At 45.0% G+C, this 288,358-nt stretch overlaps 2 protein-coding genes and 1 pseudogene across 6 annotated transcripts; 2 read left to right on the forward strand and 1 right to left on the reverse strand.

Annotated features, from left to right (window-relative positions):
• The first annotated feature begins 20,499 nt into the window (after nt 1-20,499).
• Nucleotides 20,500-39,691, forward strand: Esd (esterase D). The gene is made up of 10 exons (XM_041677506.1): nt 20,500-20,592; nt 24,278-24,326; nt 26,043-26,117; nt 27,588-27,676; nt 29,082-29,180; nt 29,971-30,095; nt 34,222-34,341; nt 35,646-35,744; nt 36,427-36,594; nt 39,470-39,691. The coding sequence occupies exons 3-10, from the start codon at nt 26,050-26,052 to the stop codon at nt 39,548-39,550; spliced, it is 849 nt and encodes a 282-aa protein (XP_041533440.1). The 5' UTR covers nt 20,500-20,592; nt 24,278-24,326; nt 26,043-26,049; the 3' UTR covers nt 39,551-39,691.
• A 5,877-nt stretch (nt 39,692-45,568) lies between these two features.
• Nucleotides 45,569-235,188, reverse strand: Lrch1 (leucine rich repeats and calponin homology domain containing 1). Of its 5 annotated transcripts, none has more exons than XM_041666887.1 (20): nt 234,710-235,188; nt 142,143-142,287; nt 120,427-120,553; nt 110,905-111,010; nt 105,474-105,610; nt 104,530-104,657; nt 103,208-103,271; nt 100,135-100,240; nt 97,519-97,634; nt 93,235-93,302; nt 91,251-91,334; nt 87,690-87,779; nt 87,549-87,585; nt 79,114-79,167; nt 78,286-78,358; nt 75,370-75,474; nt 68,118-68,227; nt 65,345-65,482; nt 61,321-61,398; nt 45,569-46,610 (listed from the first exon to the last, which is right to left on the reverse strand). In XM_041666887.1, the coding sequence occupies exons 1-20, from the start codon at nt 234,969-234,971 to the stop codon at nt 46,500-46,502; spliced, it is 2,139 nt and encodes a 712-aa protein (XP_041522821.1). In that variant the 5' UTR covers nt 234,972-235,188; the 3' UTR covers nt 45,569-46,499. The 5 variants fall into 5 exon arrangements, with proteins under 5 accessions (XP_041522821.1, XP_041522846.1, XP_041522837.1 ...); XM_041666912.1 differs by lacking the exon at nt 75,370-75,474 and adding an exon at nt 77,895-77,975 and having other exon boundaries at nt 78,286-78,353; nt 79,109-79,167; XM_041666877.1 differs by lacking the exon at nt 45,569-46,610 and adding an exon at nt 52,527-54,366.
• Nucleotides 227,037-227,686, forward strand: LOC121457868 (annotated as a pseudogene).
• Nucleotides 235,189-288,358: the final 53,170 nt, after the last annotated feature.

The following is a 288,358-nucleotide window of genomic DNA, read 5'->3' on the forward strand; positions in this document are numbered from 1 at the left end:
TGGGAAGTGTGAGGATAGCAGTATCCTTTTAGAAAACGAATGGGGTCTTGTATGGGAGATTATTCAATGCACTTTACAAAATATGTGTTTATTTTATTCAGTCCTTCTACTTTGTCACAAATTAACCTAGGTAAAATGTGACTACCTTAAAAGACTTATCCAGTGATGCTCCCCAAAGGGGTACACAAGACAAGATGACCCGTGACTGTTTTAGCCACTCTAGACACTAATGAAAAGCAGCATTATATGGACCAATGACAAAAGTCTTGAGATTGTTGTAGAATTCATAAAAGTATTTTCATTATAAAAAGAAAATTAGAAACATCATAGACAAGAATTTCATAAGATAACAAAGTCATAAAAAGCAGTGACCAAGCCAAAACTAATTTTTTCCAACACATACATATTTAATCATCTGTCTCTCTGGCGCTCTGAAAATGAGATATATCTGTTTTGCATTTGATCTCTAGAAGGAGATTTTTTTATGAATTAGAAGCAAAATATGCCATTAGCATATGAGTGATGTGAGTCTGACAAAATTAAAACAACAAAATGCTTCTGGGAGTAATTGGGATGATTTGCATGAAACGTCTTGCTTTGGTCAGGCTTCCACTAGAACACAGAGAGCAGGACCATGACTAAATTGTGTCTGACCTTCTCTCCACAGAATGAAACGCTGTGGCCCACATTTCGTCTTGTTCCCATCTACAGGATAGGCCTGACAATGTTCAGGAACTCACTAGAACTACTCATAAAGAATAAATCTTGAATCTGGTGGTGTAGCTTAGAAGATCATCTGCCTAACATGTACAAGGCCCTAGGTTTTATCCTCAGCTTAGAAAAAACTGAAATCATAATCATTATAATGATATAAATAATTTATCTTAATAATAACAAGATGAGACAAACGGTGCTGTTAGAGGAACAGTTATATAATTATTCTTTGAGAAATTTGCCTTACTGATGTCAAAAGATAAGTGAACTATTTCTTCTTTGGGTATGGATAGTTTTTTTGGGTTTTTTTTTGTTTATTTGTTTTTTTTATTTTTTATTTTTGGATTTTTGAGACAGGGTTCTCCGTAGCTTTTTGGTTCCTGTCCTGGAACTAGCTCTTGTAGACCAGGAGATATGAATTTTTTAAAATTTATTCTTTGACAGTTTCATATTTGTAAACAATGTGTGTTGATTGTAAGTATTCCTAACAGTTCCATTCCCCATCATGCTATCCCCTTAAAAATAAATAATAACCCACCGAGACCAATTGATGCTGCCTGTCTGAAGGTAGCCTGGTCTTATTGGCTTGATCATGTGTGGGTGACACATTTATAGTGAGTTCATGAGTGCCCTGTCCAGAAGGCAGCATTTCACAATATCTTTCCCCAACCTTCAGCTATTGTGCCCTTTCTAGCCACATGTTCCCAGCCTTGTGGTGGGAATAGAGGGGGCTAACATAGATGCCCCATTGAGGACCAAGAACTAGATAGTCACCTGGGTAAGAATATTACTATCTGGATGAGGCAATCACTATGCTGTTAAAAATGAGGAGTGATCTGGATAGATTCTAAGAATTTGGGTAAGGTATAGTCACCTATAGGTGGGCAAATAATGAATACCAACAGTAGAAATTAGCAGTGTTTTGATGTGTTTTTCTTTTCTTGCAGTGCAAATAGTAAGCTCACTATCACCCAGTCTATTACTCTTACAGTAAGAGGGAGGATAGGAGAAACACAGGAGCAAGATATGGATGCCAAAATCTGTTGAGCAAGAATGTTGTGCAGAGCTCACATATGCAATCACAATAAGGTAGCCAATGAATAAATGGTCTCTGAAGGCAGTTTGACCAACTTTTCCAAGCTGAAGAGTAGAAGTCTGTCCCTGTGGAAGGGAAGGGAGATAGAATACACTAGCATAAAGTACTAAGAGGAAATGATGGAACAAGAAGGCATCAGAAATGGAGGGCAGAGTAGAAGAGGAAGTGGGGGGAGACACACACACACAAAGTTAAGTTGGAGTCACCCTAAAACGGGTAATAGCACCCCTAGTTGATACTCAAGGCTAACAAAATCAAACAAAACACAGTACCAAGTATAAGTTACAACTTGTGATAGTTGAATGAGAATGGCTCCCATAGGCTCATATATCTCATGGTACTATTTAGGAGGGATTAGAAGGTGTGGCATTGTTGGAGGAGGCATGTCCCTGGAGGTGGTTTTTAAGGATTCAAAAGTCCATGCTAGGCCCAGTCCCCCTTCAGCTGCAGCTTGAGGATCAGATAGAAGTCTCAGTTACTACTCCAGCACCATACTTGCCTGTTACCATGATCCTTACCACAATGGTCATGGACTTGTCCTCTGAAAAGGTAAGCAATCCCCAAATTAAGTGCTTTCCTCCTTTGGTCATGGTATCTCTTTACAACAACAGAAAGGTAACTATGGAATTTCTGTTGAAGCTGTTGTCCAGTGAGGTCCCATAGCCCCCAAACAACATAGACTGTTGTCAATGTTTTGGTTACCCTCTATAACTTGACAATAAGACCCTAATTCTGAAGACACCACATGCTTGCATCATCATAGAACATGGTGAAATCAAGCTGATACTAACCAGTTTTATTCCATACAGGATAGCTTTTCAGGGTGCTGGAAGGTTTCAAAGAAGCACTATAGGAGTCAGACCCAGCAAAGAACCCCTCGAGCTCTGATGATCAGCCTGGAAAGATGTTCCCACGAGTGCAATGGTGAGGCAACTGTCATGTGAATAACCAACTGCTTTTTCATTGTATCTAAGTACCACTTCACAGAAGACACCCAAACCTGATACCACTTCTGGACTAAGATCCTATGGCAGGAGAGGTCATAGGACCTAAGGGAGAACCTACTGCTATTATTCTGCTAAATGGACACAGTATTAAATTGACTGCTGATGACCTATTGTTCAACACATGGATCATTGCATCTCTCAGTCCTCATCTGAGAAGCTTCTATCTGCAGTCAATGGTGATTAACACGGTGACCCACAATTAGCCAAGGAATAAGAGACGAAAGAGTGCTCAACACTAAAAGGAACATACATACTAAAAATTCCCCTTCCAATATTCAGGGATCATTACAGAAGAGGTGCTGGAAAGAATGTCAAATCCTGAGATGACATGTGATTGCAAAAAAAAAAAAAAAAATTCTCCTGGACATAGCAGCTGCACTTATGAACTCAAGGCAGTTGTAATAGCACATTCAAAACCTGTGCAAGCCCAAACAAGACCAAATCTCAGCAAACAGAAGAGTTGGGCACACGCTCCTACCCCAAGACATGGAGCCATTGGTGAGTGACAGCCACTGGGAGAGAGAGAAGTAGTTTTCCTAAGAGTGTAGTCCCTGGTAAGTTGACCACTCTTCTGTACAAGAGTGCACATCAAATAATATTTGTGCAGCACAAAATAATCTCTGTTGGTGGAAGCCACTTCTTTGTTCCTGGCTGCTGAGAACTGAAATAATCACACAGAAACTATACTATTTGCAATGCTGTTTGGTCAATAGCTTAAGCATATTTCTGGCTTACTCTTATAGCTTAAACTAACCCATTTCTATTATTTTATATTTTACCATGAGGCTCGTGGCCTACTGGCAAGGTTCCAGTTGGCAGCTCACATCTTTCCCCTCTGGTGGCTACATGGCGTCTCCCTTACTCTGCCTTCTTTCTCCCAGCATTCAGTTTAGCTTTCCCGTCTAGCTCTATTCTGATAAGCCAATGGCCAAAACTGATTTATTTATTAACCAATAAAAGCAACACATAGACGGAAGGATTTCCCACACCAGATCTTGATTTTATTTGTTTGTTTGATTTGATAGAGTGAAGCTACACCAAGCTCCAACTTTGGGCAGGATACAATTTTTTCTAGTGACTCTAACTTCCTGTTCAGGGTAAAGAGATCTTGTTTTAAAAAAAAATACTATTTAGTTATCAATGTGAGTAATTCTCTACACAAAGAATGGCTCTTGACTAGATAGACAGAATGATAGCATACCCTCGTTGATTCTCCTTTTGACTCGGCTTTTTGCCCAGAAAGCATACTCAACATAAATTCCTCTCAAACAAAGTGGAAATACATAAACTCTGTGGATCATCTTAGTGGGTAGATTCAAAAAATAACTTTGTGATATGTTCTTTGTACTCCATGCACCAAGGGGAAAAAAAGGAATTTTAACTAGACAATTCATATTTTAAATGTATTAGACACGCTAGTCAGAGACATTGCAAAACCTCTACTTCCTTCAGAGAATATAGAACTTAACCATCAGGATGCAAATGGAAATGAGTAAGGAGAGACCAATAACATCTCACAGGCCTTGCAGAAACAGAGAGACACAACCTACTTCATACCACATCCAAAGTTGTCAGAAAGATGCACAGAGAAGAGCCCCACGCTCACTACAGGCCTCCTAGTCCGTAGCTGCCCTCCTCAGCCCGTTTCTCTCATGTCTCTTTCTCTTATTGTCTCCCTACCAATCCTCTTCTAGCATCTTAGAGTATGTCCAACTCAGCATCCACCATGACGTAACCCTGCTTGGTCTTTGATCTTCTGTAGTTACCAATAATCACCCCATCTACCCTGTACTTCCTTGTGCAGAGGTTTAAGGAAGGACTGATCGTGGTTCAGGTTCTCCATAACAGGACAGATATGTTCTGCTGAACCCTGTCCGAGGATGCAGACCAGATTCTAGCTAGAGGCTCTTCTCTATCTAATCTTCTGGGATGAGCTATGTGGAAAGTTCCCCAGAAAGGATCTTTAGCAGGAAAAGAGTCACCAGATTTACCCTAGGTCTACATGCTAATGAAAACCTTCTCTGCAAAGTGAATCCATGGACTTCCTGTTCCAGTGAGTGTAGCTACCTCTTTAAGGCTTTGCATTCCTGTTTCTTTCCATTTTCCCTTCTAAATATAACTATTTTCAACTTCCCCTCCAAGCCTCTTCTGAAATACAGAACTTTCACAATAATTGACTTAAAAGGATATTATAAGAAGCATGTCAACCACTTTTTTAATGGTTTAATTAGAAAAAGTCATCACACACACACACACACACACACACACACACAAAACCAAACAAACAAAATGCAAAGGCATGAATACAAAACAGTGGATGGAAGATGAGTCAAACTCAGTGATGTTTTTTTTCACTGCTTGCCTCAGAATTGTGATTTGATGACCTTTACTGAGCAGTTGCTGTACTCCGGGATTAAAATAGTCACATTACAATCTACAGGAAATTGGACAATTTAGGGAGAAAAAAATCATTCAAACCTCAGTGGAGGAGAAAAATCACTGGGTAACTAAATTAGAAACATTTATGCCATCAGTTCGACAGAGCCCTGAGACCCACTGATGTTACGAAACTTGTATGTTCCAGAATGTCTGCATTATTGCTGCCAGTGAGGGGAACGTGGATTTCAGCCTCTACAGATCAGAACCGTGAGACAAATCAGAGACTGGAACACTAATAAAAATATGGTAGGTCAGGCATGGTGGTGCACACCTTTAAGCCCAGCAGCACTTGGGAGGCCGAGGCAGGTGGATCGCTGAGTTTAAGGCCAGCCTGGTCTACAGACAGAGTTCCAAGACAGCCAGGACTCCACAAAGAAACCCCGTGGAGAAACAACAACAACAACAACAACAACAACAACAACAAAAGTCATTAATAAAACATTCCTCCTGTATCACAAGAGTTAATCAAATTATTCATATTTCTTTTCTGTTTTGTTTGGTTTGGTTTGATTTTCTTAATTTATTTATTTATTAAAGATTTCTATCTCTTCCCCACCACCGCTTCCCATTTCCCTCCCCCTCCCCCAATCAATTCCCCCTCCCTCATCAGCCCCAAGAGCCATCAGGGTTCCCTGCCCTGTGGGCAGTCCAAGGACCACCCACCTCCATCCAGGTCTAGTAAGGTGAGCATCCAAACTGCCTAGGCTCCCACAAAGCCAGTACGTGCAGTGGGATCAAAAACCCATTGCCATTGATCTTGAGTTCTCAGTAGTCCTCATTGTCCGCTATGTTCAGCGAGTCCGGTTTTATCCCAGGCTTTTTCAGACCCAGGCCAGCTGGCCTTGGTGAGTTCCAGATAGAACATCCCCATTGTCTCAGTGTGTGGGTGCACCCCTCGCGGTCCTGAGTTCCTTGCTCGTGCTCTCTAAATAAGGAGAACCCAAAGAAAAACATATAGGCATCCTCCTGAATATTAACCTTCATCAGGCGATGAAAGGAGACAGAGACAGAGACCCATATTGGAGCACCGGACAGAAATCTCAAGGTCCAAATCAGGAGCAGAATGGTTTGATTTTTTTGAGGCAGTATCTCACTGTGTAGCCCTGCCTGACCTGCAAGTCACCTCAAACGCACTGTGAGCAGCCTCTGCCTCAGCCTCTGCCTCTGGAGTCCTGGGATTAATATACAGCACAATGGTTAACGATACTGTATCACCACCATGCCTGGCAAATTTTTCATATCCTTTAGATTCACAGCAAGAAAAAAATAATATAATAAAGCTGGGGTAATTTGTTTTTAACGTATCACAGTGAATCAAAATTCTTAGGAAGGACATGGTGTAGAGTCTATACTTTAAATCTAGTGCTGAAAGATTTAAGAAGACATTAGAAATAGATCGCGAGCCTAGGAGTCACCCAGAAATTACTATGTATCCTTTCTCTACCATTTACTGTCTGTGGGGAGCAATTGTTTATACCTTGCAAGCTCACCTGTTAAATGTGCATTGTTATGATTCAAATGTGAAAATTCTCCAGGTCCTTCTCCCCATTCTGTGGTGCAGTACTGGGAGGTTGTGGGATGTTTGGGGCACAGGACTTGGCTTGGAGATACAGTCACTAGGGGTGAATCTTCACAGTTATAACAGTGCTGTTTCTGGTCCTGTCTCTGCTTGCTGTCAGTCACAATGTAGGAAGCATAACCCACAGGCTTCTGCTGCTTAGGACCAGACAGATTTTCCCACTGTGCCTTCCCCATCGTGAGGAAATGAGCCAGGACAAAGCCTCTCCTCCCTTAAGTTGTTCCTGTTAGGAGTTCTGTCACAGTGGCACAAGTAACCAATTCAAGGGTAACATGAGTATGCAGCATTGTAAAGATCAGGGAACATTTACAGAGATCGTCTGTAACAGGAGCTGATTCATAGGAAGAGGTAGTGAGCAGAGGCTACTATGACCTCCTGGCCATTTTCCACAGGAAGGAGGAGAAAAATGAATGCAAGGGACCCTCAGTACTAACAAGCCTAACGCAAGTTAGATATGAGATCTAGCAAGGGTTCCCCACAAATCTATCCCTGTCTGGTTTTTCCCCTGGTGTATCTATAAGATGAGCTACCCAGGGGGAAAGCAACAGAAGGGATGAATGCTTCGTGATCTCACTTACATGCAGGCTATGAAACAGTGAAACACATAGCGGTAGAGCAGCGTAGTGGTTAACAAAGACCAGGCATTCAGGAGATGCTGGGCAAAAACACAAAGCCTTACAGTCGTAAAACTGATAACACACAACAGGATGTGAGCAGTTAGTGATACTGTATCCCTTCCTTGAAAATATCTAGAAAGGTAGATCCGAAGTGTTCTTTCCAAACACATCTGTGCACAGATGTGTGGTGGTTGATGTGTTAATTTGATTGTTAGTTATTACATACATACATGTCGATTTAATCATAACATGGTATACCTTAATGTATACAGTTGTCAGTTACATCTCATTAAAGTTTGTGAGATTTCTGGGAGAAAATTGTATTTTACCATTCTTCAATCTAGTCCATTCCCAATATACTTTCGTGAAGGCTTCAAGAAATATTAGATTGAGGAATGTAGAAACTATTTGACTTCAAAACTAAATAATAGAACATTCTTTGGAGTTCTTTTGAAGAAACAGCTTAATGGGGGGGGGGGCATCTGCTTTCCTGCCTTGTCTGGTTTTAAAAGTTCTGAGAGATTCTTCCCATAAGGGGACCCCAACATAGGCCTCTCGGTCCCCCTGGATTGTGTCACATCGGATGCAGATAGGGTGGGAGCGATGCCTTCACCAGTGTTCCTCAGAGATGTGGGAAAACACAGGCCTGGAACTTCTACAAGTGAGAAAGACCAATGGCCTGCTCCACCCTAGACAACAGCTGGCTATCCAGAAGACTTCTTTCAAGCTGCCAATGGACAAGCAGAGAGCAAAAATCAGATGCATTGGATTGCAAAGGAGCTCCACGTCTAAGCCTGTGTGAAGGGAGTGAGCCTCCCCACCTCCCCACCTCCTCACTTTCTCACCTCCCCACCCGCACAGACAAGGGCCTCAGGGGCGGGGGTGTGTGGAGCATCTCCTTGTACTTTCCTACCAATCTTTAAGGCAGAACAGAAGTTCGGTACAGAGTAATTTTGATTTAGAAATTTTTTTTCTCTGAAATGTTATTATTTAGATTAATAGCAAGGAAACTAGGACTTCAAGGTACATTTCCTCTGAATGGTATGAAAAACTGTCTGCTGCGTTGGCTGGGGAGGCGAGAGGCTCTTTCTATTCCTATCAGCCATCTTTGAAGCAGTAAAACAATTTTCATTTTTTACCACTGGCTGACATCTGCTGGGCATCTACTGTCAAGCAGCCTCAGCCCCTCAGAACTCAAGAGAAAAGAACCAAGAGAGCCAACCAATCCCCAGATGACTCTTCAGCAGGAACAGACACAGGTCTGCCCCTTGTCTACAGAGACCTTCCTCACGCCCCCAATTGGAGCCCCTGCTCCACACATAAGCAACACTGTGGTACCCACGGCTTCCAAGTTTGAAATCACAGGTACCTGAGGGATGTTGAAACAGTCTTGTGATGAGGGGTTGTTAGTGACCAGAGTGAGTCAGAATAAAGCAGAAGATGGAAAAATAAGGCAGACATGGGGATTCAGGAGCAGTCATGTCAAGTGGAGGCCACTGTCAAGGTGTAGATAAACTACAAGTGATCAGCAGAAGAGAATCACCAGAGTCCAACAGTTTGTTTAGATAATGACGACAACCTGCATCTTTCAAAAGCTCCAGAACAATAGTTCTCAATCTGCGGAACACATTTAAAATGCATGTTGCCAGGTCCCTTTCCAGAGATTCTCGATGTGTTTACCTAATTATTCTTTAGCAATAAAAACTTGGGAGTCAGATATTGGGATAAGATAAGACCTGAATGATCAGAGAAGTGGCAGAGAAGCGACCAGTGACCTCCCTATCTCTTTCATTTCTCCATCCAAAAAGACTGAAACCCTCTCTAAGCCCTGCCCTACTACTTCCCCTCTCTCTATCTATCCTCAGTCCTCCAAAACCTCTATGGTTAATTTTGGTCAGCTAGTAGATAGCTCAGCCCTCTAATTCAAAACAAACTTTACTGATAGTCTTGGGAGCATCAGAGCGCAATCAAAATCTCACACAGAGATTCTGTTTGGAAACATGTAGGGTGTAGGCCAGGAATCTACAGTTGTATATAACACACAGAGTTTCTACATAGTCTTCGGACCTCTTTTCAGGAAACACTGTTTTAAAGGTGTGGCTGCAGCAACATTTTTCATTACTTCTGTGGACATTTATTTGGAATGCATCCAAGTGGTCAGGCATGGTAGCACAGACCTGTAACCCCAGCACCCAGGAGGCAGAGAAAGAAGGAACACGGCAAGTTCAAGACCGTCAGCCAAGTGGTCAGGCATGGAAGCACAAACCTGTAACCCCTGCGCCCAGGAGGCAGAGAAAGAAGGAACACAGCAAGTTCAAGACCAGCCAAGTCTGCGTAATGAGACCTGTCTCAAACTTAAGTAATAGAGAAATGTAAAGTTCACCCAGTTACTTAGGGAGATGCTGAGAATTACTGCAAGGATGCTGACAACGGCTCAGTCCCTGGTTTCAGAAAGTCCACAGCCTGGCTGAATACACAGGCACAAGAGTGAATGGAAAACCGGCCATTAGCAGGTCTGGAAAGTATTTGTGGATGAGAAGACAGCCTGAAACTCCCCTCAGAGGCTCGTGTTTCCGGGACTTGGTTCTACTCCCCCCCAACCCCCCCCCCCCACACACACACACATCTTGCAGATGAAATTTGAAGTCTGTGGTGCATTTGTGAGATAGGGTTGAGGTGGAGGCAGTAGACCTGTGCGGATTTTATCCCTACTAGTCCAGCTGCCGATCTGCTTTCTGGCTCATGCCTTGAGGATCCTAAATCACGTGTGGTAGCACATACCTCCTTTAATCCCAGCGATCAGGAGGCATGTGCACACGTGTCCAGGGCCGACCACTTGAGATCAGACAGCACATGAGGAATCTTATTGTGAAGAAAACTGATTCTCCCTCGCAGCAGCCTTTGACTAACCACAGCCCTCCTGTCCATGTTGGCTTATCTGTGATGTTACCGGTATGCTGATCTTGTTTATAGGTACATTTTCCCCGTCTCCTCAAACTTCTTAAAACTCAGATAAATGAAGACAAAAACAATAACCTTGTTTGCTTCCCCCATCTCTTTAGTTAATAATAAATTCAACTGTTCCATCCTTGATTGCATTTTTCTTTATAGTTCTATATTTATCAGATCGTCGCATAGCATATTGCAATGCCCTTGCCAATTCAATGCGCCAAATATTTGTCTCGGTCACCTTGGATCCCTGAGAAAGCATGTGCTGAGGTTATGTACAGGTTGCCTAAATGAAGCTCAGTGTGACCTAGAAAAAGATGTCAGTATCACGTATAAGTTCAACAGGTGTGTCAATGTTATGAGAATGTTATATTAAACAGGGATTTCTAGAAGAATAGAACCAATAATGTGTATGTGTGTGTGTGAATACTTTAAAAGGAAATTTATTAGATTTGCTACACCCTAAAGACTGGGTAGAAAACAATGGCTGTATGCACACCAGAGAAAAACACGGTAGCACTCAAACCAAAAATTCTGGATACCTTGGCAGTCCCAATGCAGCACTGGAAGTCTAGTTCTCTGGAAAGTCATTATATTAAGTCTGTATTGGAAGACCTACGCCAATATAGAAAGAACCAACATATGTATATACATTAGTTTATTTAGTAATATATATATATATTAGAATGTATATATGCTCATTATATCTCCAAAGGAGATTTATTAGAATGGCTTCCAGCTAGTCCAACAATATCTGTCTACCAATGAAAGGTCTGGGAGTCCAGTACTTGTTTGATGCATGAAGCTGGATGTCTCAGCTGGTCTTCAGTATATGCTAGCATCCCAAAGAAAATCCCAAAGAAGTCAGGTCTAACAGCTGTGAAGGAGGAATGGACTTCCTAGTGAAAGAGTGAGAGTGAGCAGTCCTTTATACAGGCTTCCAGCAGAAGGTGTGGCTCAGATTAAAATGGATCTTGAAGTGGATTTTACCTCTTCAAAAGGTTAAAGCTGGGTCTTTCCACTTCAAATGCTTTGGGGGAAAAAATCTCTCACAGGTGTATCCAGTCAGTTGGGTTTTCTCTAATCCCAGATGTAGTCAAATTGACAACCATCACAGCAGGAAGCTGTTGCTTTTCCCCTGGAGCATGCCGCATCTGAATAGCCCTTTGAAATTTGTTGCCTACTCTGAAGATGGCTCTTCTCTTCCAATACCTTGATTTTTAAACCAAGAAACTTGTAGGAGGAGGTGGGGGCTTGTTGGTTCTCAGCCACCCCAGCTAGCTTAGCCCCGAAATAACCACACAGAAATTAATAAACAGTATAATTAAATCACTGCTTGGCCCATTATCTCTACTTTCTTATTGGCTAACTCTTACATCTTAATTTAATCCATTTCTAATAATCTGTGTATCGCAACATGGTTGTGGCTTACCAGCAAGGTTCTTCATCTGACTCTGGCGGCGGATCCATGGTCTCTCTCTCTCTCTCTCTCTCTCTCTCTCTCTCTCACCCTTCTTTCTCCCAGCATTCAGTTCTGTCTTGCCCACCTACCAAAGTTCTGTCCTATCAATAGGCTAAGGCAGTTTCTTTATTCATTAACCAAGACAGAAGGACCTCCCACATCAGAGACTCACATCAGATGCCAGAACTGTGTAGTAGCTCAGTTTCCATCTGGAGTCATTACTGACTTAAAGAGGTCATTTGAGTTCAAGATTGCCTGCTCTTCTTGCTCCAAATATCCTTGAGGACTGTGAGAAAGTTCATCATTAAGCCCCTGGGAAGGAGCATTTTCACCCATGAGAAAGAACACATTAAGATTTGGGCTGGGGTATGCCAGCCGGAGGCACTCCTCATTAGAGATGAGAAGTTGCTTAGCTGAATGAGACAATGCACCTGTTTGAGCTTCCTCCTAAGGACAGTGCAGGGATGCAGCCAGCTGACTGTACTGCCCTTTGTTTTGCCTTTTGCCTGTAATTAGTATATATGCTGGCTGAGAAATAAACTCGAGGCTGTTTGGTATTAACTCAGTCCTCCTGGTCTATCCAATGTTTCTGTCTTCATTTCTCTTAATCTAACATTTCCTCAGCTTCAGAGCCCCCTCCCAGGGCACTCCCAGCTGACTTCTGTGTGGCAGATTCCAACAGAACTGCAGGATGTGTGTGCTTTAAGTCAATCACCTTGTTGCTTCAGCAGTAAGAAACTAATATACAATCCACTCTTCATCTCATAGCAACCACAGACAGTGACCCCCTTCTAGAAAGGTTCTTCCAGTTCTAAAATTTCACCAGCTAGCTGTCAGATAGGTTGTTTGCTTATTTGTGTATTTATAATGTATAGTTGGGTGTTTATTCACACATATAGAAAAACACATATAGGAAAAAAAGACACAACATATAGAAAAATAGAACATCAAATTGAGAAAGAGCAGAGAGGGGGGAATACTTGTTTTGTTTTTCTTAATCATAAAGTTCCTGAAAGCATCCCCTGGACCGAATACCATAACCATAGCAGACACCACACCACGGTGTGATATGAAACTAACTCCATACAATTGAGTTCATAACTATGGTTATTAGTCATCAATTGACCAAGTAGACATTATTGATCAGATCCTGTCGGGACCATTCGGAGTCCTGGCCTCCAGCTGCTCTTCCCTGCTAGAGATCTTTACTTTCTTTCTGATCTGAGTTACTGAAAGCTGTGTCAAAGTTGTTTACCAGCTCTGCTTCATGAGCACGTGTTGCCTTGCCTTGAGGATCAGAGGATAAGGTTTTCACCTGTTGGCCCACATGACTATGTTGGGCATATAAGCCTCCATGGTGCTATTGAATAAAGGGCTTCTTACCAGCGACTAGAGGTCCGTGTCTCTGTCTCTCTGTCTGTGTGTCTTTGTGTGTGTTTCAACCTCCAGCCCCTTGCCCAAAACTCGCGAACTGTATTGTCGCACATAGAGTGCAGACAGGCATAGGCATTGTGCGCTGCAAGACCCCATGCAGTTGTGTGCTTGTTTGTAACAGACAAGAAGTGTGTGGGGCTAGAGAGGGGACTCCAGTTAAACTGGCTCAACTGTTCGTGCAGAGACCCAAGTTCAGTTCCCAGCACCCATATCAGGTGGCTCACAACCACCTGTAAACTTCGGCTCTAAGGGAGCAGAAACCCTCGTTTGGCCTCTCTGGGCACCTATACTCATGTGCACATATTCTCCGACACTGGAGCACACAAATACACACAGCTGAAACTAAACGGAAAGGTATCTTTTTAAAAAGGAAAAATGTATAGCTAAGTCATGACTACCATCATCGTGTGTAGTTTTTGCTGGCTTGTTGCTGCTGTCTGTGTTCAGTCCCCGTTTCTTGGGAGGTAAGGGGTGACAAAGTCAATGGCACAGACTCTGAAAGACTCCAATGCAGACGCTCTTTATAGTAAAAAAAAGTGGGAGTTTTTATGGGGTTAAGAAATTGAGCTGCCGCAGGAATGTTTTTGTTTGGTCCCTTTGAAACTGGTGGTCACTGCTGGTGTGTTGTGATTGGCTAGCAGCGCATGTCATTAGTTACCGTTCACTGACAGGTTGCCTTGTCCAATTTTGCTTTCTCATTGTGAGCTTGCACGCACTTGCTTGTGCTATTGCTCTGCCTCAGTTGTGTAGACTTCAGCCTTCTTCGATAGAGATAATTTGACCACGCCCTTTCCTATTTCTTTCCCTTTTGTTTCTTCCACTTGCCTTATTGAGATAGATAAGCTTTCAAACACTGCTTTATAATCCGGAAGCTAAGATCCCACTAAAGACGGACTCTGAGAATTCCCCCTGAGAATTTGATTCATGCTCCCTGAGACCCCCAAACCCTCCACATCCTGATGGTCCTTTTAGTTTCCTCCCACTAAATACGTACATACTGAAGGCAGAGAGAGCAGCCAGAGCCTTCACCCGGGTCCTAGAGATGCTCTACATGCCCATGGGCAGTCACATCCACGCCAGAGTGCATCTGGCCTGTTCCTCCCGCCGCCGACTCACAACATCATGATTTTCAAATGTTGTTACCATATCACTGGCTCTCAGGCTGTATAGTGGGCTCTAGGAGGTGGACGACTGGGCTAGAGCAGTATTTAACCATTATTGGAAGATATTGGCTATGTCATGTTCGCCTGAGCTAGTCTGGGCTGGAAGCCATGGGCCCTGGTATGAACTCACTAGCTTCCATTTCTCCTGCTCCTCTTGAAAACCTGAATTTTCTCTAACAATTCATAGACGGTCTGGAGACAGATTGTTTCAATTTGTATTCAACTCAGCTCCCAAATAAAAGAGATCATTTAAAAATATTTATTTACTTATTATCTATACAGTGTTCTGCCTGCAAGTATGCCTACATGACAGAAAAGGGCACCAGATCTCATTACAGATGGTTGTGAGCCACCATGTGGTTACTGGGAATTGAACGCAGGACTTCTGGAAGAGCAAAAAGTGCTCTTAACCTCTGAATCATCTCTCTAGCTCCTGAAGAGATCATTTTTATTGATTAGTTTATTACTTGACTATCCTCTTCACTCTCTAAAAACTGTAGGGGACACAGAGGTCTTTGTGTTCACAGACATGCACTAGGTGAGCCTGGAATATACAAAAAAAAAAAAAAAAGTTGTTCCTTCAAAGAGAGAATGGAAAATCTGTTTTCCACCCAGAATGCTAAAGTGGAGGTCCTTTCTAGCCCAGTGACTTTTGCACACTTTGTGTGTCTGGGGATGTTCCAGCACTGCACCCTGCTCCAGGCCCGTTCTTGTCAACTTGTTCTTCTCAGTCAATATATAGACCCCATCTTTATGGAAGGTATCACAGGTACTTTACAAAGAGTTTCAATGTAGTCACACCTGGTTTGTATTTAGCTTACTTTGTCCCTCAAAAAGGTTTGTGTAGGATTTGTTGTGCATGTGAGACTGAGTTAGCCATCACAAATATATATATATATATATGCTTCACCAGGTTGTGCTGAGCTTAATCCCCAAATAAGCCACTTGGGGTCAAACTCCCTAAGTTTGAGCCAACACTGGCAACTGAGTCACGTGTGTTAAGTTGTCTTCTTGCTTCTCATTCAGCACTCTGCTGCCTGTGAAGGTCACAGAGACCCCTGAAAAAAAATTACTAAAGGAAGATTACCAAACATTCTCCCCCCAGAAAGCAGAAATAAGGTATATTCTGCTTCCTGGGGAAAAATAAGCATATTTTATGTAGATAACTGCTAAGAAAAATACCAACAGAAGACCTTGAGCTCAAGGAACCAATGCTTTATACAGTAGTCACCTTAATACATACGATATAAGGCTGCTGCAAATAACATGTTTTTTGCTTAGTCATTTACATAAGAAAATAGCGCCAAAGTATTGTTCCGGGAATGCTGCTGTCAAAGCAACAGGGATATAATGGCAGATGGTAAAGCACAGAGGGTTTTTTTTTTAAATTGTATACATAAAAGAGATATATTGTACACAAAATATCCATTCCTAGAGATGAGGATTAAGATAGTTATGGATTTCCATATGATTGATGAGTTTCTTTCTTAAGATGTCTTTGCTTTATTCTCATTCTCTCTCTCTCTCTCTCTCTCTCTCTCTCTCTCTCTCTCTTTCTCTCTTCCTGCATTGCTGTTTTGTACTGAATAGAATCAATAAGTGGACTGATGTCTTTAATAAGTGTGATAGTGGACACAAAACATGTCCACAGATTCTTTGGCCCGTTTATCAAGCCTCCTTTCTGTAGCCTGGGTAGCTTGTGGTTTCCATGATCAGCATTTCAAGGTGATATTAGGAAAGGACATGTAATTCCTGCCTCATCTTTCTGTACCTGAGCCAGCACGTAGACAGGTACATGCTCTATCCACTGCCGGGTTTGTGAGTGAAAACACCTACCAATGACTCCGTTCCCCAACTCTTGACTCATCTCAGCTTTTGGATCTCTCAGCTTTGGGATCTCACGGTTAATCCACAGACACCAGGGATCAGAGATAATTTAGCCCTCTTTGTGCCTTGTCTAACTTCTGTACCCCAGAACGAGCAAAGCAAGGTGGCATTTCACATGACTATGCCTTGCAATAGTTTGTGCAGGATTAGTTACCAGGCCAAGGTGGCATTTGTTAAGAGAAATGTGGCACATCTACAGACTGACACCGCACATAGCTAGTAAAATAATAATAATAATTCATAATAATACATATTATCCCAGTGTATGAAAGTGAGGATGATAAACACAGCACTTAGGAACTTCCCAGAAAGAAATATGGCAGCAGATTTCAAGAGCAATAAAAATGTCCAGAACAATTGACCCAATAATTCCTCCTGTAGGACTATATCGTAAATTAAAAATGTTTACGTCCAAACATAAATCCAAGAGCATCTGCTTGAAACTTTGGCTCTAAGGGATCAGAAACCCTCGTTTGGCCTCTCTGGGCACCTATACTCATGTGCACATATTCTCCGACACTGGCGCACACAAATACACACAACTGAAACTAAAAGGAAAGGTATCTTTTTAAAAAGGAAAAATGTATAGCTAAGTCATGACTACCATCATCGTGTGTAGTTTTTGCTGGCTTGTTGCTGCTGTCTGTGTTCAGTCCCCGTTTCTTGGGAGGTAGAGGGTGACAAAGTCAATGGCACAGACTCTGAAAGACTCCAATGCAGACGCTCTTTATAGTAAAAAAAAAAAAAGTGGGAGTTTTTATGGGGTTAAGAAATTGAGCTGCCACAGGAATGTTTTGTTTATCAACAGAAATAAATCACATTTAGAAAAAAAATCGATAAAAGAAAAAGAACACAAACTCTCAACAATTAACAAAAACAGTACGACAGTCATAGCGGTGAAGACATTTTTAATGGCACTAGTATGTAATATGAGTGAAATCGATCACCTCTTCAGAAAACATGGATTATTAAAAGAATGTTTTTGAAAACTTAAACAATCACACCACAAGTTGCAAAAACTCTCATTATTATTCATGCACACACACGTGTGAACACACGTGCATGCACACACACATCCCGCTTTGCAGTCAAAGGTTTGCAAGTTGAGCTGCTGAGGTTTGGAGAGCTGGCATGGAGTACAGTGTTCTGTGTAAGCATGAGGACCTGAGTTCAGACCTCAGCACTTACAAAAAAAGAGCTGGACCTTGGGGTACACACCTGTAACCTCAATGCTGAGAGGCAGTGGCTAGAGGATTCCAGGGCTTCACGGGACAGCTAGTTTCACCAGGTGTTGAGCTCCAGATCAACAAGAGACCCTGTCTCAAAATACAAGGGGGAGAGCCAGAGGGAGATACCCAGAATGAACTCCAGGCTCCACATGTATGTGACATAGACACAAACACTGTTCCCATGCATGCACTCATTCACATATGAGGTATGTGTGTGTGCATGCGTGTGTGTGTGTGTGTGTGTGTGTGTGTGTGTGTGTGTGTTTTAGGAAAGGCCATGCAGTTCCTGACTCTTTCTCTTGGGACTTCTTTATGTACTTGAGTCACCATGTAGACAAATAGACACTCTAACCAGAAGGCAGTATCCAATGCCAGGTTTGTGAGTAAAATACCTACCAATGACTCACTACCAATGCGCGCGCGTGCGCGCGCACACACACACACACTGTCCTATGCAGAGATTAAATTCTCTTAGAGAGGAGAGATATGGTTCTCACAAGTGTATATCTATTACTAGACTCAGAGCCAGCTGCGTTAACTTTACAGGTTAAACATGTATTTTAGAATCAGTCATGTAGATGCTCAGTATCCCAGGTTCCTTCTGTAGATTAAATATTAATCTGATGCAGTCTCCACTTATATGTTCCTCAGCTTTATACTTGAAGCCTATCTATCTCCTCAATTTGATGGCATTTGGAAGCGGATGATTATAGCATGAGAAGGAAGGTCCTCACAAGGGTGACTAATGCCCCTAGCAAAAACTGAAGGCCCAGAGCTCTTGCCCTTTGCAGTGAATTTGTCCCAAGGAGCTCCACTGCAAACCAGGAAGAGAATTCTCACCAGGACAGGATTTCCCAGCTCTCAAAATCAAAACGAATAAACTTGTTACACTCCACCCCAGAGTACAAAGTTTTGGGAGAGCAAAGACAATTTCCATTCCCACAGATCTGAAGGAGGTTTGAGCTTTTAGCATTTCCATTACCTTCCTTGGTTGATTACACCCTGCTCATATTCATTCAGACTGAGAAACTGAATAGTCTCAGTCACGTACCTGTAGGTCAGTGGTTCTCAACTTGTGGGTCACGACACCTTTGGGGCAGTATCGACTGACCCTATCAGGGGTTGCCTATGACCATTAGAAAACACAGATATTTACATTATGATTCATAACAGTAGCAACATTACAGTTATGAAGTAGCAATAAAATAATTTTATGACTAGGAGGTCACCACAGCATGAGGAACTGTGTTAAATGGCAGCAGTATTGGGAAGGTTGAGAACCCCTGCTCTAGGTAATTTTTGACATATTTCTTTAAATGACGAATAGTCGCTCTTTTTCATTATCAGAAATATCAACGTTACTTTCTCATTCAGCTTACTTTACTTTCATACCCAAATAATAATGCATACTCTTAATATTCTAGAAGATAGAAGTTTTGATCTACTATAATTTCATGCTACCTGAAAGAAAAGTGTCATCGTGATTATTATTACCTCATATGAACACAAGAACCGTTTAAGTAAATTAGTAGTCTGTACCTCAAAGAAATCAGCTTACTAATCGAACACCCTTTAGACTTTGCTCAAACATTTAAGAATTAGAAAGAACCTGCAGACGTGGGCATTCTTTGATTGTTTTGGTTGTGAGACTCAGTTTGAAGATAACTACTTTTTCAGTAACTACATTTAAAAGGAGTTAAGCTGGGAGTGGTAGAGAACACGTTTAATTCCAGCACTGGGGAGACAGAAGCAGGTGGATGCCTGAGTTCAAGGCCAGCCTCGTCTACAGAGCAAGTTCCAGGCTAGCCAGGATTACATTTGAGACCAAATCTCAAATAATAGTCATAGTATTAATAATAACAATAATAAATTTAAAAATTCACCTTAATAGCTTCTCAATATAATATTCTTTTACGAACAGGTACATAAATATACCTGAGTCACATGACACAGAAAAGCTGTGCGGCAGCTCATCCACATTTGGGTTATAGTGGTCAGTTCACCTCCTTGTTATTTCTGCAAGACTAGCCACATAACGTGCAGGTGTCTGAGCAAAACTAAAAGGCAGAGCAGACCTCAGGGTTGCATGCTCATTAGGCCAGACAAACTCAGGCTGTGTACTGTATGCACAACCTAGCGGCCTAAATACTGATTTAAAAAATTAGTTGCAATGTTTAATTTTCTGAACAAAGTCCACTTGTTGGTTAAATTGGTGGAACAGAGATCTGCTGTGAATGATTAACCAGCAACTCTCAGACAGTTCAACTTTTATCGAGGAAAGGAAAACGGACATTGATAGAGTTACTGTGTGTCATCTTCTGGAATCCCCAACTCAAGCAGGTGCACCGAAGACAGGGGTGGAAATTTGAAACTTCGCCCAGGTTTCTGAACAACTGAAGAGTGACACTTAAGCCCTTCCCACAAGTTAACTGCGGCAGGCCCGCGGGTGTACTGGAGCCTCATTCCCTTGCTGCCTTCCGGAAGCATCTGAAGCGCGCTCCAGAGATCAGGAGATCCAACGTCAGATCAAACACACTTTGGCTTACCCTGGCGTACACAGTGAAAAGAGGAGCGCGAAAAGGCTGTCGGGAATGGCCTCGTGAAGGAGGGGCGGGGCCCCGGAGAGAGCAGGGATCATTCTTAGAGCAGGGCGACAGGGAGAGCGAGCCCTGAGGGCGGGGCCGCAGAATGGGAGCAGCCCTGGAGGGCGGGCTGCAGGGGGGGGGGGAAGGGGAGGGCCTTGAGGGCGGGGCCGTGAGGCGGGCCCAGAGAGAGGACAAGGGAGAGGGCGTGTCCATGGGCGGAGACTAGAGGGAGACCCTCCTCTGGAGGCGTGTCTGGGGGGGAGCGTAGTCGGGGACCCGCCTCTAAGGGCGTGTCTGAAGGGGCAGAGCGGGCCGTCCTGGGTGGGCGGGGTCATAGGGGCGGGACTCTAGGCGGACATGTTAAAAGCTCCGCCCTTCTTCTCTGGCCTTCGGTCTCCCCACCCCCACTCCTGGAGCGGTCTCTCCCCGAGGTAAGAGGGGGTAAGCGGCGAGCCCCGGCACCCTCCCCGGCCTGGGTCTGGGGTGGCCGTCCGCAGACGCCTAGCCGTGAGGCGGTGATGGCGGCGGCCCGAGAGTGGTGACGATCGCTGCGCCGTCCCGCCGAGGCAGGGCTGGCCTCGTCCCGCCGGGCCTGCTAATCGCATTAGCTCCGGGAAGCTGGAAACAATATGTGACCTGGGGCGCCGCGCGCTTGCTGGGAAGCCCGGGTTGGTGGGTGGAGTGCCCGCTAGTGCAGCTTGGTGCCGCGCATTCCGGTGCGGAGCTCCCGCTGCCGGGAAAGCATTTTGTCCCGGAACCCCGCCTGGGCTGCTGGCGACGCCACTGGGGCCCGGGCGACCCTTCACCCTGAGGCGCCGTCGGGAGCGCGCGGGGCCCGTGCACCCCGGAGCTGGAGCCCGGTGCTCACAGTTCAGGTGTCTGTTGTCCTCGATAGGTCGTTCCTGGTTGGGTCATCAGAAAGATGGCATTTACAGTTTTTGAAAATTAACAAAAGTTGCTATCACATTTTGTAGGCCTTATTAGGCCTAAAGATGAGCTACTTAAAGGCATTCATTGAGAAAGACGTGACTGAACACCCAGGCTTCTATAACGGTATTGTTTGTAGTGGAACATACTAGTAAGAAAATAGACTAAGTTTAAAATTATCTATTAGCCATATATAATTGCCGTTGTGGTAGTGGAATTTATTTATTTATTTTTATTTTGTAACTGATGCCTGCCCTAGAACTCACTACGACCAGGCTGGCCTCGAACTGACTGCTGGATTAAAGGCACGCATCACAAAGTTCATCTTGCTAGTGGAGATTTTTAAAGTTAAACTTTGAGACAGTCCAGATGTCAGTTAGGCTGTCCAGGCAACGGTCTGGAAACAAGCCAGAAATAAGAAAGGAAGTTGACTTGAAGATGAACAACCTAAGTTTAGTTTTAAATGTGTGGGATTTTACTGGCTGGTGATAGACGGGCCTAGCAATTCTGGCAGTAATGCTTACAAGTTTGAAAATAAGAAGGCAGATTTAGATTTTTCAACCCAGAAACTAGTTGAGTTAGGGGGAAAATATGTGAAGAGAGCAAGGAAAGGGGCACGTGGGCGGGGGCAGTGTGTGTGTGTGTGTGTGTGTGTGTGTGTACCTGAAATAGAGTGTTTGGCCAGAAGAGGCTTTGAGTAAAGAAATGCTTGCCAGTCAGTACTGTTGAGTTTGTGCCCGCCCCCCCCCCGCCCCCCCAGCAGCCGAAAATGTCGACTCATTGTGAAGCTGCAAGTGTTGGCCTTCATTGTCAAAGTTCCTTGACCAAACCCTAAGCCTTGTGGCGAACAGATGAAGTCACAGGTTGCTTAACAACTAGGCTAGATCCAGAGAATGTTTTCTTAGGATGGTTCATTCATGGGTGAGCATCCCAGAATGAGTTTAGGCAAGCCTAGATGGTTCTTTGACTATAAAATATGGTCTGCGATTCTAACGCAGTGGTAACGACTTGTGTATCTCCACAGAAAGGTGCAGAAGGACCTGACGATTCTGGTAGTAATGCTTAAAAATTTGAACATAAAAAGGCAGATTTAGATTTTTTTTTTTAACCCAGAAACTATGGTTGAAATTTAGGGAATGTGAGTTAGGGGGAAAGTATGCTAAGAGATCAAGGAAAGCGGGGAGGTGATAGAGTTTTGGGCAAGGTGAGACTTTGGGTAAAGACATGGTAGTTATTACTATGAGTTTGTACCAAACACACACACAAAGCAACAGAAAGTGCCTACTCATTGTGAAGCAGGGAAAGTGTTCATTGTCAAAGGTTTTCGACCAAACCCTAAGCCTTATGGCAAATAGTCATACATTGCTTAGCAACTAGGCTAGGTCCTGAGAAATGTGTTCATTCTTGTGCGAGCATCCTAGGATAAGCTTAGACAAGCCTAGATGCTACTTGGGCTGTGGACATGTACAATGTATAGACTATGGTAGGCAATTCTAACACAGTGGTGACTAATAGTGTATCTCCACATAAAGAAGGTGAAGTAAAATGTGGTATAAAAGATAAAAAGAAAATAAAATAGGGTGCCAGGAAAAGAATGCGTACTGCAAATGGAGCTTACAAGTCAGGAGTAGCAGTGAGTGAATGGAAGTGACCCCGAATGCTTAGGATGTCTGTAGATTTCCAAAATCTATTGATTTTAGAGCTGCACTAAATTTACTTTAAAATACCTTACTGATAATAAATCAACCTTAGCATACTTTAACTTTTTCTTTTATAAACTTTTTTAGAACTACTTAACATTATAATTATGCAAAATATGTTACATTCTTATTTTATCAGCTTTTTCTAAGTTTTACAAACTTTTTATAAAAACGAAGACCTGTTCCCACAATAGGCAGTGCTGATTTCACAGGGTCAGTCCTGTCAGTATTCCTGTCTCCTTCTTCCCCATTCATCCCACTGGGAGATCCTTAGGGCAGTACACATACTGTCCTCTCCCACAGTAGCAATGCCTTCTCCCAGCACCCTCATGTGAGGCCTGCAGGAGGCTTTTATTTTTAGGAGTTGGAGAGGAGAGTGTGTCTTGTTTACTTTCCCTTTTAGTCCTAAATTTGATAAGTGACTGATGACCATCATATTTCCTCTCTATTAATAAAAACCTTTTTGTGATGATATTTCATTTGTATTTTAATAAATAAAGCTTGCCTGAAGATCAGAGTGTAAAACAGCCCCACTGAGCAGTCTTACAGACCAGGCAGTGGTGACACACACATTTAATCCCTGTAGCCACACTAGTTTGCCTTAGAAAACTGGGCGGTAGTGGTGCACGCCTTTAATCCCAGCCCTAGAGAGGAATATAAAATGGGAGGAGACAGCGCCCAGTCTCAGTTTCATTCTGAGATTCCTGGAGGCAGCATTGCCACTTCGGACTGAGGTAGAGGTAAGAGCCAGTCAGTGGCTGGCTGTTTTGCTTTTCTGACCTTCAGGTTGAACCTCAATTTCTGCCTCTGGGTTTTTATTAATCGTGCTATACCTTTTAGTGTTTGTTCTCATGTTTTTAAAGAATTAAAGATCTCACTGAGCTTTGCTAATGGTTCTGTTAAATCTTTCACTGAATGTTGTCTTCCCTCTACTGCTATGTGTGTGTTTGCGGTTTCAGCTCTTACAGCATGACCATCATATATATCATATGTCCTTGACTAAACTGTTTGGGTGGAAGTTCCATCCCAAACTCCCTCCCCTGGGAGCTGCCTCAGTCCAGACTCCTCCTCCGAGATGCTCAAGACTACTCCCACAGGATATTTAAACAGCACCCTAGAGAACAAACATGTGGTTTTCCGGTCTTCCTTCCCTGCTCCTCTCTGGGGGGCTGGAAAGCTATCCGGGAGCATTGGTATCATTAAACCTGAGCTTTTTCTAATTCGGTCTGATTTAGTCTGATTTGGGTTATTACATCAGCAGAGAAGCTTATCGGGTGCAGAAACCTTTCATAAATCCTCTCTGTGCCGATTGTGTCTATTAAGGAAGACTAAGGGGTTGAAGTATTCATCCATCAACTATATTTCCGAGGTCAACAATCACCTCCCTCAAAAGAGTATCTCTGTTGGGAATATGTCAGTGTGTATAACCTCTGGGTAGCTTGTGCTGTGGTGGAGTATATTCTGATTACAATCTGTTTCTTCTTTTTAGATCCACTGCTCTTTGGTGCAGACAGAAAGAACAAGTAGCAACTTAACAGGTAAATTTAAGTGTTATTATTTGTGACTCAGTTAAAAATGATAATAGTATGGTTTAAAGCAGTTGTTAATTTTCACACAGAAAAGTTTTATTGAAAAATATAATTACCTAAATATAATCACTTGTTTACTAGATTTAAAATTGAATTTATAAAACAAATAAAAGGAGAAAATGTTAAGGTTTTTTTCTCTCTTTTTTTGGCATTCTACCAATTTTTTAAAAAAATGTTTTAACCATGTTTCTTCTGGCCAAGTAAAAAATTCTATTTAGAATTTAGTTACAATTGGAAATAAAGTATTTGTGGCTTATTCAGATAGGCAAGTAACAGTTTCAAATGGTACAAAAAAGTATCAAAAATGAAGTTCAAAAAATTACTCGTCAGTTCTACAAATCACAATAATTAGGTGCTTCTTGGGTACCAAATATGTGCCATGTTTTAAGGAAGTAGATGTAGTTTCTGCTAAGCAAAGGAAACAAGACTTCATTATAGAATCATTTAGCAAATCAATTGCATTCCCCAGTCTCGTATGTGCGTAAAATATATATACTGTCTGCCTCTGTAATGTTAATGTTTTAGGAACATGACTGAGAATAACTGAAATTTATATAGAATAATAACATGTTATGGAATAATTTGCCATTTAAGAGTTAATATTTTGTAAGTTAAAAACCAAGCTATCTATGAACAAAGGGTACTTTCTCTATGTGTAAGTACCCTAACTCTATAGAATTGGTTCATCTGGACTCAGAGAGAGAGAGAGAGAGAGAGAGAGAGAACAGAAAGCTCATGGTCCTCTCAGTGGCAGGGCACAAAGCAGCTGCGAGTAGCATCACCGATGTCTCCCACCAAGTTCAAATCACATTCCTCCAATGTACAACTAAGTGTCTGGATTAAAGACAAGGGTGGACATTACTCTCATTTAGAATTGTGCAAAGGCATTTCCAAATTTGCTTTTCAAACTGCTGTTGCACATCTAAGAGTAGCCTGGAATAGCAGTACCCAGTTACATCACTGAGAAGACCACCAGAGTGTAACACCTGCTTCTGGTGTCTCAAGGTGCTGGGTTTAAAACCTATTCTTTTATATTTTAAGTGGTGCCTCTAGGGGTGGGAGGAAATCTTTTTGTAGTTGCACACCAGAATCAGTTGATTCTTTTCTGTGTAATAGGTATTTATGATTAAGAAATATTCCAGGTTTTTCCCATGCATTTTCTGTTGAAAGGTAATATGTATGTTTAAATTTATCTTCATGTGATAACCAGATTCACTGAAGAGAAAAGGAATTCATTGCCATGCTTCAAAATTTCCTGACAAGCTCTTCCTTTAATTCACAGCTGAGAGTTTGTTTGCTTGTTAATTTGTTTGAGAGGAGAAATATTGATCAAAGATAGCTTGTCACTTTCTTGCAAAAACTTATAAGTTGAGTAATGGACGCACATATAAAGATGCCTGTGATGCTGGAAGTGCTCAGTAATTTTCTAAATTAATATAACTTAAGATCTGTCTTGAAAGATTGTCAGACAGTCACAACAGTAACGACAACAAACCTCACGGATGACATACCAAAGTACTGACATTTTCTAGAAACGAGTGTGGCTAGCACACCTTTGAGTGTGAAAACAGTTGTGTTTAGATAATGGATCCGGGAGCAATTCTGTCTCAAGGTTTTTAGGGACGAAATGCCTTTCAAATGAATGGGATTCATCCTCACCCACAGGAGGAAAATGGCACTGAGGCAGATTTCCAGCAACAGGTGCTTCGGGGGGCTCCAGAAGGTCTTTGAACATGACAGGTAAGCATTTAAGATGCAGTTGTAGAGACCTCTCATTCAGTTTTATTATGTATTTTGTTATCATTTTAAATAAAACTTCCACTTATAAACCTGCCTGCTCTGCCCCATGCCCACTGTGTATCTGAGAATTTCACCACATTTAATTGTTTCTGGCTTGGGCACTAGGAGAAGAAGGAGAGCCTGCAGACGATCTTCAAGCTGTGGCTTGATGGTCTTCTAAAATTTTCTGGAACTTTATCTGTGTTGCTCTTAAAAATTCAGAGAACATCTTCCTTGTGTATCTCCTAATATAGCAAAGAAACCTAGACTTGATTAAGTTGGCAGCTTAAACAGACATATTTGCTTCTACCACTGTCTGAAATCTGACTACTGTGTCTTAGGTGAATGCATTAAACATACACACATACACATATGCGGAGACAAAGAATCAGAGGACAGGAGCTAAGAACAATATTTCAGATGCATAAATGCAAATAGTCACATACCACATAACTTAGCAAAGGTTTAGTCCTTTATCATCATATGAGGAGGATGGCAGGAGGCAGGCATGGTGCTGGAGAAGTAGTTAAGAGCTATATCCTGATCTGGCAGAGAGAGAGAGAGAGACAGAGAGAGAGAGACAGAGACAGAGAGAGAGACAGAGAGAGACAGACTGGGAGGGGGGCAGGCATGGACTTTTGAAACCTCAAAGCCCACCCCCAGTGAAACACTTTCTGCACAAGGGCACACCACTTAATCCTTTCAAATAGTGTCACTCCCTTGTGACTAAGCATTAAAATATATGTCAGTGGGATCATTCTTATTCAAACCACCACACCCCAGAACTCTCATGGTGGAAGGAGAGAACTGACTCCCACAAGCTATCCTGACCACTACACAGGTACCATGGTGTGTCTACCCACACGGTGTATACTAACTCACCATGAGGGATAATTCTAGAATTCTTCAACTGCATGGTTTAAATTGTCAGACTGAAAAGGCTATGACGTATCAGAGCACTGGGAGCAAAGAAAATTTCTAAACGTTTAGAGGAGAAAATGGATTGAGATTTTATTTTAGGATACTGGTTAGTTCATGAGTCATATCCAAATCAACACTTTAGTGCCCAGAAGCAAACGTAGAACTGAAGAGCCATGGTTTTAGAATTCATTTCTTATAGAAGTTGCTTTGGTGTGTCATACTCATTAGAAATAAAGACTTTTTCATAGAAATGCTACATTGGGCATTACATTTAATTTTTTGAAATTTATTCAACCTCAGAGCATAGGCTCAGTATACTAAACCGGCTCCATTTTTTTTTTTAAAGGAGTACGGTATATTTCTTAAATGTTAGTACTTACTTTAAATGTTAAATCACATTTTAAAAATTCTTTACTGTATATTCTTCCTCTTTAAAAATTGTTAACTTAGTTTCTGTCTTGATTAATGGAGCACGTTACTACTACTTCTTTGTGGTTGTTAACATTGCAGTGTTGAGCTGAAGTGTAAAATGAGACTTGCTGTCTACCTGCCTCCACGGGCAGAGAGTGCCAAGTGTCCTGTGCTCTACTGGCTGTCTGGTAAGTGCTTTTCTTTGGAATTTCATAAAAGCATTTTGTCTTGCTTTTGATTGTGACCTACTTATCTATTTCTTGAGTCATTTATAAAAATCTTCAGGTGGGGCTGGAGAGATGGCTCAGTGGCTTAGAGCTTGTGGTTTGGCGTTTAGAATTCACGCCAGGCAGCTAGCAACTTCTTATAACTAGAGGTCGAGGGGATCTCATGCCCTCTGCTGGATTCCGAGGGTACAGGTACTTGCACTCACACATGCACACAATACACACATAATTAAAAAGTAATAAATGCTTTTAAAATTTTAAATTTTGTCCTACTCCATTTTATGGCTTTATCTTGAGAATAATTTCAGACTTAAGAGAATTACACTTTTAGTTCCTCTTCAATTAGACTAAGTCACTTAGCTGAGAACATAAAGTTCAGTACTCAGTGATAAGGGTTTGGGAAACTTATACATAATTTGTACCCGTCCAATCATTTCTAGAGTTTGCAAAGACTCTAGCGGTCAAACAGAACACAAGGATGCATGCATTAGAAAGCAGACAAGAAACTTTCTAGATGGGCTGAATGCTGAATTCTGGTCTAGAGCAAAATATTAGGTCTCACGAGTATAGTGGTATATTATTTGTGTTTTAATAAATAAAGCTTGCCTGAAGATTAGAAGGCAAAGCAGACATACTAGTCAGACATACAAGCCAGGCAGTGATGGCACACACCTTTAATCCCAGGAGTCAGGCAGCTGGATCTCTAGGAGTTCAAGGCCACCCTGGACTGCACAAGATTGGGTCTGTCTAAAAGAGAAATGGAGCTCACACAAAGGTGATCCCAGCACTAGGAAGGTGGAGACAGGAGCAATATGGTGGAGAGAGGAATATAAAGGGGAAGAGACAGGAACTCACTGGAGTGTGGAGTCTGAGATTGGTGAACATTGCAGGATCGCCCCTTTGTTCATCCTAGCCCTGGTGGAGGTAAGATCTCTCTAGTGGCTGGCTGCTTTGTTTTCCCGATCTTCAGGTTGAACCCCAATATATGTCTCTGGGTTTTTGTTATCCGTGCTACAAAAGAGCATTCAGTTATTTTTAATGTTACTTGTAACTTTGTGTCTTATTAATTTAATACTGTTTATGAGTAGGCTTAGTCTCTATTCTCTTGTGGGCTAATAACTATAAATGTTTTATAGTTAATTTGTAGCATATGCATTTGAGTAAGCTTCATTTTTGCAACTATTCAGATATTTAGCAGTGACCTTTGGAAAAGTGCTGCCGTGTTAGGTTCCGCTCAAGCATCACTGCTAGTTTACTTGGTCACTCTCATATCAGTCTTCAGTAGCTGATTTACTGTATGGTACAATATTAAAGCTCGTGGAATATTCACAGTGTAGCTTGACATAACAACCTTTTTCACCTTCAGGATTAACTTGCACGGAACAAAATTTCATAACCAAGTCTGGCTTTCAGCAAGCTGCCTCAGAACACGGCCTTGTCGTCATTGCTCCAGATACTAGTCCCCGTAAGTGTCCTGTGCAAAATGCCTTACAGACATCTAAGTCTTCGTCTAAGTTGTAAGTAGAATAATGCCCATTATATAATTCCTCCAAGTTTTTGCTGCCATTACCCTTTGGTTATTCAAACAACATCATGACTCTAAAATACCATACTGGGAGTAGATTGGGGAAACTGGATGAAATAATTCCAGAGAACATTAGGGGGACATTTTTAGCTCAAGATAGTGATTTTCACCATTGACATCTGTCTCCTCATAGTGGTGAAGAGAATTCCAGAAGTTTCAGTAGTCCAGGAGAGTCATCAGGGAAAGCATCACAACACAGTCCTGGAAAATAAAGAGCACATGAGCTTCTTGTAACGTAATAAACATACGTGTTTTCAGAATGTGTAGGAGGATGTTGAAGTTAGGGTAGCTTGCCTTGCCTCCTGAATTCTCATTTGGAAGTCTTCCTTCCCTCTCACCTCATTGGCCAGAACAAGTGCCATGTACCACTCAAGGGAAAAGGACCCAGAAAGCTGAATCCCTTAATGTATTTCAAAAAGTAGAAGAGAGTTCACAATGTTTCGTGAAAGCTCCACTGTGTGTGGATGCACATCTTCAGCGAACAGTGTGTGTGGTGGGGGTCATTATCTTACTAAGTAGCCTAGGCTGACAGGCTGGGCGATGAGTGAGTACCCTGTCTCAGCCTCCCAAGTGCTGAGATTATAGGTAGGTGCCACTGTACGTTACTCAAAGTGTTACTGAGCATGGGGAGCAGCCGTAGAGTGGTAAAAGTATTCCCTTCCCTTGCTAGGTGGATGCAACATTAAAGGAGAAGATGACAGCTGGGACTTCGGCACTGGTGCGGGCTTCTACGTGAATGCCACTGAAGACCCCTGGAAAACAAATTACAGAATGTACTCTTACGTAACCGAGGAGGTAATTCAGTTGTCTTGTAATTATTGACTGATGACCACTGAGAGTTTAGTTTTCATTACGGAGCCCTTCCAAACCTGAGAAGTTATAGGAGTGACACTGGAAAACCAATTTTAATTTAGGAAAAATTCCAAGATCTGCTAATATTATAACTGTAGGATTTTAAATGTTTTTTTTTTTTTTTTATAATTATATGTAGGTCTGTGCACACTTTCCAGGTTATCTGAGAAAATAACACATGACAAGACCTTCATGTTCTGGAGCCAGTTCAGTTAGGTATCTTATGTAGTAAGCAAGGGCTTGATTGGAAAGGGCAAGTGGAAAAGCATGACTTCTTTAGTAATGTTGATATGCAGTGTATGTATTTTCCTGGATTTTATCACATATATCATAAAAACTCAGAAACAGTTGGAATCTTGGTCATGTATAGTTTGTGGTGAGTTGTTTGTTGTTTTTGGTGCTGGGGTCAAACTCAGGATCTCATGCATACTAGGCAAGAACTTCACCACTGAGGCACCCCAGCACCCAGGCACCCATAATTTAACCCTTAGATAGCAATTATGCTTTGCTATATTCTGAGCTTTTAATTTTTTACTTATTTTGTATATATTGATTTATTGGTGCGGTTTTTCCTGTTAGCGTTTGTTCATTGTACATTATCCTAGGTTTCAACGTTTTCATACAAGCAATACCCTTGACTTCTCTGCTCCCTTACTGCTAGTTATTCCTCTATCAGACATGCCAGCCTGCAGCACATGGCCACATGCATCCTAGGATAGCTACGAATACAGCCCAACAAAACAGCAAACTTACTGAAGGTATATGTGTGTCTGTTTATTCTGAAGTGTGAGCTCTGTAGAGGACAACATCGTGTTGCATTTGCACACCCTGCTTTCTTCTTTCACATTATATCACATAAGTGATTTTATGTATCTAGGATCCACAAATGAGAGAAAACAGGATTTATCTAAATTTGCTTAACATGTTAATCTCCAGTTATATCCATTTTCTTGCAAATTACATAATTTTATTCTTCATGGCTGAAGAATATGAACCACATTTTTGTTACCCATTCTTCTGTTGATGGATACCTAATTTGATTTATAATTTAGGTATTGTACAGTAAACATTGATGTGCAGATGTCTCTGTGATATATCGACTAATGTGTGGGTCCTAGGATTCAGGCTCAGAATTGTCAGATTGTCAGGCTTAGAGGCAAGTGACTTTTATCCTCTCACTAGCTCTGAGCACTTTTCAGTTGAAAAGTATGTATCAATTCCTGTCATTTTCTTGTTCTTTGTTTGTTTATCCACTATTATACCATGGCTTATTCTTTACTGTAGCCTCATGAATGTGTTTATTTTTCTTCAGTACATAGGATTCCTTCATATATTCTCTATAGTAGATCATCAATTCTCTAAACTGTTAATTTTTTTTTCTGTAATTATGAAGGGATAGTTTGGCTGGGTATGGTAATCTGAGTTGACTATCATTTCATTGTGTACACTGTGTTACCCTATGCTCTTCCAAGTTTCAGGGGTTCTATTGAGAAATCTGATGTGTTATGGTGGGCTAGTGTGACTTGGTGCTTCTTAATTGCTGCTTTTAGTGCTTTCTGATCTCTGTACTCAGTTTCAGTGATGATGTGAATGGGGAGATTCTTTCCTGGTCTTGTCTGTTGACATTCTAAATGCCTTCTGGGTGAATCTGGAAGACCATTTCATCCCTAGACTTAGAAATTTTTCTGCTTTGCTTTTATTGATTATATTATTTATGTCTGAGGTTCTTCCTATTGTCCCATGAATCATAAGTTTGACTTTTTATTTGTATCCCAGAGATCTTGTTTAGTTTGTCTTTATCAATGTCCAAATGTTCATATTCATTTATTTCATCTTCTGTCCCTAATGTTCTGTCTTAAATAAGCTTTATCCATTCTGCAGGTGAGGCTTTCTACTTGTTAATTTGTTTAATCAAGAGCTTTTCATTTTAAAATTTCAACTAGATCTTATTTCAGTAGCTTTCCTTCTATTGAGTCCTTCTTTCATATCTTGTATTGATTTCCTTGTTTACTTTGCTTACTTATGTTCTTTAATTCATTTAGTTTACTGTGTTCTCTTGATTTTGTTAATCATTCTTACATTTGTCCTTTTGAAAATTTGTCTGAGATTCTATCTAAATCACTCTGATGGAATCCACTACTGTGGAATTGTTTGGGGGTTTTTGTTTGGTTTTGGTTTTCAGGTGTCATACTGCCTTAATTAAATGTGTCTCGTATTCCTGCCCATTGGAATTTGTGTACCTATGGTTACTTCATAGGTTGTATTATATACATCATAGGTTGGATTGTATACTTTCATGGGAAGAATTTGCAAGGTTTACATGGGGCAATGTTGTAGGATTGAGGTGTCTTTCCTCCACAGTAGACTGAGATGTAGTTCTTGGCTAACCCCTCAGATCATTTGATCAATAGCACCAGGCATAATTCTCAAGAATATTGTTCACCACAGAAGCAACTACAAATGCTAGACAGGTCCACTTGCAAATATAGTTGGTCATCTATTTAACTTTAATATTTGAGTCATAAAGGAACAAAGGTAGTATGGGGTATACTAAAGTTAAGACTCCAAAAGAAATATGCTGAGGAAGTACATGGATTCGTGTTTGAGCAGAGGAGAAAGACACCAGGAGGGAAAAGTAGAAGGAATGGGGAGCCTTGGAATATTGCTAAGATCCCACGGGGATTAAAGATTGTTAAAAAGTAAAGAGAGAGAGGGAACGAGGTAGAAATGATGATGCATCTGTGGACGGTGCATAGGGAAAATTCTGTAAAATAAAATGGGTGCAGAAGTTAGTGGAACACAGGACAATCCTAAAACTACTTGAGCAATAGAAAACATAAATTTAGGAAATGTGCAAGAGAGAATATATTTAAGATGTAAAAATAAAGTCAGGTAGTCTTTTTAAATGTAGCACGGGTCAGTAATTCTTTCTTGGTAGGGTGGGTTTTGCATTTCTTCCCTCCCTGTATTGTTTCACATGACTTTTCTGTAGTGGAGGTGCAATTTGTATATCCAGTTCAAACCTGGTGAGTTTTCAGTGGCCCAGTGGAATTTGAAACAATACATTTGGGCTGAGTGTCTTCTCTCTAGAGCAGTGGTTCTCAGCCTTCCCAATGGTGTGGCCTTAATACAGTCCCTCCCTCATGCTGTGCTGACCCCAACCATAAAGTTATTTCATTGCTACTTCAGAACTGTGTTTTTCAATGGTCTTAGGCGATCCCTGTGAAAGGGTCCTTTGAACTCCCCCTCGGGGGATGGCATCCTACAGGTGGAGAACCCCTGCAAGCTAGCAGCCCTCTGCAGGGAATGTTGCTTTGAGGGTGATAGCCACTCAGTATTCTGCATATGTTAGAGGTCACACTTCTCTGGCTGTTGCCCTTTTCTTGGAAGCCTTGTCTTAAGGCTCTGGCTGCCTTTGACTGTGGTCCTTCCAGTCTCCATGCACTTTCAGACTATATTATTATGAAATTTCATCCTATTCCCGTTAGCTGGATTTTATAAGTATTTTTCAGTATTAGTCTAATTTGAATGATTTCATAATTTTCCATGTACTTTATACTTTTTCTTATGTAAGACATTTGTGTTTTGAAAACGCTTTTACCATAACAAATACCTTCCTACCTAGCTTTTCTCCATGAAGTATTCATTCCTTATAAGATTAGCAGCATTAGCTGCTAAGCCTGAAGATTGAGTTCTATAGCAAGATAGAAGCCACCTAAAGGAGAGAGCTGGGCTGTCACAAGTTGTCTTGTGGACTCCATAAGGGGCATAGTGCAGATATGCGTGGGGACACACACTAAGTAAATAATTACGGGGGCGGCTGTCAGAATGTTTCGAATGTTCTTCTCTATCATATTCTTAACTTTATCCATTGATTTATAAAACATCTGGGCGCATATTTTTCAGTGACATATTAGTAACCGTTGTCCACCTGAGGGTTTTTCTTATAATCCACACCAGTTCAAGCCACTGTGCTTTTGATCTGCAGCAGATCACACTGCTATTATAACTTTGGAAAAAGTCTAATATTTCCTCTGAGATCTTAATCATATCATTAAATTCTTTCTAGCTTCCACAACTCATAAACGCCAATTTCCCAGTGGACCCACAGAGGATGTCTATTTTTGGTCATTCCATGGGAGGCCACGGAGCTCTGATTTGTGCTTTGAAAAATCCTGGAAAATACAAAGTAAGATAACAATAAGCTTCATTGATAAAACACTTCTGGAGAGTAATGGGGATGTTCAAAGACTGAGATTTTGAACTGGCTTTAGAATCAGTCAGGGATTAAACATTTCTTGGGTTGGGTTTTCGGGAAGTACGCTGAAACTTGATCACATGTGATACATGCTATACAATTATCATCATAGGAATTGCATCAGAATGGTTCTTATTGGCCTGGTAGAAGTAGTAGAAATACAGCTTATATTTTCATTGCTCTTTTTCGGACTGTAGTTTTGAACATATTTTCCCTCAGGATTGTTAGTCTTGATTACTGTTATTATGTGACACTATCTGTCTATCATTGCTTCAACTTGAGAAACATCTCTGTAATGCTGAATTTGATTGCCTACAGTGGAGAACATTCATATTTTAGAATTTTATGTTTATGAATCCTCTGAATGAGGCTGAAATGCAACTTGGTTGAAACATATCTCTCACATCCCTGATTCCTCATGCCCTAAACCCCTACCGCACACCCCGCTTTATTTAAGGCTTTGTAGATTTTCTTTTCTTTTAATGAGACAAGATTGAAAAGCCACAACTGAAATACTAAATTCATCAACTGAAATGAAGTGTGCTTAAAAGCGGGATGCGTGTTTTAAAACAGGGTGTTTGGCATCTTGAGACTGGTTTCATCTGTTTCCTTCCTTTGGAAAGGCTGCAGTCACTTTAGGCATTGCTACTGAGAGATGCAGTGTTACTCGTAGCAGCTTCCTAACCCAGCACTAGAACATAAGGGTTCAGTTTTCCAATTATTATACAGTCAGCGAATTTATTGTCTAAGGTAGAAAGTGAACTTAAATATTTTATTAACTTAATTTTTTGTTTGTTTTTTAAAAATATGAGTAGTCATGCACTTGTGAACATTGAGAACTCTAGAGCTGAGAAACACACTGTTGCCCTACCGAGACTTGGCATTGTGTGTGAAGGCAGTCCTCCTTGCTTCTGTGCGACACTTAAGAGAAACGCCTCATTTAACGAGGGCTTCACTAAGGGAGACATCAGTGTTTATATCAGCACAGATCAGTTTTCTGCAGGAATGAGGAGTGGAAACTCTGAACGCAAACTTTTGTTTGTACCTAAACTGACTTCTAAGGCCTGGTGTGCACAAAGCACTTCAGTTAGTGAGCTTTTGAAATAAATTATACAGTGTAGTATGAAGAGGCCACAGTTGCAGGGATTTTGTGTTAAATAAGAGTTGCAAGTTGTATGCATTCATATTTGATTAGCAACATATAACTTATTCTTAAATTTCCTTTGTCTCTCAAGTCTGTGTCAGCATTTGCTCCAATTTGCAACCCAGTGCTCTGTCCTTGGGGCAAAAAAGTTTTTAATGGATATTTGGGACCAGATGAAAGTAAATGGAAGGTAGGTGATGTTTAAGAAATACTCATTCTTAAATTTTTAGGTTTGTTATATATACATCTATATGTGTATGCATATATACCATATATGTATTTGTGTGTGTTACATAATCATATATGTTGACTATTGTGTAGTTAACTCCTGCATGCTCGTGGGGTCTACATCTGTAGATTATCCAAAAGAAGTTGTCATTTTAGTCACATTTGTAGTTAGTTAACATGGTCAGACCTTTCCTCATTGTCTCTGTTCCCTGCTACCTCACCTTGACACTGTAGCAGGTACTAGGAGTAATCTGTAAGTAATTTCCAGTACTAGGGAAGGTATGTGGGTTGTATGCAAACATCGCTATTTATATAAGTTATTGAAGCATTGCCATGTTGACATCCTTGGATGGGTTCCACAGCCAATCCCCAGATGCCCGGGGACAGCTATGTAATAGTAACCTTGGTTTTTGGTTGTTCTGATCATGGAAGTTGTCCTGAGGCTGCTTTCTCTGATGGTGATTGCTTTCGTATTTCTAAGTTACCATTAACTCTAAATTAATTTTACAAAAATTTAAATTGGATGTCTGACTGATTTAGGCTAAAAGTTAAAATAATTTTGAGTTTAATTTTGCTTTTAGTATAGTATATTCTGGAAAATACTGTTTTGGACACTTGTAAAATTTTAATATTTCTGTTTATAGGCATACGATGCAACCTGTCTTGTGAAGTCCTCTTCAGGTTCCCAGATTGACATATTAATTGATCAAGGAAAAGATGACGAGTTTCTTACAAACGGGCAGTTACTCCCTGATAACTTCATAGCTGCCTGCACAGAAAAGAAAATCCCTGTTGTTTATAGGTTACAGGAGGCAAGTATTGGGAAACCTTTGTTTGATCTACATAGCAAAACTTTTAAAAAGCTAGATTATGTACAACATAGATTTCATTTTAGCTACTTGAGGACAGAGGATGATGCTGGCCGCAGGAGTCTTTAGTTACATTAAGACATCTGGAGTGAAATGTGCGGTTCCTTAGCCAAATTAAATAAGAAAGCTTTTGACAGTGAAAAATAATGCAGTTTTCCCCGTTGTCAGGCAGTGGGAAACAAGAAGTGTAAGGCTTGAATGGCATAGTCTCCCACAGACTCACCGCTGGTACTCTAGAATGTGTGCTAGGCTTCATGTACCCCGTGACCTCGGAGACTGTGGTCTCCTACAAGTGCTGCTGTGAAGGGGAGTGTGGTTGGCTTGCAGACTTCCTCTGAAATTCTTCTGACCGTCCACTGGGTCACCTTTTTGTGCTGCTCTGGTTTTAGAAATTTTACTTTTAGTTTTTAAAAATACTCAAGAGGTTCAGAATATAATATAAACAAAGCATTCATTTCAAGATGAAAAATGAATACTGAAAATCATATGATCAAGTTTTATAAAAAGCTTGTTAAAGCTTAAAGGTGACGTGTCTGGCATGTCTACTACAGTGTGACTATGGCGACAAATGTCAGGTAAATGTAGCCAGTGTGCAGCGTGGCTCCCTACAGTTCGCACCATGCTTTCACGGCACGGACTCAGTGTGTGGTGGAATCAGGACTGTTAAACAAGATCATGGCCACAAGTTCTGGCCCGTCCTCTTTCTGGTTTTTCTAGGCAGTGTTCTGAAGAGCAAAAGGATGAATTAGAGCTAGCACAAGGGGAGACTGGGTGTAGCCTGCTACCTCTCGAGCTTTCACGGAGTTTGTAATTCCATGTTTACAAGGGTGGTTTGATCATATGGACCATATAAAAATGTGTGTGTATGTATGCACATTCATATTTATCTCCACTTATTAAGTCTCTGTGTGTATTTCATCCTTAAGTAATAGCATTTTATTTTAGGATTATTTGATTTTAACTATCTGTCTGTGAACAGGAGCTGGAAACAGGTTTTATATAAAAAGAAAGACAAAAATGACTGCAGTTCTGTGCATGCTAACTGTCTTCATTGTCAAGTCAGATGTTCTCAGTTTATGTTTATGCTTTGTCAGTTGCCAAAGAAGATTGCTTGAGAGGAAAGGACTAGTTCATGAGGATATTTACTTATTTCATATAGTTTTTAATCTGGGGCTTTGTGGCATCTAAGTTGAAAAACTGTGATATGCAGCAGAACTCTGGCAGTGTCCAGACACTCCGATTATGACAGTAGGACCTTAGAGGCCCTGATTTTAGTTACTGAAGTTACAAAATGGGAAGAAAAGTTCAGTGGCCTAATGCTGAGGAAACATCCAGAAACAGCACCCCCTTCTTAGAAAAGAGAAAAGGGGAAGGCTAGCCTTTCTGCTCAAGTCTTAGGGCTTTTTTGAAGATTCCGGGGGCTGTTTTGACCTCTGCCCATCTCTGCTGCTGTGTGAAAGGTCATTATCTAGCACTAGACTCTGACTGATATGTAAGCAAATGAAGGTCTCTCACGGCTCTTCTTTATTCACTCAAAGTTCAACCTGAGCCTTTCTAAATGGATCTAGACAGTATGTAGGGAGGTGCTGCCTTTTGATGTGGAGATCCATAGTGTGTGGAGCACTGCTTCCCTTTTGAGAGTTGACTGAAGGCAGAAAGAATGGGTTTACATTCTCAGAGCCAGCTTTCCTACTGAGCGTTTTTCCATTTAGAGTTTGGAGTGGAGGAGAAAGGGCCTTAAGTGTCGCTAAATATAGGGAATTACACAGCTGCTTGACAAGCCAAACTGACTAGTTAGTTAGAGAATGTAGTGGGAGGCGCTCATTTAATAAGCTCAGTAAGCAGAAACGGAACCCTACCCAAGATGGCATGCTTAGCCCCAGTTGTCTACCTTTGGCAGAACTCCAGTAGTCAGCGTGTTCTCTTACCTCTTGTTGATACTTTCAAAACTCCTTCTTGGTCCCTCACGGCAGGCAGCGGGCATAACTCTAATTATTGAGAAGTGGGAAATCAAGTGATTCTAGGGCACAGTCTTGGTCATGATGACCTTCCTCTTGGATGCTCTTCCACATTCGAAGACAGGTTACTCTTAAGTTACTGGGACGCGTCTGCATTAGAACTTCGTTCATGATGGATCCAGAGTGACCTTCCAGACCTTTTTGCAAGAAAAGAGAACATGTACTGACTCAAGAAAATGTAGGCAGTTCCCTATTTCTCCAGTGAAAGCTTGATGATATTTTGTTAGGATTGTTTTTATCTTACATGCTTAGAAAAATTCACATTTCCCCATCAGAGACTGTTCAATCATACACACACACACACACACACACCACACGAGTTCTTAGACTTATGTCACTTTCAGTTTATTCGTGGTGCTGTTCCTCAGGCCATTGATATTTTAAATCTCTAAGAAGTTCGTCCAGTCTTAATGTTTTTCTTTCAAAGCTACTTACCTTGTACTCAGAGGAGAGAAGGTTGCATTTCCTTCCCCTATAGCAGTGGCTTTCATTGGAGTAGATTCAGCTTGCTCCATTTTATGTACAGTTTGATGAATTAATTCCTTTCTTCTCAAATAAAAATAGGACATGGGTAAGAGAATTTTTTCTTCCTCTTTCCATAAGGGTACATGTACCCATGTGTGCTTGTGCATGTAAAGGCCAAAGGTGAACATCAGGTGACATGCCTCAGATTCTGTCACTTTTTGGAGCATGTACAAGCAAATTAAATGACAGGAGAGTCTGAATGACTCATTCATAAGAGAGACATTTATGTCGGGGTTTCTGAATGGCACAGAACAATGTCTTACTTTGTCTTCCAGGGTTATGATCATAGCTACTACTTCATTGCAACCTTCATCACCGACCACATCAGGCATCATGCAAAATACCTGAACGCATGAATAGCTTCAGGTGGAAGAATCTCACCGGGATTATAAACCTTGGACTACATGGAATTGCTCAGTAAAAGATTTGGGGTTTCCTCTCAAAAGATCATCCTCCTGCAGTTGAATCACTTTTCTGAATAAAGATATCAAACTTTCTGATAGTTATTTTACACAGTTATTAATTCACATAGGAATTTAATACTTGATAGTTTTTGAGTCCTTTGGAAATCCCTGTTAAATAGCCCCAAGGCTTAGACTGAATACAGTTCTATTGGAGTGATGTCAGGGTTGAAAGGAATTCCACACAAATTTCTCACCCTCCAGGTCTCTGAGGCCACTGGCTCTTCTCACCGTGTCTTCAGGGATTTGATTTTTCAAAGGCATTTGCTAACTGATCGTTAACCGGACAGGGGAGCAGGCCCAGGAGACTTTAGTAAACGCACATCATCACACAGCTGTCAGCAGACTCCCTCAGCTCCAGTCCAGTGAGGGCTCTCTTACCTACTGAGCTGAACGCATTGGTAAATACTGGTTTGGGCTTTGTTGAGTCTCTCAAGATTATATACTAAGACCCAATCTGAAAAGAGTTATGTAAGCGGACTAGTAACTTACATGTTACTCTAAACAAATGCTTTCTCCTAGTTACATAGAAAAGTTTAACTTGGTGAGTTCACAGAGAAAGGTGATTGGTCACTGTAAATACCCACACACTCCCTAAAGAACTTAATAGACAGCCTTTTGAAATATGATATGGAGCCTGATTGCTTTAATAGTCTTAGATTTTTCTGTTAACGCAAAGGTTCTGTCCTAGTTTTCCCTCTGTTGTTAGGGTCAAGCACCGTCAACAAAGGTTTTCCCTCTGTTGTTAGGGTAAAACACTATGACCAACAGCATCAAGAGGAGAAAGTGTTTGCGATCTGACACGTCCACATCAGTTAATTGAGGCAGGAACTAGCGGAATGCTCTCTACTGACTTGCTCTCTGTGGCTTGCTGAGCTTTCCTAGAGTACCCAGGACCAACCAGCTGCCCAGACTGCCCCCGTGGGCTGGGCCCTCAGCCATATCAGTTGTCATCAAGAAATTGCCCCACATACTTGCCCATAGCACAGGCTAAGAAAGATTCAATTCTGTAGCTATGAATACTACCCCACGTCCTTTTTCATAGGAGTTTTAGGATTTGTATTTTTCAATTTTGTGTGTTTATGGATGTATGTGTGTGCGCATGCATGTAAATACTCAAAGACCACCTCAGGCATGATCTCAGGAGTGCCGCCCATCTCCTAGAAATTGTTAACATTTATGCTTTGCACATGTCCTGCCAATCACTGGCTTAATGTAATTGCAACAAAGGTAAACGCCAGTTACAGCCCAAGTGGCCCCTATAGATGTACAGGTAGCCAGGACATCTGAACTCAAACATTTTGTAAGGTAATCCTAACCTGCAAGGACAGTTTCTTATTGATGCCTAATACCTAAATGTAAAAGGAATTTCTACTACCCCAACACACACACCCTAATACCTAAACGCAAAAGGAATTTCTACTAACCCTAATACACACAAACACACACACACACACACATTCTCTAAAGAATACATCTAAATCTTGCAATACTAAGTTAGCATGTTCTAGAAGTCATGCGACAGAATTAGGTTAAAAAGCATTATGTTGGATGAAAACTCACCTCCTCTAAGAAGCAACAGCTGACAGATTGTATCTTTTAGTTAGAAGAGAGAGGCTTTCAACTGTGAAACCTCAACAAGTTATGTCTGCTTAAAGAAGACCTGGACAGTGATAACGCCAGATGACATTCCAAAGCAAATGGGAGAACTCTCACAGGTTCCCACCTCTAGATGAAGAACTACAAGCAAGAGGGAGAAAGTCTTCCCCAAGCAGTCATTGCTATAAAAAATACACATTCATGCAAGCAACACAATATGAACTCAGCAGGCGCTATTTATATATTCAGATATCCAACTATATGTGATAATAATAAAAAGAGGCCACGAATTTGAGAAGGAGAGGGACAAGGATGATGGAACATCTAGATGCCAGACTTAAGTGCAGGCTTGTCATTGCAGCTACCAGCATCTGAGGAGACAGACTGTCACTGACTAGAGAGTTAAGGTGTGCTTGAGCACCTTAGCAAGACTCTGTCTCAGAAAGAAAAGAAGAAAAAAGATTTAAAAAAAAAAAAACTGGTGCTGAAGAGGCAGCTTAGTGGTAAAATGCCACCTACATGCATGAGACCCTACAGTGAACCTCCAGACCATAAAAATAAAAAGGCAAGCCACAAAGGATGTGTTTGCAATAGGTTTGTCTGACAAAGCCTATGTAGGGTACCATACTCACACAAGTTTATTATAACGGGCCAAAAATGTGAATGGCTCCATCACAAGTGTGCTTCATTAAGCAGGAAATGGACAAACTACAATGAAATGCTACTGCACACCCTCCTGAATGGCTGTAGTGAAGACAACAAACTCTTGTTGACAAGGCTACTGTAGTGAAGACAACAAACTCTTGTTGACAAGGCTACTGTGACATGCACTGTTACTGCTGAGGGGTGCAGGTTGGTGTCACTAAGTCTGAACATAATATCCATGCCCCCATGTAACAATTCCACTCCAAGATATGAACACACAATCAAATGAAAATGGTCGCAGCAACACCAATCGCAGTAGCCCAAATCTGGAGATGAGCTGGATGTCCATCTGCACTAGGATGAATAGAATTGAACATGTGACGAGATACTCTAATAAAAATGAACACATCACAAGCAGATTTGGCCACACACGAGTCAAAGTATTGAGGCGATATTACATATGAACTTGTGACTATTTTACATAAGGTTTCAGACCTGGCCACATTCACCTATGGTAGAAACTGGGACAATGGAAAGGCACAGCAAAGAGGGAACTGGAGCATAGTGTAACGGGATGGTTCACTTTGAAAAGTTACTAGGACATACACAAAATTCTTCCACTTTACCCACACATGCTATTCTTCAAGAAAGCTTACCATTAAGAGTACTCTGAGTACTCCATCTATGAAGACCAGACATACACTCACAAATCCTGATGCCGACACAGGACATTTATCCTGGGTAAAATCTCCAGAGGCGGCAGCAGCTGTTGATTCAATGATGTGTCTCCAAACCCTCAGAGGAGGTGACATGTCACGCTGGGAGTACACCCTGAGTGGCATACTGGTTTTGAAGACACAAATGAGTTTAGATAAATTTTTTTCCCCTGTGAAATTTTATAGTGGAATAATAAACATGTCCAAACTATGTATCTAAGGTATTTTTGGTTTATTTTTTATGTATGTGCATGAGTGCCTTGCCTGCATGTATGTATATACACCACATGGGCTCCTGGGGCCTGTGGAGGTCAGAAGAGGACATTGGATCCCCTGCAACCAGGGCTGGGAGAGTTTTGAGTCACCCATGCAGCTGCTGAAGGGACTGAACTGAAGCCACCTCTTCAGCAAGAGCAAGGTTCTTGACTGCTGAGCTGCCCCTCCAGCCCCTACGATAGCTTGACGTGTGTATGCAATAAGCTGTAAAAGTGGGAAGGATTTTTTTTTATTTATTTTGGTGGTTGGGGGTGAATGCACATGCCACAGCCCATGTACGGGGAGTAAAAAGACAGCTTTTGGGAATCAGTTCTCTCTCATGTGTAGGTTCCAGGAATTAAATTCAGGTTTCACAAAACAACAACGACAAAAAACCAAGACTAAGCCACATCCCTGACCCTGGACAAGATTCTATAGTCTAGACATATATCAACTAGCAAAGGATGTTCTGAATATTAGCATCAGGGAGTGCAGATGGCTTCCTGCTCAAGGCAATCTTATACTTAGGTCTACTGGGGATATACCGTGTGGAACAGACTATGTTGTCTGTAGAACCTCTCAAACCAAAACTACCTCACTAAACGCAAAATGCCAGGGCTTTTGTATTTGTGATTGTTTGAGCTTTCCTTTTAAAGACTAGCTTCCAAGTCATCAGAAGAATTGGGGCTTTGGGTGAAGAGGAAGTATTGCCCATGCTCCAGTGATAAGAAGAAACCAGCAGAGGTGCGGGGAAACAGAGCACGCGGCAATAGAGGCAGCAGCCTGGGTTCCACTAACACCAGCAGCACAGACACTGAGATCGACAATTAATGAATGATTTTCATAATTCGGGTCAAGAAACCAAGACATCTTCGAGATGTCTTGATCTGAGGGAAGCCCCACTCTCACGCTCATTGTGCCCCCCACCTTATCATAATAAGTTTGCCTTTGGTTTTTGTATAACAAGTAAATTTTAGCTTGGGGGGAAAAGCATATTAACCTGCAGGGAGGGTATATATGTATTCTTCTCCCCACGTGCCCTTTTATCTATTCTCAACCTAGCAGCTGTTCAAAGACCTTCTAGAACTACAGACAGTACTGAACCTTATTTTTTCATATTTATAATAAATTTAAACTACACATCAATTTAGTAAGATTCTAACTATTAAAATAGAAGTTACAAGAGAAATTATATATATATATATATAGTTAGATTCATGTATATTCACAATATATGATTGCTATGATCTATTTGAGCAATGGTACCCTATGTTTGTGTGTGTATGTGTGTGTGTGTGGTCAACATTAGCATCAGACTGATAAGTCAACCCAAAGGTGGTTGGTACAAGTTCAACATTTTAATGGCTGTTAAATAATAAAAAGGTTTGCACTATATACATTCTGTCTACTTATCATACTGTCGGCCAGCCATGCACGTTTCATTGCACATATAAACAGTGTACAGGATCTTGAAGACATCTTATCCATACAAGAACTGCATTAAAAAAAAACATTTTACAAAATATTTGAAGCCATTTGTATGATACAGCCAATTCCAAGAAAATAGTGGAAATTAATATCAAAAGAAACGTTTTAATTAAAAAAATATCCCAAAGTCATGGTTATTGAGCTTCGTGTCATCAAAGATACATGTAAAAATATATTTCAGGACCCCCTGCTGCAAAGCCACGAAGACGCAGCATTCCAAATCCTCGTGTAGCTAAGCTCTGAATGCTGCTCCGGTCGAACACACTGTTAAAAACCCTCTCATCTTTACATTGCTACGCCATCTGACAAAACAGGTATTTGTGCAGTAAAATATTAAAATAGATTTATGTTAAAGTGCACAGTACATTTGATAGGAAGTAATTTCCTAGCTGCCGGTCGGAACCCCGTGTTCAGAAACCCCACCAACCATGTCCTGGTGGAGGGTCTGTCTCTGTTGAACCCACTCCTTCCTCCTGAAGTCTTTTTGTACCTACCGTGACTGTCACCCCCGTAGCTACTGTGGCTAATGGCTTCGTACAGAGGTGAAAGTGCAGTCAGCATTCGCGGGCTTTGGACAGACGAATGGCTAGGGTATCCATCCATACCTACAGCGTGAGTGTGCATGGGTGTGACTGCCCGGTATAGTCCTACGAAGCCTTCAAGGAAGCTCTCGCACCCGCAGGATGGGTCGGGCTCCTCTCCTCGGCTGGCTCCTCTCTAGTCCTAATGTTCTTGTCTTTGCTCCCCACTGGCTGCTCACACACTCTACCTACTTGCCCTTTACCCACACTGCATGGCTGTGCATGTAGCTGCCTACCAGAGGCGCCACGACCCACCTCACTTCCCAAGTTTCCTACCAGACACCATGAAGCTTCCATGTCTGATCTCTTTAAAAAAAAACACCAGCTCCATTACAATAAAAATGAGCTCATAGACATTTCGGGAGCTCACACTTTTTGAATGCCGGCAGTTTTAAGAAGTGCTGGTTTCCTGACTCCAACTCTTAAGACCCTATAGTTAGACCTTCCATCATCTCCAGTTCCTCATCCATTTCCTCAATGTCTACCTTTGGTGCTAGATGCTACTCAATTACCCAAAATACAGTGCAAAATGATACCTCAAGACATATGCTGGACACGTCCCACTTCTCTGTGTTAAAATGTGAATGTTTTGTGCATAGCAAAAGAAACATGAATCAAAAAATAACCTGTTCACATTTCATCTTCAAGTTTAATATGTCTTTTTTTTTTCCACATAGCTATTTACAAATTACTCTGGGGTGCGCTGGCGATTTCAGACAGTTCACTCTAAGAGGGGCCAAGAGGGCTGCTGGAATGTAGGAAACTGGATGGAATGCAGAAATATAAATAAGATTGATGTTCCACAAATCAAAAGGTGTATGTCACCTCCCCAGAATACAGCTCTCTGTCACAGAAGCACGTGTTTCTTACTTAATTTCCCTTTTCGGAATCATATACACCAGGAAATAGGAACACTGAGACCTGGAACTCCTACGTGCCAAAGAGGCTCGGAAATAACTCAGTATTTATAATATTAAAATAAATTGTTTAACCACAAAAAAGCAGTAATAAAATAGTCTCCTAATTTACAATTTGCATCCAAAGGATGAATAACGACTCACTAATAAATAATATTTATATAAATATTTTGTGTGTTGAAAATAGTTTCTCAAAAAAGGCAATGGTCTCAAGAAACATCTTGAAGAAATTTGGTGGCAGAAGAACCTGGTTGCATCCCCTTCCCCGCCCCCCACCACTGATTCTGCAAGGAGTTTGGTTTTGCTACAACAGACACGACTCACTGTGAAACGGGTTGTGCTTGGCATTTGGTTATGGCGGCTGGTAAGTGCGGAAGGGATGGAGGAGGTTGGAAAGGCAATGGTGTGCTACTCCGATCTCTGCCAGCTCCCTCACTGGCTGTCAGACAACACCTGTCCAACCTGAACCCTGGAGACCAACTCTAAAAGGACCCGAATCCTCCCTTCGGCTGAAGTTTTGCCAACGTAGCTGGTCAGGGAACTGGCAGGTGGCGAGTGGGGGAGCAGTACAGGGGCCAGGAGCAGAGCCTGGGGTCCCTGCTCTGGGTAGAGTCTGAGCCCACCCAGCAGAGGGGGCTGGGCCTCATGTGAACAGAGTTTTTGTGACAGTGACGTCCAACAGTGCTTGAACAGTCATGCCCACTTTGACCAGACCTTTCTCTTCAAGGATGTGATGAGGCAGACAGAGCTTTTCCTGAAAGGAAGAACAAAACACCAGAGTTCAGTAGACGGGCCAAGGACGGTGAACTATTGCTACAGCATGGGAGTTGGGTCACCCAATGGCTATGCCACTTGCTTTTCTCAGTCTGTGCTCCCTCCCCTGGGGGCCAAGCCATTGTCGATTCCTTTTCTGAGCTTGCAGGGAGAATGAGTTCTCATATGTGAAGGTTGTTTCAGAAAGGTTCTTAATCACACCCAGCTCTGAACTAGATCTAAACAAGTAGGAAATTTTTCACTATATAACTGAGTGATACGGAGTTAAAATAAAACAAACTAACTAACAAAAAACCCATACACTGAGAATATCATAGCTTTTAGCCTGGGCAAGAAATATCGCAAATAACGCATGTTTAAAGGAAATCTCTTACTCATTTACACAGACTACAGAAGGTTATAACGACCACCAACCTTGATCTAATTCACTTTATTTTTTGTCATTTCTAGAGTGTGTACATGCTAGGTGACCCTTCTGTGGTTTAGGCACAGTTTGTATATACGAAATCTTTTGTAAGGTCTTTTTTGAATGGCAATTTTTATTCTCTGTGCATGAGTGTTTTGGTTGCACGTATGTATGTGCATCACATGCATGCCTGGTGCCTGCAAGTCAGAAGAGGCAGTGGATTCCCCAGAACTGAAGATACAGATAGTTGTGACCTGCCATGTGGCGGCCGGGACCCAAATCCAAGTCCTCCACAAGAGCAGGAAGTGCTCTTAACCACCGATCCATTGCTCTAGCTCCCCCAATGTTTTGCTTTTTAATTTCCAATCTTGTGCGTGCCTATGTGTCAGTGTGTGAGCCTCTGAATGCAGCTGTCCACAGAGGCGGGAAGGGAGCTGGAGTGACAGCCCTGATGCGGTGATGGGACCAGACTTGGGTCCTCTGCTCGAGCGCCTCCTGCTCTAACTACCGAGCCATCTCTCCAGCCTCTACAGACGGCATGGAACACAGCTCCCAATGACCTTGCCTTCAAAGGTCTTTTCTTTAAACTGGCAAAGACACACAGAGCATACGACTTCCTCACGTTCTGCCTTCGCTTGTGGGAGATGTCTGAGGCACAGTCCTCAAGGAGAGCGACCTGGAGCCCCGCCTGGTGTACCACCTTTCACACGCTACCATGAAAAGACATTTGCATCTTTGTCACGTGGCCCTGTCCCATTACCTAAGTAAGAGAGGCTTGGACTCCGGGCCTTAGGAAATGTGGCAACGTAAGAACAATTTTACCATTGCCTTCGTGGATGACCTCTGTGACATGTTAGGCAAGCAGGTGAGTTCACTCTGCTAGTCAATCTCACGGACAAATGTCAGGGTCAGAAAGGATGGACACCATGTATGACTGACACTCAGAGGGAGTCATGACCCCGGTTAGGAGGAATGGTGACTCAGGGGGCATCTATACCTAGATGACAGTACCCATCCTTTTCTGACACTCTCTGTACAGGCCAGGAAATCTGTAGGCTCTGTTGTTCCTCTGCCGCAGCTGGTTAAAGGGTCAAGGTATATCCTCCTCATTCCTCTTAACTTCCCCAGCACCTAAGCTCACCTCTAACCCACTAGGAAACTATACACTTAATAAAGTTAAGCTTCTGGTGTCAGGCATTATTTTGGGAGGGAGGGAGGGAGGGATTGAGGGAGGGAGGGAAAGAGGGAGAGAGAGAGAGAGAGAGAGAGAGAAAGAGAGGGGGGTGGTCAACACTTCATACCATATGCTAAAATCAATTAAAAGTTATTAGAGTTAAATGCTAAAAAACTCTAAATGCCTTTGATTAAAAGGAAACACAGATTTATGTATTTATTAATTTTGTGTGTGTCTGTCTGCATGGATTTGTATGAACCACATGCCCATACACACAGATAGATGCCAGGAAATCTACTTGGAGTCCCTGGAATTAGAGTTACAAGGGAATGTGAGCCAACCCATGTCCACAAAAGCAGTCTTACCCAGTCAGGGGAAGACTCTAGGCCTAATAAAGACATATTTACAAAGTACAAAGGAAAGATCAAGACATTGAAAACTTAAAAATGTGAGGTTTCCATTTGAAAAGTGAAAAAAAAACCCTACTTAATGAAAATATAAGCAAACAAAAAAGCCCGTAAAAAAGTATGTATTTGCATCAGATTACAAAGGGCTTTGCAACACGGAGAGATCAGTAGGTGAATACAAAGGCAGTAGGCGTGTTTGTAATCTAGAACCCAGGAGGTGGAGTCAGGAAGATCAGAAGTTTAAAGCCTGCCTCTGCTACCAGAAACTCCCTCAATAGGTAGGTAAAACTTCCTGATAGCTTTGCCTACAACAGTGTAAAGACATCTGATTCCCAAACTAACCTACCTACATCATGGCTTGGTCCAGCATCTACCACACACATGCTCAGAATACTTGCATTAGCTTACCATTGGGTAAAACCACCAAACCCAAATTTTATTCTATACCTATATAGAATATGTATTCTACATAGTGAATAGCTCATGTAGTTTGAGTCCTACACTGAAAGCGAAAATGATATCATTTTTCAGAATGGCACCATCTTAGGTGTAGAAAACCCTAACTGAGTATCATTAAGTCAGGGACCGCCTATGAACACAAACAGAAACATAAGCCTCATACCCTTCCTTCCTCCTCTCATTCAGGCCCACCCAGAGGTAGCCTCAGATCAAGTGAATAGCTTGGAGTCATCTAAGAAAACTAGGCTAGAAGGGCCAGAAACCATATAAAGATACAGCAGCCCTGGGTACTCCACCACAAGAACTGGAGTGAACACGGGATTTAACTCTAGGGGCCGTCTGGAAAGATGAACACAGAGATTCCTCAGAAATGGGGAGCAGGGTCACCCAACTTGTGGAGAAAGGTCATTTTCTACCACAGCAGTTGTGTCCCTGCTCCTCCCCAAAGCGGGCTCAGAGGATGGAACGGGATTGGAACTGCTGTGGATTTACACTGGGACCTGGGACGACGGGGACGATCAAGGGCTTCTAAGAGCCAGGCAGGTCAGGCGCCACCTCCGCAGACCACAGCAGGAAAGGACTTACAGCAGAAAGCACTGTGCGTGGTAACTGACTTTACACGAACTAAAACTGCCCTGCCGCGGGATGGCCGAGGACTTGTTGAAAATGTGACGGAGGATGCCTAGTCTATCCGTGGGCAGCCTGTGCTGTTATTTTTTTTTTTTTTAAGCGGGGTGAAATCACAAATATGACCCAGCTTAACCCTAAAACACTCGGCTGCTTTTTGGAGCAGGTGCTTCGCGTTACTGCCCCCGGGGTGGAAATGATTAGGCCACTGGGCCTCAACCTTCCTAACACTGCGACCCTTTAATACAGTCCCTTATGTTGTAATGACCCCCCATCCATAAAATCATTTTTGTTGCTACTTTGTAATTAATTGTGTCACTGTTGTAAATTGTAATGTAAATTATTTTAGAGATACAAGTTTGCCGAGGGGGTCCTGACCCACAGGTTGAGAACCACTGGATTAGGCTCTCTCCTTCACACTTTCCTGAGCCACAGCAAACAGGATCAGCAAAGGCAGGCGAGCCATTGAGAAACAATGCTAACTGGGGAGTAAGGCTAACTGGGGAGCTGCCGGTGCTGGCTCTTCTCTCCCTGCCATGTTCTTATGATGACTGCAGACAGCCAAGCCTACCCCGAGGCCAGCCACTGGTCTAAAATGAAGCCCTCCACACCAGCTTACTTCCCTTGGTTCCACCTGTTTCTTTAAAGGAAACATTCTGGGACTGAATTGTGTGAAGCTTAAAGTGTGTGTTATTTTAACGCACAAGAGTGCAAAGGTCAAGTCCTGCCCCCAGGGTCAATCCCTCCCTACTTCTCCCTTTATTCCTCGTGGTGTGGTGTAGCCAGGCTATTCGCTGGTCCTTCTCACCCCATGTTATCCACAAACATCCATCCTTCCACTGCCTTCCCTCTCAGACCCAGCTTACACACCTTTCTAATCTTTAGTGGATATTTGCTGTTTCAGGGGATCTGCATGACGCCCCTTCTTGAGTGTCAGGCCATCTTTCCATGTGTTTCACAGATCCTGTCATTAGCCACCACCCCCCGCCCCCCAGGTCCTTCTCACTGAATCTCTCTTCGTTTTCTAAGAAGCCATTTGATCAGGGGGTCCACAAACCAGGGCCTGCAAGTTAATCCAATTCCTGATCTATTTTTGTGAATAGAGTTTTATTGGCACACAGAACTGCGCATCAGCTCATGTGCCAGTACTGATGCTTCAATGACAAGCTGGGCAGTTGCAACAGAGACCATCAGTCTAAAAAAAAAAAAAAAACCCATAAAATTTCTGTCCTGCCCCCCAAATGCTGGAACCTGGTATGGACTACAGACTTTCTGAAGACAGGGACATAGATCTTGGTCACTATTTTACCTGCAGAGTTTCCCAGAGGGGCCAGGGCACAATGCACACTCAATACACAAGGAGTAATCGAATGAACCACGAATGAACACCACTGCAGGGAAAGTCAAGTAAAACACACGCAGTCCACCAACCTAAAGAGCTGTTTGTTGAAAGGGAATTCTGAAGTCTCAAACCTCGCCTTTAAATACTCTGAAAGAAAATTAAAGTATTTTTCAGGAGATGGGACACAGTTTGGACAAAGAAAACGCACTCAGCATAAGCAAGACCCTAGGTGTGCTTCTCAGCACCTGGACATTTTAGCTAACCTGTAACCACTCTGTCATACTCAGGCTCCTGAAATTTTAACTCAGATTGGTACTTGTGTGAATTTTGGAGACAATGCATGCACTAAATATTGTTATTATTATTATTATTATTATTATTATTATTATTATTATTACAAACGAATGCATTGTGCTATCAAGTGACTTATTTAACCACTCTCACCGATAAAGCCCAACTCAGCTGCCCTGCTTTGGGATTTAACAAGGCCCCTTTTCTGAAGTGTTAAGGACACTGAAGTAACCTGGACCTGAAGTCCAGAAGGAGCCATTAGATATGGGCTGTCATTATGTTTGGAAATCCTTACACCAAGGGGAACATTTTCAACCAATAGCAGTGAGGAAAGAAAAATAGATGTCATGAAGGGCTACTGCAAAATGAAAATGGGAAGAGTTGTTTCTCTTTATCATTTATATTATCTTTATAGGAGGGAATATTTAAAACATCCTTTCTTATGAGAAGATGGGGATTTGGTGTGCCTCACAGATCACACTGCTGGATCCGTGCCCGCCTCTCAGGCTCAAGGCAGATCAGTCAGGGGTCCCCAGATGAGATGCAAAGGCAGGTGTCACTTAAGCACATGAGCTGGTGTCTGGGACCTTGGAGAAGTGTCACAGAGAGGCTTCGCGTTCCAAGCAGAAATTAATGCCTGGGCTCATAATAAACAAAATGACTCGCTCCCAGTTTTGCCTGAAGGGCTGAACTAATTACGTTCTGTTGAGTGACCATACTTTATAATGAAGAAATATCACACAGCCAGTGTCAAGGGGAGCGACACATTAGGGTGCAAATTAATGACATGAAAAATGAAGTGTGGCCAAAGGATCCTCGGGGTGCCCGGGGAGAGATACACAGTTAATGCTGAAGTTCAAATCTCAGCTCATGAAATTGCGCTACTCACTCAATTTTTATTGAAAGTATTTTTTTTTCCTTGAACCAGCAACCCAGTATGTTTTCTCTTTTCCCCTTCCACCCACCATAAAGAAAGCGAGGAGAAAGAAATCCAAACAAACGGTGGTGGTCACTGAAAGTCAGCCCCCATGCATGGCAGAGCTGCGTGGGAATGCCAAGAGACACTCTGGGGACCCAGGAACAAATGCATCAACGGGCCAAGAAGAAACTTGAATTAATCACCCAAATTGTGTTTATTAAGCAACTTATGGCTCAGGTTGCTCATCAGACACTGTACAAAGGGATTTTATTGTTACAGATTGAAAGTACAAGATAGCACCAAAGGCAATTCAGTACATCTGTGGTTATTTAGACACAACTCAATGTCCAACAGCTTCCAAGTACCCTGTATTCCCCAGTCAACACAAAGAAGGGAGGAAAAGGCTCGGACAGTCTAACATCGTACCATGTAAAGAATGCTTCCTGTTTAAAAATAATTCTGATCTGATTTAGCAGCAAGGAACCATTATAAATATATCCTTTCAAGTATGGAGGTTTTTTCAGAATCTCCTCTTCCCTGGACTCATGAATTGGCTCAGAAAAATAAGATACTATCCTTAGCAGCTGTATCTGAGGAATGTCTGCATCCAGCAAACTTGAAATTTACCTTGAGGACAATAACTCTACCATCTTCCCCACCCAAGAAGCAGCATTTGGCAAGAAGGTATAAAACAAAGCAGGTGATAGTGGCTGGAGCTTGCAGCAGGACTTCTCATATTGTAAAGAGGCATCCCAGAACTCAGCAAAATCTGGGTCTACATTAGAGTCTAACATTTTTCCCCTTTAATGAGAAGCTCATTGTTTTGCTCCAAAAGTGAGTGTTGATAAGCAAGCCTTTAAAATCTGACTTAAAAACTAAACAGTTGGCCAGTTAACACGTCTGGAAATCAAAGGACAAGTGGACAAAGTAAATGTAGAAAACAAGGTTCATCTAAAGTAAGAGCAATCTTATCAGTAGCTGCTGCTATAGTAACTCGAGGCCCCGGTACCAAGAATGTTCCAAGACCCATAGATTTATTTGAGACAGAATAGTCAAATCCATCACATTCTGGATCTGCAGTCATGTGACATATCATGAAAGTAAAATGACCTAATACATTATGCAAAAATAGAAATCCCTTCTAGAAAACACTTTTCTCAGACTCTCTGAACAACCCTAACGAAAAGGAAAAGCAGTGTAAGCAGATCCACCAGGTGGCGCTCTACCAGGAAGGCACTTCCCCAGAACATGCCTGCATAGGGCAGAGAAGGCATGCTGCGGTGGACATGGGCGGCAACCCTTCTGGGTGCCCTTCACAATTCTCTTGCAGCAAACAGGAAGGACTCCAACTAACCAGCCGGCATAGCTGCCATTCTCCAGATAAGACTTCTCAACTTGGTCAGCAATGGCATCGTTAGAGACTTTTATGAATCATACAGGGCCAAAATGCTGACTTCTTGTCTCTGCAAGGCAACCCCTCTACAACTCAATTCCCAGTCCTGACTTCGAACTAGCATTAAGTCTCAAGATTCCCATAAGCTAAATCCAGCCTGTTCTGTCTTGGCTCCCCTTATCCATTACCCAGAGCAGCAAAGGCTCATGGGAGAGAGCAGGGCCCACAGCAGCATTGGCGCCCTCACTGTGTGCATGAAGAAACATGAGGTATGGATTGACAGGCTTTGCTGTCACTGTTAAGGGAAAGAAACTACCCAAGGGGAACTGCATTCTATAAAGTTTGTGCTTCTGGAAAAAATCTGGTTCATAAATGTTCATAAACTTCAAAACTCAATAGCTTACTGAAGAGCTGACAGGGATGGGAGTTTGCAAGGCAAAGGCTCCAATGGAGGAAGGAGCTGGGATGGACCAGGGTGCCAGAGCCGAGCATTTGGATGCGCGTGCAGGGGTTACGCGGACAGAGCGTTCCAGCGGTAAGTGATATAGACCAGTACTATAAAGAGAACAGGGACAAGACAGAAGCCTATAAGGTCCCTGGCGCGGAGGGTAGAAGTTGGTTGTGGGGGTTTCTCCCCGAGTGCCAGCAGAGCGTCAACAGTCTTTCGAATGTGACGAAAATCCAACTGCAGGATGTCATACGGAGAGCAGAGGTCAGCCTAGTCCAAGGGCAGCCATTAGAACAGAAAGAGACAGTGCATACGATTAACAACACACAGAAGAACAACCGGAAAGAAGCACACATTTATGCCTACTAGCAAATAGCAGGAGTCAAACCGTATTTCAGGTGTGACGATCCATGACAAAAGTAGAACCTCCCAGGGTCGCCTACGTAAACTGGACAAGAACCCCTAGCCCCAGTCACCTCTGCACGCTGTGTGACGTACACTCCATCCTGGGACCAGTGAAATGGTTCTGTGCTCATCAGTGGCACGAGAGCATGAGCTGCCTATTCGGGACATCGAGGGCTTAAACTTTACTAAAGAAAAATACAAATCTTAAAACTGAATCTTCAATCTTTTGTTTCAGGGGGGAGGGTGGAGTCAGGGTCTCATAATATAGCTCAGGGCAGCCTCAAACCCAAGAGCCCCAGACTTGGCCTCCCAGGCATGGGGGTGACAGAACAGAATAGGCTAAAGAGGACCTCTGAGATACGCAGTGGGATAGCTAGCACGTGACAGGTTATTATCTAAATCCTTTTACTGTTACGCAAGTATGGCAAAATGCTTCAGTCTCTGTGTTTTATAGCCATGCAGCCTGTGTGTAATAATTCGGTGTTCGGACTTCTGAACAGCCCTCCTGGCCCACCACTGTCAGAACGAAATATTCTTACACAATGAATTTCTGAACCAGGAGAGTTTGGGTTTTTCTGTTGCTAGGGTCCCACTGTGTAATTTTGGTTGGCCTAGAACTTGTTGTATAGACCACACTGGTCTTGAACTCATAAGAGATCCACCTGCCTCTGCCTTGGGGGCTAGGATTAAAGGTATGTGCCACCACAGCAGTCCTGAAACATGATTTTAAGCCATCCATGCAGCTCAATATTAACAATAATTATAACTTGTTGACCAGTAAGAAAAAAAATGTTTTGCTTTCAACTTTAACAAAGATTGACGATATTTGTGACTTTTCACAGATACAGTTTCCAAGTGAGCAAAGCATCTAAAATACCTATTACATGTATGTTTGTATATACCTTGCTGGAGGGTTAATCTTGTACTGTAGCTTCCTGGATAAGGACACCAATCCCAGTCAAAAGACTCATCTTGCCTACATCCTCAGAGTTCAGCCGATACCTCAGGTAACTTCCCAGATGGGCTGATGAGGATGGAAATCCTTCATGATGGCAAACATGCTCTGGTGTGGGAATTTCTTCTGTACGTGTGTTGCTTTTATTGGTTGATGAATAAAGCAGCACATATACAGAACGTCCCACATCGATGCTCTTAACAAAAAAAGAATCAATGCTTTTAAAGATTTACTCGAATGTTACGTGTGCATGTATGTACTGTGTTTGTGCGTCTGCATGCGTGTGTGCACGTGCAGTACCCACAGAGGCCAGAAGAGGCGCTAAATGCCCTGGAGTGAAACTTACAGGCTGCTCTAAGCTGTCCTGCATGGGTGCTGGGAGCAGAACTCAGGTTCTCCTGAAGAGCAGCAAGTGCTCTTAACCAATAAGCCATCTCTCCAGGCCCAACAAAAGATATTTTAAAATGAACAAATCATGTCAAATCCACCCAATCTCACATGCATTCTCAGTGGATCTCAAAGAACCAAGATAACATGAAGAGTCCGCCCAAGAATCAAAGCAGCCACATGTAAACTGGATCTTACTGGGGGCAGATGTTGGCCATGAACTAAGAGATGGGAACTATCTCTTTCCCATAGCAGAGATTTCCACTGCATTGAGAACATTCTGGGGCAGTGCTATATCTGACCAGGAAAGTATGAGAAAAGTCAACAGAAAACAGAGGCTTAAACACAAATTGAAACATGAGTTTCCCAGGGACCAGGGAAGCCTGAGAAAAGCAGACATGAGATGGAGGCTTAAACACAGCGCACATGTGACTTTCTCAGGGTATTTCCGTGGTAGAAGCCACCCACTCTGACAGGGGTGGTAACACACACTTATAATTCCAGCCCCTAAGAGCCCGAGAGTTTGGGGTCAGCCTGGGATACTTAACAGGACTCTGTCAAAAAAGAAAAAGAAAGAAAAAAAAAAAGCAAGCAGGAACACTGAGGAGCACCAGTGGTCAGCTTCCGAGCAGCAGTGGCAGAGGGTCAGACAGTTACGTCAGTGAGGCTGCGGACATGCTTGTGAGTGCGCTTTTGGGGACATAAAGGACATCTCACTAGGTCCTGGAAGCTAGATTTAATTAAAGCAGCTGAGGCCTAAAGGCTCAGACTATGATCATTTAAATTACAAGGTGACCTTTAAGAAAAACGGTCAGGACTAACTAAGCCGGGTTGTGAAGCCATGGCAACCGCTGTGTGTCACGTGGTGGGCTGCTGCAACCACCATAGAACTGGGTGCTGACTCGGTCCCACCTGACAACGCCAACAGCCAAAACACAGCTGCAGCCTTGGCGAGGCTAACCACGAAGGAAATTCCTGAGAGAAACTGGGATTTCCTGACCCTCTTTGCTTTCCCCAAATTGGCCTGTGGAGAGGAATTCTGAGCTTCCGGTACTCTCGGATCCCTGAGAATTAAATGAGAAAACACTACATTTGCAGAGACTAAACGCCCTCATTTTTCACAGATTACTTGTAATGAGTGAAAACATTTGCAAAACAGTTAATCCACTCAGAACCCTTCTGAGGCAAATGTTGATTTAATTTCCCATTACACGGAGAAAAAAAAAATCACAGCCAGCAGAGCCTAAGAAATCAGCTAAGATTAAACTCAAGAATGTGACTGAAATTGAAAATGAAGATTGACTTAGACGCTCCAAACACCAAGTGCTTACTAACAGGAAACAGAGACAAATTTGGATGTCTGCCTGTCTACAAAATAATAAGCAAACAAACAAATAAAAATTCTGAGGCAGTCTCATTGTAGCTTTCGCTGTAACTATGTATCCAACAGGCCTTGAACTCCGGGACCTGCCTGCCTCTGCCCAAATTACTTATCCTCCACCCAAAGTGCCCGCCCCTCCACTTTTACATTTTTATTACTACTATTTATGCCCAGGCTTTGCATATAGGAAAAATATGCAGTATCTGTCATTCTGACCGTGGCTTATTGATCAAAATGATGGTTTCCAGTTCCATCCGTTTTCTTGCACAATAATATTCTTTCACTCTATTGCGGGAGGAAAACTGCACAGTGCAGATGGTTCACTGTTTCCTCGTCCACTCATCTGGTGATGGCTAGCGAGGCTGATTCCAAGCCTGTCGACCGGAAACAGTGCTTCTACGGGTGTGTACGTATCTCCATGGGATGCTGGCCTGGATTCCTTTAACTGTGCACCCAGGAAAAGTAGAGCTGGGTCACATGGAAGTTCTTCAGGTTTCTGAGGAAATGCAATCTCGACCTCCACAGTCTCCGATGTAGCTAACATTTCCATCCGCGAGGACAGCACCCTCGCTAGCTTTTCTGTTCATTTGGTTTCTTGCCTTTTTCCTTTTCCTTTGAGTCAGGGTTTCTCTGTGTTTCTTGCTCTGTAGGCCAGGCTGACTTCAAACTCAGATCCGCCTGCCTCTGCGTCCCCAGTATTGGGATTAAAGGCGTGCGCCACCACCTCCTCGCACTTTCCTGTTTTCTTAATGATAGCCACTCCTGACATTGACCGTTTCATTTTAAAATCCCCTGATGGCTAAGAACAATAAACTTTTTCCCAGCTATTGATTAGACATTTGTATTTTTCCTGAGAACGGCCTCCTCCATTCATTTTATCTATTTATTCACAGAACTTCTTACTCTTTTAGTCTTTCTGTTGTTGAGTTCTTTCTGAATTCTGGCTATTAACCTTTGGGGCTGATATTGGCAAATGCTTTCTGTCCTTCCTTGGCTATGAAGAACCCTTTACTCAGATGAAATCCCATTGGTCAACTGTTGCTGTCCTAACTCGAACAACTGAAGTCCTATTCAGGGTCAGGGTCTACCCCTTCATCTTGAAAGGTTTTCCTCCAATGCTTTTGAATTTTCATGAAGACTTTTGATCCAGTTTTAACTGACTTCTACACAGTCTGAAAGAGGGGAATCTAGTTTTATTCTTCTACATGCCAATGTCTATTTTCCCCGACATTAAAAGAAAGACGTTCTATGATTATGATGACTTATTTAGAATTGGGTGAAAACTTCCCAGTGAACCACATAAGTATTTGCTGTATTATATTTTTGATTCTTCATCAGTGAGAGACTTCTCTCAGCCGGACAGACTGCTAGTTCTAAAGTAGCCTAGATGTGGAATGACAGCCAACCATGAACCTGCTACGTGCAAACCAGAGGACAGGATGGCCAAACTGACTCAGAAACAACAAAGGAAGCTCAGCTGTGTAAATGGCTTCATGGGCCCAAGACTTAACCAGACTCAGATTCTTGGCTGATACAAAGACTCTATCCCAAATGATTTAGGCACCCGCTGAGCACTGTCCTCAAGGCTAAGGTCAGAGATAGCTGCCAGTCTGACCAGCAGCCTCACACAGGGTACTACTGTTACCTGATACTGTCTACAGTTCTGAATCTCGCCTACCAAAGACACCATGTGTGCACAAGAGCCAGGCTGGAACCACTTACAGCAAGGAGTGGGCTTACCAGGCCAAGAGATGAGTTTTACCCACACCCTCCACTATTATCTAGTGAGCTGAAATGCTGCCTCACAACACCCCACATGGGCACACTTCCTGGATAGTTAATAGACCACCTCCTAGTTCTGAGGACCAACTGCTCAACTGTACATAAACACTTCACAAGCACTGCCAACTCTGGAGCAAGTATCTGAGATGGTACTGGTGGAGATTTCTTATAAAATGGAACAAATTATGAAGGTAAGAGCAATTTTAAAAATGCTCCCATCCCATCAACTGATTTTTGCATGCAATCATTGAACTGAGTCTGCCCAGCTCTGGCATCGCCCCTATGTACCTGATAAACTATACAAACTGTGCTGACTTTAGGCTGTAGTTCTGATTCTATCACAACACGGAACTAACACAGTCTTAGAGAACAGATAGACCTCACGTCACCTCTTTGAATGAAGCATTCCCTCATGCACTTGTGAGATGAAAACATTCTGTGTTGAGCAAACAGGAAGATTTGCTAATTACTTTCCAATCGAGAATTTCTGGTTTTCCAGTCAAGTGTGCCTTCTTATTTAACCTTCTCAGTAAAGAAGTTTAGTTGCTCATGTATTCTTTTCCTGGTAGTAGTGACCTAAGGGTAGCCTAAGAGACAAGAATGATCCCTCCTAACTCATCTGGGCCTTCCAACACACATGCAGTAACTTACATCTGCCATTGGCTTGAGAGTTCCGATTCACAGTGGGGAACTCTCAACTAGCCCATGGTAGAATCATATTATCAGACAAATTGTATTTTCACAAATATCTGAAGCCAAGAGTGTTTATGGGATATCCAAAGACACACAAACGACACAGACACAGAGTAACAGAGTTGAAAGCAGACCTGATGACGAAGATATTTAGGCAAGTAAACAAAACGAGATGTTGTTTCTCAGAAATGGCAGTGGTGACCTTCTTGGCACTGACACAGCTTGATAGAAGGACACTTTACAGTTTGCCTTTTCTCAAATAATCTGAGAATCCTTCTACTAACCTACCCTAAGCCAAAATAAGAGGGCGAAGTAAAGAAAAGTTGGGGCTAGGAGGAGAGGGGTGCAGTATACTTTGAAACTGATACACAAGCTCAGAGTCTCTCCTGAGAGTTTTGTTTTTTAACTGCTTGTTCTTTTTTTAAAGTTGCTTTATCCCTGTATCATTAAGAAACATTGAAGTCATAAGAAATGTAATTTCTACTTATCTCTGTTTACCATAATGATGAGGGACATCTTTTTTTTTTTTTTTTTTTTTTTTGAGACAAGGTTTCTCTGTAGCTTTGGATCCTGTCCTGGAACTAGCTCTTGTAAACCAGGCTGGCCTCGAACTCACAGAGATCCTCCTGCCTCTGCCTCCAGAGTGCTGGAGTTAAAGGCATGTACCACCACCACCCAGCAAGAGACATCTTAATTTGTGTGGCTGTTACCTAAATCCTGAAGTCACTTTATGTTAAGTTAAATATGGAAGGCTCTAAAACCCCCTAGCACCTTCCTGAGGATGCCTTTAGGGCTGAGCCTGGGATGGGAGGGTGGGGGGGGAGTAAACTGTATAATTAGTTGGGCCACAAAGACTTGCAAACTGGGCCTAAAGCAGACAGAAGGATAAAATGAAAATTTAAGTTGTTAGCCAACTACAAAGCCACACTCATTGTTATCACCAACAATAACAATAATTGCATTTTTAAGGAATATTAGTTTGACTCATCTCTTAAAATGCAGCCACTGGGAATGGAAGCCAGCCATTAATATGCCATCAGGGGTTTTGCCAAACAGCCCAGGCTAAGGAGCCCACGGGTTCTGACCTGCTGCTCTTAGCTACTCTATGGGTCTGGTCCTAGGCCACTCACTGTCTCAGCAATTCCTGCTAAGAAAATTTCTGATTTTTTTTATTTATTTGTTTATTATATATACACTTTCCAGGAGAAAGTGCCAGATCTCATTTCAGATGGTTGTGAGCCACCATGTGGTTGCTGGGAATTAAACTCAGGACCTCTGGAAGAGCAGCCAGTGCTCTTAACCGCTGAGCCATCTCTCCAGCCCCCAGAATTTCTGATTCTTATTAACTCTCTGATAGCCCTTTTCTTTCAAATCTGGAATTTTACATTTTAAAACAAATGATTCCCCCTTCTCCTTAGAACCAAACACACATGTAAAACCACGCTAATTTCATTGCAAGAAAACAATTTCCGTTCAAAATGTGTCACTTAGTCAAGATTATTTCTTGAAACTTAAAAAAAAAAAAGATGTGAAACAAAAACAAGATGTCTATTCAACGGTTCAAACAGCTATAATGACATTTTGATCAAGACGTGGCCATTTGAACTAAGTCTGGTGTTACCTCGGGAACGCCAAGTTTTCTGCAAGCTTCCAGGAAGTTTTCCACGTTCCTCCTGCACTTGGCCATGCTGAGTTTGGGCTGGAAATGCAAACATACAAAAACAACAGAGTATTAAGATAAGACGCGATCCAGAAACATCCATCTAGAGACAAAAAACTTACTAGTGTGGGTCATATTCTTGGACTGTGTATGCAAACACAGACATTTATATGTGCTTGGTAGAGAGAGATTTAGAGAGACACAAGTACGCAGTGCTGATGACATGGATGTATGCCAGCTGCTCACACATCTGCGTATGTGCACACAAAAAACTCACATCATACAGTTGGAGAGACCATTTTAGTTCACCTAAAAATATACCACAAACATCAGCTTTCTCCAACAACAAACGTCTTTCTATACTAAGGGTTAAAAATCCATGAGGCTGTCACCTCACCAAACAAACAAACAAAAAGTTGAATTACAAAGACACATAAGAGGTAAATAGCATTAAAAACGGCAGATTTAACCCAAAACTTCACTGCTGCACTGACCTTCACTGCAGTGACGTGGAAAGCACGGATGGATTCATACAGGAAAAAAAAAATGATGATAAAATTTTCAACACTTCTTAGCATTTTTTAAAAAAATATTCCACTACTAATTTCCTTAAAAAGGAAAGCAGAAAGTATGGCTGAAACAGCCTGGCTGAGAGGCTAAACAAGCACTGTCCGTCGTGGTGGAAGAGGAAGTCCTCTCACAAGTACCCCAGACAAACACAGGATAGCTGTGCACAGCCACACAGACAGGGGGAGCAGACAGAACTCAGGGAATAGAGAAGTACGGATTCTAGAGGAAGTGAGGTGCCAGAAGCATCCTGTGGTCCCACAGGTCCACTGCCACCATCCTGTACTCCTAGTTCAGGGACAGTTCTGTAGCGGTGTAAGGTTAAAAGTTCAGCCTCACCACTGGTAATCAAAACTCCCATTAATCACACCAAGTGGTATGCCAATGTTTTGCTTACAGCCTGGAAAAACTGAAGACGTGAATTTTTCTCCTCCTGAAGCAATCTTTACTGTGTTGAGAATGGCAATGACTCTACCCATACTACCTTCCCTGAGCTTGGCATTACAAAACCATACACCATGGGCTCATAAAATGGAAAGATCTGAACTCTTAATGCTTGCAGTAGCACGGTCAGAACTCAGCATTGCTGACGATGCAGATGCAACCATACTGGTTGTCTATTCTACCCATGCTGCATTTGCTGCTGAAGGCGCAACAGTGGAACAAAAGGACACAAACCTTAGGCCACACAGCTCTAGCGTAGCTGGAGACAACAGCCAAAAGAAAGGGTAGAGTGACATGGGGGAGTTATTTCCGGTGATGTGATTGCAGTGAGGGAGACACAAAGGAACCACATTCTCCTGTGTCAGAGCAGGAACTGTGGTGGGCACCAGGGGTCCAGGTTCTACAGCTACAGCAGGGCTGGGCCCATCCAAAACTGCTTGAGGGGCTGGCAAGATGGCTTAGTAGGTAAAGGCACCTGCATCCAAGCCTAATGACCTGAGTTCAATTCCAGGACTCGCAGTAGGAGACGATAACCCACTCCTGTAAGTTATCCCGTGATCTCTATATAACCACTGTGGCATATACATGTCTATACACACGCATGCACACGCACACATGTATACACACACACACACACACACACACACACACACACACCCTAACTTTAAAAATAAAAACACTTCAAGCAGACCACAGGAGAATTTCTGGGCATTTAGAAGTGAGCTGCAACAAACAGACCCCTGCAGCTGATGGTAAGAAGGGTGATGAAGAAGGATCTGGTGCAGACAATTTAGGTTCCCATAGATTTTAAATATATAGAGAGTATATAAGATCATAATTCAAAACACAAATGTATGGAGCATGTTAAAGACAGAAGAACAGTGTTTTCTGCTATTTTCTCCTACCAACCACTGTTTCCTATGTGTTTTCAATTTAAAAAGTTATTAAAATGAAAAGATCTCTTTAAAAGTATGGTGTTTTTCCTGAAACATAAATAAAAGTGTAAGGGTTCACGATTCTTAACGTCTCCTGACACCTTGCAAGGTGACAGTGCACATTCTGCTGGGAAGCCAGAGAACCCAGCGTGTCTCAGAAAACTGACAGTTGGGCACACAGCCCACCCAGTGTCATGGGGAATTGGCTTAGTGGCTAAGAGAGGATCCAAGTGCAGTTCCTAGCACTCATGGCTGCCAACTCCAGCTCCAGGGGATCCCATGCCTGAGGAGGAAGCCAGAAGAGGGCATTGGATCCTCCGGAGCTGGCTGAGGGGGTAAAAAAAAAAAAAAAAAAAGTGGCCATATTTTTGAAAGGAAAAAGCAGAGTCAACATTATAGAAAAGAAGCTGACAGCTAAAATGAGACAATCAGCTACTCTCTGCTGCCAGAACAAAACAGAGCAGAATAAACAAAACAGAGTAGAATAAAAACTGTCCTAGCGAGAGCTCCCTGAAGCGGAGGGCAGGGGTTTCAACAAGTGGTCACCTGACACACTGATTACGTGGTCGAAATTGCACCTTGAGACGAGTGGCTCACCTATATATAAACAGGGACGGTGGCGGTGGCTCATTTATGGGACTTGTCTCTCCAGTACCTCACATCATCCTCTCAGGAGCAGGTCTATTTCAGAGACAGGTGTGTAGTAATAAGAAGCGGCGGGGCTGCCTCCCCGGCACCCCGGCTGCCTGCTCGGCTTATGCCCCGAAATAACAACACACAAACTGTATTCATTTAAACACTGCTTGGCCCTTTAGCTCTAGCCCTTACTGGCTAATTCTGATATCCCGATCAACCCATCTCTAATAATCTGTGAGAACCGGTCTTACCGGGAAGATTCTAGCCTAGTCCATCCTGGGTCGGAGCTTCATGGCATGTGTCTGCCCGGGAGCAGGGCATGGTGTCTCTGCTCCAGGGAGCAGAGCTGTCACTTCCTCTTCCTCCCAGCGTTCTGTTCTGTTTACTCCTCCCACCTATCATCTAACCAATAAAATGGGCCAAGGCAGTTCCTTTATTAGCCAATGACCTTCCTCCATCACGGGTGTATCAAGCTAAAGACAGGATGCGACCTGCCCAAAGCTTTCAGACACAGATCTGGAATCCATGGTTGCCTTTTCACCCCTGAGCTCCTCAACTTTCCCCAATACACCCAATCTGTGGACATAAACTCTTTCTGCTCTTATCTGTATAACCCTATGTGGACTTCACAGATGATCCTATTTCTGATTTGCCCGCTCTTGCAGGCTGGATCACAAACTGCCCCTGTAGCTTTCTCCCACCTGTCCCAGGCGCTGTGACATCTAGGACAAGAGTCAGGGCTAGGATACAGCTCACTGGGAAAGCACCTGCATGGCAGACAGAGGCTCTGGGTCTGATTCCTGGCAGAGGAAGGAGAGGAAGGAAGATGGGAAAGGAGGAGAAAAAGCAGCCGAGTGGTGCCTGGTGCCGGGATTGGTCGGTGATTCAGGATGCTTTCTTTGTTCACGTATCTCCATAAGCACTACAAGATCCCCAATGATGAACAGAGATCTGTCAAGCACTGGGGAAGTTGAGGCTGGAGGGCTCGGCTTGGGCTAGCTAGTGAAGCCCTACTGAGAAAAAAAGCATGAGAGAGACCACTAAGAAAAAGCCTTCAACCAGACAGCCTTCTGAAGAGGTACCTCGCAGTTTAAATACCCTTTTGTGAGGGTCAAATCTGTGCTCTATGGCTTTAAACCAGCACATTGATCCATAACTTCTTTAGACTCCACATGTGAGACAGCTATTTCCTGTCTTTCCCATACATGTTTTGTTAACAGCCTCCCTTTACTGAAAGTGCTGCTTTCTCCAACTCCTTGCTTCACACCGTTCTTCTGGTTGTATGGGGCCCAACGGAAGGGTTCCGGGCAGACTCCTGGAGATCCCACTAGCATCTTTAACCAACAACTCCATGCAAAGAGAGCCTGTCTAATGCCAGTTTCCCTCTCTCTGGCCTTACTTACAACTGCGGGTGAGGGGACATGGATGCTGGCGACAGACCGCGGGCGGATGTGGTTGGCCAGGTGGCAGAGCACGACGCCGTCCATGAGTGCGGCTCCGAGGTCTTCATGGAGGGTCACTTTCAACCTCATTTCGATGCTCTGGGGGTAGAAAGCAGAAAGAGCCAGTTGCTATGGGCACCAAAGCAAATGTAGTGCTAAACACAGCTGGATATATGAACTGGAACACTCTTCTCAATGGGGATACAAGGGTAAGAATTCTGGAGGTAGGGAGGTGGCACTCAAGGGTGAGTGAAGGGTTTGCAAGGACCCAAGCTTGGTACCAGAATCCAGAGAGTCTGGTATGGTAATCTATGCCTGTAATTCCAGCAATGGGGAGGTGAAATCGGGAGGGTCCCTGAGGTTACCTAGCCAGCCAGTCTAGTCAGCAAGGTTCAGGTCAGTGAGAGAGAGACCCTGACTCAGACACAAAAATGTAGATGGCAGCTGAGGTCATGTCCGGGCCACCACACACACACACACACACGCATACTCACATGCACAGACATACATACACACTCCAGGCACAGAGAGACTGTTTGGAAAACACTCATGCTAAATATTTTCAAACATTTTTTTAAAACCCTCTGTATAAAGACAGATTCAGTTGTCCTGATATGGTTTAATTAAAACTGCAGTAATAAGAAAATCCTTTTGTACCTTGTTTCTGAGACAGAGGCACATGTAACCCAGGCTAGAATCAAACTCTCTGTGTAGCTGAGGATGACCCTGAGCTCCTAGTCCCCCTGCCTCCACATCCTCAGGACTGGAATTAGCCACCTGTGTGACCACACCTGGAATCACTTCAGTTCAGTATGTTCCTAGCTTTGGTTATGAGAATGTAAAAACAGAATGAACGGATTGATAAAGACCAAATCTGGCTAGCTCTTTGTATTGTGTTGTGAGATTCAGGTTTACTTAAAACTCGGATTTAGACAGATCTGTTTAAGGATACTAGTCTGATATAAAATCAAAGACTCCCACCATGTTATGGCGAGACTAACGTAGAGGTCTAAGTTTTCCACTTGGCCTCAAGGCAGCAGGCAGGATGGTGGTGGTTGTCCTCTGGCGGGGTTCCAGAGGAATGACCCAGGCTCCACACGGGTCTCCCCTGACTCTGTGAGAGCAGACAGGCTCCTTACTAGTGAGGGTAAATTTCTGGTTTCTACCTTGGCTTTTCTGATACCACTCCCACAGGATGGTCTCTGACTTGGCCCTTGCCAGTAGGGCACGGGTGGACTAGCATCTTTTCTCTGATGTCCAGAGCGAGTAGAACACCAATAGTTTGAACGTTCTCTGTCTTGCAAGACCACTCACTCTCCAGTTGTCTGGATAGAGGACACAAGCTTTCAATGTGTGTGCATTAGTGTCTCTGGCTCCAGAGAGACTTGAGGTGAGACAAAAATCCATGGAGGTCAAGGCCATGTTATTCTTCAAGTTCCATGCCTGGCCCTGCAGGGTACTTAGCTTGTGCAGGTGTGCTTACTGGAAGGATGGGGATGGGTGGGACTAGTCTATCCTCTAGCAAGAAATCAACTTTAAACCCTGAGAAAAAGCTGCTGCTAAGGCAGAAGCTCTTTGGAACTGAGTAACTTGCAATGAGTGAAAACTGGAAGGAGCTCATGAAGCTGGACATGCAGAACAGATCTGTGTGTAGGCACTGTGTGTGTGTGTGGTGTGTGTGCATGTGTATGTGTGGTATATGTATATAAATGCATATATATGTGCAGATGTGTGGTATGCGTATGTATATGTGTGTGTGTATGTGTGTAAGCACCATGTATGTGTGTATGGTGTACATATATGGGTATACATGGGTATGCATGCACATGCATGTAAGAAGATTAGTTGTCAGTTTTAGGGTTCTTCCTCACTCTCTCCTTTATTTTTGGAAACAGAAATGCTTACTTTTACCTGGATTTCACCAACTAACCCCAGGGATCCACTTATCTATGCCTTCCCAAAGCTGGTGTAGATGTTTGGATGAGAACGGACCCCATGCTTGATTTCCAGTTGGTGAAACTGTTTGGAAAGGCTTGAGAAGGTGTGTCACTGGGGAGAGGGCTTTTGTCAGAGAAAGGAGAGGTTTCAACATAAAATCTGCAGCCTCTCAGAAGAAGCCTTCTCACCCTCTGCGGCCCTCACCATAATAGGTCTGTTTGAATGAGTAACTTACAGACCATCTTCCACAGCTGACACCAGCTTCTTTCTTGGTGATGGGACTGTTAGTATCTTAAACAAATGTATCATTTTCCTATGTAGACACAAAGACTTTCAGGGTGCCCATGAGGTTCCACAGCACTGTGAACGAACACACATTCCCAGTCCCCACCATTATGAAGCTGAAAGTCTTGGACGGCATTCAGGCAAGCCTTCACCTTCAACAGCAATTCAAATGGTTTGCTTATTACAGGGTGGATTTCAAAGCTCTGACTGGTTTGGAATACAAACTTCAGAATACTACGTACATGCCTTTAAACTAGCAAAATATTACTATTAGGCAAATAAACAACAGGCATTCTTTCACAAGACTGTGAAACTCACTGCAGGTCTTTAGTATAAGCAGAAACTGAAACTCAAGGCTAAGTGACTCACGCAGTAACAAACAGTCCAGCAGGGACCGATCTAGCTGGATCTGTAACTGGGATGTGTGCAATGCTTCGGGAAGGCGTTGGCCACACACAGAATGCTGCCGGGACTGTGACCGGCGCGCTCAGTCACGTGCCACCCCCAGTACCTCGCGGAGCTGCTCCACCAGCTCCTTTTCTTCTCTCATCTGCTCCATCTTCCTCCGAATCGTGAACTGTGGGTCGATGGATTCCAGGTTTCTCTGAGGTCTTAGAAACACTGCAACAGAGATGGGGGGGAAAAGATCAATCCATGTTGCTACACAGGACTAGTCCTAGTACAACTAAATAAATTATTTATTTATCCCAAAGTATCAATCAATCACAGAAGCAAGGATCACTGCTAAGGTTTGATGTGCGTAATCAAAAGGAAATTATCTCGAGCTATGGTTCCAGGTTGTGTGGACAGCAAAGCTGCCTTGTGGCGACTGACTGAATAAACCAGAGGGGGGATGGGTCTCATGGGGTTGGGAGGAGAACACGCCATCACCCACACCTCTCACTTCTCCTGTTTCTTCCATTTTAATTGATATTCTAATCATACATTTTATCTTTTTTAAATCTAAGTAATTTAGATCAAAAAAGAAAATACTAGAATTGTTTTATATGTTAAAGATAGGTGTAGAGAACTGTTCTTGTTAGCTTCACATTTAATAAGCCTCTATCAAGAACTAGGTAATGACATGAGGGACAATATATTTGAGAATGGAATGGAAAAATTCTTCTGTCTGTCCTATCACCTGGGTGTTCAAAGAGTCAGCTCTTTACAGATGTGCTTGGATTAATGTCGTAAAGACTGGCGGAACTACAGGCGGCTTCATCACCGCTGGCTCAGGGACCTTGGACTTCCTATCAGAGCAGAAGTTGAAACCAGTGCTTGCTCTGGAGCAGTTCAGAAAATCCATACTCTTGAGGCTGAAAAGACAGCTCAGCAGGTAAGAGCACTGTCTGTTCAACTCCAACCCCAACAAGGTGGCTCACAATTAATTGTCTGTTCCTCCAGAGGACCCAGGTTCAACTCCAGCCCCCACATGGTGGCTCACAATTGTCTGTGACTCCAGTTCCAGAGGACCTGAAGCCCTCTTCTGGCCTCTGAGGGCATCAGAGATGTAGATGGTAAAGAGACATACATGAAAGACAAAACATCCATGTGCATAAAATAAAAATAAATAAATCTTTTTTTTTTAAAGTTAACAAAAAAGGAAAATGTATAACTCTCCTGGGCTGAATGTGTAGTTTGTTCAGCATATATGAAGTCCTGGGTTCAGACCCTAGCAGTGTATAGAACAGAACAGAGTGAACAGACAACGGGGTAAAAAAACTCATAAAAATCAAATGCACTAAACTTCTCGGAGATAACAACAGTTGAGATGATTAAAATACATTCCACATATGACTCTCCACCATCTCTGCACCTGTGGAGGAATGTTGGAAACAGGACTTCTAAGAGAAAAGTGGATCAGGAAGGCCGTGTTTGTGAGGCCATTTTTGCTGGCTTCTAAGGAGGTCTCAGGAACCAATGAGAGCACAGCTCTTCTAGAAATTGAAGTTGTGCATGCCAGAGCTGAAACTGAACTCTTCTTAGGCAAGAGATGTGTGTAGAGAGAAAAAGAACAACCTAGAGACTCCTGGAGGCAAACTGAACAAAACCAGAATATTCTGGGGAAAGATAACTCTGGCCCCTGGAAACAGTGACCTGGTTCAAGCCAAATTCCAAAGCAAGCTATTTGCAAAGGCCAGTGGACATGAAATCTGTGTGATGCTGTACCTCTTCCAGGTTGAAGCGAATGGAAAGTACATAAATAAAAGTGGATTTGCTGCCTTATAAAAATAGTCTACATGTGAAGAATTTAGTGGCCAGGCATTTAATCCCAGCACTTGTAAGAGGCAGATGGATCTCTGTGAGTTAGTGACCAGCTTGGTCTATATAGCGAGTCACATGCCAGCCAGAGCTAGACAGTGAGGTCCTGTCTCAAACAAGGATTTGGGGGGGGGGGGGTGATTGTAGCAGGTTAATTAAGTTTTTCTTACTAGAGATTTTTTTAGCCTGGAGACACAAAGCTGTTGGGGGCAGGATGATCTGGTTCTCTCGGTGTGGACTTTTAGATTTGGCTGGGAGGTGGTGGCAGGGCTGACACAGTCAGGACAGTTTGGGCAGAGAATTCCCACGTCAGAAGTCACCACCGTCTAGCAAGTGACAGGGACACCGCAACCGCAGTAGTTCCACCCTCTGTCCTTCAAACAGCGCTGGATACAGGGAGTCTACAGCCATTCTGTCATTGCCTACAAGGTCACTTTAGAAATGGCCTCAGCTCGTTACACTTTAAAACTTAAATACGGCTGGCAAACACAACACCTGTGGGGGAACTGTGTGTTCTTGATGGACATAAATATGGAGTTCTGTGAGACCGTATCCATCTGAAGCCTCCAGTTCTTGTCCTACATGAGTCCAGAGATGCCAGAAGCAGCACTGAGATGCTTGGGTAGATGAGAAGTTTGACACAATCTTTGATTTAGTTCGTGGAGAATAAGGCCGACCTAGTGCGTACAAGGCTTTCTGGAATGGCAGAATGGAGCCTGTGCCCTAGACTTACAAGGGAAGCAAACTGAGAAGTCCCTGGTAAAAGAAGGCGTGTCACAGGAGTCTCTGAAGTAAGACCAATTGGAAGGGAAGGAGGGAGGGAGGGAGGGAAGGAGGGAGGGAGGGAGGGAGGGAGGGGGGGAAAAAGAGAAAGAAAGCCAAAGCTAGCAAAAGAAGGATAAAGTGATCCAGTCGGTGGGGGGGGGGGGGGGGGAGTTACAAAAGAAAGCGAGGGCAAGTTGGCAAATTAGAAGCAATGGAAGCAGAGCCATGGGAAGAGAAAAGCAGCGTAAACCCTAAAAGCAACTTCATGTCGCAGAGATGTTAACCGAATTTACCAAAAAAGTCAAGGAATGTGGACGGAGCTTGGTAATGCACCCATATGTCACCAAGGGGCGCCTCGACCCCACTCCAACAGGCCTACTGTTTGCTGTGGAGGTCATTTCCCTTCTGCACTTATTCCTGGGTAAATCTTATCTAATCCGACCTGCTAGATATTTTCAATATGTTTTTATTGGGCGATTCCATTGTGAATATGGAAATCTGAGGAAGTTGAGTGAACTGTGAACTCTGGCTTCACTGCACACAACCCAAGCATCTGTGCTGGCGGAGCCTGCGAGGGATGCTGGGGTCATGCGATGAGGTCTGCCTTTTCATTCCCTGACATGCCTGCTTATCTTACATTCCTGGGCCTCTTCAAGGCAAAACCTGCACAACGGGGTGTTAGTTCTGTGAACAGCCAGCAATCAAAAAAAAAAAAAAAAGTATTTCAACTGTAGCTTACAGTTTTAAACAAATGCTTCAAATGTACATATACTATTGGATTAAAGGTGTGCGCCACCACCGCCTGACTGAAGAGAAAGTTCTAAACACAGGCCTGTGGAGGATGGGGAGGTATGCGTATAAAGGATTCCACTGATCTTTCCACTCTGTGGTTCAGTCACTGCCTCTTCACCTTCTCCTCACAGTCGCTGCTTCCTGTGCACATCCAAAGACGTTTGTCTGCATCTCTTAGCACCCATCACTGTGTATTACTGCATGCTATATGCGACTCCGGAAGAGCCGGTGGCGTGCTCTACTGCACCCCACAAAGCAGTGCCGGCACAGGCTTGTTGGTGAGCAAAGGAAACAAGTGTTTCAGGTCTCTCAGGAAGGAGGGATGCACCTGGAGATACCTTTGCAGAAATGACCTCGTCCTGATGACTAGCTTCTCTAGTTTTCCTCTCACAGAACGACACCAAATTACTTTCCAGGTCTGAACACATTAACCTCCAAAATAAAAGTCACACAACAGCGACGCCAGTGATCACCTAAGGTCTCTGAATCTGGGAACCAGACTTTCTAATCTGAATCCAGAGCTGAAAGTCACTAAGGAACCTCCCACACCCAGGGGTACACTGTCCTCACAATGAGATGGAGATGTCTGCAAACTGGCCAGAGATGGTTGGCCACTCACTCGCCCTTATGTGAAGATCAATTTTAAATAAGTTGATGATGGAGGAAGGTCATTGGCTAATAAAGGAACTGCCCTGGCCCATTTTATTGGTTAGAGGATAGGTGGGAGGAGTAAACAGAACAAAATGCTGGGAGGAAGAGGAAGTGAGGTCAGAGTCTCGACAGCTGTCCTCTCGGGAGCAGACGCCTGAGAAAGACGCCATGCTCCTGGCTCCTGGGCAGACGCATGCTAAGAAGCTCCGACCCAGGATGGACATAGGCTAGAATCTTCCCGGTAAGCGCACCTAGGGGCGCAACACAGATGATTAGAAATGGGCTAAATTAATATGTGAGAATTAGCCTAGAAGAGAATGGGCCAAGCAGTGTTTAAAAGAATACAGTGTCCGTGTAATTATTTCGGGGCATAAGCTAGCAGGGCAGGCGGATGGGGTGTTGGGGACGCAGCCCCGCCGCCGCCCTTATTACTTCAAGATGAAATTAGTAGAAGGCCAGGATGGGTCTCCAACTTCTACGGGAATGGGAAAAGGGAAGACTCAGCCACAGAAGAAGGCCTGACAGCTAAGGAGGAAGAAGAGGGTGAGTTCCCAGTAATGATCAGATAGAAGGAAAGCCACCCCAGCCGGTAGCAGAAGCAGGCAGGGTCACAGATGGACTTCCACACCATTTGTCCTGATCAGCAGACTGACTTCAGAATCTTTGGGTCTCCAGATGCCCAAGGTCTGTCCAGCCTGCTTGTCATGAAAACAAACAAACAAACAAACAAAAACAAACAAAAAAAACTCTTTGAAGAATATGTTACAAAGGAAATGGTGAATTTAAAATGAGCTCAGTTTTGAACAAAATGTTGGAAGGGACTTGAATAAAAGAATAAAAGGTTTTGTGTGGAAAGTGAGGCAATAAGCAAAGGGATGAATATTCCAAGTTTGCCAAAGTTAATAACCAAAAGTTACGTTATGGTAGTCTAAGCTAACATTTACAAGGCTGGACAACTATGGCGTCAGGTAATAAAGACACCGGAGAGACAGGCCTTTAAAGGTGGAAGGAAGCATTGCTGGACATGCCGAGAAGGCCTGGCGTAGAGCAGTTTGGCTCTATGGAAGCACTGAGAGCAACACAGAGAGCTTGCTGCCATGATCCTCCACTCCTCTACCACACGGCTTCTTCAGCTGAGCAAGAGCACACTACAGTCACAAGGCGAAGTCAAACACACAGGGAATGAAGATGTGTGCCACACTTGAGACAAATCAAATATCAAATAAAGAAAAATGAAAACCACATCTGACATGATTGCCCAATCCAGAGGAATACTTTTTGAAAACAATCCTTTTATCATTGCTGTGGTACTATGCGGTAAGTCGCTGGAGTTGTTACACACGGAGAAAAGGTCATGGAATAGATGAAATGCTATTTCATTTTTAGATGTTCATTACTGGCTGTCAGCACCTCAGAATCCCTAATAAAAAGAAGGCCTGGCCTACAGCCTTGCATAGCAGGTCCTTACTGGTGCAATGAATGTAGATTTGTCTGACAGAAGACACTCAAGAGTTAGGAAGGCTAATCCCGGTCTCACAGAGACATCCACACAACCTCTAGATATTCTGATAGTGATCGGTTCACATACCAGCAGAGAAATTTTGCTGTTTAAAAGTTTCAAATCTTTCCCAGACTTGGAAAAAAAAAAAGTCCTCTGGTTTCAGAAATCATACCCAAGGAAATACCGACTCACACATAAGTGTTTCATACCAGGCTTATTTCTGGTAAGCAATATCACACCATGAACAACTGGGCTTTGAGAAGAACAGACACTCCTCTTTCTCGTTGGTCATTTATTCTTAAACTAAAGAACAGCTTGTGAACAAAGTTTCCACCAAATCCTCCTCAGCTCCCAGAATTTAAAGTAGGATAACATAAGGATGGGATTTTGTTTCAGGATCTTTTTTTTTTTTTAAATCATGCTTATTTTCAGTGAAAAATATTAGACCACCAGTTCTCAACTTGGGGATCAGGACTCCTTTGGGGATGAGCAACCCTTTCACAGGGGTCGCCTAAGACCATCAGAAAAATCAGATGTCTACAATTCCTAACAGTAGCAAAATTATAGTTATGAAGGAGCAATGAAATAATTTTACGGTAGGGGCCACCGCAGCATGAGGAACTATGTTAAAGGGCCATAATGCTAGGAAGGTTGAGAACCACTGATTTAGACAACTACGAAATACTATTATTTCTTGTAGAATCAGCCTATCAGAATATGCATTATTCTTTATTAGGCTGGAAATGTGGCTGAATTTTAAGCAGAGATTGCAGTGAGTGTTCTAACTTTATTTGCTAAGCACTGTAGAGATGACAGACGACATACCTGGCATCAGAAAACACACGTACTGCTGGTGTGTGCGGTGGTTAAGCCTCACATCTCATTTTACTGTTTTCTTCTATCCCTTTGGAGTTTGAGGTAAAGCGTTTACAATCAGCGTTAAACCAGAACAGAGATTTAGAGAGACGTGGTATATAGTTCTAAATAATTCAATTTTTATTTGAACTACTTGAGCTATCTAATAAGATTTTTAAAAACGGACACTTATGATCAGACGAACTCAGTATCCTCAGCATCCTAATGTGAGTGAGTTCACACCAAAAAAGAATAAAAATCAAAATGTATTAAAACTTTGGGGAAAAAAAAGAGTAATTTCCGTTTTAGAAATGTGAGTGAGTTCACACCAAAAAAGTATAAAAATCAAAATGTATTAAAACTTTGGGGAAAAAAAGAGTAATTTCCTTTTTAGACACTGCTCAATATCAACATTATTTCCAGTGCAAAACTCTAGGATTCACCATGATACCTTTAAATTGCCTTTAAAACCCCTATGTGGTAAATATAGACAATAAAAGATCAACCTTATTTTTTGAGGTACGGCTCCACTATATATATATGGCCTCAGGTGGCCTCAAACTCTACCCTCCTGCCTCAGCCTGCCCTATGCTGATGCTATAGGAGTGTATCACCACACCCACATTCTAAACCCCGATGTGTGAGCTCAAATCTTTGCAGATGAACAGACAAACCAACCAAACCCCAAGCAGAGCAGGTAGAGAGAAGAGAGCAGTGTGAAACCCTCCCCGGACTCAGCACCCTGGGGTACGTAAACTGTCCCACCATCAGCCCTTGGGCAAGAGCTCACATGCACTTGTCTAGACTTCGCCTTGGAGGCTTCCCGAGTAAGGAGCATGCAGGTCAGTATCTACTGTCTGTAGCTACACACTAAGCAATGTGTAGCACAGTCACTGGCTTATCCACAGAAACATTGAAGAAGAGACAAAACACCTACCATTGTCAGTGTCTCCTTCAGATGGAACACTGTAGCTAGAGTTGTCCCATGTTTGTGCCTGCGTAAGTTTGTTGAAGGAGATAGGAGGGAGAATGAGGGCTGGGTCTGCAGGAGAGCGAGAGAGCCAGGTGGACAGATGCACAAGGACCAGGGGGAACCAAAGGGGCCGCAGCATTTCACGCGTGGCATAGGGTTCGTATGGAAATGAAGTGGATTTTGTTACATGGGATTTAAATTCAAATGCACAATATACGAGGAGAATGAAGGATGGCGCATGGGATAAGAAGAACGATAAAAACCGAGCATTAGTTAGTACTCTTTGGTCACATACTTCGCATGCAGTTAATAGCCGTAATCTTAACAGTTCAACAAGCCTGCAGTCTAGAGTCCTAATGGGTCATGGCAGCAGAGGGCAGAACTCATCATTTATGCAGCTGAGAGGAAAAGGCCTACCCGCCGGCCTTTGCAGGCCCTTCTAACCACCTAACCAGCAGATACAACTGCACAGTTCAGCCAGAGCTGCAGGGCACATTAGACAAAGCTCAAAGTGGATAAATGTATCTGCTATTTAAAAACAAAAGGATTCCAAGAGTATTGCATATGCTAATGCTTTTTAAAAATCAAGACAGTAGATTTTAAAGACACTCCGTAAGGTTTCATAGGGTGTTTAACTAAGAACTAACCTCATCAACTCTTCCTTTAACCCTTGAAGTGCCTTAAAAATCACTTTTCAATGTTGCTCAATAAAAATGGTTTCTGAATATTCAGTACACATAACATAGAAGGAAAAAACCCTCATGAACTTCTGAGTTCGCTATTTATAAAATGATAAGACATCTTCTTATCTTTGGGCTCAATATCCAGAAAGTAATTTCACTGGGTAGTTAAGGAATCTGCAATTGGAAACTTGGGAAGGAAATAGCATATGTTTTCTCCAGCTTAAAATAATATTCTCATTTTTACCTCATCACAGAACTGGAATTGGGCACAGTGTGGGCACAAGGCAACCTCTGAGTTGGTGAGTTGAGGCTAGACTCTATAAACGCTTCAAAAGTCACTGAACCCATTTTATAACTAAATTACAGAGTCCACCATCCAAAAGACTGTCAATCTTTGGAGAGTCATCCAACTTTTGATTTCGATTATGAAATGTTTTTTTACATTCTTAGAGAACTGTCCAAAAGGCTTAAAATAGCCCGCAGCCCCAGATGAGGCAGTGGAGGCAGAACCGTGGTTACCTCCATCTCTCCCCGAACAGATCTGGGATTGTGGAAATCAAGGCACGGCCGAGATTTAGCTATATATGCCCAGTTTCATACATGAGGCAGCTGGTCACTTGAGTTTTATGCTATTTCATCTGGGCTTTTCCCTTCTAGAACATACTCTAGGGCTGGAGATATAGCTTGGTGGTAGAGCACTAGCCTGGCATCCGCAAGCCCCTGGGTTTAATTCCAGGACTGAAAACCAAAAGCAAAAAGATCTAGGAACTCTGATCCCTCTAGAAGCATTTTTCCCAACTGCCCCCCCCCCCCCACTCTGTTCTCATGGCCCGGAAACCTCCACACCTGGCCACACGCTGCCCATCAACCATGTGCTCCAAGAACAAAATATTTCCTTTCGTAAAGGAATCATCTTGTCTCTCCCATCATCTTGTCTCCCCCATCATCTCGTCTCCCCCATCATCTCGTCTCCCCCATCATCTATCTCGTCTCCCCCATCATCTCGTCTCCCCCATCATCTCGTCTCCCCCATCATCTCGTCTCCCCCATCATCTCGTCTCTCCCATCATCTCGTCTCCCCCATCTTCTCGTCTCCCCCATCATCTCGTCTCCCCCATCATCTATCTCGTCTCCCCCATCATCTCGTCTCTCCCATCATCTCGTCTCTCCCATCATCTTGTCTCTCCCATCATCTCGTCTCTCCCATCATCTCGTCTCCCCCATCATCTTGTCTCCCCCATCATCTCGTCTCTCCCATCATCTCGTCTCTCCCATCATCTCGTCTCCCCCATCATCTCGTCTCCCCCATCATCTCGTCTCTCCTATCATCTCGTCTCTCCCATCATCTTGTCTCTCCCATAGGTATCATTTCTTCAAGTCAGAGACTTGTAGTTTATCATGCTGTCACAAAGCTTTTCCCCCAAAAACTTAGAACACCTGTGTTTTCCTCCAGGTGTGCTTACATACACGTGTCCAGGCCTTTATTAGAACCCACTTCAAAGCATTATTGGTAAATACTAAAAAACCAAAACATTTAAAACAAAGGTGGTCCAAAAAAAAAAAAAAAGGCAGATAGCACCCAAGCTAGAAATATATAAAGAAAAGTACGGTTCTATCGCTAGTCCTTTTTAAAGACTGAGGGTAACTTTGCCCATTGCTATAATTTTTTTTTGTCGATATAGTAACACAAATCGAAATCAAGTAGGCCAAAGGCACTTTCCTGTAAGAATTCTCCCCCGACTCCTAACCACTCATATAAGCCTTAAAATGCTCACCCTCTTGTATGAGTCGATGCAGAGGCCTTACCAAGCTCAGAAAGCAACTGGGGACATCTTGGGGAGGACTCTGCCTTTAGGCTGCCCTTTAGCTCAGTGGGGCACCAGAAACCTTTAGGGTAAAGGGGACTCCTTTATTTTCTGTGGGGAGAAAGTTCAAGGGAACCTTCCTTCCCTACACTCAGGCTCCCTTTGCCACCAGCCCCTCTGCCGTGGTTCAAAAGAAAACAGGCTGCCCATGCCTGGAACCACAGACCAGAGAGCTCGAGACAGTCACCTGATCTCCCAGAGCTGCGGCTGCGCGGATGCCAGGACCCCAGCTGACTAGAGCTGGCCGTGTTCCTATTCCTCAGGTAGACATTTGAGAGGCCCTAGAGGCAATCAGAGTTATTCAGAATAAGAATCAGCAGAGGTCAACATACCTGAGCGAGGCTTCAGGCCAAAGGGAGCTGTGATGTTTGCAGTTGGAGACACTGAAGGCGAGTTCTCTCTCATCTGTGGGGTGAGAAGGGAAGACGATTGGGGCAAAAGGGAAGAACCAGATGTACTTGTAGGGTCAAGGATTATTATAAAAGCACTCTGCATTTCGCTATTCCTGCAAAGTGATGGAGTCCTGGCTTCATTCTTGGCTACAGAAAAAAACATCATTCTGTAAATGCTTCAAGAGGCAGCCAGCAGACTGTTTCCAGGCACCCTGGTAAACTGCGTTACTAGCAGTGTTTTTGTGGTTGCATTCAATTTTTTACTTGCTTGCTATAAAAATATTTTGTGGTGACGTAACGCTGGCGACCCACTCCTCCGACACAGCTGAACACATGTGTGCAGTCATCCCAAAGGGCACACGAGGAAGCCTCTCCAGCTCGGAGGGATGAAATAGCTACCGCTGAGCAGACAACTCCTCTACCCAGCAACTGCACGCTGATCCCACACATGCGACAACCACGGCAACGCCACCTGAGTGACTTTCTGATGTGTTCTGTAAAGACATCCCCATCCCTAGTTTCCAAAAGCTATTTCTCATGAAATGAACCTTTAGTTATATAGACAGCCAAACAGGTTTGTGACAGTGGCAACTAACGAAAGACCCCAGAGACCGTCCACTAACTCATTCACCCCAGCGTTAGAGACTGCTCATTTCTCCATCCACTAACTCGTCCATCCCAGTGTGAGAGAGTGCCCATTTCTGCTAAAGAAACTTCAGTTCGGTCTTCATGAACTACCTCAGCTTCCATTCATCTCAGGAACCTTACCTCGTTTGGAGAATACTGGCTCCCATTGCTCTGTAACATCAGGTCGTTTTGCACCTTAAGGAAGAGACAAATGCACAAATTCTGTTAGCCTGTGAGAAAGATGAGGCAAGGACAGCATCTTTCCTTCCTATTTCCATCATAGCCCTGGCCCCAGAAGCACACGCTGGCAAAAGTTGAATTAATCTGAGTGTGAGGTAGTGAAGAGGATCATATTGCTACTTTCTAAAGCTACACAGTGGTAGTCATAGAAGAAAGAAAAGTATCCGGAGGAGAGCACAGACTAAGATAAGAGATCCCTGGTATAGGGACCCTTCCCAAGTACCTGTGAACACATCTTACCTGGCTGGGTTACCAAACTGCCTGCTAGTTAGTTCCCTTCTCCATTTAAATTATGGGTTTTTAGAAATGTTCCAAGCTAGTAATTCCAAATATCCAGTAGCACACTGGGAGCTTTTAGTAAGTACACATGCCTGAACCTCAAGTGACCTTGAGAAGCCTCATTCACACGCCAGTGGCAATCACTGATTACAAGAAACACTATTGGACCAACCGTGACTTACATATGATTGCAAATACATACAAAGTTTAGGGGTAGGTATAAACACCTTCATACATGCCTTCACAAAAGTGTAAATCCAAGATGCCCATTCTGTTGAGAAGTGCTATTTAAAAATAGTCCTCATTTGTATGAGCCAAAGTGAAAACTACCTTTAGAATAAGATGTCATCCATGTCCCTACCCAGTCAAGGGTCTTTGTTAGAACTGCCAGCAAGGGTTTTCACGCTGACTCTGTAAGAGACTTCTTCCAGTTTTCCTCACTGTTCCCTCAAAACCTTCCTCTTTTCGATCCCATTTCTGTCCAAACCATCGGGGTACATTCTCACTGCATGGCCACAAAGATAGATCCCCAATTACACGTGGCCAGTCTTCTAAACACGGTTCAGGAAGATGGCGTGCGTGGAGGCAGATCTTCTACAAGCCTTGCCTCACCTTTTGGTCAAGCTAAGTGTCCTCCCCTCATGCCACACTCGCACACCCTTTCCCGAAGAACACAGAAAACAGACCCGGGACGGCAAACCGCACCATATTCTTCTCAGGATGTTTTCAACATCAACATCTCTTAGCCACTCAACAATTTCACTACTTTACAGTGCTCGCTCTCCAATCCTCCACACCCAAAGAGCCATACCTAGCACACGCAGGCAACATATGCTTGCAAACCGATGGGGGTCTGGTGAAAAGGGGTGCAAACACGTAGCCAAACACCAAACGTGACCTCAGAAGCAGGACCAGCAGCCTGACTTTCATCTCCTTCATCACATCAGACCAGCTGCTCATCCCTTCCTTTTGGAAGTTACAGAGAGCTGCCTGCTGTGGACCCAAAGCTGCCTTGAGAAGGAAGAGAATGCCTTATGCCAAAACCGCTACTCACTGAGGCAAAGAAAGCATGCTCACAGCATACTAAAATAGCCGAGAGCACTGTAAGCCGAACAGAGACAAGTTCAGGAACCTTTGACCCCTAGAAGCTCTGCTTCCTTCCTTGTGCTCCGGCAATCTTAGAAACAGGTAAGTTTGGTTTTCAGACAGGGTCTCACTCTACAGTCTAGGCTCACCTTGAACTTGGAATCCTCCTGCCTCAGGGTCAGAATTATGGGTATGTGCCACCATCTGCAACCACACAGGCTGCACTTTTGTGGGAAGGCGGGACAGTAAGCTGGACCTGTCTCGGCCTGGCCAGAACCTAAGCTCACCCTGGGGGACAATGTGCAGCTACGGCTTGGATGATAACAGACCTCAGCACCTGGCTTTGTGCAAGTCTTGCCGAATCAAAACGAGACACAGACAAAATCATGAACTGGGCTCAGTCTATATTTAGCACATAGTTATCCTCTTCTGCCCTCTGCAAACTCATTCCATATTCCTGGAAGCTCTGCTCATGACCTCCTAAGTGTGCTGGGCTTCTTGCCGTCTGCCAAGCCAAGCTTTGATGGAAAGGTTTGACGCAATCAGGCCTCGCGAAAGTTTGGACTGTAACAAGACTGAACACAAAGAGAAGGCAACGCAGTGTGATGAAATAGCTGGGCCTACCCATTACCATAGTAACGGACCCAGCCCATCACTCAGCCTTGAGTTTCATGTCCTGTATCCATGAATGGGTCGTGCTAACTCCTGCATTTCCTAATAGTCATCTGGAATATACACTGCTAAGAGCTGGACCTTCATGGTCTTTGAAGTTTCCATGGTTACACACGGTAGCATCCAGAGAATATTTATTGAAGAGATGGAAGTAGAACATCCTGACTTCATGAAGGTTTGACTTAGAAAATTTCTGCTTTCCTCTCGCGTAAAGATGCACCAATCCAACCATCACCATTTTGTTTTCCACTTTTTTTTTTTTTTAAAGACGGGGTTTCACACAGTCCTGGCCTGCCTCAAGCTCCTCATATAGCCAAGGCTAGCACCAAACTCCTGATCCTCCTGACTCCGCCTCCTGAGTGCTGGTGTCATAGGTGTACGCTACCATGTCATTTACTGAATGGCTTCGGTACAACGGTCAACATGTTACTTCAGATTCTATTATGAAGTAGGCACTATATGAAATGATTTTGCCTCACTGCAAGCTAACAAGTACTCTGAACCCATCAGCAGTCGGCGAGGCAAAGCGACAGTGCCCACTAGGGTACGTGGCTTAAAGACATTTTCAAGGTAATGTTTTTAACTTAGCAAGAGTTTATTGGGAACAGAAACCCCTTGTAAGTCAAGAAGCACCTGTGTTGATAAGGCAGATAAACTATGAGGCACATGATGGGGCACCCAGTAAGCCTTTTATCTTCCTCCATATCAGGAGTCTTTTTGAATAGGGACACAATGTTGGAATTGTGCCCTGAGGTTGCAGTGAAGCTTTTTTTTTTTTCTGTCTAGAAGTCTAGAGTCGTCCTCACTCTGAAGTCATGCAGTAGGAGAGTCGGAGAGTCACAGGGAGCTGAAGCATTTCTGCACAGACTTGTCATCAGTCACATGGGGAAAATCAAGTAATCATAACACAGTGATGGAATAGGCTTAGCTAATACTCGTTTGAATTAATACAAGCAATGGTAGAGAGGACACAGCAAGCCCCCAAATCTGATGGCCTGGGAAAAGCACACAACAGCACCTCAGCAATATCCAAACTGAGAATGCAGAATCTCAATCGTGAGGAAACGTGAGACAAACAGCAAAGGAAGAACATTCCATTGGGCGGGGGGGGGGGGGGGGGGGGGCCGCTCCGGAACTGTAGCTCAGTTAGTAGAGTACTGGCCTAGCATACACGAGACCCTGGGTTAATTTCCAGCACTAATAACCTTGACTTGGCGGTGCACACCTGTAATCCTGACACTCCAGAGGTGGAGGCAGAACAGACAGAAGCTCAAGATCACCATCTGATACACAGCGGGTCTGAGGCCAGCCTGGGGTACATTCGACCCTAGCTACAAAAAAAAAAAAAAAAAAAAAAGGCCTGGCTGGGGCTATGGTGGCACCTGTCTATAATCCCAGAATTTGGGAGCGAGGAGTAAAATGATTAGGAGTTCAAGGCTATCTTCTGAACTATGAAAGTTTGAGAACAGCCTGGGCTACACAAGATTCAATTTCAAAACACCAAAACAGAAGAGGCCTGCATTCTCCACACTTTCAACAACGTAGCATCGTCGTTCTCAGAAATGTTGCAAAGCAAAGGAGACAATAAAAAGACCAGAGAGATGTGTCAACCAAACGCAAAGCCTGACACTAGTCGGACGCCCACACCAACTTTAAATCAACTGATATATCTGGAATCAGGAGGGCCGATGACAGGCAAGCAGCCAATCAGCATACACTTAGGAAGTGGAGGACGGAAATGTGTCCACAGAAGAGGAATATACCCGACGTGACACCGACTTGCTAGGGAGAGCGGAGAGTGGCCTGCACGCTCTCGGCTCTGTCAAAGAACTGCAGATGTGGAGAAAAGGGAGAGGTTCCACACAACAGAACAGATGCAGGAAAGCACCAGGCTGACTCTCCCTGCCCAAAGGGAAGGGGCTGGAAGTCTGCACTTCAGAAATCTTGGGTTTGAAATATTTGTAAATACATATTAGGAGCTTGGAAACAGGATCTTAATTTACACAGTTTGCATTCATTTCATGTATGCCCTACAAATCTGAGGGGATTTGATTCTGTGTTTTCAAAACTTTGACCTGTCATATGAGACCAAGTGCAGAATTTTATACCTGTGGTGTCCTGGTAGTGCTAAAAAGAGTTTTGTAACATCTTAGATTTGCATACTAACAATATTTAGCCCGTACTGAAAAATCTATGTGGTAGATTATAATATTTTTTATAACTTTTATAGAACCTGTAATTTATTTTTATAATCCTTTTGAAGTAAAAATATTTTCAAATATGAAAGTTTTTCAAAAAGTAAGTCACCAGGGAGGGGCTGGGGAGACAGCTCAGGGGTTAAGAACGCTTCTTTTAAAAGACCTAGATTTGACTCTCAGGATGCACATGGCAATTTATAAACATCTGTAACTCCAGTAACGGGATGTGTGGCCCTCTTCTGATCCCCGTGGGCACCAGGCATGCATGTAGTACACACAAGAGCAAAACACTCATATGCATTAAAAAATCTTTTAAAAAGTGGGTCTACAGAAAACCAAACTCATTCTCAGAGAGCATAAGAAACCAGAACACGGCTGCCTGCAAATCAAAGTCCCCTGATGTTCAATCCTGGTTCACTTGCAAAGGTGGCGCTGTGATTCTGTCTGAAGACTACACCAATAACAACAACAGAGCAGGAGAATAGCAGCTAGCATTTACCTGCCGCTGCTGGGAGATTTCTTCTGAATCATCTCATTTGAGATGTACAATAGCTATTATTATAGACTGAAGATGACCAAAACTAAAAGTAAAGTTTAGAGAGGTTAATTAAGTTCCACAGAAGTTAGCAATTCAAAGGCAGGATAGCTACATGATGTAAACACTAGCCCCTGACGTTAACAATGTAACCATACTCTACAAACCCAGCTCATCCCCTTTACATGTCTTTTTTTCCTCATTTCTTTGGCACAGGCATGTTGAGTGTGAAACTGCTTTTTTACTTCACAGAACGTGTGCAGGCAGCTCCAGGACATGTACTGGTTTGTAGGGAACCTCAGTATTTCAAGTAGCCATCTTGAACCCACTCCCGGAATAGGCTCTGTGGTGGTCCGAGTGACAATGGTCCCCACAGGCTTATAAATTTGAATGCTTGATCCCAAGTCGGTAGAAATGCTTAGGAAGGATTAGGAGGTGTGGCCTCATTGGAGGAGGTATGTCTCTGAAAGAAGACTTTGTGGTTTCCAAAGTCCACGCCATTTCCGCCAGATGGTTCCTTCTGCTGCCTGCTTATGAACTGAGCTGTAAGCTCTCAGCTACTGCTCTGGCTCCATATCTGCCTAGATGCCACCATGCTCCCCTCTATGATGATCACTGACTCTTAACCCTCTGGAACCAGGAGCCCTAAGTTAAACATGTTCTTTTGTAACCTGCCTTGGTCATGGTGTTTTATCACAGCAATAGGAAAGCAGTCAGAAATTGGTACCAGGCAGGGAGCTAGTGTGACCGGCCGGACCATGCTGTGTTTCAGAGAAAGGTTGAAAATGTGGGGACTTAGAACTAGGAAAGCAGTTGGATGCTGTAAGCATGGCTTAACAGAGCTAGCCTAGTAGGAGCGTGGAAGACAGCAGTGCCAAGAGCAATGGGACTATGGAGACCAAGTACAGGTGGTTTCTGAGAAGGACAATATTAGCAACTGGGCTAGAGACCATTCTTGGGATATTTTAGCAAAGAATGTGGTTAGTTTTTGCCCTTATCCTAAGAATCTGCCTGAAGCTAAATTGAAAAGCTTGAGACTAGTTTCTTTCGCAGAAGATATCTGAAGACAGACTCACATTTATTAAATTGTGCAGTTATTAGCAATAACTCTTACACAGCTCTACCATGAAAAGTATCCAGCAAGACAAGAAAAAATTCTACAGGTACAGTTTGAGAAGAAAAAGAGCACCAGGAAATTGAAGGTTGGAGCCCAGGCTTGTGCTGAAAGAGATAAGAAGATGCTAAATGCCAAATGGGGCAAAAGGAGGGGTGCCGTCAGGGCATGGCCCCACCCAGCTAGTCTGCAACGTCTGGAAAAGGGCCCAGACATTTTCTGGTGCTAAAAAAAGCATCCAACCAGAGCTTGTGTAAATGATATTCAAGGAGAGAATCAGGCTCCATCCAGCAAGGACAGTTGAATTTGGCGGCACTGGTGATGTCTGGTTTAGTTAGGACGGACCTGGGAGAGAAGGGGTGGAGGGACCTTCCCCTATGGCAGTGGTTCTCAACCTGTGGGCTGTGACACCCATAGAGGTCACATATTATTTATCCTGCCTATCAAATATTTATATTACAATTCATAATAGTAGCAAAATTACAATCATGAAGTAGCAATGGAATAATTTTTATGGTTGGCGTCACCACACATGAGGAACTGTGTTAATGGGTCACAGTGTTAGGAAGGTTGGGAACCACTGCTCCATGGTTAAAGAGAGTTCTGAGGTCAAGTGTATGGCAGGGAAGTCCCTGCATGGAAGTCCCAAAAGGCCAATGCGTGAAGCCACAGGAGTGAAGCCTAGATTGTGTTAGAGCCCCGAGAACACTGGAGTGCCAGAATCACAGGATGTCTGCCAGAGAGAGCTGCAGACAGGGAATGGAACCAACCCAAGAGAGAGAAGGGTGCTGCAGTCAACAGAGTTGGAAAGGCAGAGCCACTAAGCATTTTGACATCAGACATGGAATTACAGCTTGCCCTGCTGAATTGTTTTGACTTTTCTTTGATCCACTATGACACCATTCCTCCTTTTGTGGAATGGTGATAGATATTCTAGGCCATTGTATACTGGGACTATGCAAGGGGTTACAGCTGCTTTGGGTCTCAGAAGAGACTCTGAAACTGTAAAAGACTATGGGGGCTTTTGAAGTTGGACTGAAATGCACTTTTGCATTATGATATGGCCACAAGCCTATGGGGCCGGAGGAGTAAAACACAGTGATTAGAATGAAATGGCTCCCATGGGCTCACAGAGCTGAATGCTCAGTCCCCAGCTGGTGAAACTGTTTGGCAAGGTTAGGGGGTGTGGCCTTGTTGGAGAAGGAATGTCAGTGGAAGCTGGTTTTGAGGTTTCAAAGCCCATGCCATTCCCAGCTAGTGCGCTCTCCCCGCCCCCTACCGCCATGGTCCCTGGCACAACAGTCACAGATTCTAAACCTCTGGGGCCCCAAATTAAACATTTTCTTTTATATGCCCTGATCACGGTGTTTCATCACAGCAATAGAAAAACGGGCTGTAACCCCCAAACTACTAGCACAGAACCACCTTTCTACAATGGGGATAAGCTTTCTCCAGGATCTGTCTTAGTTTTATGTCAAAAATGTTTTCCCTATGACCACCAAGATTTCTTTCCATGTAACTCTATCTAATCCTGACCCCAAAGATTCCCGCCAGCTTCTCATTATAATATTCTTTTATATCCGTGTATGCACCTATGTGTATGCAAATGTGGAAACCAGGTGTCAACATCTGGACTCTTCCTCAATCATTCTCCATCTTATTTTTTTTTTGAGAAGGAATCTCTAGCTCTGTGGTTCTCAACCTGTGGGTTACAATCCCTTTGGGAGTCCAATGACCCTTTCACAGGGGTGCCATATTCTGCATGTCAGATCTTTACATCATAATTCATAACAGTAACAAAATTATGGTTATGAAGTAGCAACAAAAATAATTTTATGGTTGGGGGTCACCACAACATGAGGAATTGTATAAAAGGGTCATAGTCTTAGGAAGGCTGAGAACCACTGTTGTATCTGAACCTGGGGCTTTACCCATTCAGCAAGGCTGGCTAACCAGTGATCTCTAGAGATGCTCCTGTCTCCATCTTGTAACACTGATTACAGCTATCGGCTGCCAGGCCTGGCTTCTTACACAGATGCTGAGGATCTGAATGCAGATCTTTATGCTTGTGTGGACATCTGTCTCCTAACTCCGAATAAATTCCTTTAATCTTCCCAGACGTCCTCAGCTCATTTCATCATGTCCCTGAGGTTCTTCCTGTGACCAGACTTTTTTTCTCAGCTCTAGTGTCTGAATCAAATGGGCCTCCCTCCCATTTCTAACCCGACATAGGCTTCCTATACATGTTTGGTGGCCACTGTCTGACCCAAAGAGTTTATCCTGGCAAAGAAATGCAGAGAATCTAACACAACCAGCCAACTCTCATCTTTCAGGAAAGGCGAGGGACAGTGGCTAACAGACCTAGAGAACAAAAGCAGGAAACGGGTAACATGTGTCATGAACTAACGCTGCTACTGTCCTCCCACAGTGCAATGCCAAGCTCTGTCCTTACCTCACACTCTGGAGACGTCTGTAGCTGCATCTGACCACTGCAGGAAGGCAGGGAAGAAAAAGAGACAAAGTGAATTTGGAAATTCAAAAATGCATTGTTGTAAAAACAGAAAATATACTTAATTATGAACGGTGAACGTACTTGAACGTAGGATCAGGTAATTCTAAGGCTTCTGCAGAGCCCATGGGGTACAGGTTCAAAATACTCCTCTCTGTGATGTCGGTGCTCAGACTAAAGAGGAGGGAAAAGAGACAGAAGTCAAATCATTAAATTTCCAATGAACTCTACTGGCCAGTGTACTATACAAACTTAAGTGACACGCAAAGCCTGCCTTCAGAATTAAGAGGAAGGCTTTCCAAATATGCTTCTTTCCCAACATAGTTTCCTATCAGCTGTTTACACCTAACTCCAATTTATGAATAAAATGGCATAATAATTGCTGATAAAATCATGATCTTAATGATGTACTTACAGACACACACCAAGGTGCTCACGCGTTAATATGACAGCACCGACGACATCTGGTTTTGACTGCAAAGTCTTTTTTTTTTTTTTAAGATTTATTTATTTATTATGTATACAGTGTTCTGGCGTGTATGACTGCAGGCCAGAAGAGAGCACCAGATCTCATTACAGATGGCTGTGAGCCACCATGTGGTTGCTGGGAAGTGAACTCAGGACTTCTAAAAGAGCAGTCAGTGCTCTTAACCTCTGAGCCATCTCTCCAGCCCCCCTGCAAAGTCTTTCTGAGTTACAACGCTACAATTAAAAATTAAGAATCTGAAACCGGGTGTTGGTGGTGCATGCCTTAATCCCAGCACTCGGGAGGCAGAGGTAGGTGGATCTCTGTGAGTTCAAGGCCAGCCTGGTCTACAAGAACTAGTTCCAGGACAGACTCCATTGCTACAAGGAAACCCTGTCTTGAAAAACCAAAACAAGAATCCACTGGCTCATAAGAATACTACCAAAAAAAAAAATCAAGCTTGTCGAATTTATTTCAATTCTTTCAAAATGCAGAACAAGTATATGGAAGTAGCCAACGGAGTGGAAAAGAAAGTGTCCCACATGAAATGGTTTCGACATGGGCCTTGATACGTCAAGTTAGGCATCGTTTGGAAATCTGTCGGGATGGTCTCCTACAGAGCTGCACACACCTGCCATTCTGCAAACTGGGCATGCTCAGTGACTCATCTCGTCTCATATACTCCAGAGCTTGTCTGTCTAACTCAGTGGTTCTCAATCTTCCTAACGTTGCGATCCTTTGATACGGTTCCTCAACATACAGGTGACACCCAACCATAAAACTGTTTTCATTGCTACTCTATAACTATACTTTTGCTACTGTTATGAATCATAATGCAAGTATCTGATAAGCAGATGCTCTTAGGTGACACTATGAAAGGGTCATCAGAGCCCACAGAGGGTCAAACCACAGAATGAGAACCGCTGGTCTAGAGGATACCAACCCAACCTACTTCCCAACAGAGAACACTGAGACCCCGGTACAGACCCTTTCCTCCCAGTCTTCCTGTTTTATGACGGGGTCCTAACCCACACAGCAGGACACAGCTATTTCCACAAAACTAGGACCTGCTTTTCTTTTCTCTTTCGCCTTGAGAATCACCTGCTAAAACCAAAAACGTTTACTAGTAGAGTAAGGACAAAACACTCAAAAACACAGAAAACTGGAGCCCTCTCCCCGTGACGTCGGTGTTCCAGCTCTCCACTCTGGCTTCCGTGCCCTTCCTCCCTCGTGCCTATCCTCTGCCCCTCACCCCTCACACTGCTTTCTCCTGCACCTGACTCTCACAGCCCCAGTTCTCCGCCCTACGATGTCATGTGGCTGTTTGATGGGTGTTCCATCTGCAGAAGTGTTCACTACGCGCTCAACTGAAGCTGTCGCCTCACTCCTCAGCCGGCCATGCCCTCCCGCCATATTCTCGTCATCGGATGATGAGACACCAGCAGCCCAGGTCTTGGAAGATCCACAGCAAAATACTTTAATGTATTTCCTTCCAGATTTGTTTCAGTCTCTTACGCAATTGGGACCTAATTATGTATCTACAACTGAACTCTAACTATGCATTTTTAAATTAAACTTTTTAGAAGTTAGTATTAAATAAGGACCATTTCAGCACCAATGGTAACAATAGCCATAAAACATATTTAAAATACTCCCAAACGGTTCATTTCCTTTTTTCTAAATATTGCTGTTAAAGTTATCCATTTCTCATCAAACAAAACAACAGTTCCTGTCCTTTTGTTCCTTAAGGAAATTTCCCAAGTCATTTGAAAGGGCCATATATTTTTAAATTCTTGCTTACATACTACTAAAGGACTTAAATGTCTGACCACGTTAGTTTTATTATAACTGTTTCTATATTATTTCAAATCCTTACAACCCTAAGAGGCAAGTGGGTTCTCTACTTTGTAGATTCATCTTAGAGAAATGGGATTCGGGTGCTGGAACTGGGTCAAAACCAGCTTCTGGGTGACTCAAAGTCTGCTCTTAGCACCAGCCATGCTATGTCCTGATTCTCTGTACGCGCACACACGGGCTCACACCTCAAATCAATCAATGTCCTCAGAGTTACAATGCTTTTCATGGGCCAGCAAGATGGTTCATTGGAGAAAGGTGCTCGCTGCTAAGTCTGACCTGAGTTCAGTCCCGAGATCCTCATGGTGGGAGGAGAAGATCAGACTCCTTTAAGTTGCCCCATGGTCTCTCTACACATGCTGTAGAGTGTGCTAGCTCCCTCGCCTGCACCCACTCTCGTTCCCTCTCTTACACATACACAGTCAGTTTAACGCTAAAAACTTTAGATGTTTTTCAACCAATTGCTAAAGATTTCCAGTCATACACAAACGGACATTCCACTACTCTTAAAGGGCCAGAGGACACCGCAGAAGGTGCTGCCTGGACTGTTGAGCCACCTTGTTTATAAATTCCAGCTAAAAGTGATGTGTGTGCAATAGCCACGTTCACAGTAAGACCCCATCGTCTTCGCATTCCTGGGACTCCTGGGAAATTTAGATGAAGAGGTTTAGGGCTATTCCTGCAGTAGCTACGTAGTTAGTATCTCACATCAGACACTGCTGGGCTAAAAAGGAGCTTTGTCTGTGGAAATTATATTATCTAAGAAATTCTCTCTCTCTCTCATATACATAAACACACACACACGCGCATGCACACACACACACACACACACAGAGAGAGAGAGAGAGAGAGAGAGAGAGAGAGAGAGAGAGAGAGAGAATATATGTCCCTGATAGAGCCCAATTCAAAGTTAAGGAATCTACAACCCAAATCTTTAGAAATACATTGGCTGATTATCATATACCTAGCACTACTAGAAATACACAGAGGATGTAAATTTCCATCCTTAATAGAATTTGTTTATGTTTTGTGCTTCTAGCACATATCTGCTTTCTGTAAATTCTACCAAGCATTCCATATGGACGTCATAAGAGATAAGGATCCATCATTAAAGACTGAGAAGGCATGAACTTATCTCAATAGCTACGAAAATCTGACTTTCACTTTTGGATCTTGGGGACTAGGCAATTAAATGACTTTACTTTGTTGGTGGTTACGTGGAGAACCAATTGTGTACAGCTATTTTAGAAAGTGAAGTAATGTCCTCAGTCACTTAGCAGGCTTCACTGACACACAAGTCCCGGGCCGGGAACAGACGCACATACCCGTTGGGATCCTGAAGCAAATCTGCTTCTCGGAACTGCTCCATCATCACTATATCCAAATCCTGATCTTTGGATGACCCTAGTCTGTAACACAAAACCACGTTATGAGTGCAGAATGACTACTGAAACATCTTAAGCACCTCCTTGCAAAACTCCATCAACCTCCTAAAAATGATTTTGACAGACTCAATACTGTAATGGCACCAGGCCAGTATCTTGCAGGTTGTGTCCCTAGGTGGTGAGAGAAGTCCCTGGGCAGAAAAGCCCATGTTAACTCCAGACTCCCAGGCCAGTCACGCAATAGACAAAGTCAGCTGGGCTCCACACTTTCCTGAGTTCTCTAAGATCCTCGAAGGGCTCCCCTGAGTAGAGCTGTATCCGTTCTGAGGTTCCACTAGCATGGCTGGACATTCTTACTTTTACGGTGTGAGGGGCTCAGTGTGGGAGAGTGGCTCTCAATCCTGATTCTGAAATGCAGGAAAATCAGCTGTGGAGCTTAAGAAACAAACATACCAGGCCCAACGCACCTAAACAAATCTGACCTTATATAAAGACAGGCCTTCTAGAAAGCTCTACCAATGATCCTGACTTTACAGCCAGAGCTGAAAGAAGATGTGAAACTGAAAATAAGATATCCAAAGATTTATCTGCTTTCAGTTCTCTTTTCTTGGGATAGTATGCTATTACAGTAAGCCGGGCTCCTTGGCATCTCAGAAGTGCATACTAGGAGCTGGTAGAACAGAATGGCAGGGAGGGACATCCCAGGAGGAGAAATCTGATCACAGTTGGCTGTTCTTGCCGTACAATGTAGGCCAAAGAATTCCTACTAGTAGAGAACATTTTAAACAATTGTACCAGCCCCTTTTAAGGAAAAAAACCATCCTTACAAAGTATAGTGGAAGGTTGAGACCTACGTATATCTCAGACCACAGGAAGCAAAAAGCCTATGAAGTAAACATCTACCTACACTATAGGTACCAAGTCTACTTCCTGGAAGAGGCTCATTTTCGGGGGAGACACTCATTTGCACTCCGGAGATCTTGCCAAATAAATCTTTATATACAGTAGGACAAAAAGAGACATTCATTTGGTACAAGATTCCTCAAGGTCAAATGTTAGCCTTCTGTAGCCTTAGAGACAAGAACATCATTAATCTGTGCTGCAATTTCATCATCTGCACAATGGTAGACAACGGAGCTCATAGGACAGCTAAAAGGAAGAACTGAGTTGTGCTTTGTGAAATAAAACAGTGCCAGGAACGCAGAATTTAATATGTGCTAATTATGAAAGTTATCAGACTGGACACGGAAGAAGTGCTTTTCAAAGATTTGAGCCAGAAGACCCTGGTTGAAGGGACTGGCTCTCCTCACATTAGGTCTGGCTATTGGCTTCTTCAATCAAAACAAAAGGAAAGCAGAAGACATTCTCACTATTATGTTTTCTGTATTGACAACATCGAGTCAGATAAACCTCAAGGCCAACTATATATATAAAACATTCACCTATGCAGTGGTTCAAATGTACCTTCCAAACTTGATGTGTAGAAAATTCAATGCCAAAGACGGCAGTGTTAGGCATGGGACTTCATGAGGGAATCTAGGGTTTCGAGGGGAGCAATGGGTGCCGTTATCACAGGAGGTAGCTGCTCCTTCACAGGAGCTCGGCTCTGTCGCACACTCTCATGAGACACAGCCCTTTGATCTTGGACTTCTAAGCCTCTGTAACTGCAGGCCAATTAAACTCCCATGTCACCTAACCTATGTGATAGTCCCTCATAAAAGCACAAATGAAGAGATAGTGTACAGCCCTGTACTGTAAAAAAAAAAAAAAAAAAGTCATAAAAAAGCTGGCAACTTCTTACTAGTATGCCTGGGGAAGACTCTAGACTTGCCCTAAGAAAAATGGATCAAAATCGATCAGGACATGACTGCCAGTGTTCCTGAAGAGGAGTGATGATGACCTATGACCCAGCCCTGGCACTCACAATCCGTCCATCTGCCAGTGAGCGTCCTCTTCTATCCGCAACAGCTCTTCACAGTCTTCTGCCTGGTCCTACAGACAGAACAAACACATGGGACAACCAATGAGAAGTTAAAATCAGTGCCAGCCCATGTCCACGGGAGTGTAATTCACAAGAGGCAAAAGGCAAAAACCAACCAGGTATCCACTGAAACGCTAGAGATACATAATGAAATAGTCTTTACATCCAGAAAATCTCGAGTATGAAATCACACACACATTGCATGACTGCACCCATGCGTGGTACTCATACTCGTCAAAGTCGATGAGATGAGAAGGAAAGCAGTGATTGCCAGAGAGAGGAGGCAGAATGGGGCAGATTTAATAGATACAGAGTCTCAGCTCTAAACGACGAAAAGGGTTTTGGCGGTAAGAGGACAGTGTTAACAATATGTATATCCTTAACCCTAACTGCACTGTGCCACTGAAATCTGGTTAGGAGGATCTGTTGGAGCGGTGTATAGGCAGTGTCCACTTGCATCTCAGCATTCAGAAGGTCAGTTACGCCAGAAGGATCGTGACTTTAAGGTCAGCCTGAGCTACCTACCAAGACTTGACTCAAAAACTTTTAAGGTAAAAGATTTTATTTTTTATACATATCTTATCACAATTACTTAAAAAGTTAGAAACTTAGAAAATTAGTGGGGCGGTGGTGGCATACACCTTTAATCCCAGAACTCAGGGATGCAGAGGTAGGCTGACCTCTGAGAGTTTGAGGCTAGACTGGTTTACAAAGTAAGTTCCAGGACAGCCATAGCTGTTATATAGGGAAACCCTGTCTTAAAAAAAGTAAATAAACAAATAAAACCTTAGAAAATTAAATGATTAAAAAAACATAGTTTACCTGAGTTCCTTATTTAATTCAACTAACTAGTATTTAACAGTAGAAAAAAAGGCCCTACACTACTCAAATGCTTTCCCTGAGCCTCCCTCACCAAAGTTCTCTGGAGATGCTACAGAGTGAGTGAACCCTGGGAAAGCCGTGTCTGCTATGGGCCTTCCATGTGCTTCCTTGGACTTTCTCCTCAGACAAGGAAAACATCCAGACTGAGCAACACTGGCAGGGAGCCACCCTGGAGTGGGTACATTTCCCTATTAGGGAAGAAAGAATATCGGACTGTGGGATGTGGGGGCACATCAGCATTGGGTCCAGTGTGTCTTTAGGACCAGACTTCCCCTGAGGAGGGTGTCTCAAAAACCACTCAGACTTTCACTATACCGACTGTTCTTCCGAAGTTTAACAACCACCATATAAACTAACTGTGCGTCACTCTGCAAATGACAGTGAGATTCACAGAAATAGACTGTTAGATGTCACACCCAAAGCAACGTGTCCCCGTTCTTCTAAGTCTTTGCTAGTGGAGACATGGTGTCCTTCTCATTGGCAACCTCAAAATGAAAAGTCACCAAAGCATGTAGAGCACAGAACAAGCTGACATTAGCCGGCTGAGCTTGTTTGTTTGTTTGTTTTTTCTTTTTTTCCCTTCAAATTAGGCAGCATTCAAGAACAGGTCCACTCAACAAAAATTCACCTGTAGTCTCCAAAGCAGTGCTGGGGTACTTCAGAGTAACATAAAGACACAGACACACTCTCACTCACAGACACAGATAGATACACACACACACACACACACACACCACACAGAGTAATTAAGAAAAATGAAAACTAAACACGTGCAGGCTCCAGGTGAGGCAGGATAAGAAGCACTCTGCCTTCTGGCTCTAATTCTCATAGTGTAAACTGAACAAGCATTGGCACTGGCCCACTTAGCGCACATTTTCATGTTTGTGCCTTTAAAAAAATGTTTTCACAGTTCACAATGGGCCCCCACTATGATGCTGAGATGCTGCCTAGCCCTGGACAGCTTCAGAGCACCTCACTAAAGAAAGACGTGGTAGGTAAGTTTAATACAGGTATGCATGACAGTGTTAGTGAACGCAATACAAATAAACCAGTAACAGGCAGGCAGCCACACATAACGATGCTGTGGCCACCTGAGACTGGCAAGCGTACAGTGATGAAATTCTATAACAACACAGTTTTCAAATCCGACCTCCACCATTAAGGCGTACCTGACTTGACACTGAGCCAGGTGTCTCTAACAACAGACATACATAAAACAAAGCTTGGTATTGACTGACAAAAATATAGCCAAAGGCTCTCAGAAATCTAAGTTGGTATTCTCTCTAAGTAGACTGGTTTGGTATTGGATAATTTAACATGCATAGTGGTTGTATACAATATAACTATTTCAAATGATTAAAAAAAAAACTGACCAGAATAGCAAAACACAAGATGCCAATTCAGGAAGTAAGAAAGGATTATATAGACTACAGAACTTTCAATGATCAGTGTGCAGGGCCGTACGGTACACAAATTGGTCCTTAGGTATAAGGTTACAAAACAGAAGTTGAGCCTAACTAACACATGCTTACTCCTGCGTCTCTATCCAGAGGACCCGCCCTCTACAACAGCCATTTCCAGGATCCTCAGCATCCTGGAACTCTCGAATCTGGGGGGACAATGTGCTCTACTAATTACTCTGATTTCCTTTGGAACTTGAACTGGATCTTGAATCTTCCAAACACATTTTTCAAGTCTATCTTTAGAGTCTCAACCTAAGGGAAACTCTTGAGGCAATGAAGACCCAATCATTTTCCCATGTTCTCATGACTCTCACTGTCCCACACAGACAGGAGTCAAATGCAAAAGAACCTTGTGGGAGGGACCTGAGAGAAATCGCATTGGATTTGGGCTCTAAGAAAACAGCTGGTGGCAGAGGGCCGGTGTTGGCGGAGGAGCCCGAGTGCCACCGCTAACTATCACGGTGAGACAAGACGAGCTCGGCTAAAGCAATGCGGATGGAGACAGAGGATGGGAGGAAGCTCCGAAAGTGAAAGGCTGGGATCCTGTACTTTGAGTTTTACCCTTCTGGATGCCTATAACCGGTTTAGACCAGTGATTATCAATCTGGGGGTCACGTCCCCTCTGGGGCTGAACGACTCTTTCACGGGCGTCGCCGAAGATCATCAGAAAATACGGCTATTTACAATTCATAACAACAGCAAAATTACAGCAGCAATGCAAATAATTTTATGGTTGGGGTCACCACAGCACGAGGACCTGTGTTAAAGGGTCGCAGCATTAGGAAGGTTGAGAATCACTGGTTTTAGACTGTCACACTGCACAAACTAAGTAGGGTTGATTACGGAATTGCCAAATTAATTGTCTCCACCTCAAGGGCATAAAGAAAGCTACAGGTCACTAGATTCTTAAGCAGCATACATAAAGTTTAGCTTATCTTTCTCCTGGTGTCCTTGGAGTTAATGACCAAAAATATTGGTTAAGCTGGGTCAAAGCATCAAAGTGATCATCACAAAACATGGATGAGGGGCTGGCAAGATGGCTCAGGAGGTCAAGGCACCTGTCGCGAAGCCTGATGATCTGAGTTCAATCCCTGGGATCCACATGGTGTAAGGAGAATTAGCTGTCCTCTGACATCCATATGGGAGCCATCTTGCTAGCCCATCAAGCTGAAGCCTTTGAACCACATGACTTTGGAGCTTCTACTTTTGGAACACTTTGGATTTCAGACTTTGGACTATAGATCCTCATTCTCTAATGTCTACATGAATATTCCAAAATCTGAAGAGCCCGGGAACCTGGGACATTTCTAGTTCTTTTTTCTTTCTTTGGTTTTTCAAGACAGGGTTTCTCAGTAGCTAAAGAGCCAGTCCTGGGACTGTTCTATAGACCAGGCTGGCCTCAAATCACAAAGATCCGCCTGCCTCTGCCTCCAGAGGGCTGGGATTGAAAGTGTGCACCACCATTGCCCAGCTGGCATTTCTAGTTTTAAGGTAAAAGGGTGGTCAGCCTGAGCTCTCAAGCCTGAGCTTCTCAAGAAGTAGTCACACAAAACATGATGAGGAAATAAAATGATTTTGAGCCTTTGCAAATGAGTATGGCAATCCTGGTCAGGCTGCTAACTTGTGAGGCTGGGTGAGGAAGAAGGAGCAGAGCAACTCCTGAACCAGGAAAAGAAAACAAAAAACAAAAACGAAAAACATATATAAGCTTCGTCCCATTCAGAGACAAGCATGGCTGGAGCAAGTTCCCAATGATAGACACAGACATGTTGGAGGCTTCAGGAGCAAACAGTACACAGGACTGGAAAGTTGGACTGAAATCTTTCAACCTGAATTCTAAGGTGCCAAGCAGAGGAATATGAGTTGAGCCGCACCATCTTACCTTAATATAGTTCATAAATCCCGAGTGAAGAGCATCTGCTCCATCGGCAAACTGGTCTCTTTCTTGTCCTGGGCTGCTGTTGTCACCCAAGAGGGAAGGCTTTGGCTGAAATTCTCCTGTCAGAAAGACACAGAGAAAGGAAGAAAGTGTGACTTTCAGGACAGAAGCAGGAAGCACAGGTCCTCAAACACACAGATAACTGCTACCAAACCCTCTCTCACCCCCTGGGAAGGCCCAGGAATAAACCACACTTAATCTTCCCCGTAAAATAGAAGGGGAAAATTCACCAGGGGAGAAGGAATAAAAAATAAACTAGACCCCAAACTGAATGTCAGACGTCAAGGCTGTTTGATGGCTTAGCTCCCGACAAAGGAACTGAAATGTCACCTCATGGTTTTAAAGAATCAAGACAATTACAAAAGAGAGTTTTTACACTCTCCGCAGAATGTGGCTAATTAATTCAAATTCTAAGTTCAACAAAATATACTGACTGGCTGTTCCATGGGAAGCATCAAGTCACTTAAGATATGTACCTTCATGTCCATTGGAGGGAGTAAATGACTTGTCCTTAAGCAACCAAAAATTTTCAGAAAATGTGGAACATGACAAGACCCCCAAATCCTACCAATGACAGAAACTCCCCCCTGAGAAAGGCTCTCCAGAAGCAAGAGCATGCTGGCCTGGGTAGAAATCACCTGTCCCAGCAGGTAGAGCACAGACAAACGGAGAGCACAGGGGACTGTGTGAAGTCTGCACAGAAGACTACAGAAGTCTAAAAAGTAACCCTGTCAGGGGGTTAGGAGGAACTTACTAGTAAAAGATTAATTATTTTACTTGAAAAAATATGTCTCAAACATGACCCCCAATGCTACATACTGTGATAAGATTTACATGAATGAACACAGTGACAGCTATATTTTCATGTATTATTCGGCTAGACTTTTGGGTTCACATATGGTTTCTAACATAATCTCTTTGTTTAAGGCTACCCTCAAGTTCTAAGTGTAAAAATCTAAATCTATGGTGCTGGAGAGAAGGCTCAGGTCCTCTTCCAGAAGACCCAGCTTCAATTTCCAGCACCCACACACCAGCCTGCAACTGTCTGTAACTCCAGTTCCTGGGGATCTTTAATGCCCTCACACAGATACAGATGCAGGCAAAACACCAATGCACATACGATAAGAATAAATAAATCATGCAAGAATATGTCAGAAAACACAAAAAAATCTAAAGCTAAGAGCTGGGTGTGGTGGTGCTCATCTACACCCAGTACTGGAGAGGCAGAAGCAGGCAAGCCTAGGCTGGAAGTAGGAAGACCTTGTTCCAAACAAATACAAGTTTCCTAAATCTAAGAAGTGAAAAAAAAAATAGAGAAATGTTTGAGTGACCTTAAAATAGCTCTCTGATCATTAAGAAGACCATGACAGGGATTGGAGACGCGGCTCAGGAGGTAAGAGTGTGTGTTGCTGTTAGGGAGGATCCAGGCTCAGGTTCCCTTCCCAGCCCTCAGCACTCACATGGTGACCCACAATCAACTGTAACTCCAGCCCCGGGGGACTCAATGCCCCCATTTGACCTCTGCAGATATCAGGCCCGTACATGGTGTGCTTACATACACATAGGAAAAACATTTATACACATAAAATAAAATGAATAAATCTAACAAACTGTGAAAGTAAGTGATCATCCTGGGATTTGATCTATCACTGATACAGTTCTACACTTTGTGAACAACATTCTCCATCCTCAATCATGAATAGTAAATTGCAATATTTTCTTTTAAAGTCATCGAATAAACAAGAGCCATCAACATTCTGCCACATGATCTATGACAGTGTGGCTCTCACAAGGATTGAGACGCTCAAGCTACAATGTTTAGTGATCACTTGATGATTATCTAAGAGTCAAAGCTCTTGAGTTACAAAGTCTTTTGGAGGCCATCTAATTTAATGGTCTTTATAGGAGATGAATGAGACCAACTGACTTGGTTACAGTCCAACAGATTCCCAAGCCCATACCTCAAGTCTATTAGATATGCCCATGGAATAAAGCATGTCTTATAAAAGATAGGCACTTCTAGGCCAGCCCACAACCACTCTAGCTTAACACACATGGATGTGAAGACATTGGGAATCCATGCTAACGGTGAGGAATGAGCATTGGCCTGCCAATCAACCCTTGGAGGGCAGCTGTCTGCCAACCACCAGTTTCTATTTGGACTGTCACTGAGATGTGGAGATTTGATGATAGCAAGTAGAGCTGTCCTAAGTCTTATGTATCATATCAATATTTTCTTTTCAAAAATCAATCTAAAGACTCTCCTATAATCTTCAGGATGAGGGCTCTATTATTGACCGTTAGGAGCAGAGCTGGCTTGAGAAATTACTGGGAAGTTACTTAAACTGTCTGAGCCTTGGTCTCTCCACCTGTAGAACAGATAGAAGAGCTATCTAGAGTTTGGGACTTGACATGAAATTCACCTGTGGGCACGTCAGTTGGCTCACAGTATGTATAACACAAAGAGTAAACTGATCGTCTCCGCATCTGTACATGGTGCTGGAAGCCCTGTGGCCAAACCTACAAAGCAAGCGCTCTTTACACACATCTCACTCAGACCTTTAGCTGGGGTCAGACGATGGCATGCATCCTCCTTGATGGTCTGGTCTTCCTCCATGATATTTGACATGGGAACATTAAGGCTAACTGTGTCCTCATCGGAGGGCTAAAAAGATAAAAAGGGAATCACGTCATTCAAAGGAGAAGTCTTGTGGGTGCAGACAAGAGAACTCTGTAAGAAAGTGGCCTCCTGGCCTTAAAACGGCACACTGAGTAAAAGACAGCAGAGACAAACTACCTATACAAATTCAGAAACACCCTGACGGTGATGTCTGAACTCAGGAGAGTGGCTGTTCACAGGGGATGGTGGGCATGTGAGTGAGACTCTCAGCACAGCTGGGGAGCTCTGCTTTATGGATGAGAGCTGGCTATGAGCGCAGATGTACAATGTTAACATTGTACACACACCTCTACAGATAAGCTTCGACCTAAAGTCTTGTGGGGTTCCTCCCATTCTGAGCTTACAGCCATAGGCACTCAAGGACCATGCGATGCCCAAGGTAACAGGGGAATGTTTGACACAAACTATCACATTGGCCTTAAGCCATACTCTTGTATCACAAGTTAAGATCCTCATTTATCTTCCCATCTCCATTTCTGGTGTTGCTATTTAGTGACAAGTGACAAGCATCCCAAGGCACAGGGAGCAGGGCATCCCCAAAGCATACAACAGGTGTGTGGCTAGTTCCTCAAGGTTTGCGGCTCTCTTCATTCTTGGATACAAGCACAGCCGATTTAGAAACAGGCAGAAGGCAAGCATGAATTTCACTCAGCAAACAAATATTCACAGATTCCCCACAAGCTCTGGCTGAATTATACTTGGGGAAAATATGCATCTACTGCCTTCATAACCAATGTCAAGTCAGTCAGACAACGGCAACCGTCAGAGAAAAGGTACCCGTGTGACCCCTGACCCTGACAATGAGGTTTCAGTGGAGAGTGATCCTGGCCAAAACATTTACAAATAGCACACCATCAAGTATAATTCAAAACCTTACCATTCCTTAAAAACAAAACAAGCGTTTTAGAGGTACGCTTAGACAATGTGGCTAGCATGGGAGTGAGACAGGCAAAGGAGAGACTCCTCCATTTTATTCTACTAATTTATAATTATTCCTACAGTCCCCTTTCCCTCCACCCACCTCCCACCCTAACAGTTAGCAGAAGTCCAAAGATATGCATTTAATTAAAGGGGGAAAGCAATTCCTTGGGCTCTCTTCAGAATGCGATTAGCATCCAACTTATAAGTGGAGAAGGAGAATGAAGCTCTTTGTGAGATGTTTTATTAATGAACTTAATTACTCTTAGAAGAGAGATAAAGGAGAGATTGTTTCAGTTTAATGGAAAATAAGTCCAGGGTGGCTAGTTTCTGCAACAATGGTCCATTTGAGAGGACTTAGGAGTTTTCGTGAAGTCTAAGGGGTTAAATAGACAGTAACATAGAAAAGCAGTGTAGTCTGCGTTCCCACCGCACCCGGGAACCACGGCCAACTGTCAATGTGGCTTCACGTGGGGCGTTTTCTTACACTGCTAGTGGCTGCCTTTTTCTTCCTACTAACTCTTCTTCAAAATGCTTTAAAAGAAATTCATCAGAAAAATGCTGAGGAATTTTAATTTATTTTATTTTTAGTGTGTGTGTGTGTGTGTGTGTGTGTGTGTGTGTGTGTGTAGCATGTAGAGGCCAGAGATCAATGCTGAAACTCCCCCTCCCTCTCCACATTCTTCTAGAGACAGGGTCTCCTCAGTGAGCCTGGATCCCACGGATTTAGCTGGGCTGGTTGGCCGGAGCTGCTGAGCTCCAGGTTCCTCTTGATCTCTTCCTCACAGTGTGATGACTGGCTTGTATTTCTGGAGCTGGCTTTTCCAGGGGCACTGAGGATTGAACTCGTGATACACAGCGAGCATTTTACAAGACTACCCAATCCATGCCCCGGCACCAAATTTTAGGTTGTTTTGTTTTTAAATACACTGCTTTATAGCACATTTTGTGGAAAATAAACTTTTCTGCTTGTTAAAGCTCAAAACCAGAAGAGAATTGGGAAGAAAAAAAAATCTTTCTGAAATCGCATTCAATAAAACTGTGATTCCTTTAGATGAAGTAACTGATCTAATTATTGCAACCTCAAGGATACCTTGTGGGTCCTAATGGACCACACATGGCTGGGTGTTGTGGTATACTCCTTTAATCCCTGCACTCAGGAGGCAGAGGCAGGTGGATCTCTCTGAGTTCAGGGCCAGCCTGGTCTACAAAGTGAGTTCCAGGACAACCAAAGAGACACAGAGAAACCCTGTCTCAAAAACAAAATAAACAGAAGACATGCATGGCATGCTCCATGTCACTAGAGGAAGCTCTGTCATGCAGACTGATTTGACTCACCTTACAAATACACTTAATTCTCTGAGCAGAACACAGGTGAGGTGGCAGAACTATAGATACTGTTCTAGAAACTACAGGTAAGGGCCAGAGAGATGGCTCCGCAGGTAAAGGCGTGAGGTGCCAAATCCGATGAGTGCGTGAATTTAATCCCCGGCACCCGCATGGTGGAAGGAAAGAACTGACTCCTGCACGTTGCTTTCTAACCCCCACACACGGTGCGGCACATGCACACCCTAACACACACATTCACTTAAAACATTTCAGGGAATAAGCTACTCAGACACAGTGCATGCTTGACGCCTTAACTCTTTTGAATACTTCTGAATACTGAATAACCACGCTTCCCGAAGTACTGTTAAAGACAGGTGTATTTCTAAAAGAGCTTCATGCTTGGACAGGACTTGGCCCTCTCATAATATTTACTCAGCAGTAAAGACTATTCCGATAATGTGGGAGTGGGAAAAAGACAGGGACTGTATTTTTGAGTTATTTCTAAAATAATAAGGTAGACAGAGACAGAGTGACAGAAGCTACTGTTTACATAACCTTAGGGGTTCCGAGCTGTGCTCCCACATGTGACTGAACTGTCAATGCAAATCATCCAAATGCACCCGTGGCTTCTTCCAGAAAAAGACGTTAGTGGACACAGACAGATGGACCCAGAACCAAGGAGAATACCGTGGTCACCAGATTTACCTCGGTGGCAGACAACCGCTTATCTCCATTGTCACTTCCAACTCCCGAATCAGAATCCTTCTTACTGGGGAGATGTCATCATCATTGAATTCAGTTAGGAAAAAAAATTTTAAAGAATCACAAAGTTGACACCCAGATATACCGATTAGTAATATAATAACTTCATTGTAGAAAATTTATCATCATTATTGTAATTATGATTATGTGACACACGAATCAGTCTACTCCTAAGAACTATGAAGAAAAGGACATAATGAGAACCTATACACAGCTGCCACGGACATCATAATTCTCTGTACTCAGGATTTCCTCCTCTGAGAAGCAACTTATTGCTTTGAAACAGTTACTAATTTTATTTCATTGTACATATATAAAAACAGTAAGATACATAATTGCTTTTATCTGGTAGGTAATAAAACACTATTTTCAATCATTTTGAAAACCTTTCCTGTGATTCACTATACCTGGTAATATAAATATAAAATAAGCAATATATAGTTATAGCATTATTTTGAAAATGCCATTAGGGTGGTATGAAATTTCAAGTCACCCTGTTTAGCAAAGAGCAAAGCAAAAGGTCCCTGCCTTGGAAAAGTCTCTAGAAGAGGCTGTTCCTTAGTGTCCCTGAGGCAACTCTGTTCTCAGGATGCTCATGGCCTGTCTTACGGTACAGATGGCTCAGGGAAGCTTGAAGGGATCCTCACACTTTCACAAGAAAGAGGAAAAAAATGGGAAAAAAATAGCCACAATGCATTTTAAAAACTGAAGCCCACGGGTCTTAACGGTGTTAAGATACAACTAACAGTGTGCAGGTATACAGAAAATCAGTAACTCCTAATACATTTCAGCTTGATACAGTCATTAAAATCAAGAACAGCAGGGCCGGGACAAGATCTTGCTATATATACACCTATGTACGGACCCAGACTGACCTAAAATTCACGATCCTCTTAGCTCGGTCTCCTAAATACCAGGATTACGGGTGTATGCCACCATGCCCAGCTTAAGAACACCAACTTTAAAAAATGCAATGCTTTACAATAATAGTTTAATATAGCTATGTTAATTGGAAGGATAAGATCCATTCTAGATATTGTTTATGAGCATCCACACACATATTCGGGAAGAATTGATTATTGATGAGAAGGTAGATTTGAGTCTCTCCAGCATCAGCGTTTTGAACGCCATTCTTTTCCCAAGCTCTAAGTCATAAGTGTGAATCACACAAATGAAACACAGGTATTCTGCCTCCCAGTTATCGGGGCAGCTGCGACTATGCGCCTTCTAAGCAGGCTCTCTCAGGAAGGAAGGCATTAACTCACCTGTCTTCTACGTGCTGGTGTAAATGAGGCCTCTCCATGGCGTGGAGGTAGAGGGGATCAGTCGTCTTTATCTGGCACGCCTGTATACTCAGATACTTAAATATGTGCACTTTGCCTTTTGTGCAAATCTACGAAGACATCAGTAACGCGTATTAACTCCTCAGTGACAAAACAAAATGTAAGCTCCAGGTCCCTGACCGTGCAATTTAATCTTCAGAATGTCCTGGTGAGCAACTGCCGAATGACGGCCACAAAACACACACGGATTCTCAGGCCTGTTCCCTCCAAATTCTACTTTGAATAGAAAATCATGCTCAAGAAATTCCTAACCTTTTAAAACTACTAAATTTTGACAAAAATGTATTTAAATGACAATAGTGTAAAATTTATAAAAGTGGGCCCATATTGGTAATAGTCCAACCATAGGAGGTAAAAAAAACATTAATTTTCAAGTCTATAGAGAACAATTAAGAGTTTCAAAGATAATAATTGATTTAATAAGTCATTACGCTATTTAAAAAGAAAATGAACTGTAAAATCTTACTTGTATGAAGAAACATACATACTTTATAGTGTTTCTTATAGTTTTATATTTAATACCTGTCTCAAAAATATCAGTGATTATTTATTTTTAAGATGTTTAAATTCCACTTTCCTGGCTAACATTCAAATATGGAACATATTACCCCTTTGTAGTCCAAATATTCTATGACTGAGTGGTACATTACCAAACCTGTAATTTTGGCCTTGGGGTATTCAAAAACGGTGACACAGATGTGCGCACAGATGTGATGCATCCCAAGGTTAACTTAGCCAGATGTACTTAAAGCTTCACGCACGGCGGGAGAATACCCACTGCACCCCATCATGCCGAGCGCAGTCTTGGGTGTGCAGAGAGTCCCAGAGCAGGGGCCGCTGGGTCAAGGCTCTGGGCAGGTCCTCACCTGAGCCGGAGGGGACTGCAGAGGGTTGTTCTCCAGCAGGAGCACCTGCAACTGCTTCATCTCTCTGAAGCAGATGGGGATCACCAGAACTTTGTTGCAGGAAAAGTCAAACTTTACCAAGGGGAGATCTACTAGCTCTGAAACAGAGAGAAAGGAAAACGAATTAAAAGAAAAGAAAAGAAAATCTCAGAAAACAGCAGGATCAAGTAGCTACACCCTCAAAAATTAACCTTCTGCATATCGGGGGATATGCTGTGTAATAAAACCAAAGCCAGCTGTTAGGAATACAAGGTAAGCATATATAAAGTATTTCCCTGAATGGAGGGATCTTTTCCTGGGTGCTCAGTCACCACAAGCTGCACTGGGAACACTTGCCATTCATAGTATCTAAGGAGCCACTTCTCTTCCAGCAAAGGAACTGCAGGAGCCCTGTCACACAGAACATGATTGTTCTAACTGTCACCCATTTTCCTGAAGCACTTGCTGACGAGGAATGACATGCTAATTACAGAAAATCCTTATCTATTCAGTGGCGCTTAGTTGGCACGAAGCCAGAAAAAGTTTCGGTCACTATGTTCCTGATTTTCTCAGAGGCTATTTTGTTGTTGTCGTCGTCGTGTTTTGTTCATTTTCCTAGTGTTACCTAATTTAGGATTTTCTGAAAGGCCCCATAATTCCGATCTGGCTGGGCTTTGTTTTGTTGCCTTTGAAGTCGGCCCCTGCGCAGCTCATAGAAGATGCTACATTTAGCCTGAGGTCCCCACCCAGTGGCACAGCAAACACTCAGTAATTTCAAGTATTCCAACCGACACTGGCAGCTGCTAGGAATGAAGTCAAACAGATTCCCAGAGAGCCAAGCGAGGCTGGGCAGTGCCAGAACCCAGGGTGACACTGGCAGATCTCGGAGCTGGCTGGGTCAAGACTACAGTAGGGTCACTTTAGAACAGTGCCCTGTACTTCGGGTACGGGAGCTGTCAGAGGCCAAAATATAGTGGTTTCAAATACTTCCAGCCTCCTAAAGAGGAAGACAGCCTGAAACTAGACAGGGAGAGGACCCAAAGGAGAGGGCACCCACCTAAAAGAAGACTCAGCAGTTTCTCCTCTTCCACTACACGGCTGAGGCTTTCAAACAACCCTGCAGAGGACTTTGGCTCCCCCGACACCACTCCCTGGGGCTGAGCGCTGTGTCTTCTCAGAACTCAAGGCCCAGGGAAAGTAAGGGGCTTTCCACCTTTCACACCTCCGGGCATTACTTCATCTTCCAGAACGGAGTGACGAGATAGAAAATTCTAGAATGACGAAGGACACCCAACTCCCAGGCCTCGAAGTGAAGTCCGTGGAGGCTCTATAGGACAAACTCGGGAACTGTATGTCAAAACATATGCCAAGGAATCTGTGTGTCCACACTGCCCTGAGCAGCTCACATCCCCAGTGGCGGTCGTCACGGGTCTCAGACCATCTCCTAAAGGCTGTCTGGATGTGGCACAGGGAGGAGTGACAGGGGCAGCTAGGTTGTGGAGGTGGAAGCATGGGACTGAAAGGAAAGGGAAAGTAGGATTCTGTCTTAGTGTTTCTATTGCTGCAATGAACACCATGGCCAAAAACAACCCGGTGAGGAAAGGGCTTATCTCAGCATACAGTTTACAGTCCACCACAAAGGGAGGGCAGGGCAGGGACCTGGAGGCAGGAGCTGATGCAGAGGCCATGGAGGAGTGCTGGCATGCTCCTCAAGGCTTGCTAAGCCTGCTTTCTTCTAGAAACCAGCATCACTTGCCAAGGGGGCTGGAAGCCCCCAATCAAGAAAATGCCTGCAGACCTGCCTACAAGCTAATCCGATGCAGGCACTTTCTCAATTGACATTCTCTTCCCAGATGCCCTAGCCTGTGTCAAGTTGACCAAGAACAAACTGACTAGCCAGTATACATCCCTCATGGTACAGTCTGTGGATCACCTAAGGATTGGGATTCCCCGGCAGGATGACTTCAGAGCTAAGCTTTCTCACCAGTGTTAAAATTTAATGGGACTCTGTGTTCTGGCTTTTATGATTCTTTTGCTAGAAGAAAGGGGGCACGTAGACAAGAGCTATTATGTAGCGAGTGTTCCCAGCAATTGTTTACCCATTAAAATGAAGACTATGAGCATAACCAGAGGAGTGTTCTGGGGAGTGGAGAACTCACAGGTGAAAAGCGAAGGACACTTTTCCGGCGACCACTGCCTGGTCCATAGGTTTCACTGGGCAGTAGCACAGGGGAATGAGACCTCTACGCTCCCACAGCAGCCATGCATAGGAGGTAATGACAGTCTTGCAAGGCTGATCCAGAAAAGGTCAAGAGGCAGAACAGGTAAAAGAAGAAAGCAAGTCGAGAAGGGGGAAAGGAGGAAATGGAGAAGCAGAAAAACAGGAAGACGGAGGCAAACAGGAGGAGGAAGAAAAGGAAGAGAGGAAAGAAGTAAAGAAACAGGAGGAAAAGAAGAGGAGGAATGGAGCAGAAGCAGAAGAAAGACGGTTGGGAGGAGGAGGGGGGAGAAAGAAGACAAGAGGAAGGAGCGGAAGGTGGAAAAGGAGGACGAACTCGACATTTCTCTCTCCATTCAAAGGGAGGCCAGGAATAACCCTCTAGTCCCCCTGCCATCAGGGCCTAAAAGAAGGAAGCATGACCTTCCCATTCTATTCATTGTAAGATACACAAAACTGGTGAGGGCGACGGGGCTGCAAACTTCTCTTTTCCCCCTCCTCAAACTGAAAACACACGAGGGAAGAATCCCCAGGAGAACAAACAGAGGTAAATATGGAAGGCCACGGATGGGCTGCCTGGAGGGACCAACACTCTTGTCAACAGAGTTCTCTACACAGAGGAAGAAAGAAACTTGATATTCAGAATTATTTTTTTCTGTTTTAAAAAGGATGTTCCAGTAAACTTAACATTTCAGCTTTGCGTGTTTTATAAAAAAAAAAATCAAAGCTGAGAAAACATAATTATGGAAGGCAGAGCAAGTGGCAACTTATTTTTTATTTTTTTTAGGGAAAAGAATGTCCTTAAGGTGGGAGAGACGCAGGAAGAGAAACAGAAACCGAAGCTTGGCAGGTGTGCTCTCTTCCCTTGAGCCACACTGTGGCCATACAATGACGTAACTGGTTTTCCCTTCTGGAAACGGAGTCAATTATTTATGACATTTCCAAAATGATTATCACAGGCACTCGAATGCAGAGGGGCTTCTTCATAACAAGCCCGGAAGGCTGTGCTGTGCAGATGTGCTGCGAATTAAAATTTTGTTTGTCGTTATCGTTGTTATTGTTTGTAGTTATTATTATTAGGGAAAATGTTTTTATACACTCAAAGAAATGAAACCGCGCCCCGGAACCAGTGGAGAAAGTAAATCTCTTCAATGAGCTCATCTCAGAGAAAGCAACGAAACCTACACAGAGGAAGTTTATAATTCTTCTTCGAATGCAAGCAAGCATGAGCAAGGGGAACCCCTCCCCCAGCCCTCTACCATCACATATGATGCATTTTACAGGGCTCCACCACACTGTTTCAGAAGCTGTTTTTCCATATCTCGAACAAGAAAGTGAAAACAGGATGGCAGATTTCAAAATGCCACACTAATGAATACCAAACGAACTGGATGGCAGCTGCCTCCAAGTGTGCACATTGGCACTGAGATGCCTTCCAAAAAAGTCACAGAAATTGGCTACTGCAGAAGCTTCCTAAATGTAATCATATGCACTTATATCAGGAGTTAAAATGGAGTCACCTTGGAACCTAAGATGGGGCAACGTACTTAAGTTCTAGAACACAGCAAAATCAAGCAGGTACTGACCTGGAAGCATCATCCCTAGTAGCCAGCATTCACAGAACTCAAAAGTGCTGTGCATGCTACCAGAGAAAAAGAGTAATCTTCCTTCTTACCCTGGGAGTACACTCTGAACCCTGGGAGTCACAGTGATGACTAGCCTGGCAAGGCATGCCTACTGGTGCAAGGGTGGCTAAACATCATACAAATAACCAACCACTTTCTGATTGGATGAGACCCATATCCAGCACCATTAAAGATAGGGCAAAGAACCTATGGCTAGATGGGTAATAGACCCCAGGACACAATCTACTATTATTATTCTGCTAAAAATTGCCATTATATTAAACTGGCTCCTAATAACTTATTGTTATACCCACAGATCAGCGCATCTCTAAACCCTCATCTGAGAAGTAGTAAATGACTGGCAAATCGCCAAATGAAGATAAGAGATTCGGCCCCAAATGGAACATAAATGCTCTACCTTCTCCTCCCTAGGCTTGGGGATCATTGAGGAAGGGAGGGTGAGAAGAGTGTAAAACCCAGAGAGAGTGGGTAGGACAGGAAACGATATTGAAATACAGCAGGGGCAGCTTAGCATGTGAATCTGCAGCAGTTGTAACAGCACACACAAAACCTAGGTAGGACCAAATCCCAGCAAGGAGATGGAAAGTGGGCATGAAGTCCTACCCCTAGCTTTGGGGCTATTGTCAACTGTTAGCTGCCAGAAGAGGGAGAGACAATTTTCTCTAAAAAGTGTAGGCCCTGATGAATTGGCCATGTTCCCATGGAAGGCCACACATCCAAGAATACTTGGGGAGTAAAAATTAGTCTTGATGAGTTTAAAAAAAAAAAAAAGACACAAAGTTGGCTGGATAGGAAGGCAGGGTTGGGTTTGGTCAGGATTGGGGAAGGGGGAGTAACATAATCAAAACATGTTATATGAAACTCTCAAAGAACAATTTGGACATCAGAGGGCCCTCAAGGAAAATCTAATGTGATCTCAGGAAATCAGCTTGTCCTCTCCAGACTGTTGGCTTCATGTTCTAGAACAGTTCACACCAGCCCCAAAAGAATTCATTCTGCCCTGGTATGGACTGGCCAAGTCCCTCATCCCAAAATTCAGACATAGAACTCTTAACCCCGATATGTCAAAATTTAATGGTATTTGGAGACAAAGCCTTTGAACGGGTAATTAAGAGACACCGAGGCCATTAGAGTAGACTTTAATCCTTTGGCGTAATAGGAAAAAGAGACCAGGACAGAGACACAAATAGTGAGATGTTCTGAGGACACGGGAAGGAAAAGAAAGACCTTGGAAGGAACAAACTGGCCAACACCTTCCAGCCTCCACGACGATGAACAGACACGGTTCTGTCATTTAAGCTGCCCTCTCTGTGGTCCTTTCCATAGCAGTCCTAAAGAGCTAACATCCATCCCGTTAATGGTTGTGTTCCTATAGTCTTGATTTGAACTACAACCTGGCCATCATTGTTCTGCTATCTGTCGGTGAGATTCAAATTCTTAATAATAGCAACCAAAGTGCACAGGCACACAAGACACACCACCGCTCATAAAAGAAAAACGAAAAGGGTAATGTCTCCTGCATGCTCTTCCTCTTGCCCTATTTTCTTACCGGGTGGTAAAACCTTAAGGTAATTTCTCCGGACGTTCAGTTCTCGCAGAGACTTCAGCTGGCCTATCTGCTGGGGCAAGGCTGTGATCTCGTTGCAGCTGACATCCTGTAGCAAGAGGAGGGTTGAGGGCGTGGTCAGAAACGGATAAAAAAAATGCCCCCCTCCCCTTCATGTGAATTCTCCTCAAAGAACACAAATGCTTGTCTAACTCCACATTCCACTTTTCTACTGGTCTCCAGCTCTCCACTTAGAGGGCCTCAACAATGAAGAGACGGAGTTTGGTTTCCTGGGTCCTTTGAAGGGAGAAGAGACATCAGTGGCATTCACTAGCCGTTTCTGTCACTCTCTTTTCGAAGGTGCTCAGATCTTATTCAATTCCCACCACAAACTTGCAAGGCGATGCTAGCTAATGTCCACAGCTGGAGAAAAGGAGGCTTTGTGAGCCCAGGCAGGCAGGTGCCAGGTGCCCTTAGGAAGGAAGTACCAGGCACTGCTCAGAAGGAGAGGAAACGGCCTCCCATCATACCAAGTTTTTACACAGAGAACCATGAGCACACCAGCTGATGGTGCAAGTTATTCCAAATGGACTTCCTATCACATGGCAGAAAGCTGTGGCCAACCACTGCATACACATTTGGTAAGCAAGTCTATGCGGGGTACAAGGATTTTGTCATCATTGTTTTGAAAGGGCAGTACCCCACTAATCCTTGATTAGAACCAGTTCATGACACATCAAACATAGACACAGCTCTTCTTACCCTATACAAACTCATCCACATAAAATAAAGACGTGGCTCTTCTTACCCTATACAAACTCATTATCCCCATCACCACCACATCTTCCCTTCAGTTCCAATAAGTTGCCGGGCTTTGCTTTCTTCTCCTACAACTCTAGACCCCCCTTCAGTGTGACTATGCTCTCTCTCAGAACAACTCTTGCATGTGAAATTCTCTGGATGGCTTCTGTCGTGTACACCCAACATCCATCCCCTCAGAGCTATCCCAGTGCAATTTCCATTCTGTTGTTCATCAACTTAAACATTAGTAGGGCCCAGCCCTTGTGAGGAGACCTGTCAGTTTCCCCTGACTTTTTCTGAATGCTCTCTCTTGCAGTCTACGCTCAGGCCATGCAGTCACCACTTGGGAGATTTGGTGTAGGCCATGCTGTCTCCCAGCCCCAAGACTCATTCTGCTTGATATGTAAAATCTGGTATTGTCTTCTTGGCCTCCTCCACATCTGTTATGGCTCAACTCAAGCCTCATCTTTACTCTTTGAGACATTCCCACGATCCTCTCCTGCTCTGAACAACACCCAGGGATGGGTATTTTCCCCTTCCTTTTTGTGGTCCTACACAGGCAGTGGTACCTGTAATTCACTTGTTCCCTTACCCTCCTCCTCCTACAAAGCTGGGAGTTTCTAGGTGAGAGGACCCCTGGACTATTCTCTCCACCTTTCTGGTGCCTTACCAGAGTGCCAGATATAAGGCAGAGATGAAATTTCCAGTACCTTCTGATGTGGATATCCCATAATACTGTGGCTCCTTCTGCCTTGCAGCTGGGACCCCAGAATGTTTTAACATATCCCTCAATTTCCATGTAGGTTCCACTGGCTATTACAGAACCAAAACCAAACGCAGACTGAGAATTATCCTATTGAGGTCTAGTCATTAATAGCCCATGTTACTTATGAACCTGCAAAACATCCTTTCTCTTTAGAGGTCACCAAGGCCTTGTTACAAAATCCCCATTTCACTTTCCTTCAGACTAGATGATGCTTCACTAACCAGTCAATCCCTTGCTCACTACTTCAACCCCACAGCCAGGATCTCTTTTCGACCAGGGCTATGTCAGTCAGAGATTTCTATTTTCTAGCTTTGCTTCTGTCTCAAAGCCCTCGGGTGATCCTCGTCAGTCACAAGCCTGTGCAGTGGACACTTCACAGAGGCACAATTTGCACCTCTGGTACAAGAGTACGAGGCCACAGTCTATGAAAATGGTGTGCAAAGATTCGGCGACACATTGCACTCTCCTGTCATCATAAAAGCAGGGTGAGAGGGGTTAGGGTCACATCATCTTCAGGATGCTGTCCTTCTCCTGATCTGCAAAAGTCACGCACACCTCTAGAGTTGAAGACAAATTAACAAAGCAAGAACAATAAACCTCCACCGGTACATCTGCAGAAACACAAATGAACCAGAAACAATATATAAGAAAGTAAAATCAGAATTAGGCCATGGCCAATTCTGCCAAGGGGTCCAAAACCAAATCCTTCCTGTGAGAACTGGATCTTTCCATGTCTTAACTAAGTTATGAATCCGCAATGGGCCCATTCCAGTCTGGTTTACAACAGCCCTCACACACATGAAACCCAGGCATGCCTGAGACGGACGTCACATCAGATCACTGTACTCCAGACTCTGGACCAGGCCTGGTGCAGGAGGGTTGAGGTCAGAGGTAGAGGCAGAGCTGTGGGGAAGAATCTGGGGGGATTCTTTTCTATCCATCGGGAGGATGTGTGTTACTGAACTACAAATTAAGCTTCTGTAATCTTATAAGCGAGCTCCACTGTTTGTGGAAATCTGTCTCACTGTGAACTCAACAATTCCCACAAGTTTCAAAGATGTAATGAATATGATTTTAAAACATGAGTGGGAAACGAGAAGCTAAAGGATAACCTACACATTTAGGCGACACACTCACAGGATGCCCTGTCCTGAGATCAAACTCAGCCTTGCTCCATTCTTACAGAAAAAAAAAAAAAAAAATATATATATATATATATATATATATATATATATATATATATATATATATATCTTGCTCTGTGTCAACCGCTCCTAGTTAATTAGCATGGAAGAATGCTGGACCCCTAAAGCCAGGTGACTCCTCCCAGCACACACCCCTAATGCTATGGCCTTATGAGCAAAACCAACTCCTGCAGGCTGTATTCAAACATACTGGTAGACATAGCACCCACTTACCCTACATAAAACAATGCTGCACCCCAAAGGCGCCTGACTTTCTACCTAAGAGACAGGAAGCCTGTGGACAAGTGTAAGCACAGGGGTCAGCGGCCTGTGCAGATTTTGAAGTCGGCTATGTTAATGATATTCTATATTCCTACTAGTTATGCCTCCCAATAAAACAGTAAGGAGAAAATTCCCAAGCAAATCTGTTACATAAGGGATAGACAGGCTGTGACCACTGTACACTCAATATGGTAAAACAGGGCAAGTCCTATTCCCCAGGAGCCACTGAACCTAACCAAATTTTAGAGAGGTTATGAATATCATCATTAAAATAAACCCCACGGGTAATTATGTCTAATTAGCTGAAGGAGGAGGAGAAAAGGAGATAATAGTCTACATGTCTGGGGATGTTTGGGTTTTAAAAATGCACAAGCAATATTTCTAGAATGGCCTCATTCTCTAGAACATTTCCATGCATATTTAGCCTAAATAAGGCCTAGGGCTTTTTAAAGATTATTTTGAAAAGACAATACTTAAAAAATAAATTAAAAATAAATAGCACTGCCTTACTGCAATTAGTGAAAATTATCAGATTGTAAATTCCACATTCATTTACTTACTAAAATATTCAAATTAATTCCTTCTGAATGTTCTATTAGCCCCAAGCTACTATGTCTCGGAGAATAACTAAGCTGAGCATCAGTGAAGTCACTGTACTGATATAACTCAGTGTTATAACATGACAACTGTACAACGCGAGGATCATAAGCAACTGTTACAGATATTTACCGACTTAATTCTCCTCGAATAGAGAAGCGAATCTAATTATAACAGTATTAATACTCAAATGTAAGCTTTTCATGGACTACTCAACCCAACTCTCTGACTTAGAGTCTAACAATGACTAGACTAACAATGCTAGACCACACTTGTAAACGGAGCAGCAGAGGAAGGTCTATGAGAAGTCAGGTTTCTATGTAGCTGGTGGGAAAGCAAATTAGCAACAGTCTCCAGCCATCACGGAACCATGCCCTTCTGCAGAGATGCCTTTTGTATGCCTCTCTGAGTGACTTTCGGCAAGTGTCTTACTCTCAGCGAGCTCACAGACAGGGAGCAACGAGCACCCAAGCACCGAGCATCAGTTTGTAAAAGGCACCAACTGCCAAGCCTGCTGACTTCAGCTCAGTCCCGGGCCCCTGGAAACCACATGGCGGAAGGAAGGCACTCACTTCCCCGAGTTTCCTGACTTGCACAAGCCAAACAAACAAGTAAATAAATGAGTGTTAAATAATCCTAATTTCCTCTCAGCACCAGGAGAATTCACTGACTGACTAAACAAGAAATAATGGACTCAGTGATTCAGTAATAAAACAACCCTCAGTGCCTACAGTAAGAACGTGAAAAAAGAAGAGAATATTGTATATTAATTTAAACCCGAACCCTTCCAAGCGACCTTTGATGTGATAAATCTCCTAACATCCTTGTCTCTCTAATGTGACCCTTCACCTCAGGCCTCTTTGCGTATACCACAAACGCAGGCTTCATGTCCTGCAGTTGATAAGTAAATAGGCAGAAATGGAAGCCACAGCAGAGCCCTGAGCAACTCCTGGGTTTCCACAGGAACCAGAGGGGTCAAAGACATTTCCAGAGACCACTAATGGACAAATGATACAGCAGGCGCATTGCCACATAATCCCACACTTACCTCAGAGGCAGGAGCATTAGCCATAAAATAATGGGGGAGGGCTCTATTCAGAAGTCTGTCGTTCGCCCTTTAGCTCAGATTCCCAAGAAAAACCCAACAGTTCATGAAAAGAGAATTTAAAAAACTGTGTGTAGAGGTAGGGCCTGGAAACATATCTTCCAACCAGAATGACTGTGGCCCGCCCGGTAGGCGTATAAAGGCAGGTTTCCAAATCAGGCTTGGGTTCTTCTGCACGGACAACAGGATGCTCATGTGGTGAGGGAGTGGGAGACAACAGAACCGAGAAAAAGCAAACACGGCCAGCAAGCCACTTAGCAGTGGGGAGCTCCCGAGCCTTTGGCAAATGTGTCATCCATTAAAGGCCCCAACTTCACTGAGCTCTTAGTAGGCTTGCTCAAACCGTTAGCATGTTTGCTGGTATGCTTCACAGCTGTCGGTTAACTATAACACATGGCATTTACAATAGCGCCGCTCACCAAACACACCTCATCATTTAGCCGGACTGCACAGAAAAAAAGAACCATGTCTTCAGAGATGACTTAGCCAGTGAAACTCTGGTAGGAGCATTGAGTCTGCACCTCCAGCAATCACGTAAAAATCTGGGCACAGCATCAGCTGCCTGCAATCCAAGCCCTGGTGGCCAGAGATCAGAGGATTCCCGAGGCTGGCTGGCCGGCCAGTCTAGCTCAGGTTCAGAGAGAGGGCCCAGCTCAGAAAACAAGGCAGAGGGGCTGGTGTGATGGCTTGGGAGGAGCACGCGCAGCAGGAGGACCAGAGTCACATCTCCAGCACCAATCTAAAGGCCAGGCGTGATGGTGTACCTGTCAACTCCCGCACTGGGGTGGAAGGCTGAGAGAGGACTGCTGGGGCCCGCCGAAAAATAGCAAGTTCTGGTGTCTATGGAAGATCCTGTCTCGTGGGAATACAGCAGAAAGTGATGGAGAATACCTAACATCCTTCTCCGGCCTCCCATGCACACGCACAGACAGATCTTACCATGTGTATATACATACATGCACATACTATATCGCCCCCCACACACACCTTGTTTTGAATAAGATTGAAATATTTGAATGAGTTAAATGGGATTTAGTTGAAACGTCTACAGATCCCCAAAACCTGACCAGGTTCTATAGTAAGAAAACATTCAAACATGTCCATTTGTCCACAGTCATCAGGAGAATACCTCCTGCTCATCTGCAAGTCATGACTTGCCACAGCTTTATTAAGAATGTCACAGCAAACTAAACTCTGGAGTTCCAGAAGAAGAAAACAGTCCTTCTAAAGTAGTCGCTCATCTACAGTCTAGGTAGAGAGGGGCTGCCTTTGGCTTTAGACTATATGTCACCTACCATCCACCTATCAACAATATCTAATATATATATTATATAACACCTAATATATTATATATAGAGATACACACATCTATCTACCTACCTAACAACCCTATGTACCTATCTATATATCTATCTATATCAACTTGACACAAACTAGTGTCATCAGAGGAAGGAGCCTCTGTTGAGGAAATGCCTCCATGAGATCCAGCTGTAAGGCACTTTCTCATTTAGTGATCAATGGGGGAAGACCCAGCCTATGGTAGGTGGTGCCATCCCTGGGCTGTTAGTCCTGGGTTCTATAAGAAGGTAGGCTGAGCAAGCCGTGTGAAACAAACCAACAAGCAGCACCCCTCCATGGCCTCTGCAACAGGTCCTGCCTCCAGGATCCTGCTCTGCTTGAGTTCCTATCCTGATTTCCTTCCGTGATAAACAGCAATGCTGAAGTATAAGCCAAAGAAACCCTTGCAAGAGACGGTGAGGAAACCATTTAGAGTGGGCAAGGAGTTCTGAATATTCTAGATGACTAATATCAATAGTGAGCCTAAAAGGACCAGTTAGGACTCCATAAATGCACCAGTGACTGAATCAAGGTGGAAGTACAAGAGATTGACTGTGCAGGGTGTTGGCTGTGCTAGGTGATGGCTGTGCAGGGTGATGGCTGTGCAGGGTGTTGGCTGTGCAGGGTGTTGGCTGTGCAGGGTGATGGCTGTGCAGGGTGTTGGCTGTGCAGGGTGTTGGCTGTGCTAGGTGTTGGCTGTGCTAGGTGATGGCTGTGCAGGGTGTTGGCTGTGCAGGGTGATGGCTGTGCGGGGTGATGGCTGTGCGGGGTTATGGCTGTGCAGGGTGATGGCTGTGCGGGGTTATGGCTGTGCAGGGTGATGGCTGTGCAGGGTGTTGGCTGTGCAGGGTGTTGGCTGTGCAGGGTGTTGGCTGTGCTAGGTGTTGGCTGTGCAGGGTGATGGCTGTGCAGGGTGTTGGCTGTGCAGGGTGATGGCTGTGCAGGGTGTTGGCTGTGCTAGGTGGTCGCTGTGCTAGGTGGTCGCTGTGCTAGGTGGTCGCTGTAGTGGGTGTTGGCTGTGCTAGGTGATGGCTGTGCAGGGTGTTGGCTGTGCAGGGTGTTGGCTGTGCAGGGTGTTGGCTGTGCAGGATGTTGGCTGTGCAAGGCAATGGCTGACTTGGGGCACTGTTTGTCTTAAGACTCTCGGGTATCGCGATGCGATGGAAAGGCTAAAATGACATTTTGCAGCTTGATTTCCTTGCAAACTGAAGAAGGCACCACTGTGTTCCTTCTGAAGGCTGAAGTGTGTGGTCTCTGTTCCTAAAGTGCACATGAAGTCTGGAATGTTCGTCCACATTTAAGAGAAGTGGGCATGATTCTATTCCAAACACTCTGATGTGAAAATGTTTGGAAACAGCCTTTCCAAAACAGCCAGCAAACAATGCTGAGTGAGAGTCCAGGGGGCTGAGCGGTTTCCTCGGCCCTCAAGCCTTAAATGGTGAGTTTTCTGCATGCTCAGGGAGTGCCCAACTTTACTTTTTTTTTTTTTTAACAAATTGGTAATCTGTAACTACAAAAACAAAAGCCTCCTGTTCAAATACGACATATAGCTCTCCAGGGAACTCCTTCCCAATTGATAACTAAAAATATCCTGACATGACGTGGTTAGCTATAGCAACACTACTATTTTAAACTAAATAAATATATAAATAAATAAAACTAAATCAAAGATAAATGAGAAGGAAAGGAAAATTAATCTATTTTTAGTGTATGACCTTAACCGAGGCAGGCCACATCACCCCTTTGTGGTTAAAGGGGAAAATCTGTTAGTAAATCTCACCTACTTCATAAATAAATGTTGTGGTTTTCGAATGCCACAGTGCACACGTGGAGGTCAGAGGACAGCTGTGGGAGTTGGTTCTCTCCTTCCACCATGCAGGTCCAAAAGATTTGAACTCAAGTTAGCGGGCTTGGTGACAACTTCTTTTCCCCACTGAGCCAACTGACTGCATCCCCTCGAAAATGTTTTTTTACTAAAAGTATCCTTGCCCAGACCCAGGGACAACAGAACTTAACACAGTAAGGCCACAGAGCTGTCACAGGAAAGTGGTGGCCCAGCCTCGGTAGCAATGAGACCCAGTGTGCGGCAGATCCTACGTGTGGCAACTGACCCCTGGAAGATGCACACTGGACTTGGTAGGAAAGGCTCAGTACAAACAGAAGGGTACAGACAGACAGATCTCAATAGCTTTCCGTCATACATACAGGGATCATAGTTGCCTCTCTAGAGTTAAATATAATATCTCAGAAAGGACTTTCTCTTGTTTCTTTTAACTGTTTAAACATGGCCACTGCTACATGTAAACCACATTTTTTTTTTTTTTTGGTTTGCTTTGGATGTCTGCTGGACAGTGCCAATGATGAGGGTGTTTCAGCTCAAATTCCCATGAGCGGTGAATTTCCATATATCATTGTCTCGCAGGCCTGGGTACCATCTTTTGATCAAGAGGTCAAGAGCCTGGATGACACCACTACTACAATCTACTGGGGCTCTGACATTCTGTAATTTGTGGGTCTGGGGAGACAGGACTGTGACAGTACTAAGGTGTGGGACAGGACCTGGGATGAAGGGACACCCTAGCCAAGATCAGCTCTCAGCATAATGGACCCACAGCTTATATCCAGGATTGGAGACAGCACTGTCCCACATATGCCAAACTCCATACAGAATCACAGCTATTTCTGCTCTTTGACATCTTTAAGTATGGCTTCCTATCTTAGATAGTAGAGATTTTTTTCTGACGTAACCATACTTTTTTTGGATGTAAATGCGATCTGCAAAAATCATGTCGCTATGATGCCACAACCTGCTAACTTCAAAACTGCAAGGCCTGTGAAATTCAGGTGTAATCCACAGGATTTCAGGGCCCATAGCCCAGCACTGCACGGCTGTCACTACCATGTCTCCCCATTTAATGACTTTATCACACACCTCCAGGATTGGCGCCTGCTGTAGTTTCCATGTTGGTCCTAGGGGCTCACACACTTAAGTCTTCAGTCTGATGGTGGTAGGAGGTAGGGGATCCTTTAAGGAGGGAGCCTAGCGGGACGTGATCAGACCATTTCCTTATACAGGGTTATCACAGTGCTTGCGGGATCCCAGTAAGGGCCAATGACTGTGGACCATTATAAACGCATAAAACTGGTCCCTCCCTCTGCTTGGCGCCCTGTCTAGTCACATGCTCCCACCATGATGCCATCAGCTGTAGATGAGGAAATTCATCAGCAGAGGTCAAACAGATAAGGCCAGCTTGGTCTGAACTTTCAGCCTCCAACACTGCGATCTACACAACCTGCTTTATAAAATTCCCAATCTCAGGTATTTGTTATAGTGGTGGTAAAGGATGGTTATAGCCTTCTCCCTGCCCATCTATAACCAAGTTTTTTTCGGAAGACCTTTAACGGTTAGGATCAGTTAGCAAAGAAGAGTGTCTTAGAAAACAATAACATACCAACTCCATTAACTGTTTGAGCTGACCTATCTCTTCAGGCAGTGATCCCAGCTTGTTGTTACTCGCGATTAAGACTTTGAGAGGCAGACCACACAGGCAGGCGGGCAGGGCAGACAGCTGATTGCGGCTGTAAAGACAATACAACAAGAACACATGTAAACAGAAAGGCCACTTCATGATGCTGCCTGTGAGCGGGTTCTCTGGCTGGCAAGTGCATTTTTCTCTGGGTTATTTGAGATAAGGGCTCACTACGTAATTCTGGGGGACCTGGCATCACTCCACAATCTAAGCCGGCTTTAAATATAAGATCTTCTGCCTCTGCCTCACAGCCAGAGGCACCATGCCCATGAACATGAGAAGATATTTTATAAATGTAAAAACTCTAATGATCTGTCTCTGAAATCGCTCAAATTATTAAGTGCACAAGAAAAAAAACACATTAAAAAAGAATGGAGGAGTGGACAGACAAGATTGAATAACAAATATCAAAATGCAATTTGGCAACTACATTGAGATTTAATCTTACACCAACCAGAATGGCCAAGATTGGTAAAACCAAAAGACAGGTCATGCTGGCAAGGATACAGAGAGAAAGGGACTGCTCACCACTGCTGGTGGGGCTGCATACTTGGAGAGCCACTAGGGAAAGCAATATGGCATTTCCTCAGGAGGATGGGAATTGATCTATCTCAAGAACCAGCTAGACCACTCTTGGGCATATTCTCAAAGGATGCTTCATCCTAACACAGTGACACCTGCTCACCCATATTCACTGTTACTCCATTCATAATAGCCAGAAAGTGGAAACTACCTAGATGTCCCTCAACAGAGGAAGGAATAATGAAAATGTGGTACATTTACACAATGGACTCAGATGTTTAAAAATAAAAATAAAATCAGGAAATCCGCAGGTAAATGGATCGAGCTAGTAAGAATCATTCTGAATGAAGTATCCCAAGCCCAAAAGAACAAATACTGTCTGTGTTTGCACATATGTGGATGTTAGCTATTAGGTCTTCGATAAGCAGAATACAATCCGTATAACCACAGTGGTTAGGTATAGAGCAAGGGACTATGGAGAAAGGAAGGCTCTCCCTAGGAAAAGGAAATAATACGCCGGGCGGTGGTGGCGCACGCCTTTAATCCCAGCACTTGGGAGGCAGAGGCAGGCGAATCTTTGTGAGTTCGAGACCAGCCTGGTCTACAAGAGCTAGTTCCAGGACAGGCTCCAAAACCACAGAGAAACCCTGTCTCGAAAAACCAAAAAAAAAAAAAAAAAAAAGGAAATAATACGTATTGACTGGGGGATGGGGATGGAACAGGAGCATCAAACAGAGAGGAGAAAGAAAAGTGGCCTAAGGGAGGGAATGTGGGAGGGGCAACAGCTAACTCTAAGGGCCATCTGAGGGGTCATATAAAAATCTACTGCACCTGATTTGGACCTTGAGATTTCTGTCCGGTGCTCCCATGTGGGTCTCTGTCTCTGTCTCCTTTCATCGCCTGATGAAGGTTAATATTCATGAGGATGCCTATGTGTTTGTCCTTGGATTCACCTTCTTATTTAGCTTCTCTAGGAACATGAATTATAAGCTCAATGTCCTTTATTTATGGCTAGAAACCAAATATGAGTGAGTACATCCCATGTTCCTCTTTTTGGGTCTGGCTTACCTCACTCAGGATAGTGTTTTCTATTTCCATCCATTTGTACGCAAAATTCAAGAAGTCCTTGTTTTTTACTGCTGAGTAATACTCTAATATGTATATATTCCATACTTTCTTCATCCATTCTTCCGTTGAAGGGCATCTAGGATGTTTCCAGGTTAGGTGGGCAGTCCTTGGGCTTCCCACAGGTCAGGGAACCCTGATTGCTCTTCGAGCAGATGAGGGAGGGGGACTTGATCGGGGGAGGGGGAGGGAAATGGGAAGCGGTTGTGGGGATGAGGCAGAAATCCTTAATAAATAAATAAATTTAAATAAAAAAAATCTACTGCAGTAGAAGCTTCTTAAAATATACACTAATGTGGAAATAATCTAAATGGAAGCACCAAATGACCAGGAGACAAAGCTACAACGAAACATCTCTAGCCACCAAGGGAAACTTTCAGTGTCAGGAAGAGGTTACATCTCATCTGAGTTACTGGGCATAAGAGCCCCATGGAAACCCATACCCAAGCCAGGCTATTACCAAGGTTACTGAGAGTAAGGTCAATTGCTGGAGATAACACCAACATAACTCACTGAACACGGAGAAGCCTAGCTGGTGCCTGCCTAGCGCCTTCGTCCCTATTGCCTAGTGCTATGGTACTGGAGAGTAGTACTCTGCTTGCTACCAAAAGAGCAAAGTCAAAACCAACCCAGTTATAAAACCTTCAGTCTACAATGGTGACCCGCGGGCAAGATACACTGGTACAGCAGAAATACAAAAGTTCGGGGAGTAACCAACCTCCATCTCACTGGATTTAAGGCCCACTCCAGAGAGGGAACACAGACATGATACTGCTCCTGTGGCCAACAACCTGATACCAGATAAGCCATGAACCTGGGGGAAACCAAATTGTTCTGCTAAAGGACTGTAGCGATACAATGGCTCCTAACAACCTTCCGCTGTACTCAGAGATCAGCGCCTCGCTCAGCCATCATCAGAGAGGCTTCCTCCTGCAGCAGAAGGCAACAAAGCCAGAGACCCACAACTGGAAACTGTGCAGAGTAAGAGACTCTGGAACACTCTGTCCTGAATGGGATGTCAACATCAAATCCTTCCGGTCAGGGCTCAGGGAACCCCACGGAAGAGGGGGCAGAAGGATCGCAAGAGCCAGAGGGGGTGGAAGATACCAAGGAAACAGGTCGTGGAGACACAACAGGCCTGACACAAGAGGACTTCTGAGACCATGGCAGCATGCACAGGGCTTGGACAAGTCTAAGCCAGATGGGGTCCCAGTAGCAAGCGGGGAAGTAGACACAAGCCCCTACCCCAACCCAGAAACTCTCTCCAATTGATAAGTGTTTGCAACAGAAAAATTAACATTCTCCAATGGAGTCTCAATGGATGTTCAAACCACTTTTAAGGAAGGTCCCATGCCCAGCAGTAGAAGGCCAACACAAAATGACCTGAAGAATGTTTCTGGAAGTCCTTTTTTTTTTTTTCTTTTCTTTTTTGGTCTCATAATGCTTAGTCTGAACAATATTTTTTTTAACCTTACAGGTATTTTGCTAATATATTATGGTTTCCAGTTTGGGATTTTTAAGGCATTCTATATATGTGAATGTGTGTGTTTCTGTGTCTGCATGTGTTTCTTGTGCTTTTTCTTTGGCTTGTGTTGTTTTTTGTTTGTTTATTTGTTTGTCTGTTTTTGCCTGTGCATTTGTTGGTTTTTATCTTATGTTTTTATTTTTTACTTATTTATTTTTTTTAGAAGCCTATTTGTTTTCTAAAGAGAAAGAACAAGAAAGGGCATGGATTTAGGTGTGGGGAGGTGAGAAGGATCTGGAAGTGGCTGAGGGATGGAAGACTATAGTCAAAACATATTGTGTAAAAACTATTTCCAATTTTTTAAAATTACCATTAATTTTTTAAAAGAAAACAATTTACAATTCTGAAAAAAATGGAATCTGACAGAGAAAATGAGCTCGGGGTCCTGAAGCAGAGTCGGGTGAGTCAAGAGTCCAACACCTGTCTGTCATATATTTCAGATCAGTGACGGACTGACTGGAAGGTTTCCACAAACAGATGACCACTGCTTAAGGACGGGAAGATGCTAGGCGCCAGGCACAACCACTTCACTGGTATGCATATCAAATCATCACTCTGCACTCTGCAGCTCACAACTCTCCCCAAGTCCTGGGCATGCATTATAAACACAAACATGCACACACACAGACACACACACACACGGGGGGGGAGGGGGGGGCAGGAGGCGGACTTTGCACAGTAGGGTACCATGGAGCTCCTTGAACAGGACAGAAGGAGACTGAAGGACAACCTTTCCCCAAACCAAGACCAAGGGAAGCAGGTGCTGCTACAGCTCAGGTAGTCCCCAAAGGTCTAGAGCTACAGGATGCCTCTTAACAGCCCACCACCAGCTAGGCAGTGGTGACGCATGCCTTTAATCCCAGCACTCAGGAGGCAGAGGCAGGCAGATTGCTGTGATTTCGAGGTTAGTCTCATCTACACAGTGAGTTCCAGGACAGCCAGGGCTACACCGAGAAACCCTGTCTCAAAACAAACAAACAAACGAAAGCACACCACCTCCTAAGAACACAACGCTGCTCTTGCTGTGATGTACTGCCTCACAACAGGCACAAAAGCAACGGTGTCTACGGACTAGACTGGAACTTCTAAAGGAAAGACAACGCAAACCTTTCGTCTTTTTTTTTAAATGTTTATTATGTATACAATATTCTGTCTGTGTGTATGTTTACAGGTCAGAAGAGGGCACCAGACCTTATTACAGATGGTTATGAGCCACCATGTGGTTGCTGGGAATTGAACTCAGGACCTTTGGAAGAGCAGGTAATGCTCTTAACCACTGAGCCATCTCTCCAGCCCTCGTCTTTTAAAGTTATTTTCTCAATTGCTTTGTTACATGGAGAGACCATTGTCTGAGTGACGTCACTGTCCTCTCCTGACAACAAATACAGGAAATTCAGTCAGACAGGACAAATACTCCAAAAGCACTGCTTGGTCATTTTTTAAAAAGCACATTTTGAATTTGCTGCTAGATTTCTTTTTTAAATGTTTACAAATGTTTTGCCCAAGAACATGTACCACAAGAGTACAGGGGCCCGGAGAGAACTTCAGATCCCCCAGTACTGGAAGACTGTAAACCACCATGTGGGTGCTGGGAACTGACCCTGGATCCTCTGGAAGCATAGCGCTGAGCCATCTCTCCAGCACTCGAGATGTTTTAACATTCGTTTTAAGCACGAAGAGGGAGAGAGGCGCTGGGGGTGAAAAGTAAGACATAGCCATGTGCATGGGTGTGGCTTCTCAAAGGCGAGTCACTGTTGGTCAGGAGAAAATTGCTGCAACCTCTAAGTCAGTGGGTGGAGTTCTGATGCTTGACTCAGCTGCACAGTTAAAACAAGAGCACTACAACTGCAGTCAGCTTGAGTACCTGCAAGGGGGCTGAGGAAAAGGCAAAAGGATGCCTGGAAGCCAGGCTTCAGCTTCCCAGAGTAGCCGACAAAGTCTGAAGGGGGTTTTGCTCCTCTCTGCACGAAGAGCTCACACAGAAGTCTCTGAACTTCCTACTGCCAGTGTTTAGTTTTCTAACTCAGAGAAAGAGTCAATTAAAGAAACCTTGTTGCCCCTCCACACGTCCCCCTCAGTCCTTTGGCTCAGCCTCCTCCCCCACACAAATCGCCTCTGTCCTGCCACCAACTACAGAGACAGATGGATTACAGTTCCTCTGATTTTCTTTCCCCGTTATTCTGCAGATGAAGCCAATGGCGTGTGGTTGCGACTGTTAAAAACTTCCACGTGTCTGTGCGCACATGCGTAACATTTCAGTGCCGTGCCCCGTGCATGCATATTTACAGGCAAAAACATCTGGAAGTCACAATAAGAAAGATTTCTAACCTATCAAAATATCATTAGCAAGCATTTAGAGGTATCTAAAAAGTGGTTTTTATTTTTCCTTTGCACAGTTTGCAATATTTTCTGAAATTCCTACAAGGACTTTGATAATCAGAAAAGAACCATCCTACAACAAGATAAACTGGATTAGACGCTCCTCGCATGGGTATTTCTATATATGAAAACTCCCTGAGATACGTACGTACCCCATGCCCTGCTATCCTAGAGATTCTACCTCCCCTGTATACAGCAAGGAGAAGGAATCTGGGCACCAAAGGGCATCTCTAACCTATGGGCTCAGAAAAAGCAGGCGCTGTGCTAAGCACCTATCTAATCGAGGCCCTCCCTTAACCAACACCTCAGTATGACTCCTACTGCAGGCAGTAGCTGCCCAGCTAACTATCAGGGAGAGAAAGAGCACATGGGCAATTTCTCCCATGGCCCAGATCTGCAAGAAAGCTATTTCCACAATGGGCAGAGGCACTTTCCCATAAAGGACCAGCAGGAGAGAGAAGGTGGGGGCCCCCTCTAGAAAAACAGACTATGACACTCTTCCAGGCTCTAAGGATAGAGAGAGTGGCCATCAGCCTTCTCTCAGTCCTCCCACAGCCCTCTCCCACCTAGAAAGGACCCATTAAGGAAACTGGTTGGATAAGGGTCCCCTTGGTGCTCTGCAGGCTTTTCTCGGCTCTGAGAAGGGCGCTGTAGCCATCACCTCTATAAAAGAGAACTCGGTTATTAAAAGGTGACGAGTAAATAATTCACAACATAATTTATGATTGTGAAATATTTATAAATGTGTCCACTGGGCATGGTGGCACACACCTATAATCTGACACTTAGGAGGGGACACCCGGGTTACAGAGTGAGACCTGGTTTCAAAAAGCAGAACAAAGGGCTGGAAAGGGCTCAGCCGTTAAAAAAGGCTAAGCTCACAACCAAAACTGTAAACAAGCAGAACAGTTTATAAACATCCTATTTCACTAAGTGAGGGCGGGCCCAAAAGAAAGTTAACAAGGCAATTCCCTTAGCATGGAAGTATCTCTCAACCTCCTGCTGAAGAGAGGATTATGGGGGAGAGGGGTGTTAAGTCTGGAGCGTAGCCCCCAGACCCTGGCATCCATCCTAGCCCCGCTGGCCTGGGAGTTGCACTGCTCCAGATTCCAAATCCCAGGACCACTCCCACAGGGTATTTAAGTGGGCTCCCAGGGGAGAAACACATGGTTCTGGGTGGGCATGGGCTTCCTACTGTCCTGTCTCTACGACATGTCCTCGGCTACCCAAGAGTGCAGTACTTAATAAAACCATGGGCATTTTGATTTGGCTTGATTTGACCTAATTGGATTTCTCTGCGCCAGCGAAGCTGCCCTTCTTTTTATTTTTGACTTAACAGGGGGAGATGAATATTTCCAGAAATTTCTACTTTCCGATGCACACTGAAATCTTTCCAATACTGTTACAGGTCTCACCACCTAAACAGGCCAGCGCCACAAGCGACAGGGTCATTACCACTGCACCAAACACCAGGCTAAGAAGGCTCTGCTCTTCGGGCTCAACCTCCCGGGAGTTGTTTGAGGGCCACTGCTAGCTAGCTTCAGGCAGAACACGGGCTAAGCCTCTGGGTGCTGGAGAGATGGCTCGGTCGTTTCAGGCACCTGCTGCTCTTCCAGAGGAGCCATGCCGGGTGGCTCACTACCACCTTCAACTCCAACTTTAGGATTACCCCTTTCCTGACTAAAGACAGGACATCCACACATACATACACGTTCAAGGGAAAAAAAAATCTAAGTTTATAAAAGCACTCCTGGCCTCTTCTGGTGAGATTGAATGGGTTTTTTTCCCCCCACTAAAAGCTGCTTATCACGCCTCAAATCCACAGGGTTAGTGATTTAGTCATGATAAAAGCATGCCACAGGCAGGGGCGTGTTCGTTCCCTGCCACCCACCTGTTCCCTCAGCGTCGGTTCACGTATTGTGTTACAAGGTATGTGCAGTTTCATGACAGTCGAAGGCAATGCACATAAGTAATAAAGACCCATGGTCCCCCAGAGAACTACTGACAGAGGGGAAGGGCAACTGTCTCCTCTAGGCCCACATCCACCACAGAAGTCAGCAGCTCTAGCTTCCTGAGGCCACCAGCTATTTCTCCCAGGCAAGCCCCACGGGCCCCATCCCCTCCCCCACTCCCCACTTGCTTCCTATAAAGCCTCCAGGCTATACACAGACCCTTCCTGGAAAGAATGTTTAAGAATAAGCTCACACAGTACCTGATAAGGCCAATATTTATTCTCAGCTCTAACCAGTGAGGCCTGTCTAAAAGCTAATTTTATTTATTGTTGTTTATTTCGGTCACATTTTGTAGTGAAAAGGGCTCGTTGGGTTGATACAGAAAGGCAGGTTCAACTGTGGTGGCCTGAGATTCCTGTCATCACCTCTGGAGAGCCCTGCCTACCTCCTCCTGCCACCGTCCCTGCCCTGCCTGGGAAGACAAGGACAAGGAGACTAGAGAGGGACGGAGGCTTGGCTTTCACCAGGTTTTTTGATCTCACTTCTGTCTTTCTCAGCTGAGTAACTCCTCAAGCATTTGTTATCATAAAACCAAGTAACACAGCTCAAGACCATCTCTGGCTCTGTTGGTTTGTTGCCTACATCCCCAGGAAGAGTTTTCAAAAACCTGCACCCCACCCTTTGTTCCTAAATTAAGGGATTCACAGGCCGAGACGTTTTTGATGGGTTATTTTCTGAGAGCAATAGTTATATGTGTTTTGACTAAAGGACTTATCAGTGTCCATTTCGAGTGGCTAAATTAATTACTTTTTGTTGAATATTTTTGCATTATTTTTCTTGAAATAAGTAAAAACACAGATGTGTAATATTCTTTATGTGATTTCACTATCAGGGAACAATATTATTTCCCCTAATTCTACAGGATATAGATGTGTATGTATCTTCACTTAATAAAGATACAGAACTGACTCAGAAATAATTTACAGAAAAAATGTTTAGCACCAGGCAGTGGTGACGCATGCCCTTAGTCCTGGTCCTGGGGAGGTAAAAACAGGTAGATCTCTGTGAGTTCGAGGCCAGCCTGGGCTACAGAGTGAGTTCCAGGACAGGCAGAGTCACACACAGAAACCCTGTCTCGAAAAGCCAAAATAAATGAATGAATGAATGAATGAATGAATGAATATTTACCACAGACTTATCTACTAGGACCTTTGTACTACTGGGTAGAATACTCACCAATTCTAGAGCCAAAAGACAGGAATTCAAATCCCACTTTTGCCAAAACATCCATTTCTACAGCTTTAGATAAGCTCTATTTAGCCTCTCTGGTTTGGTTGGACAAAAAAATGCAGTAGTAAGATCTGCCTGGGTCTGGTAGGACAGTTCATCACCAACGCTGACTGTACGTACACCCCAGCACCCACTAGCAAAAGAGAAAAGTGATTGCAGAAATTTGTCTTCAAACCTCCACACATGTACACACACACACATGGATGGACGGACGAACGGACGGACGGAGGACACACGTGCATACGCATGCACATATAAACACACAAATGAGTAAATGAAAACATTTGTAAAAGAGCTACCTAGCATGAGATTCTAAACGCAAAAGTGCCAGACAAACACTAAGTCTGTATTTGAGGCAGCCATTCATATCCAACTACTCACACGGTTTACAAAGGAAAGTTGACAGAAGAGCAGAAGTGTGCTTAGCTAGTTAGGTTTGTTGTCCTTAACTGCTGACGTCCCAGCTGCTTTTAAGAACTGATGAGCAAGATGTCAGAAGCAGGACAGGGGTGACATCACTGGGGACCTAAAAGACTTGAGCTGGGCAAAAATAAATGTAATCATTTTAAGGCCTGCTGAGGAGAGACAAACTGGGTTCCAGCCCCAGTCAAGTCCCGTGTTTAGTCAGTCAGGACTAGGGCAGGCTTCCACAGGGAGCTCTATGCCATCATCTTCCCTGACTCCAACAGCCTTTCTCAAACAAAACAGGAATCCTGGGACATACTTCTAGGTCTCTAAACAGTCACAGGTCTCTAGACAGTCACGGAAACAGCCTACACAGAACTGATAAGAAAACACCAGAGGCCTTAACAGCCGCAGGGCTGGTTTCAGTGTGGCCACAGGAGGCTCAACCTCAGCTGCTCTCAGCGGAGAGAAGGTGTACACATCTCTACTTACTGCTCAACTAGTACTGCCTGTGCTGGACTCAATTGTTACTGTCTGCTGCGCTGGGCATCTGTCCTGCAGGAAGCAGCAGTTACTTTAGCCAGGAAGTTTTCTTTTTTTACAGGATACCTCACCTGATTCTATTTTTATTCTTTGGTGTGAAATTTGTTCGCCTCCCACAAAAAGCAGCATGGCTTGTCTTCTTTACAAAAACGACACCTGCTTGTTTTCATACACACAAGGCAGTGAACGAAGTCCGCAGAGAACCACTTCCTTTTCCTGCTTCCTCCTTCCGGAAGAGCCCCAGGGCAAAGGGTCTCACCCTCGCTTCCTTTCATGAATGAAGACCTCCCCATTCATCACAACACCCCCATTCCCATGTCCTTCATTCCCAGGAATGTGTCTCCACAATTAACTACACCAGCCTGCCTTTGAGTTACCTCTGATATTTTTGATGCGCTTTTCTCCTATGCTATAAAGCGAAAATCAAATAGAGACTATCTTTATGCTTAATTGTAGAACAAAGGTAATACATTACATAATTTTTTTCAATAGGAAAGTTTATTTCCTTACTAGCGTGACTTCAACCCAGGGTCTCACGAGTGCTACTTCCGTGCACTAACCTCAGCCCAAAGCCAGGATTTAATTGAAGTTAAATGCACACATCCAGTCTGGAAGTCCAAGTTTAAACCTCACTTTGAAAGCGATTGTGTATGACCCTCATTTGCAAACTTAAAACGCCTTAAAACTAGAAACACACAATGGTCACTTCCATTAAAACTTGAACTGCTTTCTTTAAAACTATACCCATTAATTTCATGTCCACGCATATAAAAGGCATGTTTTAAGAAGGTTAATGATTTGGTTTGAAAGGAGAACTCGATCAAAGCCAGACCACCAGAGTGAACCTTGCAAGCCACTCCTCAGAATCCAGCCCAATTCTGCAGTAGCTGCTGCACAGCCATTCAGCTGTGCATGCCTGTGCCATATTTGGGTAGCACAACTGCACTGTTTCCCACAATAACACACCATCAGTCTCCTCTTGAGTATAAATAACTCACTGCTTAAAATATTCCATATTGCTACACCCCAGCGGATAGCAACCACTGCTAGGCAATGTCCGGTTCGCTTAGATAATGCCTCAACCTCACATAGTTTTTCTCCTTATGTCTAAGAGTTAGTAAATTCAAAGAAGACGGTGTTCACTATAAAAAAAAAAATCTACGGCTTGAAATCTTCCTTTAAAATAAAAACAAATGGTTAAAAATCAAAAGAATCCTCGAAGAGAACTCAGTAACAGCCATCACCAAAAATGGTTAATCTATCAAACATCTTCAGAACCAACAACATTTGGTTGTGGTTATATGTTTACACGTGTTTATAGGGAGAGTATGTTTCTGGGGGGTAGGGAGAGGACAGCAAGCTCTTGATATCCAACAGCCTTCTCAGCAACAGGATTGCCAACGCTTGTGGGTCATCTCCCCGTACATTCATTCTGGAATAAGAACAGCAAAAGCAATGCAGGAACACAGCAAGAGAAAGGCACAGATCTTTCCAGTAGGAGGCAATAAAATGCTGCACTGGTCATTAATGATTAGTGCAAAAAGGCATGAAGGAAAGAGGTCACACTAATCCTGAAACCTCAGGTAGAGGTGATGGAGAAGAGAAAAAGCATAAACGGGAAAGAGCGAAAGAAGCCAAGAGACACACAGAATGGGCACAGTCTTGGTTATGTTTCTATGGTTGTGGTAAAACACCCCAACGAAAGCAGCATAAAGAAAGGATTTCTTTGGCTTATGGTTCCAGAGGTTTAATGCTCCGTGATGCCAGAGAGGAAGTAGCAGGCAGCAGGTAGCAGGCAGCTGGAACTGCAGCTGAGAATTCACATCTCGAAACACAAATAGGAAGCAGAGAGAGCTAACCACGAATTGCCTGTGGCTTTTAAAACCTCAAAGCCCGCCTCCAGTGACACACTTCCTCCAGCAAGTCCATACCTCCCAAGCCTTCTCAAACAGCCTCAAGAACAGGGGACCAAGTATTCAAACATATTCAAACCTCTACACTTTATCCCGTGCTGGATTTTTTTTTTAATTTTTTTTAAAGATTTATTTATTTATTATGTATACAACATTCCTTCCATGTATGCTTGCCAGAAGAGGGCACGAGATCTCACTATAGATGGTTGTGAGCTACCATGTGGTTGCTGGGAATTGAACTCAGGACCTCTGGAAGAGCAGTCAGTGCTCTGAACCTCTGAGCCATCTCTCCAGCCCCCTCGTGCTGGATTTTGAGGTATAAATGGGACATTCAAGAGGACCTAGATGGCAGGCAAAGAAGGAAGTGAGGAACGGTGTTCAAAAAAGCCAAAGAGATGGAGAACAAACTTGGGATTTGTGAGACAGGTCTTGAAGATGCTGTAAGGAGCAAAACTTTGGGGAAATTGGGCTTTGAATAAGTGCAGGAAGAGAAAGGGCAGCTAGATGTGGGAACGGAGAAGAAACAGAAAGAGGCAGAAAAGTCAACAGGAAAGCGTGATCGAGGCCACGGAAAGAAAATGGCGCTGGCACCAGTACCTAACAGAATTCCATTATTTTTGACACCTACCTGAGTTCTTTTTCCACTCATGAATCAGTGTTAAGCTCTCAGAAACTGTGAAAGGCATAAGGAACCCTTGAGCTTCATCCCTAACAGACCAGGCAACATCATCTGAGCCACAATCAGCCACATCCTGCCTCAACTGTGACCGTGCTTTTTCTACCGTAGTAAACGCTGCAGAGCCTTCCTACGGGGTTTCTGAAGATCTAAGCATAAAAGCTTGAGGACTCCCAAGGAATAGAGCGGAGAAACTGCCTTTACATAGAATGGTGATAAAGGGTGCCTGGCAAGCTCTACAGATTCTATGTAAGGGCTGCAGATGTCAGTGCTGCTGTCAGTGGCCACCCCACTGAAGTTAGGCTGCTTTCCAGGGCACACTCTGGCTGAGGTCGCCATGGTCTCACCACAGTCATCACCTACACAAGGGACAGCACTCAAAACTGTTCTGCGTCACCTCCCTGTAGGGCTCCCATTCAAACACTGGCCAGGGGAAGAAGGCTGACTGACTCCCCTCAGAGCACGCGGGTCACTCTTTGGTCCTGCCCCACCTACCTTCAGGCAACAGGGTCTTCATAGTCCTAGGGATACTTGCTCCAAAAGGAAAAAGATGCACACCCTCCAGGAAATAGTTTCCCCATTTATAGTGATGAGCTCACTAGGCACAACTCTTTCACGTGCTGATAGAAATCTGAATGAGTGCCCTGGATGGAGAAGGCACCAGCTCACAGGCTGGGGATGCAGGGGGAAGAAGAGCAGGAGGAGGAAGCCCTTTAGGGCTGATATCCTCTCCAGCTGCTTCCTGGCTGCTGTGAAAAGAGCAGCCCTGCTCCACCACTCCCTCCCCAGCAGGGGCCTCTCAAGCTTCGGGAACTCTGAGTCAAAAGAGGATGCTTTCCACCCATGTCCTGCTCATTTAAACACAGCAATGAAAGTCTTATTAGCACACCAGCAATACACACACACACACACACACACACACACACACACACACACACCGTGTGTTACAGTGTAAGATATGTAAACACCAATTAAAAAGTCACCCACAACTGTCTTTAGATGTATATATTGGTTTTTTCCCAGCAGGCACAGACGGATTAGTCATAGAATTAACTGCCCAAGCTAGAAAGCAAATCTTGACCCACCTAAAGAATCTACAAACTGGAAGCACTCCCTAAAACAGTGAAACAAATTCAAATTAATTTTAAAAGGGAACCTAAAGCAAGGGCATGGAAATGTAAAGCTTGTTGGTCAGAGTAATGCTAGAAAGTAGAAAAGATTGAAGGGTGATTAAAAAAATCAGTGCATATTACGGTTTAGACAACTGACCCCCCCCCCCCCCCCCGCCTCCCAAAGCTCATGCATTAAAGGCTTGGGTACCTGGGGTGGTGATCTCGGGAAAGGAAGAGCTATTGGTCTTGAGAAGGTAGGTGGAGCCTTCTGCTGTACTCTTAGGTCACTTGGGGCGCATTCTGGAAGAGAGCCCACTTCTGTCTGTTTCTTTGCTTTATGGTTTATGGGGTGAATAGCGTTTTGGTTTCTTCCATCACATGCTTTGTTTGGGACGTTAGTACTTCCCAATCTTGTACTGAAGCATCAGTAACTAAGTCACAATCATTTTACATTCATTGTCTTTATTGTTTGTTTAGTACCAGAAACTAAAATATACATATAAAAATAGGCATCCACCCAAAGCTATAGGCACCCACGCCTTGAAGGTTCAGTGGGACAAGACTATAACCCAGTACTTGGGGCACTGAGGCAGGACGTGTTGTTTTATCTCCAGCACAGTAGCTACAGCTGAATGCACAGCTGTTTCCGTCAATAACTGTGGCTCTGCAGGACTTCTCCAGAAGCCACCACCAGATCTACCTCCTGCCACTGCCATCAAATAGAGTTTTTAATTAAATCTCTATCGATCTATTTTTCAATAAGGCTAAGGAGTAGGAAGCTGGGGTGAAGACTTGCTAGCTCAGAGAGGTTGAGGCGCAACTAGCTGACCTTCCCTCATCACCAATGTCTCCAAAAAGAGCTTCCCTCCCTCACTGACAAACCAAGAAATACTGCCACACTCAAAGTCCCTCCTACTACTTTCTGGGCGCCTCTCTATCAGTCTTCCAGACTCCCTCCAACTCTCTATGATTACTTTCTACCAACTAGTTGCTAGCTCCACTTCCATTGATTTTATTTAATGAACACAAACACAAACTCGGGGTTCGTGGTGTTATCATGTATCCCGCAACAAGTAGGACTACAGGTTTAGCCAAAGCTTGGGCTTAGAAAATCAAAACACCTGTAGGCAAAACAGAATGAAGGAAATGAAAGATCAGACTAGAAATGAGTGAAATAGAAGATGAAGGATCAACAGATAATATAAACAAAAATTGGGAGGATCATACACACACACCCAACATCTTCAATTAAAAATAATCAATCATGGGGGCTGGGCACGGTCATGTATGCCTTTAAACCCAGCATTCAGGAGGCAGAGGAGGCAGATCTCAGTGAATTTGAAGTCTCACTGGCCTCAAGTTCCAGGTCAGCCAGGGCTACATAGTGGGACCTTGTCTCAAAAAAATAAAAAAAGAAAATCTTCTGGAAAAAAATGAGAAGCGAATGCACACGCTTACAGTGTGAAGGCTAAAGGGGGGACTATAGCAGCATTTCAAAGACAAAGGGTTTTTTTTTTTTCTTGTTTCTATACTCAGGCTGCTCCCTGAAAAATGCCCGAACAACTACTTTCAGGTTCATGAAATAGTTCTGCAGAGCACGGAATGCAGTGGAGAGGGCACTCAGCAAGATAACAGGGGCAAAGTGTTCAGCAACCTACACAAAGCCAAAGCAGGGGCCCCAGTGTGACCCAGGGGAAGAGCGTGCGCCTGCCTCACACCTGCTACAAGGGCTGCAGAAAGACTTGTTTAGTGACATCACAGCGACATGGTGCTGGTGGTGATGAGTACAATTATTCCCCAGATCCAGAATTCTGTGTGTGTGTGTGTGTGTGTGTGTGTGTGTACACATGCTTTTTCTCCCATCTCTCATATTATATACAGGAAATGTAGTGAGTTGCTTATTAGTGAAACAGCATCGTTTCAAGGTGTTTTTATTGGTCTAGTTGAGAAAATAAACGCAATTTAGAACTTGCTCACTTGGGACCACAGAACGAACACTGGGAACGACTGTAAGTGGAAAGGAATTTCTGCAGTGAACTCAGAGCAAGTGTTGCTTCATTTCCAGAGGGCTACTCTGGGGCACGAAGACCTTAACATGACTATAAAGATCAGAACCAGAACTGAAGACAAAGCCCGCAAACCCAGGCTGCGCTCCGCTGGGAGAGCACAATGTCACTCTTGTGTCGCCGGCTTTTTTTTTCTCCCAATACAAACAGGGAGTGAAAACATCTGTGATCAGGTGTGTATAATGGAAAAATCCTCTGCGGAAGTCTTGCCAAGCCTGGGCTATGCTAAAAGGAATGGAATTTGGTAAGAAATATCCCGTTATTAACTTACTTGTGTTTGGTAGAATGCCAGCACAAAACAAAGAGACAGAAACTTACACACACTTAACGCAGAGCAATTTATAAACACATCCAAAAGTTTAGGGTTCTCCGACTATGTCTGTCCATATCAACAAACACCAGGGCTTAGAAAAACCAAGGCTCAAGCCACGTGTAGACAGGTGCACTGTGCAGCCTGGACATCCCAATGGCCTCTTTCATTTCTACCACTCCATGGAAAATGTTTTCATTTTTTAAGATTAATACTATCAAATTCCAGTCTGGCTCACTGTGTTTTAGTGTCTCTGTGTATCTGAGATTTCTTAAGATACGTGACTATCATAGACCAGCTACATGCACACAGACACATGCATACACACAATTTGCATGCATATACACACATAGAGATACACAAGAGCACACTGCATGACCACACACAAATCCAAACATACACACATGCATGTGCACACACGTGGCTGCATGAGTTCACACATGCATGTACATACACACACATACACACATACACTCTTTTCCTTTTGAACAGAGCTTCATAAAAAAGGTAGAGATTTAAGTTTGTATTAATTTTTTAAAAAAACCTCCAAGTTCAGAAAAAAATGGCATCAATTTTCCCATTTTCTAGAGCAAAGACATACTGTTTTCCCGCAGATAGCTTCTTCAGAAATGGTCAGTGTAAGGCATGAGATCAACGAAAATTAATTTTTGTTTCACAACAAAAAAATGAAACAACTGTGCCTTGTAAAGTTGCCCCAACCCAGGGTCCCTCAAACAAGAGAGTGGGTATTCTGAGGCTTAAAGATCATTTCTGAGAACGAGTCCCAGAAGAATGTGGGGCTACTGGTTATATGACCATCAGGAAGTTGGCTCTTTCTCCACATTGTTTAGCAGCCAGAAAGGGTACCACGGAAGCAGGCGGCAGCCAGAATGCATTCCTTTTACCGTGTGATAACATTTCATGCCACAGACAACCCCCTTCACGGGCAACAGCTCCAAACCCAAGTTGGGAAGAGAGGGCTTCTGAGGGGCAACCCAGGCCCAGCTGGTCCTGTTTTCTCTGAGAATAGGAAACCCGCTCCCCCTGGTCCTGGAAGCAGTCCCATTGAAGAAGTTTGGGTTTTGATGCCTCCACCCCTGAACTTCTCCAAGATGAGCCCCCACGCTCTCCATTCTAAGATTCCTAACACTCACTGCAGCCAAGCCCTCTGCTGCTCCAGGCTCTTCTAGTTTCTTCTGAAACACTAACACCTTTCCAGCCCTTTAAAATAGATTTTAGGCTTCTTTGTGAGTTTCCGGTTCCAAGAGTTTGTTGCTATACAGCAACAGGCTTGCTGAATCACTTTTATTGTTCTTGGCCACATTTCTTGGACAAAGACATTTTCTAGCAGGAAGGCAGGGGGCACACACACTAAACTAACATAACCTTTGGTTGCAAACAGCAAGAAGCAAAGATTAAAAGAAGCTAGATGCTTCAAACCAGGCTACATAAGCAGCAATAAAACAGTATTTTCCACAAATACTACATTTCCATCATCTAAGAGAAAGTGGAAACCAGTTTCATGTTTTTAACTGCAGTCTACGGCGAGGATGTTTTCATGTGTGAATCAATCCTGCCTCTGGAGAAGACACGAGGATCCTTGGCACAAAAGCAGCCATCAGAAAGATGAAGATAACGTGAGGGAGAAAGGATGCCAGCCAAGAACCTGGCTACGCAGTTAAAACATGTCCCTGCTCTGTTACCATGATCATCATCTTCATCATCACCAAGACAATTCTCAAATATTTATGGTTGTTTACACTGCCAAAATGTACATGATCCTCAGGGGACGGAACCAACTTTGAACATTCCCATAAATTCCAAGTATCTTTATATGGGATCTTTTTTTATTTCAGAATGTATAAAATTAGTAATTCCTGCATGTAATTTGTTAAGAAAGGGAGGAATTCTAAATATAGCAAGAACGGAGCTGGAGCCCCATGGTGGCGCATAAGCCTTCCACGTCCATGCCCTGGTGTGATCCCCACCGTCACAGAAACACACCAGCATTAGGGCTTCATTTTAAGTACGGAAACCTGAGATCTGGGAAGACATTTTTGCATTACTTTATCTAAAATGTCTTTCTTCCTAGTTAATGGGGGTGGAGGGGGAGCGCAAGTGCCAAACACCACAGAAAAGAAAATGTTTTAGTTGCTTAGGAAGGAGATAGACTTAGGACTATTGAAATGGCTCACCTATCACACCTGATAGTCTAAATTCAATCCAGAGGACTCCCGTGGTGAAAGGAGAAACTGAACTCCCCCAAGCTGTTCCACACATATATACGTATAAATGAATATTTAAAATTTATTAAAAGTAGGTGACCCCCCCCCTCCATCCAATTGTTAAAGCTATTGCCCAAATATGGCCTCCTCAGTTCTTCCAGTTACCAGTTTGCATCCAGCTGGAGCGGGGGCCAGTCTGAGTCAGGAAGCTGTCACGCAGACAACGGACGGCACAGGGGTTATGATATTACTCAGCGTCACAGAGGGTGCCAACAGCGTTGTCTAGACAAGGTTACATATTCACAAGTACACAGCTACGGCAGTCACCTACTATTTCAAAATCAACAAGTAAAACTCTCCGGCAAGAGCTATTATGACACATTCTGCCCAAATCGCTCCCAAGCCTAGAAGTATCCTAGAGATACAATTCTGAGGAACTTTTATCTTTTAGTCAAGCAGCATTGTGAATAACACAACTCTAGCTTCTTGGTTTCTTTAAAAAAACTCGCTCTCACCATCATTTCATATTTACATATTCATATCCAGACTGACTTCTGCAGGAGGTCATCAAAAGTAACTACTTGGCTGGCTAGTTTTTGTCAGCTTGACACAAATCAGTCACCTGGCAAGAGGAACCCTCAATTGAGGAACTGCCACCATGAGACTGGTGTGTAGGCCAGTTCCATGGGGCATTTTCTTGATTGATGATTGGGGGGGGAGGACCCAGCCCACTGTGGGTGGTACCACCCCTGGGCTGGTGGTCCTGGGTTCTGTAAGAGAGCAGGCTGAGCAAGTCATGAGAACAAAGCCAGTAAACAGCACCCCTCCATGGCCTCTGCACCAGCTCCTTTCTTGAGCTACAGACCCAACTTCATTCAGTGATGGACTGTAGCCTGTAAGCTAAATAAATCCTTTTCTCCCCAGGTTGCTTTGGGTCAGAAAGGTTCATCGCAGCAATCTGAGATATTAGTATTTTGGGCTCTCAAAGTGGTCCATGGGGTAAAGGCACTTGCCAACAAGCCTGAGGACCCGAGTTCGATCCCCAGGGACTACAAGGCGTAAGGTGAGAACTGAGTGTTATAAGTCACCCTCTGACCACCGCACACACTCCATGGCACACATTATCCCTCCCCCCCTCCGCTGAAAGAGATTTAAAATGTAATAAATAATAGCATAATTATCTAGCTTTAAAAAAAAACTTAGAGGCTAACCATATGTGTTTTATGAATGCTCACATTAGCTCCTAAGAGCTGAGGCATACTCTTTCTTAGTATTTTCCCCTCCTATTGTGTTCCTTCAAAGAACACATGGTTTGATCCAAGAGAGTAAGTCTCAGAAATGTTAATATTCAAAATAGGAAATGTGGAAAAAGAAAAACAGACAAAATTTTGAAATTCCCAATACCATTGAGAGATGAGACATGGGGTGAAATGCAGAAAGCAATTGGAACAGTCTTTTCTTTCCTCTTCCCTTACACAGGAACTCACCACAAAGCGCCAACCGCATTACTTACTCTTCAGCCATTAACAACAACTTGTCTTTTGTTTTTTCTTTTTCTTGAAGTTTTTATTTTTTTTATTTTACTTTATGTGTGTAAGTCTTTGTGTGCATGTATATCTATATAATAATTGCATGCCTAGTGCCAGAAGGGGGCATAAGGTCCCCAGAACTGGAGTTACAGACAGTTGTGAGCCCTTATGTGAGTGACAGAAATTGAACCCTGGTCCTCTAGAAGAGCAGTCAGTGCTCTTAACCGCTAAGCCATCTCTCCAGCACCCCCTTCTTTGTCTTAGAGAATTCTCAAGTCCACACTCCATGATAGTCTTTCTATTCATTTGAGGACAGCAATGACCTATTCTCAATCAAGTGTAACGTACAACTTCTTAGAACAAATACATTACTAATTTTTTAATGCAAATATAGATCATCAAGTGTTTTTAGGATTTTATAGTCAACTATGCCCCAAAGATATGGACTTAATAGAACAACATGAAGTTACACTGATTATACATATTGTTGTATATAATAATACATACTTATTGTATGCCAACTACTGGGGTCAAATGCTTTGGCAACAATTACAACTAACAAACAAATCTCTTGAGAAGTCAGGGAATCAAAATCTACAGATTCGGCTGTGTGGGTTCCCAGGAAAGTCTAAGGGAGCGAGCTTCCTGCTTGGCAGAAACTGCAAGAAAACTGAAGCCGGACAGATGCACCAGGAGCCTGCAGAACTAAAGATCAGATAGATGAACCTGCAGATAACCTAATAGCACCCTACTCTATTTTCAAAAAAAAATAAATAAATCAAAGCCAGTGATAACTACTCCTCGGAATGCTTTCACCCTGAGGAAAAACATGCATGCCTATGAAATAGGATGGAAGCCTCTTTGTTGTTTTGGTTACAAAAAAATAAAAAGCAAAAGGCCCCTAATTTTTCAGGAGCCAAATAAAACAAAAGGCAAAATCAAAAGAACAATAACAAAACAAACAATAATAAACAAAAAAACACTGGCATTACTATGTTATAAAGAGTTGTTGTCTCTGGTTTACTGGGAATTTTGAACTTTAAAATTGATGTATTTGTTACGCACCATGAGCCTGGTTGATTAATTAGCTCCTACCCTATACTCACCAAGATGCTAGTGGCACGAGAAAAGATTCCGGCTGGAACAGGGGAGCTGGCTTTCATTACGACAGAAGGACTACAACAACAACACCCTCTCTCCTGAAATCCTGAGTGTGTGGTAAGGATTTGGGGGTCAAGGAGTGAGAATCTGACCACAGCATCAGCTACAAAGTTTAAAACCAAGATTCTAGAAGAACTCATTTTCCTGAAACTCTAATCTGCAGCATTAACACGGTGCAGTGTTACACGATGCTACCCAAGGCAGACGAAGGCTAAGACTCGGCACACACCAGCTTCATTTAATGGGAACTAAGATGGCAAACTATCTGGCCAGAGAGCTCAGTGGTCATCCACATCCTTCTCTTTTGTTTGTTTGGAGGTCTTTTTTGGTTTTTGTTTGTTTTGGTTTTATCATTCATTCATTCGTTTTTTCAAAACAGGGTTTCCCCTCTGTAGCCCTAGCTGTCCTGGAACTCACTATGTAGACAAGGATAGCCCCAAACTCAGAGATCCACACACCTCTGCCTCCCAAGTGCTGGGATTAAAGGCGTGCACCCTAACACAAATCAGATCCTCCACAATTTTCTTAAAGTGACTGAACTCAAAAAGACTGGCTACCTCCCTTTCTCTTGAAATGCCTTAACTGTCAGTCTTCTTCCTTCCTCCTTCAAAATCTGCATGAACTCCTGAAGACAACATGCTAGCACCTTATACACATGATGCTATGTCAATATTCCCTTTTAGAACCCTGCCCTGCTGACATCTGGGGGAAGTCCAGCACCAAGAGCAATACAAAGGGCCCTATAAACTTAGGGCCTCGTTAATATTTCTGTGGTTTAATTGCAAGAATGATCAAGAATGGCATCTCGATCATTGATGTCGATCACGATGATCGACAGACAGACGCATCATGGTTTTGGGCTGGTCCCCGAAGGCACGTGATCAGAAGTGCCCAGTTCAACCTACCTCAGGTTTAAGTAGGTCAGCATCTGCAGATTGACGATGGCCTCAGGAATGACGCGGATGCAGTTGTGATACAGGTTAAGGATTTCCAGGGACACGAAATGGCACAGCTCCATCGGCACTTCCACCAGCCTGTTTTTAGACAGATCTACGAGAGAAAGCAAAGAAGGCACCGTGAGTACATCGACATCCCGGATAGATGCCCCGTTCCTGCTTTCCAGGCAATGATCTGAACTTCACCAACGTCATCGCTTTTCTGCCTCTGTTACTATTTCCATCTCTTGGGCAAATTCAGAAGCACATGCACTAGGGAAGCAAAGGTGCCGGTGGGGCTTCCGGTCTCTGACTTGTACATCTGGCTACACAAAAGCAGCTCTTCACCAAACTTTGGAAATTATCTTAGGGAAGAAATATCTTTTCACATAGACAAATACACACAGTTCCCAAAACCATCACTCAAACTTGCATTCATTACATGCACTGACTCCAATCAGAGACCAACTCTCCTAACGTAGGAGGGATTTGTCTGTTATATCCTCTACAAACAGACACATAACCAGCACTTCTTTAAAAAAAAAAATGTCTTATTCACTAGAATACTTACAATGTACAAGGCTAACATGAACCAACTATGTCCATTAAGAGTCAATATGTGTCTGCCAAACAATTACCAGTAAAAGTGAACCCCACAGCCAAGTCCACAAAAACAGGGGCAATGACCTGTGCAGAGATGTGAGCACACAGCAGCACCCGCAAACAAAATGATGCAAGATCCTTAATGGCCAAAGGTGAGAACAGCAGACATGGCACCAAAAATAGGAAAGCAAGGATGCCACCGTGAAGAGAGAAGTTAACACCTAGGGGATGATAAACTGGGAACTTTATGCTCGTGAACTTAAAACTTCCCAGACAGCTTGAAGGAAGAGGGTGAACTTGACATATGAACACAATGCTTGTGACAAAATGATGCCTGAAAACCATGATAAAAAATGGGGGACGATAGTCCTTACATTCACAGCTGAAGAGACTCTTATACAAAGAGAAAAAGATGCTATTGTCAGGAGGATGGAGGCAGGGGAATGGTACCCAGCTCTGTGCGAAGTCCCGGGTTAGATCCCCAGCCCCACACCAGGAAGGAGAAACAGCACTGAAGTGACTGCCAGGTCCTAGGCATTGGATGGGGGTGGGCAGGGCATGAAACAAATTTCCTTTCATGAATGTTTAGGACCAAAACGGAAAAAAAATCCAATTCCAGAAGGCATGAAGATTCTCGTGTGTTGCAAAGCAGGAAATGTGCCCAGAAAACAGACGGCTGTTTCCTGTGAGTTCAGCTCAGAAAGTTCCACTGAAGTTCACAGAGAGACAAGGGTGGCGTGCGGCCTGGTGTCTCCAGTGTTTACAGTACAGGGTGTTTGCTGTCCCCACCTCTTATCTCCTCATGGTCTCCAGGAGTGGGGGAAAGTTCAGCATTCTTCCCCCCATTTTCCTCTGGGCAAACTGATCTGCGCTGACAGAGGCCTCTGCAGAGGTGGGGCTGGTCCTCCCTTAGTCCTCCCTTAGTCCTCCCTCATTATACACTCAATCTAACATTTTCCTATTCAACTCTTTGCTTCTTTGCTTGTGTTGGTGATTTTGTTGATTTCCCTTTTGGAGACGGGATATTACTATGCAGGCTCAAATTAGCCTAGAACTCACAATCCTCCTGCTTCAGCTGCCAGTGTTACCACCTGCCACAGGCCTGCCTCCTCAGGACCCTCTGAAAATATTGTGGTTGTATTTGAGACAAGGTCTAACTTAGCCAAGGCTGACCTTGAACTCTCTATCTAGTAGTGGTGGCCTTGAACTTCTGATCTCCCAGTTGGGTTTAGGCAGATGCCCCAATGTCTAGCACATACGTTTATTCAGAGCTGAAGAATGAACCCAAGACCTCGAACCCTGGGCCTTATGCACACTAGGTAAAGATGCTACCAATGGGGCTATATTAAAACTTTTGTTTCTAATTGTACTATTCTCTATATGCCTTCTCAAAGGTCCTTCCTTGAAAGAAGTCAGGCCACATACCCATCACAAGTTAAGGTCTAAGCTGCTGACCGTGGGTATCCACTGTGACCAGGCCTTCACTGTCCCCAAATAAGTACATCTTCATATGTACCAAGCTAGTGACAATTCCCCTGCGCCATGAGCGCCTATACTTCTGGATTTGCATCAGTTTCTACAGCAGAAGGCAAGAAATCTACATGCAGTCTAGACTCTGCCGATGCCTACACAAAACAGCTGCCTCAGTCAGTAGCGCAGAAATTGAAGCAAAACAAAAAGAGTTTGTTTGGGTTAATGAACCGAGTGCTGAATTATTTACACACACATCAACATTCCTGAGAATATGCTTTCTACAGAAATGGAAAAACCACACGCAATCAAGGAGCTTAAATGTTTAATAGAAAAATGCAGCAAACTCACAACAAACCATAACTCGGGATATTCCGAAATATACTCTTAATAAATCTGGGGCTGGAAAGACGGCTCAGCAGTTAAGAGCCTGTGCTACTCTTGCAGAGGTCTTGAATTTGGTGCACAGAACCTGTATTGTGGTTGGCAACTGTAACTCCTGCTCCAGAGGACTTGCATGCTCATACCCACACACAGAAACACATAATTGAAGAATAAAATTATATATATACATCATATATACATGTATACATACATACATATATATGCTCTAAATCAGGAGCTGAGTGTGCTTGTAAGAACAGATATAGCTGGTGAAATCTTTATAGCACATATATACATACATATAATATATGTGCTCTAAATCAGGAGCTGAGTGTGCCTGTAAGAACAGATATAACTAGTGGTGAAATTTGTACAGCACATAGCAGATGCCTCATGCAAACCCTACATGGAAGAGTACTCCCTCCAACCTATGGGTAAGAACAGGCTTGGGTCACTTGCCTAAAGCACAGAGCTTGACCGTGCTCCCCCAGTAGATCACCCTTATTCAAGAAATGATGCAAACAAGACCAGGACAACACATCAATCTTCCAGTTTGATTCGTCCAAAATTCAACCAAAATATAGTCACCGTGGCATAGGGAAGCAAAGTCGTGCCTCAAGTACAAACAGGAAAGCACTGAGCTTGGTAGGCTTTCAAATATATGGCTTTTTTTTCTATATGCACTGTTTAATTTTCAACTTTGTTAGTGGAAGACAGAAAGAAGAGTACCAAAAATTGGGCATGGACGCTCCTCTGAGCTTTGCATAAAGCCTAAGAGCAAACCATCGGATGCCTAGCATGGAAGGGAAGTCCGCACTAAGGTGTTTCAACTTGGATTATCAGATTACAAAATAACATGTGTTCAGAATGCTTCCTGTTCCCTGAAAACCAAGAAGAAAAGCAGAAGCGGGAAGAGGGCAGGAGGATGGAGAGAGCGAGGGAGAACAGAGGAAGACGACAGAAAGACAAGAGCAGGCCAGCTGGGGGCTACATAAGCTACTCTCTGCCCCCTGCCCAAAAGAAAAAGAAGGGGAGGGGAAGGGTGAAGAGAGGAAAGGAAGGAAAGGGGAGGGGAGGAGATGGAAAGGAGAGAAGAGGAGATGGGAAGGGAGAGGTCCAAAGACCTGGGAGTGGAGGGAAGAGGAGGGGAGGGAATGAGAGCGGGAAGGAAGGGGAGGATAGGGGAAAAAAAGGGAGGGGAGGGAAGGGGAAAGGGAAAATGAAGGGAGGGGAGACAAAAAGAGGAGAAGGGAAGAGGGAGTGAATTTCGGACTTCATTGTAATCAAAGGCACAGGACAGTGAACACCCCTAATTTAGACCCTGACAGAAGACAGCAGAGCCAAGAAGACACTTACCCACCCCACTAACAACAGAATCCCAGACACCCCAGAGTCTGAGGAGTGAAACCTCCACTTAAAACACAGCAAGAGCAAGAAGTCTAGACCTCAGGCACAGGGTAAGAGGACAATTCACATCTTAACTTCGAATGGCAATCGAAACCAGTGGTGCACAGTGGTGAGAGACCCAATAAGGCCTGAGCCTTTCAGAAAGAAAGGGGCTTGAACATAGGATTTGTGTGTGTGTTGATCACTTACAACTCTGAGGCCTTTGGGCTATCAGTGAATCTATTTAGGGCTGTTTCATTAACTAAATAGAAGTAGATACCTGCCTAGCACCTCTCAGCCTGTTGGCATGCTAGGGTGACTGGAAGGGTTTTAGAAGCTGGGGGCTCCGGAAACTCTAGCGCAAGACTCAGCCATGGGAATTCTAGCGGCATCCACATGATGCCTCTCCTACCCCCTCCTCACCATTCAGAGATAGCTAGGAGGAGATGCTGATACACAGCCCCACTGGCATCCTTCGCCTCCACACCAAGCCTCAGCTGCAGGCGCTTTCCCAGGGATAGGGGTTATGCCCAAGAGGAAGCTTGAAAGAAAAGAGCCCCTGACCGGGCTCATAAGGTGAGGATAAAAATACTGCCCCAATTGGAGTCAGCTCTTGCTGGCTCTGACCCCTTATTCTCACTTCCTTCTCAGCAAGTTTCCAGTATAAGCCAGGCAACAAAAATCTGGCCAGGAATGAAGTTTTACATATTTTGAAAAAGCCATAGACATAAAAAAATTAGTTTAATATTTTTCCCTTTGTTTTACATGTGTGCACCACACACAGACACCAGGACTCGACACCAGGTGCTCGCCTCAATTATTCTCCATCTCATGCCTCTATAACCCCCAGTAAGGCACAGACTAGGGAAAAGCAAAACCGAGTCCTACCCCTGGGAACACACTAGCACGTCCTGAGATCCTTTCCTCACTCGGCTCCACAAGACTGGAGGACCAGAGAGACCAACTGCCCATCTGAGTGTATCCTGTCAGAAGGAGAACTATGAACCACCGGCCTATTTCTGGGGGCCTGGTCAGCATGCCACAGTCTTACAAAAGCTACATGACCTCTGGCCCAGTCTTGAACGTGTTCTCCAAATGAACGGGGTGTCTCCAAATGAACGGGGTGTATCTCAGGTGCCTTTGTCTCCACCCAGCCCAAGTGGGCAATTGTCCTAGCTGGAAACCCACCCTGGAGGTCTTGCTCTACAGTGGGGAGTCAAGTACACCCTAGCGCACACACACTTGGGAAGCAAACCAGCACCCCTAAGACACATCTGCCCACATCCGTTGCTTAATTCAAGTACTCGCACGAAAGCCAAGCAGCCAGAAATAAAACAATAAGTATCACACTGCCAAAATAAGCTATGCGGAGCCCTAAAATAAAGTGGCCAAATGAATAAAAATAAGCAGGGTAGGGGAGAAAAACAGTACGTGAATCCAGTGTGCAGTCAGCAAGACTGACGGGAGGGAGGGCGCAGGGCTGTTTTTATATAAGAAGTGGTAGCTCCCAGGGAACTGGCTGAAGCCCCCATGTGCCAGCAATAACATCCGAAGTTTGCCGTCATTAGCCATCCTCGAGGCACAAGCTCTGTGGGCTGGGACAGCTGCGGACCTCGTGGACCACATCCTGTTGGGTGGTCAGCAGGAAAGGCCTACTCCTGGAAGCCAAGATCACGACCAGTTTCAGGAAAACCAAGTAAGACTGTAAACAGACTGCCATGTCAAGTAACTGCAGAAGCCAGCAATCTCCCCCATGGCCGGTAGGGTTGCATCTCCCGACTCCCAGGGGAAGCCTAAAGAGCCCAGATAGGATGAAGTCCATCCATCCTTTGTTTGTTCTTCGATAAGCATGCCTGCGAAAAAGCTGAGTTTACAAACTAGGCCAAGCAAGAGAATCCCAATAAGGGGCGATTGACTAGAACCGTTTCAGTAATAGACTGTGATCAACGTTGTATGGCTGTGGTGTCTCTCTCGAGAGGTAAGACAAATGTTATTTTTGGACCACAGCTGACCACGAGAAACTGAACACAAACAGTGAAACAAGATAGAAGGGAACTACTGTATTAGTACCAGCCATGACATCTGACTGGCGAGATGTGTCACCAACACACGGAAGTCAAAAGCCCCAGCACACCTCTGTATGCGTCCTTGTGCCTCCCAAGGCTGTAGGGGGGGGGGGCTCTTTCCACTTGCCTATTGCAGCTCCTCTGGAGACCATCTTTGTGCAGAGAGATGGCCTGGGGTCACCGGCCTTCTTCAGCTCATTAGGCAAGGTCTCCTGCCTTTCTATCCCTGCTCAGCTTCCTCACTTTCTACTCCGCTCCGTAAACACGGGAGCCCAGCCCCAAGATTCACCACCCACCCACAGGAGGGGCAAGTTTAGAAAGGCCCCAGAGTACCGGATCATGGCTTCAGGCAACGGAACAGAGCCCACGGCTGACTCAGTCCTGATTCGGCAGATTTAACCACCAGATACTGCAAGGGCCAAACAGGCAGAAATAACAACAGATTCCTAAAAGACTGGGAAGAGCCCAGCTCTCAGGGATCTACCCAGAAGGAGGTCTCATGGGTCGGCGTCATTAGGCTTGAACTATTTGCCACAAAGCTCTCCTGTTCCCCTTGGTACCTGGATTTCTATTATTCGTGTACGATGGTTGCTAATTTATCTTCCCGAGCCTTGAACCTACATTCTACAATGGTGAGGCCCTTACACACAGCTGGAGCTCAGGCCACACGGTGAAACTTCAAGCTCTGGCCTACCACTCGGCTAGGGAGACTTGGAAACGGTAATCTGCCTGTGCCTCAGTTTCCTCGGCTGTAACATGAAGACAAGAGCAGCCGCTGCTCCAGAGTTCTTGACAGGGTCAGACTAGGCCCTCCAGAGTAAGTCCTCAGAGTGGCGCGCACATAGATCATGGCACTGCAAGGAGAATCGGCACAAATAGGCTGCCACTGACTTATTCCATTATAGCAAGCAATAAGGCCTGAGTGACAAACAGAGTAGATTGGACTGGAGAGCATATTCCGCACGAAATATCAGCAAACTAATTATACTTGTTTACTAACTATGCATACATAGAGATATATATGTTTTATTTTGGGAGGTGTTTGTTTGAGATAATATCTTATTAGTCTAGGCTGGCTTTGAATTTACGGTTTTCCTGCCTTAGCTTTTGAAGTGCTGGGATTACATGTGTGTGCTGTGACGGCTGGCCAAACTAACTGTGCTTCTGTTTAACAAGCAAAAAAAATCTCAAAATCAGTTTGATGGCTTCTCTATCCACTACGTCACACTTGCTAGTTTTGTCTACCTCCATCCGTGGCTCAGCCCATCTCTCCCTCCACTCCTCACACACTGTTGGCTGCATGTGCCAGACTGGCTTGCACCTTGGGCTGTTAGGGAGTGGAATGCAACACAGGAAGCAGTTAGCAGTGTCCCAGGCTCAAGGGGTGACAGCTGACCCAGGTAGTTCATGGCTCCCACTCTAACAATCTCCGTGTCCAAAGAAGGCGGGGAACTCTAGAGAGAAGTTTGGATGCACACAGGAGCACAGACCGCTGGAGGGATGGGCTTCCTCCAGGTGCAGGGAAGCCCAGGGTTGCCTGGAAGGAACAACACAGCCTGGAGCAGCTGCTCAAAAGGTGAGAGAGGAGGAGACTGGGGGCGGTGGGGGCAGAGGCTTCTGGGAGTTCCCATTCTGGGGTCTTTCTCACTGATGAAACTGAACAGCTGATAACAGAGGGAGAAGCAGCTCTGCTCTGCAATTGCTCAAGACGAATTCCTGGTGATGAAGGAATCTAGCAAGTGCTGCTAGGTGAGCCAAGCTGAAGTGCAAAGGCTGCGATGCCCAGAGATGCTAAGGACCGGTAAGTGAACTCCGCCATCTCGCACGTCACCAGCAGTGTAGACCTGTCGTCAAGGATGAAACGCTGCTCACTGTGAGGATGCCGACAGCAAGGCTGGTCCTCAACCACAAAAGATAGGGAAGCATGTTGGGGAAACCTCAAACCCTTCTAAGAAAATGATCATACCATAAAGATTTTTCCAAGGTCTTGACTTTAGTTAGAAACTTCTGAAATCAAACACAGCATTAAAAGCCTATTAAGCATCAGTTCACCAGAGCCCCCACCGTTAACTGGATCCTTTATTATACACAAAACGGTAAATACAAAAATATGAAAAAAACGACACAATACACTGGGCACGAGTGCGCACCTGTACTCCTAGCTACTTGGGAGACTGAATAAGGAGGAGTACGGGATCCTTGAAGTATGAAGAGAGGCTGAACAGCACGTCTGTTCCCAATAATAAAGATAAAAAGGCAAACAAGACCACTGGAAAAAATCAGTACAACCCCCCCTCTCTGCCACCCGAGGTCAAGTGCATGCAAGGCTTTCATAGCTTATGAAACATCCACATCTATTTCTAATCTGGTCACTCCTCTTTAAAAATCAAAAGGCTTTTAAAGGCAAGTCAAGAATGATTTTTTCTTTTTAAAAAATGTACTATAAATGATCTCAGAGATGAGACCACATACATCAGATCTTTCATCCTCAAAGATGAAATTATTGACCCGGTAGGAGACTTTTGAATTTGGCACAGAAGGTGTAGCACCGTTTTAAAGGGGTCCAAGACAGCGGAATGGATCTCTGCTTTGATCTGGAGTGAACTTCAGGCTAACCAGCAAGTCGAGAAGCCCGAGTAATCGCTCTTGTCAGACTCAACAGTGAAAGGGGCAGCAGTATTTCGAAGTAGAAACCCAGGGGATTCAGAATGGATAGATACCACATGGTGTCAATCACACATGTCAAATGAATCTCGAATAAGCAAAACTTCAAAAGCTACCCACGGTGTCCCTTCCATATGTTCCTTAGAAAGTCGAGGGGAAAAGCATTGCCACAAAACCTCTCAAAGCTGTTACCAGTGATAGTACCACGCAGATGGAACTTGGAAGATTTAAAGGTACTCTAACATATTTAAATGTAACAACTCCAAGAAAAAAATATTTAATATAAATCTACTTGAAAATTAAAGCAATTCCCTTGTATGCATGAAATAAAACTATCGTTAATGGCATTTCATATTAAAATGTTCAGCATTAGAAAAATTAAAATGTCACGTGTATGTTCTTAGAAAACAGGTCATCTTAAGGAATTTTTTAGATAAGACACAAAACAATAATTTTCATTATGACATTTTCATATATGTAATTTTTGTTTGGGAAAATTAAAAATCATCTTGGTAATGATTTGGATGAAATAAGACTTTGACATTTCAAATTATGTCTAAAAGAGTGGGGACTGGGCAATTAATTACACTTGTTTGGGAAAAACTTCAGTTACTTGATAAATCCTGACAGCATACTTACTACATGACAGAAATAGTTCTACACAGAAGACAAACACCGCAGACGTCATCCCAGCCCCAGAACTGACATTCTAAGGAGGCAAGACAAACTGACCCAGCAGGTAGAACCAAGGACAGACTAGCTGCCGGCAAGTGGGGGACAAGGATGCCAGGAAACACAGGGCGGGCTGTGACTTCCAAGTGGAGTTACCAGGAAAGAACTCACAGTACGAGAGGAAAAGACATCGTCCCCGAAGACAGGGGGGCTAGATCCTTTCCCAGAGCAAACAGTCAGTGAGTGGTTCTAGGGTGGGGACAGGTGGCATGCTGAAGGGTGGCGGGGGGGGGGGGGGGGGGGGAGACAGTGTGGCTCCGGCAGGGAGAACCCCAGTGAGAAAATAAAAAAACGACACCGATGTGGTCTGGGGGTAAAATCTGGGCTTCAAATAACTGCAAATATGCAGCACCTATTAACCTTTGCGTATTTTAACTAGGGTATGACTCACCTTTAAAAGGCTCTTACCAGAGGTGTATCAGACTGAAGAAGCAAGGGCCAGAGCAGCTGAGGGCTGCTACCACCAGCAGGGAAGGAGGGGGTAAGACCAAAGTGATGGGTGGACATGGTGGCTATGAGAGCAAACTATGGGTGTAGCACAGAATGGCCAGGTTTGGCTTCTGCCTTCTGTTGTGCTTTGAATATGAAATCCCAACCCCCCACGGGCTCATGTGATTGAACATCTGGACTCCAAGCTGGCCGTGCTATTTGGGAAGGTTGTGGAACCTTTAGCGGGTGGACTTTTGCTGGAGGGAGGGAGTCGGCAAGGACGGATATTGAGGTTTTACAGCCTGACTCCACTTCCTGACTGCAGATGCAGTACGACCAGCTGCCTCCCGCTCCTTACACCATGCCTTCCCTGAGATGAAGGACTGCATCCCTTCAAACTGTAAGCCAAAACAAGCCCTTCCTCCCTTCGGTTGTTCCTGTTAGTGGAGACATCCATGACATACTCGGGTAAAGACACAAGGAGGCAAGCATGCCAAGTGAGAAGTCGAGAGACAGATCTGGAGGACTGTCAGGACCTAAGTGGCACAGTGAAGATCTCTCTAGAAAACTCACCAAGGAATGAGTGAAAGTGTGAGAACAGAGGGGATCGCTGAGTCCTGGGACACTGATCATACACAGGAAGAACAGTGGAGAAGATAAAGGAATGGTCTGTAGGGAAGGAGAAAACTCATTTCATGGGCCAAGTGTTCCCTTGGAAAAGCTCCCGTTTTGCAAGACGCAGAGTACTGGAGACACAACACAACAATGTGATGTACTTCACATTCCCAAACCATGCAAACATTTATTTATTTGTTTGTGATAGGCGCTCTCTATGTAGTTCTGAGACCAGGCTGGCCTCAAACTCACAGAGATCCGCCTGCCTCTGCCTTCTGGGGGTTGGGATTAAAGGCATGTACCACTATTCCCTGCTATACTATAAATTTAAAAGTACGTTCTCTAATTATTCTATCACAACTAAAAACCTTTAGGAGAGAAATAAGTTGCAGTGTGTTTATATAAAGCAAAATGAAGGAGAGCAGAAAAGGGCCGGTATAGGGAAGAAGTGTGCTAGCATGTTTGCATGCTGATGAAAATCACGCGAGGGAGGGAAGCTGGTGCTTTAGAAGACAAAGCATACAAGTGTGTCCTCCCCAGGACCACTGATAACCCCCCTACAGCAAGAGAGGCTAGCTAGTGGCTATACGGATCTAGACACAGATGCAGATAACTGAACACATGGGGTGAGGACAGAGAGAGGTGTTCCTTCTGATGGTCAGCAGATCCAGTTAGCTGGGAGTGGGCACAAGAGAAGGTGCCAAAGATTTAAGGGGAGAAGAAAAGTAGGATGCCGTCGATAGAGAACATTTGGAAAGTGGTTACTATAGCGACACACAATACAGGTTATCACGGGAGTTTGTGGATTAAAAGTGAGACCATGGTCATTGTCACAGTGGAGACAGACCCCTGACAGCATCTCTCCGTCCGGAGATCATGGAAGGTTGCTGGGCAACCCGGCATGGGTGCTAGGGGAAAACTCTCGAGTGTCTTCCCATCCTGGCAAAAACTACTCGAACATTCACCCAGTCACTCAGTCACTTACTGGAATGTTATCTGTGAGACATATATGCCATGTTGGTATAAACGGGCATGAGTGAGACTTAATTTATTAGCTACAGCAACACCGAGTCTCATGGAGGAGGCAGACAAGCGAACACAAAGAATGTACATAGAGTAGAGGGGCCTCTCTAAACATGGTAAGATTCCACTCCACTGGCAAAGGCTGAGGAGGGTTTCCAAGAATCATGGGCCTGTGATGAGCCTCTGGACCAATCAATACTCGGGAGCTTGCCAGGATACAGGACAGAAGGGCGGGTAGCTCTGTCAGTGTAGCCACTATTAGCAACATGAGGCCCTGGGCACTAACACTCAGCAGGGATTCATGACGGATCATCTACTTTACATCCACCCAGAGAAGCAGGGGAAGGCGGAGGGTGAAATGGAAAGGAACTGAGACTAGAGAGACATTGGTGAAGCAGAGGTAGCAGTGCCTTAACCATCAGTCTCACCTGCCACGCAGGGAGTATCATGGGGCTTCCAACCTATGCGGGGCAGTGCCTCAGCGGATGCTGCTTGCTAAAAAGAATACAGGAAAGCAAAGAGGCTGGAGAGTGGCCGTGGGTGAGCCTCACCATGAAGCTCGTTTCTCCCACACCGATTTAAGATCGCCAGTGGACATAGTTGAACATATGCTTTTGTCATATGATAGGGCATTTCTTGGGTATATTCCCAAGAGTGGTATTGCTGGGTCCAGGGGTAGGTTGATCCCGAATTTCCTAAGAAACCGAAACACTGACTTCCATAGTGGTTGCACAAGATTGCATTCCCACCAGCAATGGATGAGGGTACCCCTTCCTCCACAACCTCTCCAGCAAAGGTTATCGTTGGTGTTTTTGACTTTAGCCATTCTCAAAGTTGTTTTGATTTGCATTTCCCTGATTGCTAAGGAAGTTGAGCATGACCTTAAGTGTCTTTTGGCCATTTGAACTTCTTCTGTTGAGAATTCTCTGTTCAGATCAGTGCCCCATTTTTAATTGGGTTAATTAGCATTTTAAAGTCTAGTTTCTTAAGTTCTCTATATATTTTGGAGATCAGACCTTTGTCTGTTGCGGGGTTGGTGAAGATCTTCTCCCAGTCAGTAGGTTGCCTTTGTGTCTTAGTGACAGTTTCCTTTGCTTTGCAGAAGCTTCTCAGCACTCTTGGGAATATACCCAAGAAATGCCCTATCATATGACAAAAGCATATGTTCAACTATGTTCATAGCAGTATTATTTGTAATAGCCAGAACCTGGAAACAACCTAGATGCCCTTCAATGGAAGAATGGATGAAGAAAGTATGGAATATCTACACATTAGAGTACTACTCAGCGGTAAAAAACAATGACTTCTCGAATTTTGCATGCAAATGGATGGAAATAGAAAACACTATCCTGAGTGAGGTATCCCAGACCCAAAAAGATGAACATGGGATGTACTCACTCATAATTGGTTTCTAGCCATAAATAAGGGTCACGGAGTCTACAATAGGTGAATCTAAAGAAGCTAAGTAAGAAGGGGAACCCAAGGAAAAACATATAGTTATCCTCTTGGCTAAGGGAAGTAGACAAAATTGCCGGGGAGAAAATTGGGATCTTGGGGTGGGGTGGGTTGGGGGTAAGGGGAGATGGGGAGAGAAAAGTTAGAAGGGAAGGAGGTCGGGCCTTGGGAAAGCAGGAGGATTGGGATAAAGGAAGGTTGGACAGGGGAGCACGGAACCACAATTCTTAGTTAAGGGAACCACTTTAGGGTTGGCAAGAGACCTGACCCTAGAGGGGCTCCCAGGTGCCCAAGCTGAGGTCCCCAGTTAGTTCCTTGGGCAGTTGAGAATAGGGAACCTGAAATGACCCTATCCTTGAGCAATACTGACGAATATCTTGCATATCATCATAGAACCTTCATCTGGTGATGGATGGAGATAGAGACAGAGACCCACACTGGAGCACTGGACTGAGCTCCCAAAGTCCCAATGAGGAGCAGAAGGAGGGAGAACATGAGCAAAGAAGTCGGGACCACGAGGGATGCACCCACCCACTGAGACAGTGGAGCTGATCTATTGATAGCTCATCAAGACCAGCTGGACTGTGACTGAAAAAGCATGGGATAAAACTGGACTCTCTGAACATGGCGAACTATGAGGGCTGATGAGACGCAAAGGACAATGGCACGGGGGTTTGATCCTACGTAATGTGATGGCTTTGTGGGAGCCCAGCCAGTTTGGATGTTCACCTTCCTAGATATGGACGGAGGTGGGAGGTCCTAGGTCTTACCACAGGGCAGAAAACCCTGACTGCTCTTTGGACTGGAGAGGGAGGGGGAAAGGAGTGGGGGGAGGGGGAGAAGGGTGGGAGGAGGGGGCGTAGGGGGGGATGAGGGGGAGGGAAATGGGAGGCTGGGAGGAGGTGGAAACTTGTTTTTTTTTTTCTCCTTTTCTCAATTAAAAAAAAAAAAAAAGATCGCCAGTGGGCGGCCAAGGACAGGGTCTGTTCTCCCCTTGATTTGGGGCTTAAGGCTCATGAGAAATACCTTGGCAAAATGCTAGCTAGGAAGACATCGGTCTATGAATAAGGAGTGTAATGTCCCGTCCCTTCCCCCATCCTGAGAGCCTGTGACAAGGCCGGAGAAAAGGCTGGGACAGAGTCTACCAACAGCTGCTGCACCATGAGGCCAATGCCACACTGTTAGAACTTCTCAAAGCAGGGGAATTCATAAAGACTGGAACTCATACCTTCCGACCCCAGGCCCACCGTTACCCCAGCACCCTCTACGTGTGTATTACTTAATTCAGTAATATCAGTGACATGGCACTACCCTGATACCCTGACCCAGCACATGTAACTGGATGACAAAATTTAACTAGACTTATTTAGAAACCAATATGACCAGTGCTTTAGAAATAAGAGTGTGGAGTTCAATTACACTCGAAGTTACTACCAACTCCCCCAAACAAGAACATTATCACAGTCGAAAACACCATGGCAACCTAAAAGCTAGGCTCCTTCCATGACTTTTTCCTTAGGCAACTTTTTTTTTTTTTTTTGAGCCCAAAAACATAAAACAAAGAGCAAACTGTTTGAAAAGTGCCTGGTTTTCCAATTTTCAATGTTCGCCCCTAGCTGGGACGGCGTGGCTCAGAAAGGCATGTTTGTGGTGGTGGCTGAATACAGTATTGTGAGAACACGACTTTCAAAGCTGGAAGAGTTGACTGGACGATTCCTCTCCCTTCTGCAAGTGAACTTGGATGTCTCCTGCAGAGCCCAAGAGCGGTAAGATTGCCGACTGTAAAGTACACACCATCTCGCACTATTTTTTTTTTAACTAGAAACTGCTTGGCCTGCTGGGACAATTTGAGGTGTTATACTTAACTGGTGTATGATGTTCATACCATACATGAAATTGCCAAGAGATATAAACACTTCCTATTCTCCCACGGTTTCTCTTTTTCTCGTTTGGACCACATCGTTTGCTCATCTTGAGTTCCTTATACGTAACAAATAACTATGACTCAGAACTTCTTTCTCTCTCTCTCTCTCTTTTTTTTTAAGATTTACTTATTTATTTAATGGAGGCTGGGGTTTTGCCTGCATGTGTGTCTGTGTGAGGGTGTCAGACCCTCTGGAACGCGAGTTACAGACAAGTATGACCTGCCATGTGGGTGCTGGGAATTGAACCTTGGTTCTCTGGAAGAGCAGCCAATGCTGTCAAAGGCTGAGCCATGTGTCCAATTCTTATTCGCAACATCTTAATTTAAAAAAAAAATTCCATTAAGGCACTGAAAAGAGGTGATAGCAAAATATGTTCAGAAGCCCTCCCCCACTTCAAGTCTCCTTCATTATTTTATATGTAAACATTAAGAGGTCTTATCTTTTTATGACTCATTCTTTTGTAATCTAAATCTGCTTTTTAAAAATCTCCTTCTCACCTGAAGTTCAAATCACATTATTAGGCCTGTGCTAAAGGCAACACGAAAGTGATGCAAAACGCTCTGATTTCTGCAACGGGAACTCTCTGCCTTGATCACAAAGGAGTGGACAGTAATAACAGTAGGCACAGGACTTGGAATGGAATAGCCAATAACCATGTAGAAGCGGGCACAGTGGTAGATGCCTGAAATCTCACAGCTGGGAGGGCAGAGACAGTCAGTCTAGGCAAGCAAGAACTCGAGGTTCAGTAAGCCATCCTGTGTATATATATATAAAAAAGTGTGGAGGGGGGCACATAGGGGTCATAATGATGACTGAGAAAAGCAGTTCAACCTCTAGCTTCTTCATGTACACGTACAGGAAGACACACATATCCACAAGTGTTTTAAGATGGTAAGTTTAATGGTATACCTATTTTAACATACATTTTCCAAAAATGTTTCAAAGGAATAACTAGATACAAAGTTGATTTCTTTTTTTTCTTTCTTTTCTTTCTTTCCTTTTTTTTTGTTTTTTGTTTTTTGGTTTTTGTTTTGTTTTGTTTTTTGAGACAGGGTTTCTCAGTAGCTTTGGAGCCTGTCCTAGAACTAGCTCTTGTAGATCAGGCTGGCCTCAAACTCACAGAGATCCGCCTGCCTCTGCCTTTCAAATGCTGGGATTAAAGGCGTGCGCCACCACCACCCGGCCCAAAGTTGATTTCTTATACCAAAATAAATTCCAATGAGATTAAAATTTTAGCATTTTAGGAACAATAAAATTCCTAGGAGTACAGGGGAGTGAAAAATCTAAGCTCCAAACCCCAATTACCCAACAATCCGACATGAGAGTCCCTGCCGCTCACTAATGCTCTCCCACAAATTGCTAATTTATGGGTAAAATCTACCCAAAGTGCTATTACACAGAACCACCTCATTATCATCAAATTAAGTTTAATAATCACTCAGCAGTAATTCACGGCTTCCAGGGAACCTGCAACACACTGGGCAAGGCCAAGTGCCCAGGCGCTGCCGCCAGCTTGTTCACAGCAGAGACGGCCACTGCCAAGGAGCAGGCGCTGTGTGACGAGTCATTCCAGAACCTCCTTTTGGGGGCCGGCAGTTGAGGAAGAAATGTCCGCTATGGAAAGGATGTAGAAAATAAGTACACTCATGTTTGAAGAAGCCACAGCGTACAGCAGGGAACAAACAAAATTACAGTCTTCCAAAATACCTCAGAGTGGAAAGCTTGCAAAAAGCCTCAAATCTTTTCCTGTAAGTCTAAATAGAGTTCAGAGGGAGGAGGGCGAGAGAAGGAGCAGGGGCCCATCCTGAGAGAGATCTCCCTGAGGCCTTCAGACAAACATGGGTACCAGATATGGGGAGCACATCCCCCCTCCAGGCAGATCTAGGTGGCCAGGCCACAAGGGGAGAACTGCAAAGAACCATGGGGCGGGGTGGGGGCAGTGGTGGGGGCAGACCTCTCTGAAGTCTGAGCTCAACACAAATAGATTATAAATCCTTTTTTCACTATGCCAACCTATATTTTGCCTTCCTTGACATATCAATCCATGCTTTGCCAATGTTGTTCTAGGATCAACCTAACAGCATTTCACAAAGGGGAGAAAGTCAAAACGCATCCCTCCCAGAATTCAACGCTTCAACGCTGAGTCTCATCCCCATCCGACAAGCAATGCTATTCCCCAGGCCATTACTTAATGCACACAGAATCTTGGAAGGAAACTAAAAGAGAAACCAGAACTGACCCCTTGGTAGCGCGTTAACTGAAATCCGAGTCCGGAGTGAGTAAACGCCTCGGCTTCTTAGGCAGCAGGTCATGTAAAACAGGACAGATAAACCTCAGAGTCACACAGCCCTGCCTTAATGCCAGCCTTGCTATAGAACTAACTCATCAATGTTATTCTTGGACTCACAGACGCAAAGTCATTTCCTCAGTCACCAGCTGCAGCACCACGCTGCCTTCCACCAAGGCTCAGACCCCACTGGACTTGCACACATTGGCTTCTAGGATCCTGAGGACACTCCTCAAGACGGAATCAAAGGTTAAATTACTAGGGGTTCCAGTCAGGAGCCCATTGACAACTCCAGCCAGCCAATTAGAGGGCTTTTACCCCAGCAGTTCGCTAGCAACGGTATCCATGCTGGTATTTTCATTTTTGCTTGGCATACATAACACCAAATGCATTTCCATGGGACTGGTCACAAAGTTAAAAATAAAAATAACAAGCAAAATAAGAAATGGATGGCAAAACGAGCTACAGGCAAACACTGAGGAGACAATGTTTTCATGATGTTCAAGGAGTCTGTCCCAGGGTTCTGAGCTGCTAATGCACTCACTGATTTTGCCCTAAATAACTGTGTAACCTTCCCTTGGGCTTCTGCGACGTTCTCCCCAGCTTCTTGGGAACCTGAGGTTAAAGGAAAGGCAGACTATCTGTGGTATTTATTTCCTGGGGTTCACAGAGATTTCACAGGCACCGTCAAATTCATAACAAATTATAAAAGTTATTTACGATGCTCGCAACAGCACAAAAAGTAGTCAGTGAGTGAGTGACAAACAGGTGGGTGGGTTAGGGTTAGCCAGACCTCCTAGGGGGCAGACTTGCCTTCAAAGGATGACAAAGATGACAGGGTGTTGCAGATGGTATGGGGAGTCCTGAAAGCAGTTGCCTTGAGGGCTGCTCTGTTGTAAAATGTTAACTGGATAGCACCCGGACAGGGTATTTTAAAAATCTGTGTTGTGCTGGATGGTGGTGGTGCACACCTTTAGTCCCAGCACTTGGGAGGCAGAGGTAGGTGGATCTCTGTGAGTTCAAAACCAGCCTGGTCACCACATTTCTGTGGTGAGTTGGACTGGTCACTGGGGGCTGGAAGCAGCGGAGTACAGAAGCCACCCTGTCACACTCATGATTGGACCACACATTCAACAGTTCTGAATCTCAGAGCAGCTGGCGGTTAGGTGTACCAGGAAGCTCAACAGAGAGCCTCCATGTGACTCCAAAGTCCAGTGTCACAGGCAGAGCCGGTGTAGACTTGTGCCTTAAGCCTGACCCTACACAAATATTTTTAGGATGAGTCCAAAAGATTTTTATATATTTCACAGCTAACACCAGACTTACAGGCTTGCTTTTTAACTTTAAATATTTTTATACTATTATTATTATTGTGTGCATGTGTCTGTGTGAGAGAGAAAACACAATGTGTGTATATGTCTCTCTCTGTCATGTGTGTGTGTGCATGTACTTGTGTGTGCGTGTGTGCACACAGCGGCAAACCCCATGAGAGTTGGTTTATTCCTTCCATTGTGAGATTCAGGGACGGAATGAGGTCATCTGGCTTACACGGCAATCACTTTTATCTGGTAAACCATCCCACCATCTCCTTTTCATTCTTTCTGTAGCCTCTTTCCTTCCATCAAGAAGCCCTTCATAGTTCAGTATGTTAAAGACAGAGAGGCACATGCCTACAAGACCAGCCCTTGGGAAGTAAAGGCAGGAGGATCAAGAGTTCAAAGTCACCTTTAGCTACATAGTGAGTTCTAGGTTAGCCTGAGCTACATAAGACCCTGTCTCAAAAGCAAAACAAAAAAAGAAGAAAAAAAGTCACGGAATAAATAAAACAAGCTCTATTTACCATAGCGCAGCTGTGTACAGGAGGAAGCTGATGTCTTCTGAACGCTGCTGTTGTACTGTGTGTTTACTGTGTCACTCATACTCCAGCTGTGCCGCAGCACGGTTAAAGGGAGCGGTCCTCATCCCCACACCACCCCATCATGTCACTGTGAGCCTGGGCTTGGAACAGTGACGAGGTACAAAGAGAAGACATTTTTAAATAATGTGGATGATTAAAAAAAATAGTGCAGATAACACACAGGCTCAAAGCCTGGCAATAAAAGGAAAGCCTGGGAAGAGGGCATGCTACTGCTGCCATGACTGACAGCTGTGTCCAGCAGGAGCGGCACGGGCAGGCTCCATGGAGGAGGAGCTCAGACCCAGCATCCTTCCTCATCTCAGCATGTGCATCCATGCACACACCCGGCTGACGGGGAAAGAAAAGAAGAGGGCAAGATGGAAAATGACAGGAAGGCAGGCAGTGAGGTGTGATACGACAAACACCAACCAAGTCCCTGACTGCCTCTCACGAGCTCGGGATGCAGAAACCATTTTCCTTTTCTGAACTGCACTTTTCTTTCTGACAAATAAAAAGCTTTAGTGGTCCCTAAACTTCATGACCCGCCAAGGGCCAGAAAGAAAGGCATCCTTGGCAACATCACCTGGGCTCCTAAGATGTTAAATTACTCAGCCAGTGTCACCCCCACAGAGACCAGCAAGCACCCACTCTAAAGCCCCAAAATATCACCGTCAAATGTTGCATGGGCTCAAGCACTGTCCACTGGCCAGTGGCTATTCTGACTCCCAACTCTTTCCTTTAGGACTCTTTCCTGATGCTCTCTTCTCTTTCCACATAGGATACTTACAAACAAATGACGGAGCCTTGCTACCAAAGCTAAAAAGGTCTTTCCATCAGAACACACTGCCTAAGTAAAATATGCAGGAAGCATTTGAAAACACCCCGGCATTCCTCAAACACTAATGTGAGGCTAAACCAATCAAGAAATTAAAAGAAAAGGCTACTCAGTAGTCCTCTCAGGTATAAAGACAGGAAGCTGGGATATCGCGGTCCTTTGGATTTTTTTGTTTGTTTTTAACTTTTCATAAACTCACACAAGAGCGTGGTTCATGCAAGAAAAAGTAAGCTTGACCATTCATTTGCTATATGACGTTATAGTCTCCTTTCTTCATAGTCCTTAATTTAAAAATGGCAAGTCAAGCTAGCCTCAACACAAATTTTATTATTACTCACCCTGTGTCCATAGTCAGCGCGAGAGGAATCTGACTTCAGGTTTGGGCTATTAGAATAAGCTGCTACCATTCAGCTTTGCACATGCAAGCATCTAATACTGAGCTAATGAAAACCAATCTTATGTTATACATTTTGCACAGAACATGCCATCGAGACTCATAGGCTTCCATTGTAATTAAAAACAGGCTAACTGATAGACACAGGAAGTGGTTTCACATCATCATCTCGTGAATTCAGAGGACATTACTGAGTAAAAGAGCCATATGCTAAGCACAGTGGATGATTAAAAAAAAATGTTGGAAGCTTTAAAAGATCATCTTGTAAGTTCATGTCTTGTTTGCCAACTGTAATTTACAACACAGATTTCTTTCTTTTTCTTTGTTTGTTTTCTTTTTGTTTTTTCTTGTTTTGTTTTTTGTTTTTTGAGACAAGGTTTCTGTGTCTCTGTGTCACTTTGGAGTCTGTCCTGGAACTCACTCTGGAGACCAGGCTGGCCTTGAACTCACAGAGATCCACCTACCTCTGCCTCCCAAGTGCTGGGACTAATGGCGTGCGCCACCACCATCCAGCACAACACAGATTTTTAAAATACCCTGTCCGGGTGCTATCCAGTTAACATTTTACAACAGAGCAGCCCTCAAGGCAACTGCTTTCAGGACCTCCCATACCATCTGCAACACCCCGTCATCCTTGTCATCCTTCCAAAGGCAAGTCTGCCCCCTGGGAGGTCTGGCTAACCCTAACCCACCCACCTGTTTGTCACGCACTCAGTGACTACTTGTGCTACTGCTGAGGTCTGGGGATTTCCATATGAAAAGTCACTGTCCTAACCCTCAGGAATGTCCAGTCCAGTGAGGGAAAACACACTTTCCAATGTACTCCCACAAGAAGGGCGGCATTATTTAAACAGCTGAAAGCGAAGGGAACCGCGTACTCGCGAAGCGATGGCTGAGAATCAAGATGTATACACACACATAAAAATGGGAGGGAAGAATTACAAAGGCTGTAACATGATCTGAGCCACCCTGTTAATTGAAATATGCCAAACAGATGATGCATTCTGAGTCAAATTCATGGAAATGAACAGCTCCCACTCATTGGACATTGGGTTGCCAGTGGGAGGGGAAAGGAGGACGCATCCCATGGGCACTGAGTTACAGTTACATAAGGGAAGCACTCTGAGACAAATGTGGCGGTGGCTACAAAATTATTTGAATGCACTCAAGGCCGCTGAACTGTAGAGAAGCTGGAGAAGGTGAATTTTATGTCGGGTGTGTTTTAGACCCCAACTAAAATAATTCAAAGTTTTCCATATTCTTTCACATTTCCCCCGCCAAGCGGTGACATCTAAGAACCTAAGGACCTCTGTCTTCCCTCCTCAGATGTAAGCAGGCCGTGCTACCTGAACGAATGGGATCTAAGAAACTTAACCTGTGATCTCCATGGTGAGTTTCTTCTGGAACACTCGCTTCAGAGCCTTGGGCCTGTGTACAAAAAGGGCAGCAACAAAGGATTCCCACAAAGCAAGTGCAGGAAACACGCTGAGAGAATTTGCCATCAGTGCAGCAGTCCCTGCCCCAATTGTCAGATCCCTCCATGGTCTAGTTTTAGACCTATGAGCGAAGAAATCTTTGGGGTCAACTCAGCTCTCTCCACCCTCCGACAGCAACTGTGTGAGACCCTCCAAGCCAGATTCCCTGGCTGAGCCCACTTGTCACCAGAATCAAGAACAAAAAAGTGATTAATAATGTCTTTGCTCTGGCCCACGGTGAATACTTCACAGGTATAGCTCAGACAACATCCAGTTAGTTCTCACTGTTCTAGAAGTCAGAGAGCCCGAGATTGAGGTGCCAGCAGAGATGGCTTTTTAGGTCACTGACTCGTGAGGGCTTCCTTCAAATGGCCTCATCCCCTTCCACAGACCTCACATCCTAACAGCATCCACTGGAAGGTAGGCTTTCAACATAACAGTCTGAGAAGAATACAAACATTCAGTCTCTAGTGTTGGTTTAAGCCACGGTTTGCGGGTGAGCAATTTCGTGGTCCTAACTGGGTAAAGCATACACTTATATGAGGTGAGCTTGAAGTTTAGTGTCCATAACTGGGACGGGGGAGGCCAGGAGCCAACAGAGCATCTGGGCTGAATCTCAAGGCGCTAACAGGACATCACTGCTGAGCACTTGGACAGGAGAGGGGCTAGGGAAGCGATCAGACAGAGCTGCAGTAGCACAGGTAGGTGGATGGGTTTGTTTAGCACAACTGCTAGAACGGAGTTCACAGCAGAAGACAGGGCTGACCAGACGGCACTGGGTCTCTGTGCGCCGGATCCAAGGGCTATGGGTGGTAGGCCGATTTTTAGTTTGGGGGTTCTTTTGTTTGTTTTTTGGTTTGTTCGCTCGCTTTTTTTAGAGGAAGAGGAAGAAGAATTTTGGTAGCAAGATGAACCTACTCACCACAAAATTCTGCTCACCGCCACTGTAACAAGGGCTAAAATGTAGCTCTAGCACGTCATTAACATTCTTGGGGTTAGCCAAGTAATCCGTCATGATGTTAATGTCTTTCTTCTCTGTCCTGATTTAAAACAGACCGTGTCACCAGTGCCAACAGCTGCATCTAAGGCCCCGCCCTCCACAGCTGCCAGGCCCTCCACCTGTCCCAGGACCTCCTGGGAGGGGAAACTTCTCCAGCTTCACTGATTGTTCAGCAAGACTTTTCACCTCTACAGCTTCCCTTAGAAGGCTCGGCAAACTCAAACTACTGTGTCAGGAGACGTCGTCCTCCCGCACAGCAGAGAAGGAAAAGAGCACTCCACTGAATACTGGAGGCGGATGCGCTAGGAGATGCGTGAGAATTGGGGACGACCAAAGAGCTCTCATGCTAAAACTAAGTGAGGTGGACCCCACCCAGGCCCCTCCACGCTAAGGGGAACGCGTGCCCGTTCCCTCCATCCTCCAATCCGCGCCATGCGCCTCACACTCCAGGCGACAAAAAAAATGAACGAAGGCGGCTGTACAGCAGGGCGTTCTGTTCGATCTGTCTTTCAGCAGCTCAGTCTCACAGCGAACTGCCGCGTTAAAAACAGAGGCAGGGCTGTGCCAGTCACTCAGAGTCAAGAGAAGAGGGTGAGGCAGCAGTGGAAAGAATCATCCATCAGCAATGCCACTGAATGAAGGTGACAGGCTTGAACACATCCCTGAAGGAAAGAACTGACTTCCATGATAAACGGGAGGAGGGAGGGGGCTCCAAGGAGGACAAGTAGGTGTTATTTAAAAATCTAGAGAACACATACTTTGCTTCCTTGGTGCTGAGAAGCTAACACTTTCTAGGATTTTTAGGACTCTTAAACAAGGATGAGGAGACGGCTCAGTCGGTAAACGTGCTTGCTGCCAAAGCCTGCAGGCCTGAGTCAAATTCCCAGGTCTCACGTGGTGGAAAAACAGACTCCTGAAAATTGTCCTCCACAGGCACATGAGCCCACACAAACACACTAAAGCAAACAAATATAACAAAAAGTTTAATGATTTAGTTTTAAAAGACTCTTAAACCCATCCTGTTTGTGGATTTCTTCATCCCTAAAAATAGCTGTCTTGCTACTCTCTTGAATATCTGTCTCCAGCAGTACCACAATGTTTGCATGGGAGACCCTACTCAGCCTTCACATTCTAATAACCCCAGCGCTATCATGCACTAAGATGGGGCCTCACTGTCACCACAAATAAGAAACTGCTCCCAAGATAAAGCCAGAGTGCATTAAATACAGATGATGGGTCCCCAACTCACAGGGACGCAACAGCCTCCTTCTAGCTGCTCCCAGGAGAAGCAGAAGGCTGGGCTTAATCCGAAACCACTTGCCCAAATACAGTAGATGCCCACGACAGAGGAACATCTTTAAACCACACTAAAAGCTTCAAGCCCTGCTTGCTCTGGGCCACGTGCCAGAGGGATCAGCTATTATACCATTCGGGCCCCCGGCAAACGCTGTTTTCCCAAAGGCTTCAGCTTACTGAGCAGCACACGAACAACAAAGCCAGGTCAGGGAAATTACGAGGGCAGACTTCCTAGAGAAACAGCAGCAAGTGTAAGACCTTCTCAATAGACACACAAGCCTCAGCCCCGTGTTTCTGCACAGTGCTGGAAAACTCAAGGGAAGGGCAGATTGTTCAAATTAGAAACCAATTTACATCCTTAGCTTATTCTTAGTATGAACTGATTTCAACAAATATACTAGTGTAACACACACACACACACACACACACACACACACACAGTGGAATTTTTCATCTTCCAGGTCCTATGGCCCCAGAACAGCTCCTTTGGGGGTTATGTGAGTGACGCTTCTCCTGAATGTTCTAGAGCTGCACTCTCGAGTCAGCAGGATGGTGAAGGAGCTCAACGGATGCTGGAATACAGTCCACTTCCAAGGGCTCTGCAAGTCTGAGCCTGCTGCGGGAGCCAGGCTCGGGATTTGTGCTGTTTTTTAATAAGCTTCTGCAGGCGATCCGCAAGCAGACGCTTGTCTGTTCGCAAAGATGCAAATCATACCCACCCAGGCAGAAGGGAAGCAAAACCCACTCAGCAGCCAAGACATGGCAGGTTAGCTCTGTGCCCTGGGTAGGCCTTCAGTGTTACTGACTACATTAACCGTCTCTTAACCAGGCAGGCGATTCACCGAAGGAATCCAACTGACACAGAAGGCACAAGTTAACTCTGTTTTGGAACAGCCACAGAAAAGCATAAAGGGTTTCCATTTTTGAAAGGTGAGTGTGTGTGTGTGCATGTACACGTGCGTGTGTGTGTGCTACATGCACAGACACATAAATTCATGAATGAGGATGTGTGGAGGCCAGAGGTTGACATCAGTTGTCTTCCTCCATTGCTCGCCATCTTGTATTTTGCGACAGGGTCTCTCAGTGAACCCGGAGAACCCACAGACTCAGCTAGATCAGCCAGCCAGCAAACCCCCAGGCCTCCTCCTGTCTCCTCCCCAGCGCTGGAATTACAGGCATGCCACTATGTCTGGCTTTTCCATAGATGCTGAGGCTCTAAATTCAAGTCCTCATGCCCACTCAGCAAGCAATCTACCAGCTAAGCCGCCACTCCACTCCGTTCTATGACTGTTCTTTGTTACACACATTTCAGCCCTGGGCTCCTTCAGCAACTAAGCACACTCCACGTCACTCAGTTCCTCAGGACTGGTTTATACAGTAGCTCACATAAACACCCTATCATAGAAGAATGATACCATTTCCTATGTGTTTAGAGTCTAATGTCTGCCACACAGACATAATAAACCTATATCTTATTCATCAAATAAATCCCTGAGCAGCTCAGAACGTAAACTGGAGACTGAACAGAAGCCTTCAGGATCAAGAAAAGGAAGCTCCTCAGAGGAAGCTCACCCACCTGAGGCCCCTGCTTCATCGCACTGTGCTTCCCAGAAACACTGCCTACAAAAATACAGCAATCATCACCATTGACAAGCAATTTGGTAACTTTATATTTTCTTGACATGCTGGCTTTACAGAACTTTATAATATCAAGGGTGTTATAATATCAAATGGACTCAAATGCAATAAAAGTTTGACAACGTTTTGCTGAGAGATCTAATTAAGAGAAGCAGCAAAGAATCAGGGTACAGCCCTACCAATATCCCATGGCCCAAGCAGACATTATGAGAAGCTTTCTGACGGGACCTTATCTCTACCTGTTCCTTTCTAACACTGGCAGGGCCGCCCGTTAGGAAGCATAGGGAAGCCTGGGACTCACTTGTTCAACAGCTTCTCAGAGTAGGCGACTGCCCCAGACCAAAGTCCAGACTTGATTTCCTGTTCCAAGTGCAGTATGAGTAGAACCAGGTCTGACTGGTCAGTGAGCCATCTCCTCCCCTGAACAATGTGCCTGGCATTCCCTCAGTGGGACAGCACTACCCGCTGCCCCCGACACACACACACACACGCACACACACACACACACACGCACGCACGCACACACACACACACACGCACACACGCACACACACGCACACACACGCACACACACACGCGCACACACACACACACACGCACACACACACACACGCACACACACGCACACACACGCACGCACACACACACACACACACGCACACACACACACACACACGCACACACGCACACACACACACACACACGCGCACACACACGCGCACACACACACACACACACGCACACACACACACACACACACGCACACACACACACACGCACGCACACGCACACACACACGCACACACACACACGCACACAAAGCTTTTCAGGGAACAGGAGATGCACAGACAGGCATAGAAAATGCACTGTGGAGCCAGCCTGCTGCACACTTCCCAAGAACGGGCAAGCGTCGTTTTGCAGACAGAAATGTCCTGTTGACTGTGTGTCCGACAATACTCAAAGAATCTCATCAGCACTAATGAAGTAGGGGGAAATAAAAGCTTCTGGACACAAACATCTGTGCTCTTCCACACCCACCATAGAAGACCCCAAACTGAGAGTTGAGGTGACTCCATGGCAGAGGGGCAGAGCTGAGCAAGCACGTAAGACCAGCCTCTGTGCTCAGGGCCAAAGATACCCACCACAACCGCAACAGATCAACAGACAGAACTCTATAAACTGGGTTACACAGCCCACGGGAGCCACGAGCCGTTAAGACCAATCCAGGAAATGTTTCAAGCACACCATAGCACACAGCTAATTGTCTTTAGTTAATGACTGACTCCACGTCACTACCAGACAGAGAACGGAGTAAACGCTAATCTGATACTGTCTGGTGCTGTCTTAACTAGAATGCGGGTTAAACGCTAAGCATGGAAATGCCCAACTGCAAAGGCAACCCTCCTCATCCTTAAGAAGGCGAACAGAACGGCCAGTTCCTATGAACTTCAGCTACGAAGCTCGGCAGTGTAGTGCTTCAGAAGACATATTATTGGCTTACAATATGTAAGGGCCCCTCGATACCGCAACCTGTTCTGATAGACTACCTACACAGGCTTTGGCTTTTGCTATGATTAAATTGCCATCTTGGGGGCTGGAGAGATGGCTCGCTGGTTAAGAGAGTTTGCTGCTCTTCCAAAGGACCTGAGCTCAGTTCCCAGCAGCCACATCGATCAGGTGACAACTGCCTATAGATCCAGCAATTTGAAATGGTCTTCTGGTTTCCATGGGCACCGACCCACATGTAGCATACAGAAATACTCAGACATGCACATACACACACAAGTAAAAATAAAACTCTTTAAGAGCCTCAAAATTCTTTGAGCTGCATACCTGTTTCTCTAGAACTACAGAATTCTCTAAGAATTATGTTTATTTCATTTTACTCTATTTTTCTACAAGAAATAACGTAGCTGTAAACACCACTGACTAACAGACACATCACATCTCCAGTAATATAAAAATAAGAAGACAATACACTTTAGCTTTGCTAAGCCTGGTTGCCTGGAGAGACGGGCCTGGGTGGCTGATGAAGGACTCAGAAAGCCCTCTGTACTGCCTACCTGCTTATCACGCCTGTCGAACCCAGAAATGCTTTACTGAGACAGAATAGTTCAAGGACCCAGAGCAGACACCACAATTACATTACTTCCATTCATAATTTAAAACTGGTGCTAATCCAAAAGGAAATTAAACACAGTCCTCCCTTAACTACAGGCTTAGCCCAGTATTAAGAGACGTGAGATGTAAAATACAATTATACACCCCGGGAAGTGTCTCTGGCAGAAACAGGAGAGCTGGATCCGTGGGCGCAGACCTGGGGGAGTCTCTTCAATGTCTGCACACGTGAGATCTACGAGGCAAGCATCTACTCTGTCGCACCAAGAAAGGATGGTGGCAAACACCACAAAGATCCAGCGGCTTCTCCAGCCAAAGGTTCACTTTTCTTCCCTCTGCCTCCCACACCGAGCTCAGTCAGTGACTTCTTTCCAAGATCCCGATGATGACCTCAGTGAGCACCAATATCTGTTCACATAAAACCATCCCTTGGAGCTCACCAACTCCAGCTGAACAAGGAAGGAACAAGCATAGGATCAAACTAGTCCCTCTGAATGTGGTTGACAGTTGTATGGCTGGGGCAGACTGAGGGGCCACTGGCAGTGGCACTGGGATTTATCCCTAATGCTTGTGCTGCCTTTTTGGGAACCCATTCTCTTTGGATGGGTACCTTGCTCAACCTAGATATAGTAGGGAGGGCCCTGTAAGCAATGTGACTTACCCTCTCGGTGGAGTGGATAGGGGGTGGGGGAGGGAAGGTGGGGGAGTGGGAGGAGGGGAGGGAGTGGGAACTTGGATTGGTATGTATAATGAAAAAGATAAGTTTGTTTTCTTTTTTAAAAAAATAAAAATAAAATAAAATAAAACCCTCCCTTGGCCCGTCTTACAGTCCTGTGCTCTTACTTCAGCCTGTTGTGCTGAAACATCTCTTCCTTAACAGAGTTGCTGAGAACTCTTGGTGGTGGCTTCAAGCCTACCTTCTTAAACTGAGGGAGAAGAAGGAAACTTAAATAGGAACTCTAGGTGGCAAGCCTTTTCTAAAGGCACTTGTAAAGAGTAAAGAACCATTCTCTAACACTTGCCTTTTTTTTAACTGGAGGGAACTCCCCTTCGTTTTGACAAGACAAACCCACACTGGGGACTCACAGCCCAAGGTAGGCGGAGAGGCTGTAACAGCCTGAGCAGCTGCAAATGGAACTCAACTCTGAGCTGCTTTGCAGGAAAAACACAACTAGGTAGATATTTCACGGCTTGAAGAGAAAGTTCCTTAGAGCAGCAAGGCTGCCACAGCGTGACGCCTGTCTGGCTTCTACTTGGGCCTTACGGAAACGCCCTCATTGGGTCTCCACAAGGGCAGTCTACTGTCCTGCAACACCGGATGTTCTCATCATCTCCAAGGAAAATGCAGGACTCATGTAAATGCACAGAATTCCTGACATTTTTTTCTAGACACCAGTGAGGGAGAAATGCCACAGCAAAGTTCCGTACACACAACACACAGAAGACGTACCACCCCTAACACCAGGCCTCACCTGTCATTACATGTACATATGCACACACACACACACACACACACACACACGGTTTATGGAACATACCGACAGCCTCACAGCATCCCGACGACAGGGCCTTTGTCCTACTGAACTTTGTGTAAAAACATCTAGTGTCGCTAGGTGTTCAGCGGATTCTCAGAAACATTTGTTTAGTGAATGAAAAAATGAAGCAAAGAAAAATGAGAACACGACAGTCTAGCATGAGGGAAAAAGTTCCAGACCTATCATAGACGGGAGGTTTTCAGACCCTTTGGGAAAAAAGAAGAAAAGAAAAAGAAAGGTAACATTAGGAATTGTTTTGTTGCTGTTATTGTTGTCACTGTTTTATCTTCTGAGGAAACTCTGAGGGAATGAGTCTACAAGTGCGCCATTGCCGCAGGAAAAGAGAGCAGCTGATCTTTCGCTGAGAAAGGTTCTGCAGGACTAACAGTATCCAAGGACCCATGACTGGACTCACCCTGCGAGAGCCTTGCTCTGTCTCCCTGGCTGTGGGCCAAAGGGGAAGCCCACAGGACTGACCCACGGTGAGGTCAGACTTCAGAAGGAACCTCCCCCACCCCTGCTGCTGCCCCAGGAAAGGCAAGAGCCATAGGAGAATGGAATGTTGATACGGATGAAATGTCACCATAGCACTAGTCAGTGACGCATCTGGGGTGAGAACCAAGTGTCGCAGGTCCTTGGTCCAAAATTATATCCAAGTCACCAACCTCCTTTGCCTGTTTGAAGGGTTGAGACGCTGCCATCTGCCAAGTAAAGCATAGAAGCATAAACTACTGGAGGTTCTTGTGTAGACTGAGCACCCAAGACCATCCGGGGCTCTTTACCTGGCACGTGGAAGGTCTTCTCTGGGCTCTAAGACACAGACTTCCTGAAATAAATACACATATAGAAAGTGCTCCCAGGGATAGGGGAGATGGCTTCGCTGGCAAAGTGCTCATTGCCCAAGTGTGAGGACCTAAGTTCAATACCCAGCATCCATGTAAAAGGCCAGGCTTAATGGTGTACACTTATAATTCCTGTGCTGAGGGCAGGGAACAGGTAGGTCCCTGGGTTTGGCCAGTCTAGTTTTAGGAAGAAAAACTCAGGTCAACCCCCAGCCTCCATACACAGGTGCACACGCACCCAGGGTACAGCCCCTTGCAGTTTCCTGCTGCTCGCTATCTAGTGTGAATTCTAGTACCTTGTCTTGCCTCATTGGTTCACCTAAGTAAAAGATGGACTGACCCACGTCACAGGGTCCTGACATGTTCCAACACACTGAAAAACTATTTTTCTGATCTGCAAAATCTCCACCACCCTCCAGGATATTTTCCTTTTCCTAATGCACAGCTCCCCTGCCAAACGCATGAATGCATCACAATTCTATTCACATGTTTACGTTTGCAGAATGCAATACTTAACTGCTCCAGGAGCAGAATGTGCGGTAGCTATATATGCCATCAACAAACTACAGCTCCGAGAGCCACCGGCAAGAGAACAGAGAGGGGGGGTGAAGGCTGTGCCGTGATGTTCGATTAATAAAAACTCAGAGAGAGAAATTGGGGTTCAACTTGAAGATCCGAAAAGCAGAACAGTCAGCCAAGGGCTCTCACTTCTACCTCTCAGTCCAAAATGGCGATCCTGCCTCTAGGGACCTCAGAATGAGACTGAGTCTGAGAGCTGTTTCCTCCCATTTTATAATCCTCTCTAGGGCTGAGATTAAAGACACGCACTACTGGAATTAAAGGCATGTGTCGCTCGGTTTCTATGGCAACTAGTGTGGTTACCGGGATTAAAGGTGTGTGTCAGCACTGCCTGGTCTATAAGGATGACCAGTGGGGCTGTTTTACTCTCTGATCTTCAGGCAAACTTTATTTATTAAAATACAAATGAAACATCATTACAGCGCTGTGTCCAAAGGGTCTCTTTCCCAATACTCGAAGCATAAAGCTTCCAGGAAAATTTTCCCACCAAGCCATTACCAGTGATACTTCACTTGTAAGAACACAGTCTCTTCAGAGGACCACTGCTGGGCACATCTCTATGTATGAGAAACACAGAGAACTGGTAGATGCGTAGTCTTGAAGACAAAAGCAAGACTGAAATGTCTGTGTGCTAGCTGATTTTAGAGACGGAAATACCAGCTACCCCGATGGGATCATTCCATGTAATATGCTACCATGTATATGACACATTACAGTATTAGCACACTGTGCCCAAAAGCATATGCAATTGTAATTATCAATTAAGAAATTTTAAAATCATTTACAAATTTGAATCGTCTTTATCCTTAGAAAAAGGGCTGTGGGCATGCTAGGCAAGCCCTCTCCGGCTGTGCTATACATCACCAGGACCTATGCTGGGTATTTTTTTTTTTAAAGCAAGATTTGTGATGACCACAGCTTATCTACAAAGCCATGAGAAAAAATTGTTTTGCTTTTCTGTTTTTTTTTTTTTTTCAAGACAGGGTTTGTCTGTGTAGCTTTGGAGTCTGTCCTGGAACTTGCTCCATAGTCCAAGCTAGCCTTATATTCACAGAAATCTACCTGTCTCTGCCTCCCAAGTGCTGGGATTAAAGGTGTTGTGCCACCACCGCCCAGTGGGAAAACGTTTTTAAGACTAAGAACTCAATCATGAGCAGTAATAACCTTGATTCACTGCTAGCCAATGAGGAAACAGATCAGGGTCTCTGGACAAGAAAGTAGGCATAGTCCTGAAGACAAGCTGGTCTTCAGAGTAAAATCTGGAAGGCGCTGTGGTCAGGATGGAGGATACAGCTCTGTCACTTAGTGGGAGAAGACTAGCTGACGCTGTAAGGCCCCAGGTTCCATCCTCAGCACCAGAGACAGAAAAAACAAACCACAAGGCGGTGCAGCCACAGACTGAGGTCAGCATCAGGGTCCACATGCCCAAGGTCAGACAGTGGTTCTGAAACGTTTCCAACATTAAAATTTCAATCGGATCTTCTGAGTCACAGCCCCAGCTTCCCTTCCTGTGATACACAATAGAGTAAGTCCCTCTTTCATCAGCAACATCTCAAATGTCACAATATCCTCCCTCCGAGGTGACAGCCCGAGGCAAAGGGAGTTAACACTGTAATGGACAAGGAAGTCGGAATAAGAGGTTTATTTCCGAAGGAAAAGCATTTGTCTTCCAATGAAAAACAAAAATGTCAACCAGAATATTTGATTCAATATAAAGTACCAAATATGATTTGGAAACAGCATCGACCCCTAACCACTACACTTTCTTAGAATTTTTTTCTTAAGTTCTTCCTTAACTGGGTGTGTTCTTCTAAAAACCACCTGAGTGACTTCACCCTCTATGAATTGCATATTTCTTTTTATCATGATAATCTGTCTGCCAGGTGGTTATAACTTTAGTTTTATGATTTTATTCATTTATCATCTTTAATCTGGTCTTTCTCTAGCCATTTTATTTCTCAACAACCAGATGGAATGCACCCAGGGGCTCCGGGGTGGCTTGGCGTGAGAGCGTTTGTCTAAGAATGATGAACACTGGCGTCTGGATCCCCACAGAGCAGGTAGGGCAGCTTGCCTGCAATTCCAGGCTCAGAGAGCCGAAGCAGGGAATCCCTGGAGCAAGCTGGCTAGCAACACCCACACTGGGAAATGAGTTTCTGGGTTTGACTGAAGAGACTACACCTCAAAGGATAAAGTGGATGAGTATCGGGAGTGACGGGGGAAGATTCCCAAGATGGGCCGCAAGCCTCCAACACACAGACATGTGCACACGCGTGTACGCGTGCGCACACACCCACACTCATACAAATGAAAAGAGGGGAGGCAGTCACCCAGAATCCACTGGTGCCCACTACCATACTGCTCCCCTCTTAAGGCACAGCTGTGAGAAATAGGAGCACAGAGGGATGTAGATCAAAGGGCACAAAGATGCAATTATCCTGGGTGAACAGGATAGAGATCTAATGCACCGCCCGAGAACCGTAATTAATAGTATCAAACTATATACTGGAGATCTGTCAGTGTAATAGGTTTTAGGTACTCTATCCACCACAGGGAGAAGAGAAGACACAGGAGTGGTAACTCAATGAAACTGTGGATACGTAAAACGACGTGACTGTTCTATACTTTCAATACACACAACTCAAAATAAGGAAAGAGGCTAACAAGCATAATTACAGAGCCAGTTGGATATGAAAGCACATGGCCTGGCTCATCTAATGATGCGTAGAGATGCTGGTGAAGAAGAACAACCTCTTGATTTTAATGCTGGGGGGCGGGTGGCTGGCGAGATGGCTCAGGGCATAAAGGCGCCTGCCGCCAAGCGAGGCAACCTGATGCTAATCCCTGGGACCCGCACAGAAAGAGAAGACTGGATCCGTAGGTTGTCCTCTCACTTCCAGATCCATGGCATGGCATGTGCATACACACACAGAGGCATGGCATACACACATACGCATAACAAATAAACCCAAGATCATACTTCAGTAACATTTTCAAAGGTGTTTGGCTAGGCCATCTTGAAAACCCAGGTGGAAAGGAAGGACCTAGCAAATGTGCACGCCTTTAAAGTAACTCCCGAAGTTCACTGTCAACTCATGGGAAGTTGCTATTTCTTTCATTCTGCCACAGTTCTATAAAAATTAATTCACGAGAAAGTTCCCATTATTCCATTATTAACACTTTTAGCAGCAGGCTGACAAGTGTCCCTTGATATTAATGGCAGACACTTGCAACTCAATTTCATCTCCTTGGTTACAGCAGGAGAAGGGAGAAAGAAAATGGTAGACTCAACTCTGTAGACAGCTAAACACCTGTTACTGAAATGACAGGCTAAGAAACGGGACGGTTCTTTTTGTTATTGATTGTTCTTTTCTTCAGCAATCATTCCAGTTCTGCCTTAGGGGTTTCTCCTTACACTGAGTAGGAATACATACTAAAGTCACCCCAAATGACATGACCCTGTTTGTGGGGCCTGCGACCAGCAGCAGAGACAGGCCATGTCTCTACGAGTCCAAAGCAACTCTGAGGGAGAGCACGCTGTCTTCCGCCTTAGTTTGTACACGTAGACAAACCTCGGAACATGTTCCACTTCCCTTCTCCAACAATGGTCTGTGCAAGGTGTCCCTGGACCCAGACTCAGAAATGTCCTCCGCACCCCAACTTCTGGCAACTTTTCCCTTCACAAGTCCCCCACCTTCCTGGATGACACCACTTGGTCACAGCGCATCCAGCAGGTGCCAGCCTTCTGCTTTGATCAGAGGGTGATTTAGGACCTTTAGACTACAGGGATAATCTGGGGATCCCGTACTCCCTGCCAGCTGCCCTGCAACAAAACAGAAAGCAGTATCGACTACATTACAGAAGCACAGGCCCACTGTGCCACTCTCAGGGAAGTTCCTCGTGATTAAGTCACCTGTGACTCTCTGATCCCCCACCCCACTTCTCCTCCCAAGGAAACAGGCTCTCCTGGTTAGGAGACAATAAATGACAGTTGTTTTCCTGAGGTGGCTGAGGGCCTGAGATTTTAGATTAGGCTTTACAATGGTACCAATAAAAGTGTTTAACGAGCCAAATTAAAATTTAAATGTGCATGTGGAAACCGGAAATTTAGAAGGCAGTGGGACTGGTGTTGGGCAAAATAGAAGGCAGTGGGACTGGCGTTGGGCAGAAACCATCAGACTCTGCCACCTGAACAGAGTTCTGGTTCTCAGCTTCTGGTGAACGGCTGTCTGTGTAGGTCTGAGGTAGCATCCACACAGAAGATAGTACATATATCTCTCTCCACGATTTCTCTTCAGCACAGGTATCTGTGTGTGTGTGTGTGTGTGTGTGTGTGTGTGTGTGTGTCTGTGTGTCTATGCATATGTATATATGTGTACGTGCGTGTAAAGGTGTGTGTGTAGGTTTGTGTAGTACGTGAGTGGGGTGCATGTGTGTGTGTGTGTGTGATGGCTCAGTGGGATAATCCAAGAACAAAGATCTTTCTGCCCTAAAATCCTCAATTGTATTTGAAGTCTCCCCCTGTCCCTACAAACGATGTATTTACAAGCTTCAAGGATTACAACCCAGACATCCAGACATTTTGGTCCTTATTCAACCTATCACACCACTGAATTATGCTTCAGGGCTATCCAAAAGCCTTTGATGTGTGAGACTTTTATCCAAATAGAAATATAATTTCACTTCACCTATGGGCAAGATTAGGTAGAAGTCCTTCTGAGGCAGTATTTACTCTCTGGCCTTAGTTATTCTAAACCCTTCCCTCTGCCTTAGGGCCTTGGTCTCTAGAAACTAGGCTACTCCACTAATCCCATATAGACTAAGAAGGGCTTGTCGGATGTGATGCCTCACAAGGCTTCCGTGGTAGCATCACCATCAGCATGTACCGAGGGAAGAGCAGCTCCTACTGTCCCTTGAGTCACTCAACAGACAGACTCAACTATGGAGTCAAGCCTGCCACCAGCAGCAGTGAGATGCTAGCCACCATTGGCAACCCCTCCAGACACCTGCTGAGCACATGGCCTAACCCTAGGCTCTGGACCGCACTGGAAGACAAAGGGCTATGCCAAGTGGAAGAAAGAAAATGCACAAGGAAGAAAATCCAACAGGTGTGAGTGCCATCCTGGAAACACAGCAAGGCTTCAGATTTAGGCATAAAGGAGGAGAAAATGGAGACACAAAGCCAGGCATGTGGTACACACCTTTAACCACCAGCACTCAGGAGGCAGAGGCAGGCAGAGAGATCTCTGAGTTTGAAGCCAGCCTGGCTTGCATACAAAGTTCTTAGCACAGCCAGGGCTACACAGTGAGAGCCCCTACAAATAATAAAATCAATTTTAAAGTAATAAATATGTAAATAAATAAACGACAGCTTATACAAGCTTACACAAGGACACATGGCAGATGGCATTTGGGCTCTATTTCAACTGGGCAGGGTTTTCAAATACAAAAAGAAAGAAAGAGGGAGAGAGAGAAAGAAAGGGGGTGGGAGGGAGAGAGGGAGGGAAGGAGAGAGGGAGGAAAGGAGAGAGAGAGGGGAAAGAGAAAGAGAAAGAAAGCGAATCTCACCCCAAGGCAAGGAAGTTGTCACTAAGAATCTACAAGGTTTCAAATAAAGGAGCTTTGTTTCTAGTTATGAAAATATCTAGTCTTTCCTGTAAACCCCAAATCACAGGAAGACCTCAAAATAAAATAGATCTCATGCCTCATAAAATAACAAACACTCTCTTCCAGACATCTACAGAACACACACACAACAGACACCATCTAACAGGCCTGGCTAAAGAATTTCTTGGTTCCCCCATAAACTGAAGGAATAAAAACAGGGCAGTATTCTGTGGTTTTTTTGCTCTCCGTTAACGACAGGGCCAAACTGACCTCAAAGCGTTTTCCATCTACCTCGCTTAGCTCAGAGCCTCCCTTCCCTCTTCTCACATACCCAGCACTTATGTCCCCTGCCCCAAGTCACCAAGGCCAGACGACAGGTCAACGGGACACTGAGTCTAGAAGCCGCTGACATTCTCCAAAGAACAAACCCTGCCCTGTCTCCTGGCCTGTTTGCCTCTCCCACGGAAGCCCTCAGGAAGACGTGGGCCCAGGCTTCCCTCTTGAGTCTGTGTCTTCCCTGTGAGGGCCTAAATGACATTTATATCTCGTCTTTGGAGACAATCTTCTTCACTGCAAGTGGCCTTTCTGTGTACCACTCAACCACTCGGTCAACTCTAATCCTGTGGGTTGGTCACCAAGGGCAGCAGGTAAGAGAAGAGAATCTTGACTATCACCCAACAGCAGCGGAAGGCGCTAAGTGACAATGAGGAAGGGCCGGATCCACACAGGAGGCTTGTTCTCGTGCAGCTCCTAGCAGAGAAATGGGGTCCAAGAATGAAACCACAGAGAAAAGCCAGCCTTCACCAAACAGCGACAGTCACCAAGCTGAATCATGGTTCCACACAGTCAAGGTTTCAGAAGGCAAATTTCTTTAGAACAGCTACCAGTAAACGAAGTGTAGGTCTGGGATGGAGAGCCAGCCCCCAGCATCCCACCCACACCCTGGGAGGTTGGGGCGACATCACAACTAGGACAACTTTCACCAAACACAGTTCCAGTGAACTTCAGCTGTCTGAGATGCTCAATTGCACTGATTACTCATCGGCTGGCAGGAAAGTCTCTGAATCTGGCAAAGCAGGGCTGGAAGCCAGCTTCCCCACTAGATGGCCTGGTGGTGGAGCACCTTCTGTGTCTTGGGAGGGAGAGCACTGAACCTGAGATGGCAAGACTCCTCCCAGCCCTAGAACCCTCAACACCTTATCTCAACATATCCCAAGTCACAGCCATTGCCACAAACTAAGGTCTCTCTACCCTTATAAGCAGAAATATCACATTTTCAGACAGTGAGAAAATGGTAAGGGAAAAAAACTTGAAAGATCAGAACGGTTCCTATCTTCCCAGAATCCATCTCATGAAGAAATATTTAACCTTCCCCGCATAGGGATGGATGGTGAAGGTGGTCAAAAATGCCCAACAAAAATACAGAAAGGCACATGAGCGGCAAGGGCACACTTATAGATATTTTTGAAAAAAGAAAAGTCAGATGGGAGAGGAAGAGAGGAGGGGAGAGGAGGAGGATGTGAAAGGAAGAGGGGAGTGGAGAGGGGGTCCCTCTTCATCCTCCTCCTACTCGGCCGCCCACTCTCACTGTGGAATGTCTAAACAGAATAGTCTCCTCAAGGTTTGAACCTCTGCTCCTATAGGATACAAGTATGTTTCCTAGGTGGATCTGAGTGGATAAAAGGCACAGGGCTTCTGTAAAATAAATTCATAAAGATGCATGGAAAGAACACGTTACTGTTCAGGAGTCAGGAAGCTTCGGAGCCCAACCCAGGAGCACTCTCTGCAGTAGAAGGTGTCCTTTTCCAGTCTCTAGTCTTTTCAGAAAGGACTCAGATAATGTCACACATGGGCGATCTATGCCCTTCCCTCTTTCCTCAGAGAAAACACACGTGAGCTTTGAATAGCTACAGTTTAGACAGGGCTGCAAAGAGTACTTCAGCATCCTCATCCGAGGGACCCTTGCTCTGCTCTCCCACCATGATGTCACTGCTTCTCACTCAGCCCAGAGCTTTTCTTCTCCATTTGAAGGCTTGCTCCTAATTCCTCAGCCAATACTGGAGATGGCTAAGAGTCTCCCGGGACCTTTGGCTCTCATCAAAACTCAAGGGCTAAGTGCGATGCTAATTTGATCTTGGTCAGGAGTTGTCTGGTTCCTTAGAAGGAGAGATGAAAAGTCCGCAGCTAGTGTTGAAATGAGATAAAAGACCTTTTTAAATGGCTTATCCTGGAAGCTCAGCCAGTAAAAAGCACCTCACAAATCCTTGTCACATTATTCTGGACAGTCTCATTCTTCAGACAAGGAAAGAGAGGGAAAATTAAGCCCCTGGGGTCAAGAGCAGAGAAGGATAAACCCTACGGAGCTCAGCTACCACTTCATCCCTACTCAGGATCATGGAAAGAAAGGGCAGACAAGTGAGCGTCAAAACAACACGGCCCAAGAGTAACCGTTTCCAGGAGACTGCGCTGCTATGTTCCTTCACAACTAAGCTGTCCCACTGCCTGAAGTCACTGTCATCACCCTATCCTGAGTGGTAACAGAGAGAAGGCACAGGGCTGGACTCCCAGGAAAGCAAGGCTGGCTGACAAAGATGCCACCAGACTCTGAGCCCTTTTATCCGGCTACCTCTCAGCCCTCCCTCCCTCAGCACCTTCTCCCCAGTTATGGAAGCAGGAGAAAACAGGCTGCTAGGGTTGGTTTGAGTTTCAGATAAAAGCAGTCCCAGACAAAACCCCTCACAATGAAAGAAGGGAAGGCATGCCCACATAATCATTCCATGATGCACCCATTAAATCACATGATAAAGTCAACACTATTCTAAAACATGCTTCATGCTAAATGATTAGTTACAGGCTAATGTCAGTGTTTTGATTGAAAAACTTTTTTTTCATACAATATATTCTGGTCATGATTTCCAGTCTTGCCAAATCCTTCCAGATCCTCTCCACCCATCCAACTCTTCTTTCTCTGTCTCTCTCTCTCTCAACAAATGGGCAAATAAAAAAGAACAAGAACAAGAAAGGAAGTCTGCACCATGATGTTAGCCAGGATGGTTACTTTAAGCTTGCAGCATTTTCACGGTTTTGGCCAAACTAGAGTATCTCTGACTTCTAATCATCTGATCTGACCATAACCCAGTGGGAAGGAGGATACTCAGAGCCTCTTTAGTTATTTTTAATGTTAGCAGATCTAAGATATTCCATGGATTGTGTTTTTATTAAGAAAAAAATCACTCTAGAATTGTCAAAATAGTTTAGTTAGGGTTGCTATTGCTGTGATGAAAACGTCATGACCATAAGCAACTTGGGAAGGAAAGGGTTTATTTGGTTCCCACTTCCATCACCAAAAGAAGTCCGGAAAGGAACTCAAACAGGGCAGGAACCTGGAGGCAGGAACCAAGGCCATGGATGAATGCTGCTTACTGGCTTGCTCCCCATGGCTTGCTCAGTCTGCTATTTTATAGAACCCAGGACCACCAGCCCAGAGATGGCAGAACCCACAATGGGCAAAGCCCTTCACCATCAATCACTAAGAAAGTGCCTTAAGCTAGATCTTATGGAGGCATGTTCTCAACTGAGGTTCCCTCCTCTCAGATAATTCTACCTCATGTCAAGTTGACAGAAGACTAGCCAGTGCTGTGGATAATGGCTCTTGGTCCATTATAACTGTGGTCCTGAGTTCAGTCCCTGGGACCCACGTGGGGAAAGGAGAGAACCAACTCCTTCAAGTTGTCCTTCTGACCTCCACAAGTATACCATGGTTATACACGTGTACCCACATGCAAACACATGCACACACATGCACACATACACAAATGAATGAATGAATGAATGCTTTTAAGGGTTTTAAAAGCAAACATTTTATATGGATGCTCTGTTCTTTGTTTTTATTTTCCACATCTGGAATTAGCCCCATCATCTTTCAATAGTCTTTGACAGTTTAAAGTAAAAAGAAAAATAAGCTGGTGGGGGGGGGGGGAGAAAGCCTGCCTGGTGGTGGGGAAGAACCAACAAGCCAATTGTGTTCAATGTCATCATCAGTAAAATTAATTATTTTTAAGTATCACTGAATTTAAGAGTTTACTATCATTATCTAAAACATAAAACCTCAAAGAGATGCTGAGGATAGCATCCAATCAGATAACACATCCAATCAGAAAAGTGGAGACATTGTCTCCATACCATATTAGTATTTGGCTTCCCAATTAATCATTGCATTACCAACCCAGTGCTCCCTGCCCCCACCCATTTTTGTTTTTATTTTTTCCTTAGGCACAGAACAGCCCCGCGACACCAGCTCTGGGAGACATCTTTGGTAACCCACTTGGGTTGTATGAGGAGCGTGAGGGTGGCTGACAGAAGAAAACATGGCTGGGGCTGACAGAAGACTTCAGGGAAGACTTGAGTCAGGCTCAGGAGGAGGAAACTGGAAGGCTTCCCAGGACCTTAGATCCACAGGGTGGCTTGTTGTTCCCGGTGATCCGACACACCCATGCTCCCCACACAGCCCGCCAAAAACAGCACTCTGGAGACAGGCCATATCTGTCCCATGTCCGCAACACTGGGAAGACCTTTCTCCCTCCTGGATCAAGAACGCCCAGTAGACAAAACACAGTTACAAGATGGAGCCAGAGAATCAGACATTATTATAACAGCACAGCCCTCTAGCCAGCAAGCAACCAACAGATTTAAATTGAATGCCTATTGACAGCTAGGAAAGTGTTGAGCAGCAGCTAAAAATAAACAACCCAGACTCACCTTACAGCAGAGAGAAAAGGGACTCGACATTCCTATCTTAATTCAGAGCCACTGGTGCCCTGTGACTAAGTGTCAAAAGGGCTGGACATTTCCTGGCAGCCAGCCAGTGCAGTAAGTATATTATACTATCATCATTCAGTGTTCACAAATCCACTTCAGGAGAAAAAGCAAAACCCCTATTTCTAGTTCATCTCATGGGAAGGACAAGCCAACAAGCTGGGCAGCCCATCCAAAGCTACAAACACAATAAGCTGCAAGGGTGATTCGGATCTGCTGTGGGCTGATGGAATCGCTGCCCTCCACCTTCAGGAGACACCAGTTGCTGCTACATATCACACAGTCTGGGTGGTGATTGTGACATGGCGAAAAGATACATTGGAACAAACTCACTCCAAGAAGCGAGATGCTCTCCAAAGACTTTCCGCGTGTCCAAAATCTAGGTTCTGTTCCATTTGAACCAAAGATATCCCCGAGTTGGCTGTGTATTGCAATGTTGAGTCCTGACACCTCTCAGGTTTGGCGTGCTTAAGTGGCTTATTCAGAGTTCGACCTTTTGAGTCTATACCCAGGATAGTCACTGTTAAAGCAGAGCTGGATCCGTGTCTCTCAGTGGGCAACAGTGTTGCAAGACGGAAGATCCAGGACACAAACTTAACTACAGTATATCAACTATTAATTCTTAAGCTTGTCAAAGAGCCTGTTTCCCAGCAACGATAGAACGATAGTTATCAAAGAGAAAGGGGCCACCAACTTGAGAGTGGGGGGGAACAAGTGAGGGACTGGAAGGCACAGAGGGAGGAAAGGGAAGGGGAGAAGGGATGCAATTCTATCTTAATCATAAAACTGTATTTAAAAAATAAACAAATCTAAGTATCACAGGAAGAAGTTAGAAATAAACTATAAAAGAAAAATTACTGAAAATCTGACCTCAGTAGATGGGTATCAACTACCAATTAGGCAGTGGTGTGACCTCAGTAGATGGGTTATCAACGACCAACTAGGCAATAGTGGCAATGTCATGAGGCAACCCTGGGTTAGGTCATCCAGTGCACTGAGAACCACATGGGAAGGCGGGCCATTCTTCCCTTTACCACCAAAAAGCGCCCCGGCCCTGTGAACAGCAAAGTTTTAAGATTAAAAGCATGATGAGGGCTTGGTACATGCAGAGCTGGTAGTGTCTGCCTAGCATGCACATGTTCCGGGCTTGGTCTCCAGCACCCCGTAAACTGGGTGTGGTGGCCCATGCCTGCAACCCCAAAATGCTAGAGGAAGCTGAGGTGGAGGCATCATGGGCTACAAAGGAGTTCAAGGGCAGCCTAAGCTAAAGACTCTGTCTCTAATAATATAATAATTCAAGATGAGATGAAATAATTTGCAAGATATAAAACAGATCCAGTAATAAACATCTTATGTAAATTAGTAATAACCGTACGTATCTGCACACTGAAACAAATGCTGAGGTTTAAGAGGCAGAGTGCACTTCTTAGAGGAAAGCTGGGAAAGTACTTTGCCAAGTCAGTCACAAACTCAACTCTGAGTAAGTATAATCATGACGGTGGTCGGAGGAAAGGCGAACTCAAGTAAATAAAACGCAGGAACGCTTTAAAAGGCTGACCGTTTGGTTCGCGTTCTTGACCTCGATTCCACTCTTTACACCTGAGAAAACCACCATGAAACACTAAAACGTCACCGGCACAGGTGTCCAGAGGCACATCCACAAACACACACACACACACACACACACACACAGCTTCAGAAGACAGTCCCCAGGGGGCTGGAGAGATGGCTCAGTGGTTAAGAGTATTGCCTGCTTTTCCAAAGGTCCTGAGTTCAATTCCCAGCAACCATATGGTGGCTCACAACCATCTGTAATGGGGTCTGGTGCCCTCTTCTGGTCTACAGGCACACAGACAGAATATTATATACATAATAAGTAAATAAATAAATATTTTTTTAAAAAAGACAGTTCCCAAACATAAAGATGCTTACAAAAATGTTTACATTACCATGACAAAAAGCCCAAGCTGCAGACGTGTGTATTACAATGAAGGGCCAAACAGCACGAAACATCAGCACATAGGCATGGCCTCAGCGTGGAAGAACAGAACATGATCTCCCATCTCCATCCCCTGTGCATGTGCTGTGTGTATATTTGTGAGGGTATACACATTTATCTTCATATATGTGAATGTGGAGGCCAGAGATCAAGCTCCAAGTACCTTACACCTTGAGGGTTTTTTTTTTTTTTTTTTTGGTTTGGTTTTTTCGAGACAGAGTTTCTCTGTAGCTTTGAAGCCTGTCCTGGAACTAGCTCTTGTAGACCAGGCTGGCCTCAAACTCATAGAGATCCACCTGTCTCTGCCTCCCAAGTGCTGGGATTAACAGTGTGCACCACCTTGGGTTTTTTAAGACAGGGTCTCTACCTGGGACCTAGAGTTCACTAGTTGGACTAGGCTGGCTGACCCGCAATCCCAGCTTTTTCACATTATACCAAATTAAATAACCAGTCACCCAAAAACAAAACAGTAATATCATAGGTGTAGCTTACATGACATACTTATAGTCATCAAATTCATAACAAGACACAGAAGAACAGCAGTTTCAAAGGACTGGGACAAGAGAAGATAGAGCTGGTGCTTATTGGACACAGACAAAGCTCCAGGGTTCTAAGGCAGAATTCTAGATGCCCCATCCTACAGCAGTCTGGATGCATTAACACTACCAAACTGTGTGCTTAAAATAGCCGAGAGGATAAATGTCATGTGCATCTTACCACAGTCAAATACATACAGACCAGATCCAAACACCATCAACAGACACCACAGGCAGATGGGGAGACAGACAGATGGACAGTGATGGATGGACACACACACACACACGTGTGCAGACATACACACATGCGCGCACACACACATGCACACATACACACACACGCACACACACGTGTGCACACATACACACATGCGCACACACCCATGCACACATACACACACATGCACACACACGTGTGCACACATACACACATGCCCACACACACATGCACACATACACACACATGTGCACACATACACACATGCCCACACACACACATGCACACATACACACATGCGCACACACACATGCACACATACACGCACACACACACGTGTGCACACATACACACATGCCCACACACACACATGCACACACACACACACGCACACACGTGTGCACACATACACACATGCGCACACACACATGCATACATACACACGCACGCACACACACACTCACGTGTGCACACATACACACATGCCCACACACACACATGCACACATACACACACACACGCGCGCACACACACACATAATTCTGAGGTTTCATCTACCATGAAATATTACCCATGGTTCTAGAAGTAGAAAGTCACTTTCCAATGACTGTAGACAATAAACCCAGGCCTTGTAGCAGCCTTCACTTCCCCTACCAAAAACCCACACCGGAAATCCTGTCTCTCATTTCTTGTCTAGCCAAATGACTCCGACCCCCCCCAAAAAAAATGCTTCCCCAAACAGACAAACAGAGCTGATTTTGTTTCTATCACTTCCCCCTGCCCTTCTTTTCCTTCTGAGCGACAAAACAAAAGAAAAAGATACCTAGACTACAGAAAGGTACACACACACATGCCAGCATGCAGGGGGCCACAGCCACTTTTTAAAAATTAGATAATTTTTTTTGAATTGGATATTTTTCCCTTAAATTTGTCTTGTAGAATAACATACAGTGAAATGCAAAGCCTTCTGTAGACCGAAAAGCAACTTCTCCCACATGGGAGGGTCCCATGGAGCCTGTTTTCACACTGACTCTGCATTGCCAGGACACCAGTTCAGGAGGACACAGAAACTCTACACGGACCACTCAACAGAGCCATTGGTGCAGATAAAGAAAGGACGGGGCTTCTGGGGAAAAAATGTGCTACGCTCTGATTTCCTTTCGTTTAGGCTCCACTGTTGGTCCGCAGTTCTGGTCCAGCAGAGCATACACACCCTCCGGTGGGGATGCACACTGACTGTAACACATACATAATAATAACACAACCACAATACAGTCTCAAGACCCTTCAGAACCCAACGAGGCTTGTGTACTTTTCAGGACTGGGAAGGAGGGAAGGAGAGGCTTTCCCCCGGTGACCCTGGTCACTACCAGGTGCCAGTCCTACAGTACAAGGTGACCTTGAACACTTCATCAACACTTAGAGATCCTCTAATCCTACCGGGTTGTTCAGGGTCAGAGGCCTACAAACCCCCAACACACTGTCCTCAATCAATCAACACGTAACTTTGTTTTATTTCTGTCTCTACTTAAAAAAAAAACAAAACAAAAAAACCCTTTTAGTATACGGCTACTTTATGAGTACTGGAGACACAGGCCACAGTGACTTTCTAACACACAGGCTTTCCTTCCTAAGGCAAGTCACAGCCCACCCTTAGGAACGCTAAACACACACCAGTCCTACGGTTGGAACCATTTTGAACAGGAAAATCACCAACAGAAGCATGACAATTTGAAACAGCCCTGAGTTAAGCAGACCGCCATGGAGACACTAACTCACAGTGTGAGGAGCAGACAAGAGGAGTGTAGCCTTGTCCAGCCTCACCTGGTACACACATCTGGAAATTTTTGTTATCATTCACATCTACTGACTACCAACATCCATGAAAGCACCTCAAGTACTGCTTTGGGGTAACAAATTTTAACACGTAGGTCATTCACAAATATACAACCTTGCATGATGTGGACTAACCTTAACGTTTACTATATGGATTGACTGAAGTCTCTCAGACCTTCATGTACAACAGCAGTAAACACAAAATCTACTTGACCCTATCAACTGTGGCTCTCTGGTCATCTGATCAGGTTCCCTGAGCTGTGCACACTCAGCATCCAGCATCAGATGCTGAGGAACGGTGGAGACTGCCCCTCCTTTCCGAAATTTAGCAGGCTAAGGGCCAGGTGCTCAGAACTTAGCAGATTTGATTTTGGGGGTCGAAGGCCAGCACAACCTAGACCCAAACACATACCACCTCTTTTCCCAGGAGGGCCTCCTCAGCCCCCAGAAACCTCCCCCAAACCATCCCCTTTGTCTATTCATGTCTTCTGCATCGAATCGGAATTTAACTTGCATTAAAATTCACAGATATTTTTTCCGCATCCTGACAAAGGGGTCTCTGTTCCAAGATTTCTCTATCAAGTTCCATATTCACACTTAAGATAAAACTCAATGCCTGGTTTGTTCCAATTTGCTATTCCTGGTAACATCAAGTGTCTTACATCATAGAAATCAGAGCAGATGGCAGGCATACTGTCCCTAACACAGCATCCTTGCAGTAAAATAACAAGTGCAGACTTTTTTTTAACTCCATAGGAAAAACAGACACATAGATTTACAACCTGAATGGGCTGCCTGCTTGAGATTCAATGTTTAGGGATAGGGGACCAGGGCCCTGGAGCTCCTTGAGGTAACTGTGTGTCTTCCATGCTTTATAGAAAGTTCAGTGTGCAGCCGCCCAACATTCTCACCATGGAAGAAACTTGATTGCTTTCTGTAGACCGGAGTCAACTCAGGTCTCAAGCACATAGGCCAGGCACCTGCTCCACCCACAGAGCCACATCCCACCCCTAAGCCTGTCACCTCCCTCCCCCACCTTAAAGAGCACCTTCTCCTTTCTGTGAAGCTAAAATAGGAGGCACAGCTTTCAAATATCAAACTGGGTTACTGTGAAAGGCTTTTTGACATCACGATTAAAAGGTTTTAAGCTTTCACTGATGCTGTGACTGTTTATTCTTAAAATACATTTGCCTTTTTATCTTTTTTTGAGGTAGATTCATAATGTAACCCAGACTGGCCTAACAGTAATTGTCTTGCCTCTGCCTCCCAAATGCTGGCAATTACAAGTGTGAGCTGCCACACCCAGTTAGGTCGACCACACTTAATTGCTTTCCCAACTTGAACACTAGGCTAGTCAAAGAACAAATGGATTGCAAGGGGCCAGTCACCTTGTACCAGTCACCAACAAAGAATTTTTCCTGGGCTAGGTAGGACTCTGCATACAGGCCTTCACCTGACTTGTCAAATTCCTTGGGTCTGTTCATGCCATGTGCAAAGGCTCAACAAGTGTGGAACAATGACATGGGGACTAGAACCCGCTGTCTTCTGCATTCACCACCGAAACAAGCCAAGTCGAAGATTACCTCTGAAAAGGCAGGAGGAAGCTGGAAGAACAGATGCAGCTCTGGCCCCAGATGGACACACTCAGAGGAAACAACCAGGGAAAGCCACGGGGCGGCCTGCTCAGATCCATCTCCAGTGAGGAAAAATGAGGACCTGAACACAATGCTTCCCATGTAGGGAAGGCAGGAGAATCAGGCCATGGGGTAGAGATGCAGAGCAGGGGTCCCGAGTTAGTGATGGTGCATGCTACGTGGCAGGTTGTACGCAGGAGGACATGCAGCAGGAGTAGGGAAGTGAGAGCTGAATCATCAGTACCCGTATGAAAAGCCAGGCTTGGTGGTCCAATATGCACTGGGGTGGTTCAGGATGCACCGGGGGTTGTTCTAGATGCACCAAGTGGTTCAGGATGCACAGGGGTGGTTCAGGATGCACTCGAGTGGTTCAATATGCACCAGGTGGTTCAGGATGCACCAGGTGGTTCAGGATGCACCAGGGTGGTTCAGGATACCCTGGGGTGGTTCAGGATGCACGGGGGGGCGGGGGGCAGGATGGACTGGGGTGGTTCGAGATGTACTGGGGTGGTTCGGGAAGTACTGGGATGATGAAGGCAATGGGTCCCTGAGACTCAGTGGTCAGCGTGCCAAAGGGGCAAGTCAAGGCCAGTGAGTGATCCTGTCAGAAAAATCAAAACAAAACAAAAAACCAAACAAACAGGTAGCAATTCCTAGGCCCTGGCCTCTGGCCTACATATACATGTGCACCTGAACACATACATACCCACATGCATGCAAACACACACACACACACACACACACACTCACACATGCACACACAATACAAAATGCAATCAATGACTATCTTGATTTGTTTTCTGGAATCAGACTGCACTTAAATCCCAGCTCTGCCACTTACTTGCTGTGTGATGTTGGACAAGTTACTAACCTCTCTGTGCTCCAATGAGGACAACAGCCATCACCTCATAGACCCTTAAATGGGACAACCAAATTCGCAGAGAATTTAAAACTCTCTGTCACATGTCACATTCTGACAGAGGCTACAAGGATCAGCTTTTACTAGTATTAGTATTTACATGAACACGTCATCCCAGGTTCCATCAGGTCAATAACGACAACTTTGCATTATACATTACCAATTTATAAAAAGAAATGATATATGTTTTTTTAAAGTCACATGAAATAATCCAGACTTTTTCCACACTGTTATTTAATCAAAACCATAACAACAAAATCACATCAGGGTGAGCTCAGAATTTGGAGGGGCAGGAAGTTGATAGAGGCTGGGCGTCTCCCTGGAACTGATACAGAGGAGGTATCTACCCACCTTGTGCCTCATTCCACCCGGGACAGACAGCTGGCAGCAGGCAGCCACCAAGGCACTCATTACAAAGGCATGGTGGCCAGCCGATGACAGAGGTTGAGCCACTTAAACCACTCCAGGAACAACTGGGTCACAGCGTGGCCTTCCTTATCTGAGGACCTGGCTTATTGCCTTAACTGAAGTCACCTTGATTACCCTAGTTTGGAAACCACGTGACTCAGGCTGGGGTGTGGCTCAGGGCTGGAGCACTTCCCAAGTCCACACAGCCTCTGCACTTCAGCTCACCCAGTGCTGCAAGGAAAAGAAATGTATTCAAATCCCATGACACGCCCTGAAGACTTTTCAATAAATAACTTTTCAACTCCTGGCCCTATACTAAGCACTAGGGCTCCTAAACACAAAAAGTCTAAAGAATGACATGTCGTGGTTAGCTAGATTTATCTAGGCCACTCATGTCTTGGGAAGACTAAATCAAACAACATTATACAAAACACTTTTGTTTCAAGTCTTGTCAAAACATGCTTAGCTGGGACCGGAGAGATGGCTTGACCGTTAAGAACACTTGCTATTCTTCCAGAGGACCTGGGTTCAATTCCCAGCACCCACACAGCAGCTCACAACTGTAACTCCAGGTCCCATGCCCTCATCTGGCCTCCAAGACACCAGGCACGCGCATGGTACCCAGACACACAGTCAAGCAAAGCACACCTACACCTATTAAAACCAAACATCTCAAGTAATGCTTGGTGATACATTGATAAAACTTCTTGTATTAAAGCCTAAATTTCCTTAAGGTTTAGGAAAACGAGAAATGTGCACTTAGCAATCGAAAATTTGCTTAAGAGACTTGGGAAAGGCTACAGCGAGTGGGGGACCTTGGCCCAGAGTGACATAGGGATTTGAGGAGTCAGTCTGAAGTGGAAGGACACAGACATGCAAGAGGCACAAGGGCCAGCAATGGAGAAAGCCGCATGCTAAACAAACTTTATCCAACCTACCTCTCCTCCACAAAAGCCAGGCCCAGACAAGAGGAGAGGGTAAGGTCCTATCGGGGCGGGATTCCACAACAAACTGGTTTGGATTTTAGCCTGCAAAGCAGCCGAGAGTCACAGGCAAGACACGGAGCAGAGCTGGGGAAGGCGGTGCCATCTCTAGCTTCTGGAGTAATAGAATTGGACACGGCAAGAAAGCTTTGCAATACACCTGCTGGGGTAGAACATCCTTTACCAACATGGACTTAGAAGAGAAAGCCAGACCTGCAGGAATCAATGTGAGTCCAACAGCCTCCAACCAGAGAGCCGGGGGGAAACCCCACATCCCTGCAAAGGACTTAGCATCAGACACAGCAAGAAGCATAGACCATTCTAGTTCTTTCCTCCTGTCTATGGCCGACAAAGATGGGGGACCCAGAAGCAAGAGACAGGTAACGACCCCGCGACCCACCTCAGCAGGACTCCTGTACACACATCAGCGACCAGCTGCTTATACATATATTTATATTTATACGAATAAATAACCGTGTGCTAGGGATCCCTGTCTATTAACAGATACGATTTAAAAATCTATTCCACCGCACACTGCAGGGAATACTGGCAGGCCATGAGTTTGCACAGCTACATTCGAAAAAAGGCCCGGGCGACACAAGGAGATGCTGGGCCAGACGCTGGACCTCCCTAAGAATTTGAAAACAGGATTCTCTGTCTTGATTCCTAAGCCACATGATTCCAAGAAGCCTTGCAAATTGGGGGTGGCTTTTCACCCAGTTTCATGACAAAGTTTAAGGGCTCCGTGACAGACAACCTACCTAAAGGACCAGAGACCCTCTCATGCCCCACACTATGGATGCTTCAGCTGAACTGAAAATGTAAATCTTTAGAGAGATAAAAAGCCTTTGGCCTGCTTTATTAATGCAAAGCACCGTCAATGGCTTCTGTCAGTTAGGTCTCTTCTCCAAGGCAAGTGTCTCACTGACCTCAAAGCCAGGAACTTGATTACGCCGCCTAGGGCCTTGTTCAGGTGGAAGGACCCTGAGGGTGATTTAGGAGACTGAGGGTTCTCAGAGATCGTAATCTTAATTTTTTATTATTATTTTCCAGTTAGCACATGAAGTAACGGGTTTCACTGTGCCATTCTCATATATCCAGAGTTATGCCTTATCCTTATTCATCCACTTAATTGCCAGTGGGAGAGGGGTGAGGTGGCTAGCACGGAGCCTCAGCTGGGCAAACTGTACTTGAACGTGAACGCTGGAAGTCTGGTATACACTAGTGAACCTAGCACTTGGGAAGCGAAAGAAAGGGCATCGAAGTTCAAGGCCAGCCTCACCAGTCTGAGCTGCCTGAGCAAGCTCCTTCACAAAAACAAAAACAAGCAAACAAAAGACAAGCAGGGCTAGAAAGGTGGCTTGGTAGTTAACAGTGCTTGCTGCTCTTGCAGAGGACCCAAGTTTGAGTCATAGCACCCATTTGGGGTGACACACGACATCCTATATTTCCAGTTCTAGGGGATCCAACACCCTCCCCTGGCATCGGTGGGTACCCATATATATATATATATATGGGTACCCATATATATATATATATATATATATATATATATATATATATATATATGTGGCACTCACATGCACACACAGAGACATGCATGTGTACATGTAAGTAAAGTAAAAACAAATCTTAACAAAAACAAGACGGAACATGCTAGGAGCAGCCTTTCCTGTGTATGAAATGCACATTCAGAACAAAATTGTTCTCTTCAAATTCGATTGCATCATTTATGACTTCTCAAAAGGGAGGCATGACAACGCCCAACAAGAATCAGTTTCATCTCAGTTAATTAGATGTTCAGGAAGGTTTATTCACACAATTGGAGAAAGGAACTAATTCATTATGAAAATGGCGAACGCACACACAAGCCTACCGAAGGCTCCTAAAACAAATATTTTCATTTGAAAGTTATGTTTTTATACTCTCAAATTATTTCCAGTATTTGGCGTGGAGCCAAAGCAATTCAGTAACTTTGCCATTTATAGCAAAGTGAAGGCTGAGTTTCGCTGTGGGGCAAACAGAAAAGTTTTGTGGCAGGGCGTCTCAAGGACATGGGACAGGAGTGGCGGAGCAGGAAGGGACTTTTGCCTAAGTGCAAGTCCCAGTTCTGGGCGAGTGAAACAGAAGAACCAAAAAGACAAGAAATACCGCAGCAATGGGAAGCTAAGACCAGAGAAGGCACACCTCAACTCCTAAAAAGAGAAAATAAAAACACACAAGGGGGCTGACATCTCCTCCTACCTGGAAGGAGACAAGCAGCCGTGAGAGGAAGCAGCTAAAGGAACACCGCCAACAGAATCCACCCGATATTCGAGAAGGCATCTGCTTATAAAGCAGAGGAAATCCACTATTGGCCCAGAAAACCTCCTCTTCACCCAACCTAGGAAAAAAGTGCTAAGTGGAATAAATTAACTTGGGATGGCACTGAGTTGCCTTGGCCTTCAAAAAATTATGGAAGAAGTAACAGTGTTGAGGTGGAGAGAACGTGGAGGCTCAAATGCTTGTCACAGGAGCACGAGGACCTGAGTTCAGTCCCCAGTCTTAATGTAGGAAGCCAGGTGATATGCACTTGTAATCCCGACACCAAGGGGACAGACAGAAGCAGGTCCCTGGGGCTTACTGGCCAGTCTAGATGAAGCAGCTCCGAGGCTGTTGGGTAAGACACATGGCATGGAAGGGTTGCCACACTATGGGACCTTCTTAGTGACACATACTCATGGCCAGGAGAGTCAAAGGAGAAGCAGACACGGATGTGGGGACAAGCCCCAGCCAGATCAAGTTAGTGTTTGGAAATCAGGAGACGCCTCCTAGCAGAGGGGTACAGAACTGACATCCAATAAAGTGACCCTGCCGCACTTTTCCCTATACTCAGAGGTTTGTATTTTCACAAAAATCACACTGCAAAAAGACCACCAATTACTCCTCAATCCTTCCACCTCACATACTCGAGAGAGACTGCATGAACAACGCAACGCCATTCCATACAGAATACAGTGACAAGAAAAACAGACGAACAACAACAATCCCACACCTCAAAGTGGCTGGGCTCTTGAAACGTCAGCCCAGTAGGAGCGACGCGTGAGAGCCGTTCTAGACTCCAGCATAAATGTCAACGGGTTCCAGAGCCAGCAGGCACATCACAAAGAACATGAGTGGATCTCAGCTGAGGGGAAACACAAACATCTTCCAGGAACACCACAGAGACATCGGAGGGGTTGTGAATGCTATGAATACAGCTCTCGTCCTCATGAGAGAATGAGCTCCCTGACAATGTTAGGATTCTGGAATGTTACTGTCTTTATGTAGGAGAAAACTTCGGTGTCAGGGAAGAGACACAGAACCTAGGGTATCAGACCCTTGGTCCAACATGCAGAGCAGGAAAAAGATGGAGAGTGGCAGGGGGGAGGGGAAGGAATCTGCCTACCCCAGCAACCTCGAACTGCTCATGTACGTATACACACGCACAGAGATGCACAGACGCGTTCGTAAGTGTGCATCTATGTTCGCGCACATACACACAACCAAACACACCAACACACAGATAACGGCACACGCAGGACAAGGGTAATAAGGAATCCAACTGGAAGGTTTGCGGGTGTGCAAAATGTACCGTTTTTTTCTTTTTCTTCTACGTTCCTCGGGTTTCTTAATAATTAAAAGCTGGGGCAGAGGAAACTGCACTGAGGCTTTAAACATCGCAGGGAACGGGCACCTATCGGGAAAAGAAGGAACCAGGAAAGGAGGCCAGTCAAGGGTTATTCAACACGTAGCCGCCAGAGACTTCAGTCAGAATTATAGGTTACTTATTTATCTCTGAAAACTGCCACCACTTTCAGTACAGTAGGTCTGTGGAGGTTTCCGACTGTAATCTATCCCAGATTTACTGTGCGCATAAAAGGTATTTTATGACTTCAGATAATGCCGAAACTGCACGGCTCTGATTTTCACACTATCCTGACAACATGCTGTAAACAAAAATGGCTCTGAAAGAAGTCACTCAGGCGAGATCAAATAACTCCACGTTTACAGTTCTATCCGCCCCATCGGGGAGAAATGTGGCCCAGTATCCGCAGAGCCCTCTGGTTTTCTCACACTAAATCACGTTAAAGGTCCCCATACAGCTAAGAGGCAGAGCCCCACCACCCCTTAGTGACTCTGTCGTACCAAAACGAAACGAAAACCTTGGTAGTCAGTCAGCAGCTGGGAGGGGAGAACACAGAGACAGGTTCCCACGCAGTGGATAAATCCAAGTGGGCTACATCTTCTCATGGCTACCTGATGTCAGGCCCCCAAGAAACCCAGGACAGGTCACCCCCGGTACCCCTGGCTCCTCCTAGTACTTCTCAAACTGTCCCCTCCCCTAACACCTCTCCCTTCCAAAGGCTTTGCTTCTCTTCCCCCACTCCTGATTCCTATAGAAGGCAGCCATTTTTGGTTCTCTGTGCTCTCTTTGCTCCCCCTCCCCCACCACACCCTGCCCCACCTCCTGGCTCAGTCTGTTCTGCAGACCTTGTCCGGTCTGGACCTTTCCAGATGCCTCTGGCTGTTCTCTCCCTCATATCTGCACTAAAAACCTCTCCTCAACCATACCTAGGCTCCATCACATCCTCATCTCCATTCACCCGAACCTATGCTACGATTCTTCTAGTCCACATCAGGCCCAGTGTTAATGATAAGGTAGATAAACCTGTCAGCTTTTCACCAGCGGAACAAACGGCATTCAATCTCTAAAATTTTACTGTAACACAAGAACAAACTACTTTGGAATTTTTTTTTTTAATTCCTAAGTCATCGTATTTGTCGTGAGTTTCCTGAGAGATTTATCCATCCGTTCAAACCCTTTCCCTCCATCCGTTCAAACCCTTCCCCTCAAACAGTCACCGTGTGTGTGTGTGTGTGTGTGTGTGTGTATCTTAACACCTTTATTTAAAATGTCTGTCGCTAATACTGCCTAACCCGCCTTCGCTCATCACTGTCAAAACCCAGTCCTGCCCTGGCACCCTTTCCATCAGTATGGATGTCACACACACGCTTCAAGTGACTCTGCGGAGTGCTGCCGAGGGCACAGGAAGAATTAAAAAGGGTTCTGAGCTCCTTGAAGGGTTCTGCCTTTCCAGGAGATGGAAAGGACACAGGGTCTGGCGGCGTGGGAGGCCATATCCCTCTATTCTCTGGACTCAGGGTAATGGGGACAGGAGGCCTCACCATGAGCAGGCAGTGTCCCTAGACTGTGGTCATTGCAGCCCAAGCATCCTGGAGAGGCAAAGAACAGCCAAGACTTATTGAGCCTCTTCTCACACCTGTCACGTGCTTTTTGGTCCTCAGGAAGGACAGCATCTCATGAGTCTGAGCAGCAATCACTACCGGGTCATTTAGTGGCCAGTCCCTGTTCTTTATATGACCGTGTTGCAAAAACTAAAGCTTTCTCAATAAAATCCTGGTGAAACCAACAGCTATATCTGTCCAAATTCCTACTATTCTTCCCTGCTAGGAAAGATCCAGAAAAACCAGTCATGCCAACAAAATGCAATATAACATCCCAGAATTCCATTCAGACCCCAAAACTACCGTTTACACTTCAGTCTCGGTCCTTGGTGCAAAAAGGGATCTCTATACAGCTCAGAGGATGTGGATAAGGATGGGGGTGGGAACCATAGCTCTAGCCATGCCTAGCTCTCAACTGCAAGTGGCGAGCAGTCACAGACACTCTATGTGTCCTCCCATCACAGCTTCCCAGGGGCAAATACAATGGTCAGTTCAGCAAAATGTCCCTGTGCCATAGCGATGGCCACTCTCTCCCTCTGCCCGCCACACTCCCCTCCTCCCTCTCCTGCCAATATTTATGTAATACCATCTGAGCCAGTCTTCTCCTAGCTACCTGACCGCCTAGAAATAGCTTCCCTGGTCCATGTCCAAAGGCCTCTGAAGAGAATTCGGGAAGCTTTTAAGGGGGTCGAACTCAACAGAAACACCTCTATTCTCTGAATTTTGCTGAATTCCAGAGTGCTAATTTCCCCTGCAAGACTGGCTCCCAGCACTAAGAACTGGGATTTCACACAGCAGGATGGATCTAAAAGCAGACTTCTATAGGACATGACAGGGGGAAAAAAAGGTTAAAAGTAAAAAGAAAGAGCTGGAATCAGAAATGAAAATTACTTGAACAGACAATACACAGGTGGGGGGGGGGGGGGCATTCGGGTTCCTGGATTTCAGCTCACACTCGTTCCCATCAAGGTTTGGCAAGCTGTGGAAAAGCATTCTCGAGAGCAACAGGAGTACAGCATCTGCTCTCAAGCATCTCTGAGAGGTAGGTCCCAGATGTTCTGAGATAGGTGACAGAAACTCTGACACCCTCCAACCCATCCCACTGGGGACAGACTGGCACCTCTTTGTGTGACAATCTGGAAAGACTTCCAACGAGCTACACAAACCGCACTCCCCTTAAGGAACTACCTCTCCACACCGGTAGAACCCCATAGATTCCCCCTTTACTTTTTTTTTTTTTTTTTTGGTTTTTCGAGACAGGGTTTCTCTGTAGCTTTGGAGCCTGTCCTGGAACTCCCTTTGTAGACCAGGCTGGCCTCAAACTCACAAAGATCCGCCTGCCTCTGCCTCCTGAGTGCTGGGATTAAAGGCGTGCGCCACCACCGCCCGGCTTCCCCCTTTACTTTTTAGTAGGGAAAAAGCTCTGTCTGGTTCCCACCGAAGCTCTCCAAAAGAGGAATTTCTACACCTAACGAAACTACACTTCCACAGCGGTCCCCAGTTGGCACAACACATTCCATCCATGCTTTGCATCTGGTTCTGTTCCAGACGGTCCATTTTCCACAAGTGGCACTTTGTAAAGCAGTGTTAATAGGGTCCGTGTGGATCTGAACTATAAAATTATCACACAGCGTGCTAAAGTCGAGCGCTAGCTTGGCGTGGTAGCTCACATCTGAAGCCCCAACACTAGGAGCAGAGACAGAAGAATAGCCACGATTTCATGGGCAGCGTGAGTTCCAGGACAGCCAGAGCTGAATATACAGTGAGACCTGTCTCACACTTCCTCAACCTCCCAAAATAAGCCATAAATAAGTATGAAGTCCACACATTTACATAGCAAACGGATAAAACCTAAAGAAACCAAAGTCCATCGAGATACAGCTCAAAGACACAAAGGAAAGTTGAGGAGACAGCCCAGTTGGTAATCTGCAAGTGAAACTCAAAAGCACAGCAACCTGAGTTCAACCCCCAGATCCCACTTTTAAAAAGTTTAGCAAGGTGTCAAGCATTTTTAACCCCGGCAGGAGGAGAGGGGGCAGATGTGGAACAGGTGAATCCCAGAACAGGATTGCCTGTGGGCCAGATAATCTAGCCTGCACAATGTCCAAGCCAGTGAGAGACCCTGCCTCAAACACAGGGGAGACAAGGGCTGAGGAGTGCTACCAGACATGGACCTCGGCCGCCCACACACCACATCCAAGAGCATGAGCAGGTACTGATTCAAGCATATGCGCACACTCCCACCCCTACACCTGAGGCTGAAAGAGACTGCAGAGACCCTCACATTCAGACAATAGCTAAGCAGCTCTTGAATACCATGAGAAAGAACCCGCATCTTCACAACATCAGCAACACAAGCTTCACTACCTCCCTGGATGCAGATGAGGCAAGTGATATGATTAGTCTGAAGAACTCCTTCACTGAAAACAATACTACAAAGCGTTTAGGAGGCTTGCTCAGTATCAAACAAGAATGAGTCGGACCCCACTTCCCCCCACCCCAAGTTGGAAGTGGCAGAAGTGAGCCTGGGAGAGAAACAGAGGCCCAGGAAAAGCACTGAGTAGAAACCCACAACAGCATTCATGCCAAGTGCCCAGGGGCTCCTCTTGCACCTGCTCCTGGATGCAGACGGTTCACTTCTCCATGAGACAAGATCTAAACCTCTTTCCCAGGGACAGATGCCAAGTCCTCCTGAAGAACTCTGAAATTCCACCACGTGCAGTTCATGGTGTTGAGGTTCTGATCACCGGGTTCCTTCAGCTTTGAGCTTTCAAACTGCCCGATGGAGAACACAACACACATTTCAGAAGCAAGATCCTTTTAACAGACAGTGATGTGGAGGTCTGCACTGCAGGCCTGCATTGAGGAGAAGGTCAGCAGCCTCCCATGCGTGCACGGGCGGATAAATTCTGAGATGCATGTGAAACTCAAAAAAACAAGGAAACCCGGGAAAAGGAACTGGGGATGAGTGGCTATGGATACGCTGTTATCTATGATCCACATTTAGCAGCTCTGTGGCGGGAAAGCACAGGACAGGAACTGCTGGCCCCACCACCCATTTAAGTCAGGCAGATGAAGATTTGGAGAGGGAAAGTCATTACTCCCCACTAGCTACCAAGTGAACGTGCATGGGGGGCTGCGGGGAGAACAAGCTTGGTGTGGCTGCCTCTGTCTGTAAAACCAGCTCACGGAAAGATCCTGGCGAGTTTGAGGTCAGCCCAGCTATGTAGTGAGATGCTGTAGAAAAGGGGGAAAGCGAAGAGCAAGCTCCAGAGACAAAAACATACAGTAATCTCCACCATGCGTGAGTGTAGGTGAGAACATACGGTCATGAGTCCGCCGTGTGTGTATAGACAAAAATATCCCGCCCTCAGTCTGTCATGTGTGTACAGGGCAAAACATAGTGTATCAATGCAGCGTGTGTGTGTGTGTGTGTGTGTGTGTGCAGAAACAAAAACATACATCAATCTACCATGTGTGCAGGTGTATAAACAGAAACATTATCAATCTACCATTCCACCATGTGTGGGGGTGTATAGACAAAAACATAGCTTATCAGTCCAGTGTGTATATGTGTGTGTGCGCACACACATGCATGCAGTTGTGTGTGTTATATGAACACATATCTCCCTATGTATCCCAGGCTGACCCTGAACTCCCAATCCTCCTGCCTCAGCCTCCTCGGTGAACTGAGGAGCATCTTGCTCATGGAGTTCTCAGATGGCCCACTTTGTTCTACTAACTTCTCTGATGATCTATGAACACAGATGACCGCTGGCCGAGCTATGTTGGCAGGTGCTGTAATCAGACACTAGAGCGGGGTGAGTGCCCGTCCTCCCTGCGGCAGAGCCAGCTGCACCAAGGTTTCCACACAAGTCCTTCAGCGTATTCTGTGTCTATTCCAGAAACCACATATGAGTGCTTAAAAACCACGAGCCTCTCTGCTCACCGCATGCCCTCCACAGCACCGCCACTACCCACGGTCCTCCAGGAGGAACCACCCTGACATTCTTCAATGGGATGTAACTTTTCAGCTCTGGGTTTTCTCTGCAGAGTAGGAGGCTGAGGTCTGGCTGTGTCGGTTTAAAAAAAATATTAAACTAAGAACTGCCTCTCTCCCTCCACGAGAGAGCTCCCCCGCAGAAGCTGCCCTGCCCTTTCTGGCACCCATGCTTGCACACCCAGCTCCCGCCATCTGACTGCATAGTTCGCATGTCTACGAGTCCAACTCAGCAACTGTTGCTTCTGCCCCAGCTTGAGGAGACCAAAGGGCCAACAAGTTGCTTCATTTCTCAAGGGACTCCACACAACCAGTAGGTTATTTTTGGAGGGGAGCAGGAACTGAAAAGCAAACGGAATAAAGAAAGTTGCCATCAACCGTCCCATCCAGAAAAGACCCCGAAAAGGATCTCTGCACGCATCTGTCTGCCAATCAGAGGAAACAAAGGCTTTTCGCCTCAGCACATTACCAGCCCAAGCCCATCACAGTTTCCTCTGAATCTTAATGAGAGCCTCCAGCTGTTATTAACACACCATCCTTCAGCCTCTGCGATGAGCTAAACGCAGCGGTGTTTACACAAGATGGCACCCAGGCCCAGGGCTGTCAGGGACACAGGCTTTTGTCTGCCCTGGAAGCAATCTGGGCTGGGCTGAGTGGTGTTAAGTCATGGAGACTCGAACCACATGGGCACCACCACGCACACACCCCTTCTGCCTCGCCAAATTCAACACAGACACACAACTCCGACTCTGTTTTGTAAAGCCAGCCACAATGAGGAGATTTGACAAGCAAACACCCATTGCATCTCCCTGCCTCGGGATATGAGGGGGCAGCCCCCATGTGCAATGATTAGAAGGGACCTGTGTTCTACTTTCAGCACAAGGCAGAGACCTCTGCAAACTGCACCTACAGTAGCCGTGCCACAGAGCAGACCATTCCAGACTCCCAGCTCTTAACCTCCGAGCAATGGAGTAACAGCCTGGGATGGGGGAGCCCTTACAAATACCACGTGACACCAACCTAGGTCAGGCTTTGTCTCCTCCTCTCTCCCTCATCCTTTTTCTTTCTAGTTCTTCTTCGTGGATGTCTTTCGGTTACCAAGGAAACGGCTGGCAAGTGATGCACTGCTGGCCACTGCATTCGACAATCATTAACCTGTATCTTCACTCAGGTATTTTACACAAGTGCTGATGGCTTAGGGTACCACCAATCAGAATCCACCCTCCATTCAATCACCCCCACACCTGTGCTGCCTGGAGGAACATCCTACATGACCCCCTCCACTTGAGTGGGGGGTAAGACACGGGGATGTGGTAGGTAGCACTCTAATGGTTACATACATCATTTTACAGGGCATCGTGGTTTGTGTAGATGTCATTAAGGATTCTGATCAGTCATTCTGAACCATCCTGAGTAGGCCTGCTCTAATCAGATGATGGAGGGAAAGGGGGGGGGATCAATAAGGACAAGGCCACTGTGGCTTCCACATCCACAGGAATTGAATTAAGTCAGTAACCTGGGGAACCAGGATGGGAGGCTCCAAGTCTCAGACGAGCACAGACCCAGGAAGCACCTATACCGTGACGCCAAAAGAGGACTCAGCTAAGCTGGAACCATGCTCCCATCCCACTGAGTGTCCCCCAAAGTCCATGTGCCAAAGGATTAGTCAGCAGCATGTGGTATAGCGCTACTGGGAGACAGTGGAGCCTTCATGTGCCATAATAAGAGTTAGGTTGATGGTGGCACTGCAGAGGGTGCTGGAACCCAGCCCCTCCCGCTCCATCTTTCCTTTCCCTTCAGACAGCTGTGAGGGGAGAAATCTCTTCCAGAGTGAGATGAATGAGAATATGAGCAAAGAGGTCAAGAACACGATGGGTTCACCCACTGAAACAGTCTACCTGAGCTAAAGGGAGCTCACCAACTCCAGTCGGACAGGGAAGGAACAAGCATGGACCAAACTAGTCCCTCTGAATGTGGTTGACAGTTGCATGGCTGGGGCAGACTGAGAGGCCATTGACAGTGGCATCAGGATTTATCCCTACTGCTTGTGCTGGCTTTTTTGGAACCTATTCTCTTTGGATGTATACCTTGTTCAGCCTAGATATAGTAGGGAGGGCCTTGGATCTTCCACAAAGCAATGTCCCTTCTCAGTGGAGGGGATGGGGGATGGGATGAGAGGGTATGTGGAGGGAATGAGAGGAGGGGAGGGAGTGGGAACTTGGATTGGTATGTTAAGTGAAGACATTTCCTTTTCATATATATATAAACTTCTTTTATATATATAACATATATATAGATATATCTTTTATATATATAACATATGTGTTGTATATATATATATATACATATATATATGAAGTCTCTTCCACTATATGTTCCTGCCCTGATGTGTTACCTCGCCACAAGCAATGAAGCCAAAACTTAGGAAACCAAAACTTAGGTTCATTATAGTCCAAATGAACCTTTCCTTCTTCAAAGTCACTGAACTCAAGTGTTTTATCACCATAATGAGAGCCACAAACACTGTGGTAATTTCTAGTACTGGACTAGGACTTTAACGGCAAATGAATATAGAAAGACAGGAGAGAGAGTGATGAGGAGTAAATACAGGCTCCTACAGTACCATGGACGGGACCACTATCCATGGCCAGGCAGGAATATCCAGATACAAGAAATAAGATTCTCCAACTTCTACAAATTCATCAAAGTTGGCATCATTTGAAAAGCAGAGTTCCTCCCGACCCAGGCACAATGCACTTACGTAAACGGGGTGATGTTATCTGTATCATTCAGTTCCATAGACATCTACCCAATAAGCACACATTGATCACCAACTAGCTTTTTTTTCCTTTTATTGGAAACAGATTTTTTCCCCTCATATAATATATTCTGATTACTGCTTCCCCTCCCTCTACTCCTCCCAGTTCCTCCCCACCTCCCCTCCCATACAGATCCATCCTTTCTGTCTCTTGTTAGAAAACAAACAAGCATCTAAGGAACAATAATAAAATATAATAAGATAAAACAAATTTAAAAAAAAACACATAGTAATAGGTCAAAACAAACAGAAGGAAAAGACTCAAGAAACAAAGATATAGCCTGGCAGTGGTGGTGCACGCCTTTAAACCCAACAGAGGCAGGCAGATCTCCGTGAGTTCGAGGCCAGCTTGGTCTACAAGAGCTAGTTCCAGGCACCAAAGATACACAGAGAAACTCTATCTCGAAAAACCAAAAAGAAGAAGAAGAAAGTAGGAAACGGATATATAGACACAGACCCACTCATTCACACATCCAGGAATCCCATAAAAACATTTAACTGGTAGCCATACTATATAATACCCAAAGAAGGAAAAAATATAAATAAAATAAAATAAAAATTAAGATAAACATTAAAAAAAGGAAACTCCCTGACATGACTTTATGAGAGAAGGAAACTCCACTGACGCCACTGAGTTCATCTTCGGCTGACCGTGTACTGCTGGACATGCAGTATCCTTAAGAGGAGTGTGTTTCCCTAGAGGAAACACATTTCCACTTGCAAGTGATCACCAACTATTTTCTAAGCATTCCCCGGTGCTAATGAACTGTTGCTAGCATACAGTCAACATAATGAGGCACAAAACACACACTCCACGCAAAGCTTTGACGCTCCTACCTGAAGAGCATGAGGTATCAGAACGGAGACCACCTCTGACCACTCTGTCACCCCCCGCCGTCCCGCACACTTGCACACAGCTCTTAATTTTGTAGATACACACTCTGATGGAGCATGCGCTACAACCTGGAGAATCGTTGGTGTGCATAAATCGGACAAAGAAAGCTCTCTCGGGCCCAGTTTCTTCGCCAGACCGCAAGGATGCAAGAGAGTAGAGCCAGTAAGGGCACTTGCTGCCAAGCCTTACAAACCCGAGCTCAACCACCATAACGTACACAGTAGAAGGAGCACAAAGCATGCTCAAAATCTGCATGTGTATAGGCACAGACATGTACACACACACACACACACACAAATAAATAAATAAATGCAATAGAAAGTCTGTTAAATTCCTAACATGCAGAGCATCTGGCCCTTTGTCCTGGCAATGGGGACCCTCAGCATGGAGTTATCCCTTCAGCTTGTCTGAATAGTGGGGTGAGAGAAGGGAGCAGAAACGCAGACCCAAACAGAGATCTCTACCTGGTAAAAGAGAAGAGCTCTTGATGACCAGAGAGGTTTTGTTTCAACCTTTTTCCTACATTTATTTCACCACTAGTTGGTCAAAGGACCTGCTAATCTAATACTCAAGAACTATTCAGGTAAACCTCACCCAAAGACCAAGGTACAGACCGACCTTTATTAGCACTGTTGACAAAACACTTCTTCTGGCTGAACTCACCTAAAGTAACAGATAAGCAAAAGATGAAGAACCACCACCAAAACACAAAGTAACCCAGGCGACCAAGGTACACAGTGTTTTGTAACTTTAAGTTATTTGGGCTGGCTTTTTTTTTTAAGACCTCTTAAGTCATTACATTGTTTACTTTCCCTTTTGCTGAAGAGACGGCTCAGCAGTTAAGGGCACTAAGCCACCTTTCCAGAGGACCCAGGTTAGATTCCCGACACTCAGAGTGGCTCACAGCTGTCTGTAGCTCAAGTTCCAAAGGCTCTGACACCTTCTTCTGCCTTCTTCCAGTACCAGACACCTATGGGATACACAAACATACATACAGGCAAAACGCCCTTATATTTTCCTTTTATAAGCCCAAGAGTACAGTGAAAAAATAGCTGAGAAGGGAATTCTTTAAAAAAAAAAAAAAAAACTGGGGGCTGGAGAGATGGCTCAGAGGTTAAGAGCATTGCCTCCTCTTCCAAAGGTCCTGAGTTCAATTCCCAGCAACCACATGGTGGCTCACAGCCATCTGTAATGGGGTCTGGGGCCCTCTTCTGGCCTGCAGGCATACACACAGACAGAATATTGTATACACAATAAATAAATAAATATTTTAAAAAAAAAAACTGTGAGGGGGGAAGAAGGGATGAAGAGATAGCTCATGGGTTAAGAGCACTGACTGCTCTTCCAGAGTACCTGGGTTCAATTCCTAGCAGCTCACAACCATTTGTAACTCCGTTCCAGAGGATCCGATGCCTTTTTCTAGCCTCAATGGACACCAGGAATGCAAGAGGTGTACAGACGTACTGGCACGCAGGTTGTTAGATCTCAAAACAGCAAAACAGGACTGGTCTCTCTTGTGCCAGTGGCTCCTTCCAGCACTTCTGACCCCGCCCCCAATCCTAAGCCCCTCCCACCCAGGGGCTGGGTTTCACTTCCCTTCCCCAGTCTGATCCCTAGATAACGCAACCACTTTGGCTGTTCTGGTCTCTTGGTCTCATGGCCTCTTGGCCCAGGTCACCTCTCTTGGTCATCAGCAACTCTCTTGCTCTCCCTCTACCTCTCTCTTCCCATGGTCCGGTTTAACGGCCAGCCATGTTCATGGACTCTTCCCTCTGCCTGCTTTCTCCCTTACTTCTACAATAAAAATCGTCTCCATACTTTAGGGATAGTCATGGTCTTCCTCCTTTTATTTCATTTTCTCATTCACAAGCAAAACAACCATACACATTAGATAAAAATAAATCTATCTAAAAAGAAAGTGGGATTTGGGCATAAACAGTTGTTTTAAGTCTCCAAATGGATGAAAGGAAAGTGGTCCTGTCCCACTCATCACTCACCTTAGTCTGCTTCTCCCCAACCCTGAGAGAAGCTGTCACCTTCATCTCTCCTTGCCCATCGCTTCTCACCCAATGTAGCCACATTTTCCTTCCATCTAATGAACAGGAGGCACCACAAAAGTAGACACCATGTTCTCTTCAGATACATCCTCTTCAGAAGCACCCAGTATACAGAGCCTGCCAGCATCCATTCATCCATCCACTCCCCCATTCGTCCATCCACTCCCCCATCCGTCTATCCACTCCCCCATCCGTCCATCCACTCCCCATCCGTCCATCCACTCCCCCATCCGTCCATCTACTCCCCCATCCGTCCATCTACTCCCCCATCCATCCATCCACTCCCCCATCCGTCCATCCACTCCCCCATCCGTCCATCTACTCCCCCATCCGTCCATCCACTCCCCCATCCACCCATCCACTCCCCCATCCGTCCATCCACTCCCCCCATCCGTCCATCCACTCCCCCATCCATCTATCCTCTTCCTCCATCTGTCCATCTATTCCCCCATCCATCCATCCACTCTCCCATCCATCCATCCTCTTCCTCCATCTGTCCATCTATTCCCCCATCCATCCATCCACTCCCCCATCCATCCATCCTCTTCCTCCATCTGTCCATCTATTCCCCCATCCATCCATCCACTCTCCCATCCATCCATCCTCTTCCTCCATCCATCCATCCTCTTCCTCCATCCATCCATCCACTCCCCCATCCGTCCATCCACTCCCCCATCCGTCCATCCACTCCCCCATCCGTCCATCCACTCCCCCATCCGTCCATCCACTCCCCCATCCGTCCATCCACTCCCCCATCCGTCCATCCACTCCCCCATCTGTCCATCCACTCCCCCATCTGTCCATCCATCCATCCTCTTCCTCCATCTGTCCATCTATTCCCCCATCCATCCATCCACTCCCCCATCCATCCATCCTCTTCCTCCATCCATCCATCCACTCCCCCATCCGTCCATCCACTCCCGCTATTCATCCACCCATCTTTCTGTCTTATTTCAACATCTCCTTTCAGTAAAAGCATCCACTAGGCTCTTACCACAAGCCACAAATGATTCCACAAGTTGTACAATTTTTATCCAGTTTTTGTCACTAGTCGATATAATGAAATAATATTAATTGTATTAACTTTTCTAGGGACGTGCAAATAAATGCGTAATTCAGATGGATGCCAACCAAAGACCAAACTACAGTTTCACTGAAGTCCAATGTGGTGCAACAATGAGCTCATTGGGCTTGTTTACAAAACATGGATGATGGGTTACTCACATGGGTAATCCCAAAACAGTTGTTTACAAAACATGGATGATGGGTTACTCACATAGGCAATCCCCAAACAGTTGCATTGCTGCAGAGTCCCACCCCAACAAAGATGGCAGCCTAGTGCACCATGAAGTCCCTGTTCAATTACCTTCTACTTTCTACATACTCCAGTATCTGTCAAGATCACCTGCGATGGGAGAAGGAAAGGCTGCAACCCCCAAGTGAGACTCTCCAGCCCCCCCCCAGCCAGTGTTAACAGCTCCATTACCATAGCCCTGCAATACACTGTTACAGTTGCCATACAGATGGCATCTTGTTACACCCAGAGGAAAAAAGTGTCTTTTCCAAACTTTATCCCATCTGTTAAGAGTCACTCTGAGGTCAGAGTGGAGGCACACACTTTTATTTCCAGCACTCCAGGAGGCAGCTACAGAGGGGTCTCTGTGAGTTCGAGGCCAATCTGGTCTCCAGAGTGAGTTCCAGGTGACTCAAAAGTGCTCACAATGACACAGACAGACTTTGCTTTTGAGTGTTACCATCCATTTCACCTGTCACCAAGGGCTAAGACACGGGGCCATATGAGAGGCTGTGGGCCAAATTCAAGTCCCAGTCCATAAAGAAGAATTGCGGTAAGTCCCAGCATGGTTCAAATACGACAATAAGTGTATCTGGTCAGAGCACTACAGCAGCTTCAGAGACTTTATATCTGCTTCTCAGGGAGCCTGGGAGAGAGTACAGACGTCCTCCCTTCAAAATGCAGTGAGCTAGCTGGACAGTCAGGACAGGGAGCCCCGGGCAGTGCCTGGGAGGGAAGTGGTCTCACCCAGGACTGAGAGGCCAGGGGAACAGAAGACAGCTGTAGCACTCAAGAGCTATGTTCCCAGACAAGTGACAGAGACAGATGCAGGTCCCCAGGGAGAAGGATTAGGAACAAGGAGGCAAGCCCTCCTCTCTAAAATAGTTCTTGTGTATACAGAGAGTTCAAAGCACAGCTATAAGCAATACGAGGGAGGGGTAATCAGAGGTTTCAAAGGGTGTATGAATTGGCCCCAAACCAACCATCCAATGACAGAGGCAGAATCTGACTTTGATGTGGGCCACCAAGCCCCTTACACCCTATGAATGGTCACAAGAAGAAAAGGATACCAGCCAGTGAGAGACAACGAGACTCGAGCACTTAGCACCATTTCGAATCATTTACGGTTCTAGAAAACGCCACTGACTTTGGCAATGATGTAACGCTCTGCGGAAATCCAGCAACTAGCTCTTCTCCAGTGACTGCGTACCAAAGGCAAAGTCCACCTTGGGAGTCACTGCTGCATGAGTCTCCCTGGCAGTCCTGTTAACGTGCAGGGCTGAGACACCACTGACAACTGTTCTCTACAGACAGGCCCTCAACAGGAACCCTCACCGATAACCATGACAATGGGTCAGTAGCCAAAGCCCAGAAAACACCTGGTACAGGACAGTCACCTAAAACTGCTAGGGCACCTATGCTAACCACCACCAAGATGTGCAGGCAGTTAAAAACACATGTCCTGACAACCTAGATTCCCATATATTGTAATATTATTTTTATAATATCATAAGAACGTTCCTTTTTGTAGGTAAGGGCTTTTTAATTTTATTTTATTTATGTATTTATATTGTGTGTATGGGTATTTTGTCTGCATATATATCTGTGCACCACATGCATGTCTGGTGCCCATGGAAGTCAGAAGAGGGCACCAGATCTCCTGGAACTGGAGCTATATGTGGTTGTGAGTCAGGATGTAGGTGCTGAGAACCCAATCCGGGTCTCTAGAAGAACACCCATTGTTCTTAACCACTCAGCCATCTCTCCAGGCCTGGTCACAGCTTTTAATACAATAAATTACCTTAATGGAGGAGCTCTAGGGTAGCCCTGGAGCCAGGAACCCACCAAGGAAAAAGTAACATGCGATTACCATTGACTTCTGAACCATGAAAGGCAAGAAGAGGGGATGAGATGAGATGCTCACCACCTGGAGAAGACCAGCAGCAAGCCACAAATCAGAACCACGACACTGGGTCCCTCCCCTCTTACACCGTGGTATTTCTCCACTCTAGAAAAGCACAAAGCAATTACCTCTAAAGATAAAGAAGAACGGGGAGCTGGTTCCGTTGGTAAAGCGCCTGCCACGCAAGCGTGGGGACCTGAACTCAAATCACCACCAGCGTGCACTCAACAAAGTGCGACATGGGCACATGCTCACACAACCCGAGACAGGCAGATCCCAGGAGCTCCCAAGCTGGCCGGTCCAGTCAACCTGTGAGCTCCAGGGCCAGGGAGAGGCCCCTGTATCAATACGAAGCAGAGAATGATCAGTGTAGACACTCAACCCCATCACATATGCCCACATACCGGAACACACGTGTGTGCGCACACGAAATAAAGCCATGCACACACAGCACTCTCTCTCTCTCTCAAGTAAGTAACAGAGCCTGTGGCTGCTAAGCAGGGTCACTCACCTGTCACATGTCTCCGCTTATGAGTGCTCTCTTAAAAATTCGACTACGGACTGCACGATCCCTTACTAGAACACACCAGCGAGGCTCATGATCCCAACAACCAAACTATTACTAACTGAGATGCATCACCAGTATCCACCCCTGTGCCAGGCCCGGAGAGACAAAAGAATGAAACATGGCACCTTTCCCACACAGTCAGGCATCCCTTGGAGCAGAGGCTCCGGCTTGACTTGGATGCCTCCTCATATCTGGCCTGTGAGCCTGAGATAATTGTTTAAACACAGCCTTTGAAGAACTGGTGCTCTCTTGCAGATGCCAGGCTGTGGGCTCTCCATTGCCTCAGGAAGTCCCTCCCCTCCCATCGAGGAGCTGTAAGTGGAGTAGTCAAACTGAATTTGAATCTGTTTCTCCACAGAGTACCTATGAGCTGCTGTGCCTTGCTCTCTGAACCTCAAGGAAATGAGAGTCACGGTGTACCTGCTTCCTAAGACTGTCTGGGGAACTAAACGTGAAAAAAACAACAGCAAGGGGAGAGCATGATATCTGACTCAAAAACAAAACACTATTGCTGTTATGGTCATGATTATTAACTGGAGACGAGACGTGTAAACATGTTAGGATCACGAGTCATGGAATCACCATTACTGCCCACCAGAGCCCAGAGATGAAGGTGAGCAGGGGAGAGGTGGGGATGTTGGGGTGGGAGTGGGGTATCGCAAAAGAGGGCGCAGTTAAGACTTGGGGATGATTTACAGGGATGGAAACAAACTTCAGGGTTTGGCTCCCGTTCTCTTTTATTTGGTAACTACAGTGAGGTCAGAAAAGATACGATCACATATAAAGTGGAGGCCTTCAACCGGGAATATATGAAGGCATTTACGAGAAAGGCAGCTGGAGCCTTGGAGGCTCTTGAGAAAGGCCTCATGGGAGACCCCGGTAGGATAAGCAGGGTGGCGCCAGATTCCAGAAGCCCTAGAGACTCCTGTCAAGCAGCTGCTCCTGGGTGGGCCAGCGGGAAAGAACCAGGGAGGGGGTCTGAGAGGCAGTGTGCAGGATCGCAGCTGTGCCTTAGGAAGTCGGAAAGGGACAGGCCACATGGTCCCAGGGCTACAGATGCAACCAGCACTCCACTTACCCAGCAAGGGGCAGCTCACAATGACAGGGTGTTGTGAGAAAGGGGGTTCAAGTTTCAGAAGCAGACAACTGGGGTACAAATTCTGACTCCCTCCCCCCGCCTCTGCAGGATTTTGACAAGCTGCTTAACAGCTACAAGCCCTGGCTGTCAAAACATAAACGATACCTGTGACCATGCTGAGGGGGACGGTTACCCGATAGCAGGTGGCATTCACAAAAGGCCGGGCAATGCTCGTCCACCTTAAAGCCTGTCAGCTAACTGTATCCCAGTGGTCACAGGCAACTGGCTCAGCACTAGATTTTTTTGTTCATTTGGGGTTTTTTTTAGTTTTTTTTCAAGTGCCACTTCTGAACGGAATTAAAATATTTCATAAAGATAGCGTTGACGAGCTACTTTACAATAGAAATGAAAACAACGCGGCCAGCCTTCCAAATGTAGGCATGGAGACAGGCAAAGCTCCAGCTGTTTAAAACAGCTTGTCGCCTGGGAACCAGCAATGACTGGAGGGCTGAGAGACCATACGACAGTGATCTGCTTTCTTGGTGAGAGAGCACACACATAGGTGTGTTTTTAGTCTACTTTAGGAAGACATGATCGCCATTCGGTAGAATGCACCAACTTTCAGTATGGAACGCTGACAAACATATTCACCTGTGCACTGTGTGTTCCAACCAATGCGAAGGTTCTCCAAGCAGACATGGGGTGCATGCCTGCAATCCTAGCACTTGGCAGGCTGAGGTAGGAGAATCAGAAGTTCAAGGCCTGTGTGGACTACATGACAATCCCTTTTCCCAAGAACAAGCAGAAAAGCAGCAAGGACAAAACTGCTTCCTAATTCTTCCTGCCCCTTGCAAGGCAGCACCCCCTGGCCCAGCTCTATGTCTGTTTGGTCCCTGTGTCTGCCTTGGTGTCATTTTCCAAATCATGTCTACACGACTACATACTCCTTTCAATGTGTGGTCTCTCAGAACTTTTTAAATTTATACTATTATTTTGCTAGTCAAAATTACTAACAATGCCAAGTGCCTTATCAAAAGATTTGTTGGCATGCTAAGTTAAAACCAGCCGGGAGCTGTTCATCCCTTCAAAGGACAGTAGTCCCAGCAGCTGGCAACAACGACTGGGATACACTCGTCCACTTCGGGGTCTGCTTTAACAAAGCTGACTGGTGTTAGATCTCGGGGAGCCTGGACATTCTCACTCAGTGGCTAAGAGACCCCCAGCACCTCTCAGCCTGCTTCTACCCTAAACATTCTAGCCCAGACTGCTAGGCATCCCATCCCATTCTGTCCTCTGATCCCTATAGAACCTCAGCCATTTTGGCTACCTCTTGGGCTCCTGTCTTGCTCCTGGCCTCTTGGCTCCTGCTTCTTCTCCCCCTTCTCCTCTCACTCCCATCCCAATCCCCATCCCCATCATGGTCCAGTTCAGTCTAGACCCTTCCAGATGCCTCTGGATGTTTTCTCCCTCATATCTACAATAAACCTTCTGCTCCACCGTACCTAGGAGCAGACATGCCCTCGTTTTCCATTCAGAGGGCAGACATGGAAGAGTCACTTCATTTTCACCATTTCAAACTATGCTTAAATGAGTGTCATTCAGGAAAGATGACTTAGTGGGTAAGGACACTTGCTGAGTTTGATCCCCACCCTATACCCCCTGCCCCAGACCCACATGGTAGAAGGACATAACTGACTCCTGCAGGTTGTCAGGTTGTCCTCTGACCTCTACACCTGTACCATGGTGGATGCAAACCTACACAGATACAGATACAGATACAGATACAGATAGATAGATAGATAGATAGATAGATAGATAGATAGAGAGATATGATGGAGGAAGGTCATTGGCTAATAAAGGAACTGCCCTGGCCCATTTTATTGGTTAGAGGATAGGTGGGAGGAGTAAACAGAACAAAATGCTGGGAGGAAGAGGAAGTGAGCGCAGAGTCTCAACAGCTCTCCTCTGGAGCAGACGCCTGGGAGAGACGCCATGCCCCGCTCCTGGGCAGACATACGCCATGAAGCTCCGACCCAGGATGGACATAAGCTAGAATCTCCCCGGTAAACGCACCTTGGGGTGCTACATACAGATGATTAGAAAATGGGCTAAATTAATACGTGAGAATTAGCCTAGAAGAGAATGGGCCAAGGAGTGTTGAAAAGAATACATTGTCCGTGTAATTATTTCGGGGCATAAGCTAGCCGGGCAGGCGGCTGGGGTGTTGGGGACGCAGCCCCGCCGCCGCCCTTATTACTTCATATGGCGCCCACGTGGACAACTGCTTCCACATAAAGCCTGAGACAGCTTGGGAAGTAATTCTAGAACAAAATGAAAGCATTGTGCCTGGTTTCTTGGTAGCAGCAATTTCTCGGTTCTACTCTGCTTGCTAAAGGCAAGCAAGCGCCTCATCTAAGAGAGGCTTCCTGACTCAGCTTTAGCTGCAAAGCCTGCAGCTCATTAAGAGGTCCTGCCACAAAATACTTAAACGGTGTTGACGAAAAGCTGAACGCATGCTTTTCAGTTTTCAGCCGTAGCAGGAAAAAAGCTGTGCTGTTTAAAAATGCCGGCTTTCTGGGCCATCCTGCCAGGGCAAACTTTGACTGTTTGAGGCAGGAGGGCCGGCTACCCAGAGAGGACTTGAGTGTTGTCTGTTGTAGCTCACTTGCTGGCAGGGACCTTGAAATGCCATAGAGTTGTAGCAGTAAACAGGGCTACAGCCAGTACCTCAGCCATGAGGCTGGAAAGCTAAGGAATGGGCTGGATCCAGCTGGCAAAGCCACGCCTTTAATCCTACTGATATTGCTTGCTAAATTAAAGACTCCTGTGGTCAGAAAAAGAGAGATATACAGTAAAGAGAGATTCAAAGACAGAAAAAATTTCTGAATGGTTTAAAGTGTGTTAAAAATATATGCAGACTAAAAGTTGAAGTTCTTAAAGTAAAAAACAAAAAAAGGAAGAGAGTTGTTGTGTGTGGTAGCACACGCCTTTAATCCTAGTGCCTAGAAGGCAGAGACAAACAGATCTCTGTGAGTTCAAGGTGTAGTAGTGTACACCTTTAATCCCGAATGCCTGGGAGGCAAAGACAGGCGGATCTCTGAGAGTTCAAAGACAACCTGGTTTACAGAGTTACTTCAGGTCAAAGATACAGAGAACCTGTCTCAAAAAGCAAAGAGTTAAAAGTAAAAATAAACAAAATAGAGGTTAAAACAAAGCTGTACAAAGATGGAAAATACACAGAGAATTTTGATACTGTATGCTATTATGCTCTCTTTGAATTATTTGAATGCTGAGGAGGAGCAACAGATGCTAAAAGATATTTATTTATAAATGCTGCTGAACTAATCCAACATAGATATTTTGAAAATGCCTTGAATTTGAAATTTGGATCAAAGGACATGATACTTTGGAAAGGAGTTTCTTATTTTGTTTTCACAGAGGATGAGACGCTGTTCATTTCTTCTATTCCGATTTGGTATGATGGACCACGTCCTCCTGAATGGTTCCTGTGCTCGCCTTCAAATAATTGCTTCGCTCAACTGCCAACTGAGATGAAACTAGCACACAGGTTATACCATGAAAGACCTAATTAACGACGCCCCCATTCAGTAGGAAGCAGTTTGGAGAGAAATAACTGCGCCCATATTCCCAAAAAATGTTTATAAATGTTCTTTTACATTTAAAGGGGGATATGATATAGATATGAATAATTTGCATTAATATAGATTTTGCTTTATTGATAGAGATTTAAGGTCAATTTTGTTATATGTATATGTATTTCTGATATTGATTAAGGTATTGTGATTGTGTAGTTCATTATTAAAATGTAATGTATAATTGGAAATATAGATTGTTAATAGATAATCATAATAGTCAAGTTTGTAGTCATGTTAGTTAAGATTTTCTAGATATACATAAATATATTTTAGATAGACATTCTTCATGTCTTTCAAAGATTACAGAATAGGACATTTAATGTTTTAATAACCGAGGACTTTTCATGACAATGAGACACTCTGCTCCTGGCAGCACCAACGTACTTCAAGAGGAAGATGGGCATCGAAGAGGCACCTTATGGAGTTTGATAGTTATTTGGGCAAGAAACTGCTCTTGCCTGGACTATTGCATAAACTGGACACAGAGAACCCACAGAGAGAGGACTACTGAACTTGCCTAAGGTGAGATGATCTTTCGGGGTTCCTGATTCATTTTGAAAGAGTCTGCGAGACATTCTGCAGGACACAACAGATAGTGACTGAACTGACTTTAAATTTTCCTGCTTTATGGAAATGTCTGCTGGATACCATGGGCCTGAAGGCTGAAGATGGATGCCCCAACAGTACAAAAGAACTTTGGGTGACTGTCCAGGCAGTGAGATGTCTTTGTCATTTCTAGAGTTTGAAGTTTCTTAGTTCTTGTTTACTTAGGTAATATTATATCTTTCTGGAGTCTTTGATGGAGTTAAAAATAGTTAGTTATAGTTATAGTTTTCCTTAGTTATGATAAAGATTATTGTAACTTTTACTTGATAACTGTTTTGTTATATGTAATTTTGCTATGTTAAAGCCTTTTTTTTTTTGTTTAAACCGAAAAAGGGGAAATGATGGAGGAAGGTCATTGGCTAATAAAGGAACTGCCCTGGCCCATTTTATTGGTTAGAGGATAGGTGGGAGGAGTAAACAGAACAAAATGCTGGGAGGAAGAGGAAGTGAGCGCAGAGTCTCAACAGCTCTCCTCTGGAGCAGACGCCTGGGAGAGACGCCATGCCCCGCTCCTGGGCAGACATACGCCATGAAGCTCTGACCCAGGATGGACATAGGCTAGAATCTCCCCGGTAAGCGCACCTTGGGGTGCTACATACAGATGATTAGAAAATGGGCTAAATTAATACGTGAGAATTAGCCTAGAAGAGAATGGGCCAAGGAGTGTTGAAAAGAATACAGTGTCCATGTAATTATTTCGGGGCATAAGCTAGCCGGGCAGGCGGCTGGGGTGTTGGGGACGCAGCCCCGCCGCCGCCCTTATTACTTCAGAGATAGATAGATAGATAGATAGGTAGATAGATAGATAGATAGATAGATAGATGATAGATAGATAGATGATAGATAGATAGATAGATAGATAGATAGATAGATAGATAGGATGAAAATTTTAAGGATGGTGTCTATCATCAACCATGTCCTATGTGCATGGATAACTATACAGAACTTAGGTGGTGTGTTAGATGTGTTAAAGGGGGTTTTATTAGTAACTAAACCAGAGCAAATGGTGTAAGACAATCATTCAGTTAACCTGGACTCATGAGCATCCCCTGAGGTACCTCTGATAGCATCTAGGATGTTCTCACAGAAAGTGAAAGACTGAGCAAAAGTGAAAATCTTTCTTCCCAACGTGCTGGAGCTTGTCCAAGCCATTCATTCTATCACGTGTGGGTAAAAGGTTCCAAACAGGGCTGGGGGGGATGGCTCAGTCAGTGCAATGCTTGTCCTGAGTCCCCAGTACCCATATGAAAACGCTGCGCGGTGTAGCACGGGGGGGCAGAGATAGGAGGATCCCGGGGCTCACTGCTCAGCCATCCGAGTCGAATCAGCAAGCTCCAGGCCAACACTGTCTCAAAAATAAAATACAGTGGGCAGCAACTGAGTAACACCAAATACAAGCTATCTATGCAAGGAGAGAAAGGGTCTGAGACCCAGAGTCACCACAAACAAACAACAGACAAATAAAAACACAGAACCCTGTAAAGCCACGTTAGAAATTCCAGGGCTGTCTGACTATGAGCGCTGGCTGGATTACACAATCCTCACAATCCTCGCCCCTAGCCCTCCCCAGGGACAGGCACGAAGGGTACAAGCAGGTGACCTCAGAACACCCACCCTGCCTGAGGAGCTATCCAGTCTCATTAACATACCAAGCAATTCAAGAAAGCAGTCAGGGTGGGGTACAGGGGGTCGGACAAAAGTTACGTCCTCACAGCCCCCAAATGAGCTTTATAAAATACATCACATTTAACATATTCCGACTCATAGACATATAGATTATGATACATAATACTGTGACAGGGAGAGACAATGCAAAGGTTCCTCCACCTTATATTCTTGCTGAGGCCCCTGCAGGTGTCACTAGAATCTGATTTTCCTGCTGGAGAATCCCGGAGAAAATCACCCGACTCTATTCTAGGACCCGAGGTTAAGATGCCCCAACTAATTTCTCTTAGCTTCAGGTAAACCACATGCTTTTGCAGGACGCCCTCCAGCTAGCCACTTATCTTGCTCAGGTGAAAATGCACGCTCTGTGAACCTCCCTGCAACTACTGAGCTGGTAACAGGAGGTGGGTTCTGTCTTTAAAAGCCCCTTGGTCTAAATGCTCCGGGCTACACTTAGGTTGAAATGCCGGGAGTGTAGCCCCAGCCAGCTGGAATAAAGACTTGCAATTGGCTGTAAACTGTGGAGGAGTGTAGGTCACTGATGTAGCAACCCTGTAGCAATATTCCTGAAAGTACTCCACAGTTACCAGAAAGCATTATCTGAACCATAGCCAAAACTAAAATTAACTTGGATTTATCTGAGCTTTCTAAAGATGCACATGCACATACACACGTGCTCGCGCGCGCGCGCGCGCGCACACACACACACACACACGCATGGCTACTTTAAACTGCATGGCTAGATTACCATCCACGTCTCTGAGAGAACTACGCAAAGAGAGAAAGGAGTCTTCTTTCAAAATAGATTCAAACTGCAAACCAATAAAATGTTAGGGTTTTTCCAGGGCTGGGGATCAAGCCCCATGGGCTCAAGCATGTTAGCACTCAACCACTGAGCCATACCCTCTGCCCACTTAGGCTTCCTTATGTTTTCGGAGCAATATGATGGACTGAATAATCCACATACACTAGGGAACGCCACTGAGCCACATCTCCAACCCTCTTTACTACTTCCTATTTTGAGACAGGGTCTTCCTGACTAGCCCAGACTGACTCTGAAACTAACTTTATGCCTAAGACTAGTCTTAAATTAGCAATTCTCCTGTCTCAACCTCCCCAGTAGCTCAGACTCCAGGCCTACCCTCCCGGGCCTGGCTCCACACTTAGAAGATTTTAAGCGCAACCAAGCAATGCACTGAATAAGACGCATTTTTAAGAAATCAAATCAATGATTCTTGTCCCCTAAAAAGACAACTTTCAGAAAGTAGACCTTTGCGATGTTCCGGACCCTGAACTTCTTGGTCTCTGACCAAACTGATATTTGCTCATTTCTCATTAGAGAGATTAAAATCTAGTAAGAGGTCAATGAAAGATCCAGTGGGTTACAGTTTGTATAGTCTAGGAAACGTTCATGCCCAAGAAATAATAAACATATATATCTACATTTTTATTGTCTCATCCTTTATTAAATGACTGCTCCAAGTCATTACAGCTAGAGGTTTTTAATACGTATCTATCCTTTTAAAAAATAACAAGTTCCTTCCTTGAGATCTTGTTTTTTACCAAAGGAGTTAATAGCTGGCATGACACACGGGGAAGGCTCTGGCTGGACTCTCCGCAGCTTGCACACAGTCCCTCTGCACACTGTTTCAGAAGGACATGAGATGTCATCCGGGTTAGGAATCCCTGTTAGGAATCAGTCTAGGACGGACTCCAGCATCTCTAGTACCCAAAGTTTCATTTGTCCCATCATCTCATCTCACGCCTCCCTCTCATCCATTCCTCCAGTGCCGCCAAAGGCCTTCTGCAAGAGCTGAGCTCAAGCTGGGTACCACCTTTGCTTGCTCACAGCATACTTGGACCACCTGAGTTCCCTTCTGAGACGCAAAGATGCCGAGTTGCTTAAGGCTGACCTGGGAACCAGTAAGAACCATGACAAGGGTCCAGAACCCACGAGTGATACCACTTAACACAAAGTACCCCTCCCATGAGTTTCTGTAACAACATCTTCAGGGGAGCGGGGTTAATGAAATGAATTTTGATTAAACTTCAATGCAAAGGCAAAACAGTAATAAGTCTTGACAGTGAGGTCAGCTAAGTACTCCCAGGCTCAGCTATCCTCCCCAGCCCCTCAGTTCACCAGACAGAAGAGCTGAATGCTACATCTTGCTCCTCAGTCTACTGTGTGGCTCAGGAATGCAGACCCAATGTGCACATTCTTCACTACCAACTCACTCCCCTCAGGATACCTTTGTCAAATTAGATGGAAGACCATGGTCAGGCTGAGGACTGAATGGAAAAGACACGCACACACACACACACACACACACACACACAGAGAGAGAGAGAGAGAGAGAGAGAGAGAGAGAGAGAGAGAGAGAAAACCACGGTTCTGTCTGTACCAGACTAGTAGTGGAACCCAAGAAAAACACTTCACCATCTGTCTGGCCTGCATATGGAACGCTACGACCTACTTCCATCTTTCCAAGTCTGTCAGGGGAGTAGAAGCATCACCCCCACACACTGCCAGCTCACACACAGCCTTTCAGGGTACTGAGATTGCTTTGCTGATGTCACAGGATTTCTTATCCTTAAAGCGTGGATATCTTCTCTAAAGATGCCTCGGAATGGCAGATCTCGTGCCCCGTGTTGATCTAAACGACTCGTATAACCCGTCATTTACTCCTCACAGTAACCCAAGGATCACCACGCTCCTTTCTCACTGGGGAAACTGAGGCACAGAAAGTGAAGTGCCATTTCCTTTGGAGCTCAAGTCCTAGCAACTTGAGCTCTCCGGCACCGTGCCAATGACAGACTGGCACTTTCTAAGCACTGCCTTGATTGATGAAAACTAATCCACTTGTCCCTATGGGACCTAGGCTTCTGCTGGTCACCCACCCTAAGCCAAATCTGTGGAGCTCTAGTATGTCCCTTGTGACTTTACAGAGGACCCAAGCAGACACACTGAATGACTTCCCTCCAGTTCTACAATTTATAGTTTGTAAGATAACAAATATTAAAAAGCAGGGACGCACGCGTGGTAGGACATACCTGCAGTCCCAGCACTTGAAAGCACAGTGAGTTTGAAGACATTTTGTGTCAGTTAGACCTACATTATAAATTAATAAATAGGGAAGTATATAAAGCTGGGACATTTTGTGCCCAGCAGCCTCTCAGTGTCAGAACCAACTCAAGGCACCCCTGACTTGCGGCAGTCTTTGCTGCCCACACCAGTGTGGAAGAGCTACCCCCTGCCTGGGCCCACTGACCAAGGAGCCTAGGGGTGGGGTGGAGACCCCTCTAGCACATACTGGGGATGACTAGGAGAAAAGAACTATCTTCCAGCGGCAGGAACCTGGTTTACGGGTTGATGGCCATGTCTCAGAACTCAGGGTACCACTCCAAAACTGTGGTCATGTGTCCCCAAAGACATACGAGTCAGTAAAGTGTACGTCAGCCAAGCATGCGGACCAGAGTTCGATCCTCAGAACCGCGAAAAGGCCAGGTGCCAGTTCGTAATCCCAGCGTTGGGGAAAGTGGAGTTAGGAGGGAACCCAGGGCTTGCTGGCTACCTAGCCTCGCCTGATCGATGATCTCCGGGACAAAGAGAGATCATGCCTTCAAAAAAGGATGAAGAACAGCTCCCAAGGAACCACACTCAAGGTTGACATTTGTCCTCTGTACAGGAACGCTTGTGAGCGCGTAGACACACACACACACACAGACACACATGTGCATGCGCGAACAGGCACATGCATACATTCTCATACACACCCAGAAACGCAAGAAACAAAGATGAAAGAATTCACCATTAACACAAAGGCCTGCCCCTGCTAGGATTAAACGGCCCTTCCTGGGTTGGCATTCTTTCCACAGGAAACCTGGAAGAGCAAATTCTCACTCACAAAGGTTGCTACGAAAAGAACTTTGTGCCCTACAATTTGCGGACCACGACTGCTCTGCAGGACTGTTAAGTGCCTGGAAGTCAACTCACAAGGGACCTGTGCGCGTCCCCCGAAACCACAGGCAGTAAAATCCTGAACTAACATGCTTAATCCGGAACTACTGTGGGTTTTATGACATTCTCCCCAGCTTTGGACCAGATGTCATTAGAGGTTTCAGAGCATTTTCTGATCGTTGGGGGGTCTGCCACAAGGCTGGACTAGTGGAGTGTGAGCTGAGATCCTTACAGAGGGACAGAAGCCTCCCCTCCTTTACAGCGTGGCCTCCTGACCACGGCAACAGCTCTTTCACACAAGGCAATGAGAGGCTAACTGGCTCAAGCAGCCACCACTCTTGCTACGTGACCTTGGCCCAATGAGAGAATCCTATAGGGCTCACTAGCAGACCGGAAGGAACGGTTTCTACCTTTCTAGCCACCCTCTTCCCTCTTTGGAAGGCAATGGGAAGGCGTGGCCAACGGTGACTAAGCCCCGCCCATGCTCAAAGCAAAACACCTGGTTAGCGCTAAACAAAGAACACACACTGAAGCAATATCTGGCCCCACAGAGCTGGGTAATCACCACCCTCGCCACAACTCTGAGGTATTATTAGCCCCGTTCCACAGGCAAAGAAAGCAGTGGTCAGGATTTATCTGACCGAAGAGACAGGTTTTCAGAGATAAGAAGAGACAGGTTTTCAGAGATAAAGATAAAACCTGGTCAAGTCTTAGAAGCTACAGAAAACCAGTTTGAACCACTCGGGCTCCTGATAGGCAAGTTCACACTTACTAATGAGAATGCTTAATTGTGTGAAGTATTTTCAAATGTATTATTTCTTTCCTCTTCATCAGAGTCTATGACGTGGATAAAACTACACCTCTATTTTTCTTCTATCTGTCTGCCAAATACCACGGTCTGCGGCTGTGTGGCTGGCTCCAGGGCAGCAGATCCCGGGAGCTTGCTGACACCCTAAACCATGAGCTCCACATTCAGTGAGGGTAAAAAAATAAACTAGAATGTGATTTTATATATATATATATATATATATATATATATACAATTTCTCTGTAACAAAGTTTTAAGGCATTTAAGAACACTCATTCTTTTACAGAGAAGCTAAGTTTGATTCCTAGTCCCAACAAGGCAGCTCACAAGCCCCTGTATCTCCAGTTCCAGGGAATCTGACACCCTCTTCTATCTGGCACGAATATGTTGCATAGACACAAAACACTCAAAATTTAAACATAAAATTTAAAAATCTAAAAATGAAATTTTTAAATTAAAAAGATAAGATTTCAATAAGTTACAAAATCAGACTTTAATACATTTAAAAAAATTGCAAGATGGAAGACACACATTGTATACTTCTGACATGCACGCGCACACACCACAAACTGACTATTTTCTATCTGCACGTTTATTAGAATATATTCACTGTGCAAAACAATGGGCATCATCACATCGTCATGCATGAACATCATGTGTGCTCTGATCTTCAAACCCCCACCCCTCTCCATGGGCTCCTCCCGTTTCTCAAACAGTCCCCTCTACTTTCGAGTGCTTCTTTTTAAAAGTCTACATTCCGAATTCGAGAGGAGAACAAGCAACATTCATCACTGTGGGCCTGATTCATTTTGCTTAACATGAGCTCCGGTTCCATCCGTTTTCCTGCAAATGGCATCTTGTTCTTGGTGGCAGAGTATGACACCATTATGTATATCTGTCACCTTTTAAAATCTATCTACTGATGGGCATGTCTCTGCTGCACACCCACATGAACTCCTTGAAGTGTAAATCTGAGACAGGTACAGCTAGATCCACGCTAGCTCCATTTCATGGCTTATACAGTGCACACGTATGTGGCTATGCCTCAGTGTACATAAGTGCATCACGTGCCTGCAGGGGTCAAAAGAGGACCTGGATACCCTGGAGCTGTAATTACAGACAGTTGTGAGCCACCATGGAAAGTTGGGAACCAAACCCAGGTCCTGTGCAAGAGCGGTAAGTGCTCTCTACCACTGAGTCATCTCCCCAGCCCCCTATTTCTTGTTTTCTTGAGGAACCGCCACTATGATTTCCATAGTGGCTACACTAATTTACATTCCCACCAACACTGTGTGAATAAGGGTTCTCTCTTCTCCAAAGCTCCACAAGCATCTGCTGTTTGATTTCGTGTTCGCCAAAGGGTCTCATTATGTAGCTTAGGCTGGCCTGAAACGTGCAGTGTAGCCCAAGCTAGGCTCAAACATAACAGCCTCCTGGCACAGCCTCTCCTGAGTGCTGAGATCACTGGCCATGTGCCAGCTCACCCAGGTTTTATTTACCAGTTTCTTTATTTGCTCTTTGGTTCCATAAAAATTTTGCCCAGTTCTTCCAGAATTCCTTCTAGGTCACCTGATGTCCAATAAAGCTAGCACCAGGAAAATGACAGACGAGCTAACAATACACAAGCAGAGGGCAAACTCATGGTGGATCCGAGATAGCAGCGGAAAGTGCAGAGCCCAGGGGCAGAAAAGTCAGACGAGCACCGGAGTTCAGCTCACTATTCTGGAGGCAAACCTGTAAGGCACACCCAGGAAAATCAGGAAAGCCCCTGTCTAGCCACTTTCATGAGCCAGGGAAGGAGGAAGAAACCTAAACCTGGAGAAAACAGTGCACTTCCCCTTTTCCTGAGAGGGGAAATGGTCCAAGTCCAAGATGGGTGGTTGAAAACACAGTGGTAATCAACTCTGTATACAGAATGCATGTCAACGCACGCCTATGCTGAAGTGTAATTTCCAAACTAGGCAAAGCAGGACATAAAAAACAGCAACTAATAGCGGCTAGAGGGGCGGCTCGGCAGTAAAGAGCCCTTGCTACTCTCACAGGGGACCTGAGCTTGGTTTCCAGCTCCCTCATCGGGCTCACAATCTCTTGTAGCAGTGCCCTCTACAGGCCTTCTTTGGTACCTGCCCTCAAACGCACATACTCATATAAACACACACACGCAAATACATGTAATTAAAAACAAAAGCATATATGAAGACACAATAACTAATAAAATAAAAATACTGTGAGAAATGTGGTCTCTCTTGTGGGGTATGTACACACATACGTGTGCAGGCACGTGTGTATGTGTGCAGGCACGTGTGTACGTGTGCAGGCACGTGTGTAAGTGTGTACGTGTGCAGGCATGTGTGTACGTGTGCAGGCACGTGTGTACGTGTGTGCAGGCACGTGTGTACGTGTGCAGGCACGTGTGTAAGTGTGTACGTGTGCAGGTATGTGTGTAAGTGTGTACGTGTGCAGGCATGTGTGTATGTGTGTACGTGTGCAGGCACGTGTGTACGTGTGCAGGCACGTGTGTACGTGTGTGCAGGCACGTGTGTACGTGTGCAGGCACGTGTGTAAGTGTGTACGTGTGCAGGCACGTGTGTACGTGTGTGCAGGCACGTGTGTACGTGTGTGCAGGCACGTGTGTACGTGTACGTGTGCAGGCACGTGTGTACGTGTACGTGTGCAGGCACGTGTGTACGTGTGCAGGCACGTGTGTACGTGTGTGCAGGCACGTGTGTACGTGTGCAGGCACGTGTGTACGTGTATGCAGGCACGTGTGTACGTGTGTACGTGTTCAGGCACGTGTGTACGTGTGTGCTTGCACATGCAGAGGCCAGAGAACATCCCCAGGTACTATTCTGCTCCATTCCTTTTTTAAGACGTGGTCTCTGGCCCAGAACTCATCAAGCAGGCTAGCCGGGACAGCCAGAGAGCACTAGGGATCCAGCTGGCTTTGTCCCCACAGCGCTGGGATTAAGACCACCATCCTACCTGGCTTTTTCCAGCATAGGAGCTAGGAATCAAACTTGAGTCCTCACAAGTACTTTGCCTACTGAACCATCTCCCCAAAATCATCCCTTCAGGCCATGTCTGTCTCTACCCCCAAGACACACACACACACGTATGCACTCACATTCACTCACAAGCACACTCACACAAGTAATACCTGCTATACCATACTCAACCTAAGAAGACACAGCACCCATTCAATGGGACAACGTAAGATAAGCAAGGTTCACTGACGCTGGGTGACACTACTACATGACGGGTCCCAGAACACAAGACTGCTCTACTACATCAGAGGACCACATAACCAAAAAGACTACTCCGTAAGTAATGGGTTAATAGCATATAGAGCAAAGCTACATCCGGCAGCCAGGTGACTCAGATGCTGGCCAGGATGCAGTAGAACGAAGCTTCATTTCATTATGCCACTCAGAATAACATACAATGTAAAATGTATGACTTATTTCTGGAATTCTCCATTTAATATTTCTGGACAACAACTGACCACAGGTAACAAAAACCAGGGGAGCAAAGTCACTGTGAGGGAAGATTCCCATACCCAAAGAAGAAAATAATGAAGTACAAAAGCGTGAGGAAATGACACAAATATGCCTTGGAGTAACATATGATTCCACACAGAAACGCTCAAGAAGAGGCTGGTGGGGCGGGGGGGAGGGGGGGGAGCACAGCTTGCTTTGGGACTGCATGAAATATGAACTGGGCATACACAATCCCGCAGGGCAGTGAAGAGTGGGAACGCGTGGCTGATGACATGGAAAAGCAACATGCAAACAGTCTAGAAAGGCAAGGTGTAACTTTGAACTGTCACTGCTGCCGACAGAGATAAGTGAGTTAAACCAGAACTAAGCCGGACTGCAGCACCAGGTCAGGCATACACAAGCTGTATGGCACGCCATACCACACAAACACCAAAAATACGGAACACCAGACCACACAGACACCAAAAGTACGGAAGAGGATCGGTGGAGCACGTAACGTGGCAAACGCACAGTGCCCAGGGGTCTGCGGTCGAAAATCGAGGTCACGTGGGAAGCCAGAGGATCAGGAAAGGACCAGCGATGAGAAAACGTTAGAGTCCTTGGAAGGCTCCCGTCCTGTTCATCTCATCCCATGCTCTTTTTAAGGCCCATGCAGCAGAGGGAGCAAAGGAAAGTGGGAGAAAAGCCAGCCTCAAGGAAGATGCCACGATCCATCACCTATTCCCAAATGACCTAAATGCAGTCTGCTGGCTTCATGTCAAGCAAGGTCACCTGCCGCAGCCAAAATCATATCGACTGCAAAGCAATTGTTTATAATTAAAAAAAAAAAATCCAACATTGGAAAGCAGAAGCAGGGAGACCTCAACGAAAGGCCAGTCTGGACCATATATCAAGTTCAAGGCTGTAGGGAAAATTAAAGGCTGGCCAAGCTGCACAGGGAGACTCTGTCTTAAGAGGGAAAGGAAGGAAGAAACAAAGGAAGGGAAGGAGAGGGAAAGAGAGAGGGGGGAGGGAGAGAGGAAGGTAGGGGAAGAGGAAGAGAGGGAGGAAACAACTTCTGATTTGATTTTGTCTTTGCCCCATCCCCCACCCCCCGGGACTATACTCTCCTTATTTAGCCAGTATAGGAGAATACAACCAAGGCAACTGTGAACACACAGAATTCGTATCAAAAATACATCTCCTGGAGACCTCGAGGTCCTCGTTGCTCGTGGGTCGGGTCCTCGCGCTGTGCGGGGATGCGATCTGGAGCAATGGCGCTCGCCGTTCGAGTTGTGTATTGTGGAGCTTGAGGCTACAAGCCCAAGTATCTCCAGCTCAAGGAGAAGCTAGAACATGAGTTCCCCGGATGCCTGGACATTTGTGGCGAGGGGACTCCCCAGGTCACCGGGTTCTTTGAAGTGACAGTAGCAGGGAAATTGGTTCACTCCAAGAAGAGAGGTGATGGCTACGTGGATACAGAAAGCAAGTTTCGGAAACTGGTAGCCGCCATCAAAGCTGCCCTGGCTCAGTGCCAGTGAGACCTGGAGGCAGGGTCCTGAGACCTCCTGGCAGCCGCCTTATGACAGGAAGGACTGAAATGTCTCAAAGACCTGTGGTCCTTCTTCGATGCTCCTGCGGCCACCAAGTCAGGCCAGAGATCGCCTCTGTGAGGGGGTGTGCCTCCCCAGAATCCACCTGTGCACACACCCTGCCCTGCCCTTCTGCCCCCTTCCTCACCTCTCCCTGAATTCCTCCGTGTCTTCCACCTACCCTTTTGCCTTGGTTTCCCTTCTGCAGCTCAGCTGCCAAATGTTCCCAGTTGAATAAAAGCTGGATGAGGCAAAAAAAAAAAAAAAAAATACATCTCCTGGCTCAGTTGTCAAGACCGCTTGTTCTTGCAGAAGCCTTAGATTCATTTCCACATGGTGTCCCACAACCATCTCTATCTACAGTTCTAACTAAGGCATCCGACCCCCTCTTCTGACCTCCATGGGCACCAGGCACACACACGGTACACAAATATACAGGCAGGAAAAACATTTATATGCATAAGGCATATAAAAAATAAAACGCATTTCCCTTCTTTTCCAATCCCAGAATACGCAAGAGCAGTCTAACTCTCCCCTCACCTTTCTGCTCAGGTAAACAGTCTCATGGTCTTTTCAGTTACTTCATGGTTTAAAATGCATCATTTCTTCCTACAGTGTATGGAAGAGGGAAACAACACAAGCATGCCTCACCCTCCCTTCTACTCTGACAGAACCAGTTTTCCTAAACCAAGTCTAACTTAGAATTCCAACTTCTTTTTTCCCTTTTCTTTCTTGAAATCTGTTATTGTTTGTTCTATTCTGTTCTCATCGCTTTTAATAATTATAAATAAAAAAAAACCTATCATAGCAAAGTCCGGCACAAATAGAAACTTTGGAACTGGAGCGAAGGCTCTGTCAGTAAAGTACATGGCATGCAACCTTGGGGACCTGAATTCAGATCCCCAGCACCCCCATTTAGGCCCTGCGGAGGTTGGGGGGGGGGGAGTCAGAAACAGGCAGATCCCTACAGCCAGGGGCTGAGCTCAGACTAGGGAAGAGACCTTTCTCAAAAGGTGAGAGCTACAAAAGAAACAGGACATCCTCCATCTCTGGCACATGCATGCACATAGTCAAATACGCAGGAACACAAGTGTGTACATACACCATGCATGCACATAGTCAAATACGCAGGAACACACGTGTGTACATACACACACAAACAGCTTTCACGGAACACAACAGGAGCAACTGACAGGAAGGAGCTGGGCTCCCCAAGAGCTGTACCACCTTGCCAATAAACAACTCAGCTATGGGAATATAGTCCGGTTTTATGGCTACAAACTTAAACTTCTATTGTTTTTGGTATTGTTTTTCAGACAGGGCCTTGTTCCAGAACCCAGGCTGGCCTCAACCCCTGATAGCAGGTGTGTGAGACCAGTGAGCTATTAACAATTTCATAATACATTGTAACTTTATAACTTGACCACTGCAGTTAACACCAAAGCACGAGGGAGTCAACAACAGAGACAGAAACAGGAAGTAAACACTGCTCAGTATCTAGGGGTTTTATATATAAGACTGGCAATGTATTGGAACACAGGAGGGGGGCACAGAAAAGCTCACTTAAAAAGGGGGAGATTTTGGTTTGATCAAGCAATGGCCAAGATGAGCAAAGCAGAGGAGTCTCAGCAAAGCTAGGAACTGACTCCAAGAGTCAGGCTATCTATGTAGCCTTTAATACTGATGGCACAGAGTCACTAACCAATACAGTAAAAAAGCAAATATTCTTCGTCAACGCTTGAAATAAAAAGTTGTCAGTGGTTGGACGGGAGGCAAATCTGGGCCTATAATGAACCATTAAAGATGTTACCAGGACTCACGAAACCTCTAACAGACTCCGTTCAAAGACCAAGATTAACAGCTGTGGGCTATTCTTTGATGATGAACTGGTGTCTTGGCCTATACTTGTATGTTACTATTTCGGAAGCATGTATATGCTACCGGCTCTTCAATAAAGCAGTCTAACACGCGTGTTGGTAGTGACCCTTGGGCCGCACCGCACCACGGGGACGAGCACATCTGGACGTGATTCACATCCCCCGTGCATACTGAATCACAGTGCATTAAAAGCTTTAGGAGCAGAAGTCCTCTGTGCCCTGGCAAGGAAGGAATTAATCAGCAGCAGAAGAGAATGGGAATGGGAAGGAAAGGGACACCGCCAGTGGTTCCTGAATGGATGGGTATACAAACAACGAACAAACGCTCCACATAAGCACAGGGCAACGGTGAACAGAACACGGACAATTTAACAGTCGCTATGCCACCAGCCAATCAACCCTAATTAAATACAGGGAAATCGCACACACAAAGTCATGGAAAGAGAAGGGGGACTCATTTGCAAGGAGGGGTTCGGCCAGAGCGGCAGAGCAAAGGAGAAAGCAATGGGGTGAACATGATCTAAATAGATTATATACATGTAAAAAAAATCTCTAAAAATTAATAAAAATTGTCAAGTGTCATCAATAAGCAGTAAATCAATTCAATAGCAGAAAAAAATCAATACCTAGATATATTCATGAAAAAATACAAGTGTTTTTGTTTGTTTTTGTTCCTGATGTTTTCAAGACAGGGTTTCTCTGTGTAACAGTCCTGGCTGCCGTAGAACTCACTCTGTAGACTAGGCCGGCCTCAAACTCACAGAGATCCACCTGCCTCTGCCTCCTGAGTGCTGGGATTAAAAGGGTGCGCCACCACACGTGTCTTAAGAAACAAGTTTTAAGAGAAAGGCCTGGTGGCACACGCTTGAAAGAAAAAGAAAACGTGATTTCAAAGGCTTCACTATATTTAACACTGAAAAATCTTCACGACCAAAATTATGGAACACAGCATGATATGATATCAAAACCAGATTTCATTTCAAGCCCTGTAGGGATTCCAATGTCTAAAATATGCTCATATCCAAGGACTCTGTGCCTACAGGATGGGTGTGGGGTAGAGGAAGTCAGCCTGTAGCAGATAAGCCTGCCCCCAGGTCTTGAATCCTCTGACACTGAAGAGAGCTAGGGTCAGACAGGGGCGAATGACAGTCCCACCAGCTGACAAAACCCAGGCCTCAGAGGTTTCCCAGAGTCCTCAAACAACACCAAATAAAAACTCCATGAGCTGACTCCCACTGTCAGGCAGGAGTGGGGTGAGAGGAGATGACCAGGGGACAGGCCTCAACACCCTCTCTTCCGTTAATGACAGGTTCTCCCTCCCCGTTCTAGATTCCTCTTTCCAACCACAGGATGTTCATGGGCAGGCACGTCCACCCACATCCATCCTGCACACCCTGAAGGGCATCCTACCTCTGCTGCCGAACCCTTCCCTAATCTCTGAAGGCTGCACATGGTGCCTGGCGCTATCTGGACACTCACTTCGCCTGTGTGGTTTCCTGCAACTCCTACCTTGCTTTTCACACCTTACACTTCGCGACTCCACTCCCCAATCAAACACAAAATTACACACTGGGGGAGGGGGGAGATGCAGGGGTTGGGAGTAGCACAATGCCAGAGCACTTGCCTAGAACGTTCCAGGTCCTGAACCATTCAGCCTATTGTCTCACACGTGCCCACAGGGCTCTTCCACCCAGTGAAAGCCCAAGCCCTTTGAACTTTCAGTTTTGAGACAGGCAAACTGGATCCGCTGAAACTGTGATCCGCCTGGCTCGGTCCTGAGTAGCTGGGGCAGGCCAGTCCCATCAGCCCCAGCCTTTGTGAGTATTTACGTGGCTGGACAGACCAGCTCTTCATCTCTCATTTGATCTTGGGAAGTGAAACACCGAAAATGATGAACTCTGCCACTCAGTCACAATATACCAACCTTTTTATTCTTTCAAGGTATGGTCTTATGTAGGGTCAATGGATGACCCTAAACTCCTGATCTTCCTCCACCCCTCAAGTGCTAGGATTACAGGCACGTGCCACCCAGGCCTGGCTAAACAATACCAGTTTTCAAGGAGTGTTTCCAAAGTCTTGTGTGAGGGAGGGTTTTCTTTTTACTTCCTAGAGGCTCAGGCAGCCAGTCGCTTTTAAATTTCTTTTCTTTTCAATCTACTTTATGTCAGTCATAAGTGCAAACTTTTGGAAATCTCCATCTGAACTGATGTTATGTGATGAACCAATGCTAGAGGAACGGGGGTGCTTCGCTGACATGGGCTTCTTATGAGGTCCAATTCTGTGCTTCCGTTATGTGACCGGTCATTATGTGCTCTTGTCATGAGCAACCTCCAGCCCGTGCGAATCAGCCTGTGTGTTTAGAAAACAAAGACACTGCACGCATCCAAAAACCCCTCTTACTCATCTTGCAAGATAAACCATTTTTTTGTTTTGTTTTCTTTATCTCCCAATCCCTTCCTTAAACCAGAGTGGAAGCTTCATAGGAATGAGAGAAGAGATGAACGTTTATGGAGTGAACCTCCAAGGAGCCTAGCAAACTCTAGCCCTATTCTCTATGAACCTCTGCCTAACAGGAGCCTTCAGAACACAAACACTAGGGAGGAGCCATCTGGATTCAAATCACTGGTCCATGTCTCAGAAGGGGTAGGAACCTGAGCAATATTGCCTGGTTTCTCTCCAGGTCAATCTCTCCACCTCGAAATGAGACTCCATGTGCTTCTGATACCAAGTATTTCACAGTTAACCACATAGGTACCATGCCCACGCCAGTTCTAATCTGGGCAGGACAGGAACACCTGTGCCACTGTCCCCCATCCCCCTTCTTGCCAAACCTACTGAAAGACTTCCTGCCATCGCACAACAAACCTCATTTTGAGTGAAATTCAAGTAAATAAGCAGCCTCAAAGTGAGAGCAAGAGGGGTTTTTGTCTTCGTTTTGTTTTGTTCGTGTTAGCGAAGTGCGTGCATTCAGGTGACAAGGGCCTAGACTTCTACTGCGCAGTTCAGGGTCTCTAGTCTCCGAGTCTGCATCTCTCTACTCAGAGTTGTATTGCCCAAGCATGCAGTCCTGCCTGCAGAGGCGACTGCTGGAAAAGCTACATTTTACAGGACAATACATTAACTTAACAGGGAGAGGGCAGCTTTCTCTACTTCCCACTACCAAGGAAAATTGATGAAAAGGTTTTAGAGATCCTCATATGCCATCCTTAGATAGTCAGCTGGAGCCCAGGAGAAACCACTAGCTGCATGGAATCTGTTATTGCCAAAAGTTCATCAACTCGCTGAACCCCTTCCGTGTAGGAAATGTCAGCACCACCCACGAATGTCTTTATTTTGCTTTGCTGCTCTCACACGAATAATGCTCAATTAAATATATTCTTTGGGGGGTGTGGGGGTGTGGAGGCATGAGGAATGAGTCAAGGGCTTCACCCTGTAACCTAGGCAGGCCTGGAATTCACTGTTAAGTCCAGACTGACCTCCAGATCGTGGGATCACAGGGTGGAGTCCCCAGGTCTAATCTAAGCATTTCTAAAGAACAGAGAATATGTGTGTTTACACTCAGCATTTGACCTGAGTCAAAGAAAACAATCCTTAACACATGTGAGTATTACATTTTACAATTGACTCTTCACTACTATTTTTTTCTTCGTTATATTGCCTCAAGTGCCTGCAAACTTAGCTGCCACCCTTTCTGCCTCTTCTGCCCCCGAGATAATAGTGTTTTAGGCTGCGGAATTAACATGAAGCCTCTTAATTTTAACTAGTTAGGACTCTGATGGGGTATTAAATATATGTGAAGCTCCTAATTAAACACCTGCAAACCCCAGACCGTACAGAACCAGAAGAAACCAGAGAGGACCTTTTACAAGCACTGACCACTCATACAGACTGTAACTGAAAGATGTATCCCCCACCTTACCCCCCCCGGACTTTTGCACTGGTTTTATCAAAGAAATGCAAGCACAGCGTATATGGCAACTTTACCCCCACTTCAGGAGTAAGCATCAGCAATACTAAAGCGTCGAAACAACTCTCAGCCTGCAACGGAGCTGCACAAACATGTGTTGATACTGGTCCTGCTGGCTCCACTTTCTGCAGTACACAACCATTTTTTTTTTAAGGCTAATGATTCAGGCGACTTTTAAGAATAACTTCTACTTGAGAAGCTGTAACTATGAGGTCCTATCAAGAATCTCTCCAGCTGTTGAGAACTAAGTTCTGGAATTTCCCCTCTGCTTGCCCATTCCTGACAATCCTGAAGTCCAAATATCACCGTTTAATGACCCCAGAGGAGTGCTTCTGGCCTCCAATGAACTCAGAACTCCATCTAAATCTTCAGTAGGCCTTCTGATAAATGTTTATGGCATTAACGAGAAACCTAGCCTCCGAAAGGCGCAGCTGGCCTCCCGGGCCCCCCGGCCCCGCCCCCTAGTCTTCCTTTATAAGAGGAAGCTGAAAGATCCTGATAGGAGAGTCAAGAATTCAAAACCCTAGAGACCTGATGCACTTCGGAAGACGCAAAGACAGTCGTGAGGTCTAAGCAATGGCTCAAAAATGGGGCACCCACTGCCCCAAGAAACGCTAGACGCTAGCAGGGGTACAAACTGTCCCTCAGAGAACGGAACCGGATGGTCGGAAACCAAGTCAGATCTGCACGGATCCCAAGGCCCCAACCCTCTTCCACCACCCTCCTTCCTGTTTATGGATCCGCTCCCACAACTCCGACTACCAAAGGGAAAGCAGACATCTCCGAAATATGTCAACACATGACACAACTTGAAGAAGCCGGCTGCTCTTTGGCGCGAGTTACAACTTGCCGGGCTCACACTGGCGAACAGGCTCACTTTAATTACTTTCCATTTACTACGCCACGCTTCCCTTGCAGGGCCCCCGCAAAGGCCGGGTTAGTGAGAACCGGGGAGTCCCGGTGGAGGGAACCGAAATGTGTGGGCGGGAGAGCCAGACACCAGGCTCTGCTCGCACAGGCGCAGAAGCAAGGCTGGCACCGCCTCTCCGGCTGCAGCAATCCACTGTCGCGCGGCGCCGTGGCCGGGGCCAAGACACCGCGCGGAAAGGACGGGGCTGACCGAGGGCCGGCCACCTTTGTCTGGGCTTTCCCACCCACCGGGACACAGAATACTTCATGGAGAGGTCGGTGACCTGCTTCATGTTCCGGACTAGCTCGCGGTCGCCTGCTGTCTCCCACTTCCCGCGCGCCAGACACAGCTCGTAGGCGCATCCCTGAGCTCCTGCACCAGGGTCACGGGTCGACGGGCCAGACGGGCCACTGTGCCCGCTGCAATCATCGCACACGTTATCGAACCGCTCCTGCCAAGCCAGCCTAGTACCAACACTCGGGCCCGGCGGGACGGTGCGATAGTCCCGCACACGCGCGGCCAGCCCCGGCCCGTCTCACCTGCCTGAACCGTATCCGAGAGGTCGTGCCCCGGGGCTGCCGTCCGGGGAAACTCCTTCAGCTTCCTTGCGCTCAGGTTCAAGCCCCCAGAATTGGCCGCCTCTTCCAGCGCGCGCTCCAGCCCACGGTTCAAGGGCAGGTTGAAGCCCGCGCTTCCTCCAGTGCCTCCGTGGTGCTGGTGGTGCTGGTGGAGGTGCGGGTGCAGGGCGGTTACCGAGAGGGCGGGCGTGAAAGCTTGGGGTTCGCTTCCCGGCGTCGCCATCTTCTCCCGGTCCCCCGCCCCGCTCTTGCGCGGGGGTCACAGGTTTTCCCCTCAGCCCTGAGTCCCCTTTGCGCTCTCTCGCAAGCCCCGGGATGGCGGGAGGGGCGACGGGCGGCGCAGACCTAGAAGCAGCGGCTCAATTGCAAAGGTTTCCAGCCGGAGAAGCCGAGGGCTGCGGCGCGGCGGCGGCGGCGCGCGCGCGTGTGTCTGCTCAAGCTCGCGCCCGCGCCCTTGCCCGCGCCCCCGCCCGCCGCCCCTCCTCCGCAGCTTCTGCGCGCTCCTCCCCCGACGCTGGCTGGAACTGGATGCGCGTTCCTGGGGACTTTCACTCTGGCCCCTTCGGATTTACGTGTGCGACTCAGGGTTTTTATTATTATTATTATTATTATTATTATTATTTTGTTTTTGTTTTTTTAAGCCATTTGGGAAAACCGGGGCGAGACGAGAGATGCGATTTGAAATATAAGGTGACAGGGAGGAAGAGTAATTCAGGATGATTGACCCAGAGTTCCCCCCACAGGGCAGTTTTTACACTGTGGGTTTACCCTCACTGACGCCCCCTGGCATTTAGGTACTTACCACACAAATTCTCTGAATCCAGGAAGTCTGTGAATGGAAAAACTGCTTCCTTCAATTGACAGAGGAAGTTAAGAAACGAGCGCAATCACCCCTACAAAAGTGGGAGGGAACTTGAACTCGCAGCCCACAGTCACTAAGTTTTGAACCTTTACTGCAGACCACAGGGACCAGACTTAAATGCTAATAGACAAATCTAAAGGAAGGACTTTGAGAAAGGATGAGTTTTTTGATAAAATACATTGTTTTGTCATATGAGGGAGAACACTGAGCCCCAAATAAGATAGTGGTACCCAAAGAGTTAGAAAGCCAAAGACCTAATAGGCCAAAAGGTCACATCTTAAACCCAAGCCTAGATGCTATGAGATTTTCAATGCGCACCTTCTCCTTGTCCATATGGGACACAGGAACTGACATGTCTGCTAGCAAACGTTCTGCCATGGGTGACCTACAGTGGGCACCGAGCCAGGGTTTGCCCCACGTGGAAGGGCCAGAGGCACCTAAAGGCCACCCAGCTGAAGGACTGATAATGCCCCATTCCCTTCCCACACCTTGAGAGCCAATTTCCTGGGACTGCACCAAAGACTTGGCTTGGGGAAATGAGGCTGGGGCGACTTGTGGACGTGATACAACTTTATCATACATACAGTAATGCGACCTGTGATAGTGTAGGCAGCAGACTAGTGGAACTAGTGATGTCATCGACTCAGCACTAAAAGTATGACGTGATCTATGTCACTTGCACGGACTTCACGAAAGGACTACCCTTAATTCCTGAGATTCCAGGCTGAGAGCAAATCATACTTTTTGCCGGAAGAAACAGGCGCCACCTACTGGTGCGCTCGCCATCCTCCTGTCTCTGGCTCCTCTCCCTGCAGTCGCTCAAAGCTTCTAAAACTAGGCATCAAGCTTAGTTTCTTCACTGTTCTGTGGGCTGTCTCTTTGCTCTGTTTCTTCCTTTGTGGTGTAGACGCATTTGAATTTCATTCAATCTTGCTTGTCAGTTCGTACCCTAATTTCCCGTGGGCTTAAGGGCTCTTTTCAGAAAATCCTTCCCTATTCCTCTATCATGAAGGGGTTTTCCTGTTTTCCTCTGACAGTGTAAGAGGTCTGTGTATCTTACATTTAGGGCTTTGCTACATTTTGAATTGATTTGGGGGTAGGGTGAAAGACAGAGATCAAGTCTAATTCTTCCACGTGTAGATTCCAGTTTTCCCAGCACCAAGAGCTGGAGGCCATCTTTTCTCCAGCGTGTGCTCCAGTGGGACAGCTGTAGCTGCTGGGGCATGGATTCGTTTCTGAGACTTCTGTGCCTTTGATTTACATCTTTTTGTGGCAACACCAGGCTGTTTTTCTTCCTGTGGTTCTGTGGTACTTAGAATCATGTATTGTGATGCCTCCTGCATTACCTTTTTATTTAGGATTGCTTTGACTACCCAGCATCTTTTGAAATTTAGGTTGTTGATGGCTAGGATCTTAAAAGAATGCCAAAAATTAAAACACCCAAGAAACCAATCCAATCAACAAGTGGGCAAACAGACAGACACTTCTCAGAAGGTAAAGTACAAACTTACTTTCTGTTACTGTGATAAACACCGTGATGAAAAGCAGCTTAGGAAGAAAACATGTATTTCAATTTACAGCTTCCGCATCATGAAGAGAGGTCAGAGCAGGAATCAAAAGGCAGGAGCTGATGCAGAGGCCATGGAGGAGTGCTGCTTACTGGCTTGCTTCTCATGCTTTTGTATATAACCCAAGACCACCTGCCCGGGCATGGCACTGACTGCCAGGCTGGGCCCTCCTACATCAGTCATCAATCAAGAAAAATGCCCCCACAGACTTACCTACAAGCCAGTCTGATGGAGGTATTTCTTCAATTGAGGTTCCCTTCTACCAAATGACCCTAGCTTGTGTCAGGTTGACCAAAAAACAAAAACAAACAAACAAAAAACCTAACCAGCACATACACTGATAAAAGGGTCCAAAGAGCTTTGAAATTACTTCAAATAAATGAAAATGTATTTACACTTGCCCACTCTTCCCACATTCCCTGGTCCTCAGTAGCCCCTTACCTAAAATTGAGGAGGGGGTGGAGACTGTTTTCCCCAACAGATGACAAACCCAGTGCAGAACAAGAATTGTGGGAATGCACCCAGCACACAGGACATCAACAACAAGCGAAAAACAATCCTTTCTTAAGGGAAACAAAGACCACGAGTCTCTGCTTCGCTGGGAATAAATCCTCAAGTCCTCCTGACACGCTGACCTGGTTTTTGCAGTCTCTTAGACCCTTGTGCAGATTTCTGACTGGCAAGCTCACCAAGATCCGTGCTAAGTCCTCAAAGCCTTCTCTCTGTCTTCTGCCTATGATGACTGCACGGGGCATCGTAACATGTAGCTCTCTGCTGGTACATCTCTAAAGTTTTAAGCGATTTTTCTGCACAAAGGAGCTTTTCCTTCACATTGAGGGGAATACTTGACTCTTCAAACTAATCAGTGAATGACTTCTAAAAAATTGGTAAATGTAACCAGTCTTTCCAGGTGGCCGTTAGCTGTTTCACTGTTTCCTCAAAAGCATGGGCTTGTCTCTTTTGTTCAGTTCCCTGTTTGTTTCTTCAGAAAGCAGAGTGAGCCCTCTCCTTTCTTCCTCCTGTGTCTGCACATATAATAGTTTATTAGGATTGGCTGTGTTATTTCATCTGGCCATTGGTGTTTTATTGGTTAAAAAAAAAAGAAAAAGAAAGAAATGTATGCCCTGGCAATGCTGAAGCGTGCATGGGCAGCCTATATATGACTGACCAGGTCTCTCCCTCAAGAGGGCACCAGATCTCATTACAGATGGCTGTGTGCCTCCATGTGGTTGCTGGGAATTGAACTCAGGACCTTCGGAAGAGCATGCAGTGAGTGCTCTCACCCGTTGAACCATCTCTCCAGCCCCAGTCACTGGTAAACGGACTCACAGAAATGTTCTAGAGCACCCAGAGCATCCTGAGTTCAAACTCGGGCTCTGCTGTTCCATGGTTTCCCCTTTGGCTTCTATGAACTGTCTATAGTAAACAGCAGGCCTTCTCTATTCCCAAATGTGGCATCCCCCAGTCCTGCATCTCCCTCATTATTTAACTAACCATGAACTAAAAACATTCATTAAAAAAAAAAAAGTCTATCAAACATGTACAGATTTTTCCCCCAAACAGCATACTATGGGGAACTAGCATACATTGAATTAGGTATTACAGGGGATCTAGAGAGAACTTAAGGTATGTGGGGGACCAAAGGACTGCAGCATCTTCAGGGCTCGTTATCCACAGGAAGGTCCTACACCCTTTATTTGGAACCACTTTATTTATAATATTTTGTCTATTGAAAATCACCAAGAATCCTCTCTGGGTGGAAACCCAAAGTCACGTCTGTGCTTCCTGATTCCCTCTGCACGAAGGTAAGTGGACAAAAGGAAGCCTGACACCAGATCCAGCCACCCATGGCCGACAAGTCCTGTCATCTCTGTCCCGATTGGAAATTCAATCAGAAACACATGGAGACCACAATCAAATAAGAACAGGCATTTGACCCCAAGGTCAGCAGAATCCGGCCTTATTTACATTGATTTACTTCGGTGTTCTCTAACCGTTCTGCCTTTGTTTCTTCTTTTCTAGAAAAAGGAAAAAAAAGTATAGTCCCTGATGAACACCGCCCTTTTCTGGACACTCCCGTCACATGCCCTCAGCACTGAAGTTTTCTCTCTGTAATATGTCTGTGAATATTTGTCAGTAAATATCTGTAAGTGATCAGCGCATGTTGTATTCATTAGCTTTCAAGAGCAGGAATTGGGCCTTTTTCTTCCAGCGCCTGGATGAGTCAATAAATCATGTTGTCTGACTGAGATCTTCAGAGGTCTGCAGCGCAGCTAAAATGATCAACAGGGATTTCTCCGAAGAGTCCAAATATTACTCTCTTGGACATGTTTCAGACACTTTTCTAGTATTCCAGAACACTAGTCTATGAATCAGTGAGTGACAAAATGATGCTAATAAAATGAGAAAAATTACGACAAGTTTGGTAAAATTTTTATATTAAAATTAGATGTACTTAATCTTAAGAATTATGTATAGTCTTGAGACTGTGCCTTTCCTACATTTTTCTGGAAGAAAAAAAACAGTGATAATTAGTTATAATGTGAATATCCCATTTTGAAAAAAAACAAAACAAAACAGAAGTAGACTGCCAACTTGAGCTCAAAGTTCTCCTCATGTTACTCGCTTATGCAATCCAAAAGGCCAAGAACTACATCAGTCTCATTTGACCCAGACTGGCCTAGAATGTATTTTCCAAATGCCAGTATTACAGATATGCCTCATGATGCTGGGCTTGCAAAAAAAAAAACAAAGCAAAACAAAACAAAAAACCACTTTGCTTTTTTTTATTTTTAATTACTTAGTTTTAGTTTTATTGAGACAATGTCTCATCGTATTTCAGGTTGGCTGGAACTCACCTTTACAAGTCCAGGGTGGCCTCTAACTTGCAATTCTCCCTGACTGTTTCAGCTTCCTGAATGTTGGGGTTGCAGATGGGTGCCACCATACCTCACTTGTACCTAGCTTTTTAAATATGCAAATATAAATGTTAGTTAATGGATTAACATTTGGCAATAGTGTACACATAATTGATTTACTTATATGCTTTACCTAATCGTTGTAGCCTATCATATAATATGGGTTTAATGTGTTATTGTTTTGTAATATGATGAGTGCAATATACTATTTAGGTGAACTGGCAGTTTGACTATAGGGAGCTGAACCTGCACGGATGGACACACTAAAGCAGCATTTCTCGGTGTGTGTTCTGTGGCTGTAGCTCTTTAGGCTGCTGGCGGACATTATTCATGAAGAGTACTATTGCTAAAAATAACAAGGGTGGAGAGTTGAGGAGACAGCTCAGTGGCAGAGCACTTACCCACATGGGAGGCCCTGGCTTCAATTCCCAGCATTACAAAGCAAGTAAGCAAACAAACAGCACTGTGTAGGCAGACACAGCAGCTCATGTTTATAATCCCAGCGTCTGGGAGATGAAGACAGAAGGATCAGGAGTTCCAAGTTAGCCTCAGCTGTATTGTGAGTTGAAGGCCAACCAAGGCTACTTGAGACCCCGTCTCTAGCAAACAAACCAAAACCTTAAGAAGTGAGTTTACGATGAACCTCTCAGAGCCTTGGGTGTGCTACTATACTTTGTGAATGTGCAAGAAGGAAAGACGGTTTCTAGGACATTTTCTTCACATATGCTTCATAAAAATTAATCTCTGCTTGCAAGACTTCTCTGCAAGTCCATCCTATGAGAACCCACAGACTAGGGCAAACCCCAGTCCCCCCCCGTCAGAACTTCATCCCAGTCCATGCTCTGAACGGCAGATGTTACTAGGCTAGTGTGTGTCAACGTGTATCACTGCAGCCTATGTCTCAGGTAGATGCTAAAAGCAGTCCAAAGCTTCTCAAGTTTAAGGTCATCTGCATCTACTAAGGCGTTGGTTTGTGTTCTTCAAAGGGAACGCTCAAGAATGGGATGTCATTGCAGGGATAGTTTCCAAATCCAAGGCTGTCATTAGAGACTAGTCAGACGCTTCCAGAGTGGCAATCTCTGCTAACTTAACAGGGTGTGTACTCCGGTTGCAATACCTTTAGGATCCTATGCCCAAGGGTGTTGACATGGCTTATATCAGACACTAGATGTCTAGAACCTCAAAGCAAGAATGGTGGCTCATGTCTATTATCTCAGTAGTCCAGGAAACTGAGGCAGGAACTGTGAGTTTGAGGCTAGCCAGGGCTACATAGTGGGTTGTATGCCAGCCTGGGCTACAAAGTAAGACCTTGTCTCAAAGTCAAAAAGAAAGAAGGAAAGGAAAAAAAATCCTAAGAACACCAGGAAACATAGGAGAAAATTTATACACTTAAACAACAATTCAGAAATTTGAGGGGCTGAGTATAAATAAACAGAGAGAGAGAGAGAGAGAAGAAAACATCTATTATTTCTCACATTTTCCCAATGCATCACTTCCAGAGAAGGCACTCCTAGAACTAGGGGATCAATTGGAACAACGATAAGATCTTTCTGCAGAAGCAAAAGAACAGAGTTACTTCTTGAAGTCAGAAGGCAGTCTAACCTTTGTTTCAGAAGCAAAATGGAGTCACTTCAGTTTCTAGCTGGTACAGAGGGAGCAAACTTAGGATGGGTGGAAATGGGATCAGGGAAATGACCTGGAAGGAGGTTCACCCCAATCAGGGTGCTCAGTATCAGACTCCTCACTGTTTCCACAGGGGCCCATTCATCTTTAGATCTGCTCATGGCTGCTAGAAATCCCAGAAAATCTACTATAAGCAAACATAGGCCCCGTGGTCTGAAGAAATCACAGCTACTACCTGGATATGTGTACAGCAGTTTCTGCTCTAGGAAAAATATCCAAGAGGCCAACAGGACTACAGTCTAACTGGGGAGGGTTCAAGATAGGGCTCCAGGCACAGGGGTGAGTTTACTCTTGATGTGCCTGTGTGGGACAGGATAGCTCCATAAGATCCACCCAGAAACCACTACCAGTGTGGCTATAGGAAAGAGAACTGGGGGCATGTTGTAAGAGGTGCAGCTGCTTTTCATCCTGCCCTGCTCCCAGCTGCCCGGCTAGCTTATACCCTAAAATAACAACCCACAAATTGTATTCATTTAAACACTGCTTGGCCCATTTTCTCTATCCTCTTCTTGACTAACTCTCACATCTTAATTAACCCATTTCTATTAATGTGTATTGCCACTTGACTGTGGCTTACCAGCATGAGTCTAGCCAGCGTCCGTCTAGGAGAGGAGAGCCATGGCGTCTGCCACACTGCCTTCTTCCTCCCAGAATTCTGTTCTGTCTACCACACCCATCTAAGGGCTGCCCTATCAAAAGGCCAAGGCAGTTTTCTTTATTCAACCAATGAAAGCAACACATAGAAAGAAGACCCTCCTACACCAGGGGCAGACAGAGAAAGGTTTCTCTTCCTTTGATGCCTTTTTTTTCTTGTCAGTTTCATCTTGGACATCTGTAGTTTTCTTTCATTATATGTAGATGAGTGTTTTGCCTGCACCTATGTGCCTGTTTCCCACAGAAGCTAAAAGAGGATATCATATCCCCTTGGATCTGGAGTTATAGACAGTTGTAAGGGACCTTATGGATGCTGGGAATTGAACCCAGGTTCTCTGGAAGAGCAACAAGCCCCTACATCTGTATCTTTTATAATAATTAATTGCACCAATTAGCTGGGGCATGATGGCACACACCTTTAATCCCAGCACACAGAAGGAAAAGATAGGTGGAGCGCTGAGTTGGAGGTTAGTCTGGTCTACAAAGTAAATTCCGGGACATGCAGTGCTACACAGTGAAACCCTGTCTCAAAGAACAAAAAAACAAAACAAAAAAATTAATGGGTGTATTACTATACAGGATGAAACAGACGTGAAGAAGCAAGCCAGAATAGTGTTACAATGAGAGGAAGTAGTTCTTGGTTAGCATGACCAAACATGAGAAGGCTAGAGGATGTGTGGAGGAGAAAAGTATTTCTAAGGGAAACCCAGCAGAGTAATGGCATTCAGCAGTTAATTCTGAGCTACTTCCCAGTCATGGGCAGAATTTTGGGTTAGAGTCAAAGGTTAGGAGCTGAGGTCAGGATTAGGGTCAAGATACATGGAAGGAAGGAGGGGAGGGAGGGAGGAACTTTCTTAAAACTTTCCGTTTGAGCACCGAGAAGATGGTTCAGTGGCTAAAGCATGTACCACACAAGCATAGGGATCTGAGTTCAGACCCTCAGAATCCATGGAAAGCCAGAGTCAGTAGCACTCATCTTCGTGATCCTACATTGAGATGATGTTAATCCTACCAGGGGAAAATAAGACCACTACCACAATTTTTGAGCCAAATTTGAAGCAAGCTATATTAAATACTGGCCAGGAAGATGGATGCTGGCCAGGTCCATACCAACGATTTCCAGAGAATAGCAGTAAATTACATTCGTCGGGGGGTTATAAAAGCAAAACCCACATACATACTTCTGCTTTTGTCCAATCAGGGCCAAGCATACACCCTGACATATTTCCTGCCTACATACCTCCCACCTAGGTGTGACCAAGCAGTCATGTGCAGTAGCGACAACCAGCCTTGTTCACAGAAGTGAAAACACGTGGCTTGTTTTTTTATATGAGCAACAGCCCCCAACACTCTAGAAAGTTGTCTGTCCTTGGGCAAGTGGAGCTTACAGGTTAGAGACATTTTGTTCTATAGATCTTTTAAAGCACAGTAATTTAAACTTAAAACCCAACTTTAGCCCTCACAGTGAGAGATGGAAACAGGAGACTCCTGGAAGCTTACAGGTCAGCTACCCTGGCAAACACAGAGACCAGCAACAAGATGGAAGGCTAGGACCAACACCCGAGGTTATCCTCTGACCTCTTCATGTATGTCATGACTTGTATGTGCACACTCACACACATGAACTCACGCACACAAACACACAGAGAGAAATTAAAAACAACATACAGTTTGATGCTTAAGTTAAAAAAATAAAGAGGCCCTGAGCATGGTGATGCCAGCCTGTAATCCCAGTACTCGTTAGTTAGAGAAAGGAGGGTGGTGAATTCAAGGATAGCTTGGCTACACTGTGAGTTCAAGGCCAGTTTGAGATACACATGGAAACCCCCCTCTCGAGGGTCAGAGAGGTAACTTATGAATCCTCACCTAACATATGTGAAGCTCTGGTTCATCTTTACAATGCCAAACAAATAAGTCATTGGAGGAAAAAATAAGGAAGCATGATGTGGGAATCCCCTCTGTGTGTTGCTTGTATTGGTTAATGAATAAAGAAACTGCCTTGGCCTGATAGGGCAGAACTTAGGTAGGCAGAAAAGACAGAACTGAATTCTGGGAGGAAGAAAGCAGAGTGAGAGGGACGTTATGGATCCGCGGCTGGAGGTAGACGTGCTGAAACTTAGCTGCTAAGCCACTGCCGTGTGACAATACACAGACTAATAGAAATGGGTTAAACTAAGATATAAGAGTTAGCCAATAAGGAGTTAGAGCTAATGGGCCAAGCATTGTTTTAATTAATATAGTTTCAGGGCTAAGCTAGACGGGCGGCAGGAACAAACAAGTGGGCCCTCCTCCTTGCAACAGAAGCTGCTTCCAATAAGACAACAGACATCTCCAAATTCCTCTCTGGAATCAGGAGTCTGGAGTGAGCCTGGTTGCTGCTTGGTCAAGGAGGCCTTAGGAATCTAGTTCAGTTTCTCCAGTTCTCCAGATTGAGAAATTAAAATAAGTGCCTGGAGGTGTCAACTGACCTGACAGAGTGTTGCCTGGAACGTGGCCTCCAACTCCTAACTACTCTTCCTCTCAGTCCTTGCTCTAGTGTGGTTTCTGTCTCTGTGACAAAAACACTGGTCAAAGCCAACTAGGGGAAGAAAAGGTTTATTTGGCTTAGACTCCCACATCACGTCCATCATCAGGGGAGTCAGGACAGAAGCCTGAGGTGGGAACGGAAGCAGAGGCCACAGAGTTGGGCTGCTTATTGGCTCGCCTCCCATGGCTTGCTCATCCTGCTTTCTTATTCAGCCCAGGACCACCAGCTTAGGAGTGGCACCACCCAAGGTGGGCAGGACCCTTCCCCACCAAGGTCCCCACAGATGCGCCTACATGTCCTTCTGATAAAGGCAATTCCTCAACTGAGAGTCCTTCCCTCTTCCAGGTGACACTAGTTGGTGTCAAATGGAGGAAAAGTAACCAGTGCCATCCTCTTGGGGACGAAAGTCATGGCTCATGCCATTACCTGCCAAGGCTGGGTCTGTTGTGTCCTCTCTTCGGTTCTTCTGCTTGCTGCTCAGTGTGGCTTCCTTAAGGGCCATGGCCTCAGTGCCACCACACAGGCTGATGCTGGTACAGGCTGTGGTTTCAGCTGGCCAGGGGACCTCAGAGGGTTTGCCTACTTGACTCTTGGCTGAAACAAGGGGTATATTCTGGACTGTGCAAGTACCCAAAGGCCAGGCACATGACAAGACTCTGACACCCACTGTCTGTTGGCCTTTCCGGACCCCAAGGGCTGGGTTCCCTTTGTGGTACAGATCATTTCAGTGTGTCAAGTCATGTGAGATTATAAAAAGAAAGTATAGACCCTTTCCTCAGAAAAAATCCAGCCTTAATTTCTACACACAGGGCTATGTATAACATTTCAAAGGTATTAGAGAGCCTCTGAGGCCTCAGGGCTGGTCAGGTAGCGTCATCCACCAGACTATACACTAACTTTCTCGAGAACCAAAAAGAAAAATGAAGAAAGACAGACAGACAGACTTGAAAGGCATTCAGTTCCATGAGGATATTTCTGAAAATATTCCTTTTATCTACAGGTTTTTATTCTTCAGGACACTCTGATAGTGGAGCAGTGTACACAGGGAACAATAGGCGGTCAGGACTGTCTTCCTCACATCAGCGGGGTGGAGGTGAATCCAGATGGTACTTGAATGTGTCATGGTAACACAGGCCCTGATTTCTGTACTCAGAACTCCCTTTAAGCTTCTGGGGCCAAACTCCCCGACGGCTCTCCACCTAGCCTTTCTTAATTGCCTCTGCCTGCTCAGGTTAGCTCATTCATCTGTGCCCAGGCTCTTGCCAGGGTTCTTGCCATCTGGCTGATGACCCAACACCATATGTCCACAGCGGGATGTGAGTACCCACCCTTTGCTGGAGTCCAGACCTACCGATCATGAGCAGCCTGGCAGCCCAGTGTGTGGCTCACTTCCTGGTGACCCAGTGATCTGCCTGAGTCTGCAGAAAGCACATGGCTGAGGCCACTCCCACTTTGGCTGAGCCTGTGGTAAATGGTAAACAGGTGTTCGGGCACCATTTAGGTCACCTGGAACCTTGTGCTTGGCACGAGCTAACTGGTATCTTGCACAAAGGCACAGATGCTATCTGATTAAAGAGCCAATACCCATACCTTCTCTAGCAACTTCGTGGGCTAATTTACCCAGAGTCTCACCTAGCACCACCTCCATTTTCTCAGTGAGTGATTTCAGAAGAAAAAGAACACTATGAAGTGTGATGTCAAAAGCGCGCCGTTAGCGCAGTTAGCAGCCAACTCTGTTTTCATGTTTTATGTCATGGGGAACGCAATTGTGTAGATTACCTTGTGTGCTGATGGGTGACAGGGAGTTAAAGAGGAGGAGGAGGAGGAGGAGGAGGAGGAGGAGGAGAGACCAAAAGAAGGAAAGACTCCCAAACAGTGGAGTGCAGACTCATGGTGCAAAATCATCACATATTTCAGCGCCTCGCTCTTGCTTAAGCTACAGTGATTCACAGGCAATTTCAAATGGTCTGTGCCTTTTCCCATTTATACAAAAAAATTAGATCCAGATGGCTGAGTTAACGGATACATCTTTTTTCAGGCTAGGCCTTTTTGTAGCTCAGTGGTAGGGTGCACTAGCTCCTGGGTTCAACCCTGGGCACTCTAAAACCTGCAGGGGTGGGGAGTGGATTGGGGGGTTTGGCTTCCCAAAAGTGAGGACAAGTTGTTGTTTGCTTTCAAGCCCACTTCTTTGGGCTTGAAAAATAACTTGAACGCCAATGAGAAATGTTGAATGCTGAGCTAGTTGACTGTTGGCTTAAGCATTCATTAACCATGTGAATTAAGTAGGCAAACAAATACATATTTGGGATCCGTTAACCACCTTCTGCATAATCCCAGCAAGCTAAGAGAAAATCCCAGTTTCTCTTTTCCTTTTTTCTTTTTTAACATGTGTGAGTCATGTAACCTGGCGCAGTTACTGAGAATAACAGTGACAATCTGGCATTGATTTACAATGCTGGTTTGCCAATTGCAATTTAATCTCGTTCCCTTTGACTTTGCACTGGGCTTTTCTTCATATGTGTAAAGAAAAAGCTTGATTCCGCAGGAAAGATCAGGTAAGCTCAGAAAAATTGCACAGGCTACCACTATTTCTTTTTATTTATTTTTTTCTTTTCGGTGTTTTGAGACAGGGTTTCTCTATGTAGCCTTGGATAACCTGGAACTTGCTCTGTAGACCAGGCTGGCCTCAAACTCATAGCCATTCACCTGCCTCTGCCTCTCAAACGCTGGGTTTAAAGGCATGTGCCACCATCACCTGACGTCTATATTTATTTCTTAATATTAATTAATTAATATTTTAAAAAATATTTTTCTAATTTTTGAAAATAAAATGTAACATCATTTCCTCCCTTCCCTTTTTCCTCTCTCCAACCCCTTCCATGTATCACCACCTTTCTCTCTCTCAAATTCATGGCCCCTTTTAAAAATTGTATGTGAAGTGTGTATATATAATATAATATTACTTGTATGTATATGATTTCAAGGTCGACCACTTAGTATTGGATAACCTGTTGGGGGACTCTTCCCTGGGGAAGATTATTTTTTTCCACTCCTAGTGTTCCTCGGTTGTCGCAATTCTTGTCTAGGAGATTTCCGCCTTCCATGTGAATATATCATTAGTCTTACCTCTCTTCAGCTCTTGTTTAGGAAGCCATATTGTTTCAACGTTACGGGTGTAGCTTTCCTGACATTTCCAGAAGATCCCACAGAAGATCTTCTGGTACCCTCTGGCTCTGGCAATCTCTCTGCACCCTCTTCTGAAATGTTCCCTGACCCGCAGAGAGGGGAGTTGTGTTCTAAATGTATCACTTGGGGCCAGGCACCCACAGTCACTTGTTCCCTGCATTTTGATGGGTTATGGTTTTCTGTAATGGTCTCCATCTGCTGAGAGAGACGGTGCTTTGAAGAGGGGTGAGAGCTGCACTTATCTGTATAAGAATAGCTATTTGGAATGCAGTGAGGAATTACACTGCTTCCCTAAAGTAGTAGTTGTGAGGTCTCCTCTAAGATCTACCGCCTCACTAGCCCCGGGCATTTGGCTGGGTTTCCAGGCCCAGGCTTTGCCTCCCTCTCGGCGGGCAGGCCTTCCAGCCAGTTGAGAGCTGCTGGTTGCTGCCAAGATGCTGGCGCTCCTCGACAATATTGTGCCTTGCTGGTGGCTATTCCGACTAGAGTTCTTGGAGGTTAAGGTCACTGAAATACAACTGGGTCCTGGAGCCAGAGAGCCAGTTTTGGAATTAGGAAAATGCACCCTCTTTCTGCCCGGCAGCTGAGCTGCTATTTATTTTCTCTAGAATTCAATTTCCTCATGGTCCCATGAAAGGGAAGGAGTGGCTAGTTCGTGCCTAAGATCTTTTTCCTCCTCCGAATTCCCGAACTTTAGAAATCAGTCTGAGCAGCCGTTTGGATTTTTCTGCTCTACTTAAAGTATCTTTCCGATGCTTTGCATCCAGAGAAAGAGTTCTTTGCCTCATCAGAGCAGGACGAGAGGATGAATGGGTCAACACTGGCCATCCAATAAACTACTCCTCCAAGCCAGCCACAAAACATACGGTAATCTGTGTATTGCCTGAGATATGTACAGGCAGGAAAATTCAGCCATCAGAGACTCCCCTTAGCCCAGCTACTATTGGCTACTGCTCCTTATCCTAATAGCCTGTTTCTATAGTACCCATGAGCAAAGAATCACTATTTTTTTCCAGAAAGGAACCAAAATACCCCCCAGAAGGTATTGAGAAAGGATTCAATGTCCACATTGGAAAAGGAACCGAGATCCACCCATCAACAATCTCGAACACCACCTCCCTAACAGCTAGTCACAGAAAGGTCAGAATCCCCATGATGCTTGATACACCAGTGTCACAGACACCTAAGTTATGAATTAGGGACCGTGAGGATGGATATGACTCTGCTTCTGGTTTCTGGTACTCCAGATGCATTCAGCCAAAAGTTAGTTTTGAAGGGTAAAAGCATACAACTGTATAATAATATATAATAAATTGTATACAAATTTATTTCATCAAGGATTAGCAAGAGAATACTGGGTGTTGGGCCAGCTCAAAGAGGAGTCCCGAAGGCTGAGAGTGGATCCCAGACACTGCCTGTTGAATTATTTATACTGTTGGAGTTTGGTTCTGATTCTGACTGTGCTCTGGTTCTTCCCTCTTGAAGTGAGAAGGTATTTAATTTAATTTTGACTTTTACAATAGCCCACAGTTGAAAGACTTTGAACTTTCAAAAGAGATTTTGGATTCTTTAAAGAGACTGGATAGTTTAAAGATACTGGGGTTTTAATGTGTTTGAATTTGTAGGACTGTGGGACCTTTAAAGTTATTTATGTTTTATATTGTCATGTTCATATTAACATTCCATCTTGGGGATAAAGGAGAAAGGAAAGGTTCTAGCTGAAAAGCGATGTGTTTGTGTGTTAAGTTGACAAGGGATAGGTTTTGCTGGCTAATTTTATGTTAACTTGACCCAAGCTAAAGTCATCAGAGAGGAGGGTGTCTCAATTAAGAAAATACCTCCTTAAGATCCAGGTGTAGGTGAGCTTGTAAGGCGTTTTCACAGAGAATGATTGATGGAGGAGCGTCAGGTCCATAGTGGGTGGGGCCGTCCCTGGACTGGTGGGCCCGGGTTCTGTGAAAGCAATCTGAACAAGCCTCCAGGAGCCAAGCAGTAAGCTGCACCCCTCCATGGCCTCTGCATCAGCTCCAGGTTCACGCACTACTTGACTTCCTGCCCTGACTTCCTTCAATTATGAACAATGATATGGAAGTATAACCCAAATAAACCCTTTCATCCCCAGCTTGCTTTTTGGTCATAGTGTTTCATTGCAGCAATGGTAACCCTGAGACATCTTCCAAAACCATTTTCTCCAAAAAATGAGTTTTCATTTAAATTTCCTTCCAGTTACTTTTTATACAAATGCAAATTTTAATGAATTGATACTAAAATATGCAAAAATTATTTTTAATTTTTGCTTACGTGTGCATGTGCGTTTGTGTGTACGCATGTGTATGCCTAATATGTGCTGGTGCTATGGATGCCAGAAGGCACTGGATTCCCTGGAACTGGAGATACAGCTGTGAACTGCCTGGTGTGGGCACTGGGAACCAGCCTTGGTACCGACGAAGAGCAGTGCCTGCTCTTAACTGCCAAGCCTCCTTTACGGCTGTGTAAATGACTGCTAATAATCTCCCTTTAATTTGCAGGACAGGTGTTTCCCCACATCTTTTTTGTTGAATATTTTCATTTTAATTAGTACAAAGAATTAATGTTAAAAAGGCCAATAGTTATAGATAACTTATATACTATTCCCTTCTAAATGACTATGACAAATGCTTTCCATTTTTCCCAAAAGTGGCATAGTAAACAACATGCCTATGGCTCTCAGCTTTCTGTCCTTTGTTTCATTTGATTCTTCTGAAGCCTGGGTCCAGATTGTTGTTGTTTCACCCTTCACAGTGTGTGTCAGTTTCTTTCCTCTCCCTGTGCCCTCTTGACAGAAGCTGCTTGAGGGCGGAGAGGCTAAGGTCGGTCAACTCTTCCAGGCAGTGCAGTCCATCCATAGCAAGAAAAGCATGGGAGCTGGGGTGGCTTTATCCTTGGGGGTGGGAGCCTGTGGCTCAGATTCACATCTCAGTGTATCAGGAAGCAGAGAGCTGGGGCAGGGTTGAAAATGGGTGTCCCTTTCAAGGCCCACCCCAAGCACCCCACTTCTGCTAGCTGGTCTATAGTCTCAAAGGTTGCACAAGTTCACAAGACAGCTCCACTAGCTAGGAGCCAACTGTTAAACACACGAGAATGTAGGGGATATTTCAGACTCAAACAGCAACACGGTTGGAGAGAGTCTCCAAGAGATAACAAAGTGGTCTCTGTTGGAACTCAGAGCGTGGTGGCCTTAGGGCCATGACTGGTACCCAGGACTTCCAGAGAGGTTAGAACCCCGTGCTTTGCTTGTCTCAGGGATAACACATTGCTCAGTAGCTTCTACTACTGACGCAAGCATCCATGTTAACACGCAGGGCTCTATAACTTCATGGATACAGTCCAGCTATCTACATGGGGGAGCTGAAATAATCTGGAGACATCCTTTCTCCAGAGATCTTATCCATCGTTATCTGCAGCTGCTCTGCTGAAAGGCATTCCTCTCTGGCTCAGTGCCTTTTGGTGTTTAAAGGGTACGTCTTAAAAAAACCCCACACCACTGAGAATGAAAACTTTATCAACAAGATCTGGCTGCTCCATCTAAAGAAAGTTGCATCTCAGCCCTTGATGGAGGCACAGTTCCACAGAACTCTGTTGTTTTGGTTGCTGAGCGCCCCTCCCCCACTCTCACTGAATGGAGTTGGATCCCCATCGCTGGCTGGGTAAAGGCAGTTCTGTTTATAATGCGGCCACTGAGGGTGATCTTTCTAGTGTCAGGGATTGAGTCAATGGAGTCCCACAGGATTAGGACTCAGCGGGAAAGCCCTCACTCTTTCTCTTCAAAGGTCACTTTGGCAGCAGAGATGATTGTTTTGATTGGGCTAAGCTACCAAAAGGCCATGCACAAGGGGCTCCACCGCATACAGCCTGTGGTTTTATGTAGGGAGGTCTGGAATTTTTAGGAGAAAGGACCTATCTGGAGAACTGGGTCACTGATAGTGGGCCCTTGGAGTATCTTATACCTGGCCCCTTTGTACTGTTTTCTCTCTGCCTTTCCATCACCAACAGTTTTTTCCACCACATCCTCAGGATGCGTGCCCACTTAGTCCATCAGCTATCCAATAAGTGCTGATGGACTTCTCACACTGTGGATCAATGATGAATCTTCTGCCTCCAGAAACTCCTAGAGTGTGAAGAGCACCAGAGAAGCAGGCAGACACAAATCCTGACAAGGACCAACAGCTGCAAACAGAACAGACACGACTATTGGTAGACTGAGTGGCAAGGTTGTCCTAGGAACAGAAGGAGGCTTAGGTGTGTCTGGAATCCTTAAAGGTGGGGAAAACATTACTTCACCAAGAGGAAAATTAACCATTTTGTTCTCTAGTGAGCTCTTCAATACTCCTTGTTACGTATCTATAAAATGTGCTTCCTTGTCAGGCGGTAGTGGTGCACGCCTTTTTAATCCTAGCACTCAGGAGGCAGAAGCAGGCGGACCTCTGTGAGTTCAAGGCCAGCCTGGTCTATAAGAGCTAGTTCCAAGAGAAGCTAAATAAGAAGGTGAATCCAAAGACATACATATAGGCATCCTCCTGAATATTAACCTTCATCAGGTGATGAAAGGAGACAGAGACAGAGACCCACATTGGAGCACCAGACAGAAATCTCAAGGTCCAAATCAGGAGCAGAAGGAGAGGGAGCACGAGCAAGGAACTCAGGACTGCGAGGGGTGCACCCACACACTGAGACAATGGGGATGTTCTATCGGGAACTCACCAAGGCCAGCTGGCCTAGGTCTGAAAAAGCCTGGGATAAATCCGGACTAGCTGAACATAGCGGACAATGAGGAATACTGAGAACTCAAGAACAATTGCAGTGGGTTTTTGATCCTACTGCACGTACTGGCTTTGGGGGAGCCTAGGCAGTTTGGATGCTCATCTTATGAGACCTGGATGGAGGTGGGTGGTCCTTGGACTTCCCACAGGTCAAGGAACCCTGATTGCTCTTTGAGCTGATGAGGGAGAGGGACTTGATGGGGGAGGGGGAGGGAAATGGAAGGCGGTGGCGGGGAGGAGGCAGAAATCCTTAATAAATAAATTTAAAAAAAAAAAAGAGCTAGTTCCAAGACAGACTCCAAAGCTACAGAGAAACCCTGTAGAAAAACCTACAGAGAAAACAAAACAAAAAACAACACAAACAAATAACAAAATGTGCTTCCTTCCAGGTTGCTGGGTATGAGACCAACAACAAGAATAAGCCACAGTGAAACATTTTTCATTGGCCATTCTAGGGAAAGTCCAGGACTGAAAACCAGATGAATGAAAGGAGGTCCCATTGTCCCTACGTCACGCTCCATGATGTAACCGAAAATTTAGGGATTATTTTTCTCCTTCTCTCTCATGTCCCATCAGAACACTGCCTCGGCCTCTGAGGCATATGTGGTTAGCTGATTAAAGAGGTTATAAAATATGTGTTTGACTTTGTCTTTCTGTTTTGGTCAGACTGATCAGCAACAAGACAAGATCTGTGCACTGGAAAGCGGTGTGGGGTCTGTTGTGCTGGGGTACCTTCTAGAAGCTGAAATGCTAAAATCTACACACTTAAAAACAAGCAGTGTCTACGGGATGCCAAAAGAAAAAAAAAATCCCAGAGGGTTCAGACTGATTACATGACAAAGCCATATTTGGCCAACAAATCAAAGTTTTGTTCTACATGAATGCCAAACATCTGGATATTCGGAGGCGGCAGTTTGGCATCCTGTGGGCCACATAGAAGCATTTTATACCACTGTGGCCAGAGGTTGCCTGTGTCTGATCTCACCGCTTCAAAGACCCAGTCCCCAGAACATTGTTGATCAAATGTGGTTTGCTCGGAGGTCAAGTAGCAATGTTAATGGGAATTGAATTGCTCCTTGGGATTGCAGCCTGAAGAGTAGGCGTGAGACAGATTTATGGGGGAGACCAAATCTCTACAGTGGAGCACTGGAGGAAAGAAAGGAAGCAGTGTGGAAGCCAGGGTCAGAACGATGTCTCCTCATGGCCCATACATGCTACTTTGGGGAAGAGGCTGCATCAACAGCCTTCTTTGACTGTGGTTTGCATTATTCACTGAGCACGGAGGCATGGGAAGAGCACAGAAGCCATGGTTAAAAGATCTGGTTGGGGATGACAATGCCCCTCAGCAGGTGAAGGGCTCACCTAGCCTGCCCCAAAGCACGAGTTCACCTCCAGCCTTTCAAAAATGGGCATGGTGCCGCAGGCCTGTAATCCTAGCCTTGAGGAGGAGGAGGGAGGCAGGAGGATTGGAAATTCAAGCTACACAGTGTGTTTGAAGCCAGCCCAGGATACACGATAAGCATTGCATTGTTGAATAATACCACTAGTAATAACATTACTATTATCAGACAGTATTATAATTATAGCCTATATTGCTGTACATGACATCATGTAATAATATTAATGATGACCTGGACTTTGCTCCTAGCTGTATACCACCTGGAAGTTTCAGTGACCACTATGTAATGGGCAAAATGGAGATTGACCTAGCTCTCCTAGAAGACTATGAAGAGTCTCAAATATGATGGTTGAAAACTCCTTGTAAACATGAATGTAATACTTATTTGCAGTGCCATCAACAGCACTTGATCTCCAGTTTGCTATGGGGTTAAACTATAAAGCGATTAACTTGTTACTCTAAGTTCTTCAGAGGGGTCTTTGAAGAACTGGGGTTCCCAGAAAGATACTGGGAAGCAGAGCACTTACCAGAGAAAAGCCTGAGCTTTGAGGAAGAACAGATATGGGTTTGGATTCTGCTCTTACTGGGAGCTGAGCATCACGGGGTCAGTTATGTCTTTGCCGTGCAGCTGCCCCTAGGAGAGGTTGAAAGGGCTAAGGAGATCTCATTGGCCAAGCACTGTAATGGGTTCAAAACCAATGGTAAGATGTCCCCAGTATTCTATGAGTGAGCTGAGTGCCAATGAAAGGGTTCAAGTGGAGGGTGGCAGAGGCTAGTGAAGAAAGGAACCATGGCTCTCCAAGGTGCTGTCTGGGTGTGTGGGGGTTGGAAAAATGACCTCTATACTGCCTTCCCATACAAAGTTACCTTTTTCTTTTTCTTTTCTTTCATTGATTCATTCTTCTCTTTTCCTTTGACACTATTTTTACTATGTCGCCATGCCTGTCCTAGAAATCACAATAAGGACCAGGATGACATCAAACTCACAGAGATCTGCTTGCTTCTGTCTTCCGAGGGCTGAGATTACAGGCATTGCCATCAGACCCGGCTTGCCTTGCTTTTTATCTTGTTTTGTTTCAGCTTGGTGTGTGTATGTGTGCAGAGGGACAAGTGTGAACGTGTGTGCAGAGGCCAGAAGACTGGTATCATTCCTTTCCCTCTCTCATTCCTGCCCTTCTTTCTTTCTCCTCAGACGTCTCTGAATGATCTAGAACTCACAGAGAAGGCTATGCTGACAGCCTGTGGATGCCAGAGATCCATTTTTCTCTGCTTTCCTAGCTCTGGGATCACAAAGGTTCACCCCACCAACCCATTCAGCAAGCTTTTTACCTTTGCCTTGAGGGTCAAACTCAGACCCTCATGCTTACATGACCAACACTTTACCATCCAAGCTATGTTCCCAGCTCTCCTCCCAGAGTTCCTACGAGCACTGACAAAACACATATAATCACAGGGGGGAAATGAATTTGATTCTGAGAAAAGCCATTTCTTCGTAGGCAGCATGAAGAGCTATGTATGTGAGAGTAACCTTAGAAACCAGGCTCCAGGGCTTTTTATTGGCGCAGAATCCAGAGCATTGTTTAACAAAACCCAACACAAACAACTAGCAGCTTGTTCAGGATGCCCCGGGCTTTCAAGTGTCAGGATTTCAACTTCTGCTCTTAGTGATTTGGCTGTAGTACCAGATAAGGGACCACAGGATCTTGTTGGTAAGTTGAAGAATGAAAATGTAACTTAGCAGCAGCTTTGCTATGAGCCCTAATCTGGGTTGTAATTGCTGGCAGAACAGATAAAGATAACTTTGGGGTGGAACTGTCAATGATTCTCACTTTGCAAACAAAACACTATTCTTCCGGGTAAACTTATCCTTTAGGAGAGAATAGGAACCTCTTGGCTTCGCACACTGTGTCAGGAAAGGGGACAGCTGGATGATGGAAACCGAGCCCAGAATGTAGACCCACACACACTCTCTTTAGTAAATGTAAATCTCTTTGTTAGCAGTTAAGTAAACTTCAAACTCCTACAAATCCTGAAAACTCTCTCCCCCTCTGTTGGATGACAAAAATTTTCCTGGGGAGACACAACATGCATATTCGCTCACCCCAAATAGGGATCCCATGAAAGTACAGAAAGCACCAAAGTCCAACTAAGTGAACCAATGATTTTTATTGGGGTTAGTTACAGGACTCAAAGGCAGCTGCACCCAAGCCCGCCCCAGCATGGGCAACAGCTCGCAAGAGCTAGGAATCCGGAGCACACTGCACAGCCTGCAGGTTGGAGAGTGTCCTTCCCAGGGGCCTCAGCTGGTTTAGACCTCTTTGGCAACTCGGCTGGTTTCTGCTTCTTCCAGGTACCGGGTGTGGTGGGTGGCAGAGTCTGTGCAGTTTGGCTTCTCTGTGAGTGAACGTCCAGCAGTTTTACGGCTTCTTTTGGGAGGAAGAGGCTTAGTGAATCTGGCAGGTTTCAGGAACTTCCTGAAGCCATTTTGAGTTGTTTACCTCCCTGCTTAAGAGCTTCCCTGTGGGATGGAATGTTATACAGTGTTATACAGCTCTTTCTCTCCTCTCTCTCTCTCTCTCTCTCTCTCTCTCTCTCTCTCTCTCTTTCTCTCCCTTCTCTCTCTTTCTCCCCAGCCAGCCCATTTGCTGTAGGCTGAGCCCAGAGCTTTGTAAGTGTAGGCCCTGGCTGTCTTTTATCTTTTGAGACCAAGTCATATAAGTTGCCCAGGGTTGCCTTGAACTCACTCTCTAGCCCAGGCAGACTTTAAACTTGTGGTTCTCCTGTCTCAGTCTTCCACGAAGACACAATTACCAGCACGTACCACCGAAACCTTGTCCCCATTTAGTCTTAGCTTGTGGCAGTCTCAGTCCATTGCAAAGCCTTCTGCACGCCTCGCTGGACGTGGGCCACCTGTTGCTACAGTCGACCTCTTCCCCTGGGACACCAGGAACGGTTGACTGCTGGCTCAGAGTTGAGCTTGGCCACACCGAGAGTTAAAAAGATGGGGAGAATGAGGGTAGGTTATTTCTTCCTACCCGTCCATCTCACATCCTCTCCTTGAGTTTCAGATACTTCCTGTTATGAGCAATCCACCCCTATGTCTTTCTGGGGACTCTGTCTGATACACATGCTGCTTTATAATGGATTATAACCAGAAATAACATGGTCACTCCGAGGCCTGGACAATAGTATACGCCTTTAATACCAGCACTCTGGAGGCAGAAGCAGGTGGATCTCTATGAGTTTGATGCCATCCTGAGCTACAAATTCCAGGATAGCCAGGGCTACACAGAGAAACCCTGTCTCAAAACAAACAAACCAACAATAAACAAAACGACAAAGCAAAAATTTGTTGAGAAGCTAGAGCCTCTTAAGGGGCCAGGGTTGCTGTTTGGAGGCAGCTCAGGTATTTGGCCAGTCTCAGGCGAAAGCCACCTTCCTGTCCTTGTGGCATAAGCAGGGAGTGCTCTTCTGCCAGGCTAAGCTCCGAGGTACAGGGCTCCTTTTGTTAATGCAGCATAGCTGGAGTTATGCCAACTAATCCGCTTGCCTCCTCCAGTTCTTACTATCTACTCTGAAGTAGCTCATTTTATTAATCCCCTCTTTACAGCAGAGAAAGAGGAGAAATAGAGAGTATCAGTGCCTCCCAGTGAGCTCTGGAGAACCGGAGCTGGATTTTGAACCCAGATTATTCTGACTCTAAAGCCCAAACTCACAGGGCCCAGTGCATTTCCTCTAACCAGGGTCCCCCTAGAAGTGGGATGATGTCTCTTCTCCATGCTTAGAGTTTTTCAGATGGAGGCTTCTTAAGGGTCAATGCTGCACACACTTTCCTATAAGCTGGAAACTCACGACAGCCCTTATTTCCATGCCTAAATCCACACCTGCCGAGAGGGGTGCAGGCTTTCATTTCTTCCCCAATACCCAGAATGTTGTTCTTGTAGGAACAGTATACTGTTCCTTTAAGGAAAGAAAGATCTGTAATAAAAATGATATTAATAGCTTTCTCCCTGTTATTTATGCTGCAGACATTTCTTCAGGAAGATTGGGGGGGTCATTAATAGTTATTTATTTTAAAATATGACTCAGTACCTTTAATGCCACCAAATTACACTCCTAAAGTGATAAAAACATAATAAACTTTATATCCTGTATACTTACCACAATCGAAAAAACTTTTAAAAAACAACAACAAATCCATTATTCTTTGGCCAGCTGGGTAGCTCCAGCTGAGACCTGAGACTAACAATCTGTTTTGATCTCTGAGACCCACAGGATGGAAGGGGAGAATGGAACCCCACATGTTGCCTTCTGACTGCGCCCTCTTTGGCACACACACTCCCCTCCATGCTAAATAAGTAAATGTAAACACTTTTAATTACAAATTGAACAACCTGATTCTTCCCCTTGGATGGAGGAAGGTGCGGGCACTAGGTTTGCTGTGTAGTGTGTGCTTTGGAAAGCACACGTTGGGTGTGTTTCCAGGGTTCATTATCAGCTGGAGGAAACCGGCTTCGTCTCTTGCAGGAAGAAATCATTGACTGTGGGTCAGATCAGTTCCTTGCATTCAACCGTAATGGCTTTTTTTCCTGGTACCAGAGGAAACTCAGCAACTTGGTGACTTCTGAAATTTTGTGCATAGGAAGGAAAAGCCGACAAGGTTTTGGTTGCCCGAACCGGAAGCATAGCCCGTTGAGCTTGCCTGGAACAATGAGGCGAGAGAAGTCCTTTCCCCTCCTAAGCTGGAGAAGTCATAGCTCAGCAGTTTGGAGTCCCTGGCTCTGCTGTGGGCGTACACAAAGGCTTCCATTCTGGTGCACACACTCTGTTTTCTTATAACCAGCGGCCCCTGGTTTCCTTCAAAGAGCTTCAATAGCTCTGGGGTGGGGCTCTGGATGTGGAATCCATCTCGTCCTCTTGGATGCATCAGTGATCACACCAAGGCTTGGAAAAGGATGGAGGAGCTGACTTGGAAAAGCCAACAGCCTCTCAGAGGCATGTCTGAGCCAATGCACAATTTCCCAGTCTTTTTTTTGTTAGACGAAGTAGAACTTTAGGATCAGACCCTCTGTGCGGGGTCCGAGATAAAGCAGGCAGGGAAGGGGCTGGGTGGAGGGGACTTTCGTGATTATTATTTGCTGCCAACTGAGCCTGACTTCACTTGGCGGTCACGGTGTCCAAATGACAAGGCCAGCACCGCCCTGTCCCTACTTTCCCCCTAAGGATGACACCCACTTTCATAAAGAGGATGAGAGAGCTCCATCTGGTAGCATCGTTTTACCCTATGGATTTAGGAACTGTTCCTTCTCTACTAACCAACCCAATCTGTTTCCCATCCTTCCTACCTGCTATTCTCTGAATCCTGGTCCCCATGGACTTGTCAAGCTAAGCATCCTCACCTTCTTTCTTACAAGGGATTTGACCAACTCCTGTCATTGGAGGAGTGGGGTGTTTCCACTGTGGCCTTTCTCTCCCACCTCCTTCCTTGTTGCTTCTACAGGGATGAGGTGATGTGTGGGTAGTGGGTAGTTGAGGACGGAGGAGAGTGTGCACTCTAACCTGTGTGGTTGGCATTGGGAGTAATATTGACACATGGATGAGACAAAGAAGGCCAAAGAAGGAAGAAAGTTGGAGAGAAGTTTGGCATGCTAATTTAGAAAACATGCGTGCGTATTACAGTTACATCCACCAGCCTGGAGTTAGGAAAGGGATTTTCTTTTTCTTTTTTTTTTTTTTTTTTTTTTTTTGGTTTTTTTGAGACAGGGTTTCTCTGTGTAGCTTTGATGCCTGGTGCCTAATACTCTTGTAGACCAGGCTGGCCTCGAAATCACAGAGATCCAGCTGCCTCTGCCTCCCATGTGCTGGGACAGGGATTTTTGAAAGGAACTAACCTTCCAATGCTGGGAGACAGAGCCAGGCAAATCTCTGGGGCTTGCTGGCCACCAGTCTAGCCTATCAGAGAGCTCCAGTTCCACTGAGAGACCTTAGCTCAGGAGGAAGATGATCAAGGATCACCAGAAGTGGGCATTTGTGAATGTGCACCTGTACACACACATCCTTGCACATGAACACTCACACGCGTGAACACTTCCACACATACACATTACACACTACCAGACCTGCATACACACACTCACCACACCATACACACACTCTCGTGACTGTCCCAGTTCCCTGTTCTTCCTGATGGGGACAGCACACTTGTGGCCTGTAGAGTAAGGACAAAAGTGGCTTCCAAGGCAGGCTCTTCACTAGAGGAATCAGATCTGTTCAGTGGTCCCGGGACCCCAACAGCACCACTTGGAGGTTAGATGAGAAAGGCGTCTCTGCTGGTTGATGCTTTTGTGGTAAACACAGAGGGAATTCCAATCGCGAAAACCATGGTGTGCATGTTCTTCCAGGACAAGTGACTTCACTCTGTCTTTTATCTTTACTTTTCCTGTTTGGTGGATTCTTCTCTTTATTCTTAGCAGTTCTTCTCTTGGGATCTTATCTGGCTCGCATGTAGAAAAAATCCAGACCACAGTCTGTGAGGTCTCCTTGTTGATTTGGAGACAGAAATCAGAGCCCTGAGTCCTTAGGTCATCTGGACACAGACTAGAGGCTCCGATAAATGGATTCCAAATGCTGCAGAGCCTGCAAAACAGTGCCTGGTGATAAGCCGGGGGGGGGGGGGGGTTCTGTGATGCGTGGGCTGCTCAGTGAAGCATACCAGCTAGGCAAATGACCTGGAGTCTCTCTGCTTGTGTGTGTGTGTGTGTGTTGCACACACTCGTGTGTGCACAGATGCACTCATGCCACCGTACTGGTGTTCTGGTCGAACGACAACCACAGCCTCACCTTCTCCCTTATTTGAGACAGGATCTGTGTTAGTTGCCTGTCTCAGGGAGGGTCTGGCCCCAGGCTTCCAGAGATCCCTCGCCTCCACCTCCCACCTTGCCCTACGAGCACGGGCATCGCAGACGTGCACTGCAGCCACATGGTATGTGGGTGCCTGGAACTTGACCTTGGGCCCTCACACTTTTATGACAAGTGCTTTGCACAGTAAACCATCTCTCCATCTCGCTCTACTTTTCTTAATCAAAAGATATTCATGTACACTTCGTCCTCTTTTTTTTTTTGAGACAGGGTTTCTCTGTGTAACAGCCTGTAGACCAGGCTGGCCTTGAACTCACAGAGATCCACCTGCTTCTGCTTCCCAAGAGCTGGGATTGAAGGCATGCATCACCACCGCCCAGCTCCATGCTCTTTTTCATAAAGGAAAATAAAACAGAATTATTATCCTATGTACACATTGTTCTTTAGTCTTCTTTGCACAAAGGCAAAACTGGTACTTTGCTTTCGTCTACATCCACACAGTAATCTTCCTTAAGCCCTGTGAAGAGACAACATTACCTCTCTGTGTAGAGATACACATTACCTCTCTGTGGAGAGACACACATTACCCCTCTGTGGAGAGACACACATTACCTCTCTGTGGAGAGACACACATTACCTCTCTGTGGAGAGACACACATTACCTCTCTGTGGAGAGACACACATTACCTCTCTGTGGAAAGACACACATTACCTCTGTGGAGAGACACACATTACCTCTCTGTGGAAAGACACGTATTACCTCTCTGTGGAGAGACACATATTACCTCTCTGTGGAAAGACACGTATTACCTCTCTGTGAAGAGATACACATTACCTCTCTGTGGAGAGACACACATTACCTCTGTGGAGAGACACACATTACCTCTCTGTGGAGAGACACACATTACCTCTCTGTGGAGAGACACACATTACCTCTGTGGAGAGACACACATTACCTCTCTGTGGAGAGACACACATTACCTCTGTGGAGAGACACACATTACCTCTCTGTGGAGAGACACACATGGAGAGACACACATTACCTCTCTGTGGAGAGACACACATGGAGAGACACACATGGAGAGACACACATTACCTCTGTGGAGAGGCACACTTTACCTCTCTGTGGAGAGACACGCATGGAGAGGCACACATTACCTCTGTGGAGAGACACATATTACCCCTCTGTGGAGAGATGTTGTAATAGGAGCAGCAGGGCTGCATCCCCAGCACCCCAGCCGCCTGGCTAGCTTATGCCCTGAAATAACAACACACAAATTGTATTCTTTTAAATACTGCTTGGCCCATTTCTATCTAGCCTCTTCTGGCTAACTCTCATATCTTGCTTTAACCCATATCTAATAATCTAAGTAGCACCAGTCTTACCAGGAAAGATTCTAGCCTACGTCCATCCTGGGTAGGAGCTTCATCGTGTGTGCCTCAGAGAGCAGAGCTATCGCCTCTGTCCGGGAGAGGGGAGCATGGCGTCTCTGAGCTCACTTCCTCTTCCTCCCAGCATTCTGTTCTGTTTACTCCTCCCACCTATTTTTTGACCTATCAGGGCCAAGCAGTTTCTTTATTGCTTAACCAATGAAATCAACAGATTGATATATGACACTCCCACATCAGAGAGACACACATTACCCCTCTGAGAAGAGGCTTGCAAAGACAAAAATGTGACAAGAGAGAAGAAAATGCTCCTGGGGGCCTGAGATTGCATAGCTCTAATTCTGGGGACAGCACAGGAGACTCGGAAAGTTTCCAGGTGGTGACACTAAGGCTGGGATGTCCAGGATGAGTAGGAGTGTGACAGGCAGCACGAGGCCAGAAAGGCGTTTCTGGTGATGGAAACGAGAAGAAAGGCCGAGAGAAGCATGGTGGTTTTCAACCTGTGGGTTGTGACCCCACTAAGGGTCAAATAGCAGATATCCTGTATATCAGATATTTACACTACAATTCATAACAGCAGCAAAATTACAGTTATGAGGTACAAACAAAAGTAATTTTATGGTTGGGGGTCCCCACAACATGATGAGCTGTATTAAAGGGTCACAGCGTCAGAAAGGTTGAGAACCACTGGTGTAGCATGTGTGAGGGCTGGGGAAGGGGGTGGGAGGAAAGGAAGAGGAGAGCTGGGGCCAGATGTGTGATAGTCTGAGGGCCAAAAGGAATCCAGATGTTATCTTAGAGCTAATGACGCTACGGAGAGGGTTTCCATTAATAATTGCTGTCTTCATTATCATCTAAAACTGGGCCAATGAAATGGTTCCTTGAGGAAGTGCGCTTGTTGCCAAGTCTGATGGACTTGAGTTCAATCCTTGGTGAAGGCGTAAATCACAAACAATCCCACACCAGTTTGGAATTATGATTAATAGGATGGTTATTGATTTAAGGGGGAAAAACTTACAGATCACCGTCCCAGACAACAGCCCTCTGCACAATCAGGAAGGGAGCATAGTTGTTGGAGGCTGAGCCGGAAGCCAGAGAGAGAGAGAGCACAGGTGGAGGGAAGGGGCTGCTTTTTTAAAGAGGAGAGACCATGCCCCAATGGGCTGATATCTCAGCGGCTATTGGCTGAAGGAGCGGAAGGAGCTCCCGCAACACCTTGGGACTTCCTCAAGCTGTTCTCTGACTGTCACAGGTGTACGGTGGCGTGTCCACAGGCAAGCATGCGTGCACACAGTAAACACGTAAATGTAATACATGTAAAAGTAGTTGAAAAAATCCATAATGTCTATCACTGAGAGAAGACAATCTCCACCTAATATTGTCCCCCGAAGCCCCTCCCTTCTGAGTAGGTCACTCGTGCTCAGTTTCACCATTTTACTCAGGTCTCCACAAGCTTTTTGGACCAAGTGGGAAGAGGACTTTGATCCGTTCCGTGATTCCCCAGGATCTTATAAAGACTTTAAATAAAGATTGTCATGACACGGTGAACTGAACCAAAGGACACGCAACCAGATTTTACTAAGTCTTGATTCAACAGAAATAAGCAAAGAGGTGGCTAACACGGTTTCTACGATGCAGCTGGCCCTCAGCAGGTAAAGGCCTGACCCTGTCCAACTGTGAGCCTGTGGAACACACCTGAGTGCTGCTTCTATGGAAATAGCGCCAGAGGGACTAGACACGGGAGACATGTTTAGCATACACTGAATAGATTGTCTCTATATTTCCCTCAGCAAGGGGAAGGCTCTCGGGACCAGGGTGTGTACTGTGCAGTCCTACTCCCACCCGGACTATTCCTCAAGTAAGCCAAGACACTTTTCTGACATGAAGACTTACAACTTGGAGAAGAGGCATAAACACTGGGAATCCTTTAAACTGATTCCATCGTGGCGGTGCTTTGAAGAGATAGCGTTACCTTCCTGGCTTCGGTCATAAGCATCCAAGTCCTATCTAGACATTTAAATAAAGAGCTGACTTTCAGTGAGTGGGTGGAAGGCTCTGTGTCGAGGTTTAGAGAAGAGAGACAGACACGCAGAGCAGTCAAAGAGAGCGGAGAAGGAAGCCGATTTTTCAAAAAAGGATGTTGTGGTCGCTAATACTGCTTGTCAGCTAAAATTCCAGCAGAGACCTACCTCTGGGCATGTCTGTAAGTGGTATTTAGATTGGATCCACTGAGATATGAATATGCATGAGCTGATAAAATGTGAATTATGGGTGCATAAGGCTGGTTACTTTTAAATCATAAAGAAGTGGGTATCAGAATGCCTTCCTGAAGTCCCCAGCAAGTTTGAGGGTTCGGAAAGGACCCCATGGGGTGCAAGGCTCAGACTCATATGTCCGGGGACCTGGGCTGTGTGACACTGTCATTGTGAGATTCCTTCAGGACAGAAACAGAGGGATTTTCTTACCCAGCTGTGCCTGTTCTCTGAGCCCAGAATTCAGCTCTTCCAGGAATGGCTCGATCCTATCTCCAAACCTGAGACCCAGGTGCTAGGAACATCCCTGGATTTGGCATCTGGTGAAGTTTCATTTGGCCTTTGACCTCAGCAGCTGGAGCCTACTATTCTTTAGTCAGAAGATAAATCGGTGCACTGGGGGTTTGCTAGGATGGGCAGGTGGAACAGCACGGCCCTCTGAGACTGGTTACCGTGCTATTCCTCAGAATAATCAGCACACCCAGACACACCACTGTAAGATCAACAAACATCATGCTTCCAGCCTGGGGTAAGTTGCTCGAAAACCCAGCCATGCTATTTAGACCGTGTAATTTGACATTGCTATTCTAAAGCAAAGATCTCAAAATGGGCGGTGTTTACCCCAGGGGGACCACTGACAATTGAGAGGGGTTTGAGGGCACAGGGCAGCGTTTCTGCACCAGGGCAGCGTTTCTGCACCAGGGCAGCATTTCTGCATCAGGGCAGCGTTTCTGCATTTCTGCATCAGGGCAGCGTTTCTGCATTTCTGCATCAGGGCAGCGTTTCTGCATCAGGGCAGTATTTCTGCATATTCTTCATCTCCTCTTTCTAAATTTCTAGTTTTATTTCTACTTTTCAATATACAGTTACATAATATCTTAGGATAATTATACCTGCTCATTGCCTGTGGATAAATTAATATAAATGAAGGCTCTTAGGAACTTTTTCATTGAAAGTTGTATGTATTTTAAAAAGTTCAAAGACTGGTAGTTATTTAGGTTATTGGGTAAAGACTGATTTAATTGGACCTTATTAGTTTCTGAGACCCAGCCCTAAACAAACAAAAAATCTAGTTCAGAATACCTGCCTATAAAGGCAGGCAATATCTATCTATCTATCTATCTATCTATCTATCTATCTATCTTATTATGTATCTCAGGGTGACCTCAAACTTGTGGCAAACCTCCTGCCCCAACTTTCTAGTTCTTAGATTACATACAAGAACCCTAAACTTTATTTTAAAAAATGTATTCACCTTAACAATTAATCGCTAGAGTTTAAGTTCCTGTGATAGATGGGTAAATCCTGTGCGATCACTCCTGCCTGGATTTCTGAGCTCCTAATTTTTACTTTCCACCAATGGGCAATTACACTTCAACCATAGAGTCAACCCTGCCCTAGCCTGTAGCATCTACCCTGACTTTACACCGCTGGAATTAGTGTGTCCTAGAACTATGTTCTTGGCCAGAGTATTGACTCACCTTTGTTTCTAGTCCAACTTCAGGCTACCTCCTTAATCGTGAAAAACTAGTTTTGTGTATTGACCAGACTTACATATTGACCCAGAGATGTGTGCCTCAACATCCTGGTCCTAATCATTGAATCATGTTTTGTTTTTTATTTGTGGAGAAGGATGGAAAGAGGAAAAGAGGGAGAGATGGGTAGAGAAAGAGGGAAGGGAAGGGAAGAGAGGAGATGATAGGAGAGGAAAGACCAAAAGAGGGGAGAGGAGGAGGGGAAAAAAGAGATGACAACCCACTGATCATCACTGTGCTTTGCATATGGCCTGCATGTGTCTACTATGAGCTCATGTGCTGGGACCCTGGTCCCCAGGGTGGCAGGATTAAAGCGGTGGAACTGGTAAGGGGTGGGGCCTACTGGTTCCATCACTGGGCACACAAGCATACATGGATGCGAAAGACCCACACACATAAAATAATGGAAAATGCTTCTTCTAGAACCTGCTCATTGTTTAATCTTTTGTTTTTTGAGCTAGGGTTTGGAGCCTGCCCTGGCACTAGCTCTTATAGACCAGGCTGGCCTTGAACTCAGAGATCTCCCTGCCTCTGCCTTAATCATTTGTTTTGAAGAACATAAATGTGTCACACACTGGTCCCCTGGAAATGCGAGGCATAATCCACATGCTCGTGTCACGTGTCCAAACTGGACTCCTTCGCTGGCTCCAGATCCCCATGGTCACTGGGAGAACTGGATGCTGGGAAAGGTTGGAGGAATTTCCTTTGTGGTCAATCAGACATCAAGTCCTTGGACACCTGAAGGCTGAAAGCCTTCCCTTCATGTCAACGTGCCCTAGATGGAGCCTCAAAATTTGTCTCGATGACAATTAATGAAGTTTTTCTCTTTTTGTAAAATTAATTATTATTATTTGTTGTTTTAGAAAAAACTGTCTTTTCTCATTTTACATACCAATCCCAGCTCCCATTCCCTCTCCCTCCGCTCCTTCCTCTCCCTCTTCCTTCCCTTCATCTACTCCTGGGTTTTTCTCTTAACTCTTTGTTTCTCTTTCATTCTCTAGATTAACTACAAATTTTCTGTAAGAAATCCATGTAAGAATTAGCAGAAAACACCCTAAAGATTTACATTGCACTAAACTTAGATGTCCTGGCTCCTTTAAATGCCTTCATAGGGCTGGAGGGTTGGCTCAGCAAAGAGCACTGACTGCTCTCCCAGTTCAATTCCCAGCACCCAGCGACTCACAACCATCTGTAACTTCAGTCCTAGTGAACCTGACACTGAGGACAAAACACCAAAGCAATAAGATAATAAATAATAGATGCCTTCATAATGCTGAGCACATACTCTTCATATAGATCTTACGGTTGACTAAGAGAACCGGATTCCACTGTAGCTCAGGAAGACGGCGGCTTGGGAGAGCCGCTCCACCCCATCTAATCCCGTCTATCAGGGAGGCCCTCTGGTTCACCCATTACACAACAGCCAAAGTACTCCTGGAGGTGTGTCGAGGGATTTCAACATCCCACAGAATTACTTCATTCACCGACTTCCTCATATTGGAAATTGTTATAATTACTTGCCTCGTGAGACGGTGGTTGAAATTGGGTGTCATAATGACGGTAAAACAATCTCAATTCCCGGATGGCCTATCAGCTCGTGCGACACCTGCTAATGTCTTCCAATTGCTCCAAGACTATTTCATGAATAATTTCTTAACTCTTTTCATCTGAGTAAGGCTTGAAAGTTCTTCATAACCTTGCTTAAATGATCCGTAGCCCGTGATCTCTCTGGAAGGTCTCACCGTCAGAATCCAGATTGTTGGTTGAACAGAGAGAGGGTAATCGTGGTCTTCCACAAATTTTGCCCTCTGATCAGATCATTTAAAAGGAATAATGTTTTATATTTTATTATTGGCCACCTAAGTTTTCCTCCTTTCCTTGCTCTTTCTTTCTTGAGCCAGGGTGCCTCAGTTTCTTGGCCCAAGGCAGGGATAAAATATCCTGACGGAAGAAACTCAAGGGAGAAAGGGTTTGTCTTAGCTCACCTTCCAAGGTACCGTCCTCATGACCTCAGGAAGTCAGGTGCCAGAGCTGGAAGCCGCTGGCCACAGCACTTCCGCAATTGGGAAGCGCAGAGACGCCTGCGCACACGCTGCTGCTCGCTCATCTGCAGTCCGTGCTCCCCTGCCTGGAGAATGCGCCCACCTGGAATTAAGGATCTCACCAAAAAGGGTTTGGGTTGGGGGAAGGAGGGAGGAAGAGACAGTGTAATAGAGAACTAGAGGGGCTAAAATGAATTATAGACAGATAGGAGATTATGATTGAATAAAAGAACATAAATCGATTTTTATACATGTAGACAGAATATTATATACATAATAAGTAAATAAATAAATATTTTTTAAAAATTTCTCTAGCTCAAAGAGAGTCAGTTACAAGTAGAAAAAAACGATTAAGAAGCCTTACTATAGTCTTCAGAGACTTTGTGTAAAATGTGTGGTTCATAAAAAAACCGGAAAGGTGGGTTCTCCCACCTCAATGAACAGTACTGAAGAACACACCCACTCCCGCCACGTGCCTAGACGCCCATCTCCCAGGCCATCAAGATTTTGTCCTTGCCGGGCGATGGTGGCGCACGCCTTTAATCCCAGCACTCGGGAGGCAGAGGCAGGTGGATCTCTGTGAGTTCGAGACCAGCCTGGTCTACAGAGCTAGTTCCAGGGTAGGCTCCAAAGCCACAGAGAAACCCTGTCTCGAAAAAGCAAAAAAAAAAAAAAGATTTTTGTCCTGCAGGTAACATTATCACATGAGGCTTGAACTCAGAGCTTTGTATATGCTTGGCAAATGCTATACATCCCCTGATCCTCAAGTTAAAAAACCTCCGTGACAGTGCCAAGCAGCCTCGGCATAGGGGAGACTCTTGACTGAAGCCCATGACAGCTACTCATGGTTAGTGTCACTTGTCCTGTCCTCAGGTGAGAGGACTCTCTGTGCTTTCTGCACTGCAGTGATTGCAGACAAAGTCACTAAAGATTGTGTAGCCAGGTGGTGGTCACACCTCTAATCCCAGCAGAGGTAGGTGGATCTCTGTGAGTTCAAGGCCAGCCCGGTCTACAGAGTTATTTCTAGGTCAGCCAGAGCTGTTACACAGAGAAACCTTGTCTCAAAGGAATGCTCCACCCCCCAAAAAAATTCACATTTTTTTATATGAAGATATATTTCCATTGCACTGTCAGTGCTTACAAGTGGGTTTCTAGCTCATATGGTCTGGATATTATATTGCGCTCTCTCTCTCTCTCTCTCTCTCTGTCTTTTAATTGAAAATAGATTTTTTTCATACAATTTATTCTGACTACAGTTTCCCCTCCCCCAACTCTTTTCATAACCTCCCACCCATCCAGGTCCATACCCTACCTTGCTCTTTCTACCCTTATAAAATAGGCATCTAAAGAAAGAAAAGAAAAACATCATAAAATAAAAGCAAACAAACCCGAACAGTACAAAACAAACAAAGGAACAAAACAAACAGAAAGAGACAAAGACAATGCATAAGAAACACGCACAGACACAGACACACATGCCCCCACACAGAGAAATCCCATAAAAAAACATCAACAACGCCGAAGAAGCCCAGGCAGTCTTCCCCTGCACGCAGTGTGGCCAAATTATTTGTTTCATTTTCAAACTCTGATTTTGTGTGGTGTGTAGGTGACTATCTCATAGTAGGCTTCTTTTAAAAAGACATTCAAAGGTATTTTTATTTTTATGTGTATGGATGTTTGCTTGTGAGTCCATCCATTCTGGGGCGGCCAGAAGAGAGCCTTGTGTGGGCTGTGGGCGCTGGGACAGAACCCAGGCACCCAGGCCCTAGGGAACAGCAGCCAGGGCTTCTAACGGCTGAGCCGTCTCACCTCGTGTATTTTCCTCATGTTTCATGGTATTGGTAATCTCCACCTTCTCATATGTTAATATACGTTGTCCAAACATTTTATTTCATTAACTTGTTTTTCTGAGTTTTAGATTTTTATTTTATTTATTAAGTTTATTTTTTTACTTTTAATTAGCATACAAGGTGACAGGCTTGTTTTGGTTGGTTTTTCTTCCCTTTTCCCCCACGTTACTTGTGTGCTAGTTGTAAGTGTGAACTTTCTCTAAGGAGAGCCCCAGAAAACACATTTTCCTCCATGTTGTTCCAAAAGAGAAGGGAAAGAAGAGATGCTGGGTGTGTGTGTGTGTGGGGGGGGGGGGTGGCTGTGTGCTGAAGGGCAGAGAGGTCCCCAATTCATAAAACTGGGAAATATTTGTAGCTAAAAGCGGAGGAGGAACAAGCCACGGGCCCTCGCGCCTGGTGGCCTGGTTGAGGGTGCCAAAGGGAGTCTGTGCAGCTGCTTTCGGCATTTTACAGTTTAAAGGAAAAGCATACAGCTTTGTTAACTTATATCATCTCTTCAAATCCTCCCTGGTAAGACCCCCTCCCTAGTAATTTTTCTTCAGAATAGAGACCTACCGTTTGGAATTGAACTAACTTGCCCAGGACACACGTCTCTGAAGGAGGGAAGTTTGGGACCACAGTCCTCTTAGGAATCCACAGTCCAGCGGGATTTTCCTCTAGTCTGCTGCCTTCAGTGAGGATAAGGAGGACCTGGGAGAGCAGAGCAATCCCACACCTGAATGAGGACTCACCCCAAAGCTGGCTAATGGTGAAGGATGAGATTGTTTTAAGAATCAGACGAGTGTGGAGACAGAGCACCCCTGGCCTCCGTTTCCATTCTCCCTTAGATAGACACACCTTCCCACATCCTAGACGCACCCGCAAGCGGCAAGATGCTGAGGCAGAGCCCCAGGTGGGGAAAGGTCACCTCTTCCACGACAAACAAGACTCCAGCGTCCCCAGATTCTTGTGTCTTATTGGTCAAAACTGAACTCCACTGTTGCCTCTTCACACTTGCTCTAGGCTTCCCCTTAGCCGGCATGGAGTAGTCAAGATTGACTGTATGCCCGGATGGAGGGCCGGGGAATGAATGGGACAGTCTCAAATGAGCAAGTGCAGTTCGGTGTTCTCACTACGCAGCTGCATTTTCATAGGCTTCTATGGTCTTTGAGTGCCTTGAAAACTCTGCAGAGACCTCTTTAGGTTGTAGTTAACTGTTCCTACACCCTGTGTATGTATGTGTTTGTCTGTCTGGATGAGTATTGTCTGTGTATATACATGTCTGTCTATCTGGATGAATGTGTGCCCTGTGTATGTGAGTATGTGTCTGGCTGTCTGGCTGAGTGCATTCTCTGAGTATGTAGCTGACTAAAGAAGATCTGATCCCTTAGAGCTGGAGTCGCAGGCAATTGTGACTTTCCAGGAACTGAACTCGGGTCCTCTGAGAGAGCAGTGAGCACTGAACTGTCGAGCTGTCTCTCCAGCCCTGCTTTACATACTTTTCAGTTAGCATTTCTTATCATTCCTGTCCAGCTACTTTCTAAAAGTGCTGGTGTCTTATGGACTGAGAATTTTAAAATGAGTTTTTCACTACTGGCAGTTTGCGAAGCATTTCTTGCAGGTCAGGTCTTTTAAACCGCAGGGCTCATTGAGACTGTAAACTTGAAGACTTGCTGAAGGGCTGTGAAAAGGCAGGTTCTGGCCCGGAAGCAGCTATAGAAGAAACCGTGCTAAATGAAATAAACCATACGGAAGGACAAATGTCCCCATGACTCTGCTCACATGAGGCACCCAGGATGCTCATATTGGCATAGAAAGTGCAGAATAACAGTTCCAGGAGGTGGAGAAAGAGCAAGGGATAGGGGATGCAGCGGAGGGTATCCCTGTTTGATACATACAGCTTCAGGTCGAGTTTAAGGGAAAGCTATGGAAATGGGGTGGAGGTTGCACAAAAAATGTGAACACATTGAATGCTCACAATTGAAACAGCGTAGGATTGGTGGTGTGGCGATCCAAACGCACACGTCCACATTTGAATGGCTATAAATAGTACATGCTTTACCACGATAAAAAAGAAAGAACTTTGAAATGGTACGTTTGGTGTTAGGGAGAGAGTCTCACAGATTGTTGAGAACAACGGCTTCAACTCTTCGGGTAAACTGAGATATAGGAGATCAGAGAGCTCTCAACCAGAGGCCCAGGCAGGACCAACATGAAGCTGGGGTCCCAGTTTCCAGGACCTCTCATTTACACCGTCATCAACCGGGGTTTTGGGGACACACAGACACAGTGACTCGGGCCCTTTCCAGAGCCCATGCTACATTGAAACACCCCTCAGAGCATTTTGTCTGTTTGTGTCAGGCTCAACTCTGATAACAAACCCCTTGAGGGCAGGCCCCATGGCTCCGTATGGACGTTTCAACACCAAGCAGCTGCCTACGCCCAGTCAAACCAGAAGGAGATTTGCTAAGTGGACAAATAAAAACAAAACACTTATGGGCAGGCTACCCAGGCTGGGAGATAAGTATCAAGAAACAATTTGGAAGCTTTATTACTTAATTCATCAGCTCTATTAGGCCTGAATCCAAAAGAAAAAAAAAAACAGATAATTGTGTGTGTGTTTAACCCAGATATTGAGTTTGAAAAAATATTAATATCCACATTTTTGAAAAATAATATGGAGACATGTTTACAATTTTATTAGAGAGCAGAGGCACACGTTTCAGAGAAAGCCTTCCCTGGACCTTGAACTTTATGAAGCGTGGTAGCTGTTTTTAAGTAAGAAAGGTGAAGTCTGGCGCCCTCTTGTGGCCTTCTATTTAAAAGACAAACGCAATGAAGTTCTGTGACGCTGGGCCATTCAGCTTCCTTGAGACCCATTGCTGCTGTCACTGCCGTGTCTCTTAGTAACTTCATAACAGAATATCATGGGCTAAGGGTGCAGTTAGGTGGTTGTAATCTCCCTGTATGAGCTTGTGAAGCTGCTCTACAAAATGCCTTATGAGACCAGAGAAGAAAACTCTTCTATAGTCCTCCAATCCCAGAAGGCCAAGGTCAGAAGGATTCAGGATCCAGCCCAGGTCTTTTCCTCTGGCCCCTCCTCTCTCATTCTCTCCTATTGATCTCCCCACCCCCCACCACCAGAAAGCCGGTTGCTCATCTTTCAAGGTGGTCGAGTTTGCTTTCAAATGTGTAATAAAGTACTATGATCAAAATCAACGGGGAAGAAATGGCTTGTTTAGCTTGCACATCACAATCGTCGCCACTCACCAAGGGAAGTCGAGTCAGGAACTGAGGGCAGGAACCTGAGGAAGGAACGGAAGCAGAAGCAAATGGAGGAAAGTTGTTTGCTGTCCATGGCTTGCCCAGCCTGCTTTCTTACAGCCCTGTGACCACCTGCCCACGGGTGGAACCACTCCCGCTGAGGTGGGCCCGCCCACATCGATCCTTAATCGAGAAAATGCCGCACACACTTGCCTACAGGCCTATCTGTTGGGGGCATTTTCTCAACAGAGGTTCCCTCTTCCTAGATGGACCCTACCTTGTGCCACGTTGACAAAAATCTAGCCATTATACGAGGGTGCTTAAGCATCAGAACCTTGACAACAGGTTGTCCAATCTTAGTGATCAGCTCTGAACACATGTAAATACCAGCGACAATAACAGTCTCAGCAGGGCGTGTGTGTGTGTGTGTGTGTGTGTGTGTGTGTATGTGTAGCTCAATGCAGGTGGAGATAGAGGTTGCTAGGTGCATTGCTCAGACAGGTGTGTGTGTGTGTGTGTGTGTGTGTGTGTGCATAGCACCACAGTAAACAAATGAGGTTGCCAAGTGTGTTAAAAGAGGTGTGTGTGTGTGTGTGTGTGCACGCGTACGCGCATGTGCTGTGAAATAAATTTTTTAAAAAAATATTTATTTATTTATTATGTATACAATATTTTGTCTGTGTGTATGCCTGCAGGCCAGAAGAGGGCATCAGACCTCATTTCAGATGGTTGTGAGCCACCATGTGGTTGCCGGGAATTGAACTCAGGGCCTTTGGAAGAGCAGGCAATGCTCTTAACCTCTGAGCCATCTCTCCAGCCTCCTGGAATAAATTTTTTTTTTTTTTTTTTTTTGGTTTTTCGAGACAGGGTTTCTCTGTGGTTTTGGAGCCTGCCCTGGAACTAGCTCTTGTAGACCAGGCTGGTCACGAACTCACAGAGATCCGCCTGCCTCTGCCTCCCGAATGCTGGGATTAAAGGCGTGCGCCACCACCGCCCGGCTGGAATAAATTTTTTATACACTATGAAGATGTGTCACTCTGATTGGTTTAATAAAATGCTGAATGGCCAATAGCTAGGCAGGATTTCCAGGCAGAGAGGATACTGGGGAGAAGATGAAGAGACCAAGAGACACAGAGCAAGCAGGATGGGCACTATCTAGATGAGGTAAGAAAGCCACGAGGCAGAAAGTAAATGAATAGAAATGGGTTAACTTAAGTTATAAGAGTGAGTTAGAAAAAAGCCTAAGCTATCAGCTGAGCTTTCATAATTAATAATGCCATGCCATTATTGGGAAGTCAACCATCCTGACCAAAAAGTTCAATATGTGTGTATATGCGTGTGTGGTGTGTGTGTGTGTGTGTGTGACGCCAGGCAGAGTGGCATCCCAGGTGATCACACTTTTCCCTGTTTGAGAGTTGCATCCCCACCTCCCCACCAGCAGTGCTTGAGGGTTCCAGTCCTCCATCCTCTCCAGAACTCAATGTGGTCAGGCTTTTAAAATCTATCCATTCTCCTGGACACCATCTCTAAAAGCTGGCCATGCCATTGCTCTGGCAATCTTCAGAAAGCCTCTCCATACAGGCGTGGGGACTCTACCGTGGTGTGGCAGAAGAAAGATCAGGAGAGAGGTAGCGGAGACAACTCAATACGGGCTCTTCTCAGAGACCCCGGGGTAGGAGCGGATGCTCCGCATTTCCGTGTCAAAGCATGGGCTCCAGGTCTCAGCCGTATCATCCTGAGGTTTATGGTTTTCTCAGACCACAGCGCGGGCAGTTAGGTGTGGCTCCACAGGACAGACTATTTCTTTGGATTTCACCCAATCACAGGCCCACATGGCTTCTTGAGTAATTTAGGGTGTTGGACTTGGATAGAAATCAGCTGGAACTCCCCACCGTTTTCACAAAGCTGCAGATAGGTCACACTACCACTCCTTGCCAACAGAAGACACAAGACAAGCAGGCAGGTTGCCAACGAGAGCCAGGATGACCATTTGTCCCTGTGTACCCAGGGGCTCACCGCCCCACATCAGTGAGGTACAGCAACAAGGTCTGTTTGAGAGGAAGCTGGAGGAAGAGTTCAGGGCCTCAACTAGAGGAGAGACGATGTCACCCGAGCTCCGACTGGCCTAGAGAGTGTCTTCATCTCTCCCCGAAGGCAAGAAGTGTAGAGTCACACAACCAGCAATGTAGCAATGTGGGTGTGGAGGTGCCCTGCAGAAAGGAGGTGTTCACCCGATGGGAAGTGTGCTGCAAGCACCACAAACACAAGCAGGAGCAGGCTGGAATGAGCGCGGGACTCCTTCCCTGCCTGTCCGTCTCCACTGAGGTCACCGAGTACATTAGGGTGTACTCGGTGATGGCTGTCCTTAAAAAGAAATTGGAAATCAGGCATGCTAGTACACGCCTATAATTCCCCCCTCTATGGGATGGGGCTGAGTCTACCCTGGACTACATAGCAAGACTTAGTTTCAAAAAAAGGGCAGGGGGAGAAAAATCAAGGAAGAGGGGGACAAGAAAAAGGAGGAGAAAGAGAGGAAGAGAGATTTGAACATAGAGGTGAACATTAGGGAGGAAGACTGTCTTATTGTTCTATGGCTGTGGAGAGACTCCATGACCAAGGCAACGTTTCTAAAGGAAAGAGTTTAACTGGGGCCTGGCTTACAGTTTGAAAAGGTTGGTCCAGGATCATTACAGCGGGGAGCAGACAGGCATGGCACTAGAGCAGTAGCTGAGAGCTCGGTATCCTGATCTGCAGGCAGCAAGTGAGGGGCAGGGGAGAGAGAGAGAGAAAAAGAGGGAGGGAGGGAGAGAGAGAGACAGAGACAGAGAGACAGAGACAGAGAGAGACAGACAGAGAGAGAGAGAGAGGGAGGGAGGGAGGGAGAGAGAGAGATTGGATCTAGCATGAACTTTTTAAACCTCAAAGCCCACCCAAGACACACCTCCTCCTACAAGACCACACCTCCTAATCCTTCCTAAACACTGAGACAAAGCAAACAGATGCATGTGCCTCTGGGGGCCAGTCCTATTCAAACCTCCACAGAGACCATGTGATATGGAGTTAGAGACAGAAACTGGAGTCCTCTGAAGTCAGGGATCACCTAAAATAGCTATACAAAGCTGGAATAGAGGCACTGAACAGATTCTCCCTCAGAGATTGAATGCTGCCTTATCTGCTAACCCTTCCCATTACCTGGATTGTAGCCTCTCCACCCCACCCAGAACTGGAGAGAAGACATATATGCTATTTTAAGCAACCAAGGTTGCGGTACTTTGCTTAACAAAAACAAAATGAGGAAGTTCAATCTTGTACGGACATGATGAGAGAAGCCAAATAAAGCGACAAGCAGAAGGGACGTCACAGCGGGGCTTTGAAATGTACCCTCCAAACCTGTGCTTTGAATCTCTGGTCTCCAGTGTGTGCGCTTGAGCCTCAAGGGTGTGGAGCCTGAGTGGTAGAAGTCGCTCTGGGGCTGGGCCTTTGAGGGTTATACCCGCCCCTTCCCTGCATGGCTGCCTTCCATGCATCGTATCTCATGTGTGAACAAGCCTCTACCACATGTTCCTGCTGCATGGTCACCACTGGGAACTCTGCCGCGTCTTCCTTCCCACGAGGTACTGAAAGTCCCCTGTAGCTGAGATACAATCAGCCCTTCCTCCCTTTGGTTTTCTCTTATTTGGTCACAGTGAGGAGATAAGTCAGTGACAAACAGCCTCACTTGGGCGAGCCCCAGAGTGAGGTCACCGAGATGGAGGGGGCACCCTCCAGTCTCATTCAGAAGAGAATGCTTGCCTTTCTAGAGCTTATTAATGTCTCCTTCCCACATTCTAAAAACAGCAACGAACAATACAAGACATACTTTAAAAAAGGTACATAAAGCGTGGGTATAGTGTTTACTAACTACATAGCAAATAGCTTGTTTCTGTCTGGTTGCTGTACACCTGGGGCTGGATGATTGATGAGGAAACCTTCAAGTAGCTGTTGACACTCAGGCGTTAGGAGGTCTGAGACCCAGGCTAGCTCGCTCCCACTGGTAAGGGCCTTCTTGCTACATCCTCACAAGGCAGACAGGAAGAGAAAAAAACGAATTCTAGTAAGCCCTTTTCATAAGGCTAGTTGTTAATCCTTTCATAACATGGGGCTCTCCCGACCTAAACACCTTCCGAGAAGCCCAATGTCCCACCTGCTGCATTAGGAGTGAAGTTCTTCAGACCACAGCACACCCTTGTAGCCACATCTCAGATGCTAGGAGATTGCCACAACCTCCCGAGCCTCACCTCTACACAGTCACAGCCTATCCAAACTACGCCCCACAGTGGGAAGCGCTGTCCTCGGTACCATGTTTATAGTGTATGGTCCCATGCATTCCTCAAAAAATAGAGCCGGGTATCATCTCTTTCGGGTGCAATGTAAACAGAATAAGTCACATGCATTTTTATATCTACTCTCTTGTCTTTTTTTTTTTATTTGAAGTAGAGTCCCACACTGTTGCTCAGGTGACGTGGAATTTACTAAGTAGCCCAGGCTGGCCTCGAACTCACGATGCTCCCTTGCTCAATCTCCCAAGTGCTAGATTACAAGCATGAGTGACCACATCATTTACATTTGATTTTTTTTTCTCTTTTACCAACCCTTCAGGGCTTTTTCTTTGAGAGGCATCTTAGTGTGACTCCATGCTTAAGGAGTGGGGTGGCTATGAAAGTTATCCAGAGAAGCCAGTCAGAGCTAGGGTCCAAACACACAACAGAATGTTCTTCAAAGGTTCAGAGGAGAGGGGTTCATTTCAGAACAAATTGCGCTTTCCTGACCAGAACATGCCAAGTGTGTTCTCTTCTCTCCTCTCCTCCACCGCCACACTCCACAGGAAAACCCTTGCAGAAAACCAGGTGTCCAGATGTTTTTTCTCTGCTCACTCCCTGTGACAGTGATGTCAATTGTCAACTTGACAGGCTCTAGAATGAACTAGGAGACACACCTCTTGGCATGTTTGTAAGGGAGTTTCTAGACTGAGCTCTAGCCTGAGGTGGGAAGGCCCGTTCTAACTGTGGGCAGTATCCTCCAGCCTGGGGTCAGGAGCTGAATGACAAGGAACAAGTGACCAGCATAAGCGTATGTCTCTCTCTACTTTCTCATTGCAGATGCAATGTGACTAGCTGCCCTATGCTCCTGCTGAACCCTGATTTTACCCATTCAGTAAGCCCCATGGATCCTCTTGGCCCAGCCTTCCATGTGCTGGGATTACAGGTAGGATCCTGCTACATCTGCCTGCCCCTCCCCATCCCCACCTCCTCATGGGTGCTGGAGAAATAGAACTCAGTTCACTTTGCTTGCCCAACAATCACTTTCCCTGAGGCAGCTCTCCAGCCCAGGAACTATCCACCCTCAAGCAGTCTGAAGATCAAGCCGATGCAGCATCAGAGAGCTAATACACCTCTTTACATTGCCCGCTGGTTTGTGGTTTCGACACAGTGCACAGTCTCTCAGCTCCAAGAATATGGCTGGAAAACATGACTTGAGCGGCTGCTGTGTTTAGGCACCGACAGAGAAGCCTGTTTGTTTAAAGACATTCACTGGGACTCAATACCAAGTTACCTATAAGTCTCTAAGCCAGTTGAAAAGGAGCAAAGGATGAAGCTGACTGATTGATTGGCTGAGAGAGACGTGAGTTGAGAACTGGTGGGTGAGGACAGAGGCCACCTGAGCTTTGTTCAGATGGGACATGACAAGAGTCTTGGAGGAACGACTTGGGGAGAAGAGAACAGTACCACAAAGGTCTTCATGGGTCAAGCAATGATTATACAGTTTACAAATCCATTTGGATGTGGAGGAAATAATCCTTGGACAAAGAATAAATAGAAACCATAATTTTCCCATCAAGCAGAAGTTTCAACAAAGGAACCAAAGGTTGGGTTCAAAGGAATTCTCAGTTTAATCTACGCAGTAAGGCTGATGACTCTCCAACTGGACAGGGGGCTTTAGCAGAATCCCAAAGACTACAGAGGGTCAAGGAACAGTGTATAGATTGTTCTTGTTGGCTGGGATCAGTGCTGACCATGGGAAGTTACACAGACATATATGCCCTCTGTCGTGTGTGTGTGTGTGTGTGTGTGTGTGTGTGTGTGTGTGTGTGTGTTTAAGCCTACTAAACAAACTACTAGAGAGGTTTTTTCAAGAAAGATAACATTTGTCAAACTCTTACAATGTATCAGAACTTCCACCACACATAATTTACTTTCTCATTTAATCTTCATTAAAAAGTCACACAGTCAAGTGTTATTTCCTCCTTTGACAGTTAGAAAAAGCTATGGCAATATTCTCAGTGTTTTAATAGGTAGAAAGCTTCACATATTTAGGTATGATTGCTGTAACTATATTTGTATTATTTTAATCTTCAAAATTACCTCACTAAAATAGACTCTCATTTATGCGACAAGCAAAGAAACTGAGGCCTAGATGTCTTAAACCACTCGTGCACGGTCAAAGAAACAAATATTATTTCTGTCATAAGTTATCTTGAGTTCTTGATATGGTGTAGAGATTAGCTGCCATTAGGGAACAGAATATTTTCAGAAAACTCTTGTTAATTCCAGAGAGAGAAAAATTGGCCAGGTCATCTTTCTTGCTTTTTTCTTTTTCATACAGGATCTTGCTATGTAGCTCTGGCTGACTTGAGACTCACTGTGTAGACCAGGCTAGCCTGCAGCTCACAACGATGTCTCCTCACACAGCATCAGTCTCAGCCCCGGGACTTTTCATTTACAGTGATCATTGAGAAGCTGGAATAGAAAGATCGCCTATCTCCATACTTGGATCTCAGTCTGTTTTTGCTTAGATTAGACAACAGTATGATGCCCACTGGTTTGAGGAACACTATGCAGAGGAGATGTTGGCCGGCGGCATGGGTCTGAGAGCATTTGGAGCTTGATCCTCGAGAGGAAGCGTGGAGTGCAGGAGAAGGCTGTGGCTCTCCCTCCTGAGAGCTGTGACTGTCCATGAGTCATTGACATCTGTGCGCTGGCACTTGTCCTAAGGTCTAGACATCTAGTGTGTGTTTCATTTGGTCCTTGTATCAGCTCCTTGTACTGGAAATCACTGCCACTCCACCAGGGAACTGAAGCTTAGCAAGAACCATCTTAGCTGCTGAAGAAGGTCAGCTGTCCTGCGCTGGGATGTCACACACATCCTGCACGTGACCCAGAATGGTGCAGATGACAGTTGGGAGCTCTGTACTCTAAGGGCCCATGTTCCATCCTGATGTACTTTTAGGGACAGTCTTAAAAGCACGACCTTGACTTCCACTTTCCTTCTTTGTCGCTAATCATCAATTGGAAAGGTTCTAGTGCTTTTGTGAAATCAAAGTGTGTGTGTGTGTGTGTGTGTGTGTATTTTTGCAAATATGTGTTACTTAATCCCATCAGCGCAATCATTCATAATTTACTGTAAGTCCCCAAGAAATATATATCATAACTAATACAAAAGATTCCACTATGTTGCAGAGAGTGTTGAGGCATCTATTTCTGTTACTAATCTTTTCTGTTATGTCTGTGTGTCTGCTGTGTGTCTCAGCTGGTCTTCATGACAGCTCTGTGTACTAGGCATTACTAGGGTTGCATCCATTTTCAAAGAAGGGAACGGAGGCCCAAAGAGAAGCATCTTATCCATATCACATGGATAATGAGTGCCCCCTGGAGCACAGAGTACGGAGCCTCAGCAACAAAAACACCGGTCTGCCTCCCATGGGGAGCTGGCTGGAGAAGGCGGCTTACATAATCATAGTCTTTGTTCACTTCACATAGAGCGGGGTCCATCCTGCTCTGACTTTTGTTTAAAAGCCTTACTTAACTCTTCGGCCTTTGTGATCCATTTCACATCCTGCTTTGTGTGTGGGGTGAGGTTGATAGTTGGAGTGTTCACGCATAGTTTTTTTGTTATGTTATTAACTGAACAACTAAACGACAGAACCTATTTCTTTTGCCTTTTTTTTGTTCAGTCAGGGCCTTGCCGTATCGCTGTGCCTGGCTTGGAACTCGCTGTGTAGCCTAGGCTGACTGCTGTGTAGACCACGGTATTCTGCTTCTGTTTCCTGGGGGCTGGAATCTGAGGTACCCGTCCTGTACCGAGAATGTATACAAGTCTTGCTAGTTTCCCTATCCTAAAATTTATTTATTATTTGTGCTTGAGGGTGCACAGACGCACATGATACAGTTTGTGTAAAGGTCAGTTGTGTAAAGGTTAGAAATCATTTCTGCCCTAGGTCCTAGGATCTAACTCAGGCTGTTAGGCTTGGCAGCAAGCTGACCAGTCTCACCACCTCACCCTTATACTTTAAAATTAAACTACTTTGGTTTGGCAACGTACGTGTAAATTACATAAAATGAACTTTTTAGAAGCAAGTCAGTAAGCAGCACCCCTCCATGGCTCCTGCTTTTGTTCCTGCCTCTAGGTTCCTGCCCCAGCTTCCTTGGCTTCCCTCAGTGGACTGTGATTCGGGATATGAGAACCAAATGAACCCTTTCGTCTCTGAGTTGCTTTGGGTCATGGTGTTTCATCACGGCAATAGGAACCCCAACGGAGACAATGTGCACGGCTGTGTTAGCTACCTGTGTCGGGTCTGCCTGTGCGTGGATACTGGCCCAGTACTCCCTCCACGGCCTCATTCACACTTGTGCACACATATGCTGCACCAACACACACGCCAAGGCCGCAGGACTCCCGTTTCTCTCGCTGCAGCGCCAATTTAAAAGAGTATTTAAAAGAGTATTTATCTATAACCTCTCTTCATATCCCTAAGGTATCCAAATCCAGGCTCGGGGTCATGCTTGGAGACTCTGATGGTGTTGGTTTGGTGTGTGCACAAGAATTCCTGGAAAGAAGCTGTGTCTGCAAAGATCGACCGATTAGAACGGCACGGGTAGAGGAGGGGTTGGAATGTTGCCGATCCAAAGCTTGAGGAGACTTAATCTTAAAGCTAGCTTTGGCTTCCTAAACAGCCATTTCTTGCTCACCACTGTATCAGACCTAACAGCCTGGGATTAATAGAGAGAAACCTTTTGGAACTTGGCAGACCCCTGGCTTTCCCAAGCCAAAGCTAAGCGTGTCAGATGGCATTGGAAGCCTGTACAGAGAGAATCCCCCATCTTGCTGTAACCACCTCTCAGCTGATTTTACCAAATATTTTTTAAATGCCTTGGTTTATAGCTCTCTTTGCTCCTTTACTATACATAAGCTCCACAAAACTCTTTCTTCATTGGTACATGGACTCTGGGTAACCTAGCTCTGTAGTCGTAAGTCACTCAAATTTAGCTCCTATTAGATTGTCACTTATCCCTTGTGAGACCAGAGTTGTGTTTTCTGTGTTGACAGATATCAGCCTCTAGAAAAGGGGAGGGGTCAGTCTCACTGCAGACAACAGGGAAAAAAAATAGCTTCAGAATCCGTTTTGGAAACTGAACACAGACAGAGCAGACAAGACCGAGAGTTCTGAGCTGAAAGCGTAGAGTCTAAGTAAAGTTCCGGAATAACCGAAGTGCTTAGAATAAATGACTAACAGTCTTGTCACGGCGTTCTCTGTCTGGGCAGTTAGGTCACCCCAGAAAACCACAACTATCTAAGGTTAGAAAAGAGCTTCGTACGAGCCTTCTAGCTACACCCTCGCCTTCTCACAGCCCTGAGAAACCTATGGAGGATTCAATGGAGTGTTCACTGGTCTTAGGTTTCTATCGCTATGATAAAGACCATGACCAAAGGCACTTGGGAAAGAAAGGGTTTATTATGGCTCACAGTTTATAGTCCATTACTGATGGAAGCCAGGGAAGGGTGTCAGGGCAGGGTGTCAAGGCAGGACCCCCGAGGCAGGGATGGAGCAGGGGCCACAGAGGAATGTTGATGCTGGTTTATTCCCCTTGACTTTCTCAGCCTGCTTTCTTAAACAACCCAGTACCACCTGCTGGGGCTTAGCGTCATCCCCAGTAAACCAGGCCCTTCCCCATCAATCATTCATCAAGAAAACGCCCTACAGGCCAATCTGATGAAGGCATTCCCTCTTTCCAGATGACTCTAACTTGGGTCAAGTTGACAAGTAACCCAACCAGCACATCTGTCTGAAAGTCTGATGTTCAGAGAACAGTCTGTGAATATCTCCTGAAGCTGCACAGGGCCGTGCTCCACCAGAGACCTACTGCTGGGGACTGCAGACCGTCAGATAAGTTTATGCCCATCAGTGTTTGGGAAACTCTGCCTTAAAGATCCTTGGATTGCGGGAGGTAGAAGTGGGGTGTGGGGTAAGAAGTGTGTGTGTGGGGGGGGGGTGCAAGTCATTATCAGTAGGCTTTCAGCTTGTTCATGCCCTGAGGGTCAAAGCCCTTTAGCAGCTCCACTACTCTTGGTACAATGCTGCAATTCCAGGACTTCCAATTCACATCTCTTATCTTCCCACTTTTTCTTCTTAGATTCCAGGCCAGCAAGCTTAGCTTGGGGTAGCAGCCCAAGGCAGCCAGGCGTTCCTTCTGCTCCATTTGTATACATTTCTGTTGACTGATCTGCTTCTCTTTAAAACCCCAGATGCACAGAGGAGCACAGAGGAAAATCCCCTACCCCATGTGGCCTGGTGAGTGTGGTCACTGGTAGCTCCAGCTACAAAGCAACTCCTTCTCGACACAGGAAGCCGTCACTTCTGTCTGTCTGAGATCAGCACTCAAGGACCCTTCCTAGCTGACCGGGTGTTGCGATGGCCTTTTTGGTCTGTTCTGCACGTCTTTCCTTCTTCACAGAGCCCTTGTGCTGAACGCTGCACAAAATCCAATGTCATCAGTGTTGACCAGACTGTCACAAGCTCTCTCACCAGCCAGCCTATAAATAGTGAGGGAAACACAGTTTACTCTCCTAGGAAGAAGCCCTTCAGAATGCTAAGACTGTGAACTTATCTGTGAATAGAATCTACATTTTTCCCTTTCCAAGTACAGGGTTAAGATCTCCATCATAGATTCACCGTGCTTTAAAGTTAATACAATTTAATTGTTAACGTCTTTATACTGTTCTTTCCTCCTCCTCTTTCTTTCTTTTCCTTCCTTTCTTTCTTTTTTTTTTTTTTTTTGAGGCAGAGTTTCACTCTATAGTTCAGGTTGATCTGGAACTCACTGTGTAATCCAGGCTGGTCTTGAACTTATGGCATCCCTCTCTCCTCAGCCTCCCAAGTGCTGAGATTACAGATATGAAACACCATGCCCACCCAGCTCATCCTTGTCGATTTAATTTTTTAAAAAAGTTTTTATTTTATTTTTATTATATGTATGTGTGCGGAGGGGGAGGGTCAAGAGAGCTCTGCCAGCAGAGGCCAGAAGAGGCTGTCAGATGCCCTGGAGCTAAAGTTACTGGTGGTTTTAGCCATCTGATGTGAGTACTGGAAACTGAACGCATGTCTCTGAAATATCAGTACGCACGCTTAGCTGCCGTGCCATCTCTCCAGCCTTCTCACCAATTTCTTTTTTTTAAAACTTTTTATCGATTCTCTGTGGATTTCATGATCCCAACCCCACTCATCTCCCTGTCCCCTCGCTTCCACCCTCTGCTCTTGTAACCTTACCCCCAAAACAAAATTTAAAGTAAAATAAAACAAAAACAAAAACTCAAAACCAGCCAACCAAGCAAACAAACGAAAAAGCAAAAAATAAACAAAAATTCTGGGTGTGGAAGCCTTAAGTCACACTGCTTACCCTTTAATCCATACATCTTTACTTGCAAGTGTTCATTGCAATGAGTCCTTGGTCTGGTTTGAGGCCTCTGACTTCTGCTACACTGTTGATACTGGGTCCTCACTGGGATTCCTATTGTGGAGATCTTGTAGTTTTGGCTCTTCAGATCCGGCCCCTTGACATGCTCCTGCAATTCATAGATGAGGTAGGTATTGGGGCAGGCTACCTCATAGTCCTGGTTCTGGGCTTGAGTGGTATCTCTTACCAGTTTCTTGATTGTTAGCATTAATAAGAGAAACAAAAGTAAGAAGTGAGATAAAGTCTAATAACTGATTCTACTTGTAGCTCTCATTCCTCCTAGTCATGAATTATAAGCAGAGATTCCAGAAATAAGATGTGGACATCCCTGGAGCCCATTATCTAGGCTCCATCTCATAGGCTCTGATATAATCAGAAGGGGCTTGGAGACTGATACATAAGCAGAAGCGGTAATTATTGATTGTTATAAAGGTGTAACTGTGGGAAGTGGGATAGGTGAGGATGCTCTTGGGAGATGGTTGGTGCTTTTTGTCCCCAAAGGCAAATTGACACAGAACACACACACACACACGTTTTTCAAGACAGAATTTATCTATGTAGCTTTGAAGCCTGTCTTGGAACTCGTTCTGTAGACCAGGTTGGCCTCGAACTCACAGAGATTTGCCTGCCTCCGCCTCTCCAGTGCTGCAATTAAAGGGGTGCCCCACCATTGCCTGGCCAGAAAATATATTTTTAAGAATAGGATGGCTTGATGAATCAAACAGAAGGATGTGGGACTGTTGGTTAGATGATCTGATGAAGAGAAGCTGATACTGAACCAATGTACTTGCTGGAGATGCAGCTCCACTCAGACTGGAAGCCAGTATTTGCTGGCTTTCACCGTGCGGGGGTTCTAGAATTTTGAACAGCAATAGGAATTTTACTGAAGCTTCCATTTGAAATTTGTCATGGCTGATAATTTACCAAGGAATTAATTTTGTTCTTAATTTTTTTTTAACAACTTCCAAGTCCAGTGTGAGCACTTTTTTTCTCCTCCCTCAGCCCAACAGGGCTTTGAATCTTACAAGATTGTTAAAGAATCCCAGATGCAGTGTAACTATGGCTCTCTGATATGATATGGTGTTGGGCAAAAGTTACCCGGGTTTGGCAGAGGGTGGAGTGGTGTGTGTGAGTGGGTGGAGAGGATGTGTAGGGACCTCTTCCAAATGCAGACCAAGAAAAGAGATTTTTTTTTTTATCTGTATGTTGTGATGGGAAGTGTAAGGCCTGATAATGAGGAATGAGGACGCCATGGATACTGAGTGAGCAAACCCCAGGATCTGGGGAAGGACCCCCCATGCTTACACTTACTGTAGAACATGCAACTGAGGAAACTAATATTAACTTTGAAAACGGAAATTTCTGCACCCATCAGGACAGATCAAAGATCAGAAATTTTCCCAGAATGTTACGGAAGGGTCAAGGAGCTCTTAGGAAACTCTAAGGATGGGACCTGTTCTCCCTCACACCCTAGACTCAATGTCTTAACACTTATTCAAGCAGGGATACCAAGTTAACTTGATTTAGAAGAAATTGTAGAAAAAAAAATGTTTCTTTTTCTTGTACCACAGTTCTTTAATGAAAATCACGCTGACCACAGAAGATTTTATCTGTGTGTTTCAGCCACTCCTTACCATGTAGTCCACGTGGAAATGACTTGGGAAGTGGTCTAAGGTAGACCAGATGGCTACAACAAAGCAAGTAAACCATCAGGGATGAGGCACCGAAGGACAGGGATCAGCACCAGGAGGGACTTGTGGAGGATGTAAGATGAAGTTGATAACCTGGATGCAAAGGGAGGAAGAGGACAGCAGTGTGGAGGCCACTGTGGCTCTTAGGGTCACTGAGGCAGGGGTAAGGAGAAAGGATTGCAAATGCAACTGAAATCACACCAGAGAAGACTTCAGAGGCCTGATGGAAATAGGCATTGGGCATTGGAACTGCTCCTGGGCTTGAATAATATCAGCTTAAAGTATTTCTTTTTCATAACTGTACTCTCAGACCACACCCCACAAACCACGTGAGAGGTCAGAGACATTAATGAAATAACCAAACGCTACCAAGGACACTGTTAGATCTGGGTTAGAGGTTGTGGTGGAAATCCGAGGAGAGAAAGGGAAATGAGGGAGGGCCTCCTCCTGGCCCCACAAAACAGTGAGCAACAAGAACAGAAACAATTGACTGGGGTCTTATACATGCTAGGCAAGAGCTCTACTACCAGGGTACACCCCAACTCATCACTTTTAGGTCTTTACTTTTGTCATTTTTTTAACAGCATCTACCTACTATGTAGTCTTGGCTAGCCTGGGACTTTCTATGTAATATTTTTAGTTCTAATAGCAAATTAGAGCTGCACCCATGTGGAACCCATTTTTTTTCTGTATACCACATTTTAATCATAAAAATAGACTACAAAGCAGGTGCAGCTTCTGGCTCTGCTAGTCCAGCTAAAAATACTTTTTAGAGAGAAGAAATAGAAACTATACAATGAAGGGCAGTGTCTGTTATGAGTCAGACAAAAAGGTCCTTGTCCTGTCAGCTCCGGGAATCAGCCCTCAGGATTGGGGATGGCCTGAGCCTGTGGTTAAGCTTTGTGGTGTGTCCACACTCTTTTTGTTAACTGCCTCCATCTCTTAGGCAAAGAACCTCTTCCAGGGTAAGCTGTCTCTGAGCATGCTCCCTGGTACTCCAAGCCACTTACCAGCAGGGGAAGTACACAGGACAGTGCGTGGCAGGTTAGCGATATCGTGTGTGCCTTCAGTTCCGCTGTCTTAGTTAGGGTTTCTACTTCTGTGAGGAGACACCGTGAACACAGCCAGGAAGACATTTCATTGGACTGGCTTACAGTTTCAACAGTTCAGTCAGTTATCATCATGGTGGGACATGGCAGGCAGCGTGAAAGCAGAAGCTCGGTGCTGGAGAAGGAGCTGAGTTCTACATCTTGATCCACAGGCATCAGCAGGAGTCTGTGTGTCACACTGGGTGTAGTAGACCTCAGAGCCCATCCCCACAGTGACACACTTCCTCCAGCTCCATCCAAGGCCACGCCTCCTAATAAAGCCACTTCCTATGGGTCA

Source organism: Microtus oregoni, unplaced genomic scaffold (assembly GCF_018167655.1).
Source record: "Microtus oregoni isolate MIOR12 unplaced genomic scaffold, Mior012 000001F_ref0000356, whole genome shotgun sequence".
Taxonomy (NCBI): Eukaryota; Metazoa; Chordata; class Mammalia; order Rodentia; family Cricetidae; genus Microtus; species Microtus oregoni.

Bases quoted from the DNA above. Each gene is read 5' to 3' on its own strand.
- Esd (XM_041677506.1), top strand. From the start codon at position 26,050: ATGGCACTGAGGCAGATTTCCAGCAACAGGTGCTTCGGGGGGCTCCAG. The intron at 26,118-27,587 runs GTAAGCATTTAA...TTAACATTGCAG, and splicing joins AAGGTCTTTGAACATGACAG to TGTTGAGCTGAAGTGTAAAA. The intron at 30,096-34,221 runs GTAATTCAGTTG...AATTCTTTCTAG, and splicing joins ACTCTTACGTAACCGAGGAG to CTTCCACAACTCATAAACGC.
- Lrch1 (XM_041666877.1), bottom strand. From the start codon at position 234,971: ATGGCGACGCCGGGAAGCGAACCCCAAGCTTTCACGCCCGCCCTCTCG. The intron at 93,303-97,518 runs GTAAGATGGTGC...TTCTGTCTGTAG, and splicing joins GATTTATGAACTATATTAAG to GACCAGGCAGAAGACTGTGA. The intron at 75,475-78,285 runs GTATGTTGACCT...GCTCTCCTGCAG, and splicing joins TGGCCTGAAGCCTCGCTCAG to ACCCAGCCCTCATTCTCCCT.